The sequence below is a fragment of the Camarhynchus parvulus genome, chromosome Z (assembly GCF_901933205.1).
Source record: "Camarhynchus parvulus chromosome Z, STF_HiC, whole genome shotgun sequence".
Taxonomy (NCBI): Eukaryota; Metazoa; Chordata; class Aves; order Passeriformes; family Thraupidae; genus Camarhynchus; species Camarhynchus parvulus.
The window spans coordinates 4762275-5050632 of record NC_044601.1 but is presented as its reverse complement, the minus strand read 5'-3'; the positions used below and the strand labels follow the sequence as shown (position 1 = coordinate 5050632).

The following is a 288358-nucleotide window of genomic DNA, read 5'->3' as shown; positions in this document are numbered from 1 at the left end:
TAGCTATACTTATATATGCATGCACCACTTTCATTCAGGTTTTCTGAGAGTATATTCAGTTTTAGCTGATGGTCCAAGAACTGCAGTAGAAAGGTAGAAAGGTGCCTCTGCCAGGTACAGAGGCCTGAAAGGTGTTGGTCACTCTGAGTGTGAGGGATGAAAAAACATTTTGCTTCAGCCTAAAAAACTATGGAGCCAAAGAAGGAAAACTTCTTTTAATTAATTATGTTAATTCTGTTTTGTAATTGTTGTTACCTGTGGTTTAGATGTGGTTTGCTTAACCTACTCATTGCACTTTTAAGCGCTGCTGGGACCCAGGAGACAAGCAGGGCGGAAGATGTGACCTAAAAAAGGTGAAAGGGGAGGGGACAGAAGGGTAGGAGGTCGGGAGAGGGGGGGAAGTTCCTGAGTACATCCAATGGGAATGGGGACAGGGACCGCCCCTGGCTGGAAAGGGTATAAAAAAGCTGCCATTTTTGACAAAGGCTGAATTTGTTGTCTTTTGGAGGGACTGGTATGGGTCAGGCTCAGCCTACTCATTATCACAAATCGTTGTTTGGTTTTTTTTTTGCTTTGAGGACTTTGTCCTCTCTCAGTTGCATCAAAAAGTGAGGTACTTCTCCCATGAGGGATTGATTTAATTTCGAAATAAGAATGCCTCAACACTGTGTAGTTTTATTTCTGAAGTGTGGGCTACAAATGTGATTTAACTGGATTTAAAGTCGAGGGGGAAAGCAGCAGAAGGGCTGCACAGCAACAGCGCATGCACAGAAAAAAAGCTCTGCTGCTGGGCATCCAAGGGCTGTGTCCCTGGGGAGATTCCTCCAGGCACTGCTGGGGTGAGGAGAACCTCTGCCACCAGGCTCTGGGCTGCTCCTGCTGCTCTCCAGAAACCCCTCAGACAGTCAGACCATGGCAGGAGTGTTACAATCCAGTTTAAACCCAGAAAAGCAAAGAAAAAGTCTTACGTATAAACTGGAAATAGTTTGAAGATGCAAAATTTTCTCAAAAAATGAGATTAAAACCAAATGAGATTAAATGTTAATGCCAAAAAATTGATACATTTTTATTTAATATAGGCAGACCCAAGGGTGGGTTGCTGCTGGGGATGTATGAGCTACATACACTAATTATTTTAAAACTGCAGAAATCCTATACTACATATGTGCATTCCTATATTTTGTCCACTTTGTAAGCTATCATTTTAAATACCTGTTATGTTACCACTTCATTGTTTGGAAAAGTTTGTCTCCTGATTCCAGGCAACAGCACCAGCAGAATGGGCAGCTGCAGTGACTTAGACCAAGGATTCCCAAAATATCCCATGACCCACAGTATTTTGTCATTCCACTGCAAAACTCTTGCTGCCCTGGGGGAGGTACTGAGCATTCCCACCCAAACCTAAATATATATAACTTTTGGACTCAGGAGAACACCTCCACTCTCAAGAGATCTGGACCTTCCACGGGACCACCACTTGGAACAAGAATGCCACCATCACCTGAACAACGACTGCAAACACCACCTGATAGAACTGTGACCAACAGCACACCAGGCTGTAGTCTGATTTTGTGGGTCTAAGCCAGTTTTCTCTGTATCACTGCATTTATAGTAATCTCTCCAGTAAATTTTAACTGACTTGAAATCTTTCTTAAGGTAGTTCAGAAACCGTGAGGTTCATTTCTCCTGCTGGTTCACTTTCAAACCAGCACATCTTTCCATCCCAAAACATGTTTAAATGCCAGAGACTAAATGAGAGTTGCAGCAAGCCCTGGCAGTGTTTGTATTTTTGTGAAAGCACGAGGGAAGGGTCCCTGCAGATCAAGCAGGGGTAGAGAAGCTGGCACGGCCATTTCCAGCACCTGCCCAGGGCCTGGCATCAGCCCCCGGCCACAGAGGCTGAACACCGGTGTCCCCAGAGGCTTCCCCGCTGTTCCCACCGGTGTGGGAGGTCAGGGCTTTGATCCTCAGTCCCTGTCCCCAAGAGAGCCCCAGACACTTGGGTGGGAGCACAGCGCAGCCGGGATCCGTAAGGGCGGGACCGGCCCGGAGCAAAGCCCCGAGCCCTCCTTCCCTGGGCCCTGTCGCCGTCTCCCAGCCTCTGCTGGGCCGCAGCTCTCCAGGGAAGCGCTCCCGGCTGCTGCAGAGCTCCTCACGTGGAAGGAGCCGGAGCTCCTGGGGCAGTCGGGGGGGATCGGCGGGTGCTCGGTGGGGATGAGCCCCAGGGCCAGGCTGGGCCAGGGCTGCCCCTTCCCTCTGCTCCCACTGCCCTGCTGCAGCCGCAGAGCCGTGCCCTCGGTCCTGCCCTGGACAGCACAACCCCCGAGGGCTCCGGAGCCCCTCTGCCCTGTCCGGCCCCTCTGTCATGTCGGAGCCCTCTGCCAGGTCCCGTCCGGAGCCTCTGCCTGCTCTGGTCCGGAGCTCCTCTGCCCTGCCCCCTCTGCGTCGGAGCCCCTCTGCCCTGTCCGCCTTCTGCCGGCCGGCCCCCTCTGTGTCCGGAGCCCCTCTGCCAGGTCCGAGCCCCTCTGCCCTGTCGGGCCCCTCTCCCTGCCGGTCTGGAGCCCTCTCCCTGTCCAGCCCTTCTGCCGGTCCGGAGCCCCTCTGCCCTGTCCGGAGCCCCTCTGCCCCGTCCGGAGCCCCTCTGCCCTGTCCGGAGCCCCTCTGCCATGTCCAGAGCCCATCTGCCCTGTCCGGAGCCCATCTGCCCTGTCCGGAGCCCCTCTGCCATGCCCCTCTGCCCGTCCAGAGCCCCTCTGCCCTGTCCGGAGCCCCTCTGCCCCGTCCGGAGCCCCTCTGCCTGTCCGGAGCCCCTCTGCCCTGTCCCACCGAGCAGGGGGAGGCCTCCGGCCAGCGGCGGGGGCAGGGGAGCTCCGCAGCACGGACTGCTCTGGCCGGCTGAGGCCTCTGGGATGTGCCCGTGCCCCTGAGCTCTCTGGGCTGCCGAGGGACGGGAGGAGGGCTGAACAGAGCCCCGGGTACTTGCAGGGCCCTCGGGCCCATGTGAGAGGCTCGGGTTCGCTGGTGAGGCCATTCCCGGGGTCCCTCTTGGGCAGCCGGGCTCCGTCCCCCCAGGCCCAGGGGACGCACTGGGCAGGGCCTGGGGCTCCCCCTGCCCCTCCTGCCCTCACAGCCGGGCTCGGCGGCACCTGGGCCAGCGCCGCGCCCGGGCTGCTGCGGGTGGTGGTGGTGGTGGTCGCCGGGACCAGGCCCGCCGAGGGGCGAGGGCAGAGCCGGGGGAGCTGACGGAGTTCCGAGCCCGGGGATGGCCGCACCGAACCGAGGGGCCCGGCTGAGGAGAAGCCGGCTCCGATCTGCAGCTGAGTGCGGAGCGAGGGCTGAGAGCGGCTCTGCAAACACGGAGGCTGATCTGGGCTCTGTTTCTTTGGGTCACAGCCCTCCCGCCCCTGGAGGTGCACCTCCATCCCACCATGTCTCGCCTGGCAGCTTCGGACTGCCCGGATCCTGAGGAGCCCAAGGAAGCAGCACAGACCAGGACGCTCCCTGTGGGTGCTGTGCTGCTGCCACTGTGCCAACAGCAGCCTGAGACAGGGTGGTTTATGTCTGCACGATCATACAGGTGTCACTCAGCATGGATACCTGCCCCATAGCACTAAGGCTGGTAAACTCTTGTTATGGTCAGGTTATTAAATAATTTATTCTATTATTCTAATTTCTTTGCAGCATTACACCCTCTTTCACAGTTACACTGGCTGTGGTATTTAAAAGGTACAGACTTCCCAATCCGGCTGCTACAAACCCCCTTTGGTATAGACCCCCTCCATGTAATTTTAATTCTACCTTGGTGCAAAACTTAATAGTCATAAACCTGTTAAGTCTTAGTTCCTCTTCCCAAAGTTCAGCACTTTAGCACAACCTTAACTGAGCAGTCTATATCAACTAATAAAGTTTCCAAATGTAATGGGTTCTCTCATTGTTTCCTTATATCCAAGTCTCTGGCCTTATCTACAAGTGGATTCACAGGCTCTATTTGTAAGGACACATTTGTCTATTACTGTCCTCTACACCACCTCTAGTTATAATTTATTTCAATTGATTACAGTTTATCAGATATAGCATTGTGATCAGATATAGCAACCTTAACTGGAACTTTTTACTGCACCATCCAAGTACAAGTCCAGGTTGCTCTTTTTGAAAGAATATTGACACAATTACATTAAAGACAGCAAAATCAATTGCTAAGTAGAGATGGATGTTCCACAGCCAAACCAACAGCAGGGGAGAAACCTCCCTTGCCTGTCAGGTGCTGACAGGGGGGCTTGGGTCAGTGATGGGGCCCTTGGGGTGCTGACTCATCCCCTTTGTTCAAGAGTGTTTAGGGACATGGTGGTTTTGTGGTGCTGATGAAGTCTCAGGGTACAGTTAAATTCGGGGGGTTGTTGGGGTCTGAGGGCTGAGTTTCTCAGGGGGTGTTTGGAGCACTGAATCAGCCCCCAGAGCAAAGACTCTGCTCCTCACTGACCCCCCCACACTCCGCAAGAGGCAATACTGCAACACTGCAATAGGCAGTGCCCAAAATCCTGTGTCCTGTGCTGGAGCAGGGATACCCCGAGGTTCTGTTGCCCATTACCAGCCTGTGGAACTGGTTTGGGCTGGTAATGTCAGAGGGAGCAATTTGGGATCCCTCAAAATCTACTGTCACCCCACAGATGCCCTTCTCCCCTAGACCTGCTGGGGAAGGTTGGTTTTCCACCCCAATGGCTGTTTTTGGAGTACAAACATATGTATTCTCAATATTATTTAGCAATTGACAAGGACCATATTCTAGAGATGAGCAGGTGCAAATAAGGAACTTTCACGCCAAAAAAGCAGCAAATTATTTTCTAAAGGAAAAGCTCAGGAAGAGTACCCCCCCCACACACCCCCAAGACCCTCAAACCCTCCAGATCTCTATAAAACCACCGCACTTGTATAAATTAAGCCCTTTGTGTACTCCACAGAGTAAACATAGGTCTAAAAGGAAACAGAGAACAAGCGTGGGGAAGTGCAAAAGAGCTTTCGGGGTGTCCTCGTATTTTAGGAATCCCCTCTTCATTTTAGGATCTCTCATCTCCATTTTTGGGAGTGGGTGTGTCCACCCTCTGTTTTAGTGTCCCCCAGCCTCTTTTTTAGGATTCTCTTGCCCCCTTTTTGGGGTGCCCACTGTCTCTTTTGGGGTGTCTCCCCTGCGATTTTGGGTTCCACCCCTCACTCTTTGGGGTGCACCCTTCACAAAGGAGCACAAAGTGCCTTTTCTGCCTGTTCCACACGTCTCAGGGTCCCCTAAAGGGCTCGCAGCTGTCTGGGGAATGCTGGGATCCACAGTGATGCTGGATCACCCTCCTGGTGACATAGGCTCCCGTGACCCATTTTTGGGTGCCAGGGCCACCATGAGGAAATGCCACTGCTGCCATCCATCCCTGTCATGTCTCTCGTTGTTCCTCTGGATCCCTGATGATCCCCATGCCCCTGCAGCCCCCTCAGGAACATGACTTTGCTACCAGCATGCCCAGAACCACTCCAAACCCATGCAGTGGCTCTGTTGCCACAATCTTGTCATGTATGTGAAAATGCACTTTAGTTAATTTAATAATCATGGTAGATTTTTATTCTCTTAAAACCTTTCTACTTGCTTTGTTTTCATCAAGGAATGTAGGCAGGAATCAGCTCCTCTTAATGTGAGATGTCAGGGTAGGCTATCCTATGGAAAGCTTTGAAAGCCGAGCAGTGCCTGTTTCTGTGGGAGAGAAAAAGCTGAAAAAGCAAAGCTGAGACAGCTGATAGTGGACTGAACCTGCCCCTCTTACTCTCATTTCTTAGCACAAATTAAGTAAGACAGCAATTTGTCTATGTGCAAAGAAGAAGCTTTAACTTAGGAAAGAAAAACATTTACAAATTCTAGTCCAGGAGGGAAAAAGTCTGGAGAAGAAGTGCTGGGAAGCACCTCCTGCTCTCTGCTACTGGGGCTGACGGTGCCATGCACAAAATGGCAGCCAGAGCTGAGGGTGCCATGCACAAAGTGGCAGCCAGAGCTGAGGGCGCCATGCACAAAATGGTGACCAGGGCTGAGGGTGCCATGCACAAAGTGGCAGCCAGGGCTGAGGGTGCCATGCACAAAATGGTGACCAAGGCTGAGGGTGCCATGCACAAAGTGGCGCCAGGGCTGAGGGTGCCTTGCACAAAATGGTGGCCAGGGCTGAGCGGTGCCATGCCACAAAATGGCAGCCAGAGCTGAGGGCACCATGCACAAAATGGCAGCAGCGCCAAGGTCACATCTTCCAGCACACTCAGCTGCCCCTCCTGGCCTGGGCCAGACTGAACTCCTACTTTCAGCCGCCCTCTGTGAGGAACATTAGCAGACATCCAGCTGATTCACTCAGTGTGGCACCTTTGTTTTGTGCACACAGAGACAAGCCAGTTTGTAATCTTGGCTGGCTGTATTTTAATCTTGCGCAAAAATCACACTGTGGAAGACCAATGTCCACAAAGCAGATGGAGCCCTGCCAGAACCAACTTTACTTAAAATAACATGCTAAAGCTTACCACCCCATAGGCCTGTCATACTCTCTAAAGTTTCTGGAGGATGCAATCTCCTTTTACCCTAAATTGCTGGCTGCACGTTGCTGAGGGACAAGGGAGGGACAGCCTTCCCAAACTGCCTACTCCATATTCTCTTTTTAATGTGTATTCTGCTCCCCACCATACATTGTACAACCATTAAAGTTAGCTCTAAGCACACCCTGAGTGGACAAGTTATTCATAAATTTATTAAGACCATGCATTTTCCTCTTAAGTGTATAAGTTCAGACTGTACTTGGTCCTGCAACAAAGGGGCTTGATGTTTGTAAAGACCTGCACACCTGTTCTTCCAGAACCTGTTTCTTTCAGATCTAGTTGTTTGTGAAGAAATTAACACCTATTTCTTCTATCAGTCAGGTGCTTCTTAATTAGATTCTTCAGGTACAGCACAGACTTTCTGATCAAGCAACAGGCAAACATGCAGGCAAGGGCTTCTTGGGCTGCTACTCTGGTACTCAAGAAAGGATTGCAGGAAAAGAACCTAAGTCTGTAAACAACTAGAGAAAAACAGTCACTTGCAAGAACCATTGCATGAAAAGAGGCAGAAAATGAGAGTGGGAAAATGGGGGAAAAAACATGAGGGCATATTGGGATTGACTCGGCCCAAGATGAAGAAGATGATCTGAGAATCTGTTGGGATTCCACCTGGGAATTTCCATGGCTGGGAGGTTGTGGGAAAACTCCTCAGACTCACAGGGAGTCAAAAAGGCCAGTCCCAGAATTCCCCTAGTTGTTATATGTAGATTTGTGCTGAAAAGTTCTCCCCCCCAGCTGATTTGCTCCCAGTTGCCTCATTACCATTGACTGGTGAATGTAACCTTGCATTGTTTTTCATATCTTTTCCTATGGGACCTCACCCTCAGATCCCACCTGGACTCTGCCCTAAACCCTAACCTGTATGTACCCCTGCTTGACTCTCGATGGACCCCAGGCTTCAGCTAGTCTCTTCTGGTGTGCTCCCATGTAGTTTTTTCACCTTCCAGTTTCTAATTTTCCAGTTATTAGTGGTCAGTTCCGAGCCACTAGTTTGGACATGTATCTCTCTCCTCAAAGTTGCCTAATTGGATACCTGGCACAGTTGCCACTGGTCCAAAAGCTGGATCCAGGCCCAGACTGGGTTGTAACATCTGGCACCCGAACAGGGACCCCTGACATGCAGGAGACCTGTCGAGAACCTACCCTGCCTCCAGGAGTGGGTCGTAGGACCTTGCCCTTCTCATGTGTGCCAGCAACGGGGCAAAACCTAGGAGAACTCTCCCAGATTAAGGAGCAAGGAGGATGCTGCCTTACCACCTACCTTCGAGAAGAAGATAAGAGAAGGGCAGACACCCGTCCCATTAATTTCCTCTCAGTTGGCATTCTAAATTAAGTTTTAAAATTGGGTGTGAGGAGCAGAGATCGAGACATTTACCAAAATTTTAAGTTGAAATTGGCAAAATGGGGCAAAAAATTTGAGAAGAAGAACTTAAAGAATTAATTCAGTGGATCCATAGAAATTTTACGGATATTGCTGAGCCCAAGATAAATTCACTAGACTTCTGGGACTCAGTAGGGGAAAGCTTTATAATTCAGCAGCAAACTGAGACTGCTCCGCCCAGAAATTGATTCTAATCTTCAAAATTACATTCGACATTATAAAGAGAGACCAAAAGGAAAAAGAAATGAGAGAAAAGTTACTTGACACGTACTGCGGTCCATGGTGGTGGTGGACGCAACTTTCCCTGACAGCATCAGCACACACACAGACACACACACACACCTGCACACATTGATGAAGCAAACTCAACAGTGAAGACACAGGAGGGTCCAGGCATGGAATTCCAATGAGTGTTTCTTAGGGTCCGACACTGAAGGGGTCTAGGGACCAGAGACAAAGACAGAGGAGGGTCCAGAGTTGTGGTGGTGCATTTTTTCTTTACAAGTTTGTAGTGGTTTGTTCCAGTGCCCCTGTGCAGGTGGTTTCCCCCTGAGTTATATCCTCCCATCTCCCTTGTCCATCTTCCCAAAGACCTGCCCTCTGTTCCCATTCTTTCCATGTCCATTATTGTAACCCTGCCCTTCTCCCTCATCTATCAGGATGACCCCACCTTTGTTTCCAAAACTCACTCTGTCTTTTGTGTATCCCCTGAGACCCCATTGGTTTACTCAAACTGTCTTCCCTTGTTATTCCCTATTGGCCTAGACGTTGTATTCCCTGCCTTGCACTCCTCCCCAGGTGCCTTGCAAATGGTTAAAGATTGTACCCACCCCTAGGACCTCCCCAATATATAAGTTGATGTATGCCTTTGTTCAGTGCCTTTCATTCCTGATCCTTTCCAGGAATAAACTTTCTTGGGAAGCCATACAAAAGGTCCTTGCCTGTTCTTTGTCCTGATCCTTGGTGCTGCCTTGCTGCTGTGGTATTAAGCAGCCCCGCTCTACCACCACCTGGCCCGATTCAGGCTAGGAGTGGCCAATCTCAAAGCAGTCCAGGAAAAGGCTAGCTGGAGATTCCCCTGGCACTCCCATCACAGGGTATAAATACAGGGAAAGAAGGGGTGGAAGAGAGCATCAGGGATCCGATGGTTTGAGGGCTCAGGGGCACTACACAGGGAAGAGACTGATAGGGAATGCCAGGGTGGATAGGCAGGGACATAAACCAGTGGGAAGACAGGGAAGGGAGACCCTAGAACATGAACATATAAGGATAAAACACATAAGGAAACATATGGAAGGGATAGGGAAGGCCAGCAGGCCAGTGGGGAGGACAGAACTGGGACAAATTAACATAGTGCTGCTGAGCAGCGTGGGGGAAACCTCTTTCCTTACCTTGAGCTCTGAGGTGTGCCTGGATCCTGGAGCTATGGTGCATCTCTCCTGGATATTGGCCACTGCCCTTTCACTGTTAGGTTCACAGACGTGGAGCAACAAAAGCCTAATTCAGATCATCTCAGAGACACCAACAAACCCTTTCTCGTCAAGCTTTTTCCTTCTGCATACTCTGAGGACAGATATGGGGCCGAGATGGCAAAAACTTGTGCCCATGGAGGTATATGGCTTAGCTGGTGACCCTGCTGCTGTGTGTCTGTTATCACCTGTCCTTCTACCTGAGGTCTGAGAGGGTACTGCACAGACCATCTCAGACCTGCCCCACACCATCCCACCTGTTCCCTCATGTTTCCCTTATCCTTCTGACCTTACTGATAGGAAGCCCTTGCCCTCCATTGCAAACTTCACTAGCTGTAATACCACCAATCACTATTTTAAAAATGCCAGCCATGTTGAAATCATTTTAACACCTTCAATCCGTGCACTGAGTCATTGGGAAACCTCACCCAAAGCCCCACCTACTGTCCTGCCCACTCCATCTCAGGACACCCAGCACTCCAAGAAAACTTCCCCTCCTGTCTGTACCAGAAACTCATCTAATAGCCAATTCCCTTTTCTGGAGGCTGGAACCGCAACCACCTGGGTTCTGGAAGGGGCATCTGCAAAATGGCACTGCCTGCATCACCCTGGCCTACCTTGAGGCCTAGCCTGAGGCAAGACCACAGGTACAAGAGGATTTGATTTTTGGGATCAAATAAACTGGAAAGTTTATTGTTGTAATTGCTACTAAGTCCAGGGCAAGGAAGCAAAAAGGGCCTTAGCAGAGTATCCACAGACATTTCATTCAGCAGGCTGGTAAGATGTTCAGGGTCCGAAGCACACTCATGGGAACACCCCAGTTTTCTCTCTCCCCAAAGGTAGGGACTGACCTGTGTTCTCAAGGCAATAAAAAGATGAGGGCAAATCAGGGAATCAGTAGGGAGTGCCTCAGGGACATAGGAACAGGGAAAGGAGCCAATGGGGTCCCAACAGCCCCTAAGGGAAGCCTCTCGTGTTTCCCCAACCCAGGGAACGCCTCCCAGGGCCCTCTCAACTCCCCCTTTCATTACTATTAAGAAGGCTTCTCTGAAGGATCAACTGAATCAACACAAAATGACAAAAACAATCAGAAGTGCCCATAAGACAATTTTCAAAATGCAGACAATCCTGACTCTCCAATGTCCACAAAGATTTTTCTGGAGCGTCTTAGAGCTGGCAGGAGGGATGTGGGGTTTTCTTAGTACAGTTTATCAGGAAACTAAGTCAGGAGAAGGTTTCTTCAGCAGGGGCTGGTTCTCTGTCACCTGTGGCAGAGTGGTCAACTGTGATAGACTCTGTGCAAAGTAGTGTAGGGGGTGGTGTGCCTGTTGGAAACTCCAAATAGAAACCATTGACTTTTAAGAAAAACATGACTACTTTAGGGAAACTTTCTTTTCTTTCCCTCCCAATCACCACCCCTCTGCTACTGAGAAGGAATTCTGGGGAAAGGGATTAGTGGAGAGAGACCATGAGAGAGGGAAAATGGAGGTAGGAATTTGTGGGAACATGGAAAAAGGGTAATGAGACAATGGAAAGGAAAAGGGAACAGTGGGAGGGAGACAGGGAGACCACAGGAATTGAGAAAGGAATTAGAAGAAGTGGACTTACCCAATGGGAAGGTTCTGTCATTATGGAGGTGGACTTTCGGATGCAGGACAGCTCATTGGTGTTCTATGCTCTTTTTGCTTTTTGGCTGTCACTGGGACTTGATGGCTGTTGGGTTTTGGTTCTGTTTCTTTGGTAGGTGTGTGGAGGACTTCTGTGACGTGGATAACGTTTAGCAGGTTTGCAGTTTGATGCATGTTTACTACCTTACATTGGAACTCTACCTGGTCCTGTTAATTAGCTGCTTTGTGGGGGGTTGAAACTTGGCAGGGAGTGGCCAGGTAACAAACAGAAAAACCGACACTTAACTGAATAACAATGAGGAAGCAAGTCTAATTTTAGAAACATTATATACAAACAGGGGGGCTTGTGCTACTCCAAAGACAGGGGGAGGACAATACAGAGGGATTGCAAAACCACAGATTAAACAGTGAATATGCCAAATAAAGAAAACACACTACAAGACACCACCTAGGCCAGTCCAGGCAAGGGGTGGCCACTCTGGGCATGGTCCAGGAGGGGACTGGCTAGAAGTCGAGCCGGCACCTGTGTCATGCAGTGAGAGCCAACTTGGCCAGTAGGAGTAAGGACAGGAAAACCTGGAGTGTCTTTTCTTGCATCAGGGGAGGGGGGGTGCAGAGGCACGAAGAGGGGAACACAGAGGAGGGGTTTTCAGCTGGGGTTCATCATTTTTTTAGATGTTCCTTAAGAGTCAGAACATATTTTGTCATCATATTAAGTGAAGGATGGAATTATTTATGGAATTTTTTCCTAGTTCCTAGTTTTTCCCAAACTACTTCCAAAAGTTTATCAGCTAGGACTGACTTACATTGCAAAATATAAGGAAAATGCTTAAATAACCAGTGTACAAAACACTTCAACTCCTCCTCTGAAAAACAAAAATTTTCTTGAAGAAAGGACTTTTTAAGGCAGAGGCAAACTTCTTGTTGTGCGTGGGTGAGTGTTGTTTCCATCTCAACCCAAGTCTCCTCCCAAGTCCAAGGAGGAAAGAACCAAAATTTCAAACTCACCACACTGGGGTAAAAAAACCCAAATTTTTAGAGTGGTCTATCGCAGATGTTTTCCCAGAAGAGGTCCTTGTTCAATGCACCATAGAAACAGGGATATAGGAACAGGGGAAGGAGCCAGTGGGGTCCCAACAGCCCCTGAAGGAAGCCTCTTGTGTCTCCCCAGCCCAGGGAATGGAATGCATCCCAGGGTCCCCACAGTGCATGTAGTTAAAGGTGATCTTTCTGAATCCTCATCCTCCTCTGTGGAAGATATCCATTGGCCAGAGTCTGAAAAAGAAGCCTGGGAAAAAAGTAAAAAGAAAAGCAATGAAAATGGGGGATTGGGAATTAGCAAACAAATTGGAAGTTATGCCAGTCCGGTACAACGGGAGGGAAAATTCATATTGGGAAACTCTGGCATTCAGCAAAATCAAAGAATTAAGTGGCTTGAGAATATGGGAGAAGCTCACTTTGCTAACCTGATTGCCACAACCTGATCCGACAAGGGCCTGCTGAGCCGTATATGAACTTTCTAGACAGGCTCAAAGATGCCACAGAAAAACAAGAAACTGATGATCCAGTGAAGGGAAGATTATTAAACAACTGGCTGTTGTAAACACCAATTCAGAATGCAAGAATGTTTTATGGGGGCTACCTTGCCAATCAGAACCTACCATTCCTCAAATGGTTGAGGCCTGTAATAAACTAATCCCTGCAGAACATATGGCTAAAATTCAAGCCCAAGTTTTGGCCAGTGCATACAACAACTCTCGACATAAGCCTCAAAGCCAACAAAATCAGAAAAGTGGACTAAATGGACAAGGTTTTAACTGTGGTCAGAAAGGCCATTGGGCAAAAAACTGCAAAAAACCAAAAGGGGCAATGGTCAAGGACAGTGTAACTGCAATAAAGGCAATCAAAATGCTAATCAGTCTTACCAAGTTCAAAGGCAAAGTTGTTGCCAACCAGAAAACTGCCAATAGAGGTTGGGACAGTGGCACACAACAACTCAAGATACCCTGTAACCCACCCTGGTGAGCAGCCCTGGAGATCATCAAAAGCAGAATTGCAGCATCTCATCAGTGAGCTCCCAGTTTCAATGTCAGCAGGTACCAGACTGGAGCTGTCAACTGCCCAGCCAGTAATGATCACTGACATTACACACCACAGAGCTCCTGCAGGGCTCCTTGGCCCAGAACAGCGACCACAAGACTTTTTAATTGTAGGTGTGGACAGACAAGCTGCGGAAGGATTAGTCTTATCAGTTTCATCCAGTCAGGAAATTACCGTTTTGACCATATGTCCTAACCTCCCTTGTTTCATACCTAAAGGTTTCATTTTTGCCCAGGCCTTTCTCCTTCCTGATGCTGATGAAGAGACCAATAATGAGACCTCCAGATGTTGGAATGTTGGGAGACACAAGACAGATGATGGACTTCAGACCTGGCTAACATAAGAGATTTGATAACAGGATGCCTTGGCAAAAGCAACTGGGACTTTGAAAATTAGACCTGGATTGCAAGAAGATGAAATCAAACAGGTTTACCAGAAAAAGAAAATCCCATTAAACTCTGCAAGCAAGAGATGTTGTTATGTGCATAAGTTTGTGTGTGTGATTTTAACCTAATCATTGCAGTACACATTACTGGTCTCCCTGAAATAATATATAAGTGCTTGTATCCCATAATAAAATTGGATTCTGAGCAGCGAGTCAGTCTCCCCCTCTTTCTCCATCATCAACATCCAGAGGGCTGTGCATCACATGGATCCAACACAAGGAAAACCTCAGCTGACCTGCACCCTGACCTGTTTGGGCAAAAGCATCACCCTCTCAGGTCTCATTGACACAGGGGCAGACACAAACATAATATCAGAAATTTACTGGCCTCCGGAATGGACCTTCGTTCCTTCCTTAGATTCATTAATCAGAATTGAAGGGCACAGCATTACCATGCATAACCTCCATCCCCTCACTTTTAAAGGGCCAGAAGATTGAGTGACCATCATAAAAGTCATTTATAGCCAAAAAAGAAAAAATAATTGTGTGGGGAAGAGAAATTTTGTCTCAATGTAGTCTCAGGCTGGAAAAAATTTTTTAATGAGGGCCACTGACAACCCCAGCAGCCTAAAACTTAACTGTTTATCAGAGAAGCCCATTTGGGTTGATCAGTGGCCCTTCCAGAAAACAAATTTGCTGCACTACAACTCTTTTTCAAGAACAGTTAGGACAAGGACACATTACCCCCAAAAACAGCTCCTGGAATACTCCAGTATTTGTTACCAAAAGCCCCATAGTGAGAAATTGAGGCTGTTGTAAGATTTAAGAAAAGTTAATGAAGTAGTCAAAGAAATGGGACTGTTACAGCCGGGGTTACCATCACCCAACATGATTCCAACGGACTGTGGTCAATAATGATTATTGATATCAAAAATTGGTTTTTTAGTATCCCACTCCGCCCAGAGGATGTACCACAGTTTGCTTTTTTGGTACCTTCAATTAACAGACAAAAATCCCTCTTTAAAATATTCCATTGGACTGTGCTGCCACAAGGCATGAGGAATTCCCGGACTATATGCCATTGGTGTGTGGCAAAAATATTATCACCTGTTTGCAGGAAGTTCCCTCAATCTACCATACTTAATTACATGGATGATATTTTCACAGCCACCAAAGACAATACAGCTTTTTAAATTTTTTTCTGCTGGAGCAATTGATGGGATATGTAAATCTGGACTCTCTATAGCGGAGGAGAAAATGCAGCAATCCCCTCCTTGGAAATATTTAGGGTACAGACTGACCGAGTGCACCATTGTCCCACAGACCATGCAACTGCAGGAAGACCCAACGACGCTGCAGGAGCTTCAAAAACTCATTAGGTCTGTCAATTGGATTTGGACTCTCCTTGGAATAACCAACCAGGACTTGGCTCCATTGTTTGATTTGTTGAGAGGCGATACAGACCTAAATTCCCCCAAAAAACAAAGTCAAAAAGCAAGAGCAGCCCTAAATAGAGTGTCCACAGCTTTGCAAACCTGCCAAGCACACAGATGTAACCAAGATTTACCCTGTTTGCTTGCATTGGTAGGGGAAAGTCCAACCTTCATGGCTTAATTTTCAAATGGGACCAAAAGTTATCCAACCCTTTGTTAATTCTAGAATGGGTGTTCCTATCTTATCAAATGATTAAAACCATTACTACAGGCCCTGAAGTTAACTCACAATGAATAATGAAAGCCAGATTCCCTTTTGGGGAAAGATTTTTCTGTTATATTTACATCTGTTACCTCTGTTTATTTAGAATAGTTAATTCAACAATCTGAAGTTTTTCAATATGTGTTAATAAATTTTTCAGGGCAAATTTCTGTTCATTATCTAAAGCATAAATTATTGCATTACTCTTCCAAAGTAATTCAGAAGCGTATAAGAAGCCATACTCCCATCAATGCTCTCACTGATTTACAGATGGGTCCAGGAAATGCTGTACATCAGTAATAACATGGAAGAATCCTAACAACAGTGACTGGGAGTCAGACATTGAGATCATTGAAGGATTGCCACAAATCATGAAGCTTGCTGCAGCTGTTTGTGTCTTTTCTATATTTTCATTTTCTTTTAATTTAGTTACAAATTCATTTTATCTTGCAGTTATCGTGGAAAGAGCAGAAGGTTCTCTCCTTTAATTTACTGCTAATAAAAAGTTGTATAATTTGCTTAAAAAGTTAATCTTTCTTCTCTCTTTAAGAACACAACCCTACTTTGTGATATGTATTTGTTCACACACCACCTTACCAGGACTTATGACTGAAGGGAACACCCACACAGCAATGCCAGTCCAAACCTACCAAACTTCTTTGACCAAGCCTGATGAAGTCATTCATTTTTCCATCAAAATGCTCCTTCATTAATGAGATTATTCAATCTAAATAAAGATCAAGCTCACATGATTGTTAGCTCCTGTCCTAATTGCCAGGTGCAGTCAGTCCTATCAGTGGGAAGCGGGGTCAATCCCTAAGGAAATAAATAGTTTGCAAATCTGGCAGTCAGACATAACTCACTATCAGTCCTTTGGAAAGTTTAAATATATATGTATCTCAAGTGGCACTTTATGTATCTAGAGATAGCATTAAACGCTTCCTGCAGGCCTTTTCGTCCCTAGGTATCCCCCAGAAAGTAAAATCAGATAATGGATGTGGATAATATGTCTCAAAAAGTACAGCAATTCTTCAATTATCTGTACTCAAAAAGTACAGATAATATATCTCAAAAAGTACAGCAATTCTTCAATCTGTGGGTGTGAAACACATTACAGGCACCTCCCACTCCTCCACCAGTCAATCCATAATTGAAAGAGCACACGAGTCCCTAAAAGATCTGTTAGAAAAAAAAAACAAAAAAGGGGTATGGAGACTCTGTCAACATTAGAAAGATTATCTAAAGCTATGTATGTTTTTAATGTTCTTAATCACTCTTTTGTGGAACCCCTCCCACCAGTTTGCAGGCACTTCACTAATATGATACAATCTAAATTGAAGGAAAGCTCTCCTGTGCTAATTAAGGTCTCTGGGCCCTTCCCACTAATTACATGGGGCAGGGGATGTGCTTGTATCCTCCATAAGTGCTGGATCCCAGTGGATACCAGTGAGGAACATCAAACTTTATCTCCAGCCCCTGCCAGAGAACGCCCCACAAGCAGAAGCCCAACCAGAACAGAAGAAAGCAAAAGAAGACAAAAACATTTCCACAAAGAAACCACCTTAAGACAAGCATGAAGTTGACCCAGATATCCTTGCTCACTTGCTACTGGCTTTTTGGCTTCCTCCTTCTGTGTACCACAGGGGTAGTCCCCCCGGTGAAAGAAGATGTGTGGATAACTTTGGCTAACATCACAAGCAGGAAACAATGACTCTGTTGGTGGCCATCCCTATCAACCCCTTTTCCACCTGCTTAGTGGGGTTGCCCACAGATTTGTGAGGATTTTGGGAGTGAGTGAAGGCAACTGGGGAAAATATCCAAGAAAGCCCAGCAGATCCCTGAGTTCCAGAAAAGTTGGGCAGTGAAACCACAGATTTCTGATGGCCAACCCACTGTGCAAATCCTAAAATCCAGAACAAGTTCTCTGTGGGAGAGGTCAAAAGAGGAACAGCTCCAGGGCACTGCTGGCTGATGGATCTCTCTGAGTCACCCAGCAGTGGTTGTGCCAGGCATGTGCTGCTTCCAGCAGATATATTTTCAGGACATTGGCTGGACAAGCCCTTGGGTCCCCACTGAGTTCTCTGTGCTTCTGTAACACCCACAGTGGTGCAGAGCTGCTGGAAAACCCTGCAGGCCTCTGGCTGAATTAGCCTGGCAGAAATTCACCCAGTCCCAGCACAGACTGGGCTTCACCTGCTCCTGCAGTTCCCTCTGCCTTTGCTGAGAGAGAGCAGGGAAACAAATTCATTCCTATTAACAATTAGAGCTTGGAAACCATGGCTGTCAGCATTTCTGTGTTTGTATTAATGAGAAGGGTACAGAGCAGCTTTGTGGTTTAATGGAGGGTGAAGCAGTGTCAGGATTCAGCTTTTTTCTGTTTTTCTCTTTGATTTTTCCTGTCATATGTCTGACAACCATGGACATCTTCTTGGGAGTGCTCAGAATCCAGGATCTGTGACTCAGCAGTAGCCAAGTGTCCCCTGTGAACCTGTTTGCCTCAAAGTTCAAGGCAAAGGATGTTCAGAGCAAAGGTGTAAGCTCTTGGCTGCTTTTAGAGACAGAAAACACCAAAATCAAACCTGCTTGCTGAAATCTCTGGAAGATCTGACTTACTCAAGGAAGTAACACTTTGGGATACTTGTGATGTCAGAATGTGCAAATTTTCTGTTGGTTATTCATTCAGACACTTGGTAAGCCAGACCAATAATGCTCTTCTAAATATTTTAACACATCTGATTGAAATAAAATCACTTGAATTTTGGCTTCAGTCTGCAACAGTTTCAAAAATGAGAATATTCATTTGAGGGAGAAACAGATTGCATTTGCACAGTTGTGGTTTTTTGTTCAGCACACAGATTCTCTCATTTTCTCTTCTGTAGCTGTAAGCATTGAAGTAAACCACGTGCTCTGGAAATGCAGCTCAAATGTATCTGTTTATATTTTGCTTAATACATTTTTTTCATGAGCTGAAAGTACTCAGTTGTCATTTGCTTTATAATTGTGAGACTGGAAAAAGACCACAGGAATTTCTCCCATCAACATAAAGTAGGAAAGAGAGCATCACAAAGATTCTTTGGAAATATTCATGTTTAGATTTACATATAACTTTATTAAATGTATAGTTTGAAATAGATTTTACCAAGCAGACTTTCAGTTCAATTACAGCAATTGCTTTTCAGTCAAGAGAAGTATTCACGCACACATCTGCAATGAGCTCCTTGTCTGTTACTCCATCTGAGTGAATTCCTTGCAGTTCCAGAGTTGCAGTGCAATGTAAGAAAATAATCAGGCACTGCATCAGAGTTTAAGAGGTCGGGTGGTCCCTGCTGCGGATGCTGCCCCGGGCACAGGGACCTGTCCCCCGCCGGCTCCTCCGGGGCCGCTCCCGCTCTGCGGGGTTGGGCGCAGGTTGGGGACAGCTGTGGCTGGTCTGTGATGTTCCAGCTTCCTCCTGCCCGCTGGAGCCTGGGGGGCCACTGCCAAGAGTCCTGTCCCGGGAGCTCCTGGAGCTGGCGCTGTTGTCCTCTCTGGTGTCGTGGGAGCGCAGCCGTCTCTTGGCCTCCCTGCTGCACCAGCCCGCAATGACATTGATGAGGCCACGAACCAGGGGTGCTGTGTGTTCCTGCAGGAAGTTCTGCAGCCTCAGGACCAGGATTGCTGCATCGGGACCGTGGAGGCAGAGCTCACGCAGGATGGAGCTCTCTGCCACCTCCGCCTGCCACCACCGGTCCCGGAATATTCCCTGCAGCCTCTGGCGCAGCCAGGGCCGCATGCGCTCCAGCACACACTGTCGCTGACGGAAAATCCCTGCCCAAACCTCGGGCAGGAGGCCGCCCACAGACTCTGGCCCTGAAGGGCCCTGCTCAGCTGGGGACAGCATCCCCTGTGCAGAAGGTGCAGGAGACACTGCAGGGCCCTGGGGGCTGTTCTCGTCCAGGTGACCAGGAGCTCTCCCTGCCTGGCTGTGGGTCTCTGCTGACTCCACAGGGGAGGTGATGACAAACTGGACATAATCCTGTTCACCCCGCTCAGAAAACCTGACGGTCTCTATCTGTGTCCTGCAGAGTGGGCATGAGGGATTTGTTGTGGCCCACCGCAGGATGCAGCCCAGGCAGAACTGGTGGCAGCAGGGGAGAGCTGAAGCCGCGTCATCCCAAGTGTCCTGGCAGATGGGGCAGTTGCTGTCTGTCCCCGTGGCCATTCCTGTGCTCTGCGGCACATTGGGGACAGCACAAGACCAGGAGGTGCTCCCCCTCACTGACGACACACGCTGCAGGAGGGAGAGGCCTACCTTTTACTCCTTTCACTGGCTGTGCCAGGGAAAGGAATAAAAGGTTGGAAATGCCCAAGCCCCTGGGGAAGGACACCGCCGTGTCTTCCTGAGCCCTGTCACCTGCCCCTCAGGCACTGCAGGGACAGCAGAGGTGTCACCCTCCGTGCTGCACCTGCTGTGCCTGGCTGCCCCAAGCAGGCAGCACAGGAGCAATGGCTCTGGGATGGGCACTGGGAGCTGCTGAATTCTCTGGAAGCAGCCCCCAGCACTGGGAAAGGCCGGCTTCAGACCAGACCTTGCAGTCTTGTTTGGCAGAAGTCAAGGTGTGGGCCAGACTGTCCCAGGCTCTGCTGGTGCCCAAGTGTCACCAGCAATGGAGGCGATGTCACAATCTGCCAGTTGTGATGTCACCCTCCACCACCCCGTGATGTCACAACGGGATGGTCCCCTTCCTGCAGGTGCACATTGTCAGGAGTCAAATGAAAATACTCTTTTATTTTCAACTTCTGCATCTCCCTGTTACTTTCATTTGGTTACCTGCGTTGGTGGCCATGACTGTGTGTCTTGTCCCTGCTCCTGACACATTGCTGAGCTGTCCCACAAGCAGAACTGTGGTGGGAGCAGTCAGCATGGACTGCCTGTGGCTGGATGACATGTCACTGCCTTTCCCCATGCAATGCCAGGATTTGAAGGATTTGGGAGGTCAGTGGCCAGCCCGAGGTGAGAGGAAGGATCACTTCAGGCTCTGGGTGAAAGGCAGGATCACTTGAGGCCGTAGGCATTCAACCCACTGGACCCAGCTGTGAGAGCAAGCCCCTGGCAGGCCCTTTGGACATCCCCACGGTGGGGGAATCTTCTCATCATGGTCCCCATGCTGACACCCTGATGTGTTGTCCAGAGGCTCTGAGGAGGCTTCTTCAGGCTAGACAGAGCTCAGGAGGGCCCTCGTGGCACTGGGACCAGGTGAGGGAATTGGAGCTGCCAGCAGAAGCCAGGAGTGATGTTGAGTTGAATCCCCATTGGAATTGTGATAAGTTGTCCTTCCACCCACTCTACTTTTGGCATCTGCTTCAGGTGTGTGACTGCAGCAGGATTTCCTGTGGAAAGAGGCATGGCAGGCATGGCTGACATGGCCCTGGGGCTCTGGGGGACACAGCTGAGGCCCCCAGCATAGGAGTGACGCCCACAGTGGGGCACAAGGGGAAGGGGCGAGGCCCCAGAATGGGGAGAAAGTGAGAAACCGTGTGAGGGAAGTGACAATGCATTTCCTTGTCTTCCCTGACTGAATGGCTGCAGAAGCCCTGCAACTGCTGCCATGGGGGGAGTCTCTTCCTGGAAGGAGAAGACTCCTGGTGCCAGGGCCACCTGAGCAAGCAGTTCCTGCTTTGTGCAGGACGGGAGGAGCTGTGGATGCTGCCCTGGGCACAGGGACTTGCTGCCAGCGGCTGCTGCAGCTCCTCCTGGGGCTGGTCCCACCTGGACACAGAAACTGCTGGATTCAGAGCTGCTGCAGCTGCTGGAGCTGCTGGAGCTGAGGCTGGCTCTGGCCATAGGGCTGTTGTTCTCGTCCTGCTGGGGTTCTTGCCCTAAATCCCGGCTAGAAGAAATGGGCAGCACGCTTCCAGCAGTCCCAGGGGGTGGCTAGCTGCAGCAGCGGGCGATAGCTCTGGTGTAGAGACGAGCCCGGCAGGCTAGCCACCTGAGGATGTGACCCCTTGCGTCAAGGCAGTGGGCTTCACACCTCAACCCTCGGGAGAGGGGTAGAGAAGGCCGCCAGCCAGTCAGCGAGTAGCGAAGAAGGAGGCAGCAGACCACCTCAGCAGAACAGGGTCGGTTTATTAACTGGGGAACAGGGAGCAGAACAGGGGAGTGGCTGAGGAAGTCTGCCCACAGAGATACAGTGCACAGAGTTTAAATACAGAGTAGGATGACCCCTACCAAGTGAAAGTGATTGGGTATACAAAGAGAGTGGCAGAGCATGGGACAAATGAAACAGACTGAGGGGAGGTACAAGGGCGTGGCCAGGGGCCAAGGGCCAACCACAACCCAGGCTGGGAAGAAGCTTCTGGACCCTGGGCTGGGCTGGGGGATGACAGACATCCATAGAGAGGGGTGGACCCCCGAGACAGGCAGGAGAACTAAAACACTGATTGGGAAATTGGGAGAAAGAGAGCATGAGTGATGGGAGACAGCTTGCTCGACCTTAAGGGGCAGGCTGGGATGAACTAACACTCAACAGGGGGAGTAGGGGAGGGAATTGGAACAGACCATTGAACCGTACATAAAACTGAACCCGTACAACAATTGTAGATAAAGAAAAAGCGCACGCACCGCAACATCTCCCCCTTCTTTACACAAAAAAAAAGGAAGGGAAGAGGGCTGCGGGTGCATATGAGAAACAGTTGGAAACAAGTCTCTAGAGTCTTTTGAATTTCACAGTTCGGTTGGCAGCTGATTTTCCGGGGTGGCGAAGAATGGTGGTGGTGGAAGCCCCTGGAATGGTAAGTCCATAGGAAACAGCAGCTCTGGATTCGGTGGTGGAAGCGGCTCCATTTCTATGTACTCGGCAGCTTCAGCGTCTGAATCTGCGACGGCAGAAACTACGGCTACTGGATTAGCAGATGGGGTTGAAGTTGAGGCTAGAGACTTTGAAATCATATTTTTAACCAAAGACCACAAAGCACACAGAGCGGCAAAGATAAGTACAAACACAAAAACGTCTTTGAGGAGAGAACTTGCCCACCCCGAAAGGCCCAGATGCTTCATGGCCCCCCCGAACCAATCTTCTGTGTCGACCTTTACGCCATGCACCATATCTGACAACTTACGTATGGAGATTCTCGCGTCTTCGGCTCTGGAGGTTAAGTTAAAGCAGCATAGCCCTTCAAATTCCTCACATGTATGATGGTGTAATAGGAGGAGGAAATCAATCGCTGCCCTATTTTGCAGCGTGGCGCGCCTTGTTGTTTCCTCGTCTGCGAGGAGGTCCGCTAGGGTAGCTGACGTAAAATTGGCTTGTTTCAGCACCCAACACTCGAGCTGGCCCAATTCCCCGAGTGCTTTGGCTATGCCTGCCCAAGGGAGCAGGATTGTAGTAGCCAAGGAGCGGGAAGATCCCCAATGTGTAATATCCGAATCACAATTTGGGCCTAGTTCTTCCAGGCCTCTCTTTTGCCGCGCCAATCCAGTGCTATCATTCTTTTGGATCCAATTTAAAATTTGGGGTTTAGTGGGTGAGAACAAGCTCAGCTGCCCAAAGGTACAGGGCCCTCCTACGAAACGAGGGGGGTGCCTACCCACGCTCGGTCCCCGCAAATGAAGAAAATACCACGAGGGAGCTGGAAAGCGGTTTGGTCAAGGGAAGTAGGGGAGGTAATGAGGATTGTGGCAGTGCACCACTGCTGGGCCATGAACTGTGTCTTGTGTTGACGGAAGACGTTAAAAGAGCCATTAGCAGGGTCTACTTGCCAGGGGGGAGAAAATTGAAAACAAAGCGAGGCGGGGTGGGAACCGAGCAAACCAAGCTCTTGGGGGTCGTCTTTTAGATGTGGAAGACTGGCGACCCCCGATGTCCAAGCACTCCTGAGATAATGGCCCTGACTTACCCTGCCGTGAGCTGGAAGGAGGGGTATGAAAGCAGATCCCAGGGGCTCGGGCAGCTTTTCAGGTAACAAAGGGATCCCCACAAGGCACGCTGAAAGAGGGCTATCTGCTGAATTGCCGTCGAGGCAAATATGGTCTTGGCCCATCGACGACGCGAGAATCTGCCACACGTTGGCCCCCAGCTGGGAAATGACCCATTGCTGACTTGGTGGAACAAGGACTCCTAGGGTGGCAAGGGTCCAAATCCAGAGGGCTGGTGCTGGAGGTCCGGGTTTCGGGGTGATTTGAACTGAAAAACGTAAATTCGAGACAAGTCAGAAAATTCTCAATAGTTCTGTTCCTCAGGGCAGGTCTAGATCAAGGTCAAGGGAGAACGGTCCCTTTTTTCGCCGCCGCCAGCTCGCTACTGCTACCTGGGGGGGGGCGCTTGAGGTTTTTGCGCCTCTTGGAAGGAAGGGGCGCACAAACTTTGCTGGCACCCACTTGAGACCTGAAGGAGTGGACACACAAGCGTATCCCCTCCCCCAGGTCACAAGTTCGTATGGGCCCTCAACCTTCCAAGTCTCGGGGTCCCGGATCAGGACGGGAGGTTTCTTTTTGAACTTTAAATCTTCGTGATAACCAAAATGACGAATAATGGGGGGATCTAAACACTCAAAAGAACAGTTTAAAAAATTTAAAAGCAAACTGGCTCCGCATCTCGCAGGTGTAGATCTTGAGATAGCTGGAGCCTAAAAGGTGAACAGAAAGAGAATGTTAACAAAATCGGTAGATGGGGTCGAGCAATAATAAATGTCCTGTCCGGGAAAATGTCATGATCGGTAGCAGTAGCAACTGAAATAGTCTCAGCCACTGATGGAACTGGCTTTACTGGCGGCGGGTCCCCTTTTTCCCCCTCCCTGCCTTTTGGCCTGATGTTGTTGTCCCCGCCACATTTCTGTCGTAGCGCAGGGGAGGGCCTGCGCTGGCGACTCAGTTTTTTTGTGGTTCGGGCTTTGCCCGACTCTCTCCCTGCCTCTTGCCCCTCTTGAACTCTTGGAACTCAGCCCGCCAAGGGCACTCGGGCATCCAATGTCCAGTCTTTCCGCAAAGGTGACATGGCGGAAGGTCTCTTCTCCCCGGCCCGGGTGTCGCTGGGTAGGCGGCTGCTTCGTCTAGTCCTTCTTCATCGAGATAATGTTGCTCTAATGCTGCAACCTTTTTCGTGGCGGGCTTCACCGCAGGTCCTGTCCCAGCAGCAATAAGAGGAGCCTTGACTTCACATGCATCCAGCATGTCTTGGAGTGTGGGTGGCGGATGCACAGGCAAACTGAGGAGTACAGACTTGCAAACAGAATTAGACTTGGTCAAGGCTATCTCTCTTACCAGGGGGGCCCTAGCTGGTTCTTCTAGAACCTGCTGCTCCACTGCCCTGCGCACACGCTCCACGAACAGCGAGAACGGCTCGCTGTCATGTTGGAATATCTGCGTGTATGAGGCCAGTGGAACAGCAGGCCGCAGGCCTAAAAATGCTGCTTCTGCTGCCCGCGCAGATCTTTTAAGATTTTCAAATGAGATCTCGGCAGCTGCTACATGCCCATCCGCCCACCGGCCTCTCCCCATGAGGTGATCTTTAGAAATGGTTTCCCCCTCGCTATCGGTGGCGAGCATTGGGTCCAACCAAATGGATGGTAGCAATTCCGTTACCCTCTTCTCCCACCCCCTCTCCCACACCGAAAAATCGGTGGGGTTGAGGAGGCAGGAAAAGAGGGAACGAAGGTCTGAGGGAGTTACCACTGACTCAACTACTGTGGCCCGCAACAAGCCTCGAAAATATTCATTTTCCCGACCGAATTCTTTTTGTGCTTTGCACAGCTCACGGACTACGTTGTGCGGGATGGGACTCCACTGAGTAGTTGTGCCACCATCTAGACTAGGGTAATAGGAGACAGGCGCGGCTGTGATGGTGATGGCCTGTTTGTGTTCTTGTTTCCCTTTGCCCCCACCCCCGGCCCCCGGCTGTTCAGGGAGAGCCGCTTCTCCACTGGCTCCCGGCGAGGAACCGTGGGAAAACATGGCGGCTCCGTGGGAACCGGATGTGGGAGCGTGGGAAACAGGAACTTCAGGGGCGGGGCTTCCAGTTATCTGGGCAACAGGGGCGGAACTTTCAAAAGAACTCTGCTCCGCCTCACGAGGCGGATCAGGGGGCGGGCATGGACAAGAGGGCGGGTTCGGAGGAGGGGCTGAGTTAGAGGGAGGAGATGTGGGTGGTGCCAAGGAGGAGGGGACAGGAGCCGTGGGAGGGGCCGAACGACCAGGGGCCGGGTCAGGGGACCGAAAAGGATTGACGACAGGGAGGAAGGGGTTCTGGGATGAAGAACTTGGGGGAAACGGGGGAGGTTGGCGCCACTCTGCCATGCGGTCCCCACCATCTTGGCTCTGAGAGCCATTTTGCGATGTGAAGCAGGCGCCATTTTGAGTGGTGGGGGACTGAACTTGTGAACTGGGACCAGTAACCGGGAAAGAAAGGGACAGGGAAAAGGGGTTCAGGGAAGAGCCCGCAGCAGTCCGGGCCCATGGACTGCTGTGGGTGGGGAGCCCCATACTCTGAAGGGAGCCGGGGGACTGATGGACTCCCCGCCCGGTGCTGACGGGGGCTGCTGCTTTCAGAGGCTGGGGAATTGGAGGGGCAACGGGGAAGGGTTTAAGTCTAGGATCTTGGAGAGTAGGATAACCGGGAAAACGCTGTCTAGCGGGCGGACCTTTTCGTTTCTCTTTCTCTTCCTTTTTCTCTAATGCTAGTCTAATTTGGTTGGCCCAAAACAACATCTTCGCGGTCGAGGCTTCTCCTGCTTTTACTGCGCCCTCTAATTTTGCTATCACCCCCTGCCAAAACTTAAGGCTTTGGAGGCTTTCTGGAGAAGCCTCGGAGAAATGCGAAAAGATCCACCGCACTAGTAACTTTAATTCCTTCTTATTGAAGGACAAATCTGCACTAACTAGGTAACTAATAACTTTATAAACAGCCTCCTTCTGGGCCATGGAGAGGCGCGCACCCATCTCGCTGGTACGACACGGCCACACTACAACAAACCAATCGCAACCGAAAAGGGAAACTCAAAAGCACAACACCAAAGCTCAGAAAACCCTCGTCAAAGAGGAGTGCCGCGGACACCTGAAAAAGAAGCCACTCCGGGGCTGGAACACCGCACACCGGAGGGCTGAGAGGTCCCACAGAGGGGCTAAAAACCGACGGGGGGGGCAAAGGAACCGCTGCCACCGACAGCAACCGCCCAACCCACCGAGAGGAGGGGGGGGAGCGCGGGAGGAAGGGGGAAGCGGGTACTTCACCGATTCCGGAGCTCTGGAACAGAAAACCGGCTGGAGATCGGTCTCGCTGACGAAATCCGCTCCTGGGTGCAGGGAGCTGGAAATCCAAGTCCCCGGAGCGAGACCTCGGCAATCTGAGGTCCACTACCACGGGGTGGGCGAGCGGCCAGTGGGCTCCTTCGAGCCCGTCCGGGGGTCCGAAACAGTCCAAAGCTCTGAGTCTTCGGGCTCTTCGGGCCCCACGTTGGACGCCACGCCCTGCTGGGGTTCTTGCCCTAAATCCCGGCTAGAAGAAATGGGCAGCACGCTTCCAGCAGTCCCAGGGGGTGGCTAGCTGCAGCAGCGGGTGATAGCTCTGGTGTAGAGACGAGCCCGGCAGGCTAGCCACCTGAGGATGTGACCCCTTGCGTCAAGGCAGTGGGCTTCACACCTCAACCCTCGGGAGAGGGGTAGAGAAGGCCGCCAGCCAGTCAGCGAGTAGCGAAGAAGGAGGCAGCAGACCACCTCAGCAGAACAGGGTCGGTTTATTAACTGGGGAACAGGGAGGAGAACAGGGGAGTGGCTGAGGAAGTCTGCCCACAGAGATACAGTGCACAGAGTTTAAATACAGAGTAGGATGACCCCTACCAAGTGAAAGTGATTGGGTATACAAAGAGAGTGGCAGAGCATGGGACAAATGAAACAGACTGAGGGGAGGTACAAGGGCGTGGCCAGGGGCCAAGGGCCAACCACAACCCAGGCTGGGAAGAAGCTTCTGGACCCTGGGCTGGGCTGGGGGATGACAGACATCCATAGAGAGGGGTGGACCCCCGAGACAGGCAGGAGAACTAAAACACTGATTGGGAAATTGGGAGAAAGAGAGCATGAGTGATGGGAGACAGCTTGCTCGACCTTAAGGGGCAGGCTGGGATGAACTAACTTCGCAACAGGGGGAGTAGGGGAGGGAATTGGAACAGACCATTGAACCGTACATAAAACTGAACCCGTACAACAATTGTAGATAAAGAAAAAGCGCACGCACCGCAACAGAGAAGACTCCTGGTGCCAGGGCCACCTGAGCAAGCAGTTCCTGCTTTGTGCAGGACGGGAGGAGCTGTGGATGCTGCCCTGGGCACAGGGACTTGCTGCCAGCAGCTGCTGCAGCTCCTCCTGGGGCTGGTCCCACCTGGACACAGAAACTGCTGGATTCAGAGCTGCTGCAGCTGCTGGAGCTGCTGGAGCTGAGGCTGGCTCTGGCCATAGGGCTGTTGTTCTCGTCCTTGACTCGGCCAGGTGTTGCGGCGCAGCCACTTTGCTCTTGTGTTTACAGGATTTAAGGTTTAAACTATGCTTTAATGTGGTTTCTATATTCCGTTGGTATGTTCCAGTTTCCCCCATGTTTTGTTAAAAATGGTTCTGTCTTAGGCTCCCTCCCCACCCTCTTCCTTTGAGGTTAGCTGTCAATCTCCCGGTTACCCTGGTTACTCCCGCCTTTTTGTTACCAGTTTCCTGTCATTCTTTAAACCACACCTTAGTTTCCATAGTTACCCCCCCGACCCCCCCTATGTTGCCATACCAACCTCCCTGCCCGTCACCCTCTTCCCACACCCATACCCCAGAATCTACTAACCCGAACCGAGGGGGATTGGGCAGTTCCTTAAGTCCCCACCCAAGCTCTACTTCAATTGGTTGTTATGTTCTATCATTTATGTTGTATTGTTCTGTTATTAGTCGGGGGGCGGGTTTATTCCTTCCACCCCTGGCCCCTCCTTATAAATTGTAACAGTCCCTGCCGTCGGGCGGGGATCCGTGCAGGTTTTTCGTACCTGTGCCCTTCGCATTCAATAAACCCCCCCGCTGCTGAGACCTGCCTTGCCTCCTTGCCATCTGGATGGCACCTGTCCCAAGCATAGCGGATTTCTTCGAGTTCAGGTTGAGGCAGCCTTCCCCTTGCGCCGGGAAGGGCTCAGTGTAGGCATCGCGGCTTGCGCCGGACAGCCACACAGCTGTCAGAAGCAGCTGCTGTCGTGCTGTGGCACCAGCCGGGCAATTCGTTTGGCACGCCGACAGCCAGGGCTCAGCAGCCTCTTGGCTTTCTCATGACTCTGGGCAGCCCCAACACGGCTGATGCTGTGGGTCAGGGGTGCTGTGTCCTCATCCAGGAGAGGCTGCAGTGCCTGGAGGAAGACAACCAGCCCATAGAGGCAGAGGTGCACAGGATGCAGCTCCCTGTCCTCTGCCAGCCACCACCAACCCCAGTACATTCCCTCCAATGGCACAGGCAGGACTGCGCAGGGTCCAGGAGAAAAAAGGAGCTACCACTTTCTTGTTTGAAACCCCTGCATTTCTGTGTTGATCTCCCTTGGTCACCTTTGTCACATATCCATGGCTCTGTGTCTCATCCCTTCCCTCCTCCCAAAATATTGCCAAGGTGTCCTGGGAGCAGGAGCAGGAGTGTGTGCGAGTAGTCAGCATGGGCTGCCTGCAGCTGGATGACCCTTCTGCCCCTCACTGCCCTGCCATGGGAAATGCTGGCATTCAGAGGACCAAGGGGATGTAGGGCCAGCCCTGGGTGAGAGTCTCCCATTCCTATGAGTTGTCCGCCTGCCACAGGGAGAGAGAGAAAGGGTTTGCTCCAACCCCATCCACTCTGGCTGGCACCTGCCCACAGCCTGTTTCTGCTTCCCAAGTCTCCATGTTCCTGGAAGCCGGTGCCTTGGTACTCCTCAAAAGCCCCAGCAGTGGAATCTGGCCCCACAGCTGCAGGAAGGAGCTGGAGTTGCTGACTCTACAGAGTGGGGTACAACTCGTGGAGAGCCAATGATCCATTAGCACAACTAGCCCTAGTGTCCCAAATCCCTTCTTGCCTCGGGCTGTTGTCATCATTTGGAGTCATCAGCACTGCAGCTCTCTCTCCCTGGGAAGAGCACTCTCAGCCTGAGGGCTGCTGCTGGGAGCCCCGGCTGCTCTGTGCATCCCCCACTGGCTCTGCCCAGGAACATCTCCTCAGGTACAGTCCCTGGTCTCTGTTCATGGAGCTTCTGCTCTGCCTCGCTGGGAGAGGCCAGCACCTCCTGGCATTTCAGGCCAGTCCCTGCACAAGATATTGCCCTTTTTTGTTTTAAAGTCAGAGTTTGTTCTCTCTGCAGCCCCACTGCATTCAGGGCACAAGGGCACTTGCACCAGTTTTTGGGGCTCTGTGACTGTTCTGCCTTGCTGGCCCAGTGAAATGTTCCCCTTGGTGCTGGCCAGCAGAAGTGGCACTCCAAACCCAGAAAAGAATTCTCTTTCCTGCTTCTTTTGGCATCGGTTTTTTCACTGGCACAGTGACAAGGCTGGGCATCCACCCTGGAAGGACAGGGACCCATCTCACACAAGAGCATCCTGCTCCCCGCTGGGCACCACCTGGGCATGGGAGGTGCTGGAGCTGTGGCTGGGGGTGTCCGTGTGGCCCCTGGGACCTCACTGTGACATCAGCTCTGGGGAGCTCTGGTGTAACAAGGGAATTCCCCAGCCAACTGTGACCTCACTGGTGATTTTGGTCCTTCCAAACTCTGATGTCACAAAGGGCCAGTGGTGCTGGAACTGGGGACAGCAGCCTGCACACCTCTGTGCTGCATCACAAGGGATTCCATCCTGCCCAACTGTGACCTCATCGGTGATGTTGGTTCTTTGAAGCTCTGGCGTCACAAAGGCCAGCTGTGCTGTCACTGCTGATGCTGCTCTGCAAAACTCGGGCACCCCGAGGGGTCCCGCCGTGCCCCGCTGTGCCCTCACTGGCGCCACCGGCTCTGCCCGGATCGGGTGCAGCAAGGGCTGTCCCGGGGTCATTGTGACCTCACGGCCGATGCCGCCGGCTCGCAGCCCCGCTCCGCTATAAAAGCGGGCGCGCCGCCCCCGCCGCCGCGGCAGCATGGCCCGCTACCGCCGGCGCTCCCGCAGGAGCCGCAGCCGCAGCCGCAGCCGCAGCCGGCGCCGCCGCTCCCGCCGCCGGGGCGTGCGCAGGAGGCGCCGGGCCTCCCGCCGCTCCCGCTACCGCCGGAGCCGCCGCTCCAGCCGCAGACGCCGCCGCCGCCGCTGAGCCGAGCGCGGGGCTCGGCCTCGCCCGGCCCGAGGAGCGCGCAGAGCGCGGCTGTGGCGCGGGGCTGCCCATGCCAATAAAGGCCAGCAATGTGTACGAGGCTGTGCGGGTCCCTGGCTGTGCCTGGCGGTGCCTGCGTGTCACACCCTGGCTGTGCCGGCGTGTCCGTGGGTGCCAGTGCGTGTCACACCCTGGCTGTGCCGGCGTGTCCGTGGGTGCCTGTCGTGTACGTGTCCGGCGTCGTGGGTGCTGTGTACCCGGTGTGCCGGCGTGTCCGTGGTTGCTCTGGCCGTGGCTGTGCCTGTGTGTTCCGTGTCCCTGACCCTGCTGGCTGTACCTGCGTGTCCATGGATGCCCCTGCGTGTCCGTGGGTGTCCGTCCCTAAGTGGGACTCTGTCCCCAGTCCCTCTGTCTGTGACAAATCTCTCTTGTGCAGGTGGCGGTGTTGTAAACAGGGCTAAGTGATCAGCTCCTTTAAAATGGCCTTTATTAAAAACAGCTCTGGGTGGGGAACTCCAGGGGCTGCGCGCACACCGCCACTGCTCCCACAGGAATGACGCTGAGGAGGAGGAGTGCAGTGCAGCTTTGCCTCCTGGCAGAGCTGGGGCTTCCGAGTTCGCGAGAGTCCCTAGGAAGGCCGCTTTTCTGGCTCCTTCTTTAGGGGTATCCTCTAAGCTGGGTGCTATTAAAGTTACGGCGACAAGACGGAATCCAGCCCTGGCTAGAAGAGGGTGACCCTGCGCGGCTCCGGTGGGTCAGATTCTGAGTTCATGCTGATTTGTGGTTTTGAGGGGGTTTCGATTGTCCTTGCAGCCCCTCATTTACATCCAGCCCGGGTGCAAGTTCCCCCGACGGGAAGGGATACATATCCGGGATAAAACGGAAAAAGGTACAACTACAAAGTGTGCCGGAGGGGGAAAGATACAAATATAAAGGCAAAGGGGTACAAATACGGGATGTGACACAGAAGGATACAAATATAAAGGTCAATACAAAGGTAAAATAGTAACTTTTAACAACTGCAACTAAAACATGTCTTGGAACTCTAACTCTTAATGCTTGACAACACACTAACACTTGGAATTGAGCTCTTATTAACTTTATTAACGTCAACTACCAACTGTTACTCTGAATAGGAGCTCCTTTTTAAGATTTCATTTCTCACAGCGGGGCCCTGAATTCTCAAGTGAAGGGAACACGGAGTGAGGTCTACAGAGACCTCTCAGGTCACCAAATCCAAACGTCAACCCAAAACTGCCAATCCGACCCCCAAGCCATGTCCCAAGTGCTAAATTTATCCCCTCTTCAAATCCCTCCAGCAATGGTGACACCCCCAACGCCCTGCCAGTCAGTTCCAATGTTTGACAACACTTCTTGGAGGAGAAACCTTTCCAAACAGCCAACTAAACCCTCCCAGCTGCGTCTCTCAACACTTTCCTCTCCTCTTTTTTCTTGTTCCCTGGTAGAAGAGCCTGGTCCCTGCCTGTCCCTGGTTGTCCCTGTGTGTCCGTGGGTGCCCTTCCATGTCTCCAAATGAAAGCTTGCTCCGAGTCGCTGTCAGTGTCAAACCCAAACCTTAACACAAAATTTCCAATCCCACCACTTAGTCAGGTCTCAGGTGCATGGTGACAGCATCACAGCCCTGGGCAGTCGGTTCCAACGTTTGACAACACTTCTTGGTGAAGAAACCTTTCCAAACAGCCAATTAAACCCTCCCCAGTGCATTTCTCACCACTTTCGTCTCATCAAATCCAAATGTTAACCCAAAGCTGCCAGTCCCACCACTAAGCCATGTCCCAAGTGCCAGATTTACACCCTCTGCCACAAACAAGCCCCTGACAGCTCTGCTCCACAATGAGACACTCACTCGGGTCACCAAAAAGTCACCGGGAAATAAAAAGACACTTCAAGGCTTGTGATGATTGCAGGGGGATCAGGAGCCCCAGTGCTGATTTCCTCAATTCTTCCCTAAAACACCAAATTCTATCGATAGGAATAGGCAGATCCATCAGGCCAATGCCTAGCTCTGAGGTTGGTGTCAAGGGAAAAATGTTGGGGTTTGTTCAGCACAGAATGATCCACTCAACACCTGATCCTCTGACACCTGATGGGAGGCACCTTTCTCCCTGAGGAAAAAGAGTTCCAGCACAGGAGCCAGCGGGGCTCATTGACATAGCTTTAAACTGGCTTGGAAGGGGGACAGGGTCAAAACCTGCCTTGCCAATTATGAGACACGGCATGGGGTGCCAAAAATTGAACAAGCCGTCAGGATTGGATCCCTCAATCTGCTTCAGGAGCTGTTGGCTACAATGTACTGCACCTGAAATGTTTATGTGCTCAGCCTGAGGCACAAACCAGAGGAGCTCGAGGCTTTGCCCCAGTCCCAGAGATTTGACATCCTCAGCAGGAGTGAAAGCCAAAGCTGCTGGGATCAATGCTGTGAATGCAGAGCCCTGGTGGGCACTCCCAGGCTCCTCAGGAGGGATGGGCAGGGCAGGAGGAGACAGAGGGGAGGGTCTGTGTGGAACAGCAGGGTGGCAGTGGCTGGAGCTCCCAGCTGGCAGGGGCACAGCTCAGGGCCTCTGGACAAGAACCAAGGAACAGGGAGATGGCGTGGGTGTCACCGTGGGAGTCCCCTCCCCAAAGGACAGAGAGCTCAGCTCGCCAGGGGAGCCCAGGCACGGGCCACGAGGGTGACTGAGGGCTTGAGCCGCCCCTCAGACAAGCTGGACAATCCCAAGAGGTGCCCCAGCCTTGGCTGACCCTGTGGATCCGTGGATCTGCACCTCAGCTGCATCTCACACACGACAGGGCACGGAGAGGCTTCTGAGCAAAACCAATGTGAAGAAAAACACTGAATGTGAGAACTGAACCGGCAAATATCCCTGCACTTGCATTATGCCATCATTAGGTATGTTTCCTTGTCTTCAGTTCTGTTCCGATAATTCTTAAGATCAAGATCTTATCAACTCAAAAGGGAGGAAAAAATGGGAAAATTACCCCCTTAAGCCCAAAAAACCTCTAAACATTTAGGAAATATATACTGCATGCTAATTTTCTGAAATGCCACAGGATCACTGCAGCTTCAAAGGTGTTTCTCTGAAAGGTCCATGAGGGATCAGACTTACCACAATGAAAATTCCAATTTTCAGAACCAATTTTTCCCCCATTTAATTAGGGACACTTTTCATTGCTCTCTTACCCCATCTCAGGCCTGTTGTGCATGTGCCAGCTGCTGAGGGATGTTGGCAGGAGCTGGGCAAGGTTTTCTCTTCATTGATTATTGTTCTTCTCATCAACCAGTGCCTGCAGCCTCTGCAGGAACGCTGCAAACTTCCCTCTGCAAACACCAACACCTACACACAGCAACAACTCTGGAGGGACCAGCAGTAAAACAGCTCCAGGAAATCCCCATTTTTCCATGTGAGTTTACCTTTCTCCCCACAATCTAAACTGTGTCAGGCACTGAGGGACAAGTGTTCCTCCTGCCCCCAAAGCTCCCGTGTTTGGTCCAGCACAGCTACAACCTCTGCCCCAGAACTCTGGCCATGCCCTCATTTAGAGCTTCCCTGAACAGGAATTTGTTCACACCCACAGGGGATGGCTTTGGAGCTGCATTTGGCTTTGAAGTCAGCCCTGCTTTGGGTGGTGGTGCTGGACAAGAACCTTTAGCAATCAGCGCCAGCAGGGCTTGTACTTCATTCCTGTGGTTGCAGAGCTGCATTTGCCAGGGACTCCAGTGGCACCAGGGCCAGCTGAGCCCTTGCAGCTTTAGCCACCAGAGCCTTCTTTAGTATCCACTCTCAAAATGCTCAGTCATGGTCTAGTCTTTCTGTAGCTGAAGCAGAAATAAAAGGTCCTTCTGCCAGTCTCTGGTGACTTGACTCCTGTTCTTGCCAAAATGCACGGATGGCATGTGGTCACTTCATAAAAGATGATGGGAAATATCAAAGGCCGATCCCTGGTGTCCTAAACACCAGTTGGAGACACTGTAGACAATGAAAATAAACATTAAAACATTAATTTTATAGATTTCAATAGTTCTCCAAAAAAGACAGTTTTAAAAAATTTAACAAGAACTTGTATTTTCTCTCCTTTCAGAGTAGTCTATAAGGAAAATACAATAGAATTGCCCATTTCTTGCCGCTCACAGCAAGGACATCACTACTAACTGAATACCTGGCACCCAGCAGTGTCAGCTCCCTACTGAGCACCCTGGAGGTGATGGAACCACACAGGTAATGAGAGTGGCAGCCAAGGGAAGGGATGTGCAGCTGGAGCCCAGGAGCACCTGAGCATCCACAGGATGCCCGGGGCTCTGCTTTTATCACAGGAACCTCACCTGCAGGGCCAGTTCCTCCAAAGCAGAACAATGAACACTGCACAAACTGTGCTGGTCTCGGTGTCTCTGAGCACTGGGCACTGCTGGGTGTTCCCGAGTGCCAGTTCCACTTGGGTGTCCCATTCCAGCATCCTTCCCAGCTGTAGCACTGGATCCACAGGCAATACTCGTTTGCTTTCCTGTTTCTCGAGTGATCCAACACATCTTTGCTCCTGAAAGCTGAAGGCATGTGACAGATGAACCTCAGCAGTACCAGGAGGCCCCTGTGTAACAAATGGCTGCATTCCATTTCCACAAGCACCATCTCATCATCTGTTCTTAACTGTCCTATACAAGACAGATGACAAAAGCAAATTACGCATTTTTTCTTTTCTTTTCCTTGTAAAGGCTGCTGCTATTAGAGGAGAGTCAGGTAAAACAAGCTCTCTGTAATTCCGGATTTCATTCCGAGCGAATCGAAGTGTCCCAGGGAAGCGAGGGTGCGGCGGAGCCCTTTGTGATGCCAGAGCATGGCAGAGGCGACGTCCCCGCTGAGGTCACGGCTCGCAGCCCCGCTCCGCTATAAAAGCGGGCGCGCCGCCCCCGCCGCCGCGGCAGCATGGCCCGCTACCGCCGGCGCTCCCGCAGGAGCCGCAGCCGCAGCCGCAGCCGCAGCCGGCGCCGCCGCTCCCGCCGCCGGGGCGTGCGCAGGAGGCGCCGGGCCTCCCGCCGCTCCCGCTACCGCCGGAGCCGCCGCTCCAGCCGCAGACGCCGCCGCCGCCGCTGAGCCGAGCGCGGGGCTCGGCCTCGCCCGGCCCGAGGAGCGCGCAGAGCGCGGCTGTGGCGCGGGGCTGCCCATGCCAATAAAGGCCAGCAAAACTTACGGGCGTGTGCGGGTCCCTGGCTGTGCCTGCCTGTCCCCGGTGTGCCCCGCCGGAGGGCTCCGCTCCGAACGCGCCGCTCACAAGCGGGGCCCGTGTCCCAGCACAGCTGTGACCCCCAGAGCCCTCCGAAGCTGTGCCTGTCCCTGGTCCACGCTTGTGCAGAACTGCACATCCCGTGCTGCTCCTGTTCCAAGCCTGCTGAGGGCAAAAAACGAGGGTGACAGGAATGTCACTAGGTGGGAGCTTGATCTTGAGTCCCTGTCAGTGACAAATCTCTCTTGAGGAAGTGATGGGGACCTGAATCACCACATGAAGGGAGCACGGAGTGAGGTCTGCAGAGAGCTCTCAGGTCCAAACGTTAACCCAAAACTACCAACCCCGCCACGAATCCCACCTCTCAAGTGCCAAATTTATCCCCTCTTTAAATCTCCACAGGAATGGTGACACGCCCACAGGTCCTGGGCAGTCGGTTCCAATGTTTGACGACACTTCTTGGTGAAGAAGCTTTTCCAAATAGGCAACTAAACCTTCTCAGGTGCAACTCTCAGCATTTTCCTCTCATCCTTTTTCTTGTTCCCTGGCAGAAGAGCCTGGTGCCAGCCGGGTACAGCTGCGTCTGCTGCCCTGGGGAGTTCCATCCTTGGATGAGACTTAGAAGTTTTGATGAGGATGGCAGAACACAATAGCACAGTCTTGGACAAATCGATGAAGGATGTAGCTTAGGCAACCAGAAGCCAGGCCGAATGCAAACAGCATATTTTTACTCCTTTTTTAAGCCCCTCCACGAATCGTGACACCACCCTGGGCAGTGTGTTCCAATGTTGGACAACACTTTTTGATTTAGAAACTATTCATAATAGCCGAATTAAACTTTCACAGATGCAACCCCAGACATTTTTCTCTCGTACTGTGCAGATGCGCCTGAAGCCAGGGTGATCAGCAGGAGTCACAGTCTCCTTCAGCGCCCTCCTCTCGCCGTGTTACCCGTGGGATGCGATGCATGCCCTCAGGGACACCCGGCCCTTCCCGCTCCTCCTTTCCTCCCTTCTCCCCCAGATACAGCCCAGGGATCCCCGCTGCCGAGTGCCCCGGAGGTGCCGCTGTGGCCGCTCCCGGGCCGGGTCGAGCCGAGCAGCCGCTGCAGCAGGGCCGGAGCTGCCGCGGGCTCCGAGGCTGAGCGGGACGTCGGGGCCGGAGACAGCGCGGGGAGATCGTGAGCAGCCCGTGAGGCTGAGGAGCACCTGCGGGGGCTGCGGCGGCCGGGAGGGAGCGGCGGCACTGAGGGGCCTGGCGGGGAGCTGAGGGGCACGGCGGCACTGAGGGGACTGAGCCATGGCGGGGGCTGGGAGGGCCGGGGGGCTGAGCGCGGTGGCGGCGCTGGGGAGGCTGAGGGCAGCGGTGGGACTGAGGGGGATGGGGGAGAGAGCGATGAGAGCGCTGAGGGCAGCCTGGAGAGGTGAGGGCAATGGCGGCTCTGAGGGCAGCATGGAGAGGTGAGGGTGGTGGTGGCGCTGACGCCGCTGAGGGTTGGACTGCAAGGGCCTTGGGAGCTTTAGGGCGCTGAGGGCAGCATGGAGAGCTCTCGTGAGGGCAATGGCGGCTCTGAGGGCAACATGGAGAGGTGAGGGTGATGGCAGCTCTCAGGGCTGGGCGGGTGAGGGTGATGGTGACACTGAGGGGAGCATGGAGAGGTGAGGGCGATGGTGGCTCTGAGGGGCTGGAGGTGAGGGCAATGGTGGCTCTGAAGGGCTGGAGGTGAGGGCGATGGTGGCTCTGAGGGGCTGGAGGTGAGGGCGATGGTGGCTCTGAGGGGCTGGAGGTGAGGGCAATGGTGGCTCTGAAGGGCTGAGGGCAGCATGAAGAGGTGAGGGCAATGGTGGCTCTAAGGGCAGCATGGAGAGGTGAGGGTGATGGTGGCTCTGAGGGCAACATGAAGAGGTGAGTGTGATTGTGGGTCTGAGGGCAACATGAGGAGGTGAGGGCAATGGCGGCACTGAGACCAATGGCAGTGCCACCAGTCTGAGGGCAGTGACAACTCAGGGCACCTGAAAGGCAAAGCCACACACGAATGATGTGGCAGCATGGCCCTGGCCCTGCTGCTGCACCATTCCTGATCCAAGCCAGGTGTCACTGGCGTTCCTGGGCACCATTTGATGTCTGGCTGTTGAGGAGCCATAGCAGACACTTTCCACAACATATGCTCAAATAAAAAGCTTGACCAAATGTCAGTAAACATTGTCACTGTGGTACATTGTATTAATGCTTGCCACTACTTTATCCTGTTCACTCATATTCCATGGATTAATTCAAAATAGCTGTCACCACTTTGACATGAAGCATTTTTCTCTCTCTGGAGACAGGGAGGGCCATGCCTTTCTCAAAGGTCCCTGAATGATGTTGAGCCTCTGGGTAAGTGGAAGCAGGACTTAATATTTGGTCACTCAGGGTTCCAGAGATCTAAACATAATTTTGACAGTTTTGGAAAATAAACTTTCCAACACAGTTTGAAGCATTAGAAAGTAGGGATTCTTCACCAGTGCAAGATACACAGGATATCTCCTTTAATCTGATGTGTATGGTGAAATTTTACAGCAGGGTATTTATTCCATTACAGAATTCAGAGAATTCATAGAATGTCTAGGTTGGAAGAGACCTTCAAGATCATCAAGTCCAACCCAGCCCTAACACCTCAACTAAACTCTGGCACCAAGTGCCACATCCAGGCTTTTTTCAAACACATTCAGGGATGGTGACTCCACCACCTCTCTGGGCAGCCATTCCAGAACTTTATCACTCCTTCAGTAGAAGGCTTTTTCCTAATACCCAACCTGTATTTCCCTCAGTGCAGCTCAAGACTGTGTCTCTCATTCTGTCAGCTGCTGCCTGGAGAAAGAGCCCAACCCCACCTGACAACAAGCACATTTCAGGGAGTTGAAAAGTGATAAGGTCACCCCTGAGTCTCCTTTTCTCCAGGCTGAACAGCCCCAGCTCCCTCAGTGGTTTCTTGCAGGGTTTGTGTTCCCAGCCCCTCCCCAGTCTCATTGCCCCCTCTGGATGCGCTCCAGCGTCCCAAGGTCCTTCCCAAATTGAGGGGCCTGGAACTGGACACAGCACTCGAGGTGTGACCCCACAAGTGCCCAGTGCAGGGGCAGAATCACCTCCCTGCTTCTGCTGGCCACACCATTCCTGATCCAGGCCTGGAGCCTTTGGCCTTCTTGGCCACCAGGGCACTCTGCTGGCTCATGTCCAGCCTGCTGTCCCTCAGTGCCCCCAGGTCCCTTTCTGCCTGGGCACTGCCCAGCCACACCGTCCCCAGCCCAGAGCATTGCAGGGGTTATTGTGGCCAAAGTGCAGGACTGGGCACTTGGATTTATTAAACTTCATCTCATGGACTCTGCCCATCCATCCAGCTGTTCCAGGTCTCCCTGCAGAGCCCTCCTGCCCTCCAACAGATGGACACAGCTCCCAGCTCAGTGTCCTCTGCAGATTAACTGATGAAAGGCTGAATCCCCTCATCCATGGCATCAATGCAAACACTGAACAGAGCTGGTCCCAGCCCAGGGCCCTGAGGAACACCCCTGGTGCCTGGCCCCAGCTGGATGCAGCACCATCCCCACCACTCTGGGCCATGCAGCCAGGTCTGAGCCCTGCACAGAGTGCTCCTGTCCCAGCCCTGGGCTGCAGCTTTTCCAGGAGGGAGCTGTGGGACACAGTGCCAAAGGCCTTGCTGGAGCCAGACAGACACATCCACAGCCTTTCCTGCACCCACCAGCAGGGTCACCTGCTCATGGAAGGAGACCAGGCTGGTCAGACACGACCTACCCCTTCTAAATCCAGGCTGCTTGGGTCTGATACCCAGGCCATCCTGTAAGTGCTGGGTGATGACACTCAGTATAAACTGTTCCATCACCTTGCCAGATACTGAGGTCAGGCTGACTGGCCTATAACTACCAGGCTCCTTTTCCCACCTCTAACAGTTTAGTTGTTAATTGCAGCCCCAAGATGTGCAAAAAGTCTCTGTTTCAGTTTGCACGTCTGAAGAATGAGTCAGAGCTCTTCCGGTTTTGGTCTTGAAGTTGTTTATTTTTTCTTATCTATAAAATTTTCTTTCTGCACAGCCAAGATCTGCTCAGCAGGGCAGCCAGTGGCACTCTGACCACCCCTGAGGTAGTGTTGTGTTTTTATACTACAAACTACGTGTAACATATTTACAATTACTTTCCAATAAATATCACCTATGTTAGACAGTGAGCTTCTATTATAAACCAATCCCAAAGTGCCAGCATCACGGCAGAAGATGGAGACCAAGAAGAAGAAGAAAGGCTACACACACCCAAGTTCCTCCATCTTGTTCCCAAAACCCCCATTCCAAAAATCCTGAAATCCACATTTTCACCCTGTGATAATTTTATTATTCTACTATTTAAACTTCTGTGACTTTCAGGTCCTCATACAAAGCTGGTAACTTGCTCCAGGGGTCATTATCGAATCCCCAGGTGTTCTGGGCTGCGTGCCAGGGTCTCCGAGCCCCCTGGCAGGGGCCCCGGCAACTCTGGACACCCGGAGGGATGTACTGAGTTCCAACACCCACCCTTGTTGTGAATGGGTGCCACACTGGCCAGCTTCCAGTCATCTGGAACCTCACCAGTGAGCCAGGAGTGCTGGTAGATGATGGAGAGCAGCTTCCCAAGCTCATCTGCCAGCTCCCTCATCAGCCTGGGGTGGATCCCATCTGGTCCCATGGATTTATGAACATCCAAGCAGCTCAGCAGCTCTCTGACTGCCTCCTCCTGGATAACAGTGACTATTCTGCTGCCTGACACCCTCTACCTGCCCAGGACACTTGTGCTGAGGACAAGCCATCCTCCCACTAAAGGCTGAGGCAAAGAGGGCATTAAGCACTTCTGCCTTTTCCTCATCTGCATTACTGAGTTCCCTCCCACATCCAGTAGAGAACAAAGGTTGATCTTACACTTCCTTTTGCCATTAATATAGTTGTAAAAACATTTTTTATTATCCTTTACAAAAGTTGCCTAATTAAGTTTGATCTGAGCTTTGGCCCCCCTAATTTTTTTCCTACATGCACAAGCTACCCCTTTAAAAACTTTCTGAGAGATCTGATCTTCCTTCCAAATATAATACATCCTCTTTTTATTCCTAAGTTTGTTCAAAATATCATTGCCCATCCAGACTGGGCATTTGCCTCATCAGCTCATCTTTGGGCACACAGGGACAGTCTGTTCCTTTACCCTCAAGATCTCTGCTTTGAAACACACCCACTTTCCTGGACTGTGTTTATGATCACAATCATACATATTCATTATCACTTGCCAAAAAACACACCACAGTCCTCTTCCTCTGTTTCCTCACTGGTTCCAGCTACACTTCTGTGTGCACAATTTTACATTCTTTTATCTGTCTTGACAATCTGTCTTTAGGCTCTATCCAGCACCTTCAGGGTAACTGAAAATTTCTATTCCGTGTGTTGTCAGGACAAGCTACTGTTGTCCAGCATGATATTTTGGATACTGAATCTTTGTCTCTGGTACTGAAATCTCAAATATAATCAGCAGGAGCAGAAGGACTGTACAGCAGTGAAGAGGTTCCCTGAAGTCCCTTTTACCAGAGGAGATGCCAGGGGGTTTCTAACTCCAAGCAAAGCAGGGACACCAGGGCAGGGCACAGTGCTACCTTCAGGGCTGGGGCAGGTGGGCTCAGAGCTTTCTGTGGTGCTGGTGCCCAGAGAGGCTTTGGGGACATGTTGGGTGTCCCCAGCCTTCCTTCCACCCTGATCTGCTGAGCCCCCTTTCTCCCACCAGGCCATGGCTCTGACACTTGTGTCCTTCCTGGCTCTGCTGGACATCCAGCCCAGGCTGCAGCACGATGACCAGACTGATGTAGCCATGGCCAAATGGAGACATTCAGGGCATTCCAGGATGGAATCAAGATCAGCTGAATCAGACAGAATTATAAAATATGCCAAATCAGGAGGAGGAAAACTCAGCTTGCACCTCGTATTGTCTTCAAACTTACCTTGTTATTAGGTCCTGTGTGAGGCTGGTATGGATTCCCTTGGAGCTAAATCAATAATCACATAGGACTTCTGTGATACTTGGATGTTCTCTAACAGCAGCAGACTTTCAAAAAACAAAAAGAGGAAGAAAAAAATAAAGCATATACTTTGGATTTGTCATCTGTCTTAGGGCAGGTTAAGCATAGATGGTGCTTGTGGAAATGGAATGCAGCCATTTGTTACACAGGGATCTCCTGGTACTGCTGAGGTTCATCTGGCACATGCCTTCAGCTTTCAGGAGCAAAGGTGTGTTGGATCACTCGAGAAACAGGAAAGCAAACGAGTATTGCCTGTTGATCCAGTGCTACAGCTGGGAAGGATGCTGGAATGGGACACCCAAGTGGAACTGGCACTCGGGAACACCCAGCAGTGCCCAGTGCTCAGAGACGCCGAGACCAGCACAGTTTGTGCAGTGTTCATTGTTCTGCTTTGGAGGAACTGGCCCTGCAGGTGAGATTCCTGTGATAAAAGCAGAGCCCCGGGCATCCTGTGGATGCTCAGGTGCTCCTGGGCTCCAGCTGCACATCCCTTCCCTTGGCTGCCACTCTCATTACCTGTGTGGTTCCATCACCTCCAGGGTGCTCAGTAGGGAGCTGACACTGCTGGGTGCCAGGTATTCAGTTAGTAGTGATGTCCTTGCTGTGAGCGGCAAGAAATGGGCAATTCTATTGTATTTTCCTTATAGACTACTCTGAAAGGAGAGAAAATACAAGTTCTAGTTAAATTTTTAAAGATGTCTATGTTGGAGAACTATCAAAATCTATACAATTCATACATGTTTTAATTTTTTTTTTCCATTGTCTGCACTGTGTCTCCAACTGGTGTTTAGGACACCTAGGATGACCCTTTGATATTTCCCATATCTTTTATGAAGCTGGCAAATTGCTTCTCTTCCTGTCCCAGCCTCCTTTGTCGAATGCCAGAGCAGGTTACTGTGGTCTGGAATATTTGTGCTTTGTCTTTGGATATTCTGTATCCACTCAGTCCCAGAAAATTCAACAATGCCACAGTCTGATCCCAGCATTGCTGTTGAGTTTCAGTGCCTCTCTGAATGTCATCTCCACACTGGAACAAGACTCCAAGATGGTTCTGATTTTTCCATTCCACCACTTCTTTTAGCAATAGGCCATATTTTATCAAGTTTTCCACAAGGAGTAATAACTTCTTACCACTTTTTTTTTTTTTTTCAAAGGGTAAAGTTTTTTGCTTTACCAGTCCTTCTCCAGGTATCAGTTTGATTCTTACAGGCTGTGCTCTTTGGGATCTCCCAGGTATCTTTGGGTCTCTACAGCCTAGACTATCAGAATCACTTTATCCCCAAATAATACGGGCACACAGATCACTTCTCATTTTAGTAACTGCAGTGCAAAAATAGAGACTTCCACATAATTAAAGTCTGGAATAATCACCTGTATTTTGCCGTTTTAAAATTTGTAATAAATAAAGAGAAGCTTTGGCAAATTGGGTAGATACAAAAACTGGCGAGTCATTAATCCATGGTTTTCCTAATTTAAAATAAATAGGCTCAAAATATGGCCAAGTTACATGATTCCCTGTTGCACCAACAATTATTATAGAACCATTACTCAAATTTCCTTTTACTGGGGAATCTGGTGGTGCATCCGCCTTGCATACCCTGACACATCTCTGCTTAGTTCTGATTCTATTTCTCCCTAAAACTCTTTGCTCCTTGACACGTCCCCTCTATCCTCTCTATCTTCTCCTCTGCCCCTTAAAACTTCCTATCGCCTTTGTCTTCTCCTCTCCTTGATACATCCTCCGTATCTCTGTTTTCTCCTCTGCTCTTTGATGCATCCTCCCTATCCTCTCTATCTTCTCTTCTAGATGTGCTAAATCTGCCTCTTTTTGTCCCAATTCCCTCACAGGATCAGCTTCAGCACCCTGATTTTCTGTTCCCCCATCCAGCCTGCAGGTACTGACCCTAAGATCTGAATCATCCTCCTTTTCGGGGAGGTGTTTACAACAAATTTGTCCTATGCTGCTTGTAAAACAGTGTTTTTTGTCTTCTCCTTGGTTCTCCTCTTCAGGAGGCAGCACCAAAGGGTCTGAGGGTGCTGGATTCAAGCCACAATCTTTCTGCCATTCCAGATGATTCCAAAGTAGCAAACATACCAGAACATACATCGCCTCATCCCATTTCTGCTCCTGCCTTAAAAGCATCAGTAACTGTAACAAGGTATTGTAATTCAAGGTTCCATTTTGTGGCCACTGTTCTCCAGAATCCAATTTGTACAATGACCACCACTGATAACAGTAGTTAATCAAATTCTCCCTGGTCACTGTTCCCCCAGAGGAGCCCCCAGTTTTGCTCCAATGTTCCAAAATGCAATGAAGTAAGGATTTTTTCAGAGTGTCCCCTTTAGAGTGTTCACTGCCCATCTCCAAATAAAAGATCCAGAATGTTACAATACAGATTCAAATGCAAATACAAAACAATTATAGGTCAATAAAACCACGTCAAATACCAGATTCTGGAATACCGAATAACCCACCTACTGTGCTGGAAGATCTACACGTCTTATGTGGGCAGGATTCCCAAAAGAATGCTTTATTATTGAATGGGTTCTTACCTGTGTCCCAGACTGATCCGAGGGTCTGTGGTCTTCTCCAGGAAAGTCCTGGTGCTGGCATGAAGATCCAGAGACCCCTCAGATCCACGGGAGATCAGGCAGAACATCCCATATGGAGCTGCCAAAAATGACACTGAAATTGGCCAGACAGAAACTTTCTAATACAATTTCAGTAGTAGAAAGCTGCCATTCTTGATTGCAGCACTGGCCACTCGGGGGATCCAGTTGAGTGCTGTGAGTGCTGTGTGAACAGGGATTTTATCTCACACACTGACTACACATCCATCAGTGATCCCTACTTCTTTAACTTTCTTTGACATGGTCACACCCCTTATAAGTCCTTGTATGGTTCTTTAGGGTCTGACTTTGGTATTTGGTGTCCTTTTTAGGTGCTGCTCCTTGACCCGTTCCTCAACCCCCGCTTTTGAGTATGCACAATATCACTGTTTTGCCTAAACTGTGCCTTGGCAGCCTTGCAGAGCTGAGTTGGTGTCCTGCTTGTCTTTGGCATGGCTTCTGTTTGCCTAAGTTACATCTTTTATCTGCTTGTCCAAGGTTGTGCTGTTTGGTTCTACTGGCTTTATCAAAATGCTCAACTCCCATGGACTGCCCAGAACAGAGACCCAAAGTGCTGGGGACACCATCCGCCAAGGACGGACCTCCCCAGGGCAGCAGACACAGCTGTACCCGGCTGGCACCAGGCTCTTCTGCCTGGGAACATAAAAAGGATGAGAGGAAAGTGTTGAGAGTTGCACCTGGAAAGGTTTAGTTGGCTGTTTGGAAAGGTTTCTTCTACAAGAAGTGTTGTCAAACATTGGAACCGGCTGCCAGGGCTTTGGGGGTGTCACCATCGCTGGAGGGATTTAAAGAGGGGGTAAATTTGGTACTTGGGACATGACTTAGTGGTGGGATTGGCAGTTTTGGGTTAACGTTTGGATATGGTGACCTGAGAGCTCTCTGCAGACCTCACTCTGTGTTCCCTTCACTTGGGGATTCAGAGCCCCATCACCTGCACAAGAGGGATTTGTCACTGACAGGGGCCTGGGGCAGGTTCCCACTTAGTGACATTGCCCTCACCCTGAAGGCCCTGAAGTGTCTTTCCTGGTGACATTTCCATGGCCCATTTATGAGTGGCTCCTTGTGGAGTGGATTTCTCTGGGGGCAGGTTGTGGGGCTACCGGGTCTCACAAGACTGCATGGGGGAGCGGTGGAGGATGTGCGTGTGCCACTTGGAACGTGGCTTGGGGGTCAGATTGGTAGTTTTGGGTTAACGTTTGGATTTGGTGACCTGAGAGCTCTCTGTAGACCTCACTCTGTGTTCCCTTCACTTGGGAATTCAGGGCCCCGCCACCTGCACAAGAGAGATTTGTCACAGACAGAGGGACTGGAGACAGAGTCCCGCTTAGGGACGGACACCCACGGACACGCAGGTACACCCATGGACACGCAGGTACAGCCAGGGTGTGACACGCAGGTACAGCCAGGCAGAGCCAGGGACACGGAGGACACACACGGGCACAGAGACACAGCCAGGGACACGCAGGACACACACAGCACCCACGGACACGCACAGGCACCCACGAACACGCCGGCACAGCCAGGGTGTGACACGCACTGGCACCCACGGACACGCCGGCACAGGCAGGGTGTGACACGCAGGCACCGCCAGGCACAGCCAGGGACCCGCACAGCCTCGTACACATTGCTGGCCTTTATTGGCATGGGCAGCCCCGCGCCACAGCCGCGCTCTGCGCGCTCCTCGGGCCGGGCGAGGCCGAGCCCCGCGCTCGGCTCAGCGGCGGCGGCGGCGTCTGCGGCTGGAGCGGCGGCTCCGGCGGTAGCGGGAGCGGCGGGAGGCCCGGCGCCTCCTGCGCACGCCCCGGCGGCGGGAGCGGCGGCGCCGGCTGCGGCTGCGGCTGCGGCTGCGGCTCCTGCGGGAGCGCCGGCGGTAGCGGGCCATGCTGCCGCGGCGGCGGGGGCGGCGCGCCCGCTTTTATAGCGGAGCGGGGCAGCGAGCCGGCGGCATCGGCCGTGAGGTCACAATGACCCCGGGACAGCCCTTGCTGCACCCGATCCGGGCAGAGCCGGTGGCGCCAGTGAGGGCACAGCGGGGCACGGCGGGACCCCTCGGGGTGCCCGAGTTTTGCAGAGCAGCATCAGCAGTGACAGCACAGCTGGCCTTTGTGACGCCAGAGCTTCAAAGAACCAATATCACCGATGAGGTCACAGTTGGGCAGGATGGAATCCCTTGTGATGCAGCACAGAGGTGTGCAGGCTGCTGTCCCCAGTTCCAGCACCACTGGCCCTTTGTGACATCAGAGTTTGGAAGGACCAAAATCACCAGTGAGGTCACAGTTGGCTGGGGAATTCCCTTGTTACACCAGAGCTCCCCAGAGCTGATGTCACAGTGAGGTCCCAGGGGCCACACGGACACCCCCAGCCACAGCTCCAGCACCTCCCATGCCCAGGTGGTGCCCAGCGGGGAGCAGGATGCTCTTGTGTGAGATGGGTCCCTGTCCTTCCAGGGTGGATGCCCAGCCTTGTCACTGTGCCAGTGAAAAAACCGATGCCAAAAGAAGTAGGAAAGAGAATTCTTTTCTGGGTTTGGAGCCCCACTTCTGCTGGCCAGCACCAAGGGGAACATTTCACTGGGCCAGCAAGGCAGAACAGTCACAGAGCCCCAAAAACTGGTGCAAGTGCCCTTGTGCCTGAATGCAGTGGGGCTGCAGAGAGAACAAACTCTGACTTTAAAACAAAAAAGGGCAATATCTTGTGCAGGGACTGGCCTGAAATGCCGGGAGGTGATGGCCTCTCCCAGCGAGGCAGAGCAGAAGCTCCATGAAGAGACCAGGGACTGTACCTGAGATGTTCCTGGGCAGAGCCAGTGGGGGATGCACAGAGCAGCCTGGGCTCCCAGCAGCAGCCCTCAGGCTGAGAGTGCTCTTCCCAGGGAGAGAGAGCTGCAGTGCTGATGACTCCAAATGATGACAACAGCCCGAGGCAAGAAGGGATTTGGGACAGTTGCGCTGGGATTGGTGGTGGCTGGCAGAGGACAGGGAGCTGCATCCTGTGCACCTCTCCATCTACAGCCTGGATGTCTTGGTGTAGACCCTGCAGGGACCACCCAACCTTTTAAATTCTGGTGCAGTGCCTGATTATTTTCTTACATTACACTGCAACTCTGGAACTGCAAGGAGTTCAGTCAGGTGGAGTAACAGATAAGGAGGGTATTGCAGATGTGTGTGTGAATACTTCTCTTGTCCAGCCACCTGAAAAGCAATTGCTGTAATTGAACTGAAAGTCTGCTTGGTAAAATTTATTTCAAAGTATAGGTATTATAAAGTTATATGTAAATCTAAACATTCTTTTCCTCCCTTAAATGAATATTCTCATATTTGAAACAGTGTTGCAGATTGAAGCCAAAATTTCAAGCGATTTTATTTCAGCCAGAAGTGTTCAAACATTAATAAGAGCATTATTGGTCTGGCTTACCAAGTGTCTGAATGAATGATCAACAGAAAATTTGCATTCTGACATGACAAGTATCCCAAAATCTTACTTCTTTGAGTAAGTCAGATTTTCTGGAGAATTCAACAAACAAGGTTTGAGTTGAGTATTTTTTCTGTCTCTAAAAGAAGCCAAAAGCAGTCATGTTTTTGCTTACTCTGTTCAAGTCAAACAGGTTCACAGGGGACACTTGGGTACTGCTGAGGTCACAGATCCTGGATTCTGAGCACTGTCTAAGTGATGTCCTTGGTTGTCAGACCTAAGACAGAAAAAATGTCATCAAACTAAAAAAGGAAATCAGCTGAACTCAGACTCTGCTTCACACTCCATTAAACCACAAAGCTGCTCTGTACCCTTCTCATTAATACAAACACAGAAACACTGACAGCCATGGCTGCAGAGAAATGAAAAGCTGTCCATGCCTGTCACCTCATAGCTGTGAGAGCAGTCAGTGCTGGCAGGGCTTCTCTGCATTTAGGTCTCCAGCCATCACCTTGACTTGCTGAGTTCAGGTGCCACATCTCTGCCTCCTAGGCAAGGCAGCCCCACACATCCTCTGAGCTGGGAGTTAGTCTAACAGCTGAAGGAGCGGAAGGTGCAGCAGGTTTACAGGAAAAATGCAGCCCTTTGAATGTACTTTTTGACTCCCTGTGACAAGAGGTCTGTCATGAAAAAACACTTCTTAAAAAAATGCCTGAAAGGGTGTGAGTTATGTCTGTGTATGTGCTGGGCTGGGGGCAGGACTTATGCAAGGAAAAACTCCATGAATTTTCCATGCAGGAAAATTTGTATAAATGCAGAAGCTTATGCCAATACAGTATGGGCAAAATTGGCACAAGATGATCAGCTGGTTTAGTTTATCTGGTCCGAGTCAGGTTGTCCTAAAGATCAGTGAAACAAAACTCCTTTACACCAGTGCAGCATTAAAGAGCAGGCATCCTTTATTAGACCAGATGTATGGCAGATAACTCTAATGTCTAATTTGTTTGTAATTCTGCTATTCAATCAGAGGTTTGTTGTGGTTTGGGGGTTAGTTCGGTTTTGGGTTTTTGGGTTTTTTTTTTTTTGTTTGTTTGTTTGGTGGTTTTGGTTTTATTTTGTTTTGGTTTGTTATGGATAGTTTGTATTGTGTTTTGATTTATTTTTAAATAAGACTGTATTTTTGAGGGACAAAAAAGGTAGTATTTATTCCAGAAACCTCTGAAAAAGGAGAAGGCATTAACAAAAGTGAGAATGAGGTGAGGATTTAAGTTCCTAAACTGTCAGAAAACAGTGTGTTCACCCGAAAATGCTCTGCTGTAGCCTTGGGTGAGGGATGGCTCAGTCCTGATAACTGTGTTCTAAACAACAACATCCTGCCAGCCATAAGAACCATGTAATTTTCTGGAACATATTTACTGAATTATTCATACTGTTAAGGAGCAGAGTTCATAGCCTTACCATAAATAAAATGTTATGTTTTATAGATGTTTCCCTCACATAGATAAGATTATCAGTCATAGATTTTAATGCAGTTCTGCTGGAATTATATTCTCTTCCAAAACTGTCCCAGTATGAGGAAAATCAATTTTTTTTTTCTCATTTGGACAACAGGAAACAAAGATAAGTATTAGAACAGCTTTTCTAACTCTGCTAGTGGTGTCCAGACGGATCCAGGGATTCAGGAGCACAAAGAGGCAGAGCAGGAGCTCCTACTGGTATTTCCCCTCCGAGGGAAGTGCCTTGGGCCAGCACAAATCCTGCAGCTGTGACTTCACAGGTGCTGCTGGCAGTGCTGTGACAGCCTCTGCCACCAAGCAAGAGCGTCTGCAAGGGTGGGATGGTGTGGAGATGCCTCTCAGAGAACAGAGAACACCTTCAAACAGCATCTGACAGAGGTAATGAAGGGGTGGTAAATCACTTTTGAAAGGTCAGATGGTAAAAAACTCTCTATGAGGGAAAGGGGAGAGGATAGAATCCTTCAAAATTTGATCTACAGGCCATTTTCTGACCATCTGTGTCACTACATAAAGCCACTGGATTTTAGAGCAGTGAAAATCTGGGTTTTTCAGGTCCTGGTCATGATGGCCACACACAACTTCTCAGCTCTTTTGTTTTGGAAATACAACCTGCAAATGCATCTGCTGGAAGCAGCACATGCCTGGCACATCCACAGCTGGGTGACTCAGAGACATCCATCAGCCAGCAGTGCCCTGGAGCTGTTCCTCTTTTGACCTCTCCCACAGAGAACTTGTTCTGGATTTTAGGATTTACACAGTGGGTTGGCCATCAAAAATCTGTGGTTTCACTGCCCAGCTTTACTGGAACTCAGGGATCTCCCGGGTATTCTCCCCCAGTCACCTTCACTCACTGCCAAAATCCTCAACATCATAATGTTTACATCTGCTAATTGCTTTGAGTAACACAGATCAACACCCATTCCAAATAAAACTTCAATTTATTGGAAATTGCTACAATTACACTGCTAATATATGCAAATATCAATTTCAGTGTAAAAATTCCTTCAGGTTATTGTAACAGGACTGACAAAAAACAAATATAATACTGGGCTGTGCATGTGGACAGGTCTGTGGCCTCAGTCAAAAGTCTCTAAATTCTTGGAGTGGTGACCACTTTCTCTGGAAGAGCTGGGGAAGCCTCCTTACCTGGGAGCAATCCAGAAGCAGCTTCACTTGTCCTGGAGAGGTCTGGAGAAAGCCAAAAAAAGGGGAGACTGAGTCAGTGTGAGCTGTGTGCACATTTCCCTTGGCAGCAATTGTACTTCTCTCAGGGACTGTAAAATCCCAGATCCTTCCAAACAGGCTTAGAAAGAAAACAAGTTCTGGAGCGTTCTAATACAAAAGAACTTGTCTGTTTAACTCTCACCTCCCCGTTCCCTCCTCCTCAAAACCAGACTACCTGGCAATTCTTTGGCAGGAAAGCAATGCCAGAAGCCTGCCAGGTCCTTTCCCCTCTGTCCATGTTATAAATAAGAAGCTTGGCTAGGCCAACATTCAAGCAGCAATCAATTTATTAATTAATCTGGTAAAGTATGAGCAATACAGCGCTGGGTACAGTAGGGGAGTTTTCCCTCCAATTGCACACCAATAGTTGAGGCTCACAGGTATTTATAGGGGTACTCATCAGCTTTCTCGGCAGTTTCTATTCCCAATTTTTACTCATCAGCGGTTTCTATTCCCAAGTTTTACATCACAATTCTATACCTATTGTGATTTAGTTTTTCTCAGGATGTATCCCAAAAGGAGTATCCCAGGTAGTGGTGGTTCAGTTTCCGAAAGAAGGAAGAAGGATCCCATCTGGTGAGGTCCAGCTCTCCAGATGTGGGTCCACCTTTTGATTGCAAAGACTATAAATCTCACAACAGTGATGTCCAGCTTCCCTTGGTCGAAATTATAAATCCTTGAGTTGATGTTCATCTTCCTTTCTCAAGCTGCTTTTCACTGTTTTGTTAAGGCGTGAGATAAGCATGTTTCCTTTATATATATTCCAAAACTATAGTTTCAAGGATACAAGCAATATGCTAAAATTATACTTCAAAAGGTTATTATTACAAAACTCTTTAAGGCTTAACTACAAGCAGAAAGTTCCTGTCAAAGAGCAATGTCCTTAAAGCTTTAATTCAAATGCTCCTAAATCAACTTAAGACTCATAAAGGTTAATTGCAAACAAAGGATAGGTTCAAAGGCCTTCTTCCATGCTTTACTTTCCTGAGTTATTATTAGAATTCGTCTTTTAACTGTCCCATGGTCGGTTTCCATACATATCACACTCACAAATACACACATTGCCTGTATGTACCTGACACGAAACACAGCTTTGTATTTCACACACACACGTGACAGAAGTTCTAGCAGTCCCTGCACACGACTGACCCCACATCTACACAGATCCCAGGATTTTCAAACCCTGCACCACTCAAACCCCCCATGTTCCCCCGGTCTCACCGCTCAGCTGGCTCAAGGGTGGCAGCAGCAGGGCTGAGTCCAGGTGCTGCTGGCAGTGGCTGGAAGCAGGGCTGGACATCTCCAGGCCGCCTGGCAGGTTCTCTGTGTGGTCCTTCTTCATCTCTTGGTGTCCGCAGGGACCTCGGGACAGCACTCGGGGCTCTGCACGAGGAGCTGTGGCCCCGCAGCGCTGCTGCCATCGTCACCCAGCAGGGCTGGCCCAGACCAATATCATCGGCCAGGGGTCTCTGTACAAATCACAAACGGGATGGGGCTGCTGTGGAACATGCCTTGAGCTGTTTTATTTTCCAGCATCAGTCTCATTACATGGTTATGACAATGGGAAGATGTCAGCAGCTCACATCCCAGGCAGCAGACCCAGAACTTAATGTCACAACTTACTTTAAAAGTTTTTTGACCAATCACACAAAGCAAAAGCACATTGACAGTAGTTCTATCCAACCACTATAAGCACACATACCTTTGGTTAAACAATGCTTGCTTATTTCAAATACAATACCTGCTTGTGAGCCTTAAAGCACAATGCACAGAGCTCCATTATTAAGCTTCAACCTTCCTAATATCTCACTAGATAAACTTTTCTGTAGCTTAGGGATTTATCCTAGACAAGTGTTAATACACAGATCATTGTTCTATTTGTCCTTGCTGTTGTACTTTTTACATAATTTTTCTGCTGACCAATCTCATGGCTGCTGCTTAGCTCCAATCACAGTTCCACTGTCTCCTGCCTTTTGCAGCTTTCCCAAAACCCTCTGATTCTGTGGATTCTCACAGCCAGGAGCCCGGGCAGTTCCTCCTGCGCAGGGCAGCCCTCCCGGCGAGGCACACCAGGTGGAGCTCTGGGAAGCACCGGGAACACGGAGTCAGTAGCGGCTCTCGGCTCTCGGGCACATTTCCCTGGGGCAACTGTGCTTCTACCAGGGATTGTGAAATATGGCTGGAAAAGCAGACTCTCACTTGGGAATTTGAGGCTGCTCTGTAGAGAACAGCAATCCTTCCAGAGTTTTCCAGACTGTAAAGTTTTGAAGTATCCCCATAAAGTCACAGCACTCACAGTGCAAGTGGCACCCACGAGAGCTTCAGTCAGTCCTGGCTCACACAAAGAACCCCAGCCCTGCTCTTTCCCCGTGCTGACAGAGCTCGCAGTCCTCACTGAAAGGGCTGAAGCTGAAGGATGCTGTGAGCTGAGTCGTGAACCAGCTCTATTCCCTGGCACTGAGAAACTCCCTCTGCAGTGAGCCACAGCACCTCCAGCCCTGCCACCAGCTCTGGGAGGAACAGCTGGGAAGGAAAAAGCTCCCTGCGAGCTGCATCTGGAATGCAGACCCAAAGGGCTCCCTCTCTCCTCTGAGGCCTTGCTAAGCTGGGCACCTTTAGGCTTTTCCTTTAGTTGCTGGATTGGAGAATTGTTTGGCCTCACATGTTCTGCTGCTTGTGAGGACAGGGATCAGCAGACTGGCACCAAATTTAGGTAGTGATTTGAGGCAAGAAGTTTGGACTTTTGCACTGGCTTCCTCATTTTGGTGGGGTTTTTCCTGTTGCTGCAAGAGTCACCCCGCTCAGTGCTGCCTCCATGGCACTGTCACCCTGCAGCACATTGATCCATGGACCTCAGCCGGCAGTGGGGACACAGGTCCCACAGGCCAGGTTGGTGACACAGCTCCCACAGGTCAGGTTCCTTCACGGCTCTGTTGCCACACGGTGTTGGTGGTGCCAGTGCAGGATTTGAGCCAAAGGCACAGGAGGCAGCAACGCTGCAGACAGGGACTGAACTCTCCTGATCTCCCTTCCTGTGTGCCCAGCTCAGAGCAGCCCTTTCAGAGCTCTCTGCAGGAATGTGGGCTCTCCTCTTAACAGGCTCCTCAGGAATCCAGGGAGCTGTTCCCTTTGCTTGTGTTACCAGGCACAGCTGTCTCAGCTGCAGCCTGGTTCACAGGCTGCTCTCCTGAACACTCAGAGGCAACGCTGACATCCTCCTCAGAAGAGAAACAAAAACAAGTTAACCAAAGATCACTCGGTATTTTCTTGGAGTCACTTCAGGCACGCAGTAACTGCTCTTCTCCATTCCCAAGGGATGCGTAACACGAGGGGAGCACTGCCCTGGCGGTTCACATGACTAGTGTTTTAAACTGCAAATTAAAGTTGCCAATGAGAAGCCCAAGCTGTCAAAAAAAATTACCTCCTAGGCAAAATATGAACTGAGAAAACCAGAATACACCAAATGAGGGTTCATGCCCTCACACTGTGACTCTGGCCTATCCCACAAGGTGTAAGTAATCAGCCACCAGAAATCCAGGTGCTGTCCTTGTTCCCACCACGACTGAGCAAGGGCAGATCTCGCTCCAGGCACTGCCAGGACCGTGTGCTGCAAACTCAAATGCAAAACACACGTTTGTAGCTGTGAAACTCACCCCAGCCCACACAACTGCTCAGACATGATATTTTAACATGCTGCTTTTTGGAGCCCTCTGCTGCTGCTCCAGATGTAGTTTGTAGGCAAAAATACCTTGAAATTTGGCATTTCCAGGAACATGTGGCAAAAATCTGTAGCCTAAAAAGCACCACTGTCCATTAAAAGATGAATGAAAGAAACCTTTACTTCTCTAGCCTACAAGAAAGCCCAGACCCTAGCACTGCCATTGAGTAGACTTACCTCCAGAAACAAGGCCATTTCAGGCTGGAGCACTGAAAGCTTCTCCTCAAAGAATGTGCCAACCCTTCAAGAGATACTGAGCTCGGGCTGATGGCTGCAGGTCAGGCTGACTCCCTCAGTGCAGCGGCTGCAAAGAGCCTCCAGTGCCCACAGTGCCCTCCCAAGCCGCCATTGTCCTCAGTGCCAGCACTGCCCTCAGAGCCACAGTGGCATCATTGCACTTTGTGTCCCCAGAGCCTTCACTGCCCTCAGACTGGCAGTGCCGTCATCGGCCTCAGTGCTGCCACCACCCTCACCTCTCCATGCTGCCCTCAGTGCCGCCATCACCCTCACCTCTCCATGCTGCCCTCAGAGCCACCATCGGCCTCACCTCTCCATGCTGCCCTCAGCCCCTCAGAGCCACCATTGCCCTCACCTCCAGCCCCTCAGAGCCACCATCGGCCTCACCTCTCCATGCTGCCCTCAGTGCCACCATTGCCCTCACCTCTCCATGCTCCCCTCAGTGCTGCCATTGCCCTCACCTCTCCATGCTGCCCTCAGAGCTGCCATTGCCCTCACCTCTCCATGCTGCCCTCAGTGCTGCCATCACCCTCACCTCTCCATGCTGCCCTCAGAGCTGCCATTGCCCTCACCTCTCCATGCTGCCCTCAGTGCCCTCAGAGCCACCATCGCCCTCACCTCCAGCCCTCAGTGCAACCACCACCCTCACCTCTCCATGCTCCCCTCAGTGTCACCATCACCCTCACCCGCCCAGCCCTGAGAGCTGCCATCGCCCTCACCTCTCCATGTTGCCCTCAGAGCCGCCATTGCCCTCACGAGAGCTCTCCACGCTGCCCTCAGCGCCCTAAAGCTCCCAAGGCCCTTGCAGTCCAACCCTCAGCGGCGTCAGCGCCACCACCACCCTCACCTCTCCATGCTGCCCTCAGAGCCGCCATTGCCCTCACCTCTCCAGGCTGCCCTCAGCGCTCTCATCGCTCTCTCCCCCATCCCCCTCAGTCCCACCGCTGCCCTCAGCCTCCCCAGCGCCGCCACCGCGCTCAGCCCCCCGGCCCTCCCAGCCCCCGCCATGGCTCAGTCCCCTCAGTGCCGCCGTGCCCCTCAGCTCCCCGCCAGGCCCCTCAGTGCCGCCGCTCCCTCCCGGCCGCCGCAGCCCCCGCAGGTGCTCCTCAGCCTCACGGGCTGCTCACGATCTCCCCGCGCTGTCTCCGGCCCCGACGTCCCGCTCAGCCTCGGAGCCCGCGGCAGCTCCGGCCCTGCTGCAGCGGCTGCTCGGCTCGACCCGGCCCGGGAGCGGCCACAGCGGCGCCTCCGGGGCACTCGGCAGGGGGGGATCCCTGGGCTGTACCTGGGGGAGAAGGGAGGAAAGGAGGAGCGGGAAGGGCCGGGTGTCCCTGAGGGCATGCATCGCATACCGCGGGGAACACGGCGAGAGGAGGGCGCTGAAGGAGACTGTGACTCCTGCTGATCACCCTGGCTTCAGGAGCTTCAGCCAGGGACAAAGCACAGTACCAGAGAAAAATGTCTGGGGTTGCATCTGTGAAAGTTTAATTCGGCTATTATGAATAGTTTCTAAATCAAAAAGTGTTGTCCAACATTGGAACACACTGCCCAGGGCGGTATCACAATTCATGGAGGGGCTTAAAAAAGGAGTAAAAATATGCTGTTTGCATTCGGCCTGGCTTCTGGTTGCCTAAGCTACATCCTTCATCGATTTGTCCAAGACTGTGCTATTGTGTTCTGCCATCCTCATCAAAACTTCTAAGTCTCATCCAAGGATGGAACTCCCCAGGGCAGCAGACGCAGCTGTACCCGGCTGGCACCAGGCTCTTCTGCCAGGGAACAAGAAAAAGGATGAGAGGAAAATGCTGAGAGTTGCACCTGAGAAGGTTTAGTTGCCTATTTGGAAAAGCTTCTTCACCAAGAAGTGTCGTCAAACATTGGAACCGACTGCCCAGGACCTGTGGGCGTGTCACCATTCCTGTGGAGATTTAAAGAGGGATAAATTTGGCACTTGAGAGGTGGGATTCGTGGCGGGGTTGGTAGTTTTGGGTTAACGTTTGGACCTGAGAGCTCTCTGCAGACCTCACTCCGTGTTCCCTTCATGTGGTGATTCAGGTCCCCATCACTTCCTCAAGAGAGATTTGTCACTGACAGGGACTCAAGATCAAGCTCCCACCTAGTGACATTCCTGTCACCCTCGTTTTTTGCCCTCAGCAGGCTTGGAACAGGAGCAGCACGGGATGTGCAGTTCTGCACAAGCGTGGACCAGGGACAGGCACAGCTTCGTAGGGCTCTGGGGGTCACAGCTCTGCTGGGACACGGGCCCCGCTTGTGAGCGGCGCGTTCGGAGCGGAGCCCTCCGGCGGGGCACACCGGGGACAGGCAGGCACAGCCAGGGACCCGCACACGCCCGTAGGTTTTGCTGGCCTTTATTGGCATGGGCAGCCCCGCGCCACAGCCGCGCTCTGCGCGCTCCTCGGGCCGGGCGAGGCCGAGCCCCGCGCTCGGCTCAGCGGCGGCGGCGGCGTCTGCGGCTGGAGCGGCGGCTCCGGCGGTAGCGGGAGCGGCGGGAGGCCCGGCGCCTCCTGCGCACGCCCCGGCGGCGGGAGCGGCGGCGCCGGCTGCGGCTGCGGCTGCGGCTGCGGCTCCTGCGGGAGCGCCGGCGGTAGCGGGCCATGCTGCCGCGGCGGCGGGGGCGGCGCGCCCGCTTTTATAGCGGAGCGGGGCTGCGAGCCGTGACCTCAGCGGGGACGTCGCCTCTGCCATGCTCTGGCATCACAAAGGGCTCCGCCGCACCCTCGCTTCCCTGGGACACTTCGATTCGCTCGGAATGAAATCCGGAATTACAGAGAGCTTGTTTTACCTGACTCTCCTCTAATAGCAGCAGCCTTTACAAGGAAAAGAAAAGAAAAAATGCGTAATTTGCTTTTGTCATCTGTCTTGTATAGGACACGTTAAGAACAGATGATGAGATGGTGCTTGTGGAAATGGAATGCAGCCATTTGTTACACAGGGATCTCCTGGTACTGCTGAGGTTCATCTGGCACATGCCTTCAGCTTTCAGGAGCAAAGGTGTGTTGGATCACTCAAGAAACAGGAAAGCAAACGAGTATTGCCTGTTGATCCAGTGCTACAGCTGGGAAGGATGCTGGAATGGCACATCCCAAGTGGAACTGGCACTCGGGAACACCCAGCAGTGCCCAGTGCTCAGAGACGCCGAGACCAGCACAGTTTGTGCAGTGTTCATTGTTCTGCTTTGGAGGAACTGGCCCTGCAGGTGAGGTTCCTGTGATAAAAGCAGAGCCCCGGGCATCCTGTGGATGCTCAGGTGCTCCTGGGCTCCAGCTGCACATCCCTTCCCTTGGCTGCCACTCTCATTACCTGTGTGGTTCCATCACCTCCAGGGTGCTCAGTAGGGAGCTGACACTGCTGGGTGCCAGGTATTCAGTTAGTAGTGATGTCCTTGCTGTGAGCGGCAAGAAATGGGCAATTCTATTGTATTTTCCTTATAGACTACTCTAAAAGGAGAGAAAATACAAGTTCTTGTTAAATTTTTAAAAACTGTCTTTTTTGGAGAACTATCAAAATGTATAAAATTCATGTTTTAATGTTTATTTTCATTGTCTACAGTGTCTCCAACTGGTGTTTAGGACACCAGAGATTGGCCTTTGATATTTCCCATCATCTTTTATGAAGTGACCACATGCCATCCGTGCATTTTGGCAAGAACAGGAGTCAAGTCACCAGACACTGGCAGAAGGACCTTTTATTTCTGCTTCAGCTACAGAAAGCATCATGACTGAGCATTTTGAGAGTGGATACTAAAGAAGGCTCTGGTGGCTAAAGCTGCAAGGGCTCAGCTGGCCCTGGTGCCACTGGAGTCCCTGGCAAATGCAGCTCTGCAACCACAGGAATGAAGTACAAGCCCTGCTGGCGCTGATTGCTAAAGGTTCTTGTCCAGCACCACCACCCAAAGCAGGGCTGACTTCAAAGCCAAATGCAGCTCCAAAGCCACCCCCTGTGGGTGGCAACAAATTCCTGTTCAGGGAAGCTCTAAATCAGGGCATGGCCAGAGTTCTGGGGCAGAGGTTGTAGCTGTGCTGGACCAAACACGGGAGCTCTGGGCACAGGAGGAACACTTGTCCCTCAGTGCCTGACACAGTTTAGATTGTGGGGAGAAAGGTAAACTGACATGGAAAAATGGGAATTTCCTGGAGCTGTTTTACTGCTGGTCCCTCCAGAGTTGTTGCTGTGTGTAGGTGTTGGTGTTTGCAGAGGGAAGTTTGCAGCGTTCCTGCAGAGGCTGCAGGCACTGGTTGATGAGAAGAACAATAATCAATGAAGAGAAAACCTTGCCCAGCTCCTGCCAACATCCCTCAGCAGCTGGCACTTGCACAACAGGCCTGAGATGGGGTAAGAGAGCAATGAAAAGTGTCCCTAATTAAATGGGGGAAAAATTGGTTCTGAAAATTGGAATTTTCATTGTGGTAAGTCTGATCCCTCACGGACCTTTCAGAGAAACACCTTTGAAGCTGCAGTGATCCTGTGGCATTTCAGAAAATTAGCATGCAGTATATATTTCCTAAATGTTTAGAGGTTTTTTGGGCTTAAGGGGGTAATTTTCCCCTTTTTTCCTCCCTTTTGAGTTGATAAGATCTTGATCTTAAGAATTATCGGAAGAGAACTGAAGACAAGGAAACATACCTAATGATGGCATAATGCAAGTGCAGGGATATTTGCCGGTTCAGGTCTCACATTCAGTGTTTTTCTTCACATTGGTTTTGCTCAGAAGCCTCTCCGTGCCCTGTCGTGTGTGAGATGCAGCTGAGGTGCAGATCCACGGATCCACAGGGTCAGCCAAGGCTGGGGCACCTCTTGGGATTGTCCAGCTTGTCTGAGGGGCGGCTCAAGCCCTCAGTCACCCTCGTGGCCCGTGCCTGGGCTCCCCTGGCGAGCTGAGCTCTCTGTCCTTTGGGGAGGGGACTCCCACGGTGACACCCACGCCATCTCCCTGTTCCTTGGTTCTTGTCCAGAGGCCCTGAGCTGTGCCCCTGCCAGCTGGGGACTCCAGCCACTGCCACCCTGCTGTTCCACACAGACCCTCCCCTCTGCCTTTTCTCTCATCAAATCCAAAAGTGGTGAGAAATGCACTGGGGAGGGTTTAATTGGCTGTTTGGAAAGGTTTCTTCACCAAGAAGTGTTGTCAAACATTGGAACCGACTGCCCAGGGCTGTGATGCTGTCACCATGCACCTGAGACCTGACTAAGTGGTGGGATTGGAAATTTTGTGTTAAGGTTTGGGTTTGACACTGACAGCGACTCGGAGCAAGCTTTCATTTGGAGACACGGAAGGGCACCCACAGACACACAGGGACAACCAGGGACAGGCAGGGACCAGGCTCTTCTACCAGGGAACAAGAAAAAAGAGGAGAGGAAAGTGTTGAGAGACGCAGCTGGGAGGGTTTAGTTGGCTGTTTGGAAAGGTTTCTTCACCAAGAAGTGTTGTCAAACATTGGAACTGACTGGCGGGGCTTGGGGGGTGTCACCATTGCTGGAGGGATTTAAAGAGGGGATAAATTTAGCACTTGGGACATGGCTTGGGCGTCAGATTGGTAGTTTTGGGTTAACGTTTGGATTTGGTGACCTGAGAGCTCTCTGCAGACCTCACTCTGTGTTCCCTTCACTTGCGGATTCAGAGCCCCATCACCTGCACAAGAGAGATTTGTCACTGACAGAGGGACTGGAGACAGAGTCCCGCTCTAGGGACGGACACCCACGGACACGCAGGTACACCCATGGACACGCAGGTACAGCCAGGGTGTGACACGCAGGTACAGCCAGGCAGAGCCAGGGACACGGAGGACACACACGGGCACAGAGACACAGCCAGGGACATGCAGGACACACACAGGCACCCACGGACACGCACAGGCACCCACGAACACGCCGGCACAGCCAGGGTGTGACACGCACTGGCACCCACGGACACGCCGGCACAGGCAGGGTGTGACACGCACTGGCACCCACGGACACGCCGGCACAGCCAGGGTGTGACACGCAGGCACCGCCAGGCACAGCCAGGGACCCGCACAGCCTCGTACACATTGCTGGCCTTTATTGGCATGGGCAGCCCCGCGCCACAGCCGCGCTCTGCGCGCTCCTCGGGCCGGGCGAGGCCGAGCCCCGCGCTCGGCTCAGCGGCGGCGGCGGCGTCTGCGGCTGGAGCGGCGGCTCCGGCGGTAGCGGGAGCGGCGGGAGGCCCGGCGCCTCCTGCGCACGCCCCGGCGGCGGGAGCGGCGGCGCCGGCTGCGGCTGCGGCTGCGGCTGCGGCTCCTGCGGGAGCGCCGGCGGTAGCGGGCCATGCTGCCGCGGCGGCGGGGGCGGCGCGCCCGCTTTTATAGCGGAGCGGGGCTGCGAGCCGGCGGCATCGGCCGTGAGGTCACAATGACCCCGGGACAGCCCTTGTGGGACAGACTTGCCGTCAGCGGTGAGGTCACAGTGCCCACCTGGACACGCCCTGATACTCCGCAAACTTCCGTGAGTTCGGCACGCACATTCTACAAGTTCAGTATGAGAATTCTTTTGGCCCCCACGAACGTTGAGGCATGTCGGCCGGCGTTTGTTTGGTTTTTGGCTAGATTGGTATTTGTGAAAAGTGCATATTATATGGCTCTACGGAGATATTCACTATATGTATTTTCATGTATTGATTAGTAGTGCTGTATTAACATTTTAATAATATGATAAATGTAGTCTTGTACTCTAAAGGTAACTTTTGTTGTTAAAATAAGAACTATGTTAGTGGGCTTTTTTTTAAAGAAAGGAATGAGGCACTCGCACCACATAGCAGCCACAGGACACCTAAATCTTTCAGAGAAAAAGAATTTATTGCCCTCTTATCAGAAGAAACGAACTTCTTCCCGCCTCAAAGGCGCTGTTAGGATTAAGAGGAAGAAGTTGACGATGACCAGACAGAATCCTGTGTTTGAATGGAATTTATGCATCATGTATGAAATGTATGACTATGCAACGGGCTATTGTTTTTAAGGGTTAATCCTCTGGGAACGGGTGTCATTTTTCGGGCTTATGTTGCCCAGAAAGAGGTACCCAGACGTCTGTAACTCTTTGTCTTTATTGTCTCATATTGTCTGAATTCAAAATCTCCAAATTATTATTGCTCTAATTGTATTACTATTTTTATAACCATTTTATTACTATTAAACTTTTAACATTTTTTCACACTCTTGTATTTGTTATTCCCTGGCACTATGCCAGGAGACAAAGGGAAACCTTGAAGAATTCCCACTGATGCTCAGACTCGAGGTGTGCTGACACTGATCTTTGCAAAATGTGAAAAACGCCAATCATTTGTTTTTAAAATTTTATAAGTTTAATAGTAATAAAATGGTTATAAAAATAGTAATACAATTAGAGGAATAATAATTTGGACAATTTGGATTAGGACAATATGAGACAATAGAAAGAAAGGGTTATCGATGTCCAGGCACCTCTTTCTGCGCAGCACGAGCCCGAAAAAGGACCCACGTTAACAGAGGATTAACCCTTAAAAACAACAGCCTGTTGCATATTCATAACCTCAGACATGATGCATAAATTCCATTCAAACACAGGGTTCTGTCTGGTCATCGTCAATTTCTTCCTCTCAATACTAATGGCTTTGTCCTGGCTGAGCGAGGTGGGAATAAGTTCATTTCTTCTGATAATGGGACAGTAAATTCTCTTTCTCAGAAAGATTTAGGTGTCCTGTGGCTGCTATCTCGCTGCGAGTCCTTTCTTTAGAAAAAAAGTATCCTACATAGCATAGTTTCTATTTTAACATTTTGTTATAACCTACAACTATATTTAACGCACAACTTAAAAGAATTAATACAGCATTACTTTCTAACACAGCACATTTAATATTCATTTTAATATTTGCGAAAAGCCAATCATGAAATACACATTTATCACAAAAACGACGCCAAAGGCTTTGTTCAGCCCTCAGACTCCACCCATTTGAGCTGTCTTTGGTGCTGCTTTAAACAGAACAACATGAGATTCCAAACTCCACAGAAATGCTTGCATGCCTTAATCTGCTTTTTATCTTTCATTCTTAGTGTAGCCCCGGCTACTGTGAAGTGAAGAATGGATGCCAGTCTACGCAACGTGTGTTACATGAGAGACTAATACAGAAATTTGGCAGCAGCGAGCAGAGTCCTGGCACCCATCATCTGCTTCAGCCAGGACACATCTATCAAGTGCACCTTATTTATTGAAAACTTTAGGTTAATGCCTGTAAGATTACATATGTCATTACTTAACCTTGTAGTTTATTTATTTAAGATTATGTAAACTAGCATCAAACTTTTGTATTAAAATTTGTACCTTTGTAAATTGTAACTACTTCTGTTGTTGCCTATTATCATATTTGAAGCTGATTTTTTCTCCCCTGTTCATTTCCTTTCTTCAATGCTTTATATAATAAATTTATCAGTAGATCCTGGAGAATACTTAAGAAAATAATAATACAATCAGAGTAATAATAATTTGGACAATTTGGATTAGGACAATATGAGACAATAGAAAGAAAGAGTTATGGACGTCCGGGTACCTTTTTGTGGGCAGCACAAGCCCGAAAAAGGACCCACGTTAACAGAGGATTAACCCTTAAAAACAATAGCCCGTTGCATATTCAATACAACTCATACATGATGCATAAATTCTATTTAAATACAGGATTCTGTCTGGTCATTGTCAACTTCTTCCTCTGAATCCTAATGGCTTCGTCCTGGCTGAGCGAGGCGGGAATAAGTTAATTTCTTCTGATAATGGGGCAATAAGTTCTCTGAAAGATTTAGGTGTCTTGTGGCTGCTCAGTGCGAGTCCTTTCTTCAGAAAAAAAAAGTATCCTACATAGCATAGTTTCTATTTTAACCTTTTGTTATAACCTAAATCTATATTTACCACACTACTTAAAAGAATTAATACAACATTACTTTCTAACACAACACATATAATATTCATTTTAATATTTATCTGGTCGTTGTCAGCTTCTTCCTCTTAATCCTAACAGCGCCTTCGAGGCGGGAAGAAGTTCGTTTCTTCCGATAAGAGGGCAATAAATTCTTTTTCTCTGAAAGATTTAGGTGTCCTGTGGCTGCTATGTGGTGCGAGTGCCTCACTCCTTCCTTTAAAAAAAATCGCACTTACATAAATCTTATTTTAACTACAAAAATTACCTTTTAACTAGAAGACTACATTTACCGTATTATTAAAATTTTGATACAGCGCTACTAATCAATACATCAAAATACATATAGCGAATATCTGCGTAGAGCCATATAATATGCACTTTTCACAATCAGCATACGAGGAACGAGAGAATCTTTTGACGGTAGTGCTCGAGTGCCTCAGCCGCCTCAGCCGGGCGCGTTAACCGCCACAACCGCCTCAGCCGCCTCAGCCGCCCTTCGCCCACCTCGTCCCTCCCCTTCTCGGCCCGTCCCTTCCCTTCCTTGCCCGCCCCTTCCCTCTCTTGCCCGCCCGGTTCCGCCCCGTCCCTCCCCCGGTAGCCGCCGCCGCCATGGAGGACGCGCTGAAGCGAGCGCTCGGCACGACGGTGCTGCGCCCGACCGGGCACACGGGGAGCGGCTGCATCAGCCAGGGCCGCAGCTACGACACGGACCAGGGCCGGGTGTTTGTGAAGAGCAACTTTCAGTCGGAGGTGTGGTGGGGTAGTGATGGCGGGGCTGCCGGGGGTGGGCAGGCAGCGTTCCGGGCCTGGTGTGGCGGCAGGAGCGGGGCAGGGCCCGGCCCTGTGCCGGCCCTGCTGAGGCCACACCTCGAGGGCTGCGGCACCTCTGGGCCCTCACACGGGGAATGGAGGGGCTGCAGCGTGGCCAGGGCAGGGAACGGAGCTGGGAAGGGAATGGAGCCCCAGGAGGGGCTGGGGGAGCTGGGAAGGGGCTCAGCCTGGAGCAAAGGAGGCTCAGGGGGCCCTTGTGGCTCTGCACAGCTCCTGCCAGGAGGGCACAGCCGGGGGGTGTCACCGTGACATTTTCTGAAAAATCCCCTCAGCGGGATTTTTTCTCCTGAGAAGCTGGGATGCTTCAGCTTCTCCATGTTTTGCTGCTCTGGAATGTGATTTGGAGAATTGTTTAACCAGCATGTGAATTGTTTTTAATTAATGGCCAATCACAGCCAACTGTGTCAGACTCTGAGTCTGTCACGGGTTTTTATTATTCATTCTTTTCTAGCTTTCTGATGTCTCCTTTCTCTTTCTTTAGTATAGTTTTAGTATATAATTTTCTTGTAACATTATATAATATCATTATATAATAAATGAGCCTTCTGAGAACTTGGAGTCAATTCTCATCTCTCACCTCATCCTGGGGACCCTCACAACAGCACAGCCGGGGGGTCGGGCTGTGCTCCAGGGAACGGGGACAGGAGCAGAGGGAACGGCCTCAGGCTGGGCCAGGGCAGGTTTAGGTTGGACATCAGCCTTTGGACTCTGCCAGGGATCCAGGGGCAGCCACAGCTTCTCTGGAAAACCTGTGCCAGGGTCTCATCGCTCTCACACTCAGGAATTTCTTCCTAATATCTAACCTAAACCTACTCTCAGCAGGAATTTCTTCCTGGAGAAGGTTGTTAAGCATTGAAAGGGGCTGCCCAGGTAGGTGGTGTAGTCCCAGTTCCTGCAGGTGCCCAAGGAACACCTGGACGTGGCACTCAGTGCTGTGGTGTGGATGACAAGGTGCAGGTGGGGCAGAGGTTGGACTTGATGGTCTGGGAGCTCTTTTCCAGCCTGGCTGATTGTGAGGCAGGACAGTGTTGTGGTATCGGTGTTGTTTGTCTAGGACATGCAGAATTTTGTTAGAGGTATACCATGACATGCTGTTGTCACCTCCAAGGGTAGCAGTGGTGTAACAGTGTCTGCAAGTGCTGTGACAGGGGCTAAAGCAACCCAAAATTGTGTCTGCTGAGGGGGTGCGTGCCTTCTGTGGTTTTAACTAAAACTTTTAATTCTTTGCGCACAAGAAAGAGTAAGTGATGCTTCTCCATAATTGTTCAAGCTTTTCTGCTTTGTCCTTTCAGTATCTGGAATGTACTGCCGAAGGTAGATACCTGCATTTGGTAGAGATAAGTACAGTGCAACCTATTTCTTCAGCATCCTTTGCAGCAGCAGAGATCAGGTGGAATGTACTTTAAAGATGCTCCATACTTGTGTTTGTCACATAAACAGCTTCAGTGGCAGAACAGGAGTCAAAACTTGTGTTTGTCCTTCATAGCAAGCAAATGTGCTTGAAAGTATGCACGCAACTATATCTATTCCAAATTTCTCAACAATTTCTGATCGAGTTGGGGAGCTGAGTGAGGGTGGCAACATAGGATAATATAGGAGGGTTGTCCTGCTTCACAGAAGAGAGTTTGAATTGGTGTAGCCCTTCCTTAGGGCTATACACCATTCTGTATTTAGCTGTACAATCCAACGAGCTACAAAATGAGGCTTTGGGGGGAAAAAAGAGATCTGGATGGATTTTCTATTCAGCAGTTTCATTTTGTGTGCTGCTGCCTGTGTGTGGATCCTGAGTGCTGATTGAAGCAAACTTTAAAGTGGAGGTGCTGTAAAAGCTGTGCTGTGTGAGCAGCAGCTGCTGTGCATCAGCAATTCGTGGCCCAGCTGGTGCTTTAGACAGGGACACAGCATACCCTGATTTCCTGTGGATACTCCTGGGGCAAAAGGACAGCCAGAGATGTCTCCCAGAGATGGTCAGAGGCATGAAGCACCATGCAGAAAGGCTGGGAGAGCTGGGATTGTTCAGCCTGCAGAAGAGAGGGCTCTGTGGAGACATAATTGCACCTTCCAGTGCCAGAGGGGAACCCAGAGGAAAGATGGGGAGAGACTTTTTACAGGAGTGACAGGGAAAGGGGGAATGGCTTCAGACTGACAGAGAATAGGATTAGGTCAGATATTAGGAGGAAATTCCTGACTGTGAGGGTGGTGAGGCCCTGGCACAAGGTGCCCAGAGAAACTGGATCCCTGGGAGTGTCCAAGGCCAGGCTGGACAGGGGTTGGAGCACCCTGGGATAGTGGAAGGTGGGACAGGGTAATGTTTATGGATGTCTTAAAGTTCTTTCCAGCACAAACCATTCTGTGATTGCCTCTTTTTTGATGTCTACTGCAAATTGTCCTGTTACTGTGTTGCATGGAACATTACTAAAGGCCTAGCATTCTCTATTTCATTCATTCTGCTTTCCTGCTTTTGTTTACCAGATACGTTAAATTTCCCACCTGCTCTTTTTACAACCCCTGCCTGACTCTTGTAGAGAAACGCTTCTTCATGTGATGAGTGTCACTGATCTCAGAGGAGGAACTCAGGAGAGTAGATTTTCCTTGCTGTGGGTAGCAGGTGCAGAAACAGGTCCCAAATTCAGAATGTCTTCCAAGCAAATGCAGTTGGTGGTGGCTTGGGTTGTGCAAGTGTGATAAGGGGCATTTGGCTGCTACAGCTGATTGCCACCCACGCCCTTCCCTTGTGAGGTCAAAGAAAACACCATGGAAAACCATTCTGGTGAAAGCTCTGATGGGGCACAGCTGAAGGAGCTCATACTTTATCTCTAAGCAGTTTGCACTCCTTCAACTGCAAACAGACTTTCTAAATTATAGAGAATTCTAGAGCCTAATTTTTACTCACTTGTTTCATGAAGTGAAATCCCTGTATTTGTAAAACTACTGTCAAGTCTGATGGTGTGGTGCTGTCTGTATCTTGTGTGTGAATAAACATTTCCTCCAACCTTTCTATGTAAGTTTTACAAAATCAGTTGATCAGTGGAAGTGCTTTGTTTGCCTGTGGCTGATGCTTGTAGACACTAATGATTTCCCTTAATATCTGGCAGGCCAGAAGAATGTTTGAGGGAGAAATGGCAAGCTTGGAAGCCATCCTGAAAACAAAGACAATAAAAGTGCCTAAACCCATGAAAGTCATTGACCTCTCTGGGGGCATTACTGTGTTTGTGATGGAGCATTTGGACATGCGGAGCTTGAACAGGTAAAACATTGTCTTTGCCTCCTTTAACCAGAAATTTTGGCTGTTATGAAAGTTAAATCACTTGTTTTCATAGGGGGAAACTTTTTTTTTCTAAAGCGAGTCAAGAACAGTGTGGGAAATCAGAAATCACACAGCAGAGAGTTGTATAAAATACTTCATAATGCCTCACCTAGCAAATAGACCATATGTCCCAAACTGAGTCTGGGTTTTGGTTAGTTTTGGGTTTGTTTGCTTAGGTAATTAGTGATTTTTACAGTAAGGTTTCTTTTCACAGAGAGGAAAATGACCACCCTTGTTTTGTGTACTTGTCCTCTATATAAGAACCACTACTTTATTGCTTGGCATGATTGTGCAGAGGCACTTCCCCAGATCAATTAATCTTGATTTCAGTATTTGCAGCTCTTACCTTCATTTTGATAGTTACAAACTTTTGACCCTTCTCTGTGACGAGCACTTAACATGAATAATTCATCTGTCTGATTCCGTTAGGGAGGTGATCATGACCAATTTCTCACCTGTCTCTCAGAACTTGTGCTGCCAGTTTAAAGTCTTGTCCCTCATCCTGCTTGTTGGCAGAGTTCCTAATTCATGAAGAGCCCTCAGTGAGTCCCAAGAGAAAGGGCAGAGATGTTGCTGGTTTGGGTCAAAAGTGGTGCCTTTGGCATGCAGATTTCCTGTGTTAACAGGAACAAATTGAAGAAATGCCTTAAACAACAGTGCCTGGAGAACAGGGGAAGTTGAGGAAGGTCAAAGGCATAAAAGGAATGTAATTTGGTTAACATGGGAGGCAACTGGTTGTAATGTCTGTTTGTAATTACTACAAGACTCTTCTGAACCATGTAGAGGATGAGGTTTTATTAAAAATAGACAATAAACTAGGCCCCTGTGACTTTCATTATTGAGGCATGTTAGAGAAAAGCAGCTGGAAGCAGCAGTAGAAAGAAAAGTATCAGCCTTTTGGTTCTGTTTCCCAAACACAGTTTACTAGAGTTAAAAAAAAAAGGCACAACATGTTGTGCATTCTTTCTTATACATATCTTATTGAGAGTCCTTACAGAAGTGATGTCACACAGAAATTAGAATTGGTGTTTCTTATTGTTAGTAAATTTATGCTTTTCACTTTCAGTAGTGGTGTCACAAACAACCAAGTACATTTTATGTTAATATGCAGACTTTGTAGGAAGACAAGGTGTTCATAACTGAAATACACTGAAAAAATATTTTATTAGAGGTGTAGAACTGCTTTTACTTACTTGATAAATCTATTCAAGTAACTCCTGGAATATCAAGCCCTGGTTCTGTTCATGTGTCAGTGGTACTCATGTTACTTTTTTGTTTCTTAGACACTCAGCACTGCTTGGAGCTCAGCTGGCTGATCTTCACCTTACTAACCAGAAACTTGGAGAGAAGCTGAAGAAAGAAGGGAGCATAGTTGGTACAGTACACAGCTGTTTGCAAATTTAACCCAGCTGATAATAATCTACAAAGCAGTTAAAATGACTTTTGCTACTTCAGGACAAGTTGATCTTCCCCTGAAGATAGCGTGAGACTAGGTTTGGGTGAAACAGACCCAGGCAGGGATTCTTTTTGCTTTTGTTTGTACTCTTTGGGTCTGTGTAAGCAAAACACATACTCAGTTGTGGACATAAAGAACCTCAAAATACAATTTTGAAGAGCAGAATATAGCTGCTTTACATCAAACTTTAAACAACCACACTGTAACCATAAAAAGAACATTAAAGTGCTTTTTTTTTTTTTTTTTGTTCTCAGTAGGAGCAGCATTATACTCCTGTGTAGTTTTAAAGGTTCATTTATGTTGTGGATGCTCAGTATTATGTCACTGTTGCTGAATTTTTGTCTTTTGTTTGAAAGGTAAAGGTCAAGGGCAATCAGATCTCCAGTTTGTGGACCAGTTTGGCTTTCATACAGTTACCTGCTGTGGTTATCTTCCACAGGTAGGTTGTACTTTCTCAGATGATAGAATTTCAAATTTATCTTGTCTTCCCTTCAGTGATAGAGAAGGTCAAAGTTAGCATAATGGGAATAAATGAATTTTTGTAGAGCCATAAAAATAAACAACCGTGGTTCTGTCTGCTAAGGAAGATTGTATTTTAAATAGCACTTAAAAGTGCTTTGGACACTGATAGCTCTTCAATTTCCTGCACTTTAATCACTGAGAGAAAATTATTCCTCTAATTTTAGGATAACATTTGATTAAATAATGGTAGCATTTACTTTCCTGGATGGTGCTAGCACAAAAACTGTGATCCTCAAAAGTGAAGAAGCTAGTGTGCCTTTTGTGTGTTGTGGAACTGACATCTGCAGTGCTGTTCCTTCAGGTGAACGACTGGCAGAGTGACTGGGTGACCTTCTTTGCCAGACAGAGGATCCAGCCCCAGATGGACATGATTGAGAAGACATCAGGTGACAAAGAAGCAAGAGAACTTTGGTCACAGCTTCAGGTAGGAGCAATTCCCACAGTTCTCATTATTGGGCGAGCTAGGTATACTCAAATTTTATTTTCTTAAACCAAAGTTCCTGTTTGTTGGTTTGCACCAGGTTCTGTTGGTAAGAGACTCCAGATTTTAGGGATCAAAATGCCCTTCTTCTGAGGTATAATGGCATTTGCCACATCTCCCTATGCTAACATTCCAGAGTGAATTCCAAAGTGCCAGATAGCACTTTGCCTGACTGTTTGGGAAATACTGGATGGAGTTCATATTCTCATTCCTTGTAACACACTCGTGATGAGAAATGTACATAAGCAGCTCTGTCCTGTGTGCTGTCTGTTCATTCACTGTTTGCACCTGATTGAGTGACTGCACTATCAGCTCTTTGACTCCTACATTTTGGAAATTTGGTGAGACATCCTTGAGCTTTTAATGATGAAGTGTTGGTGGCTGTTGTTACTAACACCCTGGTCAATATCTGAGTTTCAAGACTTTTATTTTCTTGCTAAAAAAGATTTAGGTGAGCATTCTGCTGCTGCCTTTTATGAACAATAAGAGTCCTCTGGATGTACTCAGCATCATTGCTGACCAGGTCCTGTGTGTTTTAAATGATGGGTTTTAGGACACTTCAAGTATGCAGATAAACCCCTACATTTTGAAGTGAATGTGTAATTTACATGTCTTTCTTTCCTCCCCCTGCAGCTGAAGATACCCAGTTTTTTCTGTGGTGTGGAAATTGTTCCTGCCCTCCTGCATGGGGATCTCTGGGGAGGAAATGTATCTGAGGATGAATCTGGTCCAATTATCTTTGATCCAGCTTCTTTCTACGGCCATTCAGAGTACGAGCTTGCAATAGCTGGGATGTTTGGTGGCTTCAGCAGTTCTTTTTATTCTGCTTATCACAGTAAAATCCCCAGAGCTGCAGGGTTTGAGAAGCGCCTGAAGCTTTACCAGCTGTTCCACTACATGAACCACTGGAACCATTTTGGGACAGGCTACAGAGGGTCTTCATTAAACATTATGAGAAACCTTGTAAAGTAAATTGCTGCCTAAGCCAAATATTTCTTGTGTTGTTTGGAGAGCCCCATACTTGGTGGTGCAGCTGCAGGAGTAGCAATGTTAAAAACAACCTGTGAGACCCCTGACCTTGTTAAAGACCTAGAAGCAGTGTCTCCTGCTGAACACCAAGTGTAAAATAGTCATTCCTTTTTAGGATAGCTGGAGATAACTCCACGAGGGAAAAAACTAAGGAAGGAGTGAATTTGCACTGTGAATTAAGGTCTCAGTGTCCCGAAAGCATGTGAGACTCTGCAGGGTAGTACAATTTTAGATGCCTAAAAGTTGCTCACTGCATTTTGCTGTGTCTTCCTCCCTCTTTGAGCTCTTCGTGTCCAGTTGTGTGCATGAGAGCAACGTTAACAACAGAGCTTGAAAGTACAGGAGATTTTTGTAACAGGAACTGTGAGAGGGGATTTGGACTTGCTATTAATTTTCACAGAATCAGAGTGGGTGAGGCTGGGGGGGGGATCACAGAATGTCATCTAGTCCAACCTCCCTGGCTTAGCAGATTACTTAGGGTTGGGTCCAGAGGCTTTTAAAGACCTCCAGGGTTCTGCTGATTGATTCAATTGGATGCAGGCTGTGGGTGCCTCCTAGAGTGGTTGTAGGCTGTTCTGTGCTTCAATATCCACAGCAATTCTGCTTCCATCAGAGCTAGTTCTCTTCCTTTTTTGGATTATGCTTTTGTCCAGTAGTGGGCATTCTTAGAGAACTTTCCAGATAAGACATTTTGCACATACACAACTTGTGGAGGTGTATTCTCCACAAATGAAATAAAACCTGCACATGCTTCACATGTATGACTAAAGTCATCAAAATCCACCTAATAATGAAACCATGTCAGCTGGCACTTTGTGTTTTCCACACTCACAAAGAAAACTATAAAAATACAACTTAAAGGTCAGGGGAGACTCCTGGGATGGCTCACAAGCTGTAACCCTCTGCTTCTCCACAGGAATGCCTATCAGCTAATTTTACTCCAAGGGGATACTACTGCTTGTGCTTTCTGATACCAGTGTGTTTATCCACAATAGCTTATCAACCTTTTTCTGGGACAAGGATCAGTAAACCACAGCATTTGTGTCACTGGGACCCCAAATGTTCCCAGTGTCAAGGCTGCACTGTTTGTACACCTGTGCTCATGAGAGTTCCAGTGCACACTTGGAGTGCTGCACTGTTCACTCCAAAATATTCTGTGTAAAGGCCTCAGACACACCAGGAAGGGGAAGGTGTAGACACCTCTGGGCTCAGTACTGGTCTGGATAACCTGGAAAGCAAGGGAATCTTCCTTTCCTAAACTCTCAGCTGGCAGTCCCCACTAAGTGCAAGCTGTGGCTGTTGTGGTAAGAGACAAAAAACCGAAGGAAGGTGACGTGTAACTCCCAGAGCAGCACTTCACCCTGTCAGAAGTCCTTGGAGATAATTCCACAGAGTGTGGCTGTAATTCTGAATTTGTGCTCTTTTGATGTAGGCTGGTAGTGGTGCTGCTGTGCAAGGCTGCCAGGTAGGTGAGAGAGATGCATGACTGTAATGTGCACTTTGAGTGTTGGGGAATGGCTTGTGTTAACTAAAACTGCTTTGCACTGGGCTTTGGCAGATTACTGAGGGTTTTCTAGTTGCAGTTACTTACACAAATTGGAAACAAGTTTGGAGAAGACTGGTGTTTGGTACTACTTTCCTTAATTCTACTACTTTTCTCACTGGCTGTTTGACTTTTGCTGCAAAAAATCTGCTTGGTAGAATAGGTTTTACTTTTACCTTGTTACCTGAATAAAAGTTTTCCTAATTGATAATTGTTGTCACTGTTTTCTGAATTAGAACCTTACATCTTGGTTTATTCTTGGGGAATTACTTGGTCTGACCTGTTAAAGATCCTTAGTTTGTTGGATAAATTATGATCATTGGAGGTGTTTCTGGGAATGTGCATGGTCATGGATTGGTTTGGAGCAGTGTGTCACTGAGGAAAATTGACATGGTCATTACAGAGCAAGTCAAGATGTTAATTTTCCTAAAATACATGTAACTCTTTAACTCTTCATTTTAGCAGGGGAAAATGAATATGAGAGTGGATTTTCTGTCAGTTGTAGTTCTGAGATAAACTTACTGATAAACAGCAACACTTCAGAGATGACCTTTTCCTGATAGAACTGAATCCAGACATTTTTGTGACTGAAGAAAAGTTGTGTTTATGCAAGTTATGCAGGTAGGAACAATTGTATTTAGAGTTTTACTGTAAGAATATTATGCTGGTTTTTGCTGTCAGTAAGATCAGAAGAAGTGTAGAGAGGCAGAGAAGTGGAATGTGACAGGAATCTCTCCTGTACCCTGGATCCCTCGGCTCTGAGCCCTTCTCAGGCTGCAGAAACTGCCTGCAGATACAAATGTTGCACTCCAGTGCGGGTTTTCCTCCTGCTTCCCATCTTCAGCGCTCTTCCAAAATAGATCTGGTGATTAAAACTGATGCTGGGCTCTTCAGCAGAAGTCAGAGCAGGTGGGAAGTGTCACATTAGAATGTGACAAAAAGCTATAGGGGGAAAACGTTTTTCTGGTAACTAAGCCACGCCACAATTACAAACAGCTTTATTATTTTTTATTTGTAAATATTCAGTTACTTTTGGTTTGTTTGGGGGTTTGTTTTCTTTTTCCTTTAACAGTTAAACAGAGAAATGAATTAGGGTTGCTTTCATTATGCAGATGTAGATTTTGCTCTATTTCTCGTAATTTTTTTTTGCCAATCCACTTTATTCCTCTCCCCACACGCTCCACTGCAACCCGGGGTATGATTCTTTCCTGTCAGCACCTGGAGAGCCATCTAACCAAGAATCTTATCTTTACAGAGACATTAGAAGAACAAATATTACAGGATCTGGGTTACAATAATGTTTTAAAGGCTCAAAACTTTATACCTGAGAGTGCCAGTGCACTTTGCAAGTACATCACATGGGTTGATCCTGTTTTTAAATTCAGCATCGTTGCAAAAATGAGTTTAATTTTTTTCCTTCTTTTTCTCCTTAAGAGCAATCCTTGCACAACACAGTAGGACTCATTTACAGTGTTAAAAATTACTGTCCTGATCTTCCCCAGTATCACTGATACAATGTAAATTACAGTCAAAGTTCTGAGAAAAAATACAAAACAATCTCCCAGCCAAAATCACTGGAAGGAGAATGAGGTTTATTGGTTTTCAGAAAAACACCTGGTTTGCATTGAGGAGATTTCTCCTTTATTTAAAAGGTAAATTAGCATAATCCTTTCTATAAATTTCTGTACAGTGTTCCACAGGAGCTATAATAAATTGTTCCTAGAAACTGGCTGCATTCAAGCTTGGCTTAATGTTTTGCATGTTTTCTCCTCATTGTTTGGTGTAAATATTTTCCTCCCCTTTTTACAGTCACTGTCTCAGACCTTTGCTGCTCAGTCAGTTGTCACTTCATCTTCAGTTTCACCATCACCTACAAACAAACAATAAATCAGATCAGAACTTTTGAGGTGATTTAGCACTAAGGACACACAGGCACTGCTTTTTCAGGACCAACATGAACATTGATAATGCTCACCTTAACCGTAGAAATTATGAAAAGGGTTGTTTCCTTGTAAGAAAATAATAAAAAAGGGAGATTCTCTGCTCTGCATGAGGTCTGCATGGAATGCTGTGTTTGTCAGTGCTACACCCTCAGGACTCAGAGCACCTGGAGAGGTGTGGGGTTATCTGTGACACTGTCTTTTGATACTCTAAGCTCTAATAAGCAGCATTTTAAATCCCACTTCCTAGTTCAATTGTGCTTCCTACAGGGATGAGGAAGGACCAGAAGCTCTGGGTGCAAAACACACACCTTCCACAAAAATGTAAAATCTCATAATATGGTAGAACATTTCAGATCCAGCAGTAATTCTTTGGTTTGTGCCTGGTTTTTTTATTTTTTTAGCACCTTGGTTTTTCTACAGTAAAGATTACTAAAATATGAATGATTTTAAACAACAACGCGAGTGTGGCTAAGACAGATGGGCAGTCATCTGTTTCATCAGGGTAGAGTCATACCTTGTTGGAAACATGCTAGAAGAAATTTTGCAGGTCTTTGACATGTAATCTAATATAAATTCATCAAAATCTATTGCTCAACCAGAATACTTGGTGGAAAGACTCATTGGTCTTTCCACCATCACAACTTAAATGTGAGCAAATACCGAGAAATGCTTCAGAGTAAGCAGATGTGCAATTTGTTATTTAAATTGTTGACTATTCCCCTTGTTTCCTCTGAGTGAGTTACATGGAAGTATGTAAAGATCTGTATAAGTGCAGAAAGATGATTGAAAAACTGATTTACAATACTCATGATGCTTTCTTTCCCTGGCATGGTCTGGAAGTTATGACTGCACTTATTTCCAGTACTGCCACTGTTTATAGCCACAAAGCCTGCAAGCATTTGTTTCTGTGATTAATTTAATAATCTTTTTGTGTTTTAAGATGTTTCCTCCACTGACAGAAAGAAAGCTGCAACAAGATCAATGCTTGCAGCAGTATCAGCTCTAAGCAGCCCAGTGGCTCTTACAGCAGCGCCATAATTGTGCATTTTTAGTTCTGTAATTACTTCCCCATGTTACAAATAGCCTGTTATATGTATTTTTACTCTAGCCCTAACACTCAAAGGGTCAGCAGTGGGCAGAAAGATAATTTTGCTCAGCCTAAAAGCATGTAAGCGGAAGCATTGTGCAAGGTAAATTAGTGAAGAACCGAGTTTTATATTTTACTTAAATGCTCTTCTGCTAAGTGCTTTTATATTTATTTTTGAACAGAAAATTAGGTACCTATATGCCATTGACATATTGTTGTGTATTTAAAATACCTTAAAAAAAAAAGGAATCCAGGTAAGAAAGGCCAAATGAAACCTTGACTGAAGCATCCACACTCAATGGATTTTCAGAGGATGTGGTAATTTACAGCTGGAGTCTGGTGTGAAATAATCCATAAGGAAGTTACCACCAAAATAGTCAAACTGGTCAGAGAAGTGGTTCAACATGTCCATATTTCTCTGTAATCTGATTTTTAAATCTTTTTATGCTTGTAGGTCTGCAAAATGCTTTAACTTAAGACCAGTGTCCCACTCATATTTTGCAATTAGAGAAATAATTAATAAAAATAATTTAAAATGCCAGAAATTACACAGTGCTAGTTACCAGTGAAAAAATATTTAGGAGAGGTCATCAAACGAAGGCATGTGATATTTGCAGCACGCTCACACTTTGAGCAGTTTGCAGCTCAGTTTGGTATTTGTGTTTGAGAGGTCTGCACCTGCTTTTCTGGGGCTTGGATTGTTTTTTGGACATTTAAAAAGCTTCATGTGCACAAAACTGGACAAGCAAGAAGTTCCATGCCTAAACTAAGGGAAAACCATGCCAGGTGTACTTTAATTAATCCATCTGCTGCTTGCATTACAGTCCACATCACAAAATTACCCCAAAATACACAAGTGCAGTGCTGGCTGCTTTTATTCAAGCTCCACATATTTCCTGCTTTGATGTGGGACATTATTTGCCACACAAAAATTATAGAGGTTCCCCACAACATTCCCTGCAGAGGGGGTAGCCTGCCAAGCCCTATTTTTAACTCATTTTAATCTTCAACCCTCTTCTTCCATTGCAAGTGCAGCTTCTTCTATGTTCAAATTTAATCAGAAGAGGGCAGCATTTCATTTATTTTGACAAATTTTTTGTGGGGGCCCTCAGAACATTTCTCTCTTTAGCTTCCAGAGCATGATATGATCACTTTTACAAGTATTGAACACATCTTCCCTGTAGCTTACTGAAAATAATAACTTCACCCACATCACCTCAAATTGAAAGAAAAGATAATATTCTTGAGGATTTTTACTGGGTAAAATTCAGGGGGAATTTTACAAGACCACTTTCTTTGTGTACTTAAAATTGCCTGAAGTGGCATCATTTTATGCAATTGCATAGAAATACATCTCATTTACAAGCCTTCCATCTTTAGAGCTGTAAAATAGAAGAGAGATAAGAGTTTAATTTGGAAAAGCTGTAGTGCTGTGCTTATTTTTTCCTCACTGTTGTATCATATTAATATCCCTTTATTTATATATACATGTATATAACTGAAAAGTTACCTTTTAAGTCTCTTATTGGTGATAATTTATCACATTTTCTGAAGGGATGTGCCCTTGGCAAAGGAAGATAAAGTAGGTAGAAGAGCCTTGCAGTAACTACTTCACACAGCAGGTTTAAATGGAAGGTGTAGGTGAGGTTTACCCCAAACCTGCTTTTATGACAGACTGGTTTGTAAAGGGCTTTGTGAAACTGGCATTTCATAAGGGAACATGTTGGGGGAGCCACCAAAAGGAGGGATTTTGACTTGCTGAGATGAAAGTGTTGCAATTAACTAAATAAACACAGAAAGGGGCACTTGGGTTATAAAGAGATGCTAATTTTTTTAATATAGTGAAACTCTTTCACTTGGGAGAAATAGTTGAATTGCTTCATGAATGGGACAAAGTGGCCAAGCATCACAAATGCTGAGAGATTAATCAGCAGCTTACACGAAAATTACCCAGGAAATCTTTCTGTCACTTAACAAATCATTTGGGAGCATTTATCTCTACAAGGATTTCCATTAAAGTACTGATTAATGAGATCTAGGGAAATTTCGTGTTGAGTATTCTGTCTTCTGATGACATTTTTAAGGGAAATTTAAATACTGAAGCACACAATCCTGTCCCAAGGAGACAGGGAGGAGACAATGCAGAGAGGAGGAGAGGCTGTGCTCTGGTAAGGTCTGAGGGCTGCTGTTTTTCTGGCCTGGTGGCTGGGGGTGAGGAGTTGAGTTTTGTCTTTAGATTTTCCTTTATCAAAAGAGCAGTTCTCCCCACCTGTTTGGGTTTTTTTGTTTTTTGTGGGGTTCTTTTGTTTTGTTTTGTTTTGTTGTTGTTGTTGTTGTGGGTTTTTTTATTTTCCCCTTTGATTCTGTAGTTTCTGTGTTTATAAACAGAAATAACTCTAACATCACCCACTTTTAATTTTGCCACTGTTGATTTCTTTCAGCATTTGTTTCAGCCTAATTGTATCTGTGCTCTACGGAAAGGACACTCAGAGAAATCAGAGGAAACTCTTTCACCTCAAGCATCATGACAAGAAACAAACAGACAGTGAGGTAGAGCTAAAAAAGGCACAATGAGGTACAGAGATAAATAATTACTTCACTGATCTCCAGAGAAAAGATTCACCTAATCAGATTGCTGACCCTGTATTGCCTGCAGTAGGTGAGTCCAAAAAAAAGTGGAATGCTTAACAACTCCTAAAAGATGCCCAGCTGTAATTTCTGACAAGGTATTTTGAAGCAAAAGAGCTGCAGACAGATATTTGTGGAGATATATTCTATATCTATACCTTGAAAAAAAAAGTCACTTCTGCTTTGTGATCACTTTCAAAACACTGCAGCTGCTGCTGCATGCATTCAAACAAAGGGTGTGCTTAAAGTTTTTGTGTCCAACAGTTATGTCATGGTAGTTTCTGAAAGAAAGAAACCAACATGGAAAAAAAACCCAAGAATTAAGCAAGGAAAAAATTTATCTCATTTCCAGGGTCCAAAATGAACACCAACAAGGACAACACAAAACCCACAGTAAAAGAATTGCAGAAAAGTGTGACCCCTGCCTACAGCCCATATTCCAGATGAGCTTTTTCTGATTTAATTTGAATTCTTGATCAATTTCTTTGCCTCAAATCAAGGCCAGTGTCTCTCACACCTGCCTTCTTGAGCGCTCCACAGCAAGAAAAATAATCTCCTAGACTTTACAGCCTTAGGGCCAGTTAGCAGCTGGAGTGAATCTCACTGTCTTTGAATCAAGGTGCCCAAATTCGCAAGTGTCTTTTATTGCTGATTAGAGTGCTCCTAATAAACTGAGACATGGGTTTATGAAATTCTTTCAAGATACAGCATTTTAGAAACTGGAAAAAAAAAATAGGTGCTGGAGTCCCCAGGGCAAAGATTGTAAAATATAATCCTTAAATATAGAGCCATTACTGTAACTTCCCAGTGACTTGAAGACACACAGGAACTGGAATGCTCATAAACAAAGCCATTTTTACAGCCCCTTCTCTGACTGTAAAAATAATAGAAGATCAACAGTTTAAAAGTGCACTGGGATGTTAATTTTTCACTGATGTGAAGTGTAATAACTAAAATATTCCTCGTATAAATACACATGTGTAAAATAAACAGATGGACTAACAGACCCCAGCCGCATATTCCTAATTTTTATATAAGAATGTATACACATGTACATTAAGTACATTTAAATAATGTAAGGAATATCTTGGGGATGAAAAAACCCCAATTCTGTAGTCAGATGACTGTTTGTACTCACTAAATGAATAAGTCAGTTAAACTACTTTCTAAAAAAAAAAGATTTTTCACAAAGTGTATTTTTTCTTGCTAATAAACTTTATTTCAAAGAGGGATTGCAGCACTGGGTTTATTGTTTGGGTTTGGCTAATGGTTAGTTTAAAGGGTCTAAGTTTTAACAAAATTCAGTAACTACTTTATACTGTCACCATTACAGGCCTGTTTAGCCTGATTGTCCAACAAAGTCTAGCCATGAAAGAGAAATATTTGGCTCAGTTAAGATGTAATGAATGTAGAGATGGAGAAAGAATAAGTACAAATACACTGGTGGTTTAACATTTAGCTAATTTTGCAGGCAGATAAACCTTGGAGTGAGGCTGAAAATCACTCGAGAAAATTTTGGCTTTTCTAAATTATTTTTGTCTGCTTTTTTACTATTGCTTTCTGGTAGTAATTTTCAGTCACACTACCTGCTGTGTAAACACACACCAGGTGTATGGGATACCAGCTGGTAGCTCTTGTAATCACTGAAATAGAATTATCAATACACAAATTTAGTTGCAGCAGTCCTTTCCATGCTTTTTTGAAAACACAGAATATACAAAGAGGAAAAAAAGTGCTAGATTTGCTTCCTGCAACAGCAGAAAAAAAATTTAAATGTATTCCTTTTAACATTAAAATTAATCATCAGCTGATGAAGTGAGTCCTGCATGAGCATTACCAGGTTTTGAGTGGTTTTTTGAGCCTCACAGGGAGATAGCATTTGCTCTGTATCATTTCATATTTCACCTGCTCCTGATTCAGCTGCTACTGCTTTACTTTATATGTAAGATTACTCCCACAGTCAGAAAATACTCCATTACCCAGAAAAGCACTTTGTGTGTGAGAGGGTCAGTTAGAAATGAGAAAATAATAACAGGATCTTTTTTTGAGGGATAACCCTGTGATGCCAACGAATGTAAACACAAATCCAGATGTTTTGGCAGGCCAATATGAAGAAAATCTCTTTGGTCTTCATTTACATTTTAAAGCAAATATTTTACTAGGAGAAAGTGAAGAATGTTGACATTCCACCACTTAGACCCTAGTCAAAGCCATGTTCTCAATGCCAAAATGTCAACATTTGTTGCAGTTTGCTTCACATTAACATGCTAGAAACACATCTGGCATATTTCTCTTTTTTCCCCCTTTTTCCCCCCACTGTTTGTTGTGGATAGAAAATGGGAAAGCAAGGTAATTGTAATTTCTCTCAGACAGCAATCTGCACTCAGCTGTTTCGAAAAAAGAATAAAACCCAAACAAAACAACCCAAAAAGCAGAAGGCAGCCATCTCAGGTGCACATCTTGTGCACAGAGATCCATATTTATTACCTGTAATCTATAATCCTTACATCCCTTTTGGAATATATATTTACTTACTATAATTTCCGTTCTTTAATAGGGTTTTTAAATCCTAGAGAACCTAATAACTGTTATAGATCACAGGCAAATTCTATCTGTCTGTTTTCATCTGCCTGGTGCTGTCAGCTGAGTTTATTTCATGGCTGGACTGCCTCCTCCAAAGCTCTCAGGGAAACACTTTGATTTTGGCCCAATTCCTCTTCAACCATTCCCCTTTTCCAGACACATCCAGTAGCAAATAAAGACCTTTTTCTCCACCCACATCTCTTCTGTTGTGGACAGCATTTGGCTTTCCTGCCTTGCTCTGATTCCACAACTTTTTTCTGAACAAAAGATTTTGTCACTGATTCTTCCTCCTGGTCAGAAGGGGAAAAAAGAAATTTCCAGCTTCAGGAGCCATGAAGTGCAGACACAAGGCTTGCTGTCCTTGTCCAGCTTTTCATTATGAATTTATTACAAATTTCATAATTTCATTATGAATATGTCCATGTTGTCTCTTATAATCTGACTGCCTGAAGAACCACTTAATAATATCTGTGTTCCTGATATTTCATCCTTCCATTTGCCAACAGAAGTACAAAAAGTCCCAAAGAATCCACAATTGTGTTTATATTAATTATTGTGAATTACTGGGTTTTGTCTTTTTCCAACTGCATGAAATCTCCAGGAAGAAAAGGAGATCCAGCTGTGACAGTCAGACTTATTTATTCTAGAAATAGAAAGTGCTGTGGGAAATATTTAAATTTTTCTCCTTCAAAATTTCATTCACACTTTTTATGCTTTGTGTGTCTGTGCTTTTGAAAAAAATTACAATATAAGCTACTCTCTCACGTGCAGGAATTTGTGTGTGAACTAACAAAAAAACCCCACAAAATCGCACCACCAAAAAAAAAACCCAACCAAAACCAAACCAAAACCAAAAAAACAAAGCACAAAATTAAAAAACAACAACAAAAACCAAAAACCAAACACCAAAACACTAAAAAAAAAAAAATCATTAAAAATCACCACACCATACCAAAGGCAGCATTTTGATTTTCGTTTTCTGACTTTGCCTAGAAGACAATTGTATCAATGATGAGTGGTAAAAGCAGACAGAGGATCTCCAGTGAAAAGAATTAAATTGTTATTTTTCTTCCTTTAAATACAAACTGTCTGGATGCTGAAGGATGATGTGCCCCATCCAACAAATTCCCAGTTTACTTGGGCCACACTGCACTGAAATTATGCAGTGCTTCAGTGTTCTCAAGTGGAGGTAAATTTCCATTGAAGTATTTATGAATTTTTGTTACTTGAGGACTCCAAAACTACAACCACAGCACCTGAGAAGGTCACAGGCTCATTAAAAAAGGCTGAAATGTGAATTATCACATTTGCCCAGAGTGCAGAAAGCACAGCACAAATGTGCACAGTGCAACATGCAAGCCAAGTCACAATCTCCAAAATTCTCACTGGATTCATTAAGATTTACAAAAAAAATATTGAAATTCAACTGCAATTCCTTCTTCTTTTTTTTTCTTTTCATTTCCTCCCCTTTCTCACATTTCCTTGTTTGCCATAGCTAGCAGAACGACAGGAAAATTTGAGAGTTTTTTTAAACTTGATATAACTATTGCTATTTTCTTATTCCATTGGTAATGTTCACAAAGTATTTTTATTTGCAGGATTTTATTAAGGTCTTAGCAAACTGGACATTTAAAACTCAAGAACCTGCCTCAAACCTTGAGCTCTGCTTACTTTGTCTCCTAGAAGAAAGCAAAGTCAGGCTTCCCTCACTTCCCTATAAACGTTTTTCAAAATTTCAAGTGTGATTGTTTTCCAAATACAGATTGTGCCTTTAACTCCCACCTTGTAGATAAATAAAACAAAGTAAAATCACATAAAAGTACTAGAGGTGTAGAATAAAACCTCTCCCATTTCTGTAACAACAGACATCTGCATTTAAAATTTTGAAATTCATGCGCCTGCTTTTTAATTTGAGACCAAATGCAGCATCCTGTATCTTGCACCACTAAAGAACAGGACTAATTTTGTGGTCACATTATTATTTTAAGTATTGAAACTATAAATCTGTAAAGATACTGTTTCTGAATTCAGAACTTGCTAAATTCAACTGTTGCCCTTAAAAAGTTTAGTACTTTTTATTTTGGAGTTTCTGTTTATTTTCCTTGCGGAGCCTATGTTAGATCAAGGAGACAAAAGACTTGACCTCTCTGTGAAGATTTTTGACAGTTTTGTGAAGATTTCACAGCTTCGATGGCATTTTATTGACATCTGTCCTGCAGAAGTTTCATCACAATTTTGTAATTCTTGGGGAGATATGTTAAATACATCTGTTTAGCAGAATGGCTACAGTGGCCCTTTGTTTGCAATTTTTTCCTCTCTCGGGTTCCTATTTTTGACTGCAACAGGGAATAGAAGTGAAATGCAGGAAGAGCTATCCCTGCCAGCCAGGCTGGTTTGGGAAAGGATCTTTTGGAACCATCCAGTAGAACCTCCCAGAAGTTTATTGATGAGTTTATTTGAGAAGTTTACTGATGTTTACCCAACAAAGCACACACACTTTCCATGGCCCCAGCCCCAGACATGGCAATGAATTCTCCTCACAACTCCTTAAAGCGTCTTGGATTGTTTTAATCCATTATTCCACCCCAAAGATGTCACCACTCCCCCACAGTTTTTTAAATGTCACTTTAAGTCTTTTTGATCAATAAAGGGTTCAGTTATTTTTCTTATCCTCTCCAAACAAGAAAGAGAAAGTAGAATAAGAAGGTGTTTTTGGAATACCTATCCCACTTGATCCTTTCTTTTTCCTTGGAAGAACAAATGTAACAAATGGATGAAATTTACATCATCTTTACATTAATCGTAGGGTGGGGGTTTGTACTTTTCACTGGAATTTCCTTGCCATTGCCTCTGAAAAAAAATAAAAATTTACCTTTTCCTCAAATACATGTCAAGTACCGCTTCGTTCCAGACCTGGTTTAAGGTCTCTGGGGCACAAAGTGCAGTCCCAAGTTTTGAAATGTTCCTGTGATGTGATCTGGACTCAAGACCACAAGGTTTAGACTTTGTCCTCCCTGAAGCAGCTTCTGCTACTTCTTTTTACTATTCCCTCCATCCCTGATCTTTATTTTTTGAGCATTTTTGCTTCCTAATGTTTTTCACATTCTTTTTCCAGGAATTTCACTGATGGAAGCATTTCCCAACTTTCATTCTGCTGTGGAAATCAGTCAGCTTCCCGCTGGAGTGACACCATTATCTGGTGCATATAAAACATTCAGGAGGAAGTTTGGATTGGTGCATTTGCTCCAGATGCAAACAGAGGTTTTGTCTCAGTATTGTTTTGTATTCCTGCTTTAGTCACAAACTGAACAATGTCCTTAACTTGTCCTTGCATGCTGTTTTTAAGCACACAAAGTAGTGTGTGTTTAAAACAGCCATTTCCCCTGCTGCTACGGTAAAAATATTCAAGATGCCCAATCCTGAAGGAATGCAGAGAGCAGTAGGGTTCTCCCATTTAGCTATGAGCAAATCTGGGAAGGAACTTGTTAAATCTGTGGCCTGCTCAAAGAAAAATGGGCAGAATTTGTGCATTTGTAGTTTTCTGTATATGTTCTAACAATTGAAATAAATGTGGCATTTTCTCTTCTGCCATCACAAAAGTTACTTGAAAAGGACCTTTAAAAAAGAAAAGCAAAACAAACAAAAACACCAGAAACCCAAACTACACTTCTAGAATTTTGTTCCAAAACACAAAAAAAGGGTTTTTTTTACCCCTTATGTGAATAGAAAATTGAAAGATCTCAGCATCCTGAAGGCCAGCACAGCAAACCAGACTAATTCTGACACCAGTCCTGTTTGCAACTCCTTCAGCAGCTTTGGCAGCCAAATGTGGGGCCAGCCTGGAGCACGAGGGAATCCAGCCAGGCAGACAGCCACAGTCCCACACATCAGTCCTGGAAAAAGCATTCCAGGGCTTGGCATCAGTGCTGTGGTGCTTGGGAAGCACAGCCCAGCACTGGCCGCACGTGTGCTGGCTTCTGCAGCAGAGGAACAAGAGGAAAGCAGGGAACATGCCGTAGCCCATTCCTTTCTTCTAGGAAAAAGAAGATTCTCTGAGAAGCCAAAAGTGAGGCTGCACATATTTTGTCTAAGCTACAGAAGGACTTTTACTTCTTATTTACATCCAGAACTTTTGTTCTCTGTTTCTGCTCAAACTGTTTTCACCCACTGTTATTTACAGGGCATTACCTCACAAAGCTTCTCAGTTATCCCAAGCCATTCACAAGGAAATTAGGATGAAAATCCATACCTGGCAACCTACAGCTTGCAGACAGCATTCCAAATCCCCCATTCGGTGCCATTAAAAGGATTCTGACTTTCCCCATTTTTTTGTTGGTTGTTGTTATTGTTTTTTGTTGCTGTTTTCTTTGTTTGTTTGTTTGTTTGTTTGTTTGTTTGGGGTTTTTATGGTTATGGTTTGGTTTGGTTTTTTTGGTGGTGTTTTTTTTGCTTGGTTGGTTTTGTTGTTTTTTGTGGGGGTTTTTTGCCTGTATATGGGCCAAAGATTATTCCATTACACGATGAGCTCTCAGGAAGACAGGAATTGTTGTACTAATTCACACTCAGGAGGGTTCCAGTGTTTGGGCTGAGACTGGGTCTGAGCTTCCCCCTACCAAAGGGAAGTCTACCAGATGTCCCGGGAAGACATCCTGGACACAAATTGACAAAAATACATCCTAACACAAACTGCAATCCATGATTTCTACATTGGCTGGGATCAGAAGCTGCACAACTGTATGGTACAGTAGGAATTCCAAATGTTTCAGATATCCTTAGGGAGGCTGTTGCAGCCTTGATGATCCCTCACCCATGGATAAACTGCTGGACTCACCCAGAAATGCAAAGGCATAAAATGATGACTTAGAGAAAAGCTGTCCTCATCTTTTTTGGGGTTACAGCTGCTGGCTGGACCTGTGAGAAACACCAACAGCAGGTGACTTTGCCAAAAGCAATGTGAGAAACAGAGAAACAGAGATCCCAGAGAAACAGATCCCAGAGAAACAGAGACACCACACACTTCTGACAGTCAGCCTATGAAATCTGGAGATGAGTTTGGTGATTTTGTGAGATCAGTCCATGAAATCTGACCGTTTCCTGGAGAGAATGTGCTGGTTTCATGAAGATTATTTCTAGCTGTTTTATTGTTTCAATAACATTAAACCATTACTTCTTTTTCACAGTGCTCTCCAGGGAAACAGTACTGGAAATTTCCAGTAAAGTACTGGAAAACCTGTAATTGCTAACTTTAGACCAGTTTCCTCATTTTCATAGACTTAGCTAATTGAAGCATGCCACTGCCATGTATGGTCAGCTGCATGCCTTGGTCAATTATTCCACTGTGGGCTACACACCAGATTGTCAGGATTGTCATTAACAATGTATTATTAATATGGAATTTCATCATTATCAGGCTGTTTCATTGAATGTATGGACTCTGAAATCTCATTCTGTGTATTTCTCATTGCCTGAGATCCCCAAACACTGAAGATATGACACAAATTTCCCATCACAAAACCAGGATATAACTAATCCCTAATTTTATGTGCTCTATTGAACCCTTTATGCCACAACAAATAGAGTTCTAGTCTTGAAAAGGAACTTTCAGAAATGAAAAATAAATAAAAAAATCCAAAAAACAAAGATAGATCTTCACACATTGCCAAGAAGAATTCTCAACCTGCTCAATTTCCAGAGGCCTTTTTTCTCACAATGGCACTTCAAGTGGCTCTGAATTGTTTCCTGCAAATGCAGGAATAGTGATTTTTAAAAAATGTCCTTCCTTAGCTGAATTTATAGTCTTTTAACATTGGATGTGTCCTGGGATATAAAGTGGATCTCCCACCTGAAAAAACAATGCATTTTTAATTATGTAGAAGTAGCTAGAGATTTTCAAACCTTTGCTTTAGTCTGCCAAATGTTGAAAAGTTTAATTTTTAGAATTCATTAGTGGAGAGTGCCAAGTAGAGGCTCTCAGGATCTATTATGCTAAAGATACTTTTCTGCTATCTGACAGGTATGAGTTATGCTGGCATTTTTATTTCAAGCAATGACTGATAAACTTTAATCAGAAATAGGTGAGCAGGAGATCTATCATTTCAATTCTAGTGCACTAAATTTTATACCAGGTTTACTCTGAAGCAGAAATGGCTGCATGTGAAGAATAATGCTAACAGTCCTAAATTTATGACCATTGATGACAACATTGGTGACAATTTTGTGGTTTTGTAAGTGATAAATACTTGGTGGGAGGTGGTCACATGAATCCTGAAAATTGCCCCCCACCTCAGCCTTGCACCACTAACACTGACAACCTGTAAAATATAAATTTCTCTTGACTAATAAGAGATGCCTTTTAACAAGATAACACTCACTGGCAGGAGTGATCACCCCCCCAAATTATTTTGGCTATTTTAATTGAAATATTTTTAATATTTTGACTGGTACATGCAATAACAAGTGTAAAATACTGTCTGTCCTCAAGAAATCACTTCAGGATCTGCTGTCAAATGAACTGTGAGCCAACAATTCTGGCAGATGTCTGGCACCTTTTTCCTGACTTCCCAAAAGTCAGCCTAGGTAGGAAAAGCCTCTGCACATATTTGAGAGCTATAAATTAATTTTATATGTGTCTATAAAAGCAAAATGTGTAAATAGAGCAGGTCAGCAAAGGCAGCACAAGAAACCAGTGTAAGTTGAGCGAGTGACAATTGTGGGGTACAAAATCACATTCTGATAATTTTCACAGAGGTTTTTATGGTAACAGCTGGATCTGGCAGCCAGGTTGAAGTATTGACACTTAGAGTTTACAATAATCAAGTTTCCAGAAGTATCAATTGTGGTGAAGGTGATACCCACATAACCTGCCTTTCCAGCCTTATAGTCACTAACAACATACAGGAAAATCCTCATATCTAAAGCTCCCTATAGGATAAGTTAGTATTTCATTGCCTTAACAAATCCAATGTTAAAAGACTATAAATTCAGCTTGAGGAAGGACATTAAAAAAAAAAATCACCATTCCTACCTTTGCAGGAAACAAATTCAGAGCCACTTAAAGAATTTACAAAACTTCCTGAAGTTTATTTAAATTCACGCTTCTCTGCTTCAGCCTACTACAGCATTAGTGCACATAACTTCCACATTCAACATCCAATTATGTGCAGAGGGGATAAAGTCATGTACACAAACACCACCACTGCCCACCTGCTTCGGTCATTTATTTTCTTCATGCTGGTCATAAACAAGGCACTGTTTCTCCAGATTTCTGCAGCAAGATCAGTTCCCATGAAGAAAGTGAGACTGAGCCTGTGGTTTACTGGAGAATTACAGCATAGGCTTCACTTTTTGTTGCTCTGAAGTTTTGAATAATTATTCCAGCATTTTCTTGGTAGAAAGAAATAAAATTACAATGAATGATTATTTTTTTTTAACAGATGAAACAGAATATTTTCAGTACTATTGATTTTCATATATATATAAATAACATGTTTCAATTCTGGGCTTGCTTAGTTTATGAATTCCAGGTTTATTTATTCAATCCTGGAATATTGTATCAAAAGGAATATGTATTTACAGAACTGTTAGTGATGGAATTTGTTGCTTGTCAGATAACAGAAGGAATGGGTAGTGCAGTGTTATGCAGTTTGATATGTTTGCTATAGCATGTCTCAACCAGGCAGTTTAAGTTACATTTTTTTCGGGGATTTGATTTTTTTATCACAGGGGTTTAGGTTTTTAAAGACATAGTATTGCATTATTTTAACTTCAAGAGAATACAGACAAGTAAACCAATAAATAATGAAATAAATTGTAGGTCTATGGTAAACTCTTTTCAGCTGCAAATTGAGAGTTCTACCAGTCCTTATCACTGCACTGCATAAGTAATCTGAATGCCAGAAGCAATTTGCTCACAAAGACAGGCTAAATGCCAGGAATAATTTGTTTATTTGCTTCTGACAAAAATATTTCCCTGATTCCACATCCTGTATTACATCAAATTCAGGTTATGTGACCCTGCTTTGTAAGAATTGTGCAGTTGCCCCTCTTGGGATGAAAAGATTCCCTTTCACTGGCCTGTGGAACCAACCCTCACAGACAAGGACATGTAAAAACTTTATATATCTCTGCCTTTTTCCTTTTTCTCTTTTGGAAAGTATCTGCAAAGCATCTTTTTTTTCCCTCTCATTGATAGAGCTCTAGAATTTTAAGTAGCTCTGCATAAAGTGCACAATGAATCCACATGCCAAGCTTACCAGCATCTCTGTGCTGTTCCTGATAGACAATTCCCTCCTCTTTTATACTGATCACAATATTTTGTGATCAAGAAATTCAGTGTTCATCCCATGAAACAAGAAAACAGCCCCAATGCATGAACAAAACCCCTAGATGTCAGTACAATAACACACACACACACAAAAAAAGAGTAGCAGCTGCAAATAGCAGCAGAATTGTTTTAAAGTTAAGATGGTCTTGAATGGCACTCAGGGAACTTGATAAACAGACTTCAATCTATGATTTAGGGAGAAAAATAAAACATTTTTTCTTCACATTCACATGTATTTTCCTCTAGGTTCTGTGCCAATGGAAGTCAGTGGAGAACATGGCTTGGTTTTAGCTGCTGCCCTGGAAAGCTCTAGCATGGAAGTCTTACTTTGTGCAAAGCACCTTCTGGGCTATGTAAGAATAGCCACGTTTTATGTCAGGTTTGGGTGTTTTAGCTCTCCTGGGCCAAGTCATTCTGAAAAATATTCATGTTACATATATAAAACCACATTTGTTCACATTCACACCTATAAAAATACAAATATATGCTCTTTTCCTGAACAAAGGACAACATCTAAGAGGACAAAAATATTCCCTTTTCTGTGTGTTTGCATGTTGGGATAAAACCCACCTTAATCCCAAAGGCCAGTATTTTAAATTGTGGGGGAAATCAATCTATATAGTCGATAAAGAAATAGACAGGTATGAAATCTATGTAAATATCTATGTATGAAATAAATATGAAGCTTGAATTAGCAGAGATCTGTTTTTCTCTGTGTGCAAGACACATATGCAATCTGTGAAATGTTCTACCATAGGCTGAAGGGGAAAGGCCTGTAACCAGCATTTCTTTTTCAGTCTGGACATCTGTATGGAATTAGCATGGCTTCTGCCCCTCAAAAATTGAGATTCATGTGTCTGCAAACTGAGACTTCATAATCTTGAGTCCCAATTCGTTTTACCTAATAAAAACATCAGGACTGATTGCACCTTAGGGTGTAATATTTAGAAAGGCTGAAATTAAGTTTTTGAGGAAGTAAAAATAAAAGCAGGCAGTTTCATGTTGTTTTAAAGGCTTTGAATCTTTAGCTATCTTTAGATGTGTGTAAGGGGCTGTGTGCAGCAGCCTATACACCAAACCCTATCCCTATATTTGCAGGCAATATTTGGGAGCTGAATTTGGGAGCTTCAAATGTACTCAAAAAATCCTTCTTTCTGGAAAGCCATGTGACAAACATTTCCAGTTTTCTTATGGAATTTGCACTGGTGCATGACCTATTATTTTTCCTTCCTATAGTCTACGGGAAGGGCATGCTGTACATAACATTTCATAATTACAACAAGCTGGCCTAGAGCTGCTGAAATACATTAATGCAAAATCTGAATTGTTCTTAGTGTATGTAGTTCCATCACAGATGTTTTAAACGTTCCATAATGATATTATAACATATTATACACGAGAATTCTATACAAGATATGGAACAGATTTTATTTCTCTGCTTGAACAGGGAGATGGGACCAACTGTGGTCCCTTGCCTGAACCATTCTGGGATTCCTTGAACTTAGCATTTGCACAGCTCTTACTATCCTGGTTTAGGGTAAATTTGGGAGAAAACCTGCAAAAGGGGGACCCTCCAGAAAGTAAATCCACACGGCCCCTCCCCACAACCAGTTTGGGAAGGATTCCTCGGAGAGAAGTGGAAAGAACCTGTTTATTTAAGAGGCACAGCACCCCCAGCACACAAAATGAACAATACCAGGTGACAACACTCTGAAAAAGATGACAAATTCAGAAAGTCTCTCTGGGGGTGGTCACTCTGTTCTCAGTCCCTCCAGTGCTGGGGCAGCTGCTGCAGCCACAAGGCGCAAACTCTGGGTGCTTGCCAGGCCCCAGTCCAGAGCAGGCTCGAATAGGGCCAAAAAAGGGAAAGGAGAAACAGTCCAGGGAGAAATTTGGACTGTTTAGCTAAACTAACTAATGAGCAGAAGCAAAAAGCAAGAGCAAAAGCAAAGGGAAAAGCCAAGCAAAAAGCAAAAGCAGCACCATGTACTGCCCCGTCTGTGTGTGCTGCCAGCCGTGGGGGAGCGGCTGATAACAAAACCAAAATAAAACATTTCCTCTTTGGAGCCAGTCGTGAAGGCACAGAACATGATATCCAGCATAACCAGAACACACAGATGGTGATTACAGGCACCATAACGTCACCCTAGGACAAGCATGAAATGAATCAAAGTCTATCTTTACTTATATTTACTTCTATTATTTATATGAATCTTATTTTAATTTGGCAAAAAAATGAAGTTTTGTTCTAGTTTTGCAAAACCAATCATGCAATCACAGAGTTGTGAAGGTTGGAAAAGACCTCTAAGATCAATGGGTTCACTGGACAGGAGAAACACAAAATGAAAACTGTTACTATTTCTTTTGTTCTGGATTATTTATATAATGCATAAATAACCACATATATAGATATATCAGGATAACACATCTATAGATGTATCAGGATAATTATATTGCTTAAATCAGGGGTTATCAGAGAACATGTCATCTCAGTGAGTTTTAGGACAGCTGAATCCTATCTTTCTAAATATGCTGTTCAAGAGAAGCTGAGTCAGAAAATGATGCCTAGAGGAACGCATAAAATGACTGCTACATCCAGCTATAAAATTATTCATGTGTTTAAAGAACATGTTAAAACATGTTATCTGAGTTTAATGCCAGATGAAGTTTCTCCTGAGTAATTGAGCCCTTTTATCTGCTCCACCTATAGACTCCCCAGGGTAGAGCTTCCTAATAAGATAAATTAAATTAATTATTAATTATAGACATTCTTAACCTGGGAATTACTCTTGCAGCTATGTTGGGGTTTTCTTTCAAAAAATAAAACCAGGATATCCATTAATTTCTACTGGGGTTTTAATCTTGTTTAACTTGAATAATTTTAAATAGACACTGAAGTGTTTGAAGTCTACATTCAACCTCCTGTTTAATTTTATTTCTTATTTCTATTAATAATTTTGCACATAAAATTTGGTTAACTTTTTCTAGAAGAAAAGAGAATGCTTTTTTTTTTTTTAACTCTTTCAACTCCTTCATTTTGATGACAAATTTCAGACCCTAAAATAGGATTTGCTTGGTGGTAGTTAAGATGCCTAAATTAGGAACATTTCACTTCTGTTCTTCTGTTTGCTATCACTTAAAAAAAAAAGGAAAAATCAGTAGAGTGGTCCACCCAACTTCTCCTATGCTAAGAAAAAAATCCCAAATTACAATGCGGTCTTACAGGCAGAACACACAAATCAGTTCTGCAATGATGTGCTAAAATATCTTGCCTTGTTTACATTTTTATTTGTGTCACAAAGGTAAAGAATCAGACATTCCAAGCTGGGTAATCCTTTTGTAGATGAAGCTTTGCATCATTGAGAGATCTTTTGTTCAACTTCATGGAACAGTTCTCTCACGACATCTTTCAACAGGTTTTTTTTGCTTTTTTCAAACTGTCTTGTGTCTTAAGCACCTTTCTCTTCTGTTTTTTAAGCCCCACTTAATGTTTTGTTCCTTTTCAATATGCCTCAGGCAACATATACCTTTTTTTCCCTTCTACAGTGAAAGCATGGCTTTGAAACCACTACTAAAATATTTTTGAATTTCATAAGTTATAAAACCGAAACTGTGGAATAATTTATCTATTTGTTGCGTATGCAAGGGACTTTATGTTGAATAATATCTTCACTTATATAGATATATAAATGAATTAATAAAAAAATGTGAACCAAAATTGCTTCTTAAATGGCTGTAATACCCTTCATATGCATTGAAGTTTTACAAATAAGCACACAGAGAGGGGAGATCATAACTCTTTACTTATTTCTTTTTTATTGAAAATAAACTTAAGAGTGGGAGCAAATTAGTTTTAGCTCTTCTTTCTTACTAGCTTTTATTTTTTGTTCGCTGAATTATGGGCACATACCAAATCAGTGCCTATATTTAAAGGACAGGAGAAAAGTAAGTTAGACCAACTAATCTCATTTCCTGGCCTGAAATAATGCTGAAAATTGAAATAATTCAAGTTTGTATGTGAAAACAAGATTATCAAAGCTAATCAAAAGATACTCATCCAAAGCAAGGAAGGCACAGGCAGAGAATGAAGCAGACAGGCTGAATAATAAAAAAATTTAAAAAATATGTTGATTACCTAATCTCAGCAATGCTATTGAAACAGTCTCAAATTACATCTTCTAAGTAAGAAAAGAACTACAGTCTAGAGTAAAGTATTTCATTTTATATTATTTATTCTATTTACAGATTAAGGATGCTTTGAAGAGAGCATAATTACATTGGAGGACAGGATTAGAAATCAAAACGATTCGTCAGATATATGGTCAGAAATACTATGCAAATGGTAAAAAACAAAAGAAAGCACAGGTAAAAATCAACCAAACGAGCAAAAAGAAGATGCAGCTCAATCCTTCTTTGTGGTAAAACCACGGTAATCTATAGCAGATCACCTACAGCTGTGCAGAATTCCTGTGCTCAAGGTACAGGTTAAATGGTCAATTTTATTTTGCTTTAGAGCAGAGAGGTTTAATCAAATTAGTTTCTTAGGTCTTTTCTAAAAACACTTTAAAAATAGATCTATGGTGAAGGTACCGGAGATATCAAAAAATATTAACAAATGATATTTAACAAATATTTAACAAATGAAGGTTGGGCACTCACTGAACATGCAGACGTGTGAATTCAGTCCAGTGGGGAAAAGGGAACAGCTGAAAAGAAATTATTAGTCCTGACATTGTCTTGTCACTTCTACTTTCAATACCTCTACTGGGTCTAGACATCCACCATTGGGTGCTCTTGGTGATTCAAGTAATGAAGGGCTGAGAATGCTTTTACTTGTCAAATCAATGTGGCCATTGAGAAACATCATTTTCAGCACTGTAAGAAATTATTTACACCCACTGAGATCCTACATTAGCAAAATTATGGCCTGTGTTTTTACTCTGTTTCAAAGTGTCAAAAAATATGACTGGCTTTACTTAAAATTATCTCCCACCCTTGTTTGGGAAGAAATTTAATCACCTGGGAAAAGTTCAGATCAAAAAATAATCTCAAAAAGCATTATGAGCTTTTCTCTGGAAAATTTTTATTTATGCAGATGTACACTTGCATGCTTCCTGAATATTCACTATATATAACATTTTGAACAATTGTTATTGGAATTGGCCAGACTTGAAGTGGAAGTTCATAAAGAGCAAAAGAGGCATCAGTCATCCTTCTGTATCAGCTACATGATGCCAATACATCATGGCATCCTCTGTGAAAGAAGCTTTTTTATTTCATAACACTCAGGGAATAGAATTTGGATCAGCAGATCCAAATGTGTCCTAGGTTGGTATGAAGTTTTTTGGGATGCTGTGCTCAGACCAATCAGCGCTCAGATTTGAGTATTGGCACCTGGTGTGGCCACTGAAGACAGGGATACACCTCTGAGAAAAACAGGGGGTTAAAAAGCAGAGCACTCCCAGGGGAATTCTCTCTTGGTTCCATCTGTGAAAGATGTCAGACTTCCCCTGCCCAGCTGCAGGACACAAGAAGGGTGGAGGAACACTGAGAGGCATTGGGCAGCCTGTCGGGGCCTCTCTAGCTGCTCAGAGTGACCCCAAGATGACATTGGAAAGTCTCTTTTCCCAGCCCAGCACTCGAAGAAGGAGTCAGAACTCTTCATTTCTCGGTCTCAAGGTTGTTTATTGTATCTTATCTGTAAAATCCTCTCTCCTGCCCTGCCAAGGTCTGCTCAGCAAGACAGTCCAAGCACTCTGCCTGCCCCAGGGCAGTGTTATGTTTTTATACTAAAAACTACATATATAATGTTTAGAATTCCTTTCCAATACCTATCACCTATGTTAGACAGTGAGCTTCTACTCTAAACCAACCCAAAAAGCGCCACCATCACAGCAGAAGGTGGAGGCCAAGAAGAAGAAGGAGAAAGGCTGGACATGCTCAGATTCCTCCATCTTGCCTCCTGAACCCCCATTCTAGAAACCCCAAAATCTACTTTTTCACCCCGTGATAACTTCACTATTATTCTACTTAAACTGTTGTGGCTTGCTGATCTTCATATAAGGTTGGTAACTTGCTCCATGGCTCATAATCAAACCCACAGGTGTTATGGGCTCCATGCCAGGGTCTCTGAGCCCCATGGCAGGGGTTTTGGCCATGCTGGACAGCCAGAGGGATGTCCTGGGTTCCTACAGCAGCCCCCCGGGAGAGAGAGAGGGAGAGAGCCTGTGCTTGTGCCATCTTGAAATTTGGTATCATGTGCCGGCAGCACAGGGCGGGTGTGGTGAGAAGCCCCCCACATTTTAACTGTTTCCTTGGACAGTGGAAACTTTACAAAACGCAAGTCCTCCTTGATTTGAACGAGAAGAGAGGCAGACATGAAACAGAAGGAAATGGGCAAGCGTGGTGAAAGTCAGAGCAAGTGAAGGATGTCAGAAGAAGAGGAGGAAGAATCCTAGGTGGAAGGAGATGATGGAGTGGCCTTTGGCTGGACTTCTTCTTGCATAGCCATGGATTGAACCAATTTTTCCTGTAACACAGACACTGCATTTAGGGAGATGCAATGGCTTGAGCCAAGAGAGTGACATGCTGCAGTGACACCATGTGCAGGAGTGAACAGAGAAAGCTGAGGAGGGTGTGGTGGTGCTGTCTCTCTTCAGGGAAGAAGGCGATCTCTGCTCTCAAGGCCCTCGGCCCTAGGGGAGGTGAGAATGGGGGGACTGTTGTCCCAAAAGTGAGGAAGTGTTGTTTTTTGGTGCTTGGCAAAGCATCCCTAAAAGGAGCCCTATAAGCAGTTTTGGTCCACGTGCAATGCTGAGAGCACTGTACATGGAAGGAGGATGTCAGGATGGCAGAAGTTCTCCAGGCAGTGCATGTGTGACACGGAAACACAAGAGGTTTCAGTTGTGTTTCCTGGGGAGCCTATCGTACAAGAGAGACTGCTGTCTCCCTTGGTGAACTGAGAGTTGATTATCTGAGGGGCGGTAACTCGATTGAGAATCTAAGATTCTATTTCGTGTGGTGGTGGAAATTGGGGGGAGGAGGAGGAGGAATGCTTTTGGAAGGTTTTCATTCTGAGTTCTGTGTGTTCCTTTTCTTCATACTGTAAGTTAATAAAGTTCTTTCCTTTATTCCAAAGCAGGAGCCTGCTTTGCTCTATTTTTGGTCACATTCTCACAGCAGCCACTGGGGAGAACATATTTTCATGGGCACGCTGGCATTCCAGAAGCATCGGACCATAACAAAATGCTTTCCAAAAGCTGTGGGAGACAGAAACGGGGCTGGGATGCCTTGGGAGAACACCCTTGTTTAATTCAGGGCGAAGAAGCGAGGCACTCTCCTAGGGCTCCCCGCACCGCCATGGAATTCCGCCAAGGGTCGCTCACCCTCCAGTTCCGGCAAGTTCTGTGTGCCGAGTTTCCCCATTGGCTCTCCCCGGAAGGCCACTCCCTCACTTCTCTCTGATTGGTCCAGCCTGTGTCACTCCACTCTGGCTCCTCCCACGGACCCTGTCCCTATTGGATTGTGGGAATCCTCAAAATCAGAGGGGTTTTGGGAAAGCTGCAAAAGGCAGGCCTCAGAGGCAGTAGAACTGTGATTGGAGCTAAGCAGCAGCCATGAGATAGGTCAGAAGAAAAATTATGTAAAAAGTACAGGAAAGTTTATCTAGCAAGATATTAGGAAGTTTGAAGCTTAATAATGGAGCTGTGTGCATTGTGTTTTAAGGCTCACAAGCAGGTATTGTATTTGAAATAAGCAAGCATTGTTTAACCAAAGGTACCTGTGCTTATAGTGGTTGGATAGAACTACTGTCAATGTGCTTTTGCTTTGTGTGATTGGTCAAAAAACTTTTAAAGTAAGTTGTGACATTAAGTTCTGGGTCTGCTGCCTGGGATGTGAGCTGCTGACATCTTCCCATTGCCATAACCATGGAATGAGACTGATGCTGGAAAATAAAACAGCTCAAGGCACGTTCCACAGCAGTCCCATCCCGTTTGTGATTTGTACAGAGACCCCTGGCCGGCAATAAAGGGGAGCCACTCACAGCAGATGTATAGTATTTTTCCTAAAAAAATCTATTTTCATGCCACAAGTACGTATAGTCTTAGGTTCTGCTCTTTCAAACACAGAGCTATGTTCCTGTCTTATCCACACAGCTCTTAGTTGTAGTACTGATTTGATTTATCATGTTGCACTTTTTATTCTATGAATTTTCTCCCATATTTTTAAGAGAGCTGCTGCTAGCTAAAGAACCCAAGCCTTCTGGCAGTGATTTTTCTCTCCTTTACCACAGCAATGGCTTTTCTGGGCAGCTATTGCAAATTTAACCTGTAGTTCTAAGATGAATTATCAGAACATAATCATTATTTTATATCATGTCTGGTCTGTGTCTTTTACCTGTAGAGTATTCATGATGCCCATTCTAACAAAGACAGCTTTCTTGGGAAGTATTGATTTCTATTCATATTTACAAAGACCAGACTCATCAAAAGTAAGACACCTTGCCCAATCTTGCCCAGTGAATGTTTTATAGTTTTGTGTGCTAGCGCCTTCTTGAGTGCAAGGAGGTCTCTGGAGTCTTACAACCACTTTACAAATCACTGGTAGCTGCTGACTTTGCTTTTGACACTCTACACAGTATTTCCAGTTTGAAATTATGTCTCTCTTGGCTTTAAATTGTAACTTTCCTATGCTCTAATTGCTAGCCCACCCTTGTTATGTAATTGCCAAACTTTTTTGGGGTGTTGGTTATTTGTTTCATTCTTTGGGGTTTTTTTCCCCTTCAAGATTTTATAGTGTTGTCTTTTTCCAGATGTGCTGTGTTTAACTTCTGAATTGCTTCTTTATCACCGTGTTTCCTGATATCCAAGACCCTGAGCTTATCTCAAATCAGTTCTTTCTTTCCTTTTGATTCCTTGTGTCCTATCTATTTATCCCTTGTGTTTTCTGGAGATAGTTAGTCACACGAAGTGGCATGGAATCCTTCTCTTTCCCTGACTCTCAGCTGCACTTCATTCATGACGGGTTCAACAGCTTCTGCTTGAAAGAAATTCAAAATCTCACCCACAATCAGGAGGTTGCTGAACTCTTATACCCAGTTGTCTTCATAAATACTTTTAGTTTCTTAAGGTCTTTAAAGACTGAGGTTCTCTCATGCAAAATTGCTTCTGCTAAATTTACAAATTTAAGCAAAATCAGTTTCTGCTCTGTCAGAACATGGGTCAGTAAATGGAGCTTCTGTCAGAGCCACTGATGGTCTGTCAGGACCATCAAAGGAGGGCAGTTAATGGAAAAAAGAGAGTTGGCTGCTTGGGTTTTATGTCAGAGATAACAAAATCTGGCTCTTGGGTTTTATTTCAGAGATAACAAAATCTGGCTCTTGGATTTTATTTCAGAGATAACAAAATCTGGCTCCTGCCTCTCACCCTTAGAAGCGATAGACAGTATGCGCGTGGAGCTAAATCAAGCTGTGGCATGTCCCAGTTTTGTTGCAAAAGACAAAAACCCTGAAGTTTCCAGGTTGCCCCTGCATAACCATGGGCTGTAGCATGAGGCGTTCACCCCTAGAGGCGCAGCTCAAAGGGATAAAAATCTCAGACGACCAAACCAGATTGAGCCGTGTTATCGCAATGACAAGCACCCAGCGCTTGGGGACTGTCAACAGGGCCACGCTTTTGTTCTCACTTCTTTTATTTATTCCTCACCGGTGTCTAACTATTCGGCACATCTAGGTAAATGCGTGCTCTCGGCCTTAAAATGCAAGCAGGGAATTTCCTAAGCCAGAGGCTTTTTTTGGGATGGTTATGTAGGGAGAAACAGCCAGCAGAGAACAAGCAAAAATTTGCTTGTTCCTGAAGGGAACTGCTCCTGAAGGGAAGCGCCAGCTATTCCAACACCACACATTCCAGAAGCACCGACCCTCGATGCTGAGGTGATAGGAACGGGGAAGGAGCTCTCGGAGGAGCCCAGCGCTCCTGTGCCAGACCCAGCTGGCGGGGCAGGTGTGGGCGTGGGGCTCCCTCCCCTCCGGGCTCATCCTTGCGACCTCTGGGAGCCCCGTGTGCTGTCACAGGGAGGGCTTTTGCGTTCGTCCCACGGCGCAATTCCCGAAGGTTGGGGAGAACGGAAGGAATACTCAGAACCCGCTTTGGGACCAGCGCCACCTGCACCGCTGGCTCTCCGAGAGCCCCGCTCCCTCCAGCAGCCGCCGGCCCTCACTCCCTCCTCCTCTCCCCTTCCCTCCTGCCATCCCCTTTTCCCGGCCCCGTCCCTCCCTTCCTCTCCCCCACCCCAGCCCCTCACCGGCCCGGCGGCACCGGCTCCTCCTCCGGCTCCTTTCGCTGTAAATCCGCCCCTGGCGCTGGAAAGGGGCTTTCGCTCCCCTCTCGCTCTGCCCCAGCACGTTTATTTAGCCGCGGTTAATTAGCGTCTGGTTCGGTTTTTTTTTTTTTTTTTTTTAAAGGGAAAATTCAGGTTTCCCTTAGATTTCCTGTTGCGGCGGAGTGGGCGGGCGGGAGAGAAAATCCAACTCTGCTTTTATTCACCTCTTCCCCCCCTCTCCGCAGAGGGCTGTCTGCGAGCAAAGTGGAGCCCGGGCTTTGATGGCACCGGCCGGGCAGGCTGGGAAGGACACACGGCGCATTTCCCGCGGCTGAAGTTTCTCCCCGCCCGGGGGCCGCCCCGTGCCCGCTGAGGGCGGCGCGGGACTCGCGCTCCCGCCCGCGGCCGCCGGCCCGCTTCGCGCCGGAATAGCCGCAGTATGGGCAGCCGGCGGGCGCTCTGGGCACAGCGCTGGTGCTTCTTATCGCTGTGCCTGGGCTGCCTGGTGCTGTGTGCGCAGGGAGCGGCCGGGAGACAGCGACAGCCGCAGCAGCGGCCGGCGCTCCGCGCTCCCTCAGGAGCGGGCGGCCCCTTGGCCGCCACCGCCGCGCACCGGGAGGACGGGGCCGGGGGCGCCGCCGGTCGCGTCCGCAGGCGAGGACAGCACGACGGGCTCCGAGGGTAGGGACAAGGCTGAAACCTCCTTCCCCACCGCCTGCTTGCTCCCCAGGGCATCTCCCCAGGCAGAGCCCCTTGCCGGTGGTCTCCGTGTGTGCCCCCGATGCCGCTCTCCCTCCCGCCTCCCTGAGGCTGAGGACTCGCGGTTCGCTAAGCTGGGAGTTTGGTGCTTGCCTGTGGAATCTGGCTTCCGAATTAGTGCGATTTAATTGAAAGCAGACCTTGTGGGGGGCCTACATTACAGCTAATGAATTGACCCCATTGGGCTCCTTGGTGCAGCGTCTTCCGATACTGAGATACTTTGACGCTCACTGTTTTGGGGGGGTGGTTTCTACAAAGAAATGGTGCAGAGTCGGTTTGGTTTTCTTCTTCTGATGTTTCAGGTACTTCTTGGTATTTTGAGTTAGTTTATCCTTATGAGCGGGCATCCCTTCTGCCTAGTGTCAGATGACAGCAAGAAGTTCGTTTTTATGGCAGTGCTTCTCAGACTTTGAATGAAAGCAGAATCAAACTCATCCCTTCCATATCCTCAGTTGTTGCAAGAAGAATGAATGTGGCCCCCCCTTGGCTCATCTGCCGCTCCTCTTTTGTACTAATCAGCTGAACTAACCCAAAATAAAATCTCTTGGAGGAAGATCTTTTTTCCCCTTTGGAGAGGATACTTTTGTAGACAACTTTGCTATGCAGTTTTTGTTTGTTTTATGCAGCTGGATTCTTCCCGTGTGTGTATGTAAAACATTAAATTCTCTTTAGAGTGCTTCCTGTTTTCCTGTTCACATTTATTGATTTCTCTGTGTTGCAGGCCAAATGTGTGTGGTTCTAGATTTCGCTCCTACTGTTGCCCTGGGTGGAGGACACTTGCTGGAGGGAATCAATGCATTGTTCGTAAGTGTCTGGCTGCTTCTACTGCTTAAGGCTTAACAAGGAAAGTAAATATTCTTCTACGAGTCACACATTTCCTTCAGCACAAGAAAAGCTGCTTCCAGTTCTGTGTTTCACGTTATTTTTAGAAAATAATTTATTTTTTTAGGAAAAATAAACAAACCAAGGTGGAATTGCAGGTCCACATTCCTTGTAACTGAAGGGCTGTATGTTGATAAGAGACATGTCTCCACCTAGTTTTTAAAGAAAACCTGTGGCAGCTCAGGAAAAAAATCCAAAACTTTGTCAAATCAAATATTGAACTGTAGTAACAGGGGAAAAAAAAAGCCAAAAGGTTTTGATATAGGCAAATCAGATCTTGAAGTTCTCTGAAACTTGGAATTATAATCACATAGAAAGCTTCTTTACATTTGGGATGCTTACTGTCTTGGCTGTTATTTTTAGTTGTGTTTTGATGGCTGTCAGGCATGTAGACTGGCTACTGGCTGGTCATGGTAGGTACTTTGCTGACAGATGTGATTTTTGACATACATGGCATGGCAAAAAAAAAAAAAGGACAAAAGTTGTGTGTGAGGGGGGAATGTGCTCAGTACTCTGGTGGGATGATGTCTTTGGGGATGTTTACCATGAAATAGAAAATGAAGTTGAGCTTTCTCTGTGTCAGGTAACAGCTGATAGTAGACAATGCCTCCTTCAGACCTTAAATTTTTAATCTGTTGACATTTAATCTAGCATGTCACTGTCTGTTTTGTTGATAAGTATGCTCAACTTCAGAATTCATGTTCAAGAACGTACTGTTCTTTATGGAAGCAGTGGAGGTCTTTGACATTCTCCATCTGATTAACTGCAGACATGCAGGACAAAACTGGCCAAGGGAAGGGTGATAAGCCAAGGTCTGCCAAGCTTTTGACCTTTGGTGGCCTTTTTTCATGGTTCCAGGCCTCCCTCACCTGTTCACATCTATTGGTTTTACATGGTTAAACTTCACTGGCTAATATTGGGGGTCACTGTGCCATGTAACACTTATTTTCACCTCAAGCTGACCCAGAATTCCCCAGCAAGGGATTATGGTGCCATTCAGAGGAAGATCCTTTTATTAATGTTGCTGTGGAATAAAAGGAGTTCCTCAGAATGTTCTTTTCACGTTTATCAACTCTTTCAATACTGACTACTTTGCTTTAATGTAAAGCAGAGATTTTAAGAAGGATTTGGGCTGCCTATTATGCTGTTGATAGGCTTTTCAGATTCAGCTGTGTGTCTGGCTCAGATGTGTTTAGGGGCTTTCAACAATCCTTACAAGATATCCTTTAAATTGTGTCTCTCAATGCCTCTTAAAGGCCTTGCTCTCAGGTCTGCCCACATCCAGAATAATCTGATTTATTTTTAATTTATGTGCACAAGGGACATCTTTTAGCTCCTGCCTGCTTACTGCACTCTAATTGCAGTAAGCAATTGAGAAGAAGATTGCACTTTCTAACGTGTTTATAGGGTGAATGACTTTGGCAGACCAGTATTGTCTGTGACTCTTCTCTGTTTCTGCTTTTGGTGAAGGTTTAAGTGCACAGATTTCTGTGCTGACATTTAATGTCTGTGGAGATGACATTCCCTTTAGCTAGAGTTTTTCACCTGGAAAAAGCCTCCTTCACAGGATGCTGGACAAGGTATCAAACTTCTTGTTGGAGATGTGCTGATTGTAATTGATGCATATTGTAAGTGGTGATTTTAAAGTGGCATTTCAGTGAGGAGAAATCTATGAGCCAGTGGTAGCTGAAAAAGAAACCATTCTGACCTGACAGTGTTTCATGCTGATGATGTGGTGGTTGTTGGTGGTGGTCTGTGCCACATTTATGATTTAAAGTGATCTTTTATCTGAAAACCAAGGTTTTTAGACCTTGGTCTAAAAGGTCTGCTTACTTTTACTCTTTTGTTATACAGAGTAAGCTGTTCTGATGAAAGCATATTTAGGCTATGCCTTAAGGTCTAGGGCTTTCAGTTGGTAAAAAAATTACTCCTTAACAGATAATAAATTAAGAAATGGACCAAATGTAAACCTTGCTTTATCAAGAGATTGACCTTGTGGTGTATAAAGATGGACTAAATAGGAATATTCAAAAACATCCCCATTTTTCCTGTGCTTGTCAAGTGCTCCAAATCCAAGTCCTGGCTCATGGAATAATATTTTAAGTCAGTCCATGGCACGTCTCTAATTCCAGTTAAACAGAAAAATCCCATAAAGTCTTTGACTTCTCATGCCTTCACATTTGGGACATTATTGTAGCAGAATTTAATGATAAATGAAGACAATGCATTTTGCATCTTTTTGATGCCCAAGGAGTGCTGGGGCATGTGATGTCAAGGTTTTTGTTTAATTGCAGTCCTTCAGTGGAGATGTGCTGCCAGATTATTTGGTTCTCACAAAACTCCAGGCCTATTTACAAAGAAATTGTGATTCTTAGGGTTTTTTTGGTGGTGGTGTTTGTTTGTTTTTGAGGATTTTTTACTATACAAGTTGTCTGTTGCACAATCTATGTCTATTTGAAGTCCTCTGTTGTGCTATAGTGGCTCTGACTGCTTCAGGCTCTTTTGATTTATTTGCTACTTGAGCAGATGGATTTGGTGTATTGATTTGGGTATGCTTTAGAATAATTTAGACTTCTAGCTCTTTTTTTTTTGTGGTTCTGTCACTCCTTTCTTCATTGGAGCTGTGCTGGATGGTGAGTGAGAAGGGAAGGCAGGACTTTGGGTCATCATGGGGATGGCACAAGGTCAGGCATGTGACACACAGATGTGGGGTGGACAGGCTTTCCTGGGCTTTTTATGGTTTTAAATAAAAGTGTAGGAGCTACCTGAGTACAGGAAACTATATTTAGGGAAACACCACTGCAAGGTCCAGCATTTGCACATTGAATTCCCACAAAACTGCTTTGGGTAAAGGATGGATAATCTTAGGAATACAGAAAAAAAGACCCTAAAATGCTTTTGAAATGATGATTAGGAGAGTGAAGCCCATAGCATAAATTGGCATTGTTTATATTCCTTCCAGTCTTGGATTCTTGGTAATGTTTTCTCACTGGTCTTGTGGTCTAAAAGATGTGTTTTTAATGATTGCATAATTGGCTGATACTTCTAACTGGGCAAAGAATTTATTACCTGGTTTCAGTGGTCAGGTCAGTGTTTGAATATGCGTGATTTAATTCTGATTGTCTTCAAACTTGCCAAGAGATACTAATTATGCCAAAAGTCAGTTCACTTTATTTAACTTAAAATTACTTTTGCATGTGTAATAGCTGTCCCAATGAAGTGAGTTTTCAAGAGTTGGGGTTTTTTTGTTGGTTTTTTTTTTGTTAAGCCTCAGGTTTCTGTTAATCCCTGTCACCCTCTTTCTGTGTTCTTCCTCAGCAATTTGCAGAAATAGCTGTGGTGATGGATTTTGTTCCCGTCCCAACATGTGCACTTGTGCCAGTGGGCAGATATCACCCACGTGTGGGTCAAGACCTGGTAAGGACTTCATTGTGTTTTCATTAGAGATTTCATGCAAAGTCATTCTCTTCAAGTTTCAGTGACAAAAATGCCAATTTCCTTAAAAATGACTTCTCATTACTCATTACGCAAATGTAAATTATGCTTAGGTAAGACACCTCAAGTTTGTTATTCCACACGTGCCTGTTTATTCTGTGTGACAAGTTTAAATAAAATATGCTTAAAGAGATTAGGAAGTTTACAAAGGAATGTGTGTAGTACTGATATTTTCATTGAGTCCATTTTGGTAAGAAATCAAGATTGTACAGTTTCCAATGCAATTAAATGTTCTGAGTTGCAAGTGGAAAACTCTAGAAAACCTCTCCGTGAGTATACAGTTAAAATATGTAGCGTAGGTGGTACAAAGCCCATCCTTCAGGTCCCATTTCAAAGGCTGTGAAAGGCCATTCCTTTGTGGTGTTTTTGGCTGATTTTGGGTCTCTCTCAGCAGCGCAGCAGTGCAGCATCAGCTGCAGGAATGGTGGGACGTGCGTGGATGAGCGGTGCCAGTGCCAGAAGGGCTTCTCTGGTGCCCACTGTGAGCAGTGTAAGTCACAGCCAGTTTGCTTCAAGTGCAGTGAAACCCCCTGAAAGAAATGCTTCTTTTGGGGTGTGGTGTTTAGCTGGCAGTCATTTCCTGCATGAAGTGCTTCTGTGTTCTCTAAAATTCAAGTTACAGATTGGAATCACTGAGCAATTTTGGGAAACCCTTGGGGGAGCCGCATCACTGTGCATCCCCCTCTTCATACCAGATGTTGACTAGTCTTTAATTCTCTTTTAACAAAGTTTTCTCTGCCTCAGAACAATAGTCTTACTGCTGAGTTGAAGAATGTTCTTCTGTTTTCTACTTAGTTTAAGGAAAAAAGGATTGAATATGGTTCAAGCTATTGGATAGCTTTTTGGGTTGGCAGACAAACTACAAAGTGAATTATTTGCCCAGCTTTACCTATAACAGCACAGTGTTTACAAGCTGCAGCAATTTAGCAAACAATAAAAGTTCCTAAAGGCTGTGGGGATGAAGAAAGACTAAACGTGTATTCTGAGGCCGGCTGACCACTAATTAGGAGATAAATTAATTGCATAAAGCAGGCTGAAAGAACTAGAGACAGACAGAGGGCAGCTCTGCAAAAACCAGATGGGCTGAATATTGTGGATGATAATTTTTTTTCCTGAGTAATTTTTATAAAAAATGGAAAACAATCTTGTTCTTGCTTTAACTGGATAAAACTCCCTAAAATTTTTAGCAAATAGTTGTAATCCTGACCTGTGACCCTAACCACAGTGAAACTTTGTATTAAGGATTGCTGGTCTCTCCCTACTTCTATTAAAATATATTAAAATATATTGTTAATATATTCAACATTGGAATGCTCTCAGACAAGGCAACTTTCCAGTGAATAAATGAAAAGATGATTGAATTTTCAAGTGGTGACCCTGAAGCAATCCAGAAAATCTGAACAAACTCTGGAGATTGGTTTCACTGTATCATGTAGTTAAAATTTCAAGCAGGATTGTGAATATGTGTCTTCTAGACAGTCTTAAAAATGTAAATATGTTTTAATTTCTATTTAGAAAAATTTAATTGCATATAATCAAGTTAATTGTCTTGCTGAAGTGTCATCCATTAATTCAGTAATGTAACACGTGCAACAAAGTATCTTCAGTTTTATGTGTGCATTCTCAGGAAAAGGTAATTCTGTTTGGTGGTTCTTGGTAATAAGTAAGTCTTTATCACATTTCCACACAACAGTATATTTTATGCTCTCCACTATGATGCAGGAGTCATGTGTAGCTTTTTTCAGTTTGAAATTATTACCTTCTCTAGGTTTCTGAGGTTCTTTTGCCCTGGATACTCAAATGTCTTACAAATACCACATCCAAATTGAGGAGACATTTTTAGGAAGGCAGCCTAATGACTTTGAGACCAAAATTGGAAAGTTTCAAAAACATTATGCCTGTCCTGTTAGCTGAAATGTTTCAGTTTGGAACATGTGCTAATTTTGGACAATTTTGAAGTAAAGACCTGAAGCAATAAGTCAGAAAGGAGCTAAAGTGAGTTAGTTAAGGCACTCTTTTGATAGGGTTTTTCAGCCTCTCTGAAGTACTCTTCCTTTTGAACTGAAAAAACTCAGTGGTCTGGCAGGAAGCTTTGTTCTTGATTCAGACCATTGGTAAAGAGTTTGAGTGGGTGCTCTGAAGTCTCACGACAAGTGAAATATCTTTCTCATCTAAATGTACTGTGGATTTATAACCCTTTCACCCCACCCTGCTTCCTCCTTCACCACAAAAAAAATTTTTTTTTGGGATCTTTTAAGAAACGCAGGTTTTTTTCCAGTAAAGAATGAGGAGTTAAACAGGTAATTCTTTACCTTTGCTTCTAAACATCACTCCTCCTTCCAGCAGCATCAACTCTGAGAGATGCTTATCTCTCTCTTGGACTCCTTTCTCTTCTCAAAAGGTTTGTTGCTGTTGTGACTGAACAACACAATAAGCCCAAAAAATACTTGAGGTTTGACAGACAGGTAACTTCAATGAGGGAAAATAAGTAATTATATAATTCTCGTGAGTGACTAGAGCTGCACAGCTGATTAAAACACACTGAAGTTGAACATGTGCTGCTAATCTGTGCTGAGCAGCTGTTTGCAGTTAATATCAGCAGGTGCTGATGGAATTTGGTTTGCACAGTCATTGCTGGTGGAGGTGGTAGGAGGGAAATCAGCTTCATCCTCAGGCCTAGAGAGACTTAGAGCAGTGGGAGAAAAATGAGTATTTTTAAAATGACGCATGTGTTAATCTGTAAATGTCATTGCCATGGCATTATTAACCTTTTTGTCTGTTTGTTTTGTTAATTGCAGCTGTCTGTGAGAGTGGCTGTCAGAATGGAGGAAGGTGTGTCGGACCCAACCGCTGCGCTTGTGTCTACGGCTTCACTGGCCCTCAGTGCCAAAGAGGTAAAAGAAATTTAAGGAAGGAAGCTGTGAGTAGTTGTATACAAAAAATTGCTGTGTGTACATATTTTATGCTGTGTATTTTCAGCCAGCAAACTTCCAGTAAACCACTTATTATTTGTCATTTTAGAAAGTGTCTTTTCTTTTTTGGTTGGCAGACGCATTAAAAATTTATATGTACAAAGCCTAATTGGTAGGAATTTCAGCTCATTTAGGCTGCATATTTTGTCACACAATAGTTAAAAGATTATATGTCTTTTGCTTTTTGCTACATGAAATCCAGAAAAATTGCTGGTGGTTTTGGGATTGTGTAAGTCTAGATAATTGAATAATTTTTTTTTCTGTATAACACCTCTTTCATAAGAGGAAATTGGGAAGTAATTTGCTCTGGTTAGTTGGGAAGAAGTCAGAGAAGGACTGAAAAAAATAACCAATTACCATAGTGCGGGGATCAGTTCCTGAATCCATTCTTATTCTAGAATGCATCGCAGAGATGGCTTCTGAAGGGAGTCCTGTGGAAATCCCTTTTCCAAAATCAGCTGTGAAATGCTCAGAGCTGTGTATAAATTTGGAGAAATATCTTGGAAAAATATCTTGCACCTTTTTTATGTTTTTAAATTTTTTTTAGCATTTTTTTACTGTGAAATGGAAATAATTTCCATGGAGGTAAAGGAACTTAAAAGACACACACTGAAAAAGCAGGAGTTTCTCTTTGCTATTCCAGGCTGGTTTATAGACCCACTAGGTATCACAAGAGTAAGAGGAATGTAAAGGATCAGTTTGTCTCTAGCTTGTTGTTGTTTGCATTCTTAAACCTGATTTGCAGTTTTCTATCTATCCCATTTCCTGTAGTTATTTCTTCTGAAGCGGGCACAAGAACTTAAATCTTACATAGTTTGGTTAGTGGAGAAATAGGAAATATTTGTTAATACTTACAGCTGTTTTTTAGCCATTCAGAGGTGTGTCTGTGCACAGTGTATACCTGTCTAAAATAAGAGGTTACCAACTCTTTCTGTTTGGAATGGATTTTCAAGGGATTGGACAAGGTTAGAGTAATTTGTAGATTGAGTCTTGCTTCCAATGGATCGTAACACTGCAAATTCTGCAGTCTGGGCTAAGTTTCTAAGGTGGATTATACTTCTAGCTGAACTATGGCATGATAGAATTCCATTATTCAAAATTATTTCTTTTTTTTTTTTAATTTAGTTGATTACATTCAGAAATGCTTTTTATTTATTGCCAGACAAATTGGTAAGCTTGCTTTTTATCCTAGATAAAAGAAATAATTCCTAGTTAAGATTTGCTTCTATTCTCTGACTACATTCAGGGCTGTGGAATCATATTGATGCATGTGACAGACTCCAGCTGTGATGATGGCTCAGAGTTTTTAATAATGATATTTATACTTTAAATTGTTTGACCTTCAAAGCTTAAAAGATTCTACGACACTTGGGTGTTGCAGCCTAACTTTTGTGATGTTGAAAGGGTTTAGGTTTTCTTTCTTACCATTCAGTGTGAAATCTTTAGCTGCAGAATTCGAGCCCTGCACAGAAATTTAAACATCAGTGTTTTGGTGTCCATATTTCCCAGCTCTCCTTGAAAGTCCTAGGTTTTCAATTTTATGTAGAGTGCTCTTGTTCTGCAAGAGTTCATCTGCCTTATGTGGGTATTTGAAAATTGAGTTATTTCAATTAGAGGCTTGCATTTTATTGCTTGAAATTGGAGGTAGTAAGCCAGATTTCCTTCTGTTACTGTCAATAAAATATAGGATATATAATTGCATATATAATAACTATCTAATGTAGTATGTTTTTACTGGTGACAGGGCTAAGTAAAATTTTGCCTAATCTTGGTGTTGCATATTCAAATAAAGAAGTTATTAATTTATTTTACTATTATTCAGTTATAGAAAGATTACTCCTACAGTATATCTTGATAATAACTATAAAAAGTATCTAAGTGGTCATTTTGTTGATTCTTTACATGAGGTGGAATACATTAAAGTATTGTGAAAGATGCCTTAGATGCGTATTTAGTTCAACAGTAATTTGTAATTTATGCTTTTAATGTAATAGTTTTTGCTTTCCAATAAATAGCAGAATGCAGTGGTTTCTTCATCTGTGGGTTGCCGTAGTTGCCTCTGTAATATTTTACAGCAAGAAGTGTCTCAGTGGTTTATTTTTAAACTGAATTTAGCAGCAGTTCATAACTCTCTGAGTAAAATTTTATGGTTTAAGGATATGTGAACTTCCCTTGTAAATCACCTCAAAGTTATGAGAGACGTTGTTTTGTAATTTTTATTTACATCATTGTGTTTTAAATGCACGCCTTTTATGGTTCTGTAAATTAAGTTCTTTAAAATTAGGTATTTTCTTCCTAATACAGAACATGTGTGTGTTTCCTTCAGCTTGGCCTCCCAGCCTAAGCTGTAGATAAAATGTGGTTGGTTTTTCAGCTATCTGGGCTCTGAGCAGACTAATTTCCGGGCTGGAGACAGGAGGCTGAGCAGTAACTGATGACTGGCATGATCAGAGTATTTAACTTGAGGCTTTCTGCTGGGTTAAAAAGAGAGAAAAACCTGTTTGGGAGTTCCTGCTTCTTCTGATACAAATGCTGACCTCTTACATGTCCTGTCAGATCTGGTCTTTGGTCAGCAAGCACCCAAGATCCAAGTTTTTTGTGTGGTGTTTTAAAGGAAAAAAAAAAAGATGTTGAAATTTCTGCAGTTGAGTTTTCCCAGTGAAAAGAATAGAAAAAAGGAAAGAGCAACAGAAAAAGAGGCCTCATTCTCAGTTGTACATAAAAGGACAAATTTTTTCCTAGCATGACCAATTCTTTTGGTTTCTCAGCGCTGTAAATGATACTTGTGTCACTGCTCATGGTCTGTGTGCATTTTTAAGAATTGATAATCTTCAGTGATACGAAGCTGTGGAAAAGCAAGGATGTTTTATTCCTTGTTTGTCATGGGATAAGGGGAAGAAGTAGTGAGAAAGGCAAAATCACTGATGTAACTTTGCCCTCATCCAATACAGAGGAAGGAAGAACAGTTCTTGTTTACTCCGTATTAAATGGCTCATAATGGGAAGCAAAAGGGTTTGGAATGAGTAGAAATGCATAGCTCAGGAAGAGCATCCATTTGAAGAGGGAAGAGAATTTCAGATAAAGTTATCAAGCTTTGACAGGTAAGAAACAGGGAAAAATAAGGAAGTAGAATGTTTGAATAGCAGCTTTCCAGTAGCTAAAGGGAACCTAAAACAGATCTGGAGAGGGATTTTTTACTGGGGCAGGTAGGGTTAGGACAAGGGTTATGGCTTTTAAACTGCCATAGTGCAGGGCTGGCTGGGATCTTGAGCAGGAATTGTTCCCTGGCAGGGTGGGCAGGCCCTGGCACAGGGTGCCCAGAGCAGCTGGGGCTGCCCCTGCATCCCTGACAGTGCCCAAGGCCAGGCTGGACATTGGGACAGTGGGAGGTGTCCCTGCCATGGCTGGGGTGACACTGAATGGGCTTTGAGGTCCCTCCCAACCCAAACCATACTGGGAGACTAAAATTCTATGGATATAACATGAGATAAAGAGTTTTTCTTCAGGCTGGGCAGTGGATAAAAAAAGCTATCGACAGCACAGAGAAGCAAGTGGGACAAAGCAAAAAGCATCCTCAGTTAAAGTGTTGTTAGTGTGTAGTAACTGAGGCAGAAGAGTAAAGAATAATACAGACCTGAAGTGGACATACACTGAGGCAGATGATGGCCACAGGAGTTATGGAGATGTTTGGGGATAATGCATGTGTTTAAAATTAAGCTAGCATAGCAAACTGACACAGATTTGTATAGGACTCCATATTTCTCAAAGACAATTTTATTATAAAGAAGAAATAAAATACATATTTAATCTGTAGTGGTGCTGAAGATGCTTGTGTGTGCTTAAGTGACAGTGATCAGGTCTAAATGAAGCAACAGAAAATGTAATTCCTTAAGAAACATCTTCTGACAAGTATTTAGAAGATTTCTTAACTTGACACAGCTTTTCCTATCTGTTGATGCTAGCAGTACCACGAGGTGCTTAACAGCAAAAATGTTCTTTGATCAGCAAGCTCTTCTCTTTTTGTGGGAGTCTTGGGAAGATAGCTTTTTAATTTTGGTGTGGGGATATTGTTTTTTTTTTCCATTTATTAATGGCTGCTATCATCCTGAGCCAGAGTAGAGGTTTTTTTATGGTCTTCCTGCTTCTTTTCTTTCAGCATACAGTAAATGAAAGACTGACCTGCTAAACATCAGTTTAATTCATCTTCAGTCCAATTTTAGCCTTTGGGAAGTGCAGCATGTGGTCTTAGGTTATTTTCCACAAGTTCATAAAGAAGTTGAGTGAAGAAAAAAGTTAATTAGTTTACTGTACCATGCTCAAAACTACATGGCCCAGTTCAGAGGGGATGTTCCTGGTCACTGAGGGAAATACAAGTGTTAAATCATCAACTTGAAGCCTAATTTAACTAAAATAAATTAAGTTCCGTTTCATAAAATTACCTAAAAATAAGTCAGCAGTAGTTTAAAACTGTAGAACGTGAACCTTCCTAAAATTTGCAACTTTCGCTATTCTTGCCTACCTTTATCTCTTTAATTTTTCTTTTAGAAAGCGTTTCTGTCAGCTTTTTCAATGCTTAGCTAAAGGCTGATTGCAAGCAAAATGCTGCAATACTCATGTTTTTTTATAGCAAAAGGAGCTTCAGTTTAGACTAAAAAAAAGCATGCCTCTATTCCTGTTGGAAATAGTAGAGATAAGAATTGCAAATACCTGCAGCAATTCTGCAGCAGTAAGAGGCAAAAAATTCTGACAGGTAAGTACCTGAGTCAAGATATATATTAAAATATGGGGGGGAAAATAAGGAAGTCCAGTATCTGAATAGGTTCTTCTGTGTTGGAAGAACTTGTTATATATTTTGGAGGGTTTTTTTGAGGCTAGAGGTGCTGTCAGGTGTTAATAACACACGCATTTAAGTGCAGTCCCTGCTCACCAAGCTCCTTTTTCTGCTGCAGGTTCTGGCCTGTAGATACTGGCCCACATCATCCCCTGATGGATCACAGCAGGGCAGATTCAAAAAGCTGCTTTCCTGCTCTCAGATGTCAATACCTAGTGATGTTACAGGGCTCTGGCACTACATTCCCTGCTTTTGTTATCCATCATTATCGCCTAAAACAAGGTTTTCGGAGGGAAATATCCAGAAAAAGCTGCACGGAGTGTGTGTTTGCTTGTTGTTAGCTGGCATTGGAAAACCTTCTCCCTTCTAGGTCTGCAGAAGATACAACATTTAGCAGTTTTAAAAATGACACGGGTAATGCTGATCATGCTGATTGCAGTATGTGATGAAGGAAGTACTGTGATTCCAGTCAGTGTCTGTCCTTTATCCCTTCTTTTAGTTTTTAATTAAATCCCAATATTTGAATGACTCTTTGTTTGGCATCAGCAAAAGAAAAAGGTAAAAACCCTTAAAAGCAGCAGTGTTGCTGCTTTTGAAGCACTTGAAATCTTCAAAACTTCTCAATTTGTTCAAGCTTAGGAAGGCAAGTGCCAAAGTTGTTGGACTTTGTATTACAATTAAAAGCAGAGGTTTTATGCCTTTAAAGTAGCTCTACAAAAGTAAAATGGAAATATGGATTTAAATGGCCTCTTCAAAAGGCTTGAGAGTTTTCACCAGAGTGCAGCAGCTCAGGCACAGGGAATGTTTCATTGGTTTAAATAATTTAAAAGGGAAGCTGTGTGGCTGAGCTGCCCTAAACTGTGAAAAGAAAGTAAGAACTAGCAGAACTGTTATACTTAGAGCCAATAGATATATTTTCTTCATATATCTATTCTTTAAAATCTGCACTTGAAAAGTAGGTTTTTTTCCTCTTACCTACAGGAGGAACAAGTCTAGGAAAGCATAAAATGCGATGGTTTTTATGTGTTAGGTGGGAGTTAGACTAGCTTATACTCTGCATCTAAGGATTGTTCACTGAAAAGTGAAACAAGGGTCTGATAATGTAGAGCAGTGGAGCAAAACTCATGAGTGAGAAACACGTTGCAGAGAAGAGGGAAGATGATGCCTTTGAAAAATTCCATCTGGTCTTATCTTTTCCCTTCCTCTGAAAATTTTGCTCTTGGTCAGATGCATTAAAATGTCACCTTCTTGTTTTTAACTACGTGGGGAGAGAGAAAATACAAGAGCTGAGCAAGGCCATGATGGCTTTGTTAGAGTTTCAGAAGAAAAGATTGTTTCTTCTGAAAACTAAAAAATTATTAATTTTATTAAGCTAATTAATTAGTAAGCTATCTAGGAAAAAGAAATCTTGATCTATTTTCAGGATATCTAGGAAAGTTAGAGATCAGAAGAAGTTGAGACACTTGCCCACATGGAGTGTCTTTAACAAAGAAAATGCAAAACATCTAATATACTCATGTAAATAGTCAAACTTTCTGTCAAATTCAGCAAGTACTAATGTTATATATTGCTTATATAGATGCTCTAGACAAAATTGGAAAAAAGCAGAAATAAGCTGAAGAACCCAGTTTTGAAGTACTGGAAAGAGGAAGAAAGAATCAAAATTTTCACTTTTTTGACTGTAAAATGTATTAGAATAAGTTAGACAAGTTTCCTCTTAAGTTTACAGGTATTGTGTGGAGGAGGCTTGAGAGATTATCTGGGAAGCTCAGGAACCTCAGAAGCTTATTTCTGTAATGGTTATGAATGTCTCAAATTGTTTTATTTTACCTTGGTTATGTGTTCTTTGTACACAGAGGTTCCATATGAGATCTGAGAGAAAGAAGAGTTTTGGGTATTTTTTTCAATATTGCAGTGTTGGAGCAAGAAATAGGAGAGGGAAAGTACAAGTTGTTCAATGACACCTGCACAGTTGTTTGTGAAACATTGAGTTTGAAAAATAAGAAATGGGAAGATATTTTTTGTTGTTGTTTTACTTGCTTTTCTCTCAAAGGGTATTGTCATTCACCTTAGGCTTGTTTTGATTAATAAGAAAGGAGTTTTATAAAACTGTCTCAATGTTGAGCCAGGAGGATGAGTGTGGAGAGCCCAAAACTCTGTGTGGCTTTGGCTGAAGGTTAGAAAGATGACAGATATTTGGAAGGAATTTTCTTGTCTGTATTTTCTCCTCCTGTGTTCTTTGCACGTCCTGATATTTTTCATTATGTCTGTTATGCTTTGAGCTCCCTTACAGTGAATTAAATGTTAAGGCCTAAAATTATGTAAATTGGATCTTCTTTAAATTTTCAACCATATCTGTCTTTATAAGCATTAATTATACAGTATCTTAAGAACTGTAGTTGCTATAGTAAAATATGTATGGAAAAGAGTAATGCAGGTATTACCTGGAGTACTTTACTGAAGCCAGTCAAGAGCGCATTGCATCCAGGGTTGCAAAGCCATGGAGTGCCAAAAGTAAACTGGTTTGTTCCACCTCAGACTAATAGCTTGCTAAATGAGAAACATGATTAAATTATTTCTGTATTGAGAGGATATATAAATTATCCTCCTTGCTATATTTTGGTCATGAAGATACTCAGCTTTATAATGTCTCCCTGAAAATCTTGTATAAGCCCAAGAGGTAAATTTCTAAAGCCCTTTGGTTTTGCTGAACACACCCAAAAGATGTGAAGAGCAGAAACTGTGTTTCTGCCTCTACACAGACAGAACTCTAGTAAATAGTAGCAGACTGGGTTTTTAGCTTATTATGAACTCAAATTATCACAGCAGTCTAGACAGTCATCTGAGGAAATGTTTCTTGCACTTTAAATAGACATACATATATTTAATTTTTTTTCTAAGGGTAATGTGTGAAACAGTTGTTTTTCCTACTTAGGTTAATAATTAGGGAGATTGTTTTCAGCTCCAATGTCTGTGGTTTTATTAGGGTTTCTGGTCTACTGAGAATGCCTTGTGCCTTTTTCCATGCCTTTGTAATTTACACAGGGGTTGGTTATGAAATATTTTCCCTCCTCATTTTGTGAGTATGGGTGCATTCTGCAAGCCTTGGCTTTTGCTGTGGGGAATGACACTGAACTCCAGAATGGGAGGGGAGGGTGGAATGTGCTCTTTTTCAGCAATACTCATAAAAGGGTGTCCTGTCTTAAAATGTAAGTCTTCCTCTTCACTGATTCTGGGGTTCTGTTCCTTTGAGGTTGAACTGGGTAGCGCTGACTTCATGGAGCAGGGAACCAGAAGCCTGTGGACAGTGTAATTCAAGTTTCCATTTTATGGTCGAGGAAATTAGCATATTTTTGTATGCACAGAGTAAGGTATTGACTTCTTAATTCCTGGGATGTGAAGGAATTAATTAAGAGATAAGTGTGCATCTACCTGGATTTCCAGCATCCAAGCTTTGGTAAGTAAGGTATTTTAGGAGGAGAAGCATGAGAGGAAGGAGCAGCAGCAGCATGACATGTACAAACATCATATTAGGGTAGTTGGTATAAACTGCTGAATCTTAGAAAAAACCAAAAGGGATTATTTTGCTTTTTTTTTTTTTTGTCTGTTACTTGCCCAGGGGTGATTCAGGCTGTAACTTCCTGCAATGACTGATGATTGTTATTCTATTGTGTGTCCATACTGTGTGCTAAGTGTTGGGATTTCATTAGTCCCACCTCAGGCCATCTCTATGTAGTAGCAGGCCCGGTGGAAGCATAAAGAAATATATACATTTACAAGGAGCTCCAACCAAACCAAAATTGGACATCTTGCTGGAACCAAAATTCAGGAGTGCTTCTCTCCTGACTTTTATTCTGTGCTTGAAATTTTCTGTCAGTCAGTGTATGATACTTCAGTTACATGTGGAAACATTTTGTTCCAAAAAGTTTTTAAGGAAATACTTGAATTCTGGAAGGTGCTGAATTCCATAAATGACAAAAGTGAAGTATTTCCCTGTTTCTCTATTTCTGTGCTTCTTGGTTTTTTTGTGTGTGTGTGTACTTTTCAAAATGTTTTGTGTCCTGAAGTATTAGAAGCATTTTCTTCAATGTTCAGATCGATTAGACAATATTACATTTTATTTCAGAAATACTGTTGTTTATCTGCTACTTTGCTATTTCCCCCCACAATGTGCTTAGGTGTGCAAGAACAAATTGCTTTTTAATTAATAAGAGTATTAAGATATGAAGTTACTACTACACTAAGACTTTATTTGCTCAAAACTATCATAATACCAATTATATAAAACTGTCTGTGTGAAACATGGAGTTGTTGCTTTTGGAAAAGAGCTGCTGCTGTTCCAGCCAGAGGAAAATGAGAATATGCTTAGAATGGACGTGACAGAAATATTGGTGGAACCTGGAATTTTGCTAAAAGCTGCTAGGCTCACACAGATTCCTGCATTGAACCTGTGGCTTTTCTTTCTTTCATTTACAGCTGCCCTGCACTTCCTTTTCAGCTGTCAAGTGTGTGTTGTTAAGTTACCCAGTCAGTCACAGGAGTTTGTGTGATGGGAAGTTTTGCATCACAGGAGCTGGTCAGAAAAGGCCATGTGGGACCACTAGAGCAGTAATAAAATTTCAGCCTGAAAATGAAAGCTGTCAGCTGTATGAAAACATCCAAACCTTCGTGATGTGTTTAACATCAATTTTCCACTAAGCTGCTCTTCTTCTCTATTACATGTGAGAATAAACTTCATAGACCACTTCAGGTAATGACTAAAGAACCTGCTGGGGATGTGTCCCAGCTTTGAGTCAGCAGCAATTTTAAATGTTTGAAAGAGTTTTGTGATCATTATTTATGTTGACAATAAACGTGATGCTATTAGATACTTAATTGAGAAATTTACACACAAGTTTCTTAGAAAAAGTCAAGAAAAGGAGGCTTTGATTTTACTATTCAGGTTTGTAAGAAAACCTCAGTCTAAATAGCAGTGCTGCCCACAGATTATTTTTTCCAAGAAAATTAATAGCATTGCCAACTCCCTTTCATATTCCATTGTTCATTGCCAGCCAGCAGTCTTTTTTACCATAACTTTTTGGATGTCACCTTTGAAAAAAATTCTTTTGATTTATATCAAGTACAATTCACCCACCTTCTTGATACCTTTGGAGTGTCCCTTATTGTGCACTCTGTGCTGGCAGCTAAGTATTTACTGTGAAAAAGCCCCCCAAATTTCCATATAAAGTTGATCAAAACATTAAAGGAAGATAAATTTTAGATCATATTTAATAAACATATGCACTTTAAAATGTTTAAATAGCTTTTTGCATTACTGTGACTTATGATCTGCAGATGTTGGAGTTGAGTAAGAAGAATAATATTTACATATGCATAAATTACAGATTTGTGCTCTGAACCCAAGGGCAGTAATGAGTATTGCCAGCCCTTTCATACTCCCATGAACAGTTTGTCAAGCAAAGCCCTGATTTCCCTTTCTTTGGAAGGTTTGGGCAATCCTGTCATTTATCCAGAATCAGTGGGAGAATTGGGCATGGCTTGCTCTTCCAGTCCTGATGGTTCCATGGTAGGAATCCATGGAATACCATGGAATTTCCCCTTGCAGGAAGGTGAAGCTTCACTAGACTTTCATTTATCAAAACATGAAGATTGCACATTGCAAAGGGGAGAAATTGTGAGAGTTCCATTGAAAAAATCTCTTCAATAGTCAACAAACAAGTTCTGCCACAAGCAGCCAAAAAGAATTTCAGATGTCTGGAGACCTCTGATTGCTAGCAGAAGCTGTGGGGGAATTTGCCACCTATCAGAGTTGTAATAAAGACAGTTGTTTCTCCATCTTGTTTCCTGTTGGAGTAACTTTTAGCAAGGTGAATTCAGCCTCAGGTCTTTGCCAGCACAGACTTATTGTTTCCACCCTGAAGGTTCCCTGACATAGAGTGCAGTCTCTTGGGCTTTCACTCACTGTGCTGATTTTTCTTTCAGGAGAAAGTGAAGTTCCTGGTAAGGCTGGCAGCATTTACTTCTTTCCAGCATTCAGGTCCCATGCATTAGATTGTTAATTTAATAATGCTGCTGTATGAAATGGATTTTTCAGACAACAACAATAATAATAATAATAAATTTGCTGACCTTGAGTCTGCAAGTGAGGTGATGGAAGTTGAACTTACTTATTTTCTCATCAATTCTTAATATTTCCTAAATCTTGCTTAGGGGAGTGAGGTTCTGTAAAAAGTCCAATGAAAGGCAAATTTGCTTTGTAAGGGAGTGAAACACATTAATGAAGTATTAGGTCTTGTTCTTTAATTAACAGGGCCTGTGAAGACCTATCTCAGATACCTTCCTTTACTCACTCCTGATGTGATTTTGATGAACATGCTTAATGTTTTCAGTATTTGTTTTTAGTAATAGAAGCATCAATCTTCTAAGTGGTTTCTAGTTAAAAATGCATGTTTCCAAATGCACTTCCTTATTAGGATATGGTTGTGTGTTTTTTTAAAGTAAAAAAGATGGAAGATACTTCACTGTTCCTTCCTGCTAAATCTTCCTAGTGCTCACAAACATGAAATACAGTATTTGAGATAAAGGGCTTTTCTCTTCTGCAGGCTGGGTGCAGGAGACTGGTGCTGCACCCCTGTTGGATTTATCACAGGAACTGTATTTTGACATTGTGAGATTTCATTTAAAATTTCAGTCTCTGCTTTCCCAGGAAAGAAAACTCAATTTTTAATATCCTTCTGGATTTCTTGCAGTGGACATTCCAGCATGTGTAGTTACCTTTTTACTTTTCTTCATGCCTCGCTTTTTCTCTTTCACGTTGCCTGGGAAGGGGTGAAATTTTTAGGGGCAGGCAGACAAAATTCAGTTAGAAATTGGATCCTTACATGTGTACCACAGTACTTTAATGTTTTGTCCTGAGTGACAGTAGGTGGTATTTAGGATGTTAAACTACTGTATTTCAGGTTTTTAGCTAGTGGGTGTTAGACACAGAGGACACGTGGCAGACAGACTATTCCATATCTCTTTACAGCAGGTTTTTTACATCTTCATCTGAAACATTTGTTTGGCCAGAGGAACAGAAAGGAAACTAAAATAGATGGACACTGAACCAAGATTAGAAATCTCAATGTTGCAGCTCCTTGTCTCAGGCTCCTGTGAACTAGACTTCTTAAATTACAGGTAGAATTAGAATTTTGGGAAGGAACTAATGGAAAAAAAATCCAAGAACTGAAATCTGAATAGTTGAATAGTTCCATTTGAGAATACAAAATATACACTTTTATGACAAAATGGAAATGTTGCAGCATAGCTAAATACTGAAGTCCATGGTGTGATTTTTTTTTCTTGGTGCCAGGAAAAAAAAAATTCCTCATTACCTTTAATTATGTTAACAACTTGAATTGTTGATAAAGGTTGTCATTCTTCAGGTCACTGTGCGTATTGAATATAATTTTTGAAGTTAGAAAACAAAACTGTATAACACATGTGCTGAAGATCACCTCATTTCACCAAAGCAGCTACCCTTTCCGGAGTAACAAATGATTTATAACTTACGTTCAACATACGTTCTTTCTGGCAAAATTATTCTATCAGCAGTGCTGGCAAAGGAACAAATGAAGAACCACCTAAGAATTAAGAGAAGCAAACCCATATGGAAAAGATGACTGATTCATAAATGGGAGTTTTTAAGGTCTGATCAACCATTATAACAATATCATCTGACTGGCTGTGCGAAACTAATCCACAGCTTCATTTGAAGCTACAAAGTATCTTCAAAATAGCATCTATTTTTATTGCATTTGCTTCCCACGTGTAAAATTCACTGTGTGACTACAGATCTTTGTGTAAACAGCTGAACTTTGCCATTAACCTGAACATGCTTGCCTTCACTTTGTGTTTTGAAATCTTATATTTTCCTCTAGTATAGAAGAGCAGCCACTAATCAGTCTCTTTACCTTTGGGCTTCATGCTGGATAAACTGAACAAGTAAAGATTTTTGAAATGAGTGCCCTTTTTAAGAACAATATATTAAATTACGATAATATTTTAAAATACTTATATTATTATAAAGTGTATATCTGAATAGATATGCAGCAGGCTTATGCTGATAAAAATTGTTTGGTTATAGAATCTGAGTATTAGATCAATGCATATTCTATTCATTAGGGCATGGGTGGGCACCTATGCATAGGTGGTTTCCAGAGCATGTATTTCTATTTGATAGGATACAGTAAGCAATAGGTGTATTGGCATGACTCCTCCTTGTACCTGACTCGTTCATATTCTCTTGAACAAACATGCTTTGGTGTCTGGTTATATTCTCTAATCTCTCTACTGAACACACTCTCTAAACTGAACTTTTCATTGCTAGTTTTGACAGAGTTTACCCAATCATTTTGTTTCTTATTGGAAGGTAGTGGAACTCAGATACAATTCACAACTCTAGTTTGAATTTCAAGTTAATTTCCTCTGATTGAATTCCAAGCTTCTTAATGCAGAATATCTTTGGCCAGGATATTTGGCCTGTCACCAGCCATTACACAGAGAAATACATGGTTTGAATTTCTACTGTGATTCCTTCCTGATATTCGAAGATTGGTACTACGAAAAATTGTGTCTTGGAGAATTGCTGCTGTAAAAATTCAGCACTGCCAGGAGCATACTTGTTTCCTGAATAGGAATTGCTAGGTGAGCTGGGATTGCTAAGGAATTCAGACCTGCTGAATGCAAGTTTCGGGGATTTGAAGGTGTGCAGTAAGTCATTATTTGATTTCACTGTAGAGGGCATTCACCCATGGAGAGCTGAACTCTCAGTGTGTGGAGCAAGGACGGGATTTTCTTTTAATCATGTATTTATTTTGCTAGAAGTGCCATTTTTGTGGCGGGGTGGTCACAGGAGAAGCTCAGGGTGTAACTTTGAAGAATGTTTTGTATTGATAATCAAGAAATAGTAAAGTTCACAGGCCGTACTGAGTATGTAAGATCTTTTAATCGTCTTTTATCATCAGGCATTTCTGTACTTGTGTACTTGGTTGACTTTATTTAAAGTGAAAATCCCAGCTGAAATCAACTACCAGTGTACATCAATTACTGCAGAAGTCTTGCCTAGACTGGTACCTGAGTGACCCTGACTAAAGAGAGGGAGCAGAACATTTACTTCTGTTCGAACTTTCATTTTAAGAGCCCAGGAAGCTTAGTATAAAATCTCACAGGGAAGACCATTTTTTTGCTTTCCAAAAATGTCAAAGCTCTTACTTTTTCAGGGTGAAAGTATCAAGTTATAGAAAGCAAGGGTTGTCTGTTTTGCATGTTGGTTGTGGGACCAGCTGCACCCTAATGAAAGTGTGTGGAAGACAGTGTGTTATCCACATATTGGTGTTGGAGCCTGCTTTTGATAGGGAAAAAAAAGAGGATGGAACAGCAGCTTGAGCAGCCATAACCCCACTGTTTTGCCTTCCCTCATGTGACTGAGTCTGAGTAAAAACTTTGCATTCTCTTCTTTTTTTTGCCCCTCACTCTTTTTAAGTGTTTCCATAAGGATGTGAAATCTGGCTTAGAGCAACAAGATGTTTCTTATTTATTCCTAGAGAATTTCAGTTACTTGTTGATCCTGGTTGGTGTTGACTCATAATGTAAAAAAACCTCTCTTTATACAGGTTCAGTGTTAATGAACTAAATTTTCACAGGAATTCTACTAGAAGTGTATCTTCTATGCTTTATTCAGTGTACTGCAAACAGCTTGGATTTGTTGTGTTGTCTCATGGTTCCCTTCTGAAAGTAAGTGGTGGTTTGCCAATCAGTCCTCTGTAGGTAGCACAATTTTGCAACAGGAATTCCAGCTGGAATGATGATTCTGTGACTGTCTCTGGCATGCATCTTGATCAGTGTGGAGTGAAAAAATGTGTGGCTGCTGTGGGTTGTAGCTCCCTCCTATAAATCGCCATGAAGTAGCTTAGAAGCTAGAAAACCAGTTTCCAGTCATTGTTTGCTTAATCTCATCTTCTCTTTTATTTGTTTGCTTGTTTGTGTCTAAAACTCTTTCGCTTGCTGTGGATTTTAATGGATACATTGTCAATGCTCAAGAGCAATTTTGTGTCCAGCTGCCTTTCATTTAGTTGTGTCTTTTTGAAAGACATAAATTGAATTGTAACCTCGTGAAAGTCACTGCCTTCAATGGAAGGTGTCATGCAACTTCTGTAAGCCGCAATATAGCTTAAATTTCCATGGAATTTTCTTAATATAGGTATCTACTGGATTAAAATACAATTCCTTCTACAGCTACAAGTACAATGCCTTGTATAATTCAGCGAGCTTTCCTTTTTTTTCTCCCCTCCAGATTACAGGACAGGCCCGTGTTTCACGCAGGTGAGCAAGCAGATGTGCCAGGGCCAGCTGACAGGGATTGTGTGCACCAAGTCCCTGTGCTGTGCCACCGTGGGACGGGCCTGGGGCCACCCCTGTGAGATGTGCCCTGCCCAGCCCCAGCCCTGCCGCCGCGGCTTCATCCCAAATATCCGCACTGGGGCCTGCCAAGGTGAGCTCTGGCTGGAATTCTCCGTGTGGCGACCCTCACCTCTGACAATCAGAGGAAACCTTGCAGTAAGGTCACTGTTTTCCTCGTGTGTGGTCTGTGTTTTGGGATAAAATGCAGGTGTGCTCTGCTGCCTCCAGATTTTTGCTGCTGGACCTAGAGAGCGAAGCTTAAGTGCCTGGAAAAAGTGATTATTAATCAATACTAAGGAAAAAAATATTTGATGTTGTTTTTCCTTCTGTGTCAGAGCTAGGCCTCTGCCTGCGTGCAGCAGTTTATGTTTTGCCATTCGTCTTGAAGTGATTAATATGTTTTAGACACTCTTTTCATAACAGTGTCAGGAGCAGAAACAGTGCACCACAGAAGGGGTGCATGTTGCAGTCTCCAAGTCAAGCTCCATTGTATGACTTGGCCACGTACAAAGGGTCCTTGAAGCTGCTCTGCCAGGCTGGCCCTGGCATAGTTTCTGGGGCTTCATTTGAATTATGTGAAAGATCAGTGGTGCTCTTTAGCACCCATGCCCACAATAATTTTGTTTTCTTTTTCTGGCAGTATATTCCCTGTGGCAAATAGTTTTGAGTTACCCGTTTGACAAAGTTGCTAAATTCCGCTGGGGAGCATAGAAACAATGTGGTAGTCTACTTCGTGTGATGGGTAAACAAAGGAAGTTTGAACAGCTGTAATTTTTGCTACATTTTTGACATAAAGTTGCTAAATAGGAAGATTGGATTGTATTTATGTCAGCTGGGCTTAGCACACAATGTTACAAGGTGATGGCAAGGCGTAGATGAGAAATGCTTGGCCTTTCTTTGGGGAAAAGGGAGAGACAGAATTTCTTCATTTCACAGAATCTTTGCCTTCCAGCAGTTGAGACATTTCCTTCTGAGCTCTGAGTTCTGGTAACTCCTGGTAACCTGAGCTCTGTGCTGTGAGCAGGTTGGTAGCACCACGTCTCTCTTGTGAATTACCAGCCCACTTTGATGCAGGAACGGGCTGGATGTGGCACTTTGTGCCTTTCCAAACTCCACATTGCAGTGCAGAGTCTGCTGAAATAAGATCACAGAATCTCAGAATGGTTGGAGATGGAAGAGACCTCTGGACATCATCCAGTCCAGCCCCCTGCCAGGGCAGAGTCACCCAGAGCAGGTGACACAGGAGTGTGTCCATGTGGGGTTGAAATGCCTCCAGACCTCCCTGGGCAGCCTGTTCTGGTGCTCTGCCATCCTCAGTAGGAAGCTCAGAAGAAACCAGATGTTTTCTCTGAGGGTTTTAGAAGCAAACAGAGGGATCTGTCATGCTTTTCAGTGCTTTTCTCTCTGTTGAGGACATCAGATTTGCAGAGACTTTGATATAAGGAACACAAACCCCTTTGGTATTCGGTAAAACTACCTTTGTCATGTATCAGGGAGACCAGGCTCACTCAGTCCACACTTCAGATGTTTGGTATTTTTGAAGTGATTGCTTGCATCAGTAGATAGCTGGGTTTGGGAGTTGGTATGAACAACTCCAAATCAGTGGAACTTGCAAGCTTTGCTGCTGGAAAATGAATCATGATCTCAGTAGGTGTTAGAGATCTGAATTTGACAAGATGTCACTCCCAAGTAGGAAGTTGCTTCTACTCTGCAAAGGATTTGCAGGATTCAATCTTAAATGGGTCTTCAGGACCTTTTGAGGCTTAATTATGTTTTCTGGATAATGTTCTTGTATTAGTAGATTACTACTAATACATTGTAGTAGTACTGTTAGCTTCATTATTACTATGAACAGGTTTAACAAAATCTAAGAGAAGCAAAACCAATCCAAAATTCAAATTGTTTGGTTGTGTTTCCTTTTTTTTTTTTTTTTTTTTTTTTTTCTGTTTTCCCCCTGGAAGTTTCTATTCAGCCGTGTCTTAAAAAGGGATGTAACTGTTCAGACATCCCTCATTCCAAGAATTCAGGCAGGAGGAACTTCAGTGTTCTGCTTGAATGAGCTTTATTGCCACTGCTGCATGGCCTTGGGAGAAGCATAATGGCAGAAATCCTGTGCTGGGTGTTCTCTCAGTTCCTCCCTGCATTCCTCAAAAGTCCCATTTCCCACCTACACCCTTTCCCTGCAGACAGTTAATTTTTTGCTCTAAGGAGAGAAGAGTGGTCACGGCTGAGTAGATTTTGAAAATAGGAAGGTTCTTCTCCCTGCCTCTGCTGCTGACATGGTTATGTGCATGTATCCATGAAGGAGATAAAATCCAAGAGAATCTGTTCTGTAGTAGGATGTTAAAATGTTAAAGGCACTGAGGTGAACTGGACAAGAGAGAGAAGACAGGGGAAGGTTCAAAGTCATAATGAAAAGCGTTGATTTCTTTTTGTAATCTGGTGCTTGGTATTACTGTGTCTGCGTTACTGAAAATATTGACAGTATTGTCCAGGATCACATCCTGCTGTTGTGAAAATAATTACTGAAACAGGGAAAAAATAGCATGGTAATATTTCTGTTGTGTGCAGTATTTCTGCTTCATAGGATGCAGAGGAGGAACCAACGGCTTCCCATTGTATTCATGAGCAATTCACTTTTTATTCCCACATGCCAGATCAATTACAAAGAAACTCCCCATACATATTCCAGGTAGAACTAAAGAGAGTTTTCTTTTAATTTGGATAAATTTTGTCACCTCTATACTAAAAAACTCTCCAACATTTGTGTCTTAACATCTGAGTGGATTTATTTTTCCTGAGCTTTTTTGGTTTATCAGTTTTTTTTAGAAACAGCCCACAGATCAGAAAGGGAAGGTGCATGTTTAAAGTTAGCTGTGCAAATCCCACAGGCATTTTGCAGAGAAAAGTCTGCAAAAGCACAAAATCTTTTTTCCCTCACCAAATATTAGATTATGAACACATGGAAACATTCTGCTTAATCTGTAACATATTGAACTTTTCTATGTAGAACTGTATCTGCAGACTTATTAGTCAAATTTGCTGTTTATGGTAAAAAGTTTCTTGTGTTAATGTGGTTGAGGTTTAAAAGTGTGAGTAAGTGGATAATTAATAATGCTGAAACTTCAGTGTGGTTTAGCCTAACTGTCAAAGATTCTAAAAAAACCAAATCCTCATTTCAATTTGTTTGTATTTTGAGGAAAAAAATATCCTAAAACAGCATTTATGAAGCCATTGATCAAATACACCCTTTTAATAAAATACTTTTGTTCTTCCTGACTTTTCTCAGTCTCAAAACACCAATAATATATTAAAACAAACTTAGGTTTTCAGCAAAAGGTAATACTGACAAAAAAACCCAATCAGTCTCCTAGCATTAAGTTAGGATGAAAGCTGAATCTGCTTGCTTTCTTAACAATTAAATATGATGTAAGTGCACTTAAATGTGATGCATTGCATCATTGGGATTGCCTCTTCAGGCTTCAGCAAGGCTCAATATCTATCTGCCATCTTAAAAGACCTGAAAGAAATTAATGGAATTGATAGAGATTAAAATTTAGTTCACCTCAGGCCTCCAGTGATATTTCCCTGTTTCTGGGAGGTGTTTATTGCCTGCTGCTGCTGCCATTAATTCACTATTCCTTGACACCTTCAGCTTCTAAAACTGTATCACACACAGAGTGGATTTTAACAACTGATCTGCTGACACAGAGAACTTAATTTAAGTGTTAATAAGTGACAAAAGGCACAGCCACACTGTGTGTGATAAATGCATTTTGAGGCCCCAGGGTCAGAAGACAAACACCACATGTTTTACTCAGTAGGGAGCTACAGGGTGGGCTGTGTATCAATAAATGCTGCAACCATCTTCTCTCTAGATGTTGCTAAGCCATGTCAAGGTTCACAGAATAATTAGGGTTGGAAGGAATCTCTGGAGAGCACCCAGTCCAGCTCCCCACTCCTTAAAATACTTCAGACATGAAGTGTTTGATTTCCAGGTAAACAGGCAGCAAGCACTGGTTATTTAGAGGGGAAAAAAAACATATCAAAAAAATTAAAAATGAATACATTCTATGCCTTTGATAAAGTCCTTAATCCATTTGCAGTCTTAACTGTTGCATTTTGGACATGACAGTGTGCTGTGTGAATCAGCATGGACTCAGGAGCTGAATGCAGAATTCTCAGCAAATGTATTTAAACTTAAGTCCAATGGTTACCAGAAAAAACCCCAACTCTGCAAAAAGTGCTCGCCTTCTTCCTGAGCTATGAGAAATTATACTTGCTTAAATTAAAAAGCAGGTGACTGGGCAAGGCAAATACCATAGGTTTATCCACAGCACGAGCACCAGGAGGAATAGAAAACTGAAGGACTAAAATCCACAAACTCAGGTGGAATTTCAGTGCCTTAAAAGGGCTTTGATCATCCACCTGAAAAAGAGTTCATATTCTTGCCAGATGTTACCTGGGGGCACCACACAGCTGGAACAAACAGTTCCAGAAGATTCCTGAAACACCAGGATGGTAACTCCAGGGTAAAGCTACTAAGGGAGCTAACCAGGAAAAATCTCCTATTAGATAGTTTTGTATAAAAAGGTACAGAAACATGGAGTGGTTTATGTGTAACCAAACTAGAGCTGGCAAGAAAAAAAAAAACCACAAAAACAACAACAACAATACAAAAACAAACAAAAAACCCCAACAAAATTTGAAGTGGAAGTAGAACTTACTGAAATGGGACAGGAAGCTACTGAAAGTAACTTGCATATCTTGTGTAGATAATCAGATCTGGGTCTTTTTTTGTGTTTGCAGATGTTGATGAGTGCCAGGCTATCCCTGGAGTCTGCCAAGGAGGAAACTGCATTAATTCAGTAGGTTCATACGAGTGCAAGTGTCCTGTGGGCCACAAACAGAATGAGGCAACTCAGAAATGTGATGGTAAGTGATGCTGTAGGAGAACATACCCCAAAAGGGGTTGTGCAGAGCATTAGAGCACTTTGGTAATGAACATTATTAAGCAATTGTGGTGTCTGATCTGGACAGGCATAGGATCACTGAACTGTGTTTTTTGTTTCTACTTTGCAGCATCCCATCTTTTCTATTTGGCTGTTCCTGTTTTGCATTAGATATTTTTTTCTGTCTGACTTCTGTGGGTAAAGACAGTGTTTATTTTCTTTGAAAATTTAGCACTTGATAAAAACTCTTGTGTGTGAGTACCCTGTAACTGCTGCTGAGTTACTAGGATTTTCTTTGTTTTCTCAAAGATATATTCTAGTTCAGTTAGATATTTTTGGCCTAGTGACCACAGAGTGAAGGCAAATGTCTGGATGAGTCTGGATAAGTGAAAAATACCAAGGAAATTCCCTTCTCTTTTGAATGAAAAATACACAGACCATCTTTTATAAGTGTAGTTTAATAAACATAGACCATATTTACTCAGTAAATGTGTCGATGTAATTAAGAGTAGCAATTCCATATAATTTAAAACAATGTGAAAGAAAATTGCTGAGTTTTTGTGAGTCTGCTGAAGACTTCACTGATTTCAGTGACTTTTTCATCCCTTTGAAAGGAATCAGAACTCTCAGACTTCACCTTAACCAGTGGGTGATTTCATATTTAAGTTCTGTTGATAAGAGGATTTTGTTCTTAAAGGCTTTGACTTGTTATTTGCTGGCAGTTTAATTGTGGTACCAAATTACATTTTGCTCAGTATTCAGTTACAAATGCATTGTTTGTTGCCAATTTTGGATGTCCCTTCATTTTTTTTGAGTTGCCTGCAGTACAATAGTCACAGAAAAATTAAGTAATATGGTCAGTTTAAAAATCATGTCTTTTCAGTGAAAATGTTGCTTCTGGTGTTGTTGCAAGTAATAACCTAAGTAGAAAATTTTTAAAACTCCAAAGATATTATTTTCTGGTCCTGCCCTGCACATTCTTCTGTTTTACTGTGATTTGGTTTTTTGGTGTTGACTAGTTTTAGTTTTTACTCAGCACCTGAAAGGGGATGGAGCAGGTAGGTATGTAGATGCATGTGGTCGAAAAGGAACAACAAAAGTCAGAAGGTCCCTGAGAACTTTACAAATTGTATTAGGAAATTACACATTTGGCATGGAAACTGTAATGTTTGTCCCTGACCTCCTGCTATTGGCAGATGGGGGTTGGATTTGAAATAAAGGGCGGGGTGAAGGAGAAGGGGGAGGGAGGGAGGAAGAGGAAAAAGAAGGCAAAAAGGAAAGAAAGAGGGAAGAAAAGTTCCTTGCGTTGGCTTTTTACACAGATTAGTACAAGAGGTCCTTTATTGGTCTAGTCCTTGATTTTTACCCACAGACTCTTAACCTATCTTATCTATCTGTCCATGCCTGTAATCCATTCTTTTTTGTTAGAAGTGCTCTTGTTTTTTTTTTTTGATTCTCTTAACTGTGGTTCTTTTGATGCCAAAGGATGTATTCAGAGAAATGTTTCCTTTCTTCTGAAAACAGTACTTAGAGCATTCTTTGCATTCTGTTTTAACAATCTAAATCTTTAAAAATGTTTTTTTAACATTTTCCTTGATGGTATCCACTGGAAAAGGTGAATGTATTTTTAACATAGATCATCTTAAAAAGCTGCGGTACTCATGGGACTGTGCAGAATCATCTGCTGTCTGATTTTGCTGTTACTTCATGGTTTGCTAATCAACAGCTCTTCATTTCCTGTTGGCAGCCTGCTGCAGAACAGGTTCTGGCTTTTTTGTCTTTCAAGCCCTGCCACTTGTGTCCGTGGCTAAAGTTAAATACAAATCAGTCCCTGGTCACAGCTTCCCTAGTCAGATAATTCCCCGCAGGGAATTAGGCAAATAACAGCCCTCTCCTCACAGTTTGTACCATCTTTTTGGGGGAGGAAAGACATTGTGAAGCTTCACAGCCAAGGAGGTAATGCCAAAATTATAGCAGGATAATACCATGCTTACATTACTCTAATGGTGGAGCAGGGAGTGAAAGATAAGCCGTGGTTCTAGTCTGGCTTTTTTACTTGTAGGCTTAATTAAGTGTTTCTAATCTGTCAGGGTTAAATTTATAGGAAAATACTATAGGCAGTCCTTCAAACAATTGCACTTCCAGTTAGTAGAGCTGGTAATTTGAATGAAGTAACATAATTTATAAATATCTAGGAATCTGTGGATGTGGGTGGTGCCATTGGGAAGGATGTAAGGAACTGGTGTCCTGTGAGCCAACGGAACCTGTGTACAGAGAAATCATTTAGTACAAACTGCATTATTTAAAGACTTCTTTTGTCACAAACATTGTGTAGGAATGATGTGGTATGGAGTATTCTGCTCGCTCCTTCCCCTCTTTTAGGTATGGAAAGGCAGATAAATGTTACTAACAGGCTACAAGGGACAAAATCCAAGTTGGAGTCAGTAACAGACAAGGCTCCAGTGTTCAGAGGCTAGAGCCTTGCCATAATTATTCAGACCTTCTTTACTGTAACAGCAATTCTCCTACTTAAGAAGGAGGGATTTGAGGTCCCCTTTATACCCTCTGCCCCTGAGCATCCAGAGGTATTTTGTGGTTTAGGGTTTTTTTTCTCCTTTTGCTCTTCCTGGGAACAACAGTACTTGTTAGAATAAGCAGGAATGTCCATGTTGTGCTTTTTGTACCCATAATAGTTGAAAAAAATTGGGAAAGACCATTATAGGGATTGTACCAAATTCCAGATACCCTGTCCACCAATGTGGTGTCTTGGTTAAACAAAAGAAAACCCCAAACCCTTCACTTTTTTTTTTTTTTGGCCTAAAAATTTTGGTCTACAATACACTAAGTTTTCACTGACTTTTTAGAAATTAAATGCTGTTCATTTTTAGGATGTTGTTATCTCCCACAGTTAATGAAACTTAGATCTTTGGGTTATTCAGAAATGAATTAAATGTAGAGAAACTTTGAGTTATGATTGCTGCTTTACAAAAGGTGGGGAGTATTACTTATTGTGTTCCAGGGTTCTAATAAATGTGTTCTACTCACTCTTCTCAAATAGCAGGTACCTCATACTCGTTAAATAGATGTAGTTAGTTATGACACCCTTTGCAATTTAAGGTGTTCTAAAGAGGTAAGATGCCTCTGCTGCTTTTCCAAAAAGATATGTTACTATCTACTGTTGATATCAAAAGGTTAAGACTTTATGAAACAGATTAAAGCCTTAAAAAAAAAAAGTCCCACCAAAATGGAAAGAATCCCTTAAAATAAATAGTTTTATTTCCGATTTTCCTGCTTCAATGTATAATTTCATTAGACTGTAGGCTATTCAGATTTGGTCCTACCAGGTATTACTAATTCCTAATATTATTTTCTAGACTAGAACTACTTTTAGGTAGTCCTTACCTAGAATTTGGCAGTTGAGAGCCCCATTTCTGGTACTGGTAATTCAGTTATTTATAAAACCCTGCATTCCCTGGCAGTAAAAGTCAAAAATCCTGAACTGCAGGCAGCTAGGCTGGGTCTGTTAGGCAGAAACTCACTGGGTACTAAATCTGCAACATTTTTGTCATACAATTAAATTCTTTCTCACGTTGAGGCTGGATGTCCCATCCTCTGTGCAGCACTGGAACCATTCATGCTTCCAGTCTTCCTCTCCCTTAATATTGCATTTCCTGTTGCTTATATTTGGAGCATTTTCCCTGAGACCATTAATTTATGTACTTTGGAGAGGAGAAGGGAAGAAAATGAGTAAAATATTCAGTCAGCCTCACTAAAAGTAGCCCTCCCTGAGATGAAGTCTCAGAATTTCCTGTCAGAGGAAATAGTGATATTTTGAAATAATTGCACGTGCAAGAACCAGGGAGGGGGAAGGAGAGACAGAGATTTGGCTCAAAAACCAGTGAAACAAAAAACCAATTACTCATTTCTGCTCCAGTAACATAATAAATTATTCTTCCACCAGGGTTCTCCATGTTAATTGGTTTTTCTGTCCACATGGAGAAGACTGTGGAGTCTTCCTGCCACTCTGATCACTGCCTGGGTTTCAGGAAGGTGCTTTTTTACCTTCTCACCTTCCTGTCATTCTTGGACAAGACCCCTGAGCAGTGCTAAACTGCCTTGGATGTAGGCAGTTGGGAAGGATGGCCTGCATCCTGCAGCTTTGCAGAGGTGGTGAAAAACTTCCTTCATCTGCCTTTAACTTGCCAGCCACAGGTGGGCTTTGCACTGCTGGACCACTGGTTTGGAATCTGGCAGCCCCTGGTTAGACACAGCAGCTCATTTATCAGCGTGGTGACGTCTCACTTTATACATATTTACACACAAAATTGCCTTGGTGTTCCAGTGGGACCTCTGCTTTCAGTCAGGAGAAGTATTGGAATGCATCAAAAGGTTCGTTTGCATTTGCAAGGGCTTGGCCAAAATTCTTTCTTACAGCTGGAGAGTTGGGGGGCCAGGGAGCAGTCAGATCTCATGAGCCATGTTTGTGTGGTCGCAGGAAGCCCAGAGATGTCCTTGGCTGGCCTCTGTGCCATCCTCCTCCCTTCATCCTGAAAGCAGGATGTGTGTTCTGGCATTCTGTTCCATACTGTTCTGTGCTCCTCAGAGGCGGCGCTGAGTCATTCAGGAGGAGGAAATCTCAGCCTGCTCTCCTGTACTCTGTGCCTTGAAGTGTTAAACACCCCGTGCATGTACAAGGAAAACCTCCAACAGGTGGCAAACAAAACTATTCTCAGCAAGCAAGCGCCAGCAATATTTTATTCAGAGCTGAATAACAACTTCATTTCAGAAAAGCTCTCTTTGCCTCCTTTTAATGCAGTATGCTAATTATCTCGTGTCCTTTCCTTTTTGGGTAGATATTGATGAATGCAGCATCATCCCAGGGATTTGTGAGGGTGGCTTTTGCTCCAACACTGTGGGGAGTTATTTCTGCGTCTGCCCACGGGGTTTTGTCACGTCTGTGGATGGATCCTGCACTCCTGGTAGGTGCTCCAGCATCTGGCACTTCCCCCTGCCCCAGGGCCTCACTCTGTTGTCCAGGCAAACATGGGAATTGTTAATTTTATTTGTTTCTCGAATCTGCGTCTGATGAGCCCAAAAGTTAAGCTCGCTTTGGTTTTAAAGGAGCAAGCATTTATCCCTGCTTGGTGCTTCAAATCCCATCTCACATGGGTTAATTTAACCTTTCGTGGCCAACATAAGGCACAAAGGTAAACTCAAAGACATTAAGTAGATTATGCTGATGTGCCACTAATTTATCAGAATCAGATGAAGCAAACCATGTGTTGGATTTCATTAGATTTCACCTTTTACAGGACAGTTTATTTAATAGCTATCCCTACATTATAAAAAAACATTTTGCTTATTTACACATGTTGATTCCTTATATATGTTTCAAGTATGTGATTTAACCATTTTGGCCAATTAACTTATAAATACTGCATAGCATGTGTAAAAAACCTTAACAATTGCTGACAGTAATGTATTTTCTAGATCTCATGTGGTTCTTCTTACTTTAGATATCTCAAAGCTGTTCTCATATTGGGGAAGGGGTAGGAATTCTGAAGGGGTTTCTGACTTGCAGATAAATGATGTAAGCAAGTAGCAGCACATGACCTGCAAGTGATTTAAAAATAATAATTTTTTTAACAGTGTAGCCACATTCTGTTATTCAGGTTGATCTGAGGAGTGCCAACTTCAAATACATTGTGGCTAGCCTCAGGAATACTTAAAACCTATGATTTCCAATATGATCAAAATTTCTGTGGATTTTGGCGTGTTTTACAATTTGATTTTTAAAGTCAGCTCCCAAAACCTGAGTCCTGCAGAAAAATCACATGCCCTCATCTGACAATGAAACATCATCTGCCCTTGAAGGAGAGTAGTTTTCACGTAGCCTTACTAAATATTCTGTTGTACTTTCAGTCAACTGAGCAGAGCAGGCTGAATAGCATTTTTCCCGTTAGATACGTCTAAGCTAAGGAAAAAAAAAATCATTAAATTAATTTATTGATGCTGCTATTGCTACATGAAGTGTCTCAGGTTTTGCCATAGTAGGGTTTTTATATATATAAATATATATAGTTTTTTGTTTGTATTGCTTTGTGTTTTCCACATCTTCCATATTTCCTTATGGGACTGAGCAGACTTTAGGATTGCATGGTGGATTAATGCAAGGCTAATGCCGCTGCACCTTTGTGATCCTGCAGTAAATCCAGTGTGGAATACATGGGTCAGATAATTATTGGGTGCAGTTTGGGTGTTGTGGGGGTTTATGTTTGGTTTTGCTTGGTTTTGCTTTTTTTTTTTTTTATTACAACTTGTAAAGCATTTCATCCTTACCTCAGCTGAACAAGGGAAGGTAGGTTTGAGAGTTCATGTTGATGCCTTTTTCTCTGGCCCTAAAAATATGAGTCAGACACAATTAGGGTGATAAAAAGGGTACCTTTTATATGAGGATCCTCAAGTACACAAATCCATCAGGTAGAAAAGGCCAAAGATGCGCCCACTGTGTAATGAATGTACAATTTTTATAGATTCTGCAAATCATTATATCTGACAAGAGCCCCCCAGTCAGGAACCTGCCTGGTGCAGTAATTCCCCCAGTTCTAGTACCTTCTGGATTCTCTCCCCTTAGGATGAGATCCAGGGCCTGTTTACAAAAGTCTGTCTTGGAATGCTGGTTTCAGCCTTGGTTTCTAAGGAGAACCAAGACAGCACAGGGATCCTGGAATTTTCTTTGTCTTTTTGCTGAGGAAAATGTTGAAACTAAGCTACGATATGAGGCTACAAAGCTACAAGTATATGTGTAAAGGATACAGAGAATGTGGAAACCCAGGGCACAGGGAATACTTCTCTCTCTGCCCTCGGGTGCCCTGGCCCCCAGGGGAGCACTGATTTTGACCCTCATTCATGGAGAAAGTTTCCTAGATTTCAAGATAGACTGGAACCCACAAAAGGGTGAAATAGATTATGGAGAGTAGTGTAGGTGTATCACTTGGTGAGAAATTTAGGATTTGGCATTTTTAGTATGTTGTGGATGGAAGCAAGATGGAGGGCACAGGGTGTTGTCCTGGGTTTCTTCTTCATGCTTCTTCTTCCTTCTTCATGGGTTTGGGTGGCATTTTGTAACTGGGCAGAAAAGTCTGCATTGTGGGTTCTTTGGGATGAGTTATTGTGTTAAAAGGGAAAATAATCCAGGTGTCAGTTCTTAATTGGATAGTTTAGTCTTAAAAGACCTTGAAACAAGAGACAGCCATTTTGTGCCTTCTGAAGAAAAGCTGCCCAACTCACAGTGGCGAGACTGTTTTACTGATAAGAAATAATAAACACCCGAGTCCGAACGTGAACTACGATCTCAAGTACCTTTAGTCCAGACCCAGAAAAACCGACAGCTGGGACCCCCACAAGAGAATGTATAAAAGAAATAAGGGTACAACCAAAACAGCATCAGCATCACCATTCTTGGTTTTTGTCTTTACCTTGGCTGCCAGATCAGCGAGCAGGCAGCTGTTTCTCCAGCTCTGCGAGCGGCCGCTGCGCCCAGGAGCTGCCCGGGAGGTTCACCAGAAGGCAGTGCTGCTGTGAGTCTGGCCACTGCTGGGCCAGTGCCTCTGGCCCAGAGGTGTGTCCTGCCAGAGGATCTGGTGAGTGCCCCCTTGGTTTGGCTTTCATTTTGGCTATTGGCTGTTATTTTGGCTGTTTGGCTATTATTTTCTCCTTGCTGCTCATTCTGCTTTGGTTGGAGGTCACCAGGGTGTTTTAAACTGCTTTAAGATGTAGGCTAAACAGAAAAAAAATAAGGTCATGGATTGCATTATTATTAATTTCCGTGGTTTTAATACTGATACTGCCATCTGTTAACCATTTTTCTTTTTGGTCCGTGGTTGTTTGGCACTTGTTTTTTTAATGTCCTTTTGTTGGCTTTGGAAATAGTTTTTTGGGAAATGGGAAAGATTTTGCGGTCAGGCTTGAAGAGGAAACTACTCTTAGTTAATTTTGATTTAAAGGAACAGTTCCTTTCTTGTTCCATTGCATTTTGGGTGACTTTGAGCTAGAATGCATCAATTTTGAGTTGTTCTTTCAGTTCTGGTCGGAGAGGAATAGCGCGCATCCCTGATGAATGGTATTTTCTTTATCAACACCTCCGAGAAACCAGTGAGTTGCAGTGCTGCTGTCAACATATCAAGAAGACAGTTTCAACAAACACTTGAACAAATATTCCTAAATTATAGCGTTCCTTTTCATTGTTTCCTCGAGCAACACCTGCCACGACCAAGGGAGGCTTGGAGTGGCAGGGGGAAGACGCGACATCACGGAGAGGAGGAGTTGCCATCCTGGTTTTTGTAGCACACAGGGAGAGCTGTGCCTTCCCTTTGAGCTGGCTGTGAGAGGCTGACCTGGTGTGTGCTGTGTGTCCCCCCTGTGTGACAGATGAGCACCGCAGGCTGTGCGTGGACAGTGCCCCTGCCCGAGGCGGCTCCCGGCGCAGCGGAGCGGGAGGGAACGGCTTCCATCCCGGGGGCAATGGGAATGGATTCGGACCAAGAGGAGCTGGCTTCATCCCCATCCCAGGAAGCAACGGATTCTCCCCAGCTGTGGGCGGAGCAGGGGTAGGAGCAGGTGGTCACAACCCCACTGGAAGTGGCCCGATCATTACAGGGCTGAGTAAGTGCTCGTGTTCTGACTTGTTTCGCTTTTTGTTTTTTTTTTACACGATTCCTTCTGTTTTTCCTTTATTTTTACTGCTCAGTCAGGATATAGTATGGCGTTCTTAACACTTAAAAACGATTTTGCCATTGAAGCATGTTTTAAACACCTCAGCTGATACATCAGGATGTAGCAAGAGGTTTTTGCACGACTTCAGTTACAGAGTCCCTGCACCTGTGTTGTGCCTGTTGAGGTGTCTTTGTTGGCACTAATAAAACTCCAGATTTCTAGGTATTTTCCAAAAACTACCAAGGTTAAAAATAAACATCTTCTGTATTTTCTCTTCCAACTGTAAAACCTACTTACTCTGCAGAAACACTGCCTTGGCTGAAAGCCCAAGGTGAATAATTTTCTGGCAGAAGTCTCATGGATGTGAACATTGCTCATGACATGTGTAAACACACCCCTGGCATCAGAACCATAGAGATCATAAAATGCAAGAAGTATTATTAAGACAGGTACACCAAAAATTGCTTTGACTTTCACACAAATTGTGGTTTATCCCTCAGTTCACTAACAGACTCATCAGGCTATAGACAGAAATGGTAAATAATATTTAAGAATGTTTGTCTAATGCATTTTTTTTTATTTCCAAGAGCTGTTTGTTGTTGTTAGTTTAATGTCAGGTCAACAGATAGTGCTTTGAAAAAGGTTTTTTAAATGTGTTTGTGCACCTCACAACATCCTTTCTGAAGCCAAGTATAATATTCATATTTACTTCCATTTAAAAATCTGAATATTTGTCTCTCATTCTGATTTTTTTATATTAGCAATACTCAACCAGACAATAGACAACTGCAAGCACCATCCCAACCTTTGTTTGAATGGACGTTGTATACCAACCCCCTCTAGTTACAGATGTGAATGCAACATGGGATATAAGCAGGATGAAAATGGGGATTGTATTGGTGAGTGCACATTTCAAAATCCATTATTCTAATATTCTTCAGCTTAAAACCTGGGCTTTTTTACAAAAAGAAATCATATTAATTTTAATGATGATGCTCTTCAGATAGAGTGCAAAGACCATGGTATTAGTTACACAAGAATAATTTCAGTTTTCTATGACAGTTATCTGTTTTCTTACCAAGAAAAAAAATCTTGAATTGCAAATACTGCTGTTGAGTATTCCTGCTCCTGTAGTTAAAGGCTCTTGAGCATTTTTGTCACATTCAGTAAAGTAAGTTCTGCTTCATTTTCTCTTTTGTTAGGCTGACAAAGCTCCACTTTTGGGATGTAGTATTGTTATGATCAAGATGATGAAGGGTAGAATTTATGTTTTGCCTCCTCATAAGGATTAATGATAATTTGAAAGATACAAAATAATTTTAAAATTGTGTTAATTAACTTCTGGTTAAAGTAGCATTTAGATGAAAATACAGAATGCTAACTTTATATAACAAGAACTGAATTTAGGATCCTATACTTTTATTCAATTCCTGTGGACTTCGCTCTTGCAGTGTCCAAAACTCATCAGTTATTTCAGAGAAAATATAAGATTTGGGGGTTCTTGTGGGACGGTTGTGTGGAGAGGAACCCTCTATGCAGGATACACTGATTAATGTATAGGATCCTAAATAAAAATTTTTGGTTATATTTTGGATTGAACACTTGTTTACTGAGTCTTTATAAAGAGATTGAGATCTGTGACTGAAAAATACCACACAAGAGCTTGTTAGCAATAGGTTTGCCTCACAGTGAGTGTGGGCTGAGAATCAATTTCTAATGTGTTGTGGATTGCAGCTCTCCTCTTCGTTCAGTTCTCTCTTGCATCAGAGAGCTTGGTTGTACCTGCACCATTCCTGGCCACTGTACACTCATTTTAAGAAAACTCAGTTAACAGGCACGCCACCACTTCCCCAAGCAGTTGCACTGCTCCCATAGTCAAATATCCAGAAAGTTTTCAGAACATCTAGCCTTATTTAAACACTACATTTGCAAAAAGATTCACCTTTTGTTTTTTCTTGTCTTATCCTCACTATACAAAGAAAGCAGTTCAGTACTTTCTTCATGTCACTTTTTTGGACTTGAAGGTTGATATAGTTATTCTTCCAAGCTGTCCTTTATGATATAGGAATCTTTTTTATCTTTTTTATTTGGGTGAGAGTTTTCTGTACCTCTGATCTCTGACTGGGAGGTTCAAAGGGCTTTATCTCTTGCTGCATTCTTGGGTCTCAGGAGCCATAATGACACTATGAGAGGGGAGCAGGAGTTTTGTGATGTTTGTCTTGCATGGCTGCTCTTTATAAAAGGAGTATGGAGAACCCTGGCTCCTTTGTTACAGCACTAGATTTTGCATCACTGAAATCAGTAATATTTTTAACCCTGTGGACCTTGACACTCAAGGACTATCTGGTGTCTTGGGCTACTTGATCTTTTTGAAATCTAGTTTACATCTTGTATTAATATTTTTGTTACTCGGGGGTCAAGTTGAAAATAAATTTGAAGCACATAGGTTGTAGCAAGTAGAGCTGTGTGAACTCCAGTTTTTTAGTCTTTCAGGTGTCATTGGAGCATGGCAATAATCTCTGGTTTGAAAGGCCCATCGGCTTTACTTATCTGGGTGCTGGGACAGAAAAAGACAATCTGTTCTTGATAATGTGGCTGTCATTCTGCCCCTGACTCTTCTGTGGGGTCACCCTGCAGGACACTTGCTTGGCAGCTCCCCTTCTACTCCATGCTTGTGATAATTAGTGAAGTTGTATCTGATTTTCAGTTTGGGGTCCCAGTGCCTGAAAACTGTGAGGTTAGGTTGATAGGTGCACTGGGGGAAAAAAAATTGACCTGGTTAATTATCTAGTTTGTAGGTATTTGCCCAGTAAAAATGTGTCTTCACTTAAGGAACTTAATCTTGACTTTGCAATGCTTACCTCAGCATGAATGAATAGACTGAAAGCAGAGACAATTTTGGATGCACTGGGATCAAAACAAAAATTTCATTTGGTTTAACAAAAGCTGAAGGTGCAGTGCCAGCTACACTGCTGTCCCACATGGAAAGTATGGGAAAAGACCTCCAAAATGGCTTCAAAAAATTTTAAGTGTCATTTTGCCCATTTTTTTATTGCATGAAATAAATCAGTCATTACCAATTTCAGCTCTGCAGTGGTTTGCCTTTCAGCAGCTGCTTGAATTCAGATGTTTTATAAGAGGGTGAACTCTGTAAATTGTAAATAACTGTCAACTCTATAAATAGCACAGCTTTGTTTCACTGTTATTTTCTAATTGTATTATAAAGAAGTAGCCAAAGTGTCTTAAGTTCCCTCCTGAATCTGAGATTTGTAAACAGTAGTTGCTTCAAACTACACAGAAAGTTTCTTGGAGATATAGGCAGGATATATATTCTAATTTATATATATATATATATGAATTATAGTAGATTTCTGTATTATAATTTTGATATTTATCTTATTACTGACAGAACAGTCTTGGGGCATTGGTAATAGGGTTAATGGCACATAAATGAACACTATTTCTGTACTTCTCTGTCTGCTCCCAAAGCAATAAATTAAATCCAGAAATGGTTACATATTTTTCTGTAGAGTTTAAGAAAAGCTCTGTTTCAAGATTAATCCTGCCAAACCAAAAAACTATGGTGTTACTTATTTGTCTCTGACCTAAACTTGCATTATGCTGTTCTTCACAACAGAACATGGCCAAGGACCGTGAGTGTCCTAAGTGGTCTGACTCTGAATGGTCAGTCCTTTTCTCCAAAATAGACAGCTTTAATTTTATTACCTTTCCTTATTCATTTGTTTCAAAAAAACTTTGGATAAAACTGTGGGGACTTTTAAAAAAGTGGGAGCAAACCTGTAGGTGTGCTGTGTTGAATTTTAGTTGTCTTGTCAATACAAACAGGCCTATTTAAAATTTTATCCTTTGTCTCCAGACTCATTGCAGTAAGTCTTTTAAGGGAATTTTGGAAGTTTCACACTGTGTCTGATAGAGTTCTGACAATTGTTAGTAATGAAAAACTGAAAAGTGGAGATGAGTGTGAGGCAAGTGCTGAAAGACAAACATTTGACCTTGAAGGGGGCATGCTGGGAGACAGAATAAATGGGTTAAATATCTCTGTCTTAAATGTTTCCTGTTTATACTGCTGGAATATGCATGCTTTCAATGCAAAATCAAAGCCAACAACTCCTTTATATTAACATACATTTGCCATTTCCCCCAGTTATCAAGAGCTTATAAAAATAAGACCATCTTAAGATGCATATTTCATGTGGAAGTCATGTGGATGAAGGATGCACATGGCTTTGGAAGGATTTTCGAAGCTCAAGTCAGCTGTTTGATAGAGAACCTCTGCATTCCTGCTGTAGACTTTATAAACTTACAGACAGATCCTTTGGAGCATGAACATGGGCTTTTTTTGAAGCAAGGTGGAGCCTGTAATAGAGAAGGTCCTAAATGTCATTCTCTGCAGGAAAACTAAACAAAACAGATGAGTGCTGCATGAAGTATTTGTAAGTTCCTTCTGTGCTCCCTTATAATAAAGCAAGATATAAATACAGTAAATTCATTTGAATTATAGGGCCCTTGACAAAAAATTATTGTCAAGATGTGATTCAGATGTTCTCTTGGTAGCTGAGGACTTTGTTCTGAAGGGGTGGTGTTTAATCCTCCTTGACCCCTTCCTATATCAGCTGAGCACTGAGGAAAAATCACCTCTGGTGAAAAATCACCCCACTCATGACAAAGAGGATCCCAACACCCAGGCATGGCAGAGAAACATGAGGGCAGGGGGCTACTGCAGTGACACAGACTGGCACGTAAAAATTCATGGTTAACTACCTCTGTATTCAGGTGAAATACCTCTGTATTCAACACCCTGAATTCCTCTTTTCTTCATCTTGTCTCAATTCCTGTGGTTTTACTGCAGTGATCAGTGGGTATGCAAATGTGACTGAGCTAATTAATTGTGAGGGGAGGTGTTTGATTCTTCCATTTGCTTTTCCTTTATTCATTTAGCTGTTTACACAGATTGTATCTGGGCACCAAGAGTGCTGTAAACCAGGCAATTATATCAGTGACTTGTGTGAACACAGATTCTATTTGTACAGTGATGCTCTGGGTTTAAACTTTGTGTTAATTAACTCAGTAATTCCTGTTAAATATGTGGTCTTATTTATGATTAAATTAGAACAAAACGAATCTTTTGCCATCTTTTATAGTGATTTTAGAAGTTATTTGTGGAACAGCACTTTCTAGAAAGTACACATAAACATCCTTATGATTTCAATTTCTTGCCTCATCGCAGTATTCTTAAGATGTAATGAGCTAAGTTCAAGAACCAGATTTGGTAAGGAGTGAGTGGAAGTGAACACAAAAATTGCCCTGGGGTTTTCCTGGTATTTCTGGAAGCACGCACTGCAAAATGCTTGGGAAAATCATCATTGTTAGGAACTGATCAGCTTCAGAGTTTCTTACAGCAGCTTTCAGCCAGATGCCAGAAACTCCTGCAAATCACCACTGGGTTTGTGGTGTTAAAAGCCTGGCTAAATGAAGAGATGAGTAATTACAAGTACGTGTAAGTAAAGCCTAGCTGGAGAAAAAAGTCAAATTAGCAAAAGTTGCAGATAAAGAAATGGGGGATTTCATCAAGGGATCCATTTGTCACCTGTAAATTGAGCTCTAACAGAGATCAGCTGCTTAGGTCGTCCTTTAGGAGCTGCTGTAGGGACTGATCCAGCAGTCCTGCCCTACGAGTGGGAAACACCCACTCTGCTCCAGTGGATTACAGGGCCCTGGAGGGTTTACAGAAGAACAATTGTTATTTTAGATCTGGGAATAGCTGTCGTGGCCAAAGACACCTCTGACTCACTGGTAACTACTGGATATCAAATTTGGGAAAGGGTTCTTGAAAAGAACTGTGGAAGTTTTCAGAGCCCCATGTCAAATAAGAGTTATTTCTGAGCAGTTAGCTGACATTTCAGTTGGTTAAAATGTTTTTGGTTGCACCCAAATACCCAAAACTTTTGGAAAGGAGAGTAAGGTACATTATAGAAAAGGGTTAGGTTAAATCTGGCATCACTCAGTGCAAAGACTGGGGTGGAGGGTGCAGTGGGGCATAAATATTTGAGATGTGGGGCACTGGCTGTGGTCTCATTAAGAATCCCTCCTGCTGGTGTGCAGCCCCTCCTCAGTTTTTTACAGCAAACCTGTAAAATAATAGAGGTGGGTTTTGGATGCCATGGTTTGCTCTCAATTTGAAGTGCCCGTTTTGATTAATATTGTTTTTTCTTGTGAAGGAGCATAAATGGCCATTGAGTTAAATGAAACTGGGTTGTATTAAATCAACCATTAAGGCAACCATTAGGTCTTAAAATCCTCAAGAAGATTCTTTTTCTGTTGGCCCCGAAGATACTTCCAAATGATGCAGTGATGCAGTGCCACTTCACTTCTTGCAAATGCCTGCCTAGCTGAACCAAGAACAGCCCCGTGTTCCTGGCAAAGCAGTGATTTTTCACCAAGAACAGGCTTTAGTAATTAGCATTTGGCTGCTAGTTACCAACTTTTTCACTCAGAAGCTTCCAGATTTGGGGGAAAAAAAAAAAATAAGTCGTAGACTTTGTGAGGTCACTAATGCTTCTCTGTGCTGCCAGCAGATGTTGATGAGTGCACATCCAACCCCTGCTCCAATGGGGACTGTGTCAACACACCTGGTTCCTATTACTGCAAGTGCCACACAGGTTTCCAGAGAACTCCCACCAAGCAAGCCTGCATTGGTAAGAAATGCTCCATGTCTGCTGGCATTGCAGAAGTTCTGACCCCTTGCATCAGGCTCCATTTGAATTTGAAAGACGGGAGTGCAATTTCAGTAAATCCCAATGTTAGATCAGGTTGGCGTTCTAGATCTGGGCTGCCGCCTCATTTGTTTTGTTGTTGTTTTTTAATATTTATCCATTATTCCGGAATATCCATCCGGGGAATTTCCCAGACAGGAGTTCTAAAAAAAAAAAAAAAATTAAATGACAGGCGCTTTTTTGTGTATGCATGCAGATGAAAGTATTCATCGTATTTTAAAAGTATTCATGAAGAAATTGCAAAGCTTCACAAAATGTAGCATTTGCTGTACATGTCTGTAAAAATATTATTTTTCCCTGATGCAAGGAGACAAAATTCTTAACTTATTTTTGAACTTTTTTCTAAGTAATGTTTAAGTGATGTGCCAGTATTTTGCAAAGCACTAATTGCCTCTGAATGCATTTTTATCTTAACTGTAGTTCTCTGCTTGTGTAGGATTTCGTTTGTTTGGCTTGGTTTGTTTTTTCTTCTCCTTAGATATCGATGAGTGTGTTCAGAATGGTGTTCTTTGTAAAAATGGGAGGTGTGTGAACACTGAGGGAAGCTTCCAGTGCATTTGCAATGCTGGGTTTGAGCTGACTGCAAACGGAAGAAACTGTGTGGGTAAGGACCCTTCTAAAGAATGGGGCAGGCATTAGCTTGGTGGTTCTAGAAATTATGCTTCAATTACCTTCAAAATACTGTGAACTTAGAGGCCCCTTCATTCAAATAGTTATTGTACAGAACCATATGATCTCAAAGAAAATTTGAGGTAATTTTTGTTTTTGAAGCTGCACTTCTACTCAAGAGTCCTGATAATAATGTTTTTCCATAAAGCTTCACAGCAAATGATCCATAAATCAGCATTACTGAAGAAAATACCTGTTTTTAACTTTGGCTGCATGGTGTCAAAAAAAGCCTTGCTAGATGAACAACAAGCTTAATTCTCTCAGGGAATGGAAGCTTTTTATCCTCTCATGTATGAAAGAAAGACACACACCCTGTCCTTTCATACACAGCCTGCTGAAATATGCTGAAATATACAACATGAAAAAAGAAATTGCTGCTTTTTCTGTGGAGTGAAAACTCTTGAGATACTTTATCAGAGTTATGATCAGAAATTAATCTTCAAGTGAAGGAATATGCCACGCCAGTCCTGACTGATTGTTTTCACTGTGTTGTCTTCTGGAGGGCGAGAAACTAAAAGCAGTTTTCTTTGCAATGTCTTGTAGACCACGATGAGTGTGCCACCACAAACATGTGCCTGAATGGGATGTGCATAAATGAGGATGGGAGTTTTAAATGCATCTGTAAACCAGGATTTGTCCTGGCTCCAGATGGACGTTACTGTACTGGTATGTGAAATTTGGGGGGATATTGATGGAAAAAGGCTTTTTCTGTCTGTTCATCTCTGCAAGAATGGCAGTCTGGTAACATGAATTGATTCAATATATAACACCTTGCTACTCACTAAAGTAGATTTCTTTAGCTGCCTGGAAACAGATCCTTAATTTACTGAAGGAAGTATTTAATAGTGTTAGGAAAGCCAGAATGATCAATAAATTGCCTTGTGAAAAGTCTTGGAGCATTGTAAATGCATCAAAATATTCAGGCCTTTTGTGAAATGGCAAAGTGAGCAGCAGTATGGTAAATTTAAGGTGTTAGAGAGATTCTGCATTGATGAGCCCCACCCACACACACATATTTTCCACATCATTTTTTTAATAATTCAGAGTGCATAGCACTTGAGTCATTTTACAGGTCACACAGCATTGTAAACTTCTTCAAGTGCAATCACTAAAAACTTCTATTAAATGTTTTAAGAATACAGTCTGATTTAGCTCCAGTTTCAGCAAACTAATTGAAAATACCTGTTGCTGCCCACAGAGGTATGTTTGGACTTAAGCCACTTCTAGTAAATAATCTAAATTGTTAGTCTTCTGATTTGAATTTTAACCATTTCTACTTGTTGTGCTTTTCTTAATAACATGCAGTTGTGCTTAGAAATTGATGACCACTTAATATCCTTATGATGGTTAATTTTAATTTCAAAGAACTTCTTTGAAATTAAAATTAACCATCATAAGGATATTTTGTGTCTATTGCTCTTTAGCCATGCTTTAAAGAAAAATTAAAATATGACCTGGACAAAGGGGAAAATTTATCATTGATTTTGCTTGATGTAGAAAATGAGGTACCTCTAATCCTAAAGTTCTTCTGCATGTTTTGGGGTTATTTTATTTGTTTGTGCAGCTGGAGTTTTGATTATTCCAAGATTAAATTTTTATTAGAAATATAACAAAGATACTGTTATCCGCTATCAAAAAGTAATTTGATAATATTCTGAAACTATTAGCTGTAACTTTGCTTAAAAACAGATTCATTGCTGAAGTGTCTTGCCTCCTCTTAGATATTGATGAATGCCAGACATCAGGAATTTGCATGAATGGCCATTGCATAAATACTGAAGGCTCATTTAGGTGTGATTGTCCACCTGGCTTGGTTGTTGGAGTTGATGGTCGTGTGTGTGTAGGTAAGTCAGATTTATTCTTTTCTCTTCATAGAAAAACAAGTGGAATTATCAGGTTAATTAATTACCGAATGCATCAAAATATCTCCTTCTAAATAATGTTGACATCAGACCACAAACAAGATGCAATCCCATAGTCCTACTGTTAAAAGACAAGAAATTAATTTCCTCTGTGGAATTGGAGAGGCAGTACCTCTTGTTTACCTGTTACTCATATGAAAGTAAACTTGAAGTGCCTGCTCTGCCTGGCATCTCCTCTTGGTTTTGAGGCATACCCTTTCTAGTCTGATGAAAAATAATATTTTGCCATGTAATCAGCCTCTTAACCTCTCAAATGGTACTAGTTGGAATTTAAGAGATTCTTCACTAAGCTCTGCTAGGAGCTCTAGCATATCCTCAGAGAGCTTCTGGGACAAAAAGTGGATAATTTTCAAGCTGATGAATTAAAAGAAGTGTGGAGAGCAAGAAGTATTCAATCCCTTGGTCTCTGCTGGTTGCTGATGAGGAGGGAGGAGAGGAATAAATATTTGACATGGGTTTCTGAGAGTTATGATACTGTGTGTACTTTGCAAAGGTCCTTAATTTAATCCACAGGATTTTCCCTGTGTGTCTCAGAATATCAATTCTATATCCCTGAAATTCCTCCTTCCCCAGCTCCTGCATGTGTCTGTCACCAGGCACGTTATTGAACAGAGACTCCACAAGAATCATATTTATTAATTGGTAATTAACAATTAATGACTGTTCTTGCTGATGGACTCATGGATGTTGTATCTGCCTTTGTCTTATCAGCATATTTCCAGATAAGGAAAAACAGCATCACAGTGCTTTGGAGGTTCTCACACCAAAGGGATGGGACATACTAAATCCTCATGTTGCCGTTACCAGCTCATTTCAAATAACATTTCAGATGGTGCTAAAGTTCAAAATTCTTCAAAACAAAATCTAGGACAAGTGTTTCTACCAAGTCCCGGCACAAGCTGGCCCCTTCTGTTACCACTTCAGCTTTAAAAATGCATGGTAAAAAACGAGGCTGTCTTAAAAACATAGACTCAAAAAAAGCTAACACACATTCTCAGTCTCTCAGTTGGAACACAAATTTTGTTGTTTTAAGTAAATTAAATGTTCTAGTAAGCAAAACTGTACTGAAGATTGAACCAACAAAAGCAAGTTGTGTTCCCTCCTGTGTGGTAGCTGAGTTGTTTTCTTCTGTTTTTTTAAAAGTTTGGAGAAAAGCAGTGAGAAGTAAAACAATGAGAAGAGGCCTGGTGTACTGTTTTAAATATTGGAATTTCACTGCTCAGTGGCACACCAACAAAACCAAATTTGAGTACAGGCTGTTCAGTACCTTCTTTGTGTTCCAAGTTGGCCTCATCTTTACCCCTGTCAGTGATGCAGCTGCAAAGAATCAATACAGTACTCAATTTTCTGTGCTTTCATTTACCTAATGTTGCCACAGTGCTAGCAGCAAAAGGCTTGACAGGTTGGCCATCATCTGTGAACACCATTTATTTAGAAGTCACGTGTTGCACAGCTTTAAGGCTTACCATAAATGCTTACATCTTCAACAGGAAGTTCACTTCACATAGGACAAAAAACTTAAAGCACAGTAATGATCTAGTTGGAAAATTCATTAAAAAAAGATGATGTAATTATTCCAACCATAAAGTAGCATAGCAAATTTCAAATACCACATAACAAAATATCCTCACACATGACTTGAGAGCAGAATTTCCAAGCCAGTCCACTGTTCAGAATTGTGTATATGTGTTTATATGTAATCCACATGCTGTGTTAAGTACAGGAATTCTTTGTCTGGCTATTCTATTCCATATATTGCATGACCGAAATAGTACTTTTCAGACATTCTGGCTGCTAGATGATGGTAGTTTGAAAATTAATAACTTAAGCTGGAAATCTTATGAGAGCATTCCCACGAGTCTGCTAGGTAACCAGCAAGGAATATAAAATCTGAGAGGCCACAGTCCAGCTGCCCCCTCTTTTTCTGGGCCCTATTTTACTTCTGAATAATGACCTTGATCCTGGTGGGAGTACACATAGAAAGGAAATTCTGGTTTACTTAGTATTTATAGGTATGGCTGAGTCAATCACAAAATCTTATACAAGCTTGAAAAAGGTACAGCAAAGGGGAACAAATGCTTGGAAAAGGAACAGTTACAGAGTCATGGAACAGCTAGATAAATTCTTGGAGCCAAACTTCCAATATTTGAATATTTGCAGGCTTTTTAGGTTTGGCTGTACTTCCAGCTGCAGCTCCATGCTTGGACACCTGAGCTGGCTCTGTGTGTGAGCCTGTATCACCTCAGAACTTGTGCTGAGCTGTGGCTCCAGCTTCACAAAGTGTTGTTTGTTCTCTGCTGAGACACTTCTAATTACCTCTGCCCAGAGCCAGAGTCATCCAGGACAGAGTAACTAAGCTTCATTTTACCCTGGTAATTTTGTAGAGCCAAATGGATAAGTGTTTGTCATAAGCCTGATTTGTCCTTCTAAGGTTCCTGGATGGGTGCAGTGACTTGCCCTGAGTGTGGGTCAAGCACTTGTCCACCTGATATTGACCACAAATGTGGTGATCATAATTTTTGTAGGTATTGAAGAGCTACACTGCCAAATTTAAGAGTGTAGAAGTGCCATGCCTTGGGACAGAGTGGAGAGTCCCATAAACAGGTACACAGGTACAGCAGCAGCAATGCTAATCTCTGATCCAGGGCAAAAAGTAAATTCTTGGTGCTCTGGAATGAGTAGTCAAAGGCTAATCAAACTAAACATGGGGAGAAGCAGAGGTTCATCAGTAAGTGCAGACTCAGAACTGTTGTGGAATGGAGAACTTGATCCTTTGTGAGGTGCTTGCAGCAATTGAATCATCCACAAAGAGGTGCCTGTCCTCATTCTTGCTCTTAGCACAGCCCAAGGGGGTATTCTCCCTGTCACACAGCTGCTGTGGGAGAGGCAGCTTGGTTCTTCATCCTTCACAGGCTTGGTGAATCACTGGCTGTGTAGATCAGACTGTTTTCCTGTAACTAGGCATGAGATTGTCCCCAAGCTCTCTGTGTCACTTCTCTAAAAGCACTGATGTGCGCTGAGAGCACTTGCTCTCTTGTGCAGAGCAGCTGCTCAGTACATCTATAGCTTCCTTCAGCTACTTCCCACTCCACATCTTTGAAGACCTTCCTCCAGAGTATTTCTTTCACACTTTCCAGTCTCCTGTCCCTCTGCAGTCTCCCTTGGTGCCATTTCCTTCCCTTGACTTGCTTCTCCATTTCCTCACAGACACATTACTAGGGGGTAGTCTCCCATTCTGTGGCAGGGCAGTGGTTGATTATTACCCCCTTTGTTCATGGCAGAACTTGTCAGGGTGGCAGCTGGGCTTGTCTGAGATGGAGGGAAAGTTTGTGATACCACTAATTATTTTGCAAAGTAAATGAACAGACATTTCTTGTGTGAAAGTCCTCGACTATTTTCAAGCATCATAATCTTTTCCTGATGTCAAGTGCAAGCAAGTTGTACTGGCTTCACCTAGATTCTTGGCAAGGAAAAAACTCTAAAATCTAGGACATATGTAGCTCCAGAACTATCTGTTCCATGGGATACCAAAAGCAAGAGAAAACATTTATGTGCAGGCAGTACTGTTATACAGGAGCCAGCTTACAACACTCAAAGGGCCGACAGAACACATAAGGAATTGCCAGTTCTTATTTGGATTGGCCCTGGATATTCAACATTCACTGTAAAGCTTCTCATGCAACTTTTCTTTGTTGTTTTGGGGTCATACTTCAAGCAAGGAGCTGTCTGGATTCCCTCAAAGTCGTTTCAGTTTCTGAGTCCATTCAGGCTCATGTCCAGGCCACAGTGCATGGTGGTTTTACTGGGAGACTGTCAAGGAGCATAAATTAAAGCTATGTTCTGTTCTGGGCCATAAACATACCTGAAACAAAGAGTATTTCTGCAGCTCCTGTAGAATTTTAGAGTCAAAAGTAAAGGCTGATTATCTTTATCCTGCAGTTCTCAGCTACACATATTTAGAAGGACTGTCCAATCACATGGTTGTTCAAAGATGTCTAATACTATCCTGTAAGCAAACATGGGAAAAAGCATTGAAGCTTAGAGAGACCAAAACCAGAAAAGTACAACAAAACCCCAAACAAATGCATAAAAAGCAGTCTCAGAGACATTCTCATAGTTCTTGGATAAGTATGGGACGTGAGTATTCCTGTAAAGGTAGTTATGGAAGGTGTGTCTTGGAAGATGCTTCTTCCTGCATCTCACTGGTCAAGGCTGTCAAATTGATTTATGTGATTAAATCAGCTGTAAGATTGACAGTGTGTACATGGTGAGTCTTACACGTGTATGGTTGGCCTGTATAATTTTTCTGCTGTCTAATTTTTGGACTGGTTTTCGGGGTTGAAGAACCTTTCAGGTGTTCTGTGTTTTGTTTGTGTGACAAGTGGTGGTTTATCCAGCCCACCATTTCCAGGCCTTTCCCCAAGGATGGCACTTTAGCTTCCAGAGTGTGGTTTTAATCACAAACCCCCTGAAGGTTCTTATAGTCTGGACAGTATCACTGCTTTCCTCACTGCCTAGATGTGTGTAAAATTTGCTAGATTCCTGTTCTCAGCTAGATTTTGGAGCCTCTTTAGTGTGCTGGTACTTCTGTTCATGATTTTGTAAATACAGCTGGAGACCATGCTCCTCCTTCCAGAAGCTGGTATAATATCCCATATTATAATATGTCTATCCCAATATATATATTTATACTATTTTGGGATATTATGGGTAATATGGGCTATTATATTCTGATATATATATATATATATACACACACACACATACATACATATATATATATATATATCCCAGTATAATATCCCATATTACCAGGCCTGTGCTGCTGGTGAGTTATCCTACCTGAGGAACCGTTTTGGAAGTCAGAAGTGTCTGTGCTACTTCCCAAAGGGAAGAATCAGCCACCACATGCTGATCCAGGCTGTTCTGTGTTTCTTACTGGGATATTTGTTAATGGATTTACAAAGCTGCTTTGGGGTGTGGTCGCCTTTGCTGGGTCCTTTGGAATGCCTTTGAATTTGGTCACAAAATCCTGGTTTAGGTGGTTTGAAAGTGCTTTGGGGAAAGCCCCAGGGGGCAACTATGCTGAGAATTGGCCTTGGTGTCACCAAGATTATTAAGGCAATGCAGATGTAGCCAGTGTGACCTTTTTGTTGACCAAAAATAAGGGGTTTTAGCTTTTGGGATAGTATGCATACATTTAATTTTCAGCCTAAGGAAATAATTACTTCTCCCCTTGTCGTTTTTCTTTAGATACTCACATGCGTAGCACATGCTATGGGGGCATCAGGAAAGGGCTGTGTGTCCGTCCCTTCCCTGGTGCCGTGACAAAGTCTGAATGCTGCTGTGCCAACCCTGACTATGGCTTTGGAGAGCCGTGCCATCCCTGCCCTGCTAAAAACTCAGGTAAAATTTTTGTGTTTCTTCGAGTGGTACAGTGAACATACAGACTTTAAACAAAACTCTTGTTGAAATCACATTGTTGATTTTTATTTCATGCCCTAAAGAAAAGGGAACAGGGTGAATTTGGGTTCCCGAGTTGTTTGCTATATTCTTGCAAGAGAATAAGCAGAATTCTCCAATGAAGACTTCCTGGTCCAGTCAATCCAGCTTAAAAGAGCAGCCCATATTATTTCTAGAAATATATATTTCATTTTATAACAATCAATTCTTTAAGTAAACCTGGGAATTGATTAAAAAAAAAAAAACCCTCTTGACTACAGAGATGAGGTGATGCATCTTGGACAGAATTTCCACTTAGTATTAATAGTGTAGCAGAAAACTATTTAAAAAAAAACCAAGTAAAACTGACAGTGTGATTAAAGGCAGTAACTTGAGAGGACAATCATGTCAAGATTGTAAAGAAAAATAAATCACCCAAGTTTTTAACTCTGGTCATCTAAGTTTGGTTTTGTATATATATATATATGAAAGTTCAGAATGGAGTGCTACCTTACATAGATTTAACTAAATTATCTATAAGTGGTTATTTCATGTGAACGTTGGCATTTCGTTAGTTACATTGTGGAAAAATTACTTTGGAAAAAAAATCTTGTGGGTTTAGTTTAGAATGAAGGAAGATGAAATACTGGAAATAACATTTTCTTTTTCCCAACATCTCCACCTCAACTGAGCAGCTGAGTTCCATGGCCTGTGTAGCAGTGGAATAGGCATTACTGTTGATGGAAGAGGTATGTTGCATATTTTCTTTAATATATATGATTGTCCTGGTTTAGGGCAAATTTTGGGAGGAAATTTCTGAATTATTTGTTTCTAGAAGGCAAATTTAAGTGGCCCCTCCCCCAAGAAGTTCAGGAGGTAAATTTCTTTCAAGAAGAGTGGATAAAATTGTTTATGTAACAACATTTTGTTGTTAACGTTGAAATGTTGTTACAGAAATTTTAACAACTGATTACCAATTTAACAATTCAGCATCGTAAAGTCACCCTAGGACAATGATTCATAGTTTAAAAAAAAATCCTCAGAACTGTTTTATGATAGCATACTAGAGTGGAGTTTTAACTTCAAGATTAATATGTTAATTTTAGTATTTTAATTCTCAGACTACAATATTTGAGTGTTGTCTAGAGAAGAAGCTAGAATTAATTCTGTAGAACAGTGGATTTTGCCTGACCCTCTCAAGAAAAAAAAGTAATCTGTTTCAGAGTTCTGACCTATGATTTTTTTTTTTTTTGAGATTAGAAATGTTTTCAGATCAGGCATAAAACAGTTCTCTCTCATTTGACAGGAGTCACTTGCATTTGCAGTTGAATTTCAGTCAGCTGGGATAGTAACAGAGCAGTTTTTCACTCCAGATCCAATGTTCACTCATGGATCATTTCCATGGACAGATTGTATCTCTGTGGAGTGAAAAATTGGAAGGGAGCTTAACTGAAAAAACCATATCCTTATGAAAAAAAGTCCTGAAAGTGACCACTTGCATTTAGTATTGGGAACTGTAAAGCTCCACATCCTTTTCCTCGTACCACAGAGACAGGGATTTTAGAAAATAATGGCTGAGCCAGGTCTGAAGTAGGGGCAAAGCATGCTGCAGCTGCCAGATAAGTAAAATGGGTTGAAGAAGGAATAGGAGGATATAGGAACATAAAATTTATTTCTAGGTATTTGTCTGATGTGTTAATAATGATCCTTGTCAGCATTAAAGCTCCTATTCTATGCAGCAGAAACAGAATAAGAGCTTCCATCATTACATTTAGCAAAAGCCTAAATAACTTTTAAAAATTGCACTTAAATAAAAGAAATTCTGGTTTTGTTCAGTACTGTTAACTATCTGCATATTTTTTTCTTCATTGCTTAACATGTTGTAAGCTTGTATGAGTAATTTGAAATCCATGGAGTTTATGAATTCTCTCCGTTTACTTTTCAGTGAATTTTGAAGAATCTCTAAATCTCAGAGAAGTAATGTCAGTATTCAGTCATACTTAAAACAAGCAGCATCCTACCATAAGAATTTGCATGCAGCCTGGTGAAGAGGTACATGTGTCCTTTTGGACACATGGAAAATACAATTTCTCATTAAAACATTGAAACAACTGTGCTGTCTACCGAGTGCATGACAAAGATCATTCATGCCTCAACCGAAGTCCTCTTTTGTTCAGGTTTCTAGAGCAAACACAGGGTTTTCTGTGCCTCTTGTACAGCAGCACTGCGGCCAATTTTCATGCTTCTGCTCCTGTCACTGCTTGTACACTCCTTGCGTGGCTTGTCCCCAAGATCCAGACATGTCTAGTGAGCTACAGAATACATTTTGCTCTAAAGAAAATACAAATCTGAAGTGGCATGCCAAATCGTATTTTCTTACAAAGTTTTTCAGACATCTCATAGCATTGAGTTTTTATCCAGGGGTAGCATGGTTTTTTCCAAATGCATATATGATTAAATGTATTAAATCAGTATCTGAACTGCACTGTGATAAAAGAGGAAATGTTCTTTACAAAAAGTTGAGCCCTATAAGTATAAAGCAAGCCTTTCATGAAGTCACAGCTAGGCCAGCACCCTTTCTTTCCAGGGTTTGGGAAAGGAACTATTTAAAGTGATGGGCTTACCATATGAGAAGAAGGAAAATATTGAAAAACCCTCTCTTCCTCAGAGGCAAGAAGCATTAAAACTAGTCTGTTCCTCTTCTTACAGTTCATATGAATATTTTGGACTTTTCCAACTACGGCAGAAATTTTATATGGAACTGTAAATTCAGGGTATATAACTCATCCATCATCCTGTCCTGTCTGTCTGAGAAAAAATTTAAATTTCCAGCAAGTACTTACAGGACTGAACATGCTATAGTTTTGACCTATGTTTTACTTATGTGTTAGGAAAATTTATGTGTCAAGTAGCAATTTATAACTTTTTACCTAGATCCCTAAACTACAGGCACTGGGTCCACAGGCTGGGTATTTTGCATCAAGCTTTGTGTTAAAAACACGTAGTTCCCTGTCAGTTTAGGTTGGAAAGGATATCTGGAGGTGATCCAACTTAACCTTCTGCTCAGAGCAAGGGTATATTCAAAGTTAAACCATTTCTCAAAGCCTTGCCTGGGGGAATTTGGAAAATCTCCAAGGACAGAGTTCCTATAGCCTCTTTGGGCAGCTTCCTCCACTGCTTAGCCACACTCAAGGTGAAGAATTGTTTTCCTGGTGTTTAATTTAAATTTCCACTGTTGTATCTTGCAAGTGTTGTCTCTTGCCATGTCGTTGTGCACCTCAAAGAAGTGGCTCCATCTTGTTTGTAACCATCTGATAAAATCAGGGTGGTGCTGTTAGGGTTCCCTCTGATATTCCCTCTTTTCAGCTGAACAAATCCAGTCCCTTCAGCCTCTTCTTACACCTCAGGCACTGATGCTGCCGAGGGAATTTAGCCACGCTGACATGAGCTGAGTGTAGTTCAGGAGACACTTAGAGCACTGTGAGGGAAAATTTCTTAATCCAAGTGATAGTTTAAACAGAGCAGAGGCATTACTGGACCTGTTGGTTACCAGCACAGATGTGCTAATTAGTGATGAACCAATGAACTAATTAGTGATGTCCATACTGATGGCAGCCTGAACTGCACTGATCATGCCCTGTTGGAACTCGTGCTGAGTTGAGGGGTGTGGGCCAGGTGGAGGGTAAAGAGAGCGCCCTGAATTTCATGAGCATGAACTTCCAGTTGCTTAAGGCATTGCTGAATGGGATTCCCTGGAAGCTGCCCTCAGGTTTATAGGAGCAGAACAGAGCTTTGAGGACGTTTTCCTGAGATCACAAGAGCTCTCTGTTCACACGTGTAAGAAATCAGGCAAGGAGGGGAAAGACCAGCGTGGCTGAGTAAGGATCAAACTGAAGTGTGAGAAGGAAGTGCAATGTCAGTGGAGCCAGGGAAGAATGCTGTGAGGAACAGAGGAAGGCTGCCCAGATGTGTAGGCATGGGATTGGGAATGCTAGGACACTGGGGCTGAGTTTAGCAAGGAGTGCCAGGAGTATGACAGGCTTCTGCAGGTGCATGGGAGGCTTGAGGAGTGGGCCCATGTGAAGTGGCCCAAAACTGGATGCAATATTCCAGGTTTGTCCTTCTAGTGTCAAACAAAGGAGAATAATCACCTCTTTCAGCCTTTGGGCTGCACCTGTGCTGTGCCTTGGCTCTGGCTGAGAGCCCCAGCATGCAGTGAGTCAGGTTTGTCATACCTGGCAGTGCCTGATTGTCTTCTGTTGTCGTGCTGCTGCAGATATTAATGAGTGTGCTTTGGATCCTGATATTTGCTCCAATGGGATTTGTGAAAACCTGCGTGGCAGCTATCGCTGTAACTGCAACAGTGGCTACCAGCCTGATCCTGCTGGAACCAATTGTGTGGGTAAGTTCTGGTGGTTTTTTTTTTAATTGTGGATCAATTATTTATCATTGTGTTGATGCTGGTTTTACCTGACAGGATTTAGGTTGCAAGACATCTGCTTCTTCAAGCTACAATCAAAATGCAAAAAACCTGGAATGATGCTTTTCTCAGTCTCTGGATAATTGTTATTCTTCCTGTATATTTTGCATACTGTATATTTTTGTATGCTGTATATTTTACTGTGTTGCTGTTTGGGATGTGTAAACAGGAGGTAACATTGCAGGTTTCACTCTCCATCTAATTAATTTTATTATTCATGAACATACATGAAATCCAGTGGGTTTTTGTTTTTTTCTTTTGGGGATTCTTACATTCAGAAAAAGTGTGTTACACCACAAGTGCATTGTACAGTCATGTTGCTTATAGCCTTGCAATTTTAAGCAGAAAGGCAAAGTTTGTTTAAAATAAAAGCTAATAGAAATCTGTCAGGAACCATCAGATGTCCAAAGTATTGTCCTTAAGTACTGTTTTTATTTTGGTAAATTATTGCTCTCTGCACTTAAAGATTTACTGACCTGTCCACTGGCAAAACTCCACCAGTTTTGCTGGGCAAAACCTGGTCTATAGCTGCAGTATAGTTTTCATATCAAACATTCCTTCCTGGTGATGCAAAGGAAACACAAAGTAAAGAAAGTGTCTCCTTTCATCTGCTTGAATAGAGAAAGTTTACATCTATTACTTCCTAAAGCCTGAAACATGACCTTCCGGTAGGAGAAGCACCGCTGCAGAAAAGTATTGGTGTTTTTATTTTTAAAATGCTTCATGTATTCATTTCCAAGTGGATTTTATTGGAAGTGGTTTTATTTAGCTAGTTACTCTTGGGATTAGGTAAGTGCTAGTATAATCTATGCATTTACTTAAATAAAGATAAAGCTGACTGAATGTGAGGATGTGTTTATTCTTGGATAGAATTTTTCCATAAAAGAATTTAAGTGTGAACACTCAGATAAAAGGTTGAAAGATTATAATTAATGGCACAGTTTATGAGATGCCAGGAAATAAAAATGGTCATCAGTCAGAATGCAGACAGTATTTTTGTCAGGTCTGAGTGGGTTTAAAGCATGAGCTGCCTTGTTCAGTGTTTTTACAGAGCTTATCCCAACAGATTACAGTCCAAATTCAAAGTTATTCTGTGAGATTCTAATGAAATAATGCATTCATCACACTGCACAGCTGGGGCTAAATCATTGTATGACAACAAGCTCAAAATTTCTCTTGAAAATGTCAGTTTACAAATTTGGTTGAAATCAGATGAAGTTAGATTAAGACAGTAAAGAAGAGCTTTTTTTAAATTTATGGCTGCCAGACTTAAATCTTGGATTCATCATCTGGGGAAATTCAGGCTTTGTTGTCTGAATCCTACAAGAATAAACACAGCTTGGAAAATCTGAAGAAGTTGGGGAAACCAAAATTCACGAGATCGTAATTATATTGCATTCTCACTTCTATATTTTTTAACTTAAAAACTCACCAAAAATCGATTTAAGATTTCAGTTGCAATATTAGGTTTGGGAAATCAAGCAGTCAATAAAGAGGAGACAACCTGAAGCAGGATGAAATGTCATGTTTATCCTGACTTATCCTATCAATATTCTTTTATACACAAAGGTTATTTTAACATGTGATGAGCATTATAGGAAAAGGCTTAAAATTATATTTTTTCATCTTTCATAGAATAAATAGTAGGGCAATGAGGAAGACATATTACTTTTAATTAGAATTATTTTCAGTTAGTTTAAAGGGAGTTCAGGGAATTATGTTACTATACCTAGTCAACGTGCTTGATATCCTGGTCTTGATCATAGTTTTTTTTAAATACAGTGTTCCTCTGGAGGAGAGGTGTATGTGTACTCTTGAGATGGCTGTGTGAACCATACAGGATAGATTTTAATCCACTTCATGGATAACAAAAACAATTTTAGCCTATAAAAGAGAGTTAGAACAGTGTGACAGTGTTCACAGGGGTCTTAGGATGAGGGAAGAGACGAGGATCTGACTCCATGTTTCAGAAGGCTTGATTTATTATTTTATGATATATATTATATTAAAACTATACTAAAAGAATAGAAGAAAGGATTTTATCAGAAGGCTAGCTAAGAATAGAAAAAGAAGGAATGGATAACAAAGGCTTGTGTCTTGGACAGAGTCCGAGCCAGCTGACTGTGATTGGCCATTAATTAGAAACAACCACATGAGACCAATCACAGATCCACCTGTTGCATTCCACAGCAGCAGATAATTATTGTTTACATTTTGTTCCTGAGGCCTTTCAGCTTCTCAGGAGGAAAAATCCTAAGGAAAGGATTTTTCATAAAACACGTCTGTGACAGAACAGTAATTAACACACTGCTGTTTCTGTGTTTAAATAAAAGAAATAATTAAAATACTGTTTTCAGAGCAAATAGACCTCCATTAGTTTATATGGTGTAGTCATAGAAATGACAAAGCTCATTGTCATTTGACCAAGGTCAAGGTCATTGACCAAACTCAAATGACCAGGGTCATTGTAGGAAAGCATAATTATTCTTTTAAACCTAACTGTGAACTAATTTTTGAGTTTGCTAGTGAAAAAAAAAAAACCAAAAACCAACTTTAAAGGCAGAACAGAAATCTTTGCAGTAGAAACCTGAAAGTGAGTTAGAGCTTTGCAAGCCAGAGGTGTCATTTTTGGTCACGGTCTGTCTCCTGTCCCTGCAGACATTGACGAGTGCTTTGTGAACGGGCTGCTGTGTGACAACGGGCTCTGCCGCAACACCCCGGGCAGCTACAGCTGCTCCTGCCCCCGGGGTTACCTGTTCAGCTCGGAGACAGACACCTGTGAAGGTGAGGAGTCTGCGCGTCCTGTCAGATCTGCTGTTTATTCTGCCACGTCAAAGCCAAACCGTCACGGGAGTGGTGGCAGACACCAGAGGAAAAGAGAGAGAGTTGTGATGTTGAATAAATCTTCACATTTCTCTTTCTATTTCCCTGCTTTTTCGTGTGTTGGGTGTTGCTCTGAATGTCTTTCAAAGTAATAATTTAATTTGATGTGATAATGTTTTCCTTGGCTTAGCTACAATACATACTTGCCTTTGATCACACAGTAGGAACATCACATCTGCCATTTAGGGAAATGCATCTGTCTTGATCATAGACTTTCCTTTTTCTTTTCTCCCTTCTTCTCTCCCTTCAGTCTGGGGTGATAGTTAATTCTAGATCAAATCCTATTATTTGTGACGCATTCCAGCACCTGGGTATTTTTGCCTAGTAATACTAAAATTGTCCTTCGTTTTTTCAGTATAATCAAAATTGCTGTCCTCATAAATAGTAATATTTATAAATAGTAATCTTTATAAATAGTAATATTTATAAATAATCTTTCTAAATAGTAATATTACTATTAATGTTAGTTAGTACTTTAATGTTAGTTAATGCATTACTACAGATGTTAAAGCAGCAAAAATGTCATATAGCATATAGAAACTAATGAGTAATTCTAATTATTAAAAAAAATGCATGGAAAACTGTACCAAAAGAAGTAAAATTGGAAGCATTACTTTATGTGCCAGCTCTTAATTAGTATTAGGAGTTGAACAGTTTTTCTGGTCTTCTCCTTTATTTTTTGTTTAGTTCCACAGTAAATCTCAGTATTTGTAACCATTAGGAAGTTTTTATAGTAAATGGTTTTGCATTTGAGTGATGGGGAAGCTGTAAGTCTTTGTTGCAAAACATCTTCACCCCTTCTATGCAAAAGAAATTGCATTCCTTTATGTTTTAATACATGTGGGTTTCAGAGGACCCCTTTGGAAGTCAGTTCTTGCTCTTTTGGCATGTTACAAATTGGTACCACTTGTTCAGAGCGGGGCTTTTCTTGTGCCAACCCTAGTGGATTTCCCTTGGCTTTCTGTGCCAAGCTGTCTCCGTGCCTACCTGCCCACAGTGCTCAGGAATTTATTCTCCAGGGTTTCTCTCTGTGATTAGTGTCTGTGCACTGCAAGACTTCTGTCTGTGAAAGCAGTGTACTGTGTGCCCTTACTGCACATGTTTCTTGAGGAATCTTCTAGACAGAGAAATTGGTGTAGTGTGCTGAGGGGAGGTGCTCACTACCAAGAGCATCAGAGCACTAAACACTGACCTAAAGCTGGGTGGGTGAGAAGCCACAATGCAGACAACCCAGCCAATCCTGTTGAAATAAAATGTATCTGCATTTTCAAACAGTAAACTTGGATTTATTTCTTAATGGTAATAACACTATTATGGTTAATAATCTTGAGTCTTTGTCCTTAGATTGACATCTAAATTTAGCCAGTGTGGTAAAAAAAGTTGATCAGGAGGGGTTTTGTGTAAAAGTGCCTATAAAACTATTAAATGTTGTGGTTTTACTCACGTTGGCTAGGCAGTAGTAATGCTGTGTTGGCAGCAGAGAAAGAAATTACTCTCTTTCTGCCCAAATCCTGTTTCTCATAATTCGTTTTGGAGTTGTAAGTTCACTAGTTGTAAAATCCTGCTGTAGTCAGGAGCTCTGTGTTGAGCACTGAAGATGCTCTGATACTTATTAGTCATCAAGAATTTTTAATGTGACTCTCATCAGCAACTCTGAAGAAACAACAAAACTCTTGCTTTGTTTGTAGTTCAATTGAAATTTTTTATCAGTTTGTTGTGAGGAGTAGACTTGTTTGAAGCACCAGAGTCTGTGAAAGTTGAGATTTTTATGACAAGCTCCATGGTTTAGTTTGTGTTTCCAGTGACATAACTAGTTAAATGTAAACCAGATGTGCTTTGAAGTTCATTTCCAGGAATGTACAGTGGACTGTTTCAATTTTTCTTTCTCTGACGTTTACAATGTACACTCACTTCACTTAAGAGAAAAAAAATTTAAAACACACCTCAATTAATATCTTCATACATAGCAGATTTTATTTTACCATACAAAATAGTGTTAAAATCCATTTGGTTTGTTGCTTACTCTTTTAAAAATTACCATTTAGTATTATTATGAGAAGCTGTAGGGAAACAATTTTTGGAGTTTGTTTACATTGTGCATGGATACTTTTTCACTTGACTCAGCAGTGCACTAATGCACTTAATATCATCTTTTAATTTTATTTTTCTTTCCTGGATGGTGATTTTGGGATGTAGTCAATGCACTATTATCAGCCTATTGCTATCCAAATTTATTTGGCTTGGGGTTTTCTTTCTTTTTTTTCTTCTTACTTAGCATAGTGCTAAAGTATATCAAATGTAGAAAGGCCTGGAGCATGGCCCATGAAGCCAAGAGAGCTGACTCTACTTTTCAAAAGGTGTTGAAAGGTTTTGCCTCTCTATATCCACTTACTCCCTTGGTTGTAGTTTCAGGGACATTGGCTTCAATTATTTTTGTCAGATTTTCATTTAAACTCTGAAAATTTGAAACAAAAAGAAGTCTCTTCTTAGAAGAAAATTGGTTGTGATCCTACCTTGCTAAATGCCAGGGAAACTCAAAGATAGGCATGACAACCTCATATTACTCCCATAAATGTGAAGCAGTTTAACTTTCATGTATCTTCTTGAAGTGATGATTTGGACAGTGACACCTGTCTGCTTTTCACTTTGTCTTGCACGTTGGTTGTGTCTGTGCAAACCTCTGTGTGGGGTCAGCTGACAGCTGTTAAAACAGTGTGACACTTCACATGAAAATCACCCATTTTCAGCTTTAAGGACCTTCACAGATGACGCCTGGTGCCTCATGGAAATTTCTCTCAAGTTGCAACTTATTTAAAGAAAGGAGGAACACTTGTGATTGTTTGGATGGAGAATACATCTCTTCCATTTTGTTAGTTTGTCCTGTCTTTTCAATTTTTTCTCGCTTTTTTTTTAAAGCTAGACAAACTTCTGAAAGCAAGATGGCAGATGGAGAGGAAGCAAAAGTGTGTCTTTGTCCCAGAGCATTTCTATTCAGAGGATTATTTGACATGAAGTAGATACTTAAGGTTGCTTTTTTTTTTTTTTTGTGTCAGAGTGATTTATGATTTTAGGAACCACTTTGGTTTCTCTGCAAAAGCAGCAGAGAACACTCCCCACCAACAAGTATTGCTGGCTGGGGGAAACCAGTGAGTGGGAAGCAAAAGAGACAGGGAGCATTCCCTGGGTGATAAAAATTGAGTTAATAGAGTATAAAATATATCCACAGGGAGGAGAAGGCCGTGGTGCAGAGCAGATAATTGCTGGTGAGGACTCCAGGTTGCCAGCTTGGATGCAGAGGGACTTGGAGCTTTTTCTGTCAGAATTAACAATGAGGCGCATTGTCCTGACCTGATAAAGCCTCTTAGATCTTACGTCCCTGTATCTGTGTATGATTAATCTGTAAAATGGACAATCCATAGTTTAAAATCAGACTTCAGAAACATAAAGCTCTGTCATTGTTCAGAAAGTTGCTGACAGCCAAAGACAAGTCCTGTTTGTTCTTTCTAGATAAGTCCATTAAGTAAAAGATCTGTGAAAGCTGGCTTTTAAAGTAAGTGCTTGCTTTTGGCATGAAGAGAGATACCACAGTTTCCAAAGTTTACTGATTCTGGGCATTTTTATCTCTCTCTCTCTTGTTTTCTTTTTTTTTTTAATTAATACATTCATATTATTATATATGTTTAAATACCTGTTGCGTCCTGTGATGCACATCTCTGGTGAAATGAAGGCTTGATGCACCATAAAAAAATAGCAAATTGTATCTCTTAGAAAACTTTAAAAAAATACAGAGATCATTTCAATTTGTCTTGAAAATGATCTCTTGATGCTATTAATATCTCTAGTGCTTAGCTAGATACTACATTAGTTTATAATAAATATAAATGAAACTGGTTTAATTTATAGCTATTACAAGATATTCCTCAAGCACTGCTAGCAAAGCACTAAAGCACTAAGCAAGCACTAAACACTTTTACCTTCAGGCCTGCCAAAGGGAACTGGTTGGATCAGAATGTATGGCTTGATTCAGAATGCATATAAAAAAATTCAATTGGTTGGGTTCAGAAAGAAATGGTGGATATGCATCAACAGTTCTTCTTGGAGAGAATGTGTTCGCATTGTTTCAATCTTAAAATTCGTTCCACTTAATAGAAAAAAATTAGCAAGTAATGCTGTCTGCAGGGGTTCTATTCTTGCATGTGAACAAGCTTAAAACCTCACAGAGATAATAAACAGGATTTTGGGGCTAAAGAGAAGTACCATTTACAGTATTCCAATTACAGCTGGTTCTTCGGTGTTTCCATAACTAGAGAATTGCACCCAGCATTGTGGTATTTTGCTTCTGACAGGGTTTTCTTAATTCTTCTCATGGGGCCATAAATGGCAGAAACAATGAGGGCTTTGTTTGTTCTCTGCATGGTGGGGCTGGGAATGCATTTGCATTCTGTGAACAAAGAGTTTTGTTTTCTCACAGGACAGTTGTAATTTATGCTGGAGAACTTTATGGCCCATGCTGTTGGAAATTAATTGTCCTTGTAGAAAAGGGCCATTTAATTAACACCTCCAAAATATGTGCACTTCAAAATACTACCTAATACTGCCTACCTGTGTGTCCCTGTATCTTTTCATACAAGACTCGCTGGTAGGAGAGGAGGGGCAAATATTTCAGGCAGTCCTGGTCCCTCACAGGCCCCAACATCATTTAGAGACTATAAATTACCGTGGAATACTTCCCAGAGGCACTCTTTAGTCCTAATAATGCCTTTTGTTTCTGGATTACAGATATAAACGAATGTGAAAGCAGCCCATGTGTCAATGGTGCCTGCAGGAACAACCTTGGGTCGTTCCACTGTGAGTGTTCATCTGGCAGCAAGTTGGACCCTACAGGACTGATTTGTATTGGTGGGTGTTTCCTCCTTTTATTTTCCCTTTTATATATATATTTATTTATTTATACAGACACACACACACATATTCTACATATATATAAAAATGTTAGCATCCTTTAAGGATTCTTTTGGAAAAAAGGCAGAATGCTGCAGAGGTTTTATTGGAGTAAGCAGCAACAGTTGTCTGCAGGATGTCATTGTCGTTATCTTTGAAAGCCATTCATTAATGTGGGTTTTTTTTCCCTTAGCTTCCTAAGAAAATTCTAAAGGGTTGTAGTCTGCTGTACTTTGCAGGTGTTTATAAGCTGCCATTGTTTCATATTATTTGTGTAACACAATTGAAATTATTGTAGGATATGTGTGGTGCTCCATATGTGTGGTGCTCCAGCTGTATTGCAGTGTCATTAATAACTGGGTGTCATTCTTAAGTGGGTGACGCTAATCTTAAATGTTACTTTTGTTTTCATACGGATTTGTTTGGCATTTTTCTTTCAAATTTTCTTGTCAGGATTTTCTTAAGGAGGACAAATGAATGCAAAGACTCAAGCTCCTATTTAATTATGGTATTCTTCCATGCCTTAATGTGTTTTTTAAGTGAATGTTAGTTTTGTGCCTAAGCTTTCTCTTACATTTCCTTGTAGCATTACTGGCTGGTGAAGTTTATTGTTGTTTTTGTAATTTTCATGTTGTGCTGATTTCTTGATATAACCATGCTAACATATGCTTTTTGTACCTCTTATTTTTAATCTCGTGTTCTTACATCCAAAGGGGCCACAAGTTCACAAGGAGCCCAATTATAACAATGTTCTGGATTTACTTTCCAAATGGTTTTTCTTGGATTGTTTACAGTACAAGGTCCCATTTGGCCGGAAAAGCAGTGACAAATAACATAAAATATAAACAAAAAAATTAGCTGAGTAGTGAGATAAAAACTGAAGAACAGGATCCAGCTACATGCTGTGAGCCTAATAATTAGTTTTTTAGGTTAACAAAAACTATCTCAGGAACCATGTTTTTCCACTAAAAGTGTGAATATGTTAAGACAAAAGGGTCAGAAGTAGAGCTGGTGCAAGACATACAGATTTTTACTGCTAGAGCCCAGTTTTTCCACCTTGGCCCAAATTTCATTGGCATTGGAAGCAATGAGAAGAGGGCAGGCTGGGTTATTGAAAAATGAGTGAGGGGCTGGAGATTACAGGTGTCTTACTGTGTGGAAAAACTTAGAAGTGTTCTTATCAAATGTATGCCATTTTAAATCTCAAGCTGATTTTCCTCCAGTACCCCTGTAGAGAAAAACTTGAATATATTTGTCTTATTTTTTTTAGCAGATTGCTTCTGTAAAGCACTGTTGTAGCAACAGATACCTTATTCCTAAATAGAAATAGTAAAAATATAAATATAAGATAGTATTGACGTTTAGGATTTTATGTGTTCTGCGCAGGAATGATCAAAATAAGGTAATGTTTGATTCTGACAAGTTTATTTTTTTTACTTTCAAATTTGTTCTCATGTCAGAACTAGAATTAGTACCACATTATTCAGCATAGATTTGAGCCATTTCTCTCTTTCTGTGAGCTTTCCTGGGCAGATAAAGAAAAATCCCTTGCTCAAATTGCAGTCATTTGCACTCAGATTTAAGCTCAAACCTTCAGCAAATGAGGGTTGTAAGTTCAGCAGTTACTAGATAAAAACTTTCAGCAATGATAGTGGCATACTTTGCTTGCCCATGGGCAGCTTTTGCTATATTAAGACCATGCTCATGGAGGGAAAAAAAGGGGAATTGTTTTTTAAGCATATTTGAAGTAAACAAGTGTTTCATTGCTATTTTGGGAACTGCCCATACCTTAGGGATACTGCCATTTGTGCTTTTTGAAATACACTCTTTTACATGCTTTTTACACATATTTTAGTTAAGATTTTTGGAGTTCATACAGTGCACAATAAGTAGGGTCAAGCCATCTGCCTGTATTATGCATATATTCTTCTTCAAGTCAGAATCAAAGAGATAAGAGCAGCAGAAGGAATGCTTTGATGTTGGATAATAACTCTTTCACCAAAGATTTTTGCCTGGACAAAAGAGATGATGTGAAATAAAGGAATAGCCTGAAAAGGATAAGACAAGCAGACTTTGGCAGGATAGTGTGGATGCAGCTGGTGTGAGCTGAAGCACCTGTTAATTTGTAGAATTTAAATAATTGTTGAGATACTGGGTTTGATTTTTCACTCCCAGAAAGTTGGCAAGTAAAAGGAAATAATGTTGAGCTCTGTATTTATGCACTTGTTCAAATGTGGAGCTCCGTCCCACATGTCTGAGACCAATGTTAACCTAAATAATACAAGTGTTTAACACTTAGCTGTTAATGAAATACCCTGCCCAATTTCTGGGGCTGATTTCACTCGCATTATTGGGTGATGTTTTTTTCCTGTTGCTTTAACCAAAGAGAGGTTGTGCTGCCTGTGGTCCACATATTTTTTTTAAGATGACAATTTGGTAGAAAAGTTGAAGCTGTTTGGAAGAAAATAATTTGGAATGATTCTGTCTTAAGCACATTGTTCCTGAGCATGAGGTATTGGTAATATCTGGCTTTGTGCACATACAATGCATGTAAATCTTAAAGCCAAATATTTAGTTTAGATAAATAGCGCTATTTATCTAAACTAAGCTGTGTACAAAATTACTCTAATGGAAGTTTTTTTCTTTTTAAAGACAGCGTGTCCTCCCTTGGTACTCTGCCTGCTGATGTGGCATGCCTGCTCTTCTGGCTGTGACAATTCTGTGTTGTTTTTGCTTTCTGCTTTTGCAGACAGCCTGAAGGGGACTTGTTGGCTCAATATCCGAGACAGCCACTGTGAAGTCAACATCAATGGTGCCACGCTGAAATCTGAGTGCTGTGCTACTTTAGGAGCGGCTTGGGGCAGCCCATGTGAACGCTGTGAATTGGGTATGCTCCACCATCCTGCATCTTTTGGGAGAAGGGAATATGTATCATTGGTAGATTCGTATCATCTCTGTATATTAAAAAAACCAAACAAAAAAAAATCCTCAAAAAAACCAAAACAAACCAACCAACAAAACTAAACAAAAAACACCAAAACCAGCTCCCCTCCCAAAAACCTATGAAAAGAAGTTGTCTTCTAAAGAAGTTATTTATTTTAGACTGTAATCTGCACCATCAGGGATCATTCTAATAACTTTGAAGCATACCAGGAAATAACATGTGAATAGACCTCTTAATGGCTACAATATGTTTCATCTCCACAAGGACTATGTATTGACTGGGATAGGGAGGTAAAGGACTAAAACAGTAAAGTGAAATATCTGGCAAAATTAATTTTTATGGTGTGGGCTGTTAACACTTTTTTTTTCCAACTCTTTTCAAACATGTAGCTCATGTACCATTATTGACTGCAGAAATAGTGCTGCTATTAGATTTCAGGGCTAGTTATGGAAGCTGGAAGCAGCAGTGCTAACTGTACTCTAGTTTATGGCAAAAATACCGATCCCCTTAAGGTTTGAAAAGTGCCACAGGCAGCTGAACTGGTGTCAAGATGTTTTAGCTTCTCATTTTAATTGGAACAGTAACTGTGGGCAGATGTATCCCCCTAACCAGCAGAGTGCAAGCAGCATCCAGCAGAGCTCTTAACTGTGCTGTGCAGCAAAGATAATCCTTTGGACTTCAGGAATCAGATGGTCAGGTTAGACTAGTAAAACTGATCAAAATCTAATCAATCTAGACAGATAATCAGCTCAGATTGGGTGACTTTGGGCTCTGAATTTCCTATTCTGCAACTAATAAAATTACAGCAAGATCTGAAATCATTACATGATGCTACATTTTCCATGCATCTCCTCCAGTAAGCTCATTGATCAGATCCGTTATTAAGCTTTGGTGGGGAAAAAAAAAGCTGAAAATTGACATTACTACAGTTTTAAATCTTCAGGCCTCTTGAAGGAATTTTACCTTTTAGCTACATGTGAGTGCAGGGACTGATGTGATTAGATGCTGATCATTTCACTAAGGAAAGCACATGAGAAAGTAACAGTCTAAAATTAATTTCCTCAACTATTCACTTAAACATGAGTCAATAGTTTAAATATGAGTCAATACTTTTCTTGATGGAGGCTAGAGCACTCCCCACCTTAGAGTGAAATTATTAGCAAATTCTGAAGATATATGTATTTTTAAATTTTCGGCTCCTGCCTGCCTGTCCCTCTCAAAGCAGTAACAATATCTTTCTGGCTTGATTCCAGACACAGCTTGCTCAAGAGGATTTGCCAGAGTAAAGGGTGTTACCTGTGAAGGTGAAGTTTTTGCTTTGTACTCAATGTTATATGTAATAAATGAAAAAGCTGTATTAATAATAGTAATGAAAGATTTTATTTTCACGACCAAAAATGTGGTCCTCGATAGCCACAGCCAGAGACAGCATCGAGCCCTGGGTCGGGGCTGGTTTTATAGAGTTTTTTCTGCGTGAGGCAGAGGTGCCTCGATTTCTTTTGTCACCCCGCATATGTATGAAGTCTCTTTTCTCTGCGCAGAGCTGGACAATGCTGTTTCTGGGAGGTGGCTGGTGTTTGATCGAGTTATGGGAACCTGGTATTCAGATATGTGTTCCTGAGACTCTGGTTATCTTGACTGAAGATGCTTATCAAGTGTTCATGCTCTTGAAGCGTTCCCTGGATAGTCCCGGGAAAGGCTCCCACGTCCTTTTGCTTGCTAATTAGGCTTTCTTTCCTCGCTGTCATCTGAAGTTTCACAATTTCGCTGTGGCAGTCTATCTCCTGAGTGTCAGTGATCTCAGGCTTTTGGATTTTTGTTACATACACAATTTTGTTCACAACTTTATTTCATACATATTTCATATAAGCATGAGTTACCTCGCATCACATATTACGCTCAATACGTAACTTTTTTCTCCCCCCATTTGCAAATGTGATGAAAGGGGATTCACTGTGCTATTTCTTTCCTGTCACTTAAAATTCTCCATGAAGCTGTAGCTCTCCCCTTGGAGCCACCAGGTAACTGAACTCTTTGTATCCCCGACAGACGTAAACGAGTGCGAGGTTTTCCCGGGGGTTTGTCCCAATGGGCGGTGCATCAACGGCAGAGGCTCCTTCCGCTGCGAGTGCCCCGAGGGGCTGACCCTGGACGGCACAGGGCGGGTGTGTTTAGGTAAGAGCACACCCCACTCTCGCAGCTGTGTCACACAGCTGTCCAAAATCGTTCTTCAAGGGGCTGGAAAGAAAGCCTGGTTTATTTCTGAATTATCCCAGATAACGTGCCTGCTTAGATGTCAAGTATCTGTGCCAGTTCAGAGAAGAGCTGTTGATTCCTTCGAGGAATGAGTTTGTTTTGAGGCTTGTTTTCCCCTCAGTGCAGTCAGTAGGCTGTGCTAAAGTGCTGTCCCTGCTCTTACTCCTGTTCAGGAGCAGCAATGTCCTGGGTTATGGATGGTGAGCACAGATATGCTGGTGCAAATTAGTCTTGTTTTTTCAGTGCACAGGCCAGTGTGTGGTTCTTTTCCTGACATTTGGGTACACAAGTACATGATTTTGCCTGCACACTTGGTTGATTTGTCTTCTGGTTGACCTGCTTTGCTGCTCATGGGATGGACCCTTGAGTGTAATAAGCATAGTTAACTTTTCTGGAAACCTTATTGTATTTTCCTGGTTTTACAGTAAGCCTAACAACAGTCAGCTTTTTTGGTTTTAATCTGTGTTCACTGCACTATTAAATTAATTCAGTAACATAAATATATATATAATAAATTAATTCATTAACATTAATACTAAATATGTACCGGTTTGTTTTTCTTTTTTAACCACAAGAGCCACAAAAGGGTCATTTCATAAGTCAGAATCCCTACAGATGTGGCTGTCCCATCAAATAAAAGGGTCATTTTATAAGTGAGAATACCTGGTACTGTAAAGAAATACATGTATCTGTCCTGTCAAATACACACAGAATCCTAAAAAGCAGTGATGTAAGGGTAAGGATTTATCTTGATATGGGGAGACAACAAAATAAATTCTTGTACTTTTATGTGGCACAAGAAAGATCCAGAAATTTAACTATAGTGCAACATCAGCAACTTCAAATGGCTGAACATTGTGCAGAAATGCAGAGTCTTGAGCAGGAGCTGAGTGTTAATGTGTGCTTGTGTTCTGCCAATTGACGGGAGTGATTTAAAAAACACAGACACCGATGGAAAGAATGGTGTCACTTTACTAAGAATATAAAGGCAACACAAAGGTAAAATAAAGCATTCAATAAAACTACATGCTTGGCTTTAGCAACAACCAAAACTAAGCAAGGTGGTGCACCTAATCATTACTGTGTGAGAGAAAAGGGTAGTGATTGTGAAAGAGGGCAACTGTGATTTAGGCAACTGTGTTAATCCCCAGTTGCCTAAATACTTTACCATCATCCAGATCCTCATTCACAGCAAGGACCTGGAGAACCCTTCCCAGCAATTGCGAAAATCCTACACGGTGTATCCACCTGTAGCTGGGATCTCCAAATTCACCCCAAAAGTGAGTCCAGCTTTTGTAGGCCCAAATCACCAAGTCAAAGCAACTTGGTAATATTTTTAGCCAGAAACTCCTGGATCTGGTGGCACATGTCCCAACTAGCAAGGGCTGGGGCTTGGCCAGGGCCCAGGCCTCAGCTTGGAGGGTTTCCCCTAAAATACCCCACAAACAGGCCTCTATTCATGGAGAATCTGATGCCTTTTCCAGGGCTACCTAAAAGCAGAGGCCAGACAAAATTAAGGGAATAAAAAGTGGTTATATTTATTGAAAGGCCTTCAGGTACACTTCCTGAAGACAGACAAAACCCTACCAGGGCTTGCACCCAAAGTTTGCTTCTCCCAGCTCACTTTTGTTTGCATTTCTGGGCCCTGAGGCAATGAGGTGTCCTTCATTCTAAGGCCTAGAGAGGAATTGTTTTGTCTGACCAAAATCTGAAGACAGTAGCTAGCACTGTATATAGAGTTTAGAGTTACACACTAAAGAACTGCAGGATGATGTAAAAACACATAAATACATGAAAAATATACAAGGTAAAATCCTAAGGCATCAACAGCACTTAAGAAAGTTTCTTAAATTGATACATTAGTTATAGATAACTACACAAGGTTATACAGAGCTAGCATAAGCATCTTTGACATCTGTTTTTAGCTAAATAATACTGGTGGTATTAATCACAGTACCCAGGATTCATCTTGTAAGTAACCCCAACTCAGGCCTGCTGCTCAGGCCTCAACACATATGTGAAAAACTCCAATCACTTGTTTTTAAAATTTTAAAAGTTTAATAGTAATAAAATCGTTATAAAGATAGCAATATAATTAGAGTAATAAATATTTTGGACACTTTGGATTAGGACAACATGAGACAATAATGACAATATGAGACAATAGAAACAAAGAGTTACGGTTGGTTCGCGTAACATTTTCTGGGCAGCACGAGCCTGAAGAAGGACACCCGTTAACAGAGGGTTAACCCTTAAAAACAATAACCTGTTGCATATTCATACGCTTAATAAAAGATGCATAAATTCCATTCAAACACAGGATTCTGTCTGGTCAGGGTCAACTTCTTCCTCTTAATCCTGACAGCATTGTCAGCGCTGGGCAAGGCAGGACGAAGTTTGTTTCTCCTGATAATGGAGAATGAATTCTTTTTCTCTGAAAGATTCAGGTGTCCTGTGGCTGCTATCTCAGTGCAAGTCCTTCCTTTAGAAAAAAAAGTATCCTATATAGCATAGTTTCTATTTTAACATTTTGTTATAACCTAAAACTGTATTTAACACACAACTTCAGAAAACTAATACATTACTTTCTAACGTAACACATACAATACTCATTTTAATATTTGCGAAAATATAATAAAATACGCATTTTTCACAATGTAACGGCCAAGAAGAGGGATAAATGCCTGTTTGTTGTTGTGTGGTGCAGATATCCGCACGGAGCAGTGCTACCTGCGCTGGGAGGAGGAGGAATGTCTGCAGCCCGTGCCCGGCAGGCTCCGGATGGATTCCTGCTGCTGTGCCCTGGGGGCCGCCTGGGGCTCCGGGTGCCAGCGCTGCCCCACGCCCGGCTCCCAGGAACACCGGGCCCTGTGCCCCAGGGGCCCCGGATTCTCCAACAGGGGGGATCTTCTCACTGGCAGGCCATTCTACAAAGGTGAGCCTTCCTCCTTGTGCCTGAGGGGTAAGTGTGGATGCATCCCAGAGGGAATCCAGAGGGAGTTGATGCTTGAGAGATGGATAAAGGCCTGAAAGAGCTGATGGTGCTAATGGCTTGGAGTGTCTTGTGGGAATCTCTAACATTAGAGGGTTTTGAGACAGCTGCAAAAGGCAGGCAGAAAAGCTACAGAAAAATCTATCTAGCAAGATATTAAGGAAAAAGTTACAGAAAAGTCTATCTAGCAAGATACTAGGAAAAAGCTACAGAAGCGTCTATCTAGCAAGGTATTAGGAAGTTCTAAGCTTAATAATGGAGCTCTGTGTGTTGTGTTTTAATGCTCACAAGCAGGTATTGTATTTGAAATAAGCAAGCATTGTTTAACCAAAGGTACGTGTGCTTATAGTGGTTGGATAGAACTACTGTCAATGTGCTTTTGCTTTGTGTGATTGGTCAAAAAACTTTTAAAGTAAGTTGTAACATTAAATTCTTGGTCTGCTGCCTGGGATGTGAGCTGCTGGCATCTTCCCATTGTCATAACCATGTAATGAGACTGATGCTGGAAAATAAAACAGCTCAAGGCGCGTTCCTCAGCAGTCTCATCCCATTTGTGATTTGTACATAGACCCTGGCCAGCAATATGTGTTCCTAGAACAGAGGCTAGACTAGATTAAGAAAATTAAAGTGGGTATTTATTGAAGGTCTTCAATAGGTACAGCTTGTCAAAATAGTCAGAAGTCTCCGAGAGAGGTTACACCCAAGATGGAAAACTGTTGCAGTGTTGTGAGGGTCCCCAGGATGAGGTGAGAGATGAGACTGTGACTCCAAGTTGTCAGAAGGCTGATTTATTATATTATGATATTATATTAAAAGAAAATTATATACTATACTAAAGAAAGAGAAAGGAAAGATAAGAAGGCAAGACAAGAATGAAGAATAAAAACCGTGACAGACCAGAGTCCTGACACAGCTGGTCTGGGATTGGTCATTAAGTTAAAACAATTCAGATGCTGGATAAACAGTTCTCCAAATCACATTCTAGAGGAGCAGAACATGGAGAAGCTGAAGGCTTCTCATCTTCCCAGGAGAAGAAATCCTGGCAAAGAGATTTCTCAGAAAATATCACGGTGACAGAAAGCGATCACGAGTTTTTCACCCAGTTAAAGTTTGGTCCATTTACGTGTCAGGGGTTAATCCTCCAATTACAGCTTCAGGTAATGAAGTAATTTACTCTAAGTTTGGCCCCCCTGAATTTTGACATTTGTTTATGTCTCTCGGAGCCTGAGACAGTTAGATGTCCTTCAGTTTCATGCCTAGGGAAGCATTGTTTTGCCTGAATAAAATGGGAGAACAGTAGATCAATGGCTATGGGGTTTTAGAGTTACACAGTAACTAAAAGCAGTACAGGAAAAAAAGAAATATATATATATATACTGAAAAATATAAAAACTAAATCCTAAGGCATCAATTCTGGTGCCTGAGGATTAATTGTGGGTGCATCTGAGAGGGTATCCTGAGAAAATTCCTGGGTTTGCAGTTGCTTGTTAAGTGTGCTTGAGAGATGGGATGAAGGTATTTGCCTGAAGGAGCTGATGGTACAGGTGAGGAGATTCTCTGCTTTCATGGGAGCTTGAGAGCAAAAGGTGCAAAAGTCTGAATTGGGTAAGGAGGAGAAGGAAATTCCTGAAAAGAGAGGAGCTCTGAATTACTGGAATAGCACAAAATGTGCATATTTTTTAAGGTAGTGCTTTGCAGGGAATGAGCCGAGCATCAAATAGTATGAGAAATGAGTTATTTTATATGTAAATGTAAAATATTAATAAAATTTGACCAGGGCTGTCTGGGAGGCTCTGAAGAAGGATGGATTCTTTATCTGGGTTGCAAAATCAGTAAGTGATTAAAAGGAGAGGGTGTCTGTTGTGTTATGATCATGAGGGCAGTGACAACAAGGATATGCAGTGATAAAGGAGTAAATAAAAGTATTTTGTCCAGTTCTTGCTAGCTTCACCTCCTATAGAGCAGTGACAAAACAGAATAGGCTGGACAGTGTTAAGAAACCAGACCCAGGTTTACTTCAAATGGCTAAAATCTGAGAAGAAAAACTAGTTTTCTGTGTCCAGAAGCTCAGGTGATCCAAAAATTTGTTAGGGTTTTTTTTTTTTAAGGATATATTCCGAAGCATTTTTCTTGGAATATTTTGAGTTGCTTTAGAGAGCTGTAACAGGTGAGACTTCTGTTTCACCATAAATAAGCTCTGCTTTTCAGCAGTCTTTGCCTGAGTTACTCTCAGGCAAAGCTCTTGGATTTTGTTGGTGATTTAGTAAAGAAATAAGGAAAATAACAATGGCAACAATAGCAACAATAATTTTACCAACATTTGTTTAATTAAATAGTTAATTATTTCATAAATCTTGTCTTAGGCTGAGATTTTTCTGAGGTTTGGCTTCCTGTTTCTGTTTCTTAATTTGGACCACTATTGTGTTCCACTCACAGAAATGAGTGGGAGATAGATGTTTGTTTTGTTGAAGATGATTCTCAGTTCAGGACATTGCCTCAGCAAATTATTTCACAGAGTGTATGAGGTCATTCATCCTTGTCCTGTGCAAGATCCTTTAACAGTTTGTGTTACTCAGCATTGAGGGGAGGTGAAACATTTCACTTGATACTCTACAAAAGAAAAAAATACCATTTTCAAAACAGCTCCAGATAAAACTCTGGCAGTCCCAATTTGAAAACCAAACCAAATCAACCCGGTAATGGTTGCATATTTTACAAACTGGCTGAGGAATGCCAGGAATATTGATTGTGACAGAAAGCAAACTTGAACACCATACACATGCCAGAGTTTCAACTCGGAGAGTATCCCTTAATTTCTTTGACTCCTGATTAGTATAAGCTTTAAGTTATAGCTTTGGGTATTGTGAAGCAAAGAAACCCAAAAATAGCCAAAAAGATTAGGAAATGTCTCACCTCCAGTCAGGTCTCCAAGGATGTCCCCTCTAACCCAAACCCTGCCTTTTATGCTCAATGCAATTGGTAAGAAGGAACAGGAAATTCCTGTTGATGCCATGTATCTTTGTGCTTAAGAATTTCTTAATTACTTCCTTTGTTTTTATTCCTAGATATCAATGAATGTAAAGTGTTCCCTGGCATGTGCATGAATGGTAAATGTAGAAACACAATTGGAAGTTTCAAATGCAGGTGTAACAGTGGGTTCACTTTAGATATGGACGAAAGAAACTGTACAGGTGAGTAAGCCTTGCATTTTCCACAGTTTTCCCTAGAATATTGGAATAGTCCTGCTTGAAAAAGACCTGGAAAGACCAAACTTCAACCTGTTGTGGGGAAAGGGAGCCCAGATGAGGTTATCTAGCACCCTGTCCACCTTGGAAAGATTCAGTGATGGGGACTCCACCACATCCCTGGGGCTTTTTGAATTGACTTGCTCTTGTGGCATAGCTTGGTGATCTGGAAACCCAATGCCAATAATTTCCTTCAGTTTCTAAGAGCTCAGTCTTTGGAGAGAATGGCGAACAGTCTCAAATTTTCCTTTCAGAAACTGATTATTTAAAAAATACAACACTTTTAGATTTTTGTTATAAAAGTGATAATTGATGATTGATAATTGACGTTTAAGGTGCTCAGGTCATGCTGTACCTGTACAACCTGAAAAATCAATAAGGATCACCAGCAAAACCAAGTCTAATGCTCTAACTCAGAGATTATCTTAATTTATGTTCTTACTCTCTGGTCATTGTATGAATTTAGAGACTGCAAGTTAATTTTCATTTAGATTTGATGGCTGAGAAGACACAGGGGCACCTCAGCAATTCTGACACCAGTGCAACGTTAACTCAGGAAGACACAGACACGTGTGTTTAATTTACAAGTTTAGGATTTTGTTCTTTACTGTCTGGAAAATCTGAAGATAAGCTTGACAGTTCTGTGGCTGTGGGAGCTCTGATGCCAGCGTTGTGGGTGGCTGGCTCTGTGCTGAAAATGAAGGCGGTTTTGTTACAATGTACAGGCGTCCATGAGTGTGTCTGAGTAATAACTATGAAGTGTGGGTGGTAAGGCATGCTCACTGAGGTTGGTCTGGATGCTAACGTTGCCCTAACTGGTGATTTCCTTGTTTTTGTAGTGATTGCATTGGTGAAGAATGTATTTTACAAACTCTATTTCTAAACTAACCAGAATAGGTCAGAAAACTCCTTGCAAAAGCTTTTTCCCCCCTTCTATTCTATGGTGATGAAACTACTCCACTGAGCAGCTGTAGAAAAACAGGCTTTCTGAAATAGATTACATTTTTGCTTGTTTTAAATCAGCAAGAAATTGTTTTATAAAGTTTGTAGGAGCCCAGATACTCAGTAATGTGACAGATCTACCATGTGGGTCTGACAGCTCCACACATCTGTGAGGACTGGGTGTCATCACCCAGCAGAAACCTGTCCATGGGCAGTGACACAAAGTCCTCTCCTGCAGCACTTACCTTTTTCACTGGATCACATCCCTATTAAAATTCCCCTTTAGATTTCTGACTCACTACCAGTGTGATTTAAAAAGAGCTCTTCTGTCTTTTCTGCTGTTGTTTTCTGTAGTAGGTTTCATTCAAATTTAACTAAAAAAACAACCAGTGAACTGTAAATCTGGTATTGTTAGGAGCTAATTCCTAATGGAAAGGGTGTATGTAGATTTATAACACTATTACTGGATAAATATCTTCATACTAATCAAATTATAATCAATGGCATTGTAGTCATGGAGTCAGTTGATACCTCTGTAAGAATGGTATCTTGGAATGTCTTACACTTACATATTTCCTTAAGAATCTAACCTTAAATTACACTTTATAGAAGCAAACTTGTTACATGGTTTGCTATAGCCTGAGAGCTCTGAAGACTCAGCCTTACAAATCTTTCATTAACTGTTTCATATAATCAGATGCTTCTATAAGTAATTTTTTTTCTCTGTCGATTTGCATACTGTATATAGTTTCTGTAGGCTTAATTTACAGTGGCATTTTTTTTCTGTGAAAAGCAGGATGACCTTAAACCCAGTTTGATTTTTCTAACCTCTCCACTGCTATGAAACAGACATTGATGAGTGCAGGATCTCCCCAGACTTGTGTGGAAGTGGCACTTGTGTCAACACTCCTGGCAGCTTTGAGTGTGAGTGCTTTGATGGCTACGAAAGTGGATTTATGATGATGAAGAACTGCATGGGTAAGTGTTGCCAGGATGCCCTGGAGTCTCCTTTGCTGTGCAAAGCCTGGCTGCTATCTGAGCTGAGCACTTCAGATGTGTCATTATTGTGGCTTCATGAGCAAATGAGTCAGATATGCAGTTTATAGAGACAGATAACTGAATTAAGTATATAGCCTTGCTTGTTCATTATACTAATTACTTATACCCTTAAGAGACACTTATTCTGTACAGATTTTAGGATGGCAACAGCTCTTCACAGAATTCATTTAAAAACTGCTAATGGGGTTCCCAAGTATTTGATAAAGCTAGGAATAGAAAGCTGGAGTTTCAAAAGCAGTGTGAATCCCTTTTCATTGCTTTTTCTAGGACTCAAGGAATTCTCACATCATTTCCTGAAAAAAAATTACATCTCTTTAATCTGTTTAAAGTTGTAAGAATAGGTCTGGAGACACCAAAAGGTGTCTAGCCACCGTAAAAAATCTTGACTTAGGCTTTCTGTCACCTTTTCTTGTTTTCCTACAAATTGTGATGCTTTTAGACTTTCCTGGGTGTCCAGAAGTGTGAGGCCATCCTCCACCTTGAATATCTTTTGTTTGTATTTGTCTCCATCCACACCTGTAGTGTGAGCTGGTTGTATCAGTTTTGTGAGTCAAATATTCATTTTGCCTTTATGAGCTGTAGCCAGAATATTTCCCAGCCACACCATGGCGTACACAGGAGTTACCAAACTGAGGAGCCATGTAGGTAAAAATTGATACACAAACATCCACCATAACTGCATTCACAGGCAGGAATTTCAGTGCTTATGTGAACAGGTGTTTGATTGCCTTAAGCAATTTGAAAATATATATACATCACACTAATACATTGCTTTAAAGGACGATATCCAAAAATTTGCTGCCTTTGCTTGTGTTCCATGTTTTCTTGAATGTCTAATGTTAAATGATGAATGCTTGGTTTTGTTGAGAGGAAAAATACCCATCTATAGAGTTAATAATAATATATAGTTTTTGGTGGTCCTATTGTGCAGCACGAGTAGAGGAACACCACCATGAAACAATCCTTTTATTTTGTAGATACTGGGAATTGCTCTTCTCTTTGTTGCCCCTCATATGTGTCCGTTTTATATCTGCACTTGGTGGTTTCTTTGCAGATATAGATGAGTGTGAACGCAACCCTCTGCTGTGCAGAGGTGGCACCTGTGTGAACACTGAGGGGAGCTTTCGCTGTGACTGTCCCCTGGGGCATGAGCTGTCACCATCCCAGGAGGAATGCTTGGGTGAGTTTCAACTCAGGAAAATAATCTTTAGTTGGAGGAATGGTCAGTCCCTGGGATAGGTGGGGTCTCAGGAATCTCTTCAACAAATTAATGCTCCTCCTTTATATCAAAAATTGTATCTTCTAATAAAAAACTAGAAGCCTGTAAAATCCTCAGTGCCAGTAATGCTGTTGACTCCAAAGGGGAGTGTTTTGTCAGGCTTCTTAGGGGATATTTAGCAACTAAAAGGACTGTACCACTCATGGGAGCAACTTTAATCAATCACTTAAAGGTGTTGTCCTGTGTTAAAATTCATCTCTCCTTCTAGCACATAATCCACCAAAATGATGGAGGAAAAAAAAAGGAAAGAAAAAGTAAAAAAAAATAGCATATTATCTCTTTGGCTTATTTTCTTGATGGATAATAGCAGACTTGGTAATTAATGCCCACAGCAGACTCTGTAATTCATTCTCTCAGACCTGAGTCAGACAAGATAAATCTTTGGACACCAGGTTAAACACAGCGTGCAGAACTCCATTCCTTGAAGTGGAGCATGCCAAGAGCAAGAAAGAAATTTAACAAACCTGAAAGCCACCAGTTTGCAATTTCCCTCTCCTTGTGCCTGGAACCTGAGCTGTTAAAGCTGTTAAATATCCTGAATTACGACTGATCTGAACCATTCTTCCCCAGATGTAAACGAGTGCTCCTTGAGTGACAGCCTCTGCAGAAATGGCAAGTGTGTGAACATGGTTGGGACGTACCAGTGCTTCTGTGACTCTGGGTACCAGCCCACTCCCGACAGACAGGGATGCACAGGCAAGTGTTGGGCACCTGCAGCTGGGATTTTGTGCTTCAGCTGCATTGTTCCATCTGTCCTTGCTTTTATTTAACTTCACACCTTCCTTTTGGAAACCAGCAGGGCTGTTTTCTCATGTGCTTTGAGGCTTATCGTGGGCTCTTGTGGGAATACAGAAGTATAAAGGAATATAAAGAGGGTATAAAAATATGGTTGCTGTAGTGAACTCTGGAGAATACTTTGAAATTACACTTCCTGTACTGCTCCATTAAAATCAGAGGTTTGAGCTAACAAGAAGAAAGTGCACCTAGGTTTCTTGATCAAGGAGGAAAAGGTCTGTGCATTGATGGTCTGTCTTTCACTTTTTTCTCCTTATCATATGCCTCTCTTTAATCCTTCAGTATAATAATACTGAATTATATAGTGCCCAACACATCAACTCCTTGCAAAGGAGAGCAGCAGTACTGAGAGGCTTTTCTATTTGCTTGTTATGGTTATTCTTTAACAAAATTGCAAATTTGTGCCACATTCAAGCTTTTAAGTTTGTCAGCATTTCCCTTTTTTTCCTTCCCAAACTTTTTTTCTTGAGCTTTTTTACACACCCCTTGCAATACAGAGGAGCAAAACAAACATTTAACTTAGCAACTTGCTCCCACAGATGAAAAAGCAGTTGAAAGAGGGAAAAACGAACCAAATATAAATCAGAGGCAGTAGAATGAGAATAAAAATTCAGAATGAAGCCACTGATTAACTTCTTTATGTAAAATGTAAAGGGAATATGATGTTTTTCTTAAAGTAGACTTACTGCTACCAATGTTGCCTCCCCAGATATTGATGAGTGTATGATAATGAATGGAGGCTGTGACACCCACTGCACTAACTCAGAAGGCAGCTATGAGTGCAGCTGCAGTGATGGCTATGCTCTGATGCCAGATGTCAGGACCTGTGCAGGTAGGATTTTACACCTGAAAAACTCCAGCATCATTATCTTTCAGCCAAAATCAAAGTGGTGTTCCAGCCCATCCCTGCCAGTGACAGAATTATTACCTGTTTTGGTTTTCTTTTCCCCTCCTCAGATATTGATGAATGTGAAAACAATCCAGATATCTGTGATGGTGGGCAGTGTACCAATATCCCAGGGGAATATCGCTGTCTCTGTTACGATGGATTTATGGTTTCTATAGACATGAAAGCTTGTGTTGGTAAGTAGCTGTGTGCACCAAATTTAGTGGAAGTCTTGAAGATTCTGCAGCTTTTTCTTTCTGTTCTTTCTACTGCATCCTTGAAAGTGAATATTAAAATTATGCATATTATGAAAAAATAATCTATATGCCTGTTGGTAACTCCTTAACAATGAACCAGATCCTATAGTTAAAAAACATTGGTGTGATTTTACTATAATGGAACATGTGTACTGAGAAGGGATCAGATGAGGGGGCTCAGAAGGGGGCACTTCAAAAATTCTTCACTGGAAGAAAGTTAATATGATCACAAATATGTTTTGCGAAAATGATTTTAAGTGATTTTTGTAAGAAAAAGTTTGCTTCATATTCCTTTAATTAGCATTCCAAAGAAAGGTGAAAACAAATGGTCTTTGTTTTACCACAAAACAGTGGTATTTGTACTACACATTTATCCTTACTTGTTTTAGGGAATTTACAGAGTGGGACAGCTGAAATATATTACGACCTCATATAGCAGGTATTTTCACCTGTAATAAAGTGTTCCACAATGACAGTAATGTCCAACTAATAATTAATTTATAATCACCTACAGATGTGAATGAATGTGATTTGAATTCCAACATCTGCATGTTTGGGGAGTGTGAAAACACCAAAGGCTCCTTCATTTGTCACTGTCAAGTTGGGTATTCAGTCAAGAAAGGAACCACAGGGTGCACAGGTAAAACAGATTTCCAGTGAATGTGTTACATATTTTTGTTGGCTTCCAGGTAAAATAAATGTACAAGTGTTCACACACAAGAGAGAGCTTGGTATCTGTATATATTTGTATATATATTTGTATATATATGAGTGTTTCATATCTGCTAGCATGTGCCAGAGTTTTAAATGGAGTGTTCCTTCAACATATCAATGCTGGAAGCCCATTGCAAACTGATTTTAAAGATTTTGGCAGCACAGGTTGTGTGAACATCCATGTTACAGAACTGGGCTCAGGATGGCAAGGCTGCAGTTGTGTTGGAAGTTTTTTATCAGTGCTCATTTTTCACAGGTACCTGGAGGATGAACTCAACTCAAGCTCTGCACGAAATGGCCATGTGGTCTAAGGAAAGAACAAGAGGGGGGGAAAAATAGTTTAAAAATCCTTCAAGCTTTGCCAACAATTTTTAAAGTTCTGTAGCCACTCATAATCACTCCACAAGTCCTGTGATATTTGAGCAGTACCTTTTCTTCCAAGGTCATTCAAAAGAAGCTGACAGAATTTCTCCTACAATTTTGTGCTTAGGAATCTGTTCTATAACTACTACAGCCATGGGTGTATCATTATTTTTATGACTGAAATATGGCTGTGCACCCAAAGACCTCATCCCAGTTTTAGACATAAAAAGATCAGCATATTTCATATTTCTGGAAAAGAGTGTTAATTTCATGCTGAAAAGCAGTTGTAGGAAAGTGGACTGATTGTCATGTTTGCAAACAAAGAGCAAAAATGAAATGCAATTGTCACTCCTTTTTACTAATACGGAATATGAAATAGCTTGCTTGAATTTTTCCAAGTTCTTAAACATTTGTTTTTTAAAGGACTGCAAACCCTCACAGTGGAATTATGTAAAAGGAGCAGGATTTTTAATATTCTGATGTAAATACTGATAGTTTGTTTTGTGCTTGTAGATGTGAATGAGTGTGAAATTGCAGCCCACAACTGTGACATGCATGCCTCGTGTGTCAATGTGCCAGGAAGTTTTAAATGCAGCTGCAGAGAAGGTTGGGTTGGAAATGGCATTAAGTGTATTGGTAAGTACATGGAAAACAAAGATTTTTTTCCCTCTCCCCACTCTTTTTTTTTCTTTTTTCTGAAAGCATGTAATGTGACTGTGTGATTAGTCCATTGGAAACAAATAATCATTCTTCTGACTTCTGTAGCCTATGGATAGATGGGTATGAAAGATTCTTATGTTTCACAAATTTGGTTTTCTAAGGAAAAAAAATATTTACCATCTCAGAAACTTGATGCTGTAACATCTTTCCAAATTAACTACGTATTTTACAAAGTTTAAATACAACTGCTACTAGAATGTACAAAAAAAACAGAAATTAAATAGATTTCGTTTTATTGCTTCCTGTCAGATATTTCCAGTCCTTCAAACATTTTTTTGTAAATGTCTTGTAATTTATATGATTTATAGACCCTGATATAAACCAGATTAGGATGGGATGGGTGGGAAACATGTATCTGCATTTGCTGGGCTGCTGTTGTTGTGTATGTCCCCTTGCCTTCCTGTTTCAGTTTGATGGGTAAAAGATTGTAATACTTGCTTTTTGTTTTCAGAACATTTTGGGATCTAAGGAAGATAAGGCTTTACTGATGTAATGTGCTGAAAAATCACCATATTATGAGATTTCTTTTTTTTCTTTTTTTTTCTTTTTTTTTTCTTCTTTTTTTTTTTTTTCTTTTTTTTCTTTTTTTCTTCTTTTTTTCTTCTTTCCTTCTTCTTTCCTTCTTCTTTCCTTCTTCTTTCCTTCTTCTTTCCTTCTTCTTTCCTTCTTCTTTCCTTCTTCTTTCCTTCTTCTTTCCTTCTTCTTTCCTTCTTCTTTCCTTCTTCTTTCCTTCTTCTTTCCTTCTTTCCTTCTTCTTTTTTTTTTTTTTTCCATACATATTAACATCCAAGTGAATAACTTGCCTCACCCCTCATGGGACTGCATTGTTTTCAATTTCTTCTATTACTCGAGGAGACTTCCTAAATAAGTGGCAGTTTTTCACCTCACTGCATTTCTTTGGTTCAGTTTCTTTTTTTTTTAAACTAATTTTAACTTTAAGCTCATTAACAGGACATTTATATCCAAGTAATGAGCCAGCTGAATTCCATCTGTTACTCAGAAACATTTTCCCCACTCCCACCTGCTGTAATTTAAAGGAAGACGTATTAAAATGGAGTCACTCTAGATTAACCCTGTATCGTCTAATACTAAATATGTGTATTCATGGAGACATAAATCAAGTTTGCAGTGGTGCTGGTTATCTTGGCAGTTAATTACCAGCCAGTTTACTAATTGCTGTGCTGCTGCCTGCACTTTTTGACCCCGATGTGCAGATCTTGATGAATGCTCCAACGGGACCCAGCGGTGCAGCACCAACGCCCAGTGTGTGAACAGCCCGGGCTCCTACCATTGTGCCTGTGCAGAGGGATTCACTGGAGATGGCTTCACCTGCTCTGGTAAGGGGTTTGGTGACACCTGACTTGTCCCTGGTGGTTCTTCTCTTGTGTGGAACCTTTGTGAATTACACCTAAGCCCACAGTGCAAGATAATGAATGTGAAAATGTAGTTTAAGATCAAGATGCTTCCTGTCTGTCCTGTATAAGAAATGGTGTCTGATGCACCTGATTTTTCTTTTGGTTTGTGTCCCAGTTGGCCCCACTGGGTACATTTCTTTGGGGGAAGTTCTCGTCTGCTGCTTCTTCCTCCTCCTCATCTTCATGCCAGTTATTTTGAACATGCATGTCCTGCTTGTAGCAGTGCCTCTAGTCAAGGACACCAAATGCCAGCTCTATTACAGTTCCTCTAGCATCATCTATTTTTCCATCACCCAGTAGAGCAGGATGTGATCATTAACATATGACTTTTTAAACAGAAAAACAAACTGCAGTTAAAAAACATTGCCCATGATCTCTGCGTTTAAATTTGTAAGTGAGAATGAACATTTTTATTCACACAGCATGTGACTCAAAATAAGCTGACACATATTATATCAAGTATTAAGATTTTATATTAAATACTAATTACTGTGTCTTGGGTTACTCTGGTCTTTATCACTTTACAGGGTAGAGATGTAGTGTTATCTCTGCTCTCAACTTTGAACACATCCTGTATTTGGTCAGCTTATTTAGGTCTGAGAATGCATCCTAATCATAGTAAAATACCTAGAAAACTACTGTGAATGCATTCATTATTGGCTAATTGGCTAATTACAAACAAAAATTAATTTAAAACTTAGAAACAAGGTTTTCTGATTAGTAGTGTGAAGTTTTTTATTTGAGAATAAAGACCTTCAAATGTGACTTGGTTTTGTATTTCAGGTTTTTGGTTCATGAGCACAATGTTTTATCCCTATATTGAGCTTCTGGGTTTCTCTAAAAATTGGATGTAATGCTAATTATGGACTAATAAAATGAAGGAAGCATGTAAAATATTTTTTGGACAATCATAACAATACCTGACAAAATTATCACTTCTTATGATGACTGCAATGGTGAATGCCCTCCCTTGCCATTCTCTTTCTTTGTAGCTCTTTTAAGTCATACTAGGAGAATTTCTGGTGTGCAGGCAGTACTTGTAATGTTCCTCACCCTCAAAGAATATTTTCTAAAATGAATATGATAATAATTTTCTATGTATTATTTAGGAAAATTTACCTTTTGAACATTTTTTCTGACAAAATAGCATAGCAATATATACCAAGAGGCAAAATTCTGACGTTTTAAGCAAGGTATTTAACTTTTTTGTCAAGATTATTCAAAACTGAATCTTAAAAGCCTACATTATTTAAAAAATATTTCATCTGTTAATGAAAAACAAGGAGTAAGGAATTGTGGAAATGTGAAAGAAATAATTTTAGAAACTGTTTGCTTTTCTGCATTCTTTCCATTTACTTCAGGATGGTAAAAGTGTTCTGTTTTATACCTTCAACTCTCAACAGTGCTATTATTCTGAACACCAGGATATATTTATGTGCATTTCTGCTGGTGAAACCTGTAGTTCCAGAGAGGTTTTCCTGTCTTCCACAGATGTGGATGAGTGCGCAGAGGATGTGGAGCTGTGTGAAAACGGGCAGTGCCTGAACGTGCCCGGCGCCTTCCGCTGTGAGTGCGAGATGGGCTTCACCCCTGCCTCTGACAGCAGGTCCTGCCAAGGTGAGCTGCTGCTGCTGCTGCTGCTGCCTCAGCTCTGCTCTCTGAGTTGGGCTTGGCTGCTCTGAAGCAAAGAGCAACCAACAGGACCTCAGCCTGGAAGCAGAGAAAGCACCACACGTTTCACGTGCAAGGAATTTCTCCAGTGTGGATTATGTTGGGAGGTTGCTTTCATCTTTTTTGTGATGTTTTCCTGGCTTTCAACCATAAATCCCAGAGCAGAGGTTTGCCTCAGCAATTTTGTAATTTTTTTTTTAATTCCTTTTTGTCACTATTAGATAGTGTGTGAAAAATCCTCTGTTATCTTTCTAGTCCAGTTCAGCTTCTACTCCGTATTGTGTTCTTTTACCTTTTGTTTTTCATATTTAATATGGCTGTACAGTAAATGAAAACATTTTAGCTGGTGTCCCAAAGCTTTTAACTTGTTTCGTATTTAATGGTGAAAACCACATAACGTCTTTGGAAATTAAAATTCTTGGTGAGATTCAATAAGCAGGTTTCAAAATTTCATCTCTAAGATTCAGTCCAGAGCGTGGCATGTTCCAACATTCAGGTGTACATGTATGAATCAGGTTTCAGAATAATTCAGGTGCTTCTGAGGAATTACCTGTGCCACAGTCAGATTTGTTAGTAATTTTCAAGTATTGTCAGTCATCTTTACTGAATTTCTTGGTGCAGCTCATTTGTATTACAGTGGTGCCAATGCTCTAATAAAAATCCTCAAATAGATCTAATCTCTTCCAGCCAAGCCATGTTTTGAAAAACAATGTAATTCTAAATTTTGGGTCAGTGTGTTGAAGGATTTAGGTCCAACAATTAAAGGATTTTGGAGAAATGCTTAATATGTTACTGTGATTGCAGCAGAGATCTGAAAGCATTCCATTGATTAAATTGTGCTGTTGGGGAACTAAAATATCTGGGTGCTGAATTCTTAAAAGTTAGCTTTTATTTCTATCATTTTGAAGTGGATATATTAATCTGTACTATGGTAAGAAGAGTCTTTTGCTGATTTCTACAATCAAGAAGCAAAATCCAGTCTTGATTTAGTGAAATAATGGTAATAAAAATTATTAATCCACTTTCTTCAGAAGTCCCTGGAGATGTCAGTACATTAGCTTCTCAGTGACCTGATTTGGAGGTCATTCCATGGCTGTACTCCAGGGTATTTAGAAATTTTATTTTCCAGATGAAATTGACTCAGGACTTTTGGATGTTGAGTATTCATTTTCCCTAAAAAATGTGTCTCTCAGAATTTAACCTTTCTCATATATTACTATAAAGAGGCATTTTATCGCTTCTCAGCCTCTGGCTGAGGTAATCCAGCCATGTTAAAAGTAGATTTTTTATTGCTGTAATAATTTTAATACCCTTTTGCACATCTTGTGCAATATTAGTTCATCAACAGAGCACTGTACTCAGGATTTCAAATTAAGATTTGGCTGTGCTTTGTAAAATGATATTAATGCTTTCCACTTCCCTGACTGTGCTAAAAATAATTCACTAATACGTGCCAGGACAGCATTTGCCTTTTCCACAGCTGCTTTATTCTGGCAACTTAGAAAGTCCTGCTGTCTGGCAGTACATGGAGGGGGTTTTTTTCCACTCCTATCCTACTTACTTTCAGCTCAGAACTCTTTTACAGTTTGTGCCTAAAGCCATAGCTTTGCAGTCTGTGGTGTCAGTGTTCATCTCCTTTCTACACTGCAGCTGACAAAATCATCCAGTTTTCTGTCAGTGTCTTTCAACTTGATTTCATCTTCAATTTAGATGAGCGTGCAGTCCTTTAGATGCATTTTAGCTCATCTGTGTGTAGTTACTACATAACTACTTCAATGTGGGCTTGAGAAAATCGTAGATAATTCTTATACTTCCTATATTCCTATTTTCCCTGTATTCTTCCCCCAAGGAGATAGGACTGTTGATGCCTGCACACTTTCTTCTTATTACACTTCCTTTGCAGATACAAATTCACAAATAGAAACTTTGTGTAGTATTGTACACAAACTCAAAAATGTTAGTTTTAAAAATACTTGGCATGTGTCTCCTTTTGCTTTTATGGTGCTGTGACACATAATAACAACAACAGCAATAATAATAACAGTAATGTGGTAAAGCTGTGTAACTTTCTGATTTTAATGCATTCCTTCAGACACGGATGAATGCTCCTTCCAGAATATTTGTGTGTTTGGCACCTGCAATAATCTCCCAGGAATGTTTCGTTGTATCTGTGATGATGGCTATGAACTGGATAGAACTGGGGGAAATTGCACAGGTAAGTCATTGCTTTTCAGAAATACATCAGCAAAAAGGGTGGCTTCTTAAATATGTAGATGAACAAGGTTTATTTGTAGTCATTTGCTGACTTATTTTTAAGACTCTCCTTCAGTTTCAGCTAAAATTCACTTGCATTTGAAACTTTCTAAGTTGTCTTAGAAAGTAAACTTATTCTTTCCTGTCCAGTGAGCAGATTTATGAATGTGGATTTTCCTGTTTTAGATATTGATGAATGTGCTGACCCCATTAATTGTGTCAATGGTCTTTGTGTAAACACTCCTGGAAGATACGAGTGTAACTGTCCTCCAGACTTCCAGCTGAATCCTACTGGAGTGGGTTGTGTGGGTAAGTAAAAAGCTTCCTGAACTATCACTTTAAAAATCACTTATTTTATGCAAATAAGATAGAAAAATAACGATTCCACAATTCTGCATATCCTGTTACATAGTTTTTTAGTGTTGTCTCTCTCAACATCAACAACTATCAATGTTCTTGAAGTGCCAATGACTTCAAGAGCACAATGCTACCCTGAATTCCTCCTTCTAGGCATGAAATTGCAGATTAATACCTGCAGTTCTTTGCCTGGATCTTGGTGTGCAGCTGTAACCACGTGTGTTTTTTACGCAGATAACCGTGTGGGCAGCTGCTACCTGAAGTTTGGGCCGAGAGGGGACGGGGGCCTGTCCTGCAGCACTGAGATTGGGGTTGGAGTCACTCGCTCCTCGTGCTGCTGCTCGCTGGGAAAGGCTTGGGGGAACCCCTGTGAGACCTGTCCCCCTGTCAACAGCAGTAAGGAAATGTCCTCACGTTCTCCTGGTGCTGCCTTATTTCAGAAGGGATGGAAAAGGAATTGACAGTCTTTTACTCTACTGCTGTACATTGGTCATTCGAGTCAGATTTCACTACCACTGTCAGAGGGACCGGGGTGTGGACCTGAGCATCACAGACCTGGCCTTTAGTCTTCTGTGACTGACTTGGTGCCTGTTCTCACACTAATAGATCAGTGCTTTCTTTAGGAGGCACTTCCCACCAGGCCAGGTGATACTTTAGGAAGTGTTGGGCATTTTATTTTCGCTCTTTTTTCCTATTTAAAAAAAATTAAGTAAGAACTTTACAGATAAGAATAAAATAGAGTGCATGTATCTGCTGGGCATGCACATCAGCTCCAAGCTGGTAAGGAAATAAATTAATTATGCTTAGAACCCAAATCATGGCTTTAATTTGGAGGGCTTCATTATTCTCCAAAGCAGAGTGTTGATAACTATTGTTCTTTATGTCTAAGTCACTGTTGAGTACTTTAAAAACTATTACTTAATGATAGTTACCATCTTTGTAGAGCTTTGAAGGTCTTTAATGAATATTGCAACACAAACGTCAGGTATGTTGTTCTTTACATAACAATAGGAATTACAAATTTGACACTTACCTTTATCAGTGGCATACTGACATTTCATATTAAAGAACTAATCAAAACAAAAATTATGTGCCTCTGTAGGGACACAGTATGGAAAAGCCAATATTGTGCCTGCCTCAAGAGTATCTGAATTATGGTAATAAAAGAAAGCAGAACTCCTCATTTTACATTGGTTTTCTGTTAATCTAATGCACGTGTTTTATTTACTGTGAATAGGTCAAAAAAAGTAGAAACCAAATGACTGTAGAGAAGAACAGCCATTAAAAACACAAGTGATATTTTATGATTCTGGTGCATAATTTTATTTTTTATGAAACTGACATGTCTCTTGTTATATTTTACTTTAGCTGAATACAACACTCTCTGTCCAGGGGGAGAAGGATTCAGACCAAATCCCATTACTATTATTTTAGAAGGTGAGTTTCTTATAAATTACTTTGATCATTGATATTGATAATAATAATAATAGTAAAAAAGGGGTCATCTTTGAAGAGGAACTGCATTTTTCAAAAATCATTATATTTAGTGCAAAGCTAAAACAATGTGAATTGGGAAACAACATGAAAAGGCACACAGCAAAGTAATATTGAAGAAGCACAACACCATTTCAGTAGGAAAACAATCTGGTGCATACCTTTTGTGTGCTTCCTTACTTTAACTGGATTTCAAAATTGGGCCCTGAAGGATAAGTCATTTATGAAAATTACAGCTCATCAGCAGAAAGTGCAAATGTCAGGAAATATTCATCAGGCAGAGCAGCTCTGGTTCCAATAAATGGGCAGAAGTGAGGAATTAAGTGCCAAAATCCTGTAAACAGCAATGGAACATTGGGCTTAACAAGCTGAAACTGCTCCTTAAGGGCTGTTTGAATGGAAGAGAATGAGTATCTTATCCATGCATTCCTGGAGAGCAATTTAGAAGAAAAAAAAAAAAAACAAACCACACATGACAGTTCAACGCTACTAGTTGGCAAAATTTCAGGGCAGTACTTAAATTCTCTTCTTTCTTTTCATTGAGGAATGAAAATACGGTGAGTTGTTTTTTTTTTCCCCCTCCGTTTTCAGACATTGATGAATGTCAGGAGCTGCCAGGCCTCTGCCAAGGTGGAAATTGCATCAACACTTTTGGCAGCTTCCAGTGTGAATGCCCAAGAGGTTACTACCTCAGTGAAGAGACAAGAATCTGCGAAGGTTGGGTCCTTTAAAGCCTCTTTCTCTGTCACAGTGCAGTTATTATGAAAACCACTACTTTTTAACCTTAAATCCATAAGTGGGCATGGTACACCCCACCCTTACCTAGAGTATTCCCTAAAACCATTACCTTTGGCACCAAGGATACAATTGTTCAAAGCTTGAAATGGAACATTTCAATAAATTAATGTTTATTTTAGATATTAGACCTCAGCCACATGTATTCAGCAAACTAAGGAGTTATTAATGATTTCTGGCTTCTCACCCTGTAAGTTTTATGATGCTCTCTGCATTTTGGATGTGAGAGTACCAGTTTAATTTACTCAATATGAAGTAAAGTTCATACTGGTTTTCCTTTAGTGTTTGAGATTTTTCATAACTGTTAAAACCAAAATTGTAAACTGACCCTAAATAGTGACTAACCTTGCTCTGAGAAGAAGGTGTGAATGTCTTTTGTGAAGCTGATTTCAGTGGCAAGTTAAAGTATTTAGAGTTTATTCAGTGTGTTGTCTTGCACTTAAATGAATAAAGGCTTAACTTAGAGGTTAAAATCAGAGTTGTGTTTTTCAAGGTATTCTTTAAATGAAGGATTTTTGTTATCTTAGCGTGGTTTATTATGGTTGTATTTCTCAGAAATATTTGCTTGGCCTTGGACCTCTTCTCCCTCCTTAACTGGAGTGTTTTTTCTTCTAGATATTGATGAGTGTGTTGCACACCCTGGTGTGTGTGGTCCTGGCACCTGCTACAACACCTTGGGGAACTACACCTGCATTTGCCCACCTGAATATATGCAGGTGAACGGAGGACACAACTGCATGGGTATGCAAAATGTCTTCTTTACTAGAACTGAAAGATTATCAGGTTGTTTGAGGGCCAGACCCTGTGCTTTGTGTTTATTTTGACTATTTTTAGCTCCCAGCTGGTGTTGTGTTGTCAGGAAAGAGATCCCTGTGATTGGCCTGCAGCATTTAGGGGCTCTTGCTCCCTAACAGGGCTCACTGTTCACTGGTTTATTCCAGCTGATCACTTCCAAGTGGTGGGGTTTGCCATACAAATGGATCTGTTGAGTATCTACACTGAGTTTATGATTTCTTAGGAGTTTGTCTTTTTCCCCCTTGTGTCTTTAAATCAAAACAGAAAATATTTCACACAAGTCTAAAACAAAGACTGTGGATTACATCAATCCTTAAATTATTTTTAAATGCCTGTGTTTATGTTGCATTCAGAAAACTGAGTTAATGAATCTTGTCTGATTTGGTAGGGGGTTGATATTTACATAATATCACAATTATCATAATGTTGGTTACTTCATAAGTGCTTCTTTTCTCACATCCAGACATGAGGAAAAGCTTTTGCTACAGGAGCTATAATGGAACCTCCTGTGAGAATGAACTGCTCTTCAATGTGACCAAAAGGATGTGCTGCTGCACATACAATATTGGGAAAGCCTGGAACAAACCTTGTGAGCCGTGTCCAGCTCCAGGAACAGGTAAAGCCTTCTGTGGTCACCCTGTTTTGTTACTTTCTTTGCTTATCTGCTGCTTTGACCTATTAACTAAAGTTAACATTTCATCCCAAAAGAACTTTTACTGAGCAGTAATACTGGTGTTGAAGATACTGGCTGACCAGAGATACCTCCTGTCTAGTCTGTCCCCCAGGATAATTAATTTAGGAGAGTGTAATTTAGTTCTTGATAGTTGGAGACACATTTATCTTGGTAGTCCTAATCTGTCAGGACATCAGGATTGGGTTTTGTACTGAGTGTTGGAAGCCTTTCTAGATTTTTCAGCTGTGTCTCACATTTGATCCATGATTTGCTTGGTTGCATTTACATTTCCTCTGCTGAAGGTGACTGAACTTGAAAAAATTGCCCAGTAAGTACAGCATTGCAACGGGAAGTAAAAAATTCTCTTCCATAAATGGAGGTGAAATAGTGAAGGACAGTTAATTTTCAGTCAGTGTTTATGGAATTGTTTTCCTGGAACAAGACATCCCTGAAAGCTCAACTCAGAAAAGTCATTGGTGGGAGAATCACCAACTCAGAGGGAAACCTGACATCCACTGAAAAAAGAAAAAGGACATCCATTTCAAAAAAGAAAAAAGATGCTTTGATAAAACTAAAAAACTCATGTGCCTGTTTTGTACAAACACAGTTTGTTGTTTAATGTACTTGGCCCAGGTTTACTGGTTTAGTGTCACCTAATCTATGCCTCTGGTGCTGTGATTTTAGTATCATTTCTGATTTTAGTGTAAAGAATTTATTACTCCCATTCAAAGTGGTTTATCCTGGTGATTTGAGATAAACAACAGATAATTTCAGAAAGATTTTCCCTCACAGTAAAGAGGATGAAAATAGGACTGAAAAGAAGAGAAAACTGCCTTTTCCTTTTCCTTCTTAAATAGGAGGAGGGAGAATGAAGGAATGCTCCTAGCAGTCAGGAATGGGAAATGGAAATAAGCTTGAGAGAGGAAATACATGTTTGCTGCCACAGAGAGCTCTCGAAATTCTTTCCCATAGTCATTTGTCTAAATGTCATAAAATTGTCACCGTGGTGACAACATGATGAGAAGAGTACAGCAAACTGCTAGCAGGGATTCATGCAGTTAATGCTCTTGGGTGGAAGAAAGAATTCTCCTTTTAGATTTCTGACACTTAAATTCTCAAAAACTCCTGCAGCTTTTAATGATTTGTTAAAACCAAAATTGCTTGGTATTGTGCAAGCAGTTATGGGGTTTAAATATTCCCTGAAATATTTCAATGTTGCCTTGTTAGCTTTTCTAAATGACTTTACTGTTTTTGCAGGCATGGTTGAACCTTTTTCACCATGAAAAGGGATTGTGTGGGGGATCAAACACAACTTCCAAGTGGAAATGGTTGAATAGCTGCACTTGTGTTCTATAATCAGTTGTTTTGCAATCTGAGGGCTGCACATCACAGACAGGGGTTGGGGTACCCTGACCTTACCCACGTCACCAAACTGGGCCCAGTGGCTCATTAAGAGCATTATTCTGCCCTGATGAGGATTGTAAGTGAACTTCACGTGACCATGCATTTGTCTTTTTTCTTTGGTGAACAGAGCTCTTTCTTCATTTTTTCTCTGTTTATTCTTAGCAATCTGTCTCTGATGCCTTTAAGTAGTAAAGACTGTTTGGTTTGGTTTTACACATTATGCAGATCATAACTATTAGCATACAGACTTTAACCAGAAATAATAGTTCTTTTTTGTTTGGTTTTTTACCCAAAGTGTAGAAAGCTGCTTCACTGTTACAAGGTAATGAAGAATGTACAGAATTCTTCCATGGTTTGGTAAATTGAGGAGTGCCTGATCTCAGTTTTTTCCCTGTTATGTGACAGATCTTTTTGTCCTAAAAATAGTATAGTTATAAATATATGGGGTTTTGAAATATTTTTAAAGTCACTGATGCAAAGCCAAGCTTCCAGAAGGTAAATCTCTGGCATGCTTTTATGTGGATATTTCGGCAATTTGTATAAAGACATTTTTCATACAATCCTTACCTAATTATATACCCTTTCTCTACACAATAAAGACTGGGGGAAAATGTGTGAAAAACTGAATTCACTGACATTTGTGAAACATGGAAGTAGCATAATAGAAATAAAGAGGTCCTGCAATCCTTGGAGGATCCTTCCCCATCCTCCCAGACCTGATGTGTTTTATTATGGAAGTAGGTGATCACACAGGTGGTGTCCTACTAGGACAGGGTAGTGAGCACAGGGCTCTGTTTTTGTCAGGTATATTTACTGACAGGCTTACTAACAGCAGTAAATGGCATAAACTCCTTGCAGAAAAGAGCTAAGTTGCTAAGCCTGAAATCTTACACATAAGTAGTATGTAAAATATATTAGTGTATTACATTATTATAGTAACATGTATTAAAAACATGTATCTCTGAAAGGGCAGTAAATTGCTGGATTGTAGAGCACTATGGTAGACAGCTCTGTAACCCTGTACCCTGCACTGCAAGAGAATAACCTGGGTGAACATTAAGCAGACATTAAAGAGTGGGACAGAAGAAAGTAGAAAATGCTCGTGTTCAGATGCACTGGATCCTGCTTGGCTTAGAGAAATGACCAAGTATGTCTGAATGTGGGAAAAAGATTTTTCCAAATATCATTCTGAGCAGTGCTTAACTAAATTTGCCAAAAATGGGGATGTTTGGTGTAAAGGAGGCAAGAATTATTAATTTATAATGGTAGATAAACTTTTCAGAATCGTGAGCTGCTGAGGAGCTGCCATTAAGATGTGGAAGACAAGAAACTCAAACTACAGCCAGTAAAGACTATACCTGCTACAGATTAAAGAGCATTACTTGCAAGAATACAGAAGGAGCTCTTTGTTTTTCATGTTTTGGTGCTACAATAATTTGTCAGCATTTCAAGTTTAGAGACAAATCAAGGCAGGCTCTATACTCTTCCTTCTCTTGGATAAAGAGGTTTCTGTAAGTCCTCAGCAGCACCAACAGTGGACCAAGCACTCATGGAGGTCTCCAGATATTACACTTCCAGAAACCCTTTGAATTTTATGTCAATCAGATGTTTTTGTAAATGTTACTCACTTTAATTGAAGGATATTTCACATTAGCCTAATGCCCTGAATGTAGAAATAACCTGCCACACACCTTGAAATGCTTCCTTGGCAGTAGTTTGGAAACTGAATATTGAAACATACTTTTTCTGGATAACTTGAATGCTGATAGGATCTAAAAAGGTGCTGAATAGTGGCTGCATGGTTATTGTTTGCAAACTGTTCATTCAAACTGGTTGTGTCTTCACACTGGAATTGCTTAATTTCTCTCAAACAAGTACAAATTCCTCTGGTAGTAGTATGCAGTTTTGACATGCTTATAGTTGTAGGCCTCTCATTTTTTATATTTCTTCCTAGATAAAAAATTATTGCTGTAAATGTGTAATAACTTTTTGCCTGGGGAGCACTGTTCTGCCACTAAAACCTCATCTGCAAAAATTAGTAGAATCCATGCTAGAAATTTTTCTTTGTATATTGCAAACCCACTCAATTTCAAACACCATTCCTAGAAAACTTGAGTTAATTTATTTTATACACCAAGCATTTCTCACTCTCCAAATGCAAAAGGAGGATATAGAAGGAGCATATTAAAAAAATGTGGGGCTTTTGGAGCATCTCTTTTTAAAGCACAGTCTCCATTCTGCTGAACAGTTCAGAGGAACTGATCTGCAGTAATTCCACAGAAAAGAAAATAGATAGTATTGTGAAAGAAGCACAGGTACTGCTAAATTACATTTACTTCTCAAATTTGAAAATGCTGCTGGAGATTCTGACTACAGACGCTTAGAAAACAGGATTAAACCTTAAGGAATTCTATTAAAAAAATGAACCAACCAAACAAAATAAAACTAAAACCTGATTGAATGACTGCATTCTCAAATCAGACATTTACTCACGTGCCAAAGTCTGCAAAGATTTAAGGAAAGTATGTTGCTATTTCAATTTGCATTAATTAATTAATTTTTGGCAGTCTGAATTTTCAGTACAAGCTGTACAAGAGGCAATTGCTCTCCTGAGTAGATTTGGCTTAAAACAGCTCTGGAGTAGCTGAGAAGACTGCAGGTAATTCTTGGGAGATTTATGCATTCCCTGAAAATGCATTGCTCTATATTTTGCTCTAGTTGATTTCAAGAGCCTATGTGGAAATATTCCTGGCTTCACTTTTGACATCCATACTGGAAAAGCTGTTGGTAAGTCTACAAGTTTCACCAGTCTTATTTTATCCTAAAATTGTTTTGCATAATGTTTTTGTGCCTGCATAATGTTAACTAAAATAAGCATTTCATATATTAAAGTTGTTAAATTTCATTTTGGAGTTTCAGTGGTGGCACAAATTGCGACCAATTTTTATGTAAAATGTTTCCTTCTTGTTTTTAACTTCTACATTTTGTTGTGGTATTTTGCTCACCTGCCACCATTCGAGTTCATGATTTTGAGTTTTAATCAGGAAGTTAAAAAGCTTTGCCTTCAAAAATACTGTGGGGCTTCTCTGCACATTTTTGAGTTTTGCATCTTGGCCAATATTTAGTGTAGCTCTGTTTTGATCACTTCCTGAACTTCACATGCCATTTTCTGTCATAATGGGCATATGTGTGGTTTTGTAACCTGTGTGTAATTTCTGTGGATTAAAGGGAACGTCTCAACTCAGTTTTGAACACAGTGAAAGTGAGAATCCTTGCAGTGTGTAAAGACATGATGAACTGTACTTAAAAGTAGCTCCTCTGCCTTTCAGACATTGATGAATGTAAGGAAATCCCAGGAATCTGTGCCAATGGAGTTTGCATCAATCAGATTGGCAGCTTCCGCTGTGAGTGCCCCACTGGATTCAGTTACAATGACCTGCTCCTGGTCTGTGAAGGTGATTTGAAATTTGGTTATTTTCTCCTTAACCCCCTTAAGCTTATCCTAAAGGGAAGGGGAACATTTAATTCATGTGGTTTTCAAAATCTGAGAGACAGACTTTTGTAGGGCTCAAGGTTATAAATCAGTTTAAGTGCTTGTCTTTATTATGGATGCACATGTGCCTAATAAAATTTGTAATTGTTTTCTGTAAAGCCTCTAAGTAGGCAGTCAATGCTTTTGTTTTGTTTTATTTTAGGGAGAAAATTTAATTCTCGTTCTTAGAATTTCTCAAAAAAAGTATCTTGGATTCTTTTTTTCCAACCTGTATCTCTTCTGCTACAGTTTTAGAGACAGACATACTCATGGAAGCTGATAAAGTTTTGCGTGTTGTAAAGCCAGTAGGAGATTTGTCATTTGTTCAAGAATTTTGTGCTAACGTGAGCAACCTAAAAAGTTGCAAACTGTGCCACTTACTCTTTCAGCTCAAAGGCAAAGAGGAAGTTTTTTTTAATACAAAAATTTCTTTAGGCAGATGTTGCAGATTTCCAAAGTGACTTTGATGCGTGGTAAGTTGGATTTGTGGGATCCTCTTTCATCCAAAGGATGACATGGGTGAATGGTGTTGATTTTGCTTTTTGTGTGCATTCCCAGCGCGCAGGGCTGGAGGTCAGGCTGCTTGAGCTTTATGTAGGACTGAGGTTTCCTCTTCCACAGACAGACGGTGAGTAAATCTGAGGCAGGAGTGGTTTCTGATGCCTGAACTCTTGGTTTTTCAGATATTGATGAGTGCAGCAATGGGGACAACCTCTGCCAGAGAAATGCTGACTGTATCAACAGCCCTGGGAGCTACCGCTGTGAATGTGCTGCTGGCTTTAAACTGTCACCCAATGGTGCCTGCATTGGTAAGAAATCAGATGACTTTTATTTGCTGTTACCTTGTGCATTCTGCTGTTTTGCTTTATAGCCACATTTCTCAGTAAAAACAAAGAAAAAGATAGAGTGACATTTTTAAAGGACATTTTCTAGGTATCAGCCAAATCCTGAGAGTAGTTTTATCCTCAAGGTGTGTCGGCAAGCACTTCCCGTAAAATGAAGTTCTCTTACAATTCAGATTTGCTTACAGATAATTTTGAATCTGGTTTCAATCATAACAGCGTATTGTAAAAACATTATTTGTGTAAAACGAGGATATAATGGAGGTCAACAGCTAGCACCATCTGTTTTGTGTTTTTGTTATAGATCGCAATGAATGTCTGGAAATTCCTAACGTTTGCAGTCATGGCTTGTGTGTGGACATGCAGGGAAGCTACCAGTGCATATGTCACAATGGCTTCAAGGCATCTCAAGATCAGACTATGTGCATGGGTATGGAGAGAAAATACTTTGCTGTGTGTGATTGTTTTTGGCTGTCCCACCCTTTGCAGCAGGGAAGATGAGTCTGATTTTTTCAGTAGGTTATACTGACATTAAAAAACTGATTCAGGCATTTCTGGGGTATTTTTTTGTGAATAAAGTCTGTGAAGTTGTCCTTGGAGGGGAAAAATTAATTTGAGAAAAAAACAGAACAAAACAATGTGTTCTGAGATAGCTCCATGTTACCGAAGAAATATTTCCACAGAAATACATCATAGTGGCTTATTCAACGGAGAGTTTTATAGGATGTATCACAGAGTGGTAGAGCTTGGAGCTAAAACCACACATTTTCCAATGATTTAAATCTATTGAGTTCATTTAAAAAAACAGAATCCTCCTTTTAATGTAACATTATACTCATTTCATGTGAAATCGATGACATGATAGAGATGATACAAGAAATAAGATTGAAGAGTAAGAATGTTCCTGTTCTTTTAGTTCATAATCTTAGTTCTTAATCTGTTTAGTTCTACAGGGTTTTAAAATGAAAAGGTGATGCATTTCAACTTTAAACAGATATTTAAAACCTATTCATGTTGTAATACGTATTCATATTTGCCTAGAGTCTACTTGTATTTAAACTAAATCACATTTGTCAGACGGTCAGAGGAGGATATTTGGAAAAGTGACCTGATTTGACAATGCAAAATTTTGAAGAACTAGCAGGACAAAATCTCAATAGCTTCCAGATCCTCATGAAACTCCAGAAATTACTGTAACACACAGGAGACATTGAACTTTAGTGCCTTTTAAAATGGATGTTTGCAAAAGTTTTTAAGCAGTCTTTCTAATTCTGAATGTGATATTGATACTTAAATAAATGGAATTATATTTTCAACAGCTTTTCATGGGCTCTGAGGTACAATATGTACATAACAATTGATCATTTCAGGGCTGTGATGCCTAATCCTTTGTACTCAATCTTGATCACTTGTTTATGCTAAAGAAATTAAGAAATGTTAGTATGGAAAACAAAGAGATGAAATGCCTTTGGATAATTGCACATATGCATTTAGTTTTACATGTAGCAGTTCCTTTTATTTTAAAATACACGCAAAATTACATCATGTCATGTTTTTCTCTGTGTACTGAGAAGCTGCAAAAATCTGTAGCATGAACACAAAATGTGACAGATTAAACTAGGGACCAAAGTTTAGGATACTGCAGTTGTGCACAGCCAACACATCACCCATACCTGGGAAAACCAGTTCCCACCTGCAATTTGTCTCTCCTTGCAGATGTTGATGAGTGTGAACAGTATCCATGTGGAAATGGAACATGCAAGAACACAGTTGGATCATACAACTGCCTGTGTTATCCAGGATTTGAGTTAACTCGTAATAATGACTGTGTGGGTAAGAGACCTAATCCAAGCTCTTATGTTCATTGCTGCTGGCTTGGCATGCCAAGGAGGACAGTGTGTAGTTAAAAAGAAGAGATGCCAGGGTGTGAATAAAGTTAATTGAGTGCAGTAGCTTCTGCTGTTACCAGCCCTAGAGATTAATCCTTTCTGTCATGTCTTAAACTAATTAAAAGTGTTTTTTAATTACAGACAATTGAACTAATATAATATTATCCTAAATATCTGGACTGCTGGGGCAACTTTCAGTTCACTGAAGTTTTAATGCATCTCTGAACTCATCTAGACTACCTTGGTATTTACAGCACATCTCTGGCTACAGGCACAGTCCACAGGAACCTCTTGTTCTATCCCACCACCAGTGCTGCCTCATAAATTTAAAACAATTCCTTTATTTCACTGTTTTGCTTGACTCTTGCACAGGGTGAGAAAGAAGACCAGCAGTAAGAAAGCCAGGACCGCTGGTCTGTAACCTGCCAGATCTGCTCTCCTAAAATGAGCAAAATCATGCAGAGCTGACACAGGCATTGCTATTTCACATTCATAAAGTACAGGATACCAAAATATCTGATGCATTTGGACTGCTTTGATTCCTGGGTTCTTGTGATAAAGCAACCAACACCTTCCTGGACTGAGAAACAGACTCTGTAAACCTGGAAATCTCCTTTGTGCAGAGCAGAAGCAAAGAAAAGAGGGAGGCTTTACACTCCTTCCTGCTGCAGAAGGAAGACACAGCAAAGTCTCCAGTTTCAGGAAAGAAATAATACATCTTTTAAAAGCATTTTAAATCCTCTTCTTGTCCAGGAAAGAAGCAATTAGAGTAACAAGAATGTGCTGCAAAGTACAAGTCTTTCTCACAGCTTGATGCTTATGCAAGATCCTTTTCATTTATTCTTCCTCATCCATATTTTCTCCTTATGCAGTGCTCCTTTAAGTCTGCATTACTAAAGTAACCCTGCAAAATAACAAGGATTTTAAAAAATCATTTTCAGAACTGCTACTAAGGAGAAAATCATGCTGTGGAAAGCAAATAACATAGTCCAAAACTTGAGATTAGCAGGGACAGGTTTTTAGGAGGAAACTCAAGTGCATATGGATCCAGATAAAATCCAGAACATTCCATGTAACATTTTCTCCTCTGTTGGTAGGCTTGGTGTCATGCAGTCCCTTAGTAGCAATTTAATATCTCCAGATATTCAGGTAATGCTAGAAGCCTGGAAATTGTAATACCCTATTTAAAAAAGTGTGGTTTAATTAGAATGTGCATCTGAATGCTCAAGTGACAGTTGCTTTCCTCTGGCTGATTTCTTGTTGCTACAAAATGCACTTTTTCCACAGAAATACTAAGCATTGAAACTTGAGTGTGTTCATAACATACTGTATGTAGTATGCTGGGACTCAACTCTCAATTCTTGGTTTCAATTTTGAAATTTTTAATTTTTTTTTATCAGATATTGATGAGTGCAGTTCCTTTGGTCAGGTGTGCAGGAATGGACGGTGTTTCAATGAAATTGGTTCTTTCAAGTGTTTGTGTAATGAAGGATATGAGCTTACTCTGGATGGCAAGAATTGTGTTGGTAAGTATGAAACCACATGATGTTCAAGTACTGGTGAGCTGAAATAAACTTAAATAAGCTGAAATTAGCTGAATAGCTCCCATGCAGAGGGAAGCAACACAGTCTGAATATCTAAATATCAAAAGAGAATGATGGTGACTTAAATGAAAACAGATTTTTAAATAGTTTTTGGTCTTCAAACAATTATTTGCCTTAGAAAAAGAAAATTAGTACAGAACCCTTCATTGTTTTTCATGTTTTGTTACCATAATAATTACAATATTCTAAACCTTTCTTGATTTCCTCCATTCCCCAAAGATACCAACGAGTGTGTGGCACTGCCTGGCTCGTGCTCTCCTGGTACCTGCCAGAATTTGGAAGGCTCATTCAGGTGTATCTGTCCACCAGGATACGAAGTAAAAAGTGAAAGTTGTATTGGTAAGGCAAGTTCTAACTGTTGCTCCTGAACAATTTAGGAATCTGCATGTGGTTCTAATTGGGTGGAAAGCAGTTGTACACCCTAATGGTTGTCAATGTTTCCTGACTTTAAGGTGACAGGGAATAGGTATGAAAAGTCTTCAGGAAGAGATTTTAAAAAGGAAGGCAGGAGAATCTTTTGTACTGTATAGTACTCTATTTTGAACATTGATGTCTTCATTAATGCAAAGAAAAATACTTTTAAAAAAAGAATTATTTTATCTTTTAGTGACTTTTGAAAAAATATAATTCATGTAAGAGGTGTTCTCACTGTATTTATGTAATTTTTACAGAAGGTAATTATTGGCAACTAATGCATAAACTAGGCATTTGGTTTCTGAGGGAAGTGAAGTATAAAAGTCTTGATAAAATTATGGTGCTTATAGGAACAATCAGTTAAGTCAGTTTCTTCTAACAATAGTTCTCTGATTTCAATGTTATTATTTATATAATGTCTCTAAATTGCTGAGATTCCCAGGAGGAGAAGGAGGATACAGCAGACCAGTCATCAATTTTTATGTTCTAGCTTGTTCATACAGGTCTCACTTAAAGCCTTGAATGCCATTCAAGAGCTGAATGTCACACACTGAACTAAGATTTGCTGTGGCAGAGAGCAAGAAATAAATCCAAATTACAAGTTGCTTTTCCAACAAAGCATGGGATACTGTGAATTTATTGGGCATTTAAGATTTGACTTACTGCCACCTAATCTGTGTGGCTGCAGGAACAGGAACCATTTTGAACTTTCTGTCTGGAGCAACAGAATTTATTTTTCTAAGCCCCAGAGTTCTCTCAGCCACTTGTATCATGCCACCAATATTTAGTTTGCCTGCCAACTTCATGATTTCTTTTGGCAGCTGCCGGCTCCATATTAGCAGTTATGTTTGAGGTGAATTCAAATCACCTACAGTTCTAAAGTCATGAATATAAAATAAAGGAAGCTTTTGGTTTCCAAGGAATGTTACTGTTTATGGCCACTTTAGTACCTTCTCAGAATCTATGTTTTGGAGAACATCAGTGACTGCCAGACAGATTTTTGCCCAAATTGAATGAAAGCGGCTTGCTTGCATTCTTTTGTCATTCTGCCACGTGTCCAGAAAATCTGAAGCTAGATCTCCTAGGAAATGCCAGATTATCACATGTGATTGCACTAAAACTTAGATTAATATTTTGACAGGCCTTGCAGCAGATGTTACCCATTACTCTCCATTGATGTTGCATGCAAACAGCTTTATGAGAATCCATTACCGCTGTCTGTGATGTGGAGGTTGGCAGTGGCTGATTGCTTTGTGAGCTCAGGGTGATTATATGCAGAAAAAAACAGAACTGGGGCCACAGAAAAATTCTTAGCTTTCACCTACCCATGTGATATATTCCCTTCCATTTTAAAGGAATAAAGGGGAAAGGACTTGTTTACTTCCACAGTCTGGCTAGTCACCTCTCCATCGTGGCCACAGAAACAGCCTTAGCAACCCCAAGCCATTCTTGCAGTAATAATGAGCACTTCAAAAGAGCAATTTTCCTGTGCAGCTGAATTGCTGAGCTTTGTGTATTAACAGCTATCACAGCAACTGGGAAATTATTTACTGTTCTCTCTGAAATAAGCTGATTTAGAATGCCTCACACAGAAAGTAATCTGGGAAGCTACTGCAGAGTTCAGCCAAATGCCAGATTGTGCTGCAGTGGTTTGCTCAATTTCTGAAAGTGGGACTCAAGGTAGTATTTCTCAGAAGTTACATCATAGAATCTACTCCACCTGATTTCTTCCTTCACTCCACTTACATTTTCCAAATAATGAAGATTGTATTTCCATTATTTTCTTAGCTGGGCAATTTTCTAAAATTTGATACAGCAGAGAATTCAGTAAATATGGGCAAAAATGGCACTACAAATTTCAGTATTCAACATCCATGGAGTTAATTTTCATGGAGAGAGCCTTGTTCCTGCCTATACTTTGGTCAAGTTCAGTGTGGCTTTTATTGTAGAATACTTATATAGCCACAGGCTTCTCTGATGTTTCTTCCAGTATTCCTTAATGAAAGACTCAAAAAGCCTTATACTTTGAAGATTATTAAAATACGTCTCATAATTTATCAGATTATAATTACCTTTAAAAATTACCTTAGCAAGGCAGCTTATGTATGACTTTAGTATTTGCAGAATAGGATAAGTCAAAATATAGTTTTGAATAATAGATATGAGAAATTGTCTCTTTAATATATTATTTTCTTGCTTTGCCTGTTGTCTGTACAGTGAGGGATGTACACCTGATGCTGTTTGAGCTGCACAATTTTACAGGCACTTAGAGATTTACACTAAATACTAATATTTGGCTTATGCCTTTGATAATTATTTAATATAATATTTAATGATATACTGTTATTAAAAAATAAATCTTAACTGTCTTCTTTCAGTAATAGTAATATATTATAGATTATTCAATAGAACAGGAATACATTTTAAATAACACAATGAGAGTGGCAGTTAAAGACTGCTAAATATAAATCTGGGCATGTAAATACAAGTAAAGGTGTCACTCTACTAATAACTAGCTATAGTTTCAGTCCCAGAATCTGACAGGAAGCATGAAAAAAGTATACCTTTACTTTAAAAGAACTCCCAACGTACTGATTTTAAAAAATAATCTTTGGATGTTTTATGGATACATTTTTGTTTACAGAAAAGTATTGTTCCTATGGGAAATACATTCTGAAAGCATTTGTTTAATGTTTATATTTTGAGTATAATGAAAAGCAGAGAATGGTGTTTGGAAAAGAAGGCGCATGCCAGTGAGAAACTCTGATATTGAAAAAAAGAGAGAGTGTTTAAGCACATCAGTGAGAAACTCTGATATGAAGGAGTCAGTGAAACCTACAGCTTTTAACTCTTGGTCATTTTATTGGAAGCTGCTTCAGTTAAATCAATCAGTAAAAAACAATCTTCCTTGACCACGGGGTTCACAGCAAGTGAGGTTGTTGTGAAGGTTTCTCTGTTGCTTTACAGATATTAATGAGTGCAACGAGGATCCCAACATCTGCCTCTTCGGGTCCTGCACCAACACCCCGGGAGGTTTCCAGTGCATCTGTCCCACAGGTTTTGTGTTGTCTGATAACGGGCGGAGGTGCTTTGGTGAGTTCATGGATAAGGAATGTAATAACTCAGTCTAAAAGATTACAGATACTCTGTGGAAACCCCTCCCAGTTTATATCTTTACGAGGATTGCTAAGTGATTTTTTTGAAAGTATGAAAAATACAGGTCTTGCATTATTTCTCTCAGGGCAGACAGTCATCTGTTGTGGTGTTGTGAGGGTCCCCAGGATGAGGTGAGAGATGAGAATCTGACTCCAAGTTCTCAGAAGGCTGATTTATTATTTTATGATATTATATTAAAAGAAAATTATACTAAAACTATACTAAAGAAAGGTAAAGGAGACGTCAGAAGGCTAAAACAAGGATGAATAATAAAAACCCGTGACAGATTCAGAGTCCAACACAGCTGGCTGTGATTGGCCATTAATTAAATACAATTCACATGCTGGGTAAACAATTCTCCAAATCTTGTTCCATAGAAGCAAAACAGGGAGAAGCTGAAGCTTCCCAGCTTCCCAGGACAAGCAATCCTGCGAAGGAATTTTTCAGAAAATATCACAGTGACAGTCATCATCTGATTTGGGAGAAGGTTCTATCTCTGCCTAACTGTGTTTTCGTCTCCTAGATACTCGTCAGAGCTTCTGTTTCACCAACTTTGAGAATGGGAAGTGCTCTGTGCCAAAGGCTTTCAACACCACAAAGGCCAAGTGTTGCTGCAGTAAAATGCCAGGAGAAGGATGGGGTGATCCTTGTGAGCTCTGTCCAAAGGAAGAGGAAGGTACACATTTAGAGTTTAAAATTTGTTGCTGGGGGAAAAGGAGGAGCACATTGGTGTTGGACTTTTTGTTCATTAGAAAGAGAGATCTTTCTGGCATTTGCTCTCGGTGGCTTTTTCTAGAATGATTTTTCAAGTCAGCAAAAGGAGTAAAATTAAATGTAAGAAACCACAGACAAAGAAAAACGCTTATTTCTTGGTTTTGCCCTGTAGAGACCTGAACTTTGGTCCTTTTTGGATTACTTCCTTTTTGGATAACTTTAACCATTTGTCATGATTCTGTCTCTCACTTGCTCTGTTTCTTTAAAGAAAATGTATCTCTACAGTTGCTTTTCAGGATCTGTGCCCATATGGTCATGGAACTATTCCTGGAATTGATGATACACGTGAAGGTAGCTACTCTTCTAAATATAAAAAGTAATATTAATACCTAAAACTATACTTGGATATTATAGCATGTGACAGTTTATTCCTCACAGCTCCTGGTGACAAGAGGCTGATCTGTAAAATATGTTAAAAGAACACTTCTGGAAGAGCGTGGCTCAAGACAAACATAATAGGGTGCTTAAGTTTTTTAGAATGCTTTTTTTGAGACTTGAAGTGCATCAGCTGAGTGGCTGTTAATATCTTCCTGCTTTTTAGATGTTAATGAATGTCTTGAAAGCCCAGGGATTTGCTCCAATGGTCACTGCATCAACACTGATGGATCCTTCCGCTGCGAGTGCCCCATGGGGTACAACTTGGATTTCACAGGGGTGCATTGCATAGGTGGGTGCAGTTATAGGAATTGGAGCTCTTGAATTTAAAGCACAAGTTGTCCCAGTTCTCTTCACTCTGCATTCGTTCATTATGAACAGATACAGATGAATGTTCCATTGGCAACCCCTGTGGAAACGGAACGTGCTCCAATGTGGTTGGCAGCTTTGAGTGCAGCTGTCACGAAGGATTTGAGCCAGGCCCAATGATGAATTGTGAAGGTAAACTGTCCTCTTCATTTTTTTTTTCCTTTGGCTTTTGTCCAGCTTTTGTCAGCATTCAAATTACTTCATTAGCCATGTTTTTCATGCTGTAATAACACAGGGGAAAAAAAAGTTTCTGTGCTTTGAAATATGTCATTGGAAAAGAAATCCAAATTACTTTAAGCAGAACTTTGAGTTTATCACAGGACTTTCCCTCACTCAATGGGAATGCCCCACGTGAGGCATTCTCAAAAATGTTGTATTTTATGAGTCATAATTAGTTTGCTTTCTGCAGCTGACATTTCTCATCACACAGAAGTACATTAAATATGAGCATATAGTAAAAATCTGAAATAGGCCTGCCCTAACTTGCCATACTAAGCTCAAGTAGTTCTATGTATATACACTATGCCATTATTCTTAAGCAGAGCATTGTTGAATTCTCTCAGGTTACTCAAAAGCTAATGGTTTGAATTAACTCTCTGATAATTTTAGCTGAAAAGAGAAACATAGGTGTAATGAAACATTCTTGGTGATTATTTTGAAACATGGTAGAGAATGCCTGTTTTGTTTCTCTCTGCTCAGATATCAATGAGTGTGCTCAGAACCCCCTGCTGTGTGCTTTTCGTTGTATCAACACTTACGGTTTCTATGAGTGCACCTGCCCAGTGGGATATGAGCTAAGGGAAGACCAAAAGATGTGCAAAGGTAATGACTGATGTATAAACTTCTCCCCACCTTCCATCACCAGCACATAATCCAGATATTTCTGTGCATCTTGTGCTCATCCTCTCCAGTGGAATGTAGCCAACAGCCCAGCAGGCAATGATTTGCTTTTTCAGAACTCAGAAAAATGCAATATTTAGTGTTTTTGTCATCAGCTGTTACCCTTGATGGGGGCTGCAAAGCCAAGAGTGTCACAGTGGTGAATTTCATTTTTAACATGACAAGATGAACACAGCTCATGAGGATCAAGATAACTGCATATAATCATAGATTTTGGGCTTTTCCTTCAGTGCTTTTACTTAGGGAAGCCTGTACATCCTTTCCATTGAAGTTGTCTTCAGGAACTGAAGCTACTGGAAGAAAGTTCAAACACAAAATGTTTTTTTCCCAGATCTAGATGAGTGTGCTGAAGGTCTCCATGACTGTGAATCAAGAGGCATGATTTGCAAAAATCTGATTGGTACCTTCGTGTGCATTTGTCCTCCTGGGATGACCCAGAGACCTGATGGAGAAGGATGCACAGGTAAAGCTTAGAAGGGGAAGGAGGCATCTAATGGAATATACAAAAGCAAAAAAAAAAAATTTTATATATGTATATATATACGTACATGTATATACACATTTACATATAAATGTATATTTTTTCTGATTTTATATATATAATTTTTTCTGATTATATATATATGTACATATATGTTTTTTCTGATTTTATATATATGAAATCAGAAAATAACAATTCATGAAGGACACCTAAGATATCTAATGATACCAAGCAACTCAAACTTTCTGTTTTGTTTCAGTGTGAGTTCTAACTGACTAATAAGAATAAAAACTTCATTACTGTAAAGCTAAATCCAGACGTTTTTTAGACAGTTGTTACACCTAAAAAATTAATTTGCCAAAAAAATGAGACCTCAGTTTATGGGTAGGAAGCAAGATTTTCCTAAATAAAAAGCAACATTTTCTTTAGCATGAGTATAAATAATGTGTCACTTCTTTAAATAGGACTCCTAGAATTCTGAAACCACCTATAAAAGCCATAAAGGATGAAAAATATGGAAACTGCCATAATTCAAAACAATTCCCCATCCTGGAAGTAAACAAATACCTTTTCTCCATCATTTACTCAGTTAGTTGAGGGAAAGACAATAGATATATTTTAGCAAGTTGTACTTTCTTCTGGTATATAGAAAAAAAAAAAGGGCTATTCCAAAATTCTCTTGGAAAAAAAAATTAAACACCCATCTTAGTGAATGTTTTTAATAGAAGTATTTTATAAAAATGTTCCTTCAGGAAGAGAATGAATACTCTCCTTCATAGACCTTTATGTTTTTTTTTAATTTTAGGGAAAATAATCTCTATTAACAAGAATTTTGTCCTTTTTTTTTGACGTATGATTCTTCCTTTAAAGAACCTCAGGTTTTTCTGAGGTTTATTGTAAGCATCTAAAAAAATTTGTGTAATTGGTTACAGTATGTGTGCCATTAGTTATGGAAGAAAATGCATTAAGACTATAAACTTTCAAGAAAATATTATCTGGACTAAAATATGACTTATTGTGGGAGAGATTGAGTGTATTCAGGGACTCTGGATGATCACAAAGTGAAGATTTGTCGCTCAAATCATGCATGTGTTCCAATTTTATTTAAATTTTATTTACCAGCTAAATGTTGTGACTGCAACTTGCTCTGCTGCGTTTTCTGCTTCTTGTTACAAGCTGTGAAGCATTAAAGCTTTTGTCCTGTGTTGAAGTACAGAAGGAATGGGATAGGATAATGGAATAGGATAATGCTCCTTGGAAAGCCCTTTCCAGGCTTAATCAGTTGATTTTTCCACATCTTGAAAACAATCTTCAAATGCTACATGGAATATTTATTGTATTCTAGAAATTCTGATTTATTTTCTTGTAATGAATTGCTGTGGTTGTTGTCAATGTAATTCTATGTTATTGGTTTTTGTTTACTGTTACCATTATAATTGTTTTCTGTTACTATTATAATTTTATTATAATAGTAATTGGAATTGTTATTTTTATATTTTTTCATAAAGATGAAAATGAGTGCCGCTCCAAGCCAGGTGTCTGTGAAAATGGGCGTTGTGTGAATGTTGTTGGCAGCTACAGATGTGAATGTAATGAAGGATTCCTGTCCAGCCCATCAGGCATTGAGTGCCTTGGTAAATATCTCTCTTGTACACATTTCATCTCACATTACAGTGTAAATGTAGAGAGAAAATTAGGCTTCTGAAAACCTATCAGCTCTCATATATACAGAAATTAAATAATTACACTTCTTAGTTAAATAATGATATAATATTAAATAATATTATTAAATATTATTAGATAATGATAGCAATTAACAGCTTGTAGCAATCAGGCCTCACATGAGAAGCCTGTTAATTTCATAGGACATAAATGTAGGCAAAATACAGGGATTTTTAAAGGAGGAGAATTTGAGTCACCTTTAGATAATTCAAAATGGATGCAGAGTAAAGTTGAGTGTTTGCTTATTCAGAATGTGATTTTAAGCACCATATGGCAACTAGGCATCTGAATTTCTACACCTTTAATTCAGACATAAAATACTGTGATTTTACCAGAAAATTGTAAGAATTTTTTTTGAGGCAGGCCTGCAAGATAAATGCTGATGAAAGGTTTTTGTTCATCAACCTGTGTTTTCTTTTTGATCTATTCATATTTGTCATTTGCACTACAAAATTCATAATTTCCTTTTTTGGAGTCAAGCAGACTTGGAAAAATTTTTCTTTTCTTGACCAGTGTTCAGGTGTACCTACAGTACTGAAAGGGTGTATTTATTTATTTATGTATTCCTGCATGAAAAAAACCATAATTATCTTATGCCATTACTGTAAAACCAGCTCCCTCTAAATTGCCATGAGGAGTGTGCTGAGCTCATGGCTAAACAATAACACTGAAGTGCAGAGTATTTCCTGAGGATTAGAACCAGATGGGAAGGGAAAACTGCAGTCTGTTAACCCCAGCCAGTCATTAATGCCAAGGAAATACCCTGTTTAGAGATCATTATTGCTTTTCTATATTTAATATGTAATTTTCTTATTATTTTCTGCCTTGGGAAGGTTTGCTTTTTGCTACTTTTCCTTTTGGATTTCCTGGGTTAGAAATTACAATAAAAAAAATGGATCTGGCAGAAACACAGAATTTCTTCTGAATTATAGCCCAAGCATTAAGTCACAGATTACATTGTTTTAAATACATTGTGCAAACCTATATATTCCACTCACCTTAAAATTCATTCCACAGCTCAAACTGGGGACAAAGCATTTGTGTGTTCTTCAGGTCATAATTTGATGTAAAAAAGTTAAGTTAGCAGGTGGACAAATTAAGTCTTTCCTAAAGCCAAAGTTTGCCTTTTGCCTAATTCTTGTAAGAAATGTACAGATTCTTCTAATCTGTAAAATACAAGGTCAGCTGAGTATTGATACATTTACATATTCTGAGGGATCGCTATTGGCTCTGAGAGGAAAAAAAAGAAAATTCTTCATTTAAAAACATAAGCATTCTCAGATCAGTAATTGACAATGTCTCCGTTTTCAAGAGGTAAGACAGGTAACGTAGAAGATAGAAGAGATTTTATCTTCTATATAGAAGGTAAAATCTCTGCAAGATTTGGAGTTTCTAGTAGCACTGGAAACTGGGATTTCTTTTCCCCTCACCTGTTTGAAGGTAACCTGTAGGAGCCCCATGACTTTAAAACTTTGCTCCCCTTTCATTATTGATAGGTATTAACCAAAAAGTTTAAAAATTAAAATAGAATGTGCCAGGGCCATACCAGCAATAAGGCCATACCATTTTTTTTTCCCAACAAAATCTAGGAGTACCACTGAAAAAGTACTGAGTTGCATATACACTTTTAAGTTGTAAGGAATTTTTATTTAAACCACAGCAGGATAATTACAGATGATCAAATATGTTATTTGGGCCAGGTAAACAAACAAACAAAACAAACTTCTTACCCCACTCCAAATAAATCATTGAAATGCAAACACAACATGGGCAGCTGAAGTGGGAGCTCAGTTTTACCTTCAGCCTTTATCTTGTTTTACTACTAAGAGCACAGCTTTCCTAGAAGCAAAACTCTTACCCAGCTCATGCAGACACTGAACATTAGAGATGTCTTGGATGTATTTGGAATGGCAGCATATTACCAGAACACACAACAAATCTGAAAGGCTAAATCAAGATGGACCTGATGGTAGCTAATAACCTTCTGCTGCTTGCCTATATTAACAGAGAGCCAGAATAATACACTAGATGCTTAATGGAGCAGATCTTTATCTCCTTCCTGATTCCAGCCTCTCTCCTTCTCCCTCTCAGATAATCGCCGGGGGTTTTGCTTTGCTGAAGTTCTGCAGACCATGTGCCAGATGGCTTCCAGCAGCCAGAGCCTTGTCACCAGGTCCGAGTGCTGCTGTGACGGCGGCCGGGGCTGGGGGAACCAGTGCAGGCTCTGCCCTCTGCCCGGAACCACCCAGTACAAGAAACTCTGCCCACACGGATCAGGCTACACCACAGATGGAAGAGGTATTGGCAGGGATGAAAAGAGGAGGAAAAGGGGAAAAGCATATGCTCGCATGCTTAAGAAAATGCAAGAATTCTCTTTGAAGTTCTTTCGGAGGATTTCCTGTTAAACAAAAGAGTTTGATTTTTCAAATAATACCGAGAGAGCAGAAATTAAAAACACATTTGGCAGTAGCTGCAAACAGATCAGCTGGGTAGAATTTTCAGAATTAGGATCTGGTTGGAAGTACCAACCAGTAACTAAAAGCTAGCAATGATCCCAAAGCTTTTGTATTACTGAAAATTTGGACAGATGGCAAAGGCAGCAACCATCTCATTTAACAATGATCTCACAATGCTTCTATTCCACACAGAAAGTAGGTAATGTGGTTTTTTTAGTATTGGTGATTATTTTTGACAAGGAAGTAGTCATAAGAAAATTCTCTTGTATGGGCTTTTATTTGGAATTAGCAAAACTGGAATCTGAGTACCCAGTGAAACAGCAGGAAGGTGTTGGTGCAAAGAACAGAAATCAGATTTGAAAGATGTTTGGCTTTGGAGTCAGATCCATTTTTAAAGAGGGAGAAGGGAGAAAGTTCCTGTCAGAAGCATGATGATGAGGAACTGCCAAAGTGGAAGAGAAGAAAAAAGTAGAATTTAAAACTGAGTCATGACATATTTAATGATTTCTATACAGATATTGATGAGTGTAAGGTCCTGCCAAACCTGTGCAGGAATGGGCAGTGCATTAACACCATGGGCTCCTTCCGGTGCTTTTGCAAAGCTGGCTACACCACTGACATAACTGGCACATCTTGTAATGGTAAGATTCATTAATTAATCACCAGTTGAAATAATCATCAGTTTTTCTTTTTTAGCTGTTACACAGTGATGTACCAACCTTTGTAAACACTTGTGCAAAACATTTTTTTGTCTCATTTATCTCATGTTCTCTATTTCTTTTCCTAATATGCATTTCTGGTTTTGTGTTTCATTTGGGGAAATGGAGGAACAAGCTCTGCTGGCAGTATTCTTGCAGTGGAATGATCACTGAAATTGGTTAAAGCTGTGCAACTGCTTTAAGTGGCAAACCAGCTCATTACTTCACAGTCTACATTTTTCCCACTTTTTTGTTGGTTTGCAGGCACAAATATACCATAGTATACCAAAAAGTAAATATTTGTTGCTTAGATGCAAATACCAATGCCACTCTCACTCTAGTATATTACTCCTTCAAGGCAGTTTGTTGTGGTAGTAGCAGCCCCACATAAATTCCACAGCAACACATTCACAGAGAATAGAATAGGAACCCTGAACAAATGTAAATGGGGGGCTTTCTTTCTTCTGTGAGCATTTTTCTCTAAAACCTTGAGCTGTGTAGCAAACATCTTTCTGTCAGAGAGATGAGGACAAAAGATAACTTAATATTTTCCTCTCATTAGATCTTGATGAGTGCTCCCAGTCCCCCAGACCATGCAATTTTATTTGCAAGAACTCCGAAGGGAGCTATCAGTGCTCATGTCCCCGGGGCTATGTCCTTCAGGAAGATGGAAAGACATGTAAAGGTAAGAGAATTATACACAGTTCCTTTTAATCTGGTTACAACTTAACTTAAAAGGAATTGGTTTTGAAGTGTGGTATTTTTATCAGATTTGATTAAATGTGCCTCTTTGTTGACTTTTTTAAGACAACAGCCTCTCTTACTTTCAGATCTTGATGAATGTCAAACCAAGCAACACAACTGTCAGTTTCTCTGTGTCAACACCCTTGGAGGCTTCACATGCAAATGTCCACCTGGTTTTACACAACATCACACAGCTTGTATTGGTAAGAAAAACACCAGTTTTCTTTCATAAGGTTTTCTGTAAGAACAACATTCTCAACTATCTCTTGTGCTCTTTATGCAGAGCAATAGTGTCAAGAGGGCAGAAAACAGATTTTGAAAAGCAGCAATTACAGCTAAAGAAAAAATTAGTCTATCCAGTCTGTCCACTATTTCTGTTTTCTTGGTTAGTAAAGAGTTGTACATATTTAATACGTGTTATTATGTTCTAAGTATAACCACATGGAGACAAAAGGGTGAATTATTAAAATCTCATTTAAAATGTAGTTAACCAAAACCAGACTGCATTTTCTTTTTTTAGTTGATACAGATGTCTTCAGATCTTAAGCATATGTATAAATCTTGCCTACTGAAACTGTTTCAGTTCAGCTAACACAAAAGGGCAGCATTTTTCCAATATCAGCAATTACATTCCACACTCATATCACAACTGAACTACCACTAGCACTTCCAATTTATTAATTACTCATAGCTCTGCATGAGTCTCCAGTTCATCTGGCATTTAAAAATGAAAAGGTACAAAATAAAATGCTGCACCTTTGTGGATTTTATGTTACATGAACATGTCCAACATCATGCCACAAGGTAAACCAATCTTCTCTTTCCTCTGTATTTTGAAGATAACAACGAATGTGGTTCTCATCCATCACTGTGTGGATCAAAAGGAATCTGCCAAAACACTCCTGGAAGTTTTACCTGTGAATGTCAAAGGGGATTTTCTCTGGATTCTACTGGATTAAACTGTGAAGGTAACTAGAAACAGTCAGATCTTTTTATGGTGTGAATCCTTCAGTTTCTAGTGAACCATTTGATGTTAAAGACAACAGAGAAAACAGAGCACTAGCCATAGTAAAAGTAATTACAAAAAGAAATTGGAAAGTATTGGACTGATTGTAAGTATAACAAAAGCATATGCAAGAATGTACTGTCTCGAGTAATTTTTACAGAGATTAGGATAAAAAGGTGACTGTTTAGTTAAACTCTTCAACAGTTGTTTTCAGCTTTACATAGGTTTATGCATCTAAAAGTATAGTAGTTGTGGGGCTTTTTTGCATTGATGTCTTCATATGTCTAAACAGAATCTCTACAATTTTAATTTTGGCTAATTCCAATTAGATTAGATTCTAAATTCTGTGCTTAATTCTCCTACCACAGAGTTACACAGTGAGATGGCCAATTCAGTGCATTCAGAAAGATAATTGTAACAGTTAAAACCAGGTAATATTGATGAGCTTTATCTCTCTCTCTTGGTCCAAGGGGAAGCCTCAGTCAGGAAATCTCTATTTGAGAGCTCCAGACTTCTCAGTGGGCCTCATGTATTGAGCAAAGAAGAAAATAAAAAGCAGTATAAGGCCACCTGGCTGCTGAGAATTAAAAATGCAAGAGCATGCATGAAGAAATTTATAACCTCTCAAAATACCAACAACTTTGATAGAGCATTTAAAAAAGGAATTGGTATTTGGAGCCTATTTCTAGAACAGCAGCCCAGAAATATATGCAGCTAGAAGTTTTACTAAGCTCCTATCACTTTACTTTGTTCTCATAAAGTGCATATGTCCTGGTGTGCCTATAAAACAAAGAATAATTTTTTTATTTTCTACTCGACTTGCATGCTGTACCTTAAAAATTAGATTGCTTACAATCTACTTATTTCCTATGGCAGATACAATTTAGGATGTCTGAGTTTTTAGAATTTGGAAGGTGGGATGGTTGTGGCTGTCACCTTTTATTAACGCTTGTCTCAGAGACTTTTTTACGTGGCTTTTTATTTTCAATTGCAAAGAGATCCAAATTTGACATTGAAACACTAAAATATGTCTCAGGAAATGGAAAGCTTATCCCTAGGTGATTGGTTTAAAACTGAAATTACAAAACCCCTCAAATTCTAAGCATTATGCTAAAGCAGCTACATGGGATTGCTGGGAATAGTGTTTATTCTCCAAAATTGAGTACTGGAAAGGCTCAAGAACTAAAATCAGATTATTGATGGAAAGAACTGGATATTAGTTGACTTCCAGGCTTTCCAAAAGAAAAACCTTCATGGTCCTTCTATCTTACATCAGTGCTCCTCTGTCGTAAGTCATAGAACCACAAAATGGCTGGAATTGGAAGGGACCTTTAAGCTCACCCAGTGCCACCCAGCCATGGCAGGGACACCTCCCACTGTCCCAGGCTGCTCCAAGCCCCAGTGTCCAGCCTGGCCTTGGGCACTGCCAGGGATGCAGGGGCAGCTGCTCTGGGAATGTGTGCCAGGGCCCTCCACCCTCCCAGGAAACAATTCCTTCTCAATATCCAGGTCAAATATATCCTTCTTCATCTTAAAGCCATTCTTCCTTGTCCTACCCCTACCTGCCCTTTCCAGCTCTCCTGTACCCCTTTAGGCACTGGAAGGGCCTCTGGGGTCTCCTTGAAACCTTCTTTACTCCAGACTGAACATTCCCAGCTTTCCCAGTCTGTCCTTGTAGGAGAGCTGCTCCATGCCTGTGCCCATGCTGGAGCCTCCTGTGGCCTGGCTGCAGCAGCTCCAGCTCCTTGCTGGGCTGGCCCAGGGCTGGGGCAGCTCTGCAGGTGGGCTCTGCCTGAGGGGCACAGGGGCACAATGGCCCCTGCCCTGCTGCCCACGCTGGGCTGGGCCCAGCACAGATTTGGCTTCTTGGGCTGCCAGACCACGCGGCTGGGTCATAACAAACTTCTGATCCAGCAGTGTTTGGCAGTGGGTGTAATCCTGTGTCATGCTCTGCTTCCCTCCTGAACACACAGATGTGGATGAGTGTGATGGAAACCACAGGTGCCAGCATGGCTGTCAGAACATCCTGGGTGGATACAGATGTGGGTGCCCGCAAGGATTTATCCAGCACTACCAGTGGAATCAGTGTGTTGGTAAGGAAACAAACAGCACAGAATTTAAACAGCAGATGTATCACAGTGTTTATAGGAACACCAGGCAAGGGCAAGAATGAGCAGAACTAGGAATGTTCAGCAAAAGTCTTTTTATCTGTCTCCCACTCTTTCCATACATGTGCTACTCCCAATGCAAATCAGTGATAGGAGGTAGCAAGAAAACACACTCAGCCTTTTGAAACTCCCTGTGACAGTTAGCTTTCCTAGAAAGGTCTAAATTCTGACCTGTTTCTTCTGTGAAAAATCCCCATCATTGAATGTTCATTGAATTCCTGAAAGTATCAATGTAAATACCTCTGCTGAGGACAAAAAGCATTATAAAACCATGCCTGTCATAAGGTAAAAAAACCCCACCAAAAAAACCCACCAAAAAAAACACAAAAAAAACAAACAAAAAAGCATAAAAAACCATTAGCAATTTAAGAATGCTACAGAATAGCATCTAAAGCAAATGGTGAGAAAAAAAAAATCAACAAAACCGTTAAGGGTTTCCTTCTTCCAAATACAGTCTTAAGGGCAGCATTAGTTGTTTGTGCAGGGAATGGGACAAATTAGGAAGCTCAGGAGTTCTGTTTAGATTTAGCTCGTTCAATCCATCACTTGAACTAAGCTGTATCATGTACAAAACAAAATGTGGGATTTTTTTGGTTAATATAAACCATACACAGAAACAATGTCATCCCATGCTGTTCACAAAGACCAATACAAAATATTTACCTTTTGATGTTTGCTTTCATCATTTTCTGTCAATGGTATCATAATCAGAACATGACTGTGAGCACTGTCATTTAGGCTAACTTTACTGTCCTGATTGTCTATATACAAATTAGTTTATTCTAACCATTTTAACACTGAGTAGCACACCAGCCAGTTTCTCTGAAGTCCCCATCACCGTGATCACTCCTGGCTTAACATTGCTCTTCAGCAAAGAGGGCAAAGGACTGGGAGAAGAGTGACAGAACCCACAATGAACATCTCCCACAAAACCCCAAACCAGCTGAAGTTTCTGTAAATCACAGTCCTCGAAAGAATCTCCCTCCAAGTGGCTGTGGGCAAGAATGGCAAAGCATTCACTAGTGGCCTTGGTGAGGAAAACTTGGTGAGGAAAACCTACAGGTTTTAGAGAAATACCTTTGTGAGAGAAATAAAATAACCAAGATTCTAGCTACCAAAACAACTTTCCATACCACAACATTCCTTTTTTTTTTTTTGGCCTGAAACTGAATCAAGTCACACTGACTGGAGGTGTCATCTTTGCTGTATTTTAACACCCACAAGTGAAGATGACACTCCTTTTCTCTTTCAGAAACCAATTGCCTATGGGATGATGAGGTCAGGGATGCAGCAGAGCCCTGGGACTGATTTCTTAGGTTGCTGATCTGTTGTCTCTCAGACTAGAAAACACCAATATTTTTGTGTTTGCTTGCCAGATGAAAACGAATGCTCCAATCCTCACATGTGTGGTTCTGCTTCTTGCTACAACACCCTGGGGAGTTACAGGTGTGTGTGCCCATCAGGGTTCTCCTATGACCAGTTCTCCCATGCCTGCCACGATGTGAATGAGTGCTCCTCTGCCAAGAACCCCTGCAATTATGGCTGCTCCAACACTGAGGGTGGTTATCTCTGTGGCTGCCCGCCTGGCTATTACAGAGTTGGACAAGGGTGAGTTTCTCCGCACAGCTTTTCACCAAAGACGCATTCAGAAGATGCAGAGGTGCAAATTAAGGACAAGCTGCTAAGTCCTTTCTAGTTTCGGGCTAAGTATGCAGAAACTAGAAAAAAAAATAAAATGTCTGTGCATGCCACACGACATTAATTTTAAATGCAGCATATAAATAACCTTAAACAAGTTCTGCTTTCTCCCCCAGCATCAGCACATGAAGTCCTTCACAGGCCTGCTGAATGGAGATTGATAATGCATAAGGATAGGTACCATGTGTACTGAGATAATTAAGGGATTTAAGTATCACTTGTTAATCTAGAACATTAAACACAAATTAAGATTGTTCTGGTACAGGGCAGGCTGGCTTTGTTTGGTTTCTCTGTAGAACTTTTCTCTGTAAATGAAAATTAGATCAGGCTAAAAGCCTTCAGCCAGCGTTTGCATTTCCCTCTGTAAGCCACTCTAGTGTGAGGGAAATTATTGCACAGCCCTCCTGCAGAGGAAAGGGCAAGGATGGGGATGCAGACATTGTGGCACAGATTACGCACACTCTGTTTAGCAGGGACAGCTCATAAAACTGCAAGGAGTGACTAAAACATGTTTTCATTCCACAGACACTGTGTCTCAGGGATGGGATTTAACAAAGGCCAGTACCTGCCAGTGGATGGAGATGCTGATGGAGAGAATGCTTTGTCCCCTGAAGTGTGTTATGAGTGCAAAATCAATGGCTACTCCAAAAAAGACAGCAGGAGGAAGAGAAGTGCTAACAATGTATGTACCGGGATTAAAAAAAAAAACACTGTAATGTTTCTTGAGGTATTTTCAGAGATAGGACACCAGTAGTGAATAGAGGAAATCTTTTAAACAGGTCGCATTCAAAAATCTCTTCTCTCCCCCTGCCTCACCTAGGTCCTGCTGGCAGTAATAATTTGACAATAAGAAACACAGCAACAGCTGTGAAAAGATGAAGTGTCTGAAGCTTGCAAAGATTCCTTTATAGTGTGACATGTGGTCTAATTCCTCAGATACATTCAGGGGAATAATTCTCCTTTAATTACAGAGACCTGGGGAATTGGACATGTCTACAGCATGTTCTACTGCCAGGAGGAGGTTGGACAGCATTTATGGTCTGGGACAGCTAAACAGATCTTGCAGAAGATCATTTTAGTCTTAGTGTCTGTTCGTAGTTGCTCATAGAGGTGGGGGATTAGACCTGGCTGATGGAAGTCCAATATTCACAGAATTAATGAAGTTTTTAGAGAATTACACATTTAATTTTTTTCTTGCTGCATTTTGTGGGCTTATAAAGGTAAGATACAGGAAATCATATCTAGTTTGTAATTGTTACATCTTGTTATTACACTTTTTAAATACCAATAACCTTTTCAGTTTCTAAAACTTTCTAGGCAGTAAAAGTGACATCCATAAATTATGTGAAAAAAGAAACATTTTTAATCACTGTCAAAATCTATGAGGTTCAAGTATTTAAAGGACTGCATTACTTGCTCCTGTCCTAAAATTTTCCTTATTTTCACTATGCTTTTTCAGTTGCTTTACATAGTGGTACACTATGGAATTTTCAGCAAAGGTGTCAGGGAATTTCCATGTAGTGTTGTGAAATGCATTTATCTGTTTTTTCTGTTGGTCATAAGAACATTATATTGTGTGTAAACACAGGTTTCTCCTTGTGGCGGTGCATTCCCCCCTCTCCCTTGCTAGGCTGTAGTGCAATCTGAGAAATCCTCATCTTGCCTCAGCCTTGAAAATTAAATCTGGCCTTTGCTGATACCCTGATGGTTTTTTAAGTGATCTCAAACACTTGCTCATAACACTCCTCTACATGGCCTCTTTGCAAGCATGAAGTTAAACAGGTTCTCAAAATCATCTGAAATCAGAGCCTTCAGAGGCTCTGCAAGGCCTGCTTGAGGCCTTTAGGCTTTATGGGCCCTGTCGCGGGGAATGGAGGCAGGAGCTGTTTAATTATCCTGACAATTCCTGCTCTAAACACTCTTCCCTCCTGCAGACGGAGCAGGTGAGCTGGGGGAGCCTGGAGAAGGAGAGTCCCCTGAAGGTGCGGGTGGCCATGTCCAGGCTGGGCAGCCGGGAGCCCATCCTGGAGCTGCTGCCGGCCCTCAGGCGCCCGCGCGCTACGCCATCGCCCGCGGCAACGGGCGCGGAACCTTCCGGATGCTCCTGAGGGACGGCGCCAGCCGCCTGCACGCCGTCAGGGGCAGGGCAGCGCCCGGGCTGCACGCCCTGGACATCACCAGCGTGGCCCTGCCCGAGGAGAAGGAGATGGAGCAGCTGGGGAGCAGCCATGAGGACGGCGGCCTGCGAGGGGAGAAGGGAGAGGCCCTCAGGCTGAGGCTGTGGGTGCGCCTCTATTAGCTGTGGTGCTCTTCTTCAGCCACTTCTTTTTGTGTCTACACACCCAAGAACATATTTCAAAGCAAATATGCTTTGGAAAAAATGTATTTTGGGGGAGGGAGGCAGAGGGGAAGAGCCCTTCCTTTCCATCCTGCCAAGACTGCAGAACCGCCCTTTCAGGAGGGCGACTTAAAACTCTGCCACTGCCAAAACTTCTATTTACAAGGGCAAATCATGGTTACTGTATCTTTTATATAACCTCGATTTAAAGTATATTTAAAAAGCTAAAGTTTAAGAAGTCATCATATGGCACTAAATGGCACAGATATGTGAGCTATTTTTTTTTTACCTGTTAGCAGTCTGTAACACTTTGGGTATTTTGCTATAATTCCTAATGAAAAAAAATTATAGAAGTTTATTTATTTTTAATGCAGTAATATATGGAGAAAATAACAAATTATGTAAACAAAAAGGGAAACTTGCTCATTTTTCTGTAGTTTTATAAATTTGAGCTATAACATTTTAGAGGTACTTTTGTAATCAAGGAAAAAAGAAGTAGATTTGAAAGATGTTTTCTTTTCTACTTGGACCAGCATCCATACAGTTTATAAGTAATTCTAAAATATATCAGAGCTGAAAGATCAGTGTAGTAGGATATCCTGAAGTGGGAGATTGTAAACTGTTCACATAGTAGGATATTCTAAAGAATGAGAACTAAGAAAAAAAAGGAGGGAAAAAAAGTCATAGAGGACAAGTATCACCATAAAAATCTCTGCAGAGATTGTATTTCACAGCAGCTCAGTGGGTTTGTGTTCTGAATCACCCACAAATGGTGCAGGAGGTACAAGCCCTGTAGCAAAATACCTGGACTGTTTTTAATCCCCTTGGAACTGCAGAAGCAAACTGTGCTGCCCCTCCCTCAGTGACCTCATGAGCCAAGACAGGCAGCCACTCCTCATGCTCTCAGAAAGGGTGCTCCACAAACTGGCATTAATTCCCACAGGCAGCTGAAGGAAATGTCTCTCAGAAGAGAATGCTTCACTCTGGTGCTGGCTCGAAACCAGCCCTGCATTTCCTGAGCCCTCAGTGCTGTGTCAGGACTGCCCCACCTGCAGACTCAGTTATTGCAGAGCAGGTGAGGAAAGTTATGTATTTGAAGTTTCATTTGTTAGAAGTCTCATTAATGCTGTAGTTATACACGCCTCATTTTATCATAGCTTGTTCTGTAAGAAGGATGATGGTACAGTGACTTGACTTTTAGTGTAGTGATTTTTTTGGTTTTGTTTTTCTTTTTACATTTTGTACTGTAATGTGTTAAGTGTATGTCTCAGTGGTGCTTTCTGTGGCAGCTGGTGCCTGTCACTGGCCATGCAACAGAATCTCACGTGTGAAAATAGCCAAAGCACATCCAGGATTGTTCCAGTTGCATGTAGGTGCTGACCAAAGACTTTATACTAAGTTAAACTCAGTGATTTTTCTTCTCTTTTGTTGAGTTTGGGGATTTTGAAAAGAGAAGTTTTAAGAAAAAAAGCTTTCTCTTGAACATTTGTATCAGTAAGACAACACTTTTCTTGCAATAAAGCTTATTTTGGATTTTTTTTAGTTGTTCTTTTTTCCATTCAGAGTCAAACTGGTGATTGATTTAAAGCAATAGCCAATACTGGGGTCTGGAACCACATTTATTTGACATTGCTTGCAGATATGGTTGTGCAAGTTTCAAAGGATTCAGAGCTGCTTCTGGGTAAAATAACTGACATTGCAGAAATAAAGAGACCTCTAGGGGTCTGATAAATACATACAGCACTGACTTAAAGGCTTAACAACTGCAATAGGTGGTTTAGAAAAAGGCTTCTCTTGCTCCAAAATGGGAGTTTTCCAGGAAACCCTGCAGGAAAAGCCATCAGACTGCACACAGCAGAGAATTTTGTCCTTTGTTGTCAGACTCTCAGGAGAGAAGGTAACAGCAACACTCACCCGTGACTTCTCTGAGGCTACAAATTCTGGAGGATTTTCTTGCTACATGTGCTGTGCACACTTGTTACATTTTTGTAGCTTTAAAAAAAAAACAAAAAACTCATCAGATGGTTTCACCTGCATTAAGTAATCATACAGTAAGTACAAGGTACAAAAAAAGTGTTATCTCTTTTCTAGAAAGGCAGCATTACCACCAGAATTGGTAAATTCCACAAGGTAGTTATGCACAATCCCAGAAATGTCACTCCCAGCTTCAAATCCAGATGAAAAAATAACTAGAACTAAAAGAAAAAAATAATCCCAAGGAAGAAGACCAAAACCTCTTTGCCATCCAGCCTGTCACAGCATATATTTCTATACCCACTTGTCAAAATTCTACCTTCTTACAGTTTCTTTTTATGAGAAAGCTGACTGCACATGCACAGCCATGGTGTCACAGGAAGCTACAGAGCCCCCACATCTTTTCTTTAAAAGTAAAATGAAAATCTTGCTATTTAAGAGATCCTGCAGTATCCTGTGGCAACTGAAACCAGGATTTTAGTTACTACTTGTAAGATCTAAATTTGGCCTAGGCAGCAGGGACTTTAATTATAATTGTCCCTACTTTGCAGTACAGACACAGGTTTTATTAACATCTTTTAGTCTAATTACCATCATAAATTAAAAGCAAATTATATTACTCACATAAATATGTGTGCTTTGCCATCTTTAATCCCTCAGTTGTATAAAAGGCTCTATTAGGCCCATACAATCACGGACTGTTGGCATAGCTAAGGCATTCTAGAAAGGGCTGAGGGATTCTTATATGGGATTTAATTACTGTGCTGCCTTGGGATTGGCAGTCACACCTGGGACAGAAGGCTGCAGATGGCAGCTGAAGGGTCCTTGTGCTAAACCTGGGGAAGAACCCGGGAGGGGCAGTGCACTGCAAAACTCAATACAGCAAAAATCTCACTGCCCTGACTGTGCTTCTTAATTCTTGCCACGTGTAATAAATTAGGATTACACACCTAAACTAAACTGAAGCTGCAGAACAGCCACGCCTTAAATCCAGGAAGAGGGCTGGGTTTATGAACTCCACTTTGAGGAGGTGGATACTCACACTTCATAAAGCAGGAGGTGATACTTTATGAAAAATCCCTTTGCCAGGATTTTTCCTCCTGCTTCAGCTTCTCCCTGTTTTGCTTCTCTGGAATGTGATTTGGAGAATTGTTTACCCAGCATGTGAATTGTTTTTAATTAATGACCAATCCCAGTCCAGCTGTGTTGGGACTCTGGTCAGTCACGAGTTTTTATTATTCATTTTTGTCTAGCCTTCTGATGTCTCCTTTCTCTTTCTTTAGTATAGTTTTAGTATATCATTTCTTTTAATATAATATAATACTATAAAATAATAAATCAGCCCTCTGAGAACTTGGAGTCAAATCCTCATCTCTCACCTCATCCTGGGGTGACAACACCACAACAGGAGGGAATGAAAACCTGAGAGGGAAGGACAACATGTCATACCCGTGAGAAAATCCTCGGCCCCTGTTGTGGCTGTTCATAGGTTTGACACCAGATTCCTGTGGCAGAGATAGGAAATGAGTTCTTTGCTCCCACAGAATTGCAGAACTGGTGGAGGAGGTGGTTTCTCACACGTTCCAAGAAGCCAGCCCCATCTCGGCATGGGTGGTCACAGAGAGGTCTCACCTCTGTGTTTGGCCATGGTTTTAGCACCAGCTAAACCCTCCCAAGGCCTCCTCCCTGCCTGGGCTTGTCAAAAATGAGGTGGTTGCCCAAAACCTATGAAAATGTCAGGGAAAATACGACCCTCTCTAACACTGTCTTTTTTGTGTTAGCAAGTCAGGCCTGGCTTTATTCTTGGCCAGGGTTTGTGAGTGTGGTTGTCAGATTTTCAGCCTCCACACTGAGGCCTGATGCAAAGCTTTTCCAGTCATTTATCCATTTCTTGCAAACACTGAAATTATTGTTGGTTCCAAATGACATAATTCTCTTCATTAATCAGTGCTCTTTTCTCTGGTTATTGATTTTTCACTCTTCATGCTCATTTGGCCCACACTTTTAGTCCTTTTGTCATTTTTTCTCAGACAGGGAGTCACCAGCTTTTCAGGCTTCATCTCCTCTGTATCTTCTGGTTACTCCAACATCCTTGAAGCGCCATGAATTTAGAATCCCAGACGTCCAATCTTCAACACCATTTGGTTTTGTTTACTGAGTATCTTCAGGGTTAGTCAGTGATTTAATGATTGAAGTAACAATAAGAGTCTGTGAAGAAACCTGACTAGTGCTGGCTAAAAGTGGTCTCTGCTTACAATTAATTAAAGCAACTAATTAAAAATTAGTTAGGAAAGTAACAGCATTTCCATTTCCACTCCAAAAGCAGACCTCCAGACACAGAGAATTCCAGCAGGAGCTGCTCCTGGTGTGCCATCCCTTTGCTGCCTCAAAAAGCACTTGTTACACAAGCAGGAGTTTTTTGGTAAATTTTAAAATCCTGTGACAAGCAATGTTTTTACTTAAAGTAAATATGCAACGCTTTTCTGCATTTTTGTCCAATTCTGGTACTTCTGTATTGCTCATGTACTTATAGAAATATTTGGTATTTCTCTGCTTCAGCCTCTTGCATTTCCTGAACAATGTAGACTCAAAAACCCCTGTCAGCTGCCACTGAGATTTGCCCCTGGGCAAGATTACTAAGGAAAAAAAACAACATTCACAACCAAAACAACACAAATATGCACATGGCTGGACAAACACTCCCTCTTCTCTGCAATGATGAGAAATGGGGAATTACTGTCACCACTACACCTGAATTCTGGGAATACTTGGGATTTTAGGCCAGATCACCAAACTAACAGCTGAAAATGAGCTTGTGATTGTGAATCCAAAGAATAAATATGCATTCAAGACAACAGGACTTGACCCCCAGTTTAATTATTTAGCAAAAAGAATTCTTTATGTACCTAAGTGAGGGAAATACAAAGGCCTCTTGGCATTCTGTAAAATAATTTTCCTATTTCCAGGCCTTGCTGTTCTTCATGTGGAGACAGCCCCACACGGGATGGGGAGGGGGAATATCAAACAACCATCTGACCTAGCATTCAGATTAACATCCAGTTTTTTGGAAAAAACATTAGCTTTAAGGTAAAAGTCAACATACAGAGCAACCATAACACCCAAAGGCACAAATTTCACCATTGCTCTGTCTGCTCCAGAAAAATCATCCAGCAGAAGGCTGAAAGGAACCGACTAAAAACTTACCAGTTCAATAGAAACCCTGCCAAGTAGTTCACCCACTAGGTTAAAAGGTAATGGAGCTGTTTTCCCCAAATCACATCCCATTTCTGAAAACCACAAATTCTTAAAGATCAGAAATAAAAGCAGTTTTTAGCATGTGAGGATGACATTTGAGAAGAACTGCTCCCACACGGCACTGGCAGGCACAAATGGGTCTGAGTCAGGTGTAAACATTTAACATCAACGAGGAAAAGTTGTGTGGTAAAAATACAACACACGTCTGGTGTGCTGTAATTGGGTGGGAAGCTGAGATCAAAATTTTGTGCACATATTTTTACCTGGGTGTATGCACAGCCAGAGAGAAGCAACGTCAAAAAGCAGTCAGATCTGGTAATTCTGAGACAAACTGGCAAAATCCAGCAATTCCTCCCTCTTCCAAATGGGCTTTTAAACTTGTATAAGCTTCATATTTTATTCTTAATTTCTTACAACTAAGATTGGAATGTCTCCTACTATTGAATCCAAGTTGCCCTCATTCCCAGGCCCTAGTTTTAGGGATAATCACAATCCTCAGCTCTAGAATGAAGTCTGCAATCCCACACCATTTGATAATCACACAGTTCCTTTTTCTCCCTCGTCTAAATTACTCATAAATTATCCAAACACTAGCTCAACAATTTCTGTGTCACAATTTTACATTTTGTACTGTGAAATGACAGCCAGTGCTTGGCTGGATGCCTTCTTTTCATGGCATTGTTTCAAACACACAGCTGGGAGACTGAAAACCCGTAGTTAAGAATGGAGATTGAGCTTGAAGTGCCTGTTGTTAAATCTATCAAGTGTCTCACAGAGCTTAGATCAGATAAATGAAAACAAAAAAAACCTAATTACAGTATTTTTAAGGCCAAACTCACTGCTGAGATACCTCAGCTCCCTGTCCCTCAGCTTGATCAGTAAAATTGATCACCAGACAGCTCTGCCAGCAGCACCCACACCTCTGAAAGTGCAGAGTGTTTCTCCACAGGCCTCTGAAATTTGTATAAAAACCCTTTCCTGAATCATTCATTGAATCCTTAGGCACAACATTCAGGCTTTTTTTTTAATTTCAGCGTGCCTAAAACTTAGTGAAATCCCCACATTGTGTACTATTTTTGCACAGGGTGATGGTCTCAAATAGCTGCTCTTGAATTAGAGCTGAGATCCACGGGGATGGCTCCTGCTGTAGCTCATCTATTAATACCACCCCATGGAAAATACCAAGTGTACCAGACATGCCATTAATTAAACAAATGATTGAAATTCCTCTTCTCTCCTATCACATGATGCAAAGAAATGCTATTTCTAAGTGCTCCATCCACAGTCCCAAAACAGCTATTTTTTTGGCTAAACAGCAGCTGTCGGGGAACCCAAGTTCCGAAGCCAAGATGGAAGCAGAAGATTTATTCTGAAATAAATTTTATTGTTACAAGCAACTTCTCAGCTGCTGACAACACAGATGTAAATTTTATGAAGACACACACACACTTCAAAATATGAGAGTTTGTGGAATATGGAGCCAATCACAGATGTTTTTTTCCCTGATGGATGAACTGAGTTGCACCCAGCACTTCCTTAGCCCAAACCTCCTTTCCCATGGGAAGGAGCCACGCTTGGTGGAAGCAGCACTGAGCAGAACGTGATTAAACGGCCTGAGCTGGCTCCTGGGTTTGTGTTTGGAATTCCGGCTGCTCCTCTGTGTTCCCCAGCCTCCTCCAGTGAGAGGAAAAAACTGAGCTGCCCTTCCTCAGGACATGCACAGCCCAGAGGAAGGGCCCGAGGAAAACAAACCGCAGCAACCAAACCTTGAATGGAGCACCAGCAAAAACAAAAAACAAAAAAAAAAAAAAAAAAAAAAAAAAAAAAAAAACCCAAAAAAAACCAAAGGCATGAAAAGATTTTGTTTCCTTAAAGTTACATTCAACACCCACGAAAACACTGGTGCTGACAAGAGCAGGAAAAACCCAGCAAGTGATAGCATGAAAAGGGCATAAAAATATGGATATAACTTGGCATGCTCAATAAAAACAAACAAAACCACAAACAACAAACCTGTCCTTTGTGGAAAGCAGTGGTTTTTTTAAATGTTTCTGGAGTTCCAAGATGAGCACAGACAGAAAAGGAGGTCATGCCTATTTATCCACAGAACATTAAAAATGTTACAGCCACAGTGCCAGATCTGCCTTCTCCATTGTTCAGACAACACTTTCCAAGATGAATAAAATAGAATTTTTTTCTATACATGAGAAAAAATCACTCTTAATTGTCAAGTTCTTTGTCTCCAGACTAAATACTGAAAGTATTTATGTATCATATAAATACCTTTACTTGTGAAATAACCACCACCTTCCTAAGAAAGCTCCTTAGATTTGCTTTTGTTTAGTGTTGCTACTTAATTACTGAAAAAAACCTACTTATTTTCCTAATTTTTCACTTCCAGCCATGCAGTAGCATACAGAGAACTGTGCATTTAGGTGTAGAATGCAGTCTGCACCAAAGAAACTGGTTATGGAGGCAACCAAGAACAAATATGATAAACTGACACAGACAAAAACCACGATTTGTTAAAAATAAGAGGAAGCAGAATCTAGAATATGGCCCACACAAGCTGTCAAAACCCCAGATTTTCAGTGATCAAATATCAAGCATTCCATAACTAAATGGTTTATATTGAAAGAAAGAGAAAAAAAAAAAAAACAGTGAGGAAAAAAAGGCAAAACACTTTAAGCCCTTCCATAGTACAAAGTGCTTAAAAAAAATACAATTAAGTATGCAGGGGAGGCATTTGTGCACCCTCCTTGTCCTGATGTGTTATTTCCTTACAGCACTTTTGATGTGCTCTCCAAAGCAAAGCTCAGAACCACAGGATCTCGTTCTCAGGGATTCATCTTTGCCAGTTCACTCCACCAGATCCTCTCACAGCTACTCTCATGGTAGATACATCAATTTCCATGACTCTCAGCTCCCAAGCTGAGACCTGAGATCTCTCCAGCAGTTCTGCAGGTGACTGTTCCTGTTCTATTCCTATTCCATTCCTTTCTGTTCTGACAGGAGGATTCGAGTGCCCCAGGACACACCTGAAATGTGTGTGCTCCCACAAGTGGGAGAGTGGACAAATTTCTCCTACATCTCTTAAGCGAAAGAAATATTTCTGTTTCTTAAAACAAGCCAACAAGCAGCCTCCTAGAAAACTGCAGCCTATCCCCCAAAAACTGCTGAAAGGGGCTCACCTGGGGGACAAACAGCACCAATTTCCAAAACCTGTCAGACAATGCAACCTGAGCAGCCTTTTACTGAAACCATCATGAAAATCTGAGATCTTAGGGGGAACATTGTTATTCCTTCAAGCTGCACACACCACAGGCCAGTTCCAAAGGACTGCACATATATTGCAGTGAAGCCAGTGAAACCACACACACCTTTGCCTGCTTTTGTTTAGATTTGGGAATTATCTTCCCTTATGCTCAGGGACTGAAGGAACAAGCTGGTTTATGTATTTGATTTTTTTTCTTTATCAGAAACTATTAATTATCCCACAGGAATGTTTAAAGTAGATTACAAAGAGTAATTTTAAAGCGTTATTTTAAAGAAATGACAAAAAAAAAAAGTTAGGTGTTTCCCTTTAAAAGAAAGAGAAAGTATTATTATTTACAGCAAAACAAAATAAACAAAAACCAAACAAACTTAAAAAAAAAACAAAACAAAACAAAAAAAAACCCACCCAAAGTAAAAAAAAAAATTATCCTTTAGGATGAAAGGAATTCCAAATCTACCACTAAGTTGTTTCCTGGCGTAAAATCTGCCATAGAATATGGTTAATTACTATCAGAACAATGACAAAACTACCAGCTCAGAGCTCACTGCCCTTTATTTGGAGACTGACTACATCCAGCCAAAGCTACAGCAGGAGAAGATTGGTTTTATTACTACCCTTGTTTAATCCTGGGAAAAGTGAAAACTTCTTGCCTGCGATGCATTTGGAGTGATGGCACACGGGTGCATTTGCAAAGACAGGCTCCAAACCCACAAATTAATGCTGGAATGTTTTGTGTCCCGGGCAGGATGGGTTTTCTGGAATGACTGGTGGGTTTGAGGGTTGGCCAACAGGATGGAAAAAGTGAGATCTGTGTTCTGGCTGGAGAGGGAATCGTAACCTTGCTCTTCCAAGTCTCAGCTGAGGATCAAACCTCACTTTTCTAGATCCATACAAACATGGCAAGAACATGAAAGCTACCCCCGAGCCCTGCAATACAATGAAAATAAAAATATCATGAATAAAGAGTGCTCAGTAAGGTTTGTCATGCATTTGCCAAAGGCTGAACTTTTTCCTCATAAATCCTGCCATGAGTTACTACTATTAATGCTGGAAGGGTACAGGAAGATTTTAATGAGAACAAAAACTCTTAATAACGTTCAATAAAATGAAATCTGCATGAGGTTAGCCAAAACCCCACGTGGAAGCCCACACCAGTGTGTGGTTAGCCTTGATTTCACCTGTTAATTCTGCAAATAGCTGTCCTTGCTTGACTCTGCTGTCTGCTCCTCTTGGCAGGCCCTGTGCTTTGGCCTGCCACGGTTTCCAGGTGCTTAAACTACAAGCCTGACTTTTGTGATGGCATTTTTGCACCTTATCAAGGGGTTTTGATTCAATTTTTCTTCAGCATGCTACCCATGAGGGAGGAGCTGCATTAAATCGCCCCCCGGGGTTTACAAAATAATTTTTTTGCACAGGTGTCCCACCCCTTACTTGATGTGCAATTATATTTAATACTACTGTAAATGTTGTTTTGTGCAATTGGTAACAGCAGTGCAGTGGAATTGTTCAAGAGTCCCCTGTAATTTGCAATGCTGTGGTTAAACCATCCAGGCAGACAGCTTGGTCTGAAAAAATGAGTAACCTCACAGGGAGGATATTTCAAGGCTAATCCCAGCTCTTTGATTTTCAGCCAGAGCCTGTGGAAATACTTTGCTCGTGACTGACTCTATGTTACCATCTGCTTTGCATAGACAAATTTAATTGCAGAGATGTTCCAAGATTTAGTAGCTGTAAAACTGTTCAACAGGGTGATAAAGTTATTTTCAAGTTGACTTGAAAATGTGTCTTATGCTACACAATTCACTTTCCTTCAGTACTTTAAGCAGCCAGTGGTACCTGAATATTTCAGGGTGACACAAAGCATTTTCTTTTGTCCAGGTTTTTGGTTTTGGGGGTTTTTTTAGTAGTTGGAAGTGGCAGACAGTTGTCATTTGTTACTAATGAAGTAAAAAGCCCTATTGGAATGTCATGGATCACTCTGAAACCAAGATGGGAAGTGCCAGTGTGTTCTAGCATCTCTTCTCTCTCTGCCTGCAGCATTTCTCCTTCTGCTCTCTTAAGGTGAGCACAGCTGGAAAGAGCCACTGAGGAAAGCAAGGTTGGTAAAAAGGCTGTTTGAGCTCATCAGGCAGCTTCTGCTCGAAGGTACCTGCATCTCTCAGGAGCAAAACCACAGTATTTTTCCCAACAGGGCCTGGCAGAATTAATATTAAACTCTTCATCAATTGAGTCAAAATTATTAAAAAAAATACAGAAAACAATGTTATTATGCCGATATTTGTTGTTAATTCAAAGTATCACTGACCAGGGGCTCTGTACAAATCACAAACGGGATGGGGCTGCTGTGGAACGTGCCTTGAGCTGTTTTATTTTCCAGCATTAGTCTCATTACATGGTTATGACAATGGGAAGATGTCAGCAGCTCACATCCCAGACAGCAGACCCAGAACTTAATGTTACAACTTACTTTAAAAGTTTTTTGACCAATCACACAAAGCAAAAGCACATTGACAGTAGTTCTATCCAACCACTATAAGCACAGGTACCTTTGGTTAAACAATGCTTGCTTACTTCAAATACAATACCTGCTTGTGAGCCTTCAAACACAACACACAGAGCTCCATTATTAAGCTTAGAACTTCCTAATACCTTGCTAGATAAACTTTCCTGCAGCTTAGAGAGCTATCCTAGACAAGTGTTAATACACAGACCATTGTTCTATTTGTCCTTGCTATTGTACTTTTTAAATAATTTTTCTGCTGACCTATCTCATGGCTGCTGCTTAGCTCCAATCACAGTTCTACTGCCTCTGGGGCCTGCCTTTTGCAGCTTTCCCAAAACCCTCTGATTTTGTGGATTCCCACACAAAGTACTAAGTTGTTTAAGGAATGAACCCAATGGAACAGGGCAGGAAGACTGCGTTTGACAGAGCAGCTTCAGGCTTTCCATGAAATGCTGAAAGGCAGTGGTGCCACCTGGTGATAGGATTTTAGTTGAAACTCCTAGAAACGGTACAGGACTAGGATTTCTCTCACTAAAAATGATGTTCTAATAGCAGGAGTTTTACTATCACTGTGCACGGATCTCAGGGGCTGCCAGGGGATGCACCTGGCCATGGAGCCTCATGCTGGAATTTTCTTTGGCTGCAGCTCAGCAGGGTGAGGTTTCCACAGATGCCAGGGAGCAGGATTGTGAGGAAAATCTCCCAGAGCCAGGGGCTACTGCCTTTAATTGCTGTCAGTGGGGGTGAGAGGGCTGTGAGGGCACAGGACAGGCTGCTTTACTTTTATTTTTACATCACTGTCAGCAAGGCAGAGCAGGCCGACATTTCCCTGCAGGCCTTCGCTGTTTTCCCTCTGTAGATTGCTCACTGCTGAGAGATCTTTAGGGGAAGGAATGTTGAAAAGTTTAATTTAACACAGCCTGACAGTTTAAATCCTCAGGGATTCCCTTTCCCCTGCTCCCTGTTTTGTTGTGAGGTGCAGTTAAAGCCAGCTGTGCAGGCAGGGTGCAGACAGGGTTCCTGGGGATGGAAAGCCAGTGTTTTCTGGAAGAGACAGCAGGCAGATCACAGGACAGACAAAGGAATTGCTCTGAGGTTCCTTCTGCTCTCAGATCAGTAAGGACGGGGGTAAAAGAGCCAGCACAGGCTCCCTTGGTGACTTCTGTTGGTGCAGCTGCCAGTGAGTCCAGAGGAGCCCCAAGGATGGAGCACAGTCCGTCAGCACCAGACGCTCCTCTGGGTGTAGGAAGCCTCCTGTACTGCAAGAAAAACATCTTCCCTGGGGCTGTTTGGAGAATGAAACATCCTCTCTGTTTGGAGAATTAAGCATCTTCCCTGCTGGTGCTTCACAATTTTCTCCTTCCCTCAAATCTTTGGATCAGCTCTCCTGTCCTAAAACCACAGGGAGCAGCCTCCATCAACTTTAAGTCAGAGTTAACTCTGGAAAGTTGCTCTGCTTTCCAGTTAACAAGGCAGAAAGGCAGAACAGCAGCAAGGATTTGAGGCGCTCCACTCGCTGCCCGTGTGGCTGCGCTGGCCTGAGGTGCGGCTCCCACCCCAGCTGAACACAAACCAGGTTCTGGGATTTACAGGGGTTTGTGTGAGAATTGTTAATGAGGCTGGTGAAGAACAAGCACCAGGGTGAGGGGTGTGCTGCTTCCCTGTTTTAACACAAAATCACAGCACTCATTCTCTGCAGTGTGAGCCTTCACTCTTCCGCAAAATGATGCGGTTGACCTTGACCAAATCCTCATTTTTTACGTTCAAACGCATGCTCGAGGTCACTGAGGTATGAATTCACCACAAGGCAATGTCATCACTAGATCCACCTCTTCACGCTGCTCCAAGCAAACAGAAGGATGTAGGACAAAGCTGCTACAAACCTTCTCCACCTCTTCACAGAATAAACCAGGGTGGAGCCAATGCCATGGGAGCTGGCAGGGAATTTTTAACAAGCTTTCCCTGCCCAGTGACCTCCAAACCTCACTCCTGAGGTTTAAACATGACTGACAATGGATATGCAGAAGAGCTCTGACTGTAGCAGGGATCAAATACCAAAACTGATGAGACTATGAATTTTTTCAGTGTTCTGTAAGAACTCACCCCTTCTTCATGCTTTTAAACTTCAAATTTTCAGTACTTCGTAGTGGAGTGTACTGAAGTTAGGGACCAACAAAGTTGCTTACAAAGCAACTTTGCAACAGTCTGAGAAGTTCTTATCCCAACACATTCCATGTCCCAGTGGACTTCTATTTTAATGGGAGAAAGAGGAGTTAAGAGAGTCCTTGTGTGTATTGAGGGACAAAATCAATTGGAGCAGATTTTCAGATACCACCACTGCAGCTGAGACACACCAGGGGCTGAGGACGGGTCTGTGCTGTCTGGCGAGCCATGGCAAATTTTACAAGGTTTTACAATTTTACATGGTTAATTTCTTATACAACAACTACTGTTTCTAGACCTTTGAGAGGCAAACATTCCTCCCCAAAAAACAACATGGTTTTGGTCTTATACCAGACACATGAGCTGCTTTCAGCTCCACTGGTCCTGTGCAAATTCCACTACAAAAGTAATTTTTAGATGGATGCAATAATCATATTCATGTCAGGAACCAAATTCAGCATTAACCTGTTGAACTATGAACATTATTCCCATCCCATTAAAAAAAAAGAAAAAAAAAAAGCTTTGTTAGACAAGAGAGTTGTATTGAATTCACTTCTTTTATTGCAGTGACATCCCCCTGGTACAAAGTATTAACTGCAATAATTACGTTAAAACATTAGAAAAGCATTTGTGTGGGACAGTTACAGTACAGTGTCAAATCTTACATCCTCAAACCAAGTGGGCCACAACCCACTAACACTCAGATCTTTTAAATTATTTTTAGTTGTTTTTTTTTAAATATGTAATGTCAGAAAAAAAGCATATAAAAAGAACGTATGTAAAAGGAAACCTAAATACAAGTGAACAAATAAATAATTGATTTTCACCAGCTATTATTGTCTTTCTAAACCCATACGAAGGAACCTAATCTATAAGAAGGTATGAATTGCCATGTGTAAGTGATTTAATTTTCCACTTAATTAATGATGATTGGAACGTAAGTAAAATTTGGCTTCAAAATCAAAGCAGGAGTTGGAGTGACTGCCACTAACTGACATCTGTTGCAGACAATTACCATTAACTGTTCAAATTAAGGTGAGCAAATAGTCTTGGAACTTGCCCTCATTCATAGCATTAGTGGACTCCTGAGAGTGCATGTGAAAAAGCATCCTATGGTGTTTCACAGACATGACCTTAACTATCCCCATAATGCATATTTAGATATACTTTATATAATTTTATACACATATATGCATGTATACACACACTTCATTTGGTTTCTGTGTTGTGTTTACAGATCACAAGCAATGGTTTCCTGAATGGGCAAATAAACCTTTTTAAATAAGTGTACCTGTGCACGTTTTGTTTTTGTAATTTTTTTTAAGATAGCAGCACTAAGTCCATGCCATACTGTCCATCTGCTCAAAAGAATGTTACCCACAAAACAAGGAGAAACGTGGCAATGATTCCATATGCACAATGTGACCTTATCCCCTACAAAACACTGTAAAACCTGTGATATTTATGTTGGTAAGTTTGATCCACATCCCCTCACCTGGAAGGAAACATCACTCTGACCCCACACTGTCTGTCTTGTCTTACAATGTTTTATCATAACAAGCTGGGTTCATGCTGGCATCAGTTATCTCACACTTAGCAGCGAGACATGCATGTTTGTTTTTCTTTAGAAGTTTTGAGAAAGTGAAATGATTCCATAGTCTCAAATCCAATTGACAGAAACGGCAAAAATTAAAAAAAAAATTTAAAAAGAGGAAAAAAAAAGAAGGATTTTTAGCAGTTTACCAAGAACTTGACAACAGTGTACACTGCACAGTGTATTTTTATCTTTAATCACAAGAAGTTGAAGCTCTACCTTGCCACGCAATGATTATACTTTGTCCTTCAAAAGGAACAGTTACATTTCAATTTGATCCTGTATTTAGCAAAAACAAAAACCAAAAAAAACCTCAAACCAAACAAATGAATAACAAAAAAAAAAAAAAAAAAAAAAAAAAACCAAACCAACCAAAAAACCTTTTCTGTGCATCCTTAAATGAAAGTCACTCACCCACTGGTAAACTGATCCAGTAGCATGTCCAATGCTATTATCAAAAGCTTGTGAAATGTTTTTAGGCAATCCTTTCTATCCAAAAAAATATCAGGAATTTAAAAAACAGTTCACATTACTAACCTTTATACAAAGGCTCAAGTGAAATTTCTTTTGCAGGTGTTTGCAGTAGACTAAATTATGAAAGTTCCAAAATATACAATGAAAGGGCACACAAGACTGGCAGTTTCTTTATTGAACATAGAAAATGTATAAAGTAGGATGTATGGAATAGATCAAAATTGCTAGACGATAAAACCTGAGTATTATTTAATAAGACTTTAATTAATTTTCTGACAACTGAATGAATTGACCTAAAAACATCTCCCCTAAGAACTTAGTGGTCCGTTTAACCATTTGTTGAAAAATGCGAGAGAACTGCAGCTTTTACATTTCATACTGGATAGCACAATTCCACATAGTGTTTACTGTTTTCTGTTAGATAGCATCACATTGCTTATATTATCCCCATTCAAGCCTTAAGTCGAGTTTTGTTTCAAAAATAAGTTGAAAGTGACACTAAAACATAAGAGGCCAAGAACTAGGACAGGTCTTTTATTTTCTTCCAATTTGTGTTAAGGTAGGAAGCCTCAGCCAGCAAGATGAGCTTGATTTCACAGCAGAGCTAAGACTAAGAGGATACTGCCCTCTGCCAAGGTAGATAAAATCAGCTGTCTGTCTCAGACTACTGCCAAAGGAGCACACATTGTCAAATTTGAGAAAAAGGACCCTCTCTACAAGCAGAATTAGTTTTATTTTAACTGTTACAAAACTTAGTGGCAGTAACATCAAGGATTCGCTTTAGTTCAATTGACCTGCCCCAATTCTCACCTTTAAATCTAACAGATGCAATAATTAAAAAAACAAAACAAAAAACCAAAAAACCAAAAAAAACTTTCTGACGATAGAAAACATACAGTACTAAGAACTAATAGCTCAATGGAAGACTGAAAAGCAGCATTCATTTTTATTGTAATATGGAATAGACTAAAAACTAAAGGAAGTCTGATCGAAACTCTTAGTCGAAGGCAGATTTTGACATTCTATATAAATTTACAAAATAGGATGTATGGGTGAGATTTGGTTAATTTCAGAAGGCACCTCAAGGCTAAAAGGCTTTTATAAATCTATAATCCTTTCATTGATCAAAAATACAACATTTTATTGCTGCTATTCAAATAGCAAACAAAAAGCTCGTCTTGTTCTTCAGTCTAACAAGGAATCCTCCCCCATTAAGCAAGATTAAATTACAGAAAATATAGAATAAAACTGAAGATGTCACAACTTTTAGAAATACAGTGACTTTCCTTGTGTGCTTTCAAGTCAGTGAAATAGTGAAAGAAGAGTCACTTTTTGCCTTTGTGATGTTAATGAGCTGTAGACCACGGCAGTCACTCTCCCCTGGGCACTGCAGTACCATTCCATCACAGCTGTGCCACGGGCAGCACTCTTAGGAGTAGAAGGTGAGGACACTCTGATGATTCCCACGAACCAGCAGGATTGGTGGCAGATCTTTAGAGAGGACTTCCAGCCAGGCCATGTACAGTGCACTGGAAACTGCCCCTTTCCGTGCCACTGGCAAGCTCCTGCAAGGCACAAGGGAAACAACTTTCACTGAGCAGAAACACCCGGCCAGCTACAAGTCAGACTGTAATAAATATGACAGATGATTCTACCAAAATCTAAATGTTAACTCAAATTTCCTAATATTTTTAATTTTAATTTTTACCCTCCTTAGAATTAATGAAAGTTTGTATCTGAAACATCATAGGCACTTACATCTATTTTCCCCTCACTTCTGGCCTGTTAACACCATTTAATATTCAGGCAGCTTCATGCAGAACCCTCCTAAGCTGAGGACATTTTACTTATCCTCAGCATTTTAAAATATGGCAGTAAGAAATCTACAACCTACAAAAAAATCTGCCTCTTGCTTGTTCACACCCAAAGTAATCCCCCAAAAATCTGTAAGCAAGATAATGACTTAATTTTATCTAGAGAGATCCTCCAGAAAAGAAAATCAAAGGAAGCACTTGAGAAAGAGGGGAGTAACTGCACACAGGATTAGAAAGAATGTGAGAATCCTGAGCTGCACCCCAAATGTGGAGGTGATCAACTAAAGCTGGATGATCAACAATAAAAAGGCACCTTTTTCTTCAGCAGAATGGTGGCTCCATACTTCTAATAAATAAATAAATACAGTCAGGACTGCAATCTTGAACATGCCAAGGCAAAGACCTGTTCCTGATCTGTATTTCTATTTTGAATTACAGCTCCATATCAATTCAGGTAGCACCACAAGTTAAAATAATTTACTTACATGACAATTATGTTAGCTGTACTTGAATGTTCTTTCAGCAACTCGTTTAACCTGATCTGTCGGTAAGTCTGTAAATAAAATCAAACTTGTTAGGAACAGCTTTTGTTTAAAAACTACAAAAAATTCTTTAAAAAAATAAAGAAAGGGAAAACACTATCACCAACTGGAATGAAATAAAAAGCAGATACTTCCAATCTCAGTGTGGAAACTCCTCATTATCAAAAAACCTATGGTTGTAAGGTTGGGAAAAAAGCAAGCAGCAAGCTCAGAATGTGCAAGTCAGCCAAGTGCTACCCTATTACAGGATGCTATTTATTTTCTCATGCAAAGAAATGCCTGAGAAGAAATATTTTGTGTCTCTGTGCTGCACAATAGCTTGGGAAAGATGTCAAACCTTCAACTGCTCCTCTGCACCACAAAGCGTTGCTTGGTTTTAGCAGTGTTTTTTTAAAAATAATAATTATTAGCTTGATTAAAATAAAAAAATTACAAACATCTGGCTATAGATGAAATTATTCTGAACTAAATGCTGAAATACTGTAGGAGAGCAGTCTGGCCCTGCTCATACTCAAATACAGAACCTTTCTGCTTTTGTGAGCCATGGTTTTCAGGTGCTACTTTTTATTTGCTATTCATAAAAAAACTGCTATGTAAGAGAGAGAATAACAGGAATTAACTCATTGTTATCACAACCACAAATGAAGTAGAAGGAAGTTTTAACTGATGTAACATTCTAAAAAAGCCAGAACCTTTGTTTTGTAAAGCTCAAGCTCATTATCTGTTATCCTCCATGGTTCATCCTCCTTCATTTTATCTGCAACTTCTTGTTCTTTATCATCCTCATGAAGTCGGAAGGGCTCTATCATTTCCTCAAAAGCTGCAATACTGGAAGGATCAAATGAGCAAAAATTAGAGCAGATAGGAGTCTTCACATCAAAAATTACTTTCACAGTGTCAGAAATTAAGTTTTATTGCAATGGAAAGATGATCTGAAGTTCTCTTCCCCTGCCTGTTGCAGTTAGAACATCCAATCAGCTTTTTGCACGCGCAGATGTTGTGATTCAGCAAACAATTCCCCATACAATTAAAAGGTTTACTCAGTTCAGAAATTCACCTCTAATTTTAAAAGCTCAACAGTACCATCCTTATATAAGGGACAATATCTAGGAGCACATTCTTCAGAACTAACTTTGAAGGAGGAGGAATTTACATGTTCCAGTAAAAATCAGCTATCAGGTCTCATGCCATTGCTGTTTGGATTCTGGCTTTGATCTTTTTGCTTTGTTTCTTTTATCTCTTTCCAGTACAGTCCAAGAGCCACATTCAAACGAAAAAACACAGATATCTAACTTAGTCTTCCTGCTGCACTTGTAAGAATAGGAATACTTTGGATTTATGAGGACTTTAGAGCAAGAATTTCAGAATAAAACCTCCTGAAGATCAAGGAGGAATTAATTTCTGCTGGAAACCCACCTTACCCAACTTTTTAACCTACATTTCCTCCAGGAAATGCCCACATCACAAACAAAACATTTTTATATCTACCCTTGGTGGTCTTTACTGTACAATGACTTCATCTTAATCCAAAGAAAGAAAACAAATGTGATCTGTTATTCTTTGGCTGAGCAAAAAGCAGATCTAATAATAAAAACATTATTATACAGCACAGCACCTGTTGAAAATTAATCTTCCTCCACTTGGTTCCCAGCCGTTGTTAATAGCTAAATGGCATTTAGGAATATTCTGGATATGTTGTGGGGATGTATCCACAGAGACAGAAAGAAAAATGCTTTCAGAAGTAATCCATGGATCACTTCTAACAAACAAAAATAACTCCACATGATTCCAGGATCTCAGCTCTGATGCACAGATGGGTGCTCCTCCATCAGAGTTTACACCTTTCACAGCAGCAGGCTCCTGGAAACTGCACATCCAAAAGCACCAGAGTGCCAGAAATACTTTGTTTCCCTTTGTTTTAGTTGCTCAATGTATTCTATACACTTAAGAAAAAACTACAAAGAAGGGTACAACAGAACTCACATTAACTTTAGCATTTAGCCAAGTTCTAAAACAACACTTCCCAATTTCCATGGTGTATCAAGACTTTCAGATAAATGCATGCCCAAATAAAAGATATTTTTACAACTTCAGCATACTCAAGAAGGCCTGAAGGGAAAGGAGGATGATGGCAAAGGAGGGTATTTTTAGATCATACACATTCTGTTCTAAATTTGTGCTGAAAGCCATCTACAATTAATGCTTTTTTGAACTTGAAAGTAAGAAATATCATATGTATGATCATTACTGTATACGCTGAAAGTCCAAGCAAGTTAAAAAATGAAAAGGAAAAAAAAAGAAAAACCCAAATCAGGCTATTTCAAGACCAGGCTTTGTTACACTAAACTAAAACATTATGAGATTCAGATCATTTAAATTTTGGTGAACATCTCTCTTAAAAAAGATTGCTCCAGACAATTCAGGTTTGTTTTTTTTTACAAAACTTCATTTTTCTGAATTTATTATTACAATCTAAGGGCCAGAGATTTAAAAAATAAAGATATCTATATTCTTGGACATGGGAGTTACTGTTAATTAATTTCCCACATTTTTGTGAAACCCTGATTAACAAAGGCTCTTCTGTAGCATAACATATGTAGGAAAGAATGAAGTGTTCCAAATTAAAGAAATCACAAATTCAATGAACACACAAGATGTGTTTTGAGACTTACTTCTCTTTCTTTGGCTTAGTATTAATATCCCCAAGGACCATAATATCTGAGAAGTCTATCCGAAATTTGCTGAGCAAAGTGGCCATCCTGCATCAGAAAAACAAGCTTTTATACATGATCATAATTTTAATTATTTCACAGGTTAAACAGACAGTTGTTTGGTAATAAAAACCATTGGTTTAAGAACCAAAAAAAAAAAGCATCTTAAATGCAACAAGGACAAAAATCAAACTGACTTGGCATAAGATTATAAATCAACAACATGCTTTGGAAAAAAAAAACCCAAATAATTTTATGGCTTTAAAATAAGAGAAGAGCTCTCTCTTGAAGATAATCTCAGAAAATATTTGGAAATAGTGTCAATAATACTGCAGAAAAATTAGTTTGAGGTAAGTCATCCAAAAACAATCTGGGGGACACAAAACCTTTTCAGAAAGGCAACAGAATACGATCACATCTCCAGCAAAGAACAACTGAAATAAACCAAGTAGGAAGAGAAATAATCCAATGTGTAATGTGCTGCACTAGCATTTGAAATGGAATTTTTAAGGCAAACTTACGCTCTTCTGTCATGATCAATCCTGTTTATTTTTCCACCAATGAACACCCTGATCTTGCAGTCCTTCCACTTCTTCTTGGTTGTGATAAGGTAAGGAATCAACAGTGTCAAACCTGTGTTTTGAACAGAATTTCAGACAAATTTAGAAAACTGTATTTTGTTACACAGATTTTATATGAACTGATTGACAGATATCTATTAACAACTAATCCAGAATTACTCCAGTATTTTTTAATCAGCATTTAAAGGTTTTAAATGATAAAACGCATTACCTCCATCATCAAAGAGCCACCAGACATCAATATTACTCTTCCCTTGTTTCTTCTGGAACTGAGAACTGGCATCAAGAAGTCTTTGGTCAGTCACATTTAAAGGAGAGGAGGAGCTCTTTGAATCTGGAAAAGACATATGGTGAAATTTTGGTTTTGAAGTGCTTTGCTTAATCGATTTGAAAATCATCAAATGCAACTCTTAACATTTTGTGATATACCTACTTTTAAATTAAAATTTTCCTTTACACCCCCCAACCCAACTCCAAATTTTGATGGATTGGATATAAACTGAACTGGCTGTATTTAGGGGCGTCTAGAGACTCAATTTCAGCAGCTTTTAGCAGGCATCTGAGAAATAAAGGATGTGTGAGGTCTCCATGCAGACTCCTGCCTGGACAATTTAATTAACTTTGTTCCAGAGCTTTAGGCCACACACTCTACCTCTTGCAAATGACAGAACTTCCCTAAAAATACGCAGGTAACTGATTTTATAAGTAAATGTTTTGTCCTAAGTAATTCTCTCCTTAAATCCAGATTTCTTTAAGCATGTGGTAAAATTAAAAGCTATTTATGCATATTGGGCCCTTTTGCAAAAAGTACTGTTTTGCATAACAAAGTTACTTGATTTACTGAGATCAAGACAATAATAGCATTTTCAGTTAGAATAATACAGATCCCATTTTTGAACTGCAGGAAAAAATCCCTGACCTCTCTCTCTTAATTAAATCCTCAGTCTGAGCAAGAGCCAGGAGTCTGACATTTGTCTCTGTCCTTATTTTATTAGGAATTTTTTAAATTTAGAGCACATCTGTGACTGATTTACATTAATATACTACTTTATTGCATACTGGGACTTCTTCCAAACTGCCATCTTGTGCTTCAAGATATAATCTCTCTGTCCATTATTACAACACAAAAGCCCCTAGCTGCTGAAATTACGAAGACAATGTCAAAACAGCTCAGATGAACTGCAGTTAAGGCAAAAATACCTGATTAACTCAGAACAAGTTAGTGAAAACTGCTCAGATAATTTCTCAAAATGCTGATTTGAAAGAATACTTTGCATTATTTCAACATGTTCACCTCACTGGGTAGGTGTACTAAGCCTTGGTTTTGAGGATATTGAACTATTTGCAAATAACAGAGCAACAACCATGACTATGGAAGGTACACTGAATAAAGTGAGGGCACTTCCACTGCACCATCAGATGCTGTCTCCTGAACCAAGCAAGGACCCAGACAGACACCTGAGACACAGAACTGAGAAAGCAGGACGGTCATGAATACATTTCAAATGTTACTTCACCAAAGAGCTTTTTTTTTTTTTTTTTTAATTCCTACACTTATGCACAATCCTTTCTCAGTAGCAACCTGTTCTAGGCATTTGCACAATTTTGCTTTTTTTTTCCACAGCCTAGTCCCTAAGGATGAAGCACATCCTAAAGCAGGTATGAAGAAAGAAATAAACATTGCATGGTTGGTATTTTCCCCTCTGGTACTTAGGTGTAGAATGAATTACAAAAGGAAAACTAAAATCAACAATGTGAAAGAATGATTTAACACAAAAAGATGGAAAATGCCTGCCTTTATTCAACAGTGGCTGTGTTGGAGTCTTTCCATCCTCATCCTCCTCTGGAAGGTTTTTAAAGATACAAAATAAAAAGGTTAATTTCCTTTGTGATATTAATGAACACAATACAAATGTAAATTTAAAAAAAAATAGAAAGTAAAGACGTGAAATGAAGCAGGGTTTTTTTGCACAGAGAAAAGCACACAAATGCAGTCTACCAAATTCTAAGATTCATTTCTACTTCAAAAAAACTATATATACCTCCACTACCCACCTAATTATTAAGGCTTTTGCTTTGTAAGAAAATAATAAAGTTGTTTATTGTCATATCAAAGTATCTTGAATGATTTGTATCTGTTAATATGCACATAATATTCTAGCCTGAGATTAAAAAACCTGCATAAATTTAGCAGCCTTCCCATCACTTGTAAGATGTGGAGCACAATCCTCAAGCACTTTTGACTGTCTCTCACACTCAGTTACAAAAAAAAATCTATTTTAAGTCATTGCCTACCACCTGGTTTATTTAGGGGACTTGAAACAAATATTTATTCTACATACTGGTAAGATCTGGCACAAAGTACTTAAGAGATTAGGACATCAACATCTATAAATGCATAAGTCTTCTTATTCCACACACCAAAAAATCCCCTAAATAATCCCTGGGCAAAGAGAGAGAGGAACTGAGGAGGAATGAGAGAGGGAAAGAGTGAGAATTCAAGGTTCATTGCTAACTAGCAGTTACCTTTGCGTGGAGTGGGAGTCCTTTCACTGGATGATGGAGCAAAAGCTATGGAAGTGTCTGTCTCAGACTTCTTGCTATAATCCACTTTTACTATGACATCCTTGGCACAGGGAGACTTCTCTTGGGATGACAGCAAATCTTTGTGAAAGCAAAATACCTATTAGAAACCACTGAATTGTTACAAATAGCATCAACAGAGGTATGTGCCTGTTCTGAGTCGGTTTAATATTAATTACATGATGCTGCAACTGTTAGACCACAGCCAAGAGGGCAGGAGGGGGAAAACCAACACAAAAATATTCTGTGAACTTCTTCAGAGTGCAAAGAGGCTCCTCCCCTGAGCAGAGCTGTCATTTTCTGTTCCTTTCCCAGGTTGTGGTTGCTAATTTTACCCACACCACCCAGAAACAGAGCTAGGTAACACTGTGGAACTACAACTGGAAAATGATTTTTATAAAAAAATCACTCTGTGAAATGTTTTCTGTTTTTGCTTTTAACTCCAAGAGGAAGACGAGCCTCAGGCGCAGCACACACCAAGTGTGTCTGTCTCACTGTCAAGCCTTTTTTTTCAAGTTTGGCTTTTGTGGAGCAGCTGTCAGAGCTGATGCAAACTCACACAGTCCCCAGTGGGCACCAAGATCCTGCTGACACCTTGGTGTTACATTCCCAGTTTTCTCAGCAGTGTTGTTTCCACACTGCAGGTTCACTCCTTGCCATTTCTCACACTCCTCTGCCCTGCTGCACATGGTGACAGGCTCCCCTGACTCTCTCAAAATACTAAAACATCCATCTTTTTCAGTGAAGGAACCTCCTTTTTCAGGGGGATGCACCTCCTTTTGTCATTTCTCCTCATGGTAGCAGCATTGCATGGAGCAAGCCATGAACAAACTACACATGATCAAATCAGGGCCGCTGCACCAAAGCTCACAGGCTTGGAATTTAAATAAAATTACACCATTCCACTTAAGAACACTACTCAGAAAGCACAACCAAGTCTTGTACATAGAAAACCTTTCCAAATTTGAATCAGAGTCCCTGAAGTACTCTGTGTAGGGGTTGGCAACCCACAGCAAACTCAATGGCATCCCTGCACAGTGCAGTATTTGTTGTGATTTTACAATTTCTGGGCTTGGGCCCCAAATATTTGATGCCAACTTGCCAGCACCACTAATTAGTTTCAGGAAAGCAGCAGATCTTCTGGAAGCAGTTGCATACAATTTGCAAATACAAAAATGTGAAACACAGAAAATCCAAGTTCTCCTGCTGATCATGGGTTACTACTACCTTACAGTTCACACTTACTAATTTCACTGAATTTTATTGTACCACAGCAGTGATGTTGTGTTGATTTTTTTTACTAAGCTTTAATATTTTCAGAAAGCAGTTCTAGAAGGAAATTAGAACAGCAAATTCACCAGATGGAACAAAGTCATACCTTGGGCTTGAAGGTGAGAAATGTCCAGGCCCTCCTTGAGGCGAATGACGACTACACCATACTGAACATCAAAGGCATCACTAAACAAAAAGGACAAAATTAAAGTATTTTAATGATTTTTCTTTTCCAAATGAAAAATGCACCCTCCCTGAACAAATCCCAGTGATTAAGCACTGCCTTTGGAAGTCCCAAATTATAAATTTGCTTTAGAATGTCAGTTTCAATTCCAAAACACCAACTGAACATCATTTTAGGAAAAACAGTATTTAGAAAGGATACCTATTCCTTCTATTCCCTCTCTCCACTGTGTAAACTGTGATTAAATAAAATCATCATGAATAGGTCACTCAAGTTCTGTACAGTACTAAGACCCACCAAGAAATTTAGATTTTTATCTCCATCCATCAAAAAAGAGATTTGAGTACATCTTTTTGATCTGACATCTTTCCAAAATGTTTGGGTATTAAAAACACCTAAGATGATGCAATTTAATATCAAATCAGCTGCAAGTTAGCTATAATGTGCCTAGTCCCATTACATCTGATAAAGTTGAAACTCACTCCAGCCAAAAATAAAGAGGTAGAACTTCATTACTGTAGAAAAGAGCAAACACCCTGAATAAATTGCTGAGTAAAAGTGGAGTAAAATTAGTAACAACCCCACCCCCAAAATATAAGACAAGAAAAAGATGAACTTAACCATATCATACAGCTTGCATTAGTCATTAATCACCATCCTTTACATACAAATACCTTGTTCAGTACAAACAACCATAAATCAGAGAACTCCCTCCCGTATCATTTCCACAGAGAGAAATTTCTCAGGATTTCACTAATTAAACACTTTCCTTTAGAGGTGGTAAGACTTGATTAGAAATGTTTGAAGTATCAATATTTTCTATAATAAGTGCAAGAAAAATTGAGGTTGATTTAAGATTTGTTTTGTCTATTAGTGAACATTTTAATTTCATTATTTAATGTGTTAGATTTGTAGATTAGATGTGTGTTTCTATTTTGTGTGCTTCAGAAACTTCCAGTTTTCCAGAAGAATGTGACCTGCAGTTATTACCTCCTGAGGTTTCTTTAGGGATGTGGAGAACCACATGACTTGCTGACCTTGACAGATCTTCCTGCAAAAGCCATCCCAAAATAAAATAGGAAAAAAAAAGAAAAACTAACCAACGTGTTTCCTTATTTTTCCACTGTATTTGATGCCCCTGCTTTTCTCTTAAAGACCCAGGTGAGATGACTTTTTTTGGTCCTTTCCTATTACCTGCCTGTAAAGCTTAAAGCCCCATCCCCTCTCTCTTTTAAAAGCACAGAAAATGAGAAATAAAAAGCACAAAGGAAGTGGGTTAACCAGCACTTCAGCTGAACACAAAAACCTCTAAGTAAAATAAGCATTGTTTTTTTTCCTTAAGTGTTTGGGTAGCAGCACAAGTTACTCTTATTAAATTTTTCAGCCACAACAGGTCTGCCTTTCAATACTGCCAAGTTACTCTGGGATTTCTCCTTCTCCTTTCTGTATTAGCCTGGGTGCAGTGCTGTGTATCTTGTGAGCAAAGTGATTCTGTGATTCTCCTCCTTTTCAGACAGTAGCTCTCAAACCTCAGACCTCTGCCACAACTCTTTTTTGATACATAAAAGTTATTAAGGAGATTTCTAATCTCCTTAAACTATACAGATTTCGTTACCAATTTCTCTATCAGAAAAGTCCCAAGGTGTTCAAGACTGCTGAATTGAAAATCTACGTCCACTTGAAAGAGACTTCATGTAACTAAGAACTTTCTTACTACCAAACATAATGAAATGCAACATAGCAGCTAAAACTTTGTATTTTCTACTTACTGGAATAAATTGATGTAGGTTTCAACATCTCTCATATCACCTTGTCTCCAGTTTTTCTTAAATCCAACAACAAGGGTGTTAGGTCTCATTCTACCCAAACCAGCAGCCTAAGAAGAACAAGAAAGATTTTACAAATTCACATGTTACTGACACAACTAAAAGTTCTGTTTTCTGCTTAAGAGAATAATATTTTCATCAAAGCTTTAAGATAATTTTGCAAAAGGAATGTATTTCAAAGTATAAAGCCCCTTCTGATTTTGATGTGCATCTTCAGCACTTTGAACTTTTTTTAAATACCTGCATTAAGTATTGTCCTCCATCCCTCAAGTCCTCAGCATGCACTGGTGCATAGAAAGCTTTCATCTTGTTTTTAATTAGCCATCGCTGATATTTGGCCAAATCAGTTGACAGCTCCTTCATGGCTTGCCTCCGAGGACCCTTTCAAAAGAAGAAAATAATAAGAGGGGAGGGAACAAGAATTAGGAATATGAGTAATGGGAGTAAAAAAGCCCCTCCCAATTTTTTAGTCACTGCTAGAAACAAATTCAAATTCAGAGAACCTCAAAACATGCTTGCACACTATCAACAACACCCCAAACCACAAAACAGCAGGCACGGTCAGCAGCAAAAACTGAAGAACTTTTACCATCTTTTGGAAGAGGGCTGCTCAAACTTTAGCAATCTTGTTCCTGCAGAGCACAACCCTCTTCCCCAGGGGGTGGGAATCAGCTTGTCCTCCAAAGCATTAACATGGTTTTAAAAGAAAAGGGCTTTGTAAAAAAAAATTTCACAAATGCAGGATGACTTAGTATTACACATTATGGGAGTCTTTGTATCCTGCAGTCAAAGTCACCTCCTCTTTAAGTGTTTCCTTTATGTTATTTCTGTTGAGGTGAATCTTTTGTGTTCCTCCTAGACATCAAAATGCAGAATACAGGACAAGAACACAGCAGCCCAGTTTTTGCAGAAGGACACAGACTCAACCAAATGGTCAAAGCTACTGAAGAATGAGGCAGTGCCACCCTTCCTGTAAGAAAGTAATTTTAAATAGGGAAAGAACAAAGAATCTCCCAAAGAATCTTCAGGGTTGCTTTCCTAAAAAAAGGATGACACCAGCTTATTCTTTTCTGTATAGCCCTACTTTTAAATGGCAGCGATTGCATCTGTGATATATTATGTGTCTAGCATTCCTCAGTTTGTCCTTTCATATCCACTGAAATATTAAGTTTATATAGACAGAAACGTAAAGCTTTTTAAGACAGAGTATCTGTATGTGAACTGCATTAACCTGATTTGCTTTAATCTGTTCATTAGATCAGGAGCGAGTCACACTTGGTGAGTGTAATAAACTTAAACACATTTAAGAGTAATCCATGTTTTTATTCAAAGTCTTTCAGGTGTGTCACCAGCACCCTCAGCTTGGTGTCAGCTGCAAACCTGTTGAGGGTGGCCCTGCTCTCCCTGTCCATGTCAGCTGTGAAGGATGTCCCAGTCCCAGGACCCAGCCCTGGGGGACACCACTCCTCACCAGGCTCCAGCTGGACATGGAATCATTGACTACTGACCACAACTCCCTGGCTGTGTCCATCCAGCCAACTCCTCCTCCACTCACTCCTACACCCTTCAAACCCAGGTCTCTTCAGTCTGGAGATGTCAGTGTCACACAGGACTGTGCTGAAGGCCTTGCAGAACTCTGGGTAGGTGACATGTGCCAGTCCTGGGTTACATCTCTTAGTCACACACTTGCTTAAATGCTCTTAGTGATGTGACAGAAGTTTGGCCTTAAGATATGAAGCAAAATTACACAATTCCAGTGCGCCAAAAAGCATTTATCTAAGATTATCAGAGATGCCACAGCCTCTCTGTAGCCAAATGGAAGTTTTGGTACACATCACTGTATGACAGCAACCCTGTATCTCAATCAACACAACTCATGACAAGCCGATTCTGAAGAAAAGTTACTTGAAAATTGCTTCCTTCCCACCACCACAAAACCACTCAAGTCTGCCATGTAATACACTAAGTAGTAAGAACTGTTAGAATTATATCCTTGCAGAACCTCTGCAAAGACATCCTCACTTGATATTCCGACAAAAATAACCAAGGATACTTAGTGAAACAGCAGGGGTTGGTCAGAAAGGGAAGAGGAAACACTTGACAATTAAATTAATCTGATAACTGAAGGAATTAAAAGGTACTTGGAAGGTTAAAAGCAATTTTTAGCTGTTGATAACTAGTAACTAACCTGATATTGAGTTCCCTGCTCAAGAAGGTTTCTTTTCTCCAGGCATTTTAAGAAATCTACAGGGGAATCAATCTCCCAATGTTCACTTCAATTAGAAGTAAAAGGTCCTTCAGCATTTAAGCATCAAATTATCAGAGGTACTGATTTTTTACAAATTTCCCTGTAGTACACCTAACTGGCATAGTCATGACCCATACATTAGCAAAACTTACCAGTAAATATCTTCATGCACTTTTTAATGTCTAATGATGCTTTCATTAAAAATAAAAAAAACTCAAAACACCCAAACAAATAAACAAACCAAAACTTCAACATGAACCACAAAGTCAAACAGATTAAAAAAACCAAACCAAACAACAAAGCAGAGGGAAGAAAAACACCACCAAGGTAACTCTAGAAAGACAGAATAAACTTACCATATGTACATGGCCACAGATCATCAAGCCCACGTTCTTGGTGAAAGCATGGACAAGGTGAAGCAAAGCTGGACGTGCATTTGGAGCACCTGTCATAATTAAGCACTGAGGTCTAGAATTATGAGGGGGGAAAAAAGAAGATTGGAATTAGAATTAATCTGAAGTTCTGGGGGTTTTTTGTAACAGAAAAAGTTCTTCCAAATATTAGCCATAACAACAGATTCATCACTGCAAATGTAATAACCTCATCCACTTTTACAAGACTAAGTTAAATCAAGAGAAGTTGAGTTGTTACCCAGCTCTCAGCAGATCTCTGACTAACTGCATAAAAATTCAATAATCCCATTAAATCTGAAAACCTACACATTTAAAAAGTTCAAGAAGAGATTTTAAACAAGACTAGGTCAGAGGGATTAAGTTTTTCTTCCCCACTGATAAGTCACATCCCTTGCATTTTGTAGCTTATCATCTGTGTCCAGCAGCTATTCTGGCAGCATCTGCTAATTTTTCACCTTACCTTCCTTCAGAAGACAGAGCCAACCTAGTGCAAGTAAGTCAAAGGCAACTTTTAAACCAATTTTAAAAGAGGAAGTGTCCAAACTTCAGAAATCATTACAGGAGATCACTCTTCATCATCATCACAATTAAAAGGTGATACCGTATGAATCCCCTAAAGTAATCTCTCTCAATCTCCTTAGCTGCTCCATTTCATTTTCATGGGTGCTTTGTTGAAACCATGTTGCTGCCAGGCTCTTCATAACCTCAGAAGATGGCACCTGTAGTCATAATCCCACTTAATCTGTAATTCCATTTATTTGATGAATCACAGGAGATGAACAAGGCCTTAATGGAAACCCTGACAGCAAACCTTGTGACAGCAGCCAAGTGAACAGAGAATTTCCTGTCTTTGAGTGTTACCTGAAGTTTTTCACATGATCTTCCACTCCTGAGAGCCGGATGGAATGCTGCAGAGCATTCAGGTAAGTCAAGGCTTGAGTCGAGGATCCCCAGTTCACATCTGTTCAAAGATTTGAGGTTCCAATGTGTTATTTACAGTTGTCTGTTGTAAAGCTTCATGATCACAAAATGAATGCTGGACATTGACTAAACCCACAGATTTAAGCTACACCTTGCTACATTTAATACAATACTAGTCAACAAACCCTACAGTTTAACAGGCAATTATATTTTAAGACATTTCTGTAGAAGTTTAAGCAAAAAAGTTAAGGAAGAGAGTATCTGGCTTTTTTCATCTCCACATTTCAAAGACCACAGCAACTTCAGTCAAAAGAATATCACTTGAGGAAAAAACGCTCTGTTGAGTTATTTTATACCACAGCAAAGAAAAAACTGAATATCAAAACATTGCCTAAACAAAGTCAGATACTTTCAGTGGAAAACTGCTAGATTAAGCAGATCCTTTCAGATTATTATTTTTATGAGGAAAAGGAAGACTCCACTATCATCATCTTCCTCCCACACACATCTCTTGATAGCCACAATGAATTTACCATTTTCCATATGCACCTTTTCCTCCAATTATCATTCAGACATTTATCCTTAAGTGGCATCTTCATAATTTGGGAGGAGGGGGAACAGCAATGACTATGCAGGCAAAATTCCATTTAATTACAACTAGAAAGACTGAAACAGAAATTTAATCTAGCAGTCCAAACAGAAAGAAGTTGCTGGGGTTTTTCCCTGACAAGGCCATAGTTTTTTCCCTTCTTTCCCCTCTCCAGAACCAAAAGAAGCCCCTGTACATACCTGGCTTCTTGTAAGTGACATAGATGTAAAGCCCAAGGACTATTACATAGGTTAGAAGTGCTGCCCACCAATTAATGACAAACATTACAATGCAGCACAGAATAGCTCCAATGAGAGAAATCCACATATTGTAGTATTTGAAAGCAGGCCGCCAACCTAGTCAAAATAAAATTTTGGAGGGTAGAAAAAAGAGGGGGAAAATTAATTTAAATTTAAAATGTAAAAGAAGGAAGGCACTGCACTTTTCCCCTCCCCTCCCTGGTATTCTGCATCCATTACATGTTAACATCTGAGTTTCAGAAATGCAGACTGGCACATTCATGCTTTCCATTTTCCAACACCTTTCAAATGAATTTCCAGCTTTCTCACACAGTTAAGTAAATGGTCCTAATTTTTCCCCCTAAAAGCACAGCTCAGAAGGGAAGTTTGAGGATGCTTGTCCCAGTATGTCTATTGAACCAGGCTCAGGGAACTTTGGGCAATAGCTTTGCCTGACAACATCTGATTTTTTTCCTTTCAAAAGGTAGAAAAGCATAAATCATCACCTCATACCTCAATTTCTTACAAAGTACTGGTTTTAGTTGTCCGTTTTTCCTGTTTTCACATAGAAGTTCTCACTACATGAAAAGGACAGGTATATCCAAACAAACTTGGGTACATCCAAGGACTAAACTGCCAGTGTTTTTACATCATTTGCCACAAGTTTATCCAAAAATCAGGTATACACACCTCCATGAACACATCCAAGATTAACAAGTGTATTAAATATAGAGTTATTAAAATTAGAACTGTTATGCAAACTGTTATACCCACCCTGTGAGAAGAAAAATAATAAATCTACCCATTCAGTAACTCAAGAAGCTTTTAGGGGAGTTATTCCAGTACAAATGCACGTGGACTGGGTATAATGTACATATGTTCTGCAGGTACCAAGTTTTAGCTTATTCCTGTAGTTTAACCCACACTAAAGACTATAAAAATGGGGCAGTTCCTGTTTCTTCTTGTCTGGAATATGAAACACACTAACAAAAACTGAAGACAGCAAAAGGTGGTTTGCCAGCACCAGCTACTGAATGAGCAAAAATGCTTTCTTCCTGAGTTTCTAAATAAACTCTGAATTATCTTGTGTTCCCTCAGCAAAGATGACAAACTCAGTAGCCCCCAAGCCCTACTGGATCACCCAGTTCTCAAAACTTCAGAAGACACACGAATACAACATATTAAGCTTTTAATGCCATGAGTAGTTCCTACCTGGAGATTTCGCAAGAGAAGCATGGAATACAGAGAAGTTAATCAAGGCATATGAGGCCAAGAAGAAATTAGAAATAATTGGAGCAATGACATTCAGTTCGGCTGTAAAATGAAAAACAAAAAACAGGAAAGCAAGGGGTTATCGAAGGTATCACCCAATGGTTTTGAAGATTACAGTGAAAAAATTCTGCTGCAAAGAATCTCATTTTTTGATATACTCTAAGAAAATGCAGTTTACCCTTTTGCTGACAGATTTTATATCAATTATCTCCTATTTACTAAGTTATCTTTTTAACAGTTAGGAAGTGTAGCTTTCAGCTTCACAAATATAAGCACTACCAAGTGTTCTAGAAGCACTCTGGAAGCACTACATACTTTCTCAAGATCATTAATTTAGAAAATTTCATTCCCAGCAGGGCTTGGATGAAACAGTGCACTAACACACTGGGTTCTGAAGAATTCCAGAAGATTGAAATATTACAGACCAACACCATCACAACAGTGATGCTTACACCCCCTTCAGTGAGAGGGAAAATCCTCTCTCCTTTCCTTGGCAGCATGGTACAAAACATCTTTATGTATTCTCACCATCTTTAAAAAAAAAAAGTGATCAAAATGCAGAATGTGCCATCCTAGTCTGCAAGTTTCTAGCTGCAATCAAGCTTCCAGTCAGCATGGCTCAGCAGGGACCCCAAGGGTGTATCTCTGCCTCAAGCAGATGTGGAGGAAGGAGGACAGAGCAAATTGGGAAAAGAAGTTAAAAGCACTGGCACAGGACTCATAGATGGACACAGCACAATTAGTTTGCCACCTACAGAGAACATGTGTAATTAATTATAACCTTGAGAACTTTTAGCAACAGCAGTGTCAGCACTCATCTCTACCATTTATAACTTAACAGGAAAGCACATTTTAAATAATATTGCTCAAGCAAGTTTGCATTTTACTGAAGCTGCCATTATTAAAAATCTGAAATAAACTTTCATATTTACAGGATGTTAGCACTGTCTCAAGCAAAGGATGTATTTCTATTGACTGGTAGCACCTAAAGACAGATACCTGTGATTAACAAGAGAAGTGCAGTTAAAATTTACTGCAGCTCTTGACAGAGTTGTGTCTACAAGATAGGACAAAGTAAGCCTCAAAATAACCAGATTTAGAATGCTGACTTAGAATTAAGCTGTGCATTACATCTCGAGGACCCTGTCATCAAGTTCACAACATGCACTGGAATGCTTTCTAAAGGACAAAAGGGGATTGAGATTTACTAAAATTTCAAACTAACCGATTAGTATGAATCCAAGAGCAATTAAAAATGTTAGAATATATCCTCTCAGTGGTTCATTGTTCTTCCCATAGCCTTTAGCAAACATCTGAAACCCTGGATAAATGCTGTCCTTGCACAAAGCCTAAGGAGAAAAATTGAAAAAGAAAAAAAATCAAGAGTCAACATGCATTTTGCTCATGCCATCTTCCATTGCATAGTATATTTCTGAACACTTCTGGATAGTTTATAACCACCACACACTAACTGTATTCTCAACTGTCATTGTATCTTGACATTTTGCATTTCCACTTTTCTATCCTTAAGTACCGTCCACCTACAAGAAGCAAATTTGCTTTTCTGTAATTGTCTATTTTACTTGACAAAAAGCCTTTTTTTACATATTTTATTTCCTCAGGAAGTGGAAACTTTGCCCAATATACACAATAGTTCTCTGCATCAATACAACTGACTCCCCACGTAAGTTCTTTTAACCCAAATTAAGACAGAGAAGGAGATTCAACAGTTAAAAAGAAGACAGAGCAAAATACACTCAGGAACCCAAACAAACTGTAACAAACTGTTCTCCCATTCAAACCAACAGGTAAATAGAACAATCCACTGATGTCATCTGATACGGATAATGACGGCTGTATGTCAAAGCCCCCTTCCAAAAATCATGACTCAAAATTAATTATTCTTCAAAATGTTACCATTTTCTTCTCTTACTTACCTGGAAGATCTTAGGGGCACTCACAAGAGATGCTAATGCAGATGACAGTGTGGCTGAGAAAATACCTGCAGTAATCAGTGGTGCAAATCCTGATACCATGCTCATGACCTGAAAAACAAAATAATTTGTTTAAAATATGTAAAAATGTACACTAAACAAACAGATGGCATCATAACTACACAAACAGAAAAAAAAATACTACACACTCTTCACTTAAAAGCTGTCTGAATATCATGCATTCATATAGATGAATGAGCTAGAGACAGATCAGGGAATATAAAATGTATCCTGATTTCAGGACAAGAGGTGGTGGCTTTTCATACAATATAATTTGAAGCTCAAATTATCAAGGGCAAAAGTCTTCATGGGCACATAAGAAGATCAGAAGGAAGCAAAGGAAGAAGAAATACTTTGGAATGTATTACATATTCCAACCTATTGCTAACTAACATGGTCTCAGAAACTCCAAGTGATAAAACATGTGAAAACCACATTCCTCACAATCTCCACCATTTTAAATTAGGCTTTTTTTTCCCAGTCAAAACCTGAAGGTCCAGACAAACTTGCTTCCTATCTCCCCAAGATCAAATCCCAGCACATCTCTGTAATCTCAGTGACAGAAGCCAAATGTAAGATGAGTGATGAGCTGGTACCTTCCAGTACCTCAAGGGGCCTTAAAAAAGAGGGAGATTATAAAAACGGAGTGCCATCCCTGTCCATGGCATGTGGATTGGAAGATCATCTTTAAGGTCCCTTTCAACCTAAACCAGTCCATGACTCCAGTTTTCTACAGATTATATCTGTGCCATAGCTGCATGCAGCTTTGCATCTATCCTGTCATTTAAGATACACAACTGTGTAATTAAAAAAATGTTCATGGTTTAATAGATTACTTTGCTTTACAGGGAAAAAAAGCTGAAGTTGCTTTAAGACAGCCAGTGCTGAAGAATTTTAGTCAACAGACCAAACTCATCAGGGTGCTTTTCAAGCACAATGTGGTTCTGCATCATTTGCACTGCTTACTTGCCTTTTTCACCCTGGCAATCTCATTTAAATTATCAGGAGAGCAACCAAAGGAAGGCAAGAAAAAACATGCAGAAATCTCCTGTTTTAGGTATTGACACCTGAAATTGTAAAATCTTGCTGTCTAAGTAAATCTTACTAGGTCAGATGTTCTCAGACACAATGTATAGATGACTGATGAAGTTTTTGTTCACTAGGGCTAAATTCATGGTAAAATTTAGTGGATTTCTCCAGACCAGACTGACCGTGGCAGCTGGGCCTCTCAGTCAGCTGAATCTGGGCACTACATCAGGTTTCACAGGTCAGTCCAAGGCATGGCTTGCTCGGAAAGAGAAATTTAATAAACGGAGGTTGCAAAAAATGAGACTGAAGGGTCTGTCAGAGCAGTGTGACAAATGAAGGAGAGAACTTCCTGAAGCTTACTTGCAAGGTTATGACAAAAAAAAGGCATGCCAGGCCTATAATCATAGAGGAGTAAGACTCACAACACATCTATTAAGCTATCTCTCCTATGCCCCATTTCAATTTAATTTCATAAGCAACAGGAAAAGTTACAGTTTTAAATGGTAGTTTCTAATAATCCTACATTATGTTACAGAATAAAATATAAGAGGTGTAAATGCTTTACTACTATTGTAGAAAGAAACTTTTGCTGTAACATAATTAACAAATGCACACAATTTTTATAAAAGCAGTATGTAAATTTTTTCCCTGCAAGGATGGCTTAATCAATCTTCCCTCATTATAGAGGGAACTCTGTGTACAAGTTTCCCTCACTTTTCTTGTTATATGTAAAATATTTTGATGCCTTTACTTTATTACACCTGCTTCAACTTGCTATTTACTTCTGACAACTGACTCGTATTTTACATTCTCTTTCTGTCCAATGCCTCCAATTATTGACACTCTCTATTTTTGACTATTACCCTGTTTTATAAATTTGGGAGATATTCCAGCAAAGCCTATGCAAATAATAATTGGCATTTTAAAAGCTAGCAAGTTATGCCTTAGGTTAAGTGATTTTAGGAAGCTTCTCTAAGCTAGGAGAATACAGGGGAACCAGATCCAGCAGAATCAGTGTGTCATGGTGTTAAACTCCCCTCCCTCCATCCCCAACACAATCCAGACCTCCTGACCATGAACCAAGGAGCCCACAAAGGCAGCTACCCATAGCACTGAAATTTTCAACCCTGCAGAGTAAAAGGGCAGAGTGGCCCTGCAACCACTGGTGTGCTGACACATACAGTTCCTGCTGATAAGGACCTCATTATGTTTGCCTGGCATTTACAGTTAAGGCAGTTTCCTAAATTTCAAACATTTGGGACCATGAAATACCATATTTTGACTATTCAACTCCTTGGTCCAGCACTCTGGAGCAAAACAAAAATGCTGTATTAAAACAACTGAGTTTCATTCTACTTTCAACTTTCATCCAAAGTTGAAAAAATATCTGCGCAATAATTACCCAAAGCTGTAACTTTTTGTTGGGAAGCTCTAGGCTGAGGCTGTAGAGCCCAGAACAAATTTTTGCAAACACTCTTCTACCAGGTGACAGCCTGGGCACAGAATAACCACTGAACAGAAATATCAGAAGCCTGTGAGGACCTATAATTCACTGTAAAAGAAACTAAAGATGGTCCTTCTAGGCAGGTCTGACAGCCTGTCTCACCTCCTGTCCTCATTTAGAGTTTCTAATCTAAGATTTACACAGGTAAATCATACTACAAGTCATCCATCTGCTGCCTGAACACACCCAAACCCTGAGCTGACCCAGCAAAACTTCAGATCAATTCTGTGCCAAAACAACTGACTGCAGCACAGAGTGTCCTGAAGTGAGGAAGTCATTACACTGTGAACACAAACTGGCACTTTCTGCCCCAGAACCTGCCTCTTTTCTAGCTGGAAGTGAAATACAACAATATTCCCTCACCTTAGGGATTAATTTTAGTTTGTGCAGTATTTTTCTCAGTTATTTACCATATAGAAAAGAACCTGGGAAGTGCACAAGTGTGGACACCCCCCTTCTCACACACACCATGCTCTACATATGAAAAAAAAGTATCTCTCCTTACAGCCAACAATCAGAGATACAAAACTGTGAGCAGTTCAGTTATGGAATGGACAAGTGTCTCACTAGATAAACAGCCTCTCACACAAACATTTTCCTTCTGACACCTTCCAAGAAGACAGAATCAGACTCTTCTCAGAGATGCACAGCAAAAGCTGGGCAGGTGAGAGAAAAAACAGCAAGGGAGATTCCCACTGGGTATTAGAAAAATGGAATTTCACAGAGAAGGTTCTCAAAACTACAACAAAGCATGGGGGTGTGAGGGGCACCACATTCTCTGTGCTGCCTCTGACCTTTAAAGTGACTTTTCCTAATTGACAGAAACTTTTTTCCACAGAGAGAGGCAAGAATAATCTGGGAGGCAGAAATACCCTGAAGTACAAGTAAAGTTTATGTTAAGAACCTTACAATAGTCATGACTTAAAGACACAAAGGAAACCAGTTACAGGCTATTCAGAGCTGATTACAGGCTGTTCAGATATTTAACAATATCTTGGTTCTTTTGAGCTTAAAACAAACAATTGAAAGTCATCAGATTTTGGAAATTTGTCAATCGCACAACAGCAATTCTGACTTCTCTGAACAAGAACAAAGTTAACACCACACAAGATACCCACATTATTCCACTATAACAATTTCATTAGTAGATTTCAGCTCAACCTCTACGCAACTTTTTGTACACACGTTAGAAAACATTTGGCCAAAGATGGGACTATCATAAACCAAACTGGAATCACTGGGCAGTAAATTCATTTTCTTTGGATTCCTTCAAATCCTTACCAACAGCTCATGAACAACCCAGTGGGCTGTGGTGAAAGACTATGAATTACCCCTTAACTTGTAGAGGATTTTTAAATACTGTGACATCATGTTAATGAAAATTCATGACCTTATTACCATTAAAGGGGATGCTGTGATAAACACGTAAAACAGTCTTAAAATTTTCAGTGTATTTTCTAAAAAACCTTAAAAATTTAGCAAGCAAATTACTGAGAGAGGCTGCCCATGATTAATCAGCATCATTACTGAAAAATCAGTACATTTACCCTCACTGGTGAATGATGACATTCAGGTACCTAAAGAAAGCTGCAGCACCGCCACCTAAATCCAAGCAATTTGCTCAGAAAAAGTGTAAATATTTATACCACCTGTGTATAAATACCTAACAGTTTTCAACATGTATTCATTCTTTTGCATACCAGCTAGAGTGTACCACACACCTATTCCAGATTAAACTTGTATTTATGGAGGTGAGTATATATAGCTTATGACTTTTCCTGACAAGCAACTAAAAAAACACAAGCCAACAAATCCAAGGAAAAAACAAACAGGACCTACCAAAAGAACAGGCAACAAAAAACCCCAAACAACCCAAAAAACCAACCCAGAAACCCAAAAACAGCAAAAAAACCAAACAAAAAAACCTGCACAGCCCCCGAAAAACAACAAACAAACAAAAAACCAACAAAATCACACAAAAAAATCCACCCAAAACCAACCAAAACACCCCCCCCACCAAAAAAACCCCAAACCAAATCAAAAAAAGAAAAAATAAATCCCCCCCCCCCCAAATAAAAAAAACCTGAACACTGAAGTCAATGTACAGATTAAGGAGGAAGTTTTATACCTGGAAATTGTTCATCAGCCCATAGTGACACTCTGCCCCTGCCTGAGGCTGACAGGATGAGAAGTCATAGTTTAGTTTGCAGGCTGCACTAGTGCAGTTTGCCAGCTCGTTGACAATGGTGTCGTTAACGTTCCCTGTGGCATCTCGAACTACACAGGAACCTGCAATGGACACAACCATTAAAAGAAAGCATTAGCAAACTGAACCTGAATTTAGGCTATGTGTTAATTCCTTTTTATGTAAGCATGATCTCACAAGCAACATTAAAATACTTCATTTAGTTTTTTAACAGACTACAGTACTAAGCTCATCTTCACTATGAAGAATAAATACAAACAGAGCAACTGCTCCCTTGGCTGAAACAGTCTTTAGTTTTTTTTATTATATCTGATTGTAGGAGGAAACAGAAAGTTTTGCACAGAGAAAAACCATGCCAATAGACTTGCAGAAATTTAAGAGCAGTATCCCTGGCAGTGCCCAAGGCCAGGCTGGACACTGGGGCTGGGAGCAGCCTGAGACAGTGGGAGGTGTCCCTGCCGTGGCTGGGGTGGGAACTGGATGAGCTTCAAGGTCCCTTCCAACCCAAGCCATTTTATAGTTTTATGACTTTATACTTTCTTTTTTGGTCAATTTTCCTAGATGAGTGCAGATTTGTTTTGTGTGTATAGATGTTTGCAGGCAGGTATAAATTCTGTTGCAGCTGGTTTTTTTCCAGTCATTATGACTTAGCCAATAAAAAAATAAGTTTCATGAAAATAAGTTTCCTGTTGCCAGCCATTTCCCAATGTTTAAGTAAGCCATCTCCTGTGTGACCATGGTATTTTTCAGGTGGTTTCTTGGTGGAACACAGAAACAGAGTACCATTTCTACAACATTCTTTTATAATAATCACCTTAACTACTGTCTTTTCTTCATGTATGATTACTTTTAATTTTGCTGGTCAAGAAAATGCTGGAGAAACAGTATTTCTGCCTGTAAGTATTAGGAAAAACTAAAGAGTCCTGAAAGACCATTAAGTCTTTTATTTCAAGGGGGGTTTTGTCTCATACATGTCAAAAAGTAGGTAAGACTAAGTATTATTTAACATTCTGTGGTCTAATAGTAGAGGTAATCAAACTGTTTGAACACCAGGAAATACTTTGGGGACTGGAATTAAATAAGGAGTGGGGAAAAGTCAACAGAGTCAATAAAACTCCCTTACTTTAATCTTTTAGGAATCTGAATGACAAGAACTGCCTTGCAACAAAACCCTGCGACAGCTAAGACCTAAATTAATTACTTTCAAAAATTAAGTAAGAAGGCAGAGACCTGCTGCAAGTTTAAGTTTATTCTGTAATATTCCCAGGCATCTATGTATGTTGTCTCTCTTCCACAGGGAAAATTAATTCCTGATTAGTTATGCCATATTTAAATTCTTGTGAGCCATCAGACCTTGATGAACAGCCCACCACAACACCTGGCCCCAGTAGGTGGACATTAATTAATCCTTCCACTCCTCATTTCTTTTTTAGTTAGTTATTATGCCTAATTGGTGAAATTACAATAAGTTTCCTACACCAAACCTGTCTTATGGTTTTCCTTGTGAGTATGTGTAGGAGCTGAGGTTTTTTTGTTGTTTTCTTGTTTAACTGGGAGTAAGAGCTCTGTTAAGAGGAAAATATTTCCATTTCTTCACCATTCAAGCATTTGCCCCAGCCACTCAAGCAGTATATAATGGATTTGACAACACACTTCTCAGCTGAACTATTTGTATACAACATTTTGTTGGTGACAAGATTGCAGTGGCAGGCCAATTATGCTGAACAACTCATTAAATACCTACAGTGCACTATCACAGCCCTCCTCTTCCTCATTTTGTCGAAGTTCAAACTCAGCTTTGGCAGGACTGTCAAACATGCAATCAAAATATGGCAGAAAGAGACATGGCTGTAGGAATAAACTTAATGTGGTCCTTACTGAGAGAGAATGTAGAACAGGGAGGCAGGGTCTGTTCTCAGCAGAAGACACTTAGATAAAGTAACAATAATAAATGTTACTTTTTCTAAGACTGATACAGAAAAGTTTTATTTATTTATATGATTCTGGCAGCATTTTCCCTAAAAGTCTTTAGGTCGTCCCTGCTGTGAAAATAAGATTTCACCTTCTCACAGGCATTTACAAGCATGTTCCTGCCAAAGTGAAATAGAGCTTTGGCTGGCTTTAAGCATGAGAAAGTTTACAGCCACCTCTATCAAGTTATCTCCTTAACATACGAATTCCAGAGGTAACACAGCCCTTCAGAGTGCAGTTCAGAGTGTTCAATTTTACTAGTGCTGCAAACACTTACAGTTTGGCTCTTGTGAATTAGTTTTACTTTCATAACTACAGGAAGCAGGTCATAATGCTACTCAGAACTTTGGCTTTTTTTTTTTGTTAGAGCTTCCCTTGTTCTTAAAGTGATAAATGTAGTTCTTTGAAACGTCTCTTCCAAGATTTTTAAGCAAATTTGCCTGTGAAATCTGCCTCCTCATGCCACCTGCTTGTCTGCCTCAGTCCTTTGCTGAATTATGAAACTGAATTATGCATACCAATGTCTCAGTCATCCTTCTGAAATAGCTGCCTAGCTCCAGCAGCAGGATCAATAGTTTTCCTTCTTTCTTTTCTACTCAGTTTAGCCTTCTTACTTACTACAGAGCATACAAATAGTGAGTTAAGTTCAGAACACCTTCCTCCTCCTCAGATGTGACTACTCTGCAACACTTACTAGCCCCTTCACATCTCTAGTGACTTGCTTACCACTCCTCTGGGAAAGAAATAAAAGTATATGTGTTTGTCCCATACTCCTAATCCAACGCCTCAAAAGGAGCTGAATTTCACTCATGATCTCTGACTCCTGCTGCCTTTTTCTAACGAGCAGAATTCAAAGCGTAAGTCAGTACACGGCAGAACATTTCTGATGAATCAATTTCACATCCAGTTGGTTTTGCAAACTGCTTCTTTTGTCAGTTTTTATACTGCGTTTTTCATGTTTGGAAGCTGATCAAAGTATTCCATTAATAAGCGAGTATTAACAATAATTTCAGTCTTGTGTGGGTTGAGGTTCCAAAGGATTCAAATTTGGTAGCAAGAGGTCTACGCAGTCAATCTAATTAGGAAATGAGTGTAGCTCATTATGCTGCAGAAAGCACAATCACTACAGAGCAACGATTTGGCAGAGCTACACTCCCACGTTAGCCAACAGAGGCAGACAAGCAAGATTGGTATCTTTGGAAAGGAAGTATCATTAGTGGTAAGATCAATGTCCGCTTAGAAATGGGAATTTCATTCAAAAGGCACCCATAGCTATTATAAAACAAGGTCTTTCATATAAGAAAAGTTATTATTGCTGTCAGAAACTAGTTTGTGTGACATGACTAAAAAATCTTTCCAATCACAGGCCAGAAATGTGCATGATTCCATTATAATCCTGTAATCTTAAAGTAACTAGAATTACTTCAAGTGTCAAAAAAACATAGTAAACCACTGGTGCTCCACAGCAAGACTGGTATCAACCCCAGGGCAACTTCTACAGAGGATTTCAAACAACTGTGGGGTGGGAAAGACTGGGAAGAGAAGATTCAGATCAGTCTGTGATTATTTCTCCTCTTTACAGAAGAACGTGACACGTCCAAAGTGGGGTGATGAGAACCTGAAGGCCCTTCTTGGTCTCCTCCCTCAGCTGGAGAATTACTGCTCAAACATCCTCACCATGGTGCTCTCTGATCATCCCACAGCTCCCTGCAGGTATGTGGCTGATTACCATAATCCTCAAAACAATACAGGTGTTTTTTCAGTGGGTATTTCCTGAAAACATGCTTTTCTAATCCAGGGATTATCCCACTGCTAAACTGTAAATCCTTTAATGTAAATAACTGCAACAATGAGGCAACACCGACAGAAATCTTCTGTCATCTTTAGTCTGAAGCAGTCACTTTTCTTAGAAAAGCATCAGTTATTTCACAAAATTATACAACCAGCTGAAAACTGAATCTCCCAACAGCAAAACCAAGAAATCTTTGGCTATTACTTTCCCATGCAGGAAAGTCAATTACATAACGACTCTGCATAACAAATTACATAAAACCAAATCAAAACACATCCTCGGAACAAACGTGAAAGGATAAAAGTTAAAAACATTCTCTATTTACCTACAGATACTGCAATTCCTGCGTAAACCAATGTAGTGATTAAGATGGCCAACAGCGTTCCTTTAGGTATGGCTGACTGAGGATCCTGAAAGAAAAACGTCAGTGGACAGTGATGACAGAGGCCAATGCACACTTGAGTGGTCATGAAAAATGTCTTTAATTCACTACTCACCGCAAGGTCCCCTGAGATATTTGCACCAGCAAGTATGCCAGTTGCAGCAGGGAAGAAAATAGCAAACACAGAAAAGAAAGTTTCCTCTTGTCGGAAATCCGGCCCAAAATTCTCCATGAATATGTCGGCTGCAGGGGAAGATTTAAGTCTGTCAATATTCACATGGAAGCTGAAGTATGAAACCATTCCAGCCACTATCAGACCAGTAAAAAAGCTGACAGTCACAGGACCTTCTAAAAACTAAATGTAGAACATTTAAGCCCTAATTCATCACTTCAACTCAAAGTCAACACAGTAAACTTAAGCAGATTTAAATGTTAAACGTAAAAAATGTAAAAAATACTTACAGTATAATCCAGCTTTTTAAAATTTAATATATATTCAATATTAAGCAATACTCAAGTTTTGACCCAATTGAAGGAGTTACAAGAAATCAGGAAAAGTCTCCACAGTTAAACAGGACTATAACATATACTAGATGTTTAATTTAATAACAGCAGCTTATTTTGCAGAGGAAGGAATTGTTTACCATACTGTAAACTGTTCCAACATACCATTGTAACCAAAGAAACCTTTGGGCTTCTTGCTCTCCAGAGGAATAAATGTTCCTATGACAAAGTCTCCAATAGCAAGAATGAGGATCACCAGCAGGACTATCTGTGCCTGAAACACAATGACTGCTGTCAGACAGGAGAACTTGTTCTTTTCATAGTATCAAGTGCTGTGCTGTAAAATGTAAATGTTTACTTGATTCCAAATTCAGCTTCACCTTCTCAGCATGTTCTCTGCAAAAAAATGAGGAAAGCTGGAAAGAACTTGTACAAGGATTTTTAATTACGAAATAGGAATAATTTCCAAGTTTTATGCCTCATCAAAAAGGTTTCTTATTACTAAATGCCTCAAATTATACTTGTAAAGACAAAATGCTTAAAATTACTAATTTCTTTATATATAAGACTTCCAGAAGGAATGCTTTTGAGGAGATTCAAGAAGTTTACATGAAAATAGCCAAACGCAACACAAATGCTACTGCATTACTAGCCATGGTAATCCTTTGTCTTATACTTTAGTATGTGGTATTTTCTAAAAATTTTGTTACATCCAGCATGACACAGCTCTTGTTTCCTATTTTATGCAAGGAAATAGTTTATTTTGCTACATTCTCATGTTCCCAATCCATACAAAGGAAATTAAACTGCAAACTGCAACAATTATTAGTTAATTCCTAGTTTTGACACTTCTTTTATTACAACCTAGATTTTTAGTCACTTTTCTGCAGAACTATTGTAAGCCCTACAAGTTGAACAAGAAGTACTTTAAACCATCCCACACCTCTAAAGTGTGTACAAAGATAAATCTAGGTACTGTAAAGATGATTCAAGTCCTCCATTTAAATAAGCAATCACACTGCTGTTATCTTTTGGGTGATTTGATTCCTTAGAAAGGAATGCCAGTAGCTTGGGGGAAGCTATTCACAGACCTTTTCCAGGCCCAGGATCAGGAGTTAATATGCAATATCACCGTAGCATTGTTCATGCCTTCAAAACAAAGTTTTCAGCTCACACAGCCTCTCAGGAAAACAGGGTGGAACCGATTTAAAAGTACACCAGAAGAAAAACAGTTTGTGCCCTGTATTTAAATCTTGGTAATGCCTCAAAAATAGGTGAAAGGTGTGAGGATACAGCTGGGTGTTCGCAGAACTCTTCAGTAAGACAGAAACATAAACATGAAGTTATCACAGAGCAACTGCCACAGGTGGATTTTTCCAGTAACTAACTAGGAGAAGCCTAGTTGAAGCTGAATACCTTACTCAAATTCCAAAGTCTGAAAGAATGGGCTTCTAAGACTTAACACAAGGAGCTGCGTAGGGAACACCACAAACTCTAAAAAGCCATTTTTTAAAGCAAACTTCCCTGGAATCAAGTCCAGTCTCTCCTCACTTTTAGATCTGGTTCAAAGGCATTATTCTAGATTCCACTGCTCCATTTTCCAAGGCATTATTTAAGACATGGCTAAGGCACAGGAGAAGACCAGAGATCAAGAGGCACTGGTGTTTTGCTATGCTGAGTTCTGTGTTAGCCCACATGAAATGCTTGTTTGACAGGTTCAGTTGCCAATCATTGCTCCCACTTGCCTAGTTCCATGGCAGAGAAACCAAGTCTCGACTTTTACATTGAGGACAGGACTTTTGAAAGCTACCCCCAAAATAAGGATGGCACTGCAGTAATACCACATTTCAGGTTTGATGTAGAAACATTAAACAGGGGTATTTTCTTGCCAATTATTGTTATATAACTGCTCAAGCTACATAGTAAAATGAAGATACTCCTTGTGTCTTCAAGTAGCAGCAGCAAGAGGATTATTAACAAATAATTCTTTCAAAACAGTTCAGAATAAGGAGGTCAGCACTGTTTGCAATTGGGTGTAGAAAGAGAGCATCACAAATTCAAGTTATAGACAGTGAAGGGCTACTTGAGAAAGGTAAACAGTTTCTACAGAAGTTCAATTTAGAAGTTCATGCCCAAGTCAATTTCTGTAAGTTTTTTTTCCCCAGTAGATCAAAGCAATGCACTTGATCTTCACTCAATTCTTCTGGGATCCCTATTTCTTGGAAGCAACAACGATAAAAAACAAACACTGTCATTTTTATTATAAATAGCATCATCTTCTTGATGCAGGATCACAAGAAACAACACTTCATGAGGAGGTTCCTTCATCTGCCTCTCAGTCAAGAAAATAGGAGCTACTGTGATATAAACATACATTGGGAAGAAGCCCCAGTGAGAGGCTCTTCTCCATTTTTTTTTGAGCACATTAAGGACAGATATTCATAGAAAGCCTACAAGGCGCAGGAACCAGAGAGCAAGCTACAGTGCCTCATAATGCCAAGCAGAAAACTGGTAAGGCAGAAGAGCTTCTCTGTTAAGATCTCTTCAGTCAGAGCTGACCTAAGACTGTGCAGCCACAAGGTGAGGGAAGGAGGTTTTCCCTCCTACACATTCATCACCACCAGTGTTCAAAACCCTTCTCCACGCTGGGTCTAGTGAATGCATCCCACTGTCTGGCTGTTTCCAGGTGAAAATCAAACCAGAAGAGAGTGAAAGAGAAGGGAAGCCAGCCCCGTGTTTTTCATCCTCAGAATCTGCCTAAAGTGCTGAAGTTCTTACCTTTTCTTGTACTGTAATTGCTCAGAAGAAATACCATTAATGTATTTGACAATGTCATTAAGAGTGGATTATGCTGGAGTTTAGGTTCTCATGGATGCTTAAGCTTCCAGTGAAGTGTTTTAAGATCTGAAATGCTGTTCAGAGCTGCACATGCTAGTGCCAGACCAAGAGCTACTGCATAAAAGTCAACTGAGTTCTAATGTACCATCATGCAATACTGAATACACCGAATACACTAAAAATAAATCAGACAGCTAAGGTACAAAAATGGAATAAAAATTATGAAGCAGAGAATTAAAAAAAAAAAAAGACGGGAAATCCTTACTTTTGCTTCCCACTCCATTCCTGCAATGGAAATGCCCAGCAGTATAACCACTGTGATAGCTCCTATGATTCTGATATCATTCATTTCATCGATCATCAACGTTCCATTTTCCTAACAAAACAAACAAAAAATACACAGTCATATACTTCATCAGGTAAATACCTTCCCTAAACAACAGCATTCTATTCACTATAATTTATTAGTAGTTAACCTGCACACCACAAATTTACTGATTGTAAACCCCCTTTAAGGATACAAGTAATCTGGGTTTTGTCTTGTGTTTAAATCAATGAATCTTCCAAATGGAAACCACAGTGGCTGCTCAGCCTGGAGAAAAGGGAGCTCAGGGAGACTTTACTGCTATCATTTAATATTTAAAGGAGGCTTGCAAGAAAGATGGGAACAGAGTTTTGGATAGGGCTTGTGGTGACAGAACAAGGAAAAATGGTTTTAAAGTAAGAAAGAAATATTTTGCAGTGAGGGTGGGCAGGCCCTGGCACAGGGTGCCCAGAGAAGCTGTGGCTGCCTGGATTCCTGGAAGCGTCCAAGGCCAGGCTGGATGGGGCTTGGAGCACCCTGGGATAGTGAAAGGGGTCCCTGCCCATGGCAGGGGGTGGCACTGGGTGGTCTTTAGGGTCCCTTTCAACCCAAACGGTTCTGTGATTCTGCCTGGATGGGAGATGGACTAGGTGACCTTGAAATGTCTCTTCCAAACCACACCGTTTTATGATCAGATGAATCAAAACCCAAGTATAATCTCTAACTTTATATGTAAAGTATATACTTTATATACTCAAACATTCTATATGACGTGTAAAACTTTATCTGTAAAGTATAATCAATATAAGCACTGTCATCCACGTACCTTGAGTAACTCAACAACAGTCTCTGCAAAACCAACGACATACATTGCCACTGCCACAGCATTGGCAAATGCAAAAATAAGACCTATGGCACCACCAAACTCTGGCCCCAGACTTCTGGAAATTAAGTAGTATGCTCCTCCTGAAAGAAAAAAAAATACAAATGACAAAAAAGTCCTCTACATGATAGAGCTTATAACAGCATATAAAGCCATCAGTCATTATAAAGTCATCAGCACTTTAACATTTACACAAGCCAGAACCTACTCACTCTTTATTCCCTGGTGTATTGGAAAATAACCCTTAACTCAGTATTTTAGGGACAGACATGTTGAAGTTTCAGGAATGTATTTCAAGTTCTTAGGAAAAGAGACCAGTTGGAAATAACCATCATTCATGCACCGCCTCATATTACTGCATATTAGGTATGCAACCAGTTCTATGGTCAAAAATCTGTAGAACACAAGCTGCAGTATAACTGGGCTTTTTACTTCAAACTCCTCAAAGTACTTGTGCAGTCAAGATCAAGGAACTGGCTAGGCAGACTGCAATAAACCCACTGAAGTTCCAAATTTCCAAGACCTGTTTCTATAAGTTCTGTTGTTAAATGAATTTTCTGTCCTCCAATGGGACTCTCAAGAGCCTGTTCTTTGTACTTTTGAGCTGGATGAAAACAACAAACCCCATATGACAAATGAAAATCTGAGTATCTGGAGTATTAGAGGAAGGTAAGGTTTAGAAAATGTAGCAAAGGCTTATTCTTCAAACTTAAGGTTAAGCTTTCTAGAATCCTCCAGCTCCAATCTGAAATAACTGAGTGCATGTTAAAAATCTTCAACAGAAAATGCTTTATTTCACTGCATTAGACTTCTTGTGGAAATCCTACATATGTACCCAGCTCGGCCATACTCTGTATTTCTTATGTACCATTAAAAAAAAAATCTTACTGTAATATAACATTTTCATAGGAACAACTGTTCCTATGAAATTCTACAGTTCTTCCAATTCAGGACTTCAAATTTTCTAATGAAGTACTTACTGTTTTTCAAGAGTGACTTAAAAAAGAAAAGAAGCTCCTATATGGATAGGAAAACCTGATATACATAATAGAATTAAAAAATAGAAGGGCATTCAGAAACTAAACTTGACATAATGCTAACACTCATAGCTGATTTTTCCCATTGGGTCTGGTTACTTTGTGATAGTGAAGCTTTTCTCTTCATTCTTAATCCTAATGAAGATAGTTTTATAACCTCCTACTTTAATTCCACCACATTTTTTCCCCAGTAGCTGCCCTGTAATGTCATGAAGCAGTCTGATCGTGTCAGAGGCAGCAACCATTTCCAAAAATAGCTGACAACACCACATAAACCATGGAAGAGAATGAAAACCATCACCCTAGGGAAAGCTGGAGCTAACAGAGTTTGGAGAGTTACTTTTGTGAAGGTTTATTTCAGGACATGAACACATACAAGCACACTCTTAACCAACCAGTGCAGCTCAGGAGAATATTAAGACCCTACTCATTGCTCGATATGTAGCCTTAAAAATGTTTGTATTACAAACATTTACACCAATGAAGTTCCTTTTACAGCATAAGAGCAGGGTACTAGTTTAAATCTAATTAGTAGGCTACCTACTGACTTTTTGTTAATTACATGACTGTTTAATCATACACAGAACACAAGGAAGGCTTTGCTCTTCAGCAACAATAAAGTGTGCACTCAAGAGTGAGGAAAGCTTTAAAAACTTCATGAAAATAGCATTACCTCCTCTTACAAATCCATTTGTGGCTATTGCTGAAGTAGACAATCCTGTAATAGTCGTCACAACAGTGGCCATTCCAATCACCAAGACAGAGAGACCTTTTGGGAAAAGAGAAAGAAAACACTGTAAGCCCTGCAGTATTAAAGACTACAAAGCTTCAGCTTAATTTCATTTAAATACTCAAGTCTTGCAAGTAGAACACAAATTTACTCTCAAGCAAAAGGCCTCCTCTTTCGTCATAAGGATAAAAATAAAACTGGGCAAAAATTCCTTTTAATCAGCAAGGTAAGAGCTGTATTCTAGAGATCAATCCAACACTTGAGTCTTTGAAAAGATTTGCTTATATACTACACAGTCTATATGCAGGGTTTAATAATTAAAGATCAAAAGTTTATCTCTGCAGTTCACTGAAGACTTACAAATGTCAAGTTTAAAGTACTTGCCTTAAACCTAAATGAAAAAGTCTAAGTAACTGGTTGAAGTTTTTGATACCATAAAAATTGGCAATATTAAGGTAATTTCCTATTCCTGTTTAAAGTAAAAGCTCAGGATCAACATCTCTAGGGGATCACATTTGAAAGTCACTGAAATAAAATTACAGCATTAGTCTCCATACCTATCCCAGCTTGTCCTACAATCCATGATAGTCTGATGAAGAGCATCACACCCCAAATATTTAACATACATCGTACCTATGATAAAGCAGAAATATAACATAGATTAGAAATATAACATAGACTGCATCTGCAGTAATTTTCATTAATTCTTCCTTTCAGTTTTTAACGTTCTTGAAATTATCTTGCCGTATTTCCTCACTTTTCAAATTGCTGTATTTCCTCACTTGTCAAATTATTTCACAAAAATATGATGCTATCATAAAAGTTTAGGTTTGGCTAAAAAAAAAGGGACTTAAATATGATTAAAAAGTTACTACCTTAAACACAGAATTAAGAGTAGTTCAATATCTGACACTTGCAGTATGCCATAAGCAAACAATAATAATAATTTAGACCCTAACCTTAGGATCCATAATCCATGCTACGGAATACATGACTTAAAATAAGACAGAAGTCTATGATGATTGTGAGGTCTAAAACCCCAGTTTGCATGTCCCACAAACCTCTCTCTCTCTCAAAAAAAACAACCATGCACTAAAGCAACATCCTACTAAATAACTTACTCTTCTTAAAAGAACAAAAACCCTGCTGCAAGTTTGCATTTCTGTAACTTCTGTATCTTAAAACACATCTGCACAGTAACAGGATGGAAAGGTGGGAATTTTTTTTTTTTTAATTCTTGTATTTGTAACTCATAGGTCTCAATAAAAATAGAGTTTGCTTGTTCAGAATTTAGACAGGAGACTAAAAACAGATCTTGGGTCTCTCTCTTCCCTAAAGAGTAATATATCAATCCTACAAAAAAGGAGATAACCTCTCCAAACCACAGAAGTACAGCATGCATTTTTCTACTACAGTATCTTTTTCCTTCTTGGAAACCATGCAATATAAAAACTCTTAAAACCTGTGCTAAGAAACCATAAACCCTTAAGAACTTAAAGCCCTGAAGTATTTATTGCCTTAAAATTCAGTTGAAATAGGAGCAACCCTTGCTAAAATTATTGCATTTATCACACCTCTCATACATGTCATCTTTATACTACACTATCATAATGCCTGCCAACAAAGAAGGTGGTTGGAAAGATTTGTAAGAAAAGATCAGCACCTGTAAGGAACTGAAGAACTACATATCAAACTTACCAGCACACCTTTAATCCAGCCAAACTTGACCACCCCTTTGCTGTCAGGTGTGTAAGCAGCAGCTGCATCCCCAGCTGGTGTGCCCTCCTCACCATTTGCGTAGCCATCCTCAAAGGGCTCCTTTGAAAAGACAAAAAAAGTTTGTATTTTGGGTGACTGACAGAGCAGAGTGGGCATGTGAAACTCGTAAAAAAAAAACCCCATCTTTTACAGAAAATAAAAAGCAAGACATGGCCGAAGTTTTGAGTTGCTCCTTTATGTCCCTTGCATGATGCACATCTCGGATTTAAAGGAATGTAAAACAAACTTACAAGAGCAAACTGTTAACAGCCAGTGTGGGAAGTATATTCAAGAATTAGCTCCAGATCCCCAAAAAACTCAAACACTCGGTCTGTAGAAAAAGAGCTGGAAGATTTCAAATGCACAAGAAATTTTACTTCTTAATCTGAAAGCATAGAATGCTCTACCACAAGGTACTGTCTCTGCTGTAGCATTTCCTGACGGTCAGATGTAGCTGTCATTTGATCAATTTTTCAGGAAATAAATTATTCATTTCCCTGAAAACTATTCTACTACTCTTTGTAAGGTGATGCTGCCAGAAAGAAGGATGGGAGATTGGCGTTTCAGGGAAAAGAAGGGAAGAGAAGTCTCTTCCCAAACACTGCTCTCCATTTAAATGGGAAAGATCACACATGGAGAAAACATCAGCCCCATGGACAAAGGCCGACTCATGTCTTTTATTTACAATTCAACTCTCAACTTCAAAAATGCAGAAAACCACAACTTTAAACATAATTTGAAAATATATGTGTATACACACACATATATGCTTGCTTAAAAGGCAATTTTGTTTTGCCAAGCCAGGCAAGCACCAGAACATTTAAACTCAAACATTTCCTACACTTGCTGTAAGAAAGCAAGAAGCACTCTAAGTTAAGTATGTTAGTTTATCCAAGGCAACAAGTATTAAGAATGGATACAGTAGAAAGACCCTGAACAACATTCAACAAACCAGCTCAAGCAGCATACTGTGAAGCAGCCTGTATCCCAGGTCTTAGAAGACATTTTAACAATTTGAGATTCAATCCCAACGAGGTAAAGGGCAAAACCTACTTCTGCTAAGCAAGACACAAAATAGAGTGGACACAAATAAGGCTTTTAAGTGTATGCAGGGAAAGAGTAATAAAGATTAGGGTGAGGTATTTTACCAAATTCTTTCTACTCTTGATATATTAGTACCAGATACATCCTCAGCACAGGGTTCAGAGGAAATATTTCTTTTTCTGTTATGAACGGTGACATCCATAAGCTCTTATTATCAGCAGTAAGTATACAAACCAGATTTTTAAAAACAGATTATGTCAACCTTATCCAAAGGTCAGTAGCACAGACTCATGCCAGTGCTTCTCTCACTGATGTGGAATTATTAAATTCTCATAGAAACAGATACACCTGCAACACATCTGGTGATCCTGTAAGGCACAAGCCTTCTGCTGTTATGCAGAATCATGATCAGTTTCCAGATCATCACCTTTAACAGTTTACTCTCTTAAAGTGTATATTATATTGCCTCCAGAAGGGATTACAATTTAAAAAAAGACACCTTATGTATTTTATATATATAAAATATTTTTTCGTGTGTGTGTGTGTATATGTATTATATACTGTATTATATACACTAAACAGAGGACAAATAGAAACCTGACCAGGAGTTACCCAGTTTGCTGAACTGCAGCTTTCCTGGGTAGAACTAATGGGCTGTAATTCTTGGGAGATTTGCACAGCCTTTGACCAGATGAATCTATTGATTGCTGATTATTTGTATTCAGGCACTCAAGCCAAATCAAGTAGTGGCATGTAATCATTTGGAGTGGTAAGAAGAACAGCGAGGACCAAAAAGAGAATTACAATGCTGCTACATTTCAGAAATGCTGACCTGCCTGAACCAGAACTAAGAAAATGTCTCCTACTCAAGCCTGAGGTTCATGCCAGAAGAGGATGAGCTGACCACCTACCCTGCACCAATAGCTTAGAAGTGCAGAATAAAATGTAAAAATCCCTCTAAGCATTAATATACCCCTTTATGACTTCTTTCATATGTGGGGAGGAAACACAGAGAAAAAAGATGCATTAAAACAAGGGGCAGATTATAAACATGTTCATAACCGTGCCAGAACCTCCAATCAAGCATGAGACAGTACAACCACTTATTACTTGTTCATATAAAACCCATTCTTATTCCTCACAGAAAACCACCACATTATACTTGGAACAAACTCTATTTTAAACCATTACATAAAGGAGTCACATTCAAATTATCTAAACAATTTTTAAGCTTTGGCCAAAAAAACTTGCCAACATTAGATAACATCTTCCGCTATTACAACAACACGCATCATGTCTGTAATAAGAAATAACAAAATTGTTCTCTGAGAAGACTGCTCAGGAAGGATCAAGGAAGGGTAGGAGGAATCTTTATCTTCATATCTTAAAATAGTGAAATGTGAATAAAGTGGTTAATGCCTTTTTTTTTTTTTTTTGAACAAGCTTGGAGTTTGCTGCAAGTTCAGGTTTGGTAAGAAGGTGGAGAAATATCTTTGTATCTGGTCTAAGAAAGGATCACATACTTAATCATGTGAGCATGGCAGGCGAAGTATTGGTAAAACCTGCACACATCACCAATGTGACCCCCAAATGTCATCCCAAAACCTCAACCACCATGTGGCAGCTACACATTTTCCTGTAGTGCTCAAACAAGCCCACAGCTCAGCCTGCTGTGTTCTGGGGAGGAGACAGATAATGGGTCACAAATGGTATTCTGAGTTATCAGTTACCAGATCAGCTCCAAGACACTGCACACTGTGAACACAGGCAAGTTTTGTTCTGTATGTCTCGTCTCTCCACACCGTGCAATATTTCTTAGGAAAATATTTTGAGGCACAAGCAAAAATGTAATAACTGAAAGGTTATTCCTGGTTATCAGTGCTGGTGGGTGCCCAATAAAGCAGCACTGAGAACAGATATTACAGAGTGTGGGCACAATGGAATTTCACTCCAGAAGGCTCCAAGTTCAGCCCTCTAAGGCGATATTAAGAAAGAACCACTGTGGTCTCAGCTGTAAATCAAGCAGGCGTAGTATTTTTCATGCTCGTGTTCATGAGGAAACAATGCTTCTACTCAAGTCAGACACTGAATGGAAAAAACTGCCCTAGCACTATTTTAGAACAGCCAATACATGCACGATAAGATCTTCATAAACAGTAAAAAACACTAACACACTGTGGATTTGGAGGGGGTGTAATAGAAGGGGAAAGAAAAGGGGACTTAGCATTTCAGACCATAAACAACCTTATTAACGCAATTCTTAAAACAAAATGATTAATCCAAAAATAGTCATGGTGTTCATTTGCATTGTTAAGGGAAAAATAAGGTATATTTACAAGCTGACAATTCTATCACACACTGACAGGACTTCACACAAGAAACAGTTAATTTCTGCTCCTACACAGATAATCTACTATTTCATCTCCAGTGTTGGATCATAACAATAAGTTATTTGTGACAAACTGTGAATAGCCTCCACATCTACTAGACATAGATTAGTAATGAGAAAATACTTGATATTCTGGTAGAGGAGATCTGAGATTTTTCACAAACAGCCTGTAATACACTGATGAATCAAAAAGTTCGGTGAAAATTGCTTTATTTAAGAGTTCTTAATAGTGGTGTATGTCATGCAGCGTATTTTTTTTTTTTTTGTGGTGAAGTTATCCAAATCCCATCTTAATGGCAACATAGTTGGGCTATGTTGCACTGTATGAGGTAATACCAGAATAAACACACATGAAGTCTTGTTTCTTTTCAAGAATCACAACTTGGAAGCCACAAGTAAAGGGCAGGACCACCAGCAAGTCTGTACGTAAAACTATTTTCTGGATCTCCAGGCAGACTGCTGTCACTGTGAACTGCCTGATTTGGTGTGTTCCGAGTAGTCCTTGACTTCTTTAGCTAATCCTTCCCACTGCTATTAGTCCTGTGCAAAAACAGGAGGCCAGAGAAGCACCTCAGACTACAGCATTTAACTGCTTTTCCCATTCCTCAAGTTTGGCCAGTTACAGATTTAGCACATGCCATGTAATATGAGGCTCTTTTCACACAATCTCTCTAGAAAGGCTTCACAACAGCAGCTTCTTCTCATCTTGGCAGGACGCAGCACTGAAGCTGGTTTCAACAGTTTATATTATCATAATGCTAAAAATCAAGAGCCTAATCTTTTCAAGCTGCAGCTTCTGCAAAGAAATATAAAAATGGCCTTCCACTACATCAAATCAAGCTGCTTAAAACTGCTTTGTACCTGCATTCCAAATTCTGATACTATATCCTGATACATACTTTATTCTGATTACATACCTATATTCTGATAATGAGCTCAGTAAGTTCTCTCACGCCTACTGAGATCACAAAAAAAAAATAAAGGAAGCTACCCTGAGAACCATCTTTGCCCAAAGAGTAGTGACAGAACAATTCTGTGCTCATACATCTTCTGCAGTCCTTCACTGTTGCTCACAGCTCTACTGCAACCTGTTCACTAGCCCTTACAACCACCATTTCTTGTTTCCATCTCCCAAAGGTTAATTTTGTAGGCATTGCCATTTTAAGATGCTCCTTATTTTGTGGAAGGGAAGAAGTAGTAAAATGTATTGATCCAGATGCAGCAGGCCATCTGTCTCAGAGGAAGAACCATTATTTGGAGAGATTATACTCCCATATATCCCAACTCCAGTCCTGCACACTATTAAGACTATGGCTACAAAACCTATTTTTTTCAAAATTAACACAGTTCAAAACATACATGAATAAAGAGCTCATAAACATTTGCTTTGGTTTTTTTTCTTTCCTAATTAAAGGATACTTTAGCCAGAGCACAGACATAGTAAAAATGACAGAATAAGAAAGCTACCAAGTTACATAAGAATTACTAGACATTTTGCCTCAAATGATGGTAACACTTCAAAGGATTTTTAAACACTACCAAAGATCTTTTCCTTCAAAGAGCAAATGAACTTTTGGACTCCAGCTCCCACCACCTGTGACACTTCCAAGGAGCTGAATAAAAGACTTTAGAAGTGCTAAATGTATTTCATGCATAGAATAACTATGAATAATAGAATAATCCTGCTGCTATGGTGTTTACCTCTTATATAACAGAACTTTTGAAAACAGTCTGTACTGGTACATGTGTGATGCTGTTTGATAAAGAATAAATAATAAGCTAGGTATTAAATGCTGCCTGAAGGACACCAAGCCGTACCAAATGCATCTGTTCTTTAAACATTACTTTTGCAGCATGTTAATGTTTGTAATCATAAAATTCCCAGTTTTTGTCTACAAGTCAGTTTGATAAGCTGTTTTTATCTCTTACTGCTTTATCCACACAGTTGTAAAAGAGATCAAGAGGACTGAGCTTCCTTTCCAAAACACCTAAAGCTCCACTGAATGGTTTTAATCATATTGTTGCCCAGGGACACCAGTCAAGTCTTATGATAAGTCCTTTATCAAGAAAAGCCTTGAATTTGGTTGCCTGAGATTCCAGGTAGTGAAATACTTAAATACACAGGAGGGAATAGAAGTTTTCACCAGTCTTTGACCCAGGCTAGCGACACCCAGTACTGTCTGTAACCATTTTTTCAGGAAACCACTTCTCAAGAGGGATACTATTTCTAACTTTGCTTGTAAACTACAAATCACAGTGAGTTTTTAACATTAAACTTGGAAAACAGCTCTGCCAAGTCTGACAGTTTTCAAGTGGTTTTTATTCCTGTAAGGGAAACAAACAACTCCAAAGGGAGGAAGTACCACTGGTAATAACTTTTAAAAAAATCTCACTCTATGGAACGTTCTCTTAAAAAACAACCTGACTGGTCAGTATTTTGTAAACTAGTCCTGCTCTGCTGGAAGAAGGATGGTGTCTGGTATGGAAGCTAAGAACAACTCTCAACTAATGCCTTGTAACTGGCCTCATACTGATGAAAGCAATGAAAGTGTAAATTCTAAAACAGACGTAACAATCTGAATCTTTGGTAATTAAGACAGGGCTACCCCTCACTTAGAAACTGCTACTCAGAAAGCCAGTATCTTCCACAGAACACCTGGAGCAACTGACAGATTTCTGATTATTTATTATTAAAAACAGTTAACCATGCTAATGAAAAGATACAGATGCTCAGGTTTTTCAGGAGTTAATGGAAAGCTTGTCTGATCATCATTGCTCCCAGGGGGGAAGAAAACCCAGTCAGGTAACACACAGAAAAGAAATCATGGCACAAAGACATGTTCAAGACATCTAAGTCTGCCTAACACCTTCTTAGCACTTTCTTCAAAGAACTAACTCAAAAAATGAATACTATCAGGGAACAATGACTAGTCATTGCTGTTGACAACAGTTCAGAAATTTCAGCAGTCATATTAGGTATTTTACTACTTGGTTATGAAACAGGAATGAATAATAAATTCTGTTAGCAAATTTGCCATAATTCCCACTCCAGTGTCTTTACATGCATAGCTTTAAAAAGCCTACTAAGCCATTAAATGGCATCCAGAAGTTACCTAGAACAGCAGGAGATAAATTGCCCAGATGAAACACAGTCAGTTCTTAAACCTCAGGATTCCATGGATTCAAACATAAACAGCTTACAATCACTGGTTACTCACCTCAATCAAAGGAAATCCTTTGTAGGTTTGCAGCCAAGAGACCAAAACTTAAGTGCTTTGACTATATTACTTTCTCTACAATTATACATTTAAAATATAGTAGCAAATGCCTTTGGCATCCACTTTCAGAGATTTTAAAAGAGATTGCATCAAACACTGAACATAAATGTTATCTTAAGCTGAAATTAAAGAGTGTTGTACTGTGATTGCAGCAGAGCAATTTTAAACAGAAGAAATTTATAGTTGCAATTAACATGTCAACTGAAGGATTAGCTATGTGTCTCTGCCATCAGCTTGTATTTCTGTCTTGCACACTGCTTTTAATAGAGAAACATTAAACAGTGTGGTTTTTTATGTGTGTGCACATATATATTGTATATATAATGATTTTAAAAGCCATTTTTACTTTAATTATTTTAAAGGGATAATCATCCACTCATCTCCCAGCTCTTCCATGTAGTATGATGTATTAACTAAGTTAGCAAGACTTAATCAGGAAACTTACTCAGGCAATTGATTTCAGCTTAGTTGTAAATCCTTTCTTTCAAGGTGGTATATTACAAATAAAGAGATTTATTTATGAAGATTAGCACTACTTTAATGTCTTACTTGAACACAGTTTTCCTGACAAAACTCTAAGCTTATTATGTGAAGGCTACATCCCTCTGAAGCAGTTTTGACATGGGATAAAGCAGCAAAGTTTTGTTGACATGTACAGGTATGCAAGACCAGTATCGTACCAGAAATATAAATAATATTTGCTTTCCCCCCCTAGCATAAACGTTAATTAAAGAATGAGAGCACTCTGCAAAACAAAGAAAACTTCCCCACATCTTTACATCTTGATTCATACATCCCTCCTAAGCACAGGAAGGTACGAAAATTCTGGGCAAGCTGATCATGAAAATTAGAAACAAATGAGAAAATGCCTTTGTTCAGTAGCTTTGCAGGATGGAAAACCCAAATGCTTATGGTCTGCACTCCCAGAAATTTTGTAGCTAAAATAAGGCCTTCCTGCCAAAAAACCAAACTTCCCCCCCAAAAAAAAGCCCAAATTTCCTTTTCCAGTCTCTCCAGTTCTGGTTAACAGAAAGCTGCAGGAAGTATGAATTCCTGCACAAGTGTAGGGGCAACCAAACCCTTCAGTTTAAGGGAAAGAAATGGATGCAGTCTACTTCACACCTCAAGAATGCACCTTCATTTCTGCACTGATGTTACGACCCTTCCCAGAACCACCACTGCACTCTGAATGATCTACGAAAGTAATTATTCCTTACTGTGCACTGACTGCAATATTCCTTTGGATATCCACTGTCCTGGAAGGAGTAACCACACTTCACAGGAGAAGTGGATCCAGGCTCTGAACATGGGCAGTTTTCACATGAGTATCTGAAACACAGAAGCCTGATACACCCAAGGATGAAGCAGATGCAGCACTTGATTGCATAAGAGCTGAAGTAAATCCAATTAGGAAGCCTCCTGAAGAGAAGTTTAGCATATTCAAGTGTAGTCCAAGAAATACAATGTTCTGCTATTAAGTACAAAAGAGAATCCATTTCAGTCTTGTCAAGAAGTTGTTTTGGACACATCAGATTTCCAAGTCATCATAGTTTAACTCCAGCAGCCCAGTCTCAAGCAGCCACTCACTCATTCCTCCACCAGCAGGACTGGGGAGAGAAATGAAGAGTAAAAATTCACAGGTTGAGGTGAAGACAGTTCAACAGTGAAAGCAAAAGCCACACACACAGAAGCAAAGCAAAACAAGGAATTAATGCCCCGCTTCCCATGGCTGGGCAGCGCCCTCCAGGAGAGCAGGGTCCCATGACACCAGAGTGACTTGGGAAGAGAAACACCATCGCTCCCAATGTCCCCTTCCTCCTTCTCCTCCCGCTTTTTATACTGAGAACGATGTCACATGGCCTGGAACATCCCTTGGATCAATCTGGGTCACTGTCCTGGTTGTGTCCCCTCCCATGCACCCCTAGCCTCCTCACCAGCGTGGCCACAGGAGGAGCAGGAAAGGCCTTGGCTCTGTGCAGGTCATGCCCAGCAAAAAGAAAAACATTTCTGAATTACCAACCCTGTGCCCAGCACAGATCCAAAACAGAACTGCACACCAGCTACTGGGAAGGAAATAAACTCTACCTCAGCCAAAACCAGCACACAAGTCATCTATTCTCCACCCCAAAATGAAGGTTAATTTGAGGCATTCTCGCTCTTGTCAGCTTTGGGTTTTCATCTACTTCTGAAAAACATGGTGCACTTTCTATTCAAGAAGTAGGAAACAGGAGCAAATGACTCTACGCAGCAATAGTAAAACCCTAATAAAACATCCCATTTCTTTAAGAAGCCTAACTCCAACATAGCAAGTTCCTGAAAAATTACATTTTACCTGTTGGCTTACCACAGACTAAAAAGCCCATTGAAGTAACCCTAAAAAAAAAAAAAACCTAAAAAAAATCATTTAAAGTACCACCTGAATTTTTAATGTAATTTTCTGAAGCGGTGAATGCAGCTACAGCACAGCCCTGAGCCAGAAGTGAGCAGGCTGGTATGTTCACACAGAAAAGCACTCACTGGCACAGCACCACATTTTAGCCAAAGTTGCCAAACTGCTTACAGTTCAAAAGCAGTATTACTCAGAATAGTCTCAGGAGTCTCTGTCATGCAGACTGATAGACCAAGTTGAGTGGCATCATAGTTCCTTCACAGCTGAAACAGACACAGCTACTTTCTTTGAATTAAAAAAAAAACCCAAACAACTTAATCATCTGAAGTAGGAGCAGTGGATTCAAAGAAGGGAAGTTAACTAACAAAATGCAGATGCAAGAGATATCCCCTCTTATTAAAATGGAACTTTAATTTTTTTTAGGATTTCTTTACTCTTTTTGTCACCTCATCCTTAAATCAGTCACGTTTACAAGGCACAATACATCCAAGGTTATTTTTTATGCATAAATGAAATGTCAGTAAGTTTGTCAGGTATAATCAGTAGGGTGAAGTGCAGAAATAAATCAAAGATCACACTGGATTTAAACTGCAAAAACTGGATAGCTCCCAAAACTCTGAAAGGCAAATGATTTGAAGTCAATTAATTAAAAAAATTCTTAATTGAGACCAATGACCATAGTGTGATTGCTATTATCTATACCAAGAAGTGGTGAAAATGGGTTTGGGGTTGCTCATGAATGAGTATTATATGAGGGTTTAGGAAAAAATCTGAAGAATTCAATAGAAGATGTAGTACAGTGGTTTAAAATTACTTCAAGATACTGATCTTGCCAAGCTCCTCCCCTGCAAGAATGTCCTTCAAGAATGAAAATCATTTGACATCTAATCAAGTACAGTACCAAAAGAGAAAAAAGTTAATCTGAATATAAATTCTGCAGCCTTCCTCTTTAACCAGCTCTGAAACAGTCCACTGGCAGTGTGACACTTTTTTGTAATGCTAATAAAGAGAAAAAAAGGAAGTGTGAATTTCATCTTTATATCCCTACTGAAGTTTTACTCTGTGCTATACACATTATTTGTACAGTAGCACGTGTATATAAAATTTTAAAGCAAATTAATATATTTATATTAGTACTGCACACTCAAACGTTTTTATTGATGCCAGTGTGCAGTGAGAAGACTGAGGAGAACCCTTAAGTATTGGATCAGGGAACTGAATCACCACATGCAGTACAAGATTTTGCAGCTGAGGGGGTGTAGACTTTCTGTAAACCAGATCAGATCTGTATCAGATCCAACTAAGATCTGTGACAGCAAAAAGTTCACTCCTTTCAGCAGCAGTCCACACTTGTGCTGTGAGCTATATCAGCTCCTAAAGGTTCAGTTATTTCCAGCTTCCCCGGGACATGGGGGGAAAAAAAAGGTAGAAAGAACAATATTAGCAGTTTGCTGAACACAGGTCATGTTTTTTATCATTCCATGGGTGTTCTGGACTAAAGACTTATTAAAGATTCAAGAGGAAACATGCATCAAGCAACATAAAAATACAAATTATACAAGGTCTTTATAAAATACAACCCCTGGAACACTAATATTATTTACTGCTGCAAACAGAGCAGTACACTCATTTTTTCCTTGATAAAAATAGTTGTGCTTAAGTGGGGTATCAGGGTAAGTAAAGTGAGGATTCTTGACACAGGCTGAAAAAGCATAAAAACATTCCTCTGCACGGTGCAAGTAAAGCCTCACTGAGTACAGGTGCACTAAGGTCACTGCTGTTTAAAAGTGATGAAAGAACAGTTACCAATTATAGGCTTCTGGGACACACAACAGCACTGAGACCAAGACTAAGAGAGCTTCCCTTGTTTAATTTTTGTACAGTGAACTTCAGAAAGAAGATTCAAATTCTGCTCACATATATGAAGGACAGTAAGAAGGAAATGTAATTTAAATTAAAAATAACTGAAGAGACTGAAGAAAGAAAGAGACTGTAGACAAGATTCAGCAAGGTGGTGCAATAAAAACCATCTGCAAGAGGGTCTCAATCTTCTGTGAGAGGGAAGGAAGGAGCTCTTACATAACAGGGTCAGCTAGCTTGATATCCTACAATCATCTTTTGGCCTTTTATGCATGTTTAGCTGAGTTCTGCTTTTATTACAGGCTAAGCAAACATAAACCACAAACTGAAAGAAAATACAACTAAACAAATATTAGAGATGCACGAGTTGTTCAACATTCTCAAGACAGATTACATTTTTGTTAGAAAGCAGTGCCATACACAGACCTTTTTACTGTGCTTATGTTAAACATTTGAAGTCATCAGGTCAGAGAAAAAATTGCAGCATTTGAGAAAATACTTAACAAAGCCCGAAAGACAACTGAAAACAATTAGAGTCATCCAACTTGAGCAAAAACAAACAAACAAAAACCCCTCAATTTGTATCACGACTACCAGTAACTGCCTTTTTTCTTACACCTGTCTCCAAATTCAAATGACAGGTGCACAGATTTTTGTGTGGGAAGAAGCAAAGCACACTTGTGTTTTTAAATACCGTGGGATTTCTTTTTGTTTTGATTAGTAATTTGATCCTGATGGGGATGGGGTGAAGGTGATGTAAGGATCTCCCTCTGAGATCAGTACCTTACCCTGCCAGTGCTCCCGGTGAGTGTTTAACAGCAGAGCAGAGCTGCCAGCAGAGGGCTTGGTTCGCACCACATCCACTCACCACAGCTGCGAGGGACTGCACAAAGATCCAATCAGAACCACTCATACACAGCGAGATCTAGTCTTAGGGGAAAAAAAAAGACATAACCTCCCAAAATCACTCAATTCTATACAGAAAAATCCTAAATTATTTCAGTGGGTTACAGAGTGCAGGTCTGAATACCCAACATTATACACTTGTCAGAACAGTAAGGTCTGTGATATTATGACATGGTATTGATACACTGAGAGGCACAAAGGCATGTGCAGTATTTCTGCAGGCTGTATCTTTATGTAGAGATGTAGCTGACCCAAGAAAAGCTGTAAGACGGGAAAAAAAATTAAGAAAAGAACACTTTTAATCTTCCCATGGTCTGAAGACAGATCACCCTCAAGAGGGCAGGGGACACCACTGCAAGAAAAGCCTGCATGTCATGGTATGCTGACTTCCCTCCCACTTTTTTGCTAATAAACATCCTCTCACCTCAGCATCTAAGGAGAGCAGAGATCCTGCAACACATTCTCTTCACAAGCCAGCAACTGCAACAGCATCACCAGATTCTCTCTCTCATCTCTCTAAAGCAGAGAGAAATCAATACATACCAACTAGGTAAGGAACAGATTGATCACCTTAGCTATCTGCAGTCAATGACATACTAAGACAAGAGCCCTCACCTGGAGTTCAATATGATCAACCAAGAGCACTGTTATGCAATTCATCCACCTCAGAGTACTGCAGCATCACCCAGCTGTGTTTCCACAGCCTGCTTCAAGAACAATCCCTTTTCCACGAGAAAAGCCACTGCTGGAATGACCACACAAACACCTATCCCACCAGGGCTGCAGGACAAACCCCTTGGAAATGGGATCCCGCCAGTACAAGTGTGTGTCTTCCTCAAACAGCCACTCTTCTTCCAACACTGCTTTTCTGCGAGAACAGAATCAGTAGCAGTGTTAGACAGATGAAGCTTCTAAACAAAGCTCAAGGAAAAGAAAAAATCTGCTCTATATTGGGCACTGGCATCAACAACACTCCAACGTTGCCTCACATTTATCTACTTATTAAAAGCAAACGGAATAGCAGGAACTCTAACTGCTGGATAAAATAGCTGCATTCAAAGCAGTGAACCATACCGCTGGTTAACAGCTTTGGATCACTCTTTACAGAAAGTATCTGCCACTCTTGATGCACTGGGTCAAGAGCAGAGGCACAACAATAGGCTGTGCAAACTTTATGTAAGGGTGCTAGGATGTACCAGCTGCCTTGCACAGACATGCTGTACCTGATAAATTGGTACAAAACCCACAGCTAAAGAGCAAGGTTAATTCTTCAAGTCTCTTTCCCAAATGCACAGCATTATTCAACAGTAGAGACCTGCTAGTCAGCAGGAACTGAAGTCACTTAGAGAACGGAGACAAAAAGCCCCCTGGCAACATTAAAAAAAAAAGCACAACAGCTTTGAGAACATCTTCCACATAAAAGTACAGAACCGTCTTGATTTAAAAGTTATCGGGGCTCTGTGTCCACAAAACAAGTACATAATCAGAGATGGGATGTACTTCATACTCCCGTGAGATTGACATGAGATTGCCAGGAATGTAGGTATCCAATGCTATTAGCATGCACAACACACCCTTATTAAAAGCGTTTGTGTTCACAGCTTTATCTGGAAAGTGTTTTGCTAAGTTGGAAGCAAAAATAATGGGTTCCCTTCTTCTTATAAGCCTAAGTATCTGCTAACACCTTAATTGCTTTGGACATTAAAACATCCTGCGACAGAAAACTTGAGTTACTCCACTGAACTTCAACTTAAAATTCTGAAGTTTATACCATGACCTTTTTAATACCAAATTCAACCAGATTTCCATATTCCACCCCAATATTTATCTGATGGGAGGAGGGGCCCGAGCAGACAGGGCATGTCTTTAAAAAAAGAAGTATCTTCACATGTACATCTATCCACACTGCAGAACGAATTAATGACACTTAAGAAATTAATAATTTGACTTAATTAATGCTCACTATGAAACAGTTTTGATAATGATCCTGCAATTAGGTTGTCTACCACTCCTCTATGCCATAGACTACAAAGAAAATTCCTTACTATTAATTTCTTCTTAATAAAGGAATTACAATTTTAGAAATTGTAGTTCCAGAACATGTTATATTCTGCACTGAAATATCTTAATGGCATCAAAGAGCTTTCCACAGTGCTGCAACATTAACGCACTGAAAATGCCATCTGCCAACCTTAGAAATTTGAGAAATGTTCTGCTTACAATGCTGAGTATCCAACACCTGGTCATCCCATCATGGACCAGGAGTCAGAAATTTGGGGGAGCAGGACAGGACAGAAAACCAGTGTGGTTTCACATGTACTACATGCACACATACATGTATTTTATTTATAGTTTACCTAAGTCCAAACACTTGCAGAAATTGTCAATTTCGATGTCATACTAACTTAGAATCAGACCACAGATCATCATTTAGCTCCAACAAAAGGGGACCTGGAAGGCAGGAGTAATTTGAAGTGATGGTTAGTAATTAAAATCTGACATCACATCTCAGATGTCACAAACAAGTATCTTTTCTTGTTTGTGATCTATCTATCACAAACAATACACCAACCAGTTATTTCTACTGGAGCTATTCCACAGTCAAGTGTCAAAAATACACTTAAACGATCACCAACACTCCCTAAAAAACCCCCATATATGAGTGCTGATGCACTGAGCAGCCTAATAATGGTGTGAAACAAGTAAACCTGGAAAGAACACACCTTTCCTCATGGAACTCCACCTATAAGGAGTGAAAAGTGGGATGCAAAAAAAAGTTGTGGAAACAAAATATTCACTTCCTTGGAATGTGGCCCATGCGTTTCTTTATTTCCCTAAACCCAGCAGAAAGACCTCACTCAAAACACAGGCTCCTGAGCACAGCCATCCACCAATTTTCAAATGGAGGAAAACAGCACTGGCAGTTAATCCTTATCTGGAGTTAGTTTAGTGATGATAGTTTCAAAAAAAAAAGTCTAGGAAATTAATTCTACGTTCAGCTAAAGCTGGTCTTCTAGCCAAGCCAGCCTGCAATGCAAAGAAGGCTCTCACTGTCAACTCGTCTCAAATAACACACGGACTCGTAGTCCAAAATAGAAAAAAGCTTCAGACGCACAGCTCCGAAATGTTTCAAGCCTTGACGGCGGCGCAGGAGGCACCGGGAGGGCTCGCTCAGGATCTGTGCCTGGGCAGATCCAGCAGCATCCGATCCGGATCCCATCGGATCCAGCGGGCTCTGCCTCGGCGCCGCAGAGACAAACCTCCGGCCGCTACCAAAGCAAGCGCATCCTTATTTATTTACTTTTTTTTTTTGTTTTCAGCGTCTCTACCAAATGTTTTCACTTCCCTTCCCAGACTGATTCCCCACGGCGAGCCCCCGAATCAATAATCTATCCGAATCAATACCCTATCTGCTGGAGGCGATTTGGAAGTGGAAAACCTGTAAGAGATCCCCGCTCGGTGACGGGGAGAACAGACCTACGGCTCCAAGTACCTCTCCCACTGGGTGACCATCTCCCAAAAGCACGTGGGGGGGGGGATGGATACTACTGCGTCACGAAAAGACACAAAAAAAAGATATATATAACAGAACTGAGACGCAAGCTATGCACCCGCGCTATTTGCGCCTGCTCGAGGCTCGGCGAGCTTTCGGCTTTTTTTTTTTTTTTTAAGCTTTTCTGCCGACACACTCCGAGAAGCCGCCGCACCCCCGGCGCCGGGGGAGCCCGGGGGCCGCTCTCACCTTGTCCAGCTCATCGTGCAGCTCGGCCAGGCTGGGCCGGAGCAGCTTCTCGCCCAGGTCGGCGGCCGTGTGCCGGTAGTGATCGATGCGGGGCACGGCGTCCATGGTGTTGTGGCCGAAGGTGCGCAGGTAGTAGGTGTTGGTATGGGTATCATAGTAGTAGTGGTGGTGCCCGCCCGAGTGCAGGCTGCCCTCGCTCATCACCGTGTCGCCGCCGTTCTGGACGCCGCTCACGTTGCCGCCCTCCGAGCTGCCTCCCCCGGGCTCGCCGGGGCTCTCGCCGCCGGCCGACGGGTCCACGAAGTTCACCCGAAACCTGCCCTTGGCTTCCTCGCCTCCCTTACCCGCCGCGCCGATGTCCCCGCACGACTTGCGGGGCCCCTCGGCCACCAGGTCCACCTGGAAGCGGCTCTGGCTCGGCGTGGGACCCAGCGGCTTGCCCAGCGCATCCTTGGAGCCCTCATCCCCCGCGGACCCCGCTGCCAGATCCTTGCCCTCCATGCCTTCCCCTCGCTCCGCGGCCGCCACTGCTCCGAACGCCCCTCCCGGCCGGCGGCTCCGCTGCTTTAAGCGGCCGAGCAGCGCCCCGGGGCTGCCGCAGACACAGCGCCGCGCCCCGCCCCCGCCGCAGCGCCAGGTGACGGCGCCTCCGGTCTCTCCGCCCGATCCCGCTCAGCCCAGGCAGGAGCGCGGTCGCTTCCCCAGCTGGCGCGGCGGGAGGGATGCGGAGGGGAAAAACCGGCGGCGCCGCGCAGGCTCCGCCCGCTCCCGGCTGCGGCGGAGGGGGCGGCGGGAGCGCGTCCCCGGCCGGGCGGCGGCGGCTCCTCCCGCCCGCACTATGGCGGCCCCGCCGCATCCGCCCCGCGGCGCCGCTGGGAGGGGCGGGGGGTTGGGGGGCCGCGGCGCGATCCCGCCCGGCACAGCCCCGCCGGCCGCCGCCACGTCTCGCGAGAGGAGCGTGGGGGCGCTCGGAACCGCGCGGTGCCTCCCAGAGCCCAGACCCCTCGGGAGTCCCCGAGACCCCTTCAGGCACCCGCCCGGTCCCTCACACAGCCCCGGACCTCGCATGCACGCCCCCAGATCCCCTCAGACAACCCCGGAGCCCTCACGCACCCCGAATCTCCCATGCACACCCCCAGATCCCCTGAGGCACCCCCGGAGCTCTCACGCACCCCGAACCTCCCATGCACACCCC

General features: G+C 41.8%; 3 protein-coding genes across 3 annotated transcripts; 2 read left to right on the top strand and 1 right to left on the bottom strand.

The window, feature by feature from the left end:
- The first annotated feature begins 64056 nt into the window (after positions 1-64056).
- On the top strand, positions 64057-71364 carry LOC115915647 (ketosamine-3-kinase-like). The gene is made up of 6 exons (XM_030969199.1): positions 64057-64233; positions 67410-67561; positions 68905-68996; positions 69434-69516; positions 69901-70023; positions 70714-71364. Exons 1-6 carry the CDS (start codon positions 64093-64095, stop codon positions 71050-71052), a joined length of 930 nt encoding a protein of 309 aa, XP_030825059.1. The 5' UTR covers positions 64057-64092; the 3' UTR covers positions 71053-71364.
- Positions 71365-99975: 28611 nt separating this feature from the next.
- On the top strand, positions 99976-221707 carry FBN2 (fibrillin 2). The gene is given in 66 exon segments (XM_030969525.1): positions 99976-100217; positions 101017-101099; positions 104496-104594; positions 105067-105162; positions 107471-107566; positions 122809-123006; positions 127725-127850; positions 132721-132846; positions 135358-135510; positions 136298-136531; positions 137344-137481; positions 143179-143298; positions 143855-143980; positions 144589-144711; positions 145767-145889; positions 151221-151373; positions 152105-152158; positions 155686-155811; positions 158548-158673; positions 163552-163671; positions 166463-166600; positions 167911-167961; positions 168707-168832; positions 171621-171848; positions 174971-175096; positions 176942-177070; positions 178206-178331; positions 179001-179126; positions 179935-180057; positions 180183-180308; positions 180883-181008; positions 181959-182081; positions 183380-183502; positions 185072-185197; positions 187344-187466; positions 187691-187813; positions 188096-188257; positions 189230-189298; positions 189947-190072; positions 190766-190891; positions 191409-191561; positions 195741-195809; positions 196352-196477; positions 197238-197363; positions 197701-197826; positions 199113-199229; positions 200686-200811; positions 201109-201228; positions 204271-204396; positions 204983-205135; positions 205459-205524; positions 205775-205900; positions 205990-206109; positions 206677-206799; positions 207209-207340; positions 208867-208992; positions 211172-211378; positions 212052-212177; positions 212797-212919; positions 213065-213181; positions 213818-213946; positions 215958-216077; positions 217529-217760; positions 218376-218532; positions 219785-219899; positions 219902-221707. Coding segments are annotated over 66 exon segments (8697 nt in total). The 3' UTR covers positions 220150-221707.
- A 12191-nt stretch (positions 221708-233898) lies between these two features.
- On the bottom strand, positions 233899-287971 carry SLC12A2 (solute carrier family 12 member 2). Its single transcript, XM_030968069.1, has 27 exons — positions 287164-287971; positions 271496-271615; positions 270355-270430; positions 269741-269836; positions 267974-268113; positions 267109-267219; positions 264171-264279; positions 263617-263744; positions 263445-263529; positions 259279-259439; positions 254561-254668; positions 253849-253972; positions 252564-252665; positions 251313-251468; positions 250464-250563; positions 249546-249657; positions 247182-247322; positions 246885-246991; positions 245038-245117; positions 243603-243740; positions 242872-242919; positions 241288-241410; positions 241017-241128; positions 240457-240543; positions 238477-238612; positions 237728-237795; positions 233899-236993 (listed from the first exon to the last, which is right to left on the bottom strand). The coding sequence occupies exons 1-27, from the start codon at positions 287662-287664 to the stop codon at positions 236858-236860; spliced, it is 3405 nt and encodes a 1134-aa protein (XP_030823929.1). The 5' UTR covers positions 287665-287971; the 3' UTR covers positions 233899-236857.
- Between the last annotated feature and the right edge of the window lie 387 nt (positions 287972-288358).

Bases quoted from the DNA above. Each gene is read 5' to 3' on its own strand.
- LOC115915647 (XM_030969199.1), top strand. From the start codon at position 64,093: ATGGAGGACGCGCTGAAGCGAGCGCTCGGCACGACGGTGCTGCGCCCG. The intron at 67,562-68,904 runs GTAAAACATTGT...TTTGTTTCTTAG, and splicing joins GACATGCGGAGCTTGAACAG to ACACTCAGCACTGCTTGGAG. The intron at 69,517-69,900 runs GTAGGTTGTACT...CTGTTCCTTCAG, and splicing joins GCTGTGGTTATCTTCCACAG to GTGAACGACTGGCAGAGTGA.
- SLC12A2 (XM_030968069.1), bottom strand. From the start codon at position 287,664: ATGGAGGGCAAGGATCTGGCAGCGGGGTCCGCGGGGGATGAGGGCTCC. The intron at 259,440-263,444 runs GTAAATAGAGAA...TGTCCATTGCAG, and splicing joins AGGAATTGCAGTATCTGTAG to GTTCCTGTGTAGTTCGAGAT. The intron at 241,129-241,287 runs GTAATGCGTTTT...TTCAAAACACAG, and splicing joins GTGGCTCTTTGATGATGGAG to GTTTGACACTGTTGATTCCT.